The sequence below is a fragment of the Lissotriton vulgaris genome, chromosome 6 (assembly GCF_964263255.1).
Source record: "Lissotriton vulgaris chromosome 6, aLisVul1.2, whole genome shotgun sequence".
NCBI classification, from domain to species: Eukaryota; Metazoa; Chordata; class Amphibia; order Caudata; family Salamandridae; genus Lissotriton; species Lissotriton vulgaris.
In genome coordinates, this window is record NC_141694.1 from 1770484994 (window position 1) to 1770760184 (window position 275191).

The 275191-nt window shown below is 45.9% G+C and overlaps 2 protein-coding genes across 3 annotated transcripts; one reads left to right on the top strand and one right to left on the bottom strand.

Annotated features, from left to right (window-relative positions):
• Positions 1-46289: 46289 nt before the first annotated feature.
• Positions 46290-60051, bottom strand: PTRHD1 (peptidyl-tRNA hydrolase domain containing 1). Its single transcript, XM_086928025.1, has 3 exons — positions 59925-60051; positions 47101-47453; positions 46290-46636 (listed from the first exon to the last, which is right to left on the bottom strand). The coding sequence occupies exons 2-3, from the start codon at positions 47443-47445 to the stop codon at positions 46466-46468; spliced, it is 516 nt and encodes a 171-aa protein (XP_086784151.1). The 5' UTR covers positions 47446-47453; positions 59925-60051; the 3' UTR covers positions 46290-46465.
• A 109-nt stretch (positions 60052-60160) lies between these two features.
• On the top strand, positions 60161-241950 carry CENPO (centromere protein O). 2 transcript variants are annotated; one of them, XM_086925483.1, is made up of 7 exons: positions 60161-60281; positions 95748-95829; positions 129392-129561; positions 141287-141425; positions 182950-183209; positions 211117-211288; positions 240871-241950. In XM_086925483.1, exons 2-7 carry the CDS (start codon positions 95799-95801, stop codon positions 240978-240980), a joined length of 882 nt encoding a protein of 293 aa, XP_086781609.1. In that variant the 5' UTR covers positions 60161-60281; positions 95748-95798; the 3' UTR covers positions 240981-241950. The 2 variants fall into 2 exon arrangements, with proteins under 2 accessions (XP_086781609.1, XP_086781608.1); XM_086925482.1 differs by lacking the exon at positions 60161-60281 and adding an exon at positions 60307-60559.
• The last annotated feature ends 33241 nt before the right edge of the window (positions 241951-275191 follow it).

Consider the following 275191-nt stretch of genomic DNA (forward strand, 5'->3'; position numbering starts at 1 on the left):
ATATATATATTACATTAGAGACACAGGGGATTTTTTATCTAAGATACGTAACATGGAGTGGAAAGATGACTATATTGATTACCTTAGACGTGACTTCACTCTACATGTCGATCAACCGTCAGGATGGGCTTCGGGCACTGGGATTACTACCTTGCCGAAAAAGCACCAGGACAAGCACAGCACAGCACAGCAAAATGATCATCAGTATGGTGGATTTCTGCTTGAAAAATAACATTTTTCTTTTTCAAAACACCCACTACCATTTGCAACGGGGTGTTGCTATGGGGGCCAGATTCTCCCCCAGCTACGCCTGCCTGCATATGGGGTGGTGGGAGGAGCTGGTCCTGCACCATTTCACGACCACCATCAGTTCAGAAAGAGTCACCTTTCTTGATGTTGCGATTTTCATCAGCCAAATAAGATCGAGACCACACTGCACAGAAAACCTACGGCGGGGAACTCGGTCTTACATGCGAGAAGCTCCCATCCCCCTCATTTAATCTATAGCATCCCATATGGGAAGAAGCTTAGACTAAGGAGGATATGCGGTTGCTCAGAGGAGTTAACCCCTTCCATGCTGCCGTCGGCCATTGGCCGCCGGCAGCTCTACCTGCCCAGTGCTGCCGTCTGCCAATGGCCGACGCGGCCCGCCCGTTTTGCGCAAGTGTGGGTTACAGCACAGGCAGAAAGCAAAGCCAGATTTTTAGCCAGAGGCTATACACCAGCATGTGTCAATGCACCTATAAAGAAGAGTACAGCTATCCAACGGGCAACCCTCCTTAAAAAAAACTCAGTCAACTGTAAAAAGACTAGTACAGGTGATGAAGACACAACTTTCAGAATGATTTTTGGCTGCAACAGACAACACAAAACCATAAAAAATATCATCAAGAGAAACTGGCCACTTCTTTTAGGCGATCCCACTATAGGGCATCTGCTACCCAGACAAGCCTCTATCACATTTAGTAGGGCACCCTCAATGAGAGATTCCCTAGTACATAATGAAGTAGGAAGCCAACCAATTGGCACATGGTTATCCCAAAGAAAGGGTTTCCATAAATGTAAAACTTGCAAAGCGTGTCAGTTTGGGGTGAGCAAAACTCCATATAGAACAACCTTTAGTGAAGTAGAAAAATCTATCACAAAAGTCTTGTCATGTAAAAGTGAGTTTGTTGTCTATGTGCTGGAGTCCCCTTTGGGCCTACAATATGTAGGTAGTACTATTCTACATGGGGACAAGAGGGTGCCCCAGCACATCAGAGCCATCAAAAATCATGACCAATCATACCCGGTTGCAAGGCACTTTAAGGGGATACACAATGGAGATCCTAAGGGACTCACATACTTCTTGATAGATGCCATCCCACCAAAAAAGAGAGGAGGAAACAGGGAAAAAGCCCTAAGATATCTAGAGACTCTATATATTTTGTTTCTCGACACGAAGGCCCCAGGGGGCCTTAACGCCACTGAGGAGCTTTATACCTGCCTTTAGCTGCCTCTACATTTTGCTTATCTGCAACATCATTAAAACAGCGCAGGATGAAATTATATAATCTTAAATGAGAACCGCAGTCTCTTTTAAAACCCACTTTTAATACACTTTTTACACGGTTTTAGATAGGATGTTTTATGATAGAAGTATAATTTGCACATTGCACTTTAACAAGTTTAGTATCTTGCACAAGCACTTCATGTAACTGGGAGTTTTTAGAAAAACTTGTTTTAAATTTTGACATATACTAGTACTGTTATGTTATGTTATATTATGTTATATGTTATATTATGTTATATGTATTTGTAGAGCTCAAACTGATACCTGAGGGTTTCCTGGCGCTGTAGAGAAGACCTGCTGTGGGTTGAGTCTATACTAGCTGGTTATCTTGAAAACAGTCATGTCTTTACTGACTTTCTAAACAGCAGAAGATTAGGAATGCTTCTGATGTTCAATGGTAGGGAGTTCCATGATTTGGCCACATTAATCGCGAAAATTCTTCCGACTCAATTTGCTTTTTGGTCAGCAGACCGTCAAACTCTCTTAGCGTTGTAGAAAATCAGGTCCGATGCCATGAAGTGCTTTAAAAACGAGGCACAGTGACTTGAATTGGGTACGTTTGCTGATCGTCAGCCAATGAAGTTGGTTTATTTTGGCTGAGATAGATTTGTATTTAGGTGTGGCTGTTATAAGTCTGGCTGCCGCATTGTGTAGCATCTGCAGCTTGTTCATTGATCCTTTATGAACCGTAGATATAGACTGTTACATTAGTTTAATCTAGACTTTATGAGGGCAGAGACTACAGTTTGTTGTGCTTCCTTGGGCAACATGGGCATGATTTTTTTGCAGGATTTGAGGATGTATGAGGTGGTGGAGGCAACCTGGTTTACTTGGTCTCTAAAACTCATTTTGTTATCGATCAGGATTCCCAGATTCTTGACCTTTTTTATAGGCACAGTTAGTGATCCCATCTCGTCTGGCCAGCAGCTAGATGTCCAGAAGGTGGGGTCATTTCCGAAGAGAACCACCTCCATTTTACCCGAGTTCAGCTTCAAACAGTTCTGGAACATCCAGTCTTTTACTGCTTTAATACATTCCTTGATCTTGGTCGCTGTTTCATAAAAATTCCTGAGGAGTAGTGTCACCACAATTTGGGTGACATCAGCGTATGAGGTTAGTTCAAACCCAAAGCTCCGGATCAGGGGGGCTAGAGATGACACGTATACATTGAACAGAGTAGGGCTCAATGATGACCCCTGCGGCACACCACAGGGCAGGGAGAAGGAGTTGGCTTCAAATCCATCTAATGTTACTGTTTGGGTTCTAATATTGAGAAATGATTTAAGAGGTTTCCAGGCTTTGTCTTTTATCCCTAGCTTGTCCAACCGGTCCATCAGTAGAGTATGATGGACCGTGTCTAAAGCCGCAGATAGGTCTAACATGATCAATACGGCTTTCCCCCCACGGTCCAAAATAGTTCTAATTTCTTCTGTGGACTTAAGAAGAGCTGTTTCTGTACTGTGTGCCTTTCTGAACCCATATTGGGTTGGGTCAAGGGCCCGTGGGTCCTGCAGAAATTTGTTGTTGAGAATTCAAATTGCTTTCCATGAGTTTTGCAGGAAGTGGTAGCCTAGAAATGGGTCTGAAATTGTTGGGATAACCTGCATCCAGGTTGGATTTTTTTTAAGAGGGGTAGGATGGAGGCGTAACAAAACATCTGCATTTTGAAATCTGATTAACTAGTAGAGCTATGTTGGAAACTAAGGTATTTAGACCTGAACGTCGTGCACTCCTAAACAGTGAAGGGTAATAGTCTATCCAATATTATTGAGAGATGTTGCAAACAGTACTTACAGACTAAATGTTGGTTTCTCACTATAAACTAGAGAAAGCAGTACATTTGGATAAGTTATCATTGTAGACCAACTCGATAGATAGATGTAAAACCCGGGTCAAATCAGCTGACTCACCATAAGGCGTGAACTAACTCGCAATTGCCATAGCACTTCCACATTGCTGGGACCAATAGTATTTTACTTGAGACTAAACTCATGATATTTATATATGGATGTCCTACCGAAAGCAATAGAAGATGAAAATGATGACATAATATAACCAAGTTGTCTTAATTGCTTATTTATTATACTTTTAAAATAGTGGTTTTATATAAGGTTTTAACCGTTATTTGACTATATATAGCAAAGTTTTTTATATATAAATATATATATATATAGATGTATATCTATATATGTCTTAGTCCAATGTTTATATGCAAATTGTAATTTTGTGAAACATTAAGCCTTACTTTTATATCAACATATAAAAACACCCAGCACATGGTCACTTTAAGAAGAAACAAAAAAAACTGTATTTAAACCTACCTGTAACCTGAGAGCGCATCATATGGTCAAGGCCTTTCAGGGTCGAAATGCGTCATGATGGCTGGTGTTGGTGGAGTTGAATAAACTTCAAATTTGCACTACAACGTGGTCCGTTACTAAAATTGGTGGCAAGTAGATGCAAGCGGAGTGTTCTTGATATCTTTACTACTATTATAAAGCAAGAACTTTGAACCTTTGAGGCAGGTAAACTCGGGAACCACATCGCCAATCCACACACCCGATACATCATTGTAATCATCACGGTGGGCAGATGGACATAGGCTATATAAACTATAAAAATATACGTTATTTAAAAAATGTACCTTAAAAAAAAGTAGTCCCTTCGAAGTAGCGCCGGCCACGACCTGTGTGCTGACGTCAGGAGCGTGGGGAGGAACGGCGTCCAGGAGCGCGAGGAGGAGCGGCGGACATGGCGCGGGGGAGGAGCAGTGACCAGCGGCGGACAGGCAGTGAGGACAGGCGGGAGGAGAAGTGACGAGTTGCAAGGAGTGGCGGAGCGGTGAACTGAGGAGCACGGGGAAGGAGCGGCGGCTGAGGTAAAGCTACGGGGGACCCACGGATAATGTTGAGGCAGGCGGGGGTCGGGCAGGCTGGGGAGGGGCAGGCGGGGGACGGCCGGACAGGGGCCCGGGCTGCTGGACAATGTCGGGGTGGGCGGGGTCCAGGGCTGCTGGACAATGTCGGGGCTGGGGGGGTCGGGGAAGCCTGATTGCTTCCGGACAAGGTTGGGATGGGCTGCTAGTATATATATATATATATATGTGTGTGTGTGTGTGTGTGTGTATATGAGTATATATATATCAGATTGATAGGGCTATATCAAAAGCTAATGCTTTATCTCGCAATCAGACCCTAAAACGTAAAGTTAAACCTAGACCCTCAACCTCTCAAGACCAATCTGGCAGACTGATTTGGGCCTACAATAGGCAACATGGCGCGCTTAGAAAGATCATAACTAAGATCATAACTAAGCATTGGGACCTAATTAAGTGCGACCCCATCATAGGTGATAAAATTTCGGCTAAACCGTCAATCACCTTTAGGAAAGCCTACTCAATGCAGGACGCTCTGGTTAAGTCCAGTCCTGAGGTGGTGTAATGACCAGATTTTCAGACCAGATAGAACCAGCTCACTGAGCAACACCAACCTGGCCAAAACGTAACCACCTCCCTCCTCAGGACCATCTATCCAGGCACCTGGGTACCTACCTGAGGATGGGGGGCTCGCAATATACAAGCTCATATCATCAGAAACACCACTAAATCTATAGGGATACTAAGAATACTCACTGATTACTAAGGACATCCATGCCCTACACCACACTCATACCTCATAGTCTCGCGACCACATGGGTCCAGACTAATCTACCCTGGGGCAGTTCTGATTATCTACCATTACACACTGCTCACCCTCAGAGCTCACTCAAGCCGCAATCTTGCGGGTATACACACTGCTCACCCTCAGTGCTCCCTCAACACACAATCCAGCGTGCCATATACACTGGGCTGCAGCCCCAGTGCTCACTCTCTTTCTATTGTGTCCCCAATCCAGCGGGACTACACACAGCAGTCTCCTACCTGGTGCTCACTCACTTACAATCCGATCTGCAATCCGACAGATCTACGCACTGACCACAATCAGTGCTCTCACTAACGCCACTTACCAATGACGACCACTTTCCTATGAATACCTTCAGCTCTCTGTCTCTCTATGTTGGGAAGTCTCTCTCACTATTCACTAAGAGTTTGCTCCTACAATAATATTATGGGATGGCCAAATTATTTGGCATAAACTTTATCCCTTAGTTGCAGGTCTCCTATCTCCCTAATTATTCAACTATCACTTACCTGATCAGGGGTAACATCTGTTCAAACAGTAATACCTGACTAGGAGACAAGGTTACCTCCACTGTATGGGGACAAAAGATATACACCACACTAGTTCACTAAGAACTGGAGTATCTTTATTTTAACAATGATGAAATACACATACACAGATCTGCGGGGTCTCTATGACTAACAGGAACTTTAACACACCGCTGAAAGAGATTAGATATACAGGGACAATGTTATCTGCGGGGTAACAGGAACTTTTAACACACCGCTGAAAGAAATGGATTAGATATACAATAGCCTAGGGAAGGTGTAAGTGTAAAGGGGACTAGTTTAGACTACCTCACCTATTAGAAGGAAGATTTCTCTCTGACTCTGGTGGGATCAGGGCTCTCTCTGTCTCTGGTGGGATCAGGGCTCTCTCTGTCTCTCCCTCCGTCACCACAGCACCACGCCTCTGGTTCAATTGCTCCAGCTGACAGCCTCAGCTCCTCCATCTGCTTTGATGCTCTCTGCACTGCTCTCTCTTCAGCTTCAGCAATCATCTGCCTTCTTTCTCCATTACAGAACTGCACTGCATTCTGCAGCTCCAGCAGACATCCTGCTCTCTCCTCTGCAAGAACCAAACTGAACTGACCACTCCTCCTCTCCTGCAGTTCGCGAATATGGATTCCTCTCCCCTCATGGAAATTTCCAACAGGGGGCTGCCTCCCACCGAATTCCTGTGCTAGCTCCAGAGCTCTTTGCGCAACCGCAGTGGCCAGCTGCTTGTTACGTCTGGGCCCAAGAGACAAACACATTCCTCGGATAAGAAGCAGTCCTGACTGGTTTTCCCCTAGCAGTCAACAGCCTTAACTATAAACTTTACCTTTACCCCTGAAGCCTCTCAGCTCCATCAAAATGGAGTCTGTCTAGTTCTGGACCTTGTAGGCCTAAGAAGGATGAAATAACCCTTAGCTCTGTCAGAGTACCTACATAAACCATACCAATGTGTAACATAAAGTCAGGACCACAGGATCCAACCTCTACTATAAGCAAAAATGACAGGCCAAAGCCAATAGGCAATAGATGGCCTCTTCTATGTCTGAAAGAAAGGGCTTAAAAGGGCCAACACAAGCTAGGAATACATATCCTAGATGTGAGCAAGATTAAAGTCTTTATCACTCCCAAATAGGGCCAAAAAGGCTGTCAATACATTCCACCCTTAGACTTTATTTTGCGAACATCTATAAACAACAACATCCAAATAAACAAACATCAACATAGTCTATCAACAAAACCAAAAACCAAAAAAACTCTCTAAAATGAATGACAACTTAAGGAAATTCCACCTGAAACTTAATGTAGGGAATACAAATCTAACAACCAACTGAAAACAAATCAAAGCACCCTTGACCTGAATGCTAAAACATATCTAAGATTTGATCTGATAACAACAGAAACTAACCAAAGCATCCTCAAACTAAATGTGCCTCAACTTCTAGTGATAACTGATGAAATCTATTGATGTAGGGACTTATTAGTTGAATGAAAACAGCAAGGGGCCTAAATGGGGCCTACCTACTTCGGACAACTTAAGAACTAAATGTGCTTCAACTTCTAATTATAAAACAACAAAGGGCCTAAATGAGGCCTACCTACTTCGGACAACTTAAGTTAATGATAACTCATGAAATCTATTGGTGTAGGGCCTTGTTTGTGGAAGAAAAATAACAATGGGCCTAAATGAGGCCTACCTACATTGGTCAACTTAAGAAAAAATTTGGTGAAATCTGAGAAATAAACATGACAAACGGTTCTAAAGGTCTGGGCAAACATTAATAATAAATGTAGGACATAACGATACTAAAAGACACACCTCCCAGGACAACTGAAAGTCTAGGGTAACCACCCTTGGATCAATAAAAGTGAAAGTGTAATAACAGGAAAATAAAGATAACCCCATTCCTACAAAATAGCTGGTGTAGCACTATGCATATCAGGTAATGAATCAAAGAAATTTATCTCACTGTATCACACTGTGGAACACGTGTGCACCACCATTTTTTTTTTTCGTTCCTCCATTGGCAAGACTGTTTTGCAGAAAACAGGAAAACTATAATAGGTGAAAGATAAACCAGTGTAAAATAGCACAGCATCCTAAAAACTAAAGATAGTACTACATAAACATCAAACCATGAAAACATTTTAAAAGTGGGGCCTGTTTGTGATAATGTCCATCTGAAAAAAACAACAATATGGGAATAATGCAGGCCAAGGAATTACATAACAAATTCCTTTTGTGGGAAACATTATCATGATGGGTTCTTTTAGAATAGAATAAAAAAAAAATTAAAAGATGACTATTGGCTTTGTCAGCCAACTGTAGGTTGTAAGTCTAATATCAAGAGTTCAGAGTTCTTTTAGCATAATTTCGGGGTTCAAGGCAGTCAATTGTGGGTACATCAGTGTAGGTCACCACCCTGCATCTTCATCTGTATCCGGTACCAAGGAAGCACTTCCTCCAACATTCATCCACCACCATTCCGGTCTGGTCTGGTTCCATCTTCCAAAAATAACAAACTAACATAAAAAATGAAAACAAAAAAGTAAAATAATAAAGGGAGTGGGAGGGGGGTGGGCCGACGCACACACCAAACACCACAACCCAATAACCTAGAACGAGAAAACCAGTATCATTAATCTAGCAAGAATAAATTTTCCATTTAAAAAGCACCCCAAGTGCTTTTCATTGTCGAAAGAAACATCCTAATTAATAAAAAAGATTCTTCTGAAGTCAAGAAATAATTAAAATCATATACTTTTAAATTTGTTTGGGCAAAATCTTATGTTTTCGTACACAGCCAGAAGGGCTGGGGCTAAGCAACACCCTAATCCTTTGTGAGACAGCCCCTCCCTTCAGAAAGATGTTCGTGCTCAGAGCTTTGAATCTGCTCCAAAAAATACGCAGAAGCCAGGCTACAGTGTGAAGTAATTTGAATCACTGCCAAGTGCTGATCTCATTGCAGGAGCAAGGCGCTGCCAAACACTCGGTTCAAGCACCTCTAGTCTCTAATCAGGGAAGCTCACCCAGGCCTACTGTATCTATGTAACTCCAAGGGCCAAGAGTCTGCCAACTATTCAGCATGCACAAGAATCCCTTATCTGAAGGCAATGAAGCTGTCTGCGCCGACAGCAAGGAAGAGCGACTTGACCCCTCCCTTACATAAACATTTCTTTCGCGGAAGAAATTGGAGGTTGGCCAATGATAACAAGACAGGCACTGCTCGGCGCTCCCAGAGGGAAAGGCCCTCCCTTCACAAAACAGCTTCTCTCTGAGAGCCAGGCGAAATCAAGGTAAAAAAAAAACAAACACATTCTTTAGATCTGTTCCCAGGCTAGAGAGGGAACCATTATTCTCAAACTAACCGAAGTAAAATTAAAACGTGATGAAAAGCATCCTAATATTAATAAGTAATAAGGGCATATATTTTGCGTAATAAATTTGACATGCTAGCATTTGAAAATAATTCAGTACTGCTACTAGCTGCAAAGGAAAAAATATTAGCAGACACATTACAGTTTAGTATTGGAAAATAACATGTGAAACACCATAATTTTACATTACAGAACTAAAATGTACATTGCAAGCTCATCTAGTCTACCTATTAAAAAGGGCCAGATTCATCAGTGTTGTAAATAGTCATTTTTCTAACTGAGTGGGTAAAAACACACAATGGTCTGCTACATATCAGAAACATTTGCATTTGAAAAAGGTTCAGCTTGCATTGGAAAAATAATAATGAGAACACATTTGTTTTAAAAACACACGGTTGCATTTCACTAATTAAAAGCACATGTTACCGTGCACTGTTAGGCAAGAGTAATTATTCACAATCTGTGATCATTCTAAAACACCGGTTTGCAAATTTCTTTCTAGTTGGAAAAACCCTCTACGAAATAATTAATGAAAACAGCCTGTAGCGTGCACTCTAACTGGGCCATTTTTTTTTAAATATTTCACTCATTTTAAAACATGCATTCAAAAATAATTCTCCACACGTCTGTGGATGCATATTAAGTAGCACATTTAAAAGAACACTGCTCCCTCCGTGCAAACCCTTATCTCAATCCGACTGGTTGATTTATAACTTACCGACCTCTAAGAGTCAGACACATGAAACATCAGTTCCAAGGCAAACCCACGCTGACAAAGCACATAGGCAGAACCCAGCAACCAATGAAAGTCAAATCAAACCATCATTCATCTAAACACTCACTGACTTTTAGTGTCAGCTCAAATAACCATGCATGTTAAACAGCATGTTAAAATAAATACTGCCATCTCAATACAAGATATTAACCCTTTGGCAGCTCAAACACAACCATTCCCCAATGTCTGCAGTACATGGGAAATTCAAGAACTTATCACTCCACGTTTTCACATAACACGTACGCACATCTACAAAACAAATCCCCCAAGCATTTGAAAGAGATCCAGCTCTCTCCTACCTAACGCAACAATAACATGCTCTGTCCAAGCCATATCCACACGGTGCTATTCACAAGCCATATTTACAAGAAAGTCAAGTTCAAAAAATGACAAGCTCTTCACAAGGAATATATTCAAGGCGCAATTCACAAGGAACACAGCAAGTCAAAATGAGAACATGCTCCTCACAAGCCACATTAACATGGCGCTATTCACAAGCCATATTTACAAGGAGCTATTTACAAGGAACTCCACAATTCATATTACATTGAACACATTTCACATTGCACAGCATACGCAGACGCAGCAAGCAATTTAATGGGCAATTTAAAAGCATTTTTCACACACATTTGTACAATTGGACCATCACAAAGATGTAATTGGCTCCCTCATGTAATGTCATCCTTCAAGCCTGACAGTTCAAACACCAAGATGAAAAGCATTTCTTCCACCCTGCATAAGTCAAATGCCATGATGTACTGCAATCTCCTTACACTGCAACTGTTCAAGCCCATAGGCCAATTTTCGTGCCGAGTGCCAACCAACAAGATAAAAACAATACAGCGCACACAGGCTTCGTAAACTGTTCGTCGACGCCAGATGTAACTGGCGCTTAGGGCACTCCCCCACAACATATGGGAAACTATCCAAGCACATGGCCAGGGCACACAGGCTTCGTAAACTGTTCGTCGACGCCAGATGTAATGACCAGATTTTCAGACCAGATAGAACCAGCTCACTGAGCAACACCAACCTGGCCAAAACGTAACCACCTCCCTCCTCAGGACCATCTATCCAGGCACCTGGGTACCTACCTGAGGATGGGGAACTCGCAATATACAAGCTCATATCATCAGAAACACCACTAAATCTATAGGGATACTAAGAATACTCACTGATTACTAAGGACATCCATGCCCTACACCACACTCATACCTAATAGTCTCGCGACCACAAGGGTCCAGACTAATCTACCCTGGGGCAGTTCTGATTATCTACCATTACACACTGCTCACCCTCAGTGCTCACTCAAGCCGCAATCTTGCGGGTATACACACTGCTCACCCTCAGTGCTCACTCGACACACAATCCAGCGTGCCATATACACTGGGCTGCAGCCCCAGTGCTCACTCTCTTTCTATTGTGTCCCCAATCCAGCGGGACTACACACACCAGTCTCCTACCTGGTGCTCACTCACTTACAATCCGATCTGCAATCCGGCAGATCTACGCACTGACCACAATCAGTGCTCTCACTAACGCCACTTACCAATGACGACCACTTTCCTATGAATACCTTCAGCTCTCTGTCTCTCTATGTTGGGAAGTCTCTCTCACTATTCACTAAGGGTTCGCTACTACAATAATATTATGGGATGGCCAAATTATTTGGCATAAACTTTATCCCTTAGTTGCAGGTCTCCTATCTCCCTAATTATTCAACTATCACTTACCTGATCAGGGGTAACATCTGTTCAAACAGTAATACCTGACTAGGAGACAAGGTTACCTCCACTGTATGGGGACAAAAGATATACACCACACTAGTTCACTAAGAACTGGAGTATCTTTATTTTAACAATGATGAAATACACATACACAGATCTGCGGGTTCTCTATGACTAACAGGAACTTTAACACACCGCTGAAAGAGATTAGATATACAGGGACAATGTTATCTGCGGGGTAACAGGAACTTTTAACACACCGCTGAAAGAAAAGGATTAGATATACAATAGCCTAGGGAAGGTGTAAGTGTAAAGGGGACTAGTTTAGACTACCTCACCAATTAGAAGGAAGATTTCTCTCTGACTCTGGTGGGATCAGGGCTCTCTCTGTCTCTGGTGGGATCAGGGCTCTCTCTGTCTCTCCCTCCGTCACCACAGCACCACGCCTCTGGTTCAATTGCTCCAGCTGACAGCCTCAGCTCCTCCATCTGCTTTGATGCTCTCTGCACTGCTCTCTCTTCAGCTTCAGCAATCATCTGCCTTCTTTCTCCATTCCAGAACTGCACTGCATTCTGCAGCTCCAGCAGACATCCTGCTCTCTCCTCTGCAAGAACCAAACTGAACTGACCACTCCTCCTCTCCTGCAGTTCGCTAATATGGATTCCTCTCCCCTCATGGAAATTTCCAACAGGGGGCTGCCTCCCACCGAATTCCTGTGCTAGCTCCAGAGCTCTTTGCGCAACCGCAGTGGCCAGCTGCTTATTATTTCTGGGCCCAAGAGACAAACACATTCCTCGGATAAGAAGCAGTCCTGACTGGTTTTCCCCTAGCAGTCAACAGCCTTAACTATAAACTTTAACTTTACCCCTGAAGCCTCTCAGCTCCATCAAAATGGAGTCTGTCTAGTTCTGGACCTTGTAGGCCTAAGAAGGATGAAATAACCCTTAGCTCTGTCAGAGTACCTACATAAACCATACCAATGTGTAATATAAAGTCAGGACCACAGGATCCAACCTCTACTATAAGCAAAAATGACAGGCCAAAGCCAATAGGCAATAGATGGCCTCTTCTATGTCTGAAAGAAAGGGCTTAAAAGGGCCAACACAAGCTAGGAATACATATCCTAGATGTGAGCAAGATTAAAGTCTTTATCACTCCCAAATAGGGCCAAAAAGGCTGTCAATACAGGTGGTGACGCATAAAAACTGGCTGGATAAAAGCAAAGGCTTTAGGAAATGTGCGAACTGCAAGGCCTGCCTACATGGGATCAATAAGTCGGAATATTCAGTTCCCTTTACTGCTACTGCACGCAAGATCAACAAACAACTGACTTGCAAAAGTGAATACGCGGTGTATGTGCTGGAGTGTCCGTGTGGCCTGCGGTATATTGGGAGTACCAAACTGCAGGTGCACAAAAGGATACTCCAACACATAAGGGCCATCAACACCAGTGACTCCGCGTATCCAGTAGCACGCCATTTCAAAGAGTGCCATAACAACAATAGTGCTCTACTGAAATACTATGCCATAGATTGTGTAGGTCCTTTGAGAAGAGGAGGTGACAGGGAGGGGACATAGCGAAAACTAGAGACAAGGTATATATTAGAGATGGACAGCAGATCCCCGGGAGGGCTAAACTCCACGGAGAATTTTTATACCTGCCTCTAGATAGTCAAATTTCCGATTGATCCCCTTGATTAGCGATTACATCTCAGCTACAACCCTATAGCTTACGGCTTATCTGTGTCATGAAGATTGTACATGTCCTGGGTAACAAAGTGGCTATAGACTGCTTCAAAAAATAAAAAGCCCAGAGTCTGATGAGCATTGTGGACAACCCAGCTGAGTTGCATAGCCTAGGCTTAGGCTATGCGTTACAAATAAATGATTGGTCAATTCATTAAGAAAAAAAGAAAAAAAGAAGAAAAAATAATGAAATTCACGTATCACTGGTTCACTGTCACTAGTGTTGTAATATCACATGCTCTATGGGTAGAGTAGTCTAATACATTCTACCATAGTATGTAAGGGGGAGGCTGCGATAAAGTATTGAAACATATATTATCTCCTCCCCACTACTGTTCAATAGTAATAATAGACTTTCATCAATGTGCAATATATTTATTTGTAATCAGGGAGCATTTTCTACTATTTTTAGTAATTGCATTCATGCAGTTATAAACGATACTAACAACTATTTTTATCCAGTTTGTATATAGTGATATGTAATTACTGTAAATATATTTATTGTTGATGGCATTATATATTTTTGTACATGAAATTCAAATCTTTAGTTGAATAATACATGTAATGTTATTTAATGAGTATACAGTAATATGTGTGGATGAAATTGCTTGTACCTTGTTATTTGCACATGAACAACTATATTAATGGGGATTACCCCTCGATTTCCGAAGTAGCTGAGCAGGATATTGTCTATGTTCATTACTTTTGTAAATAGCATGTGACTATTTTCAACCAATCACAATTTAAATTTAATGGCACTTGCACTTTAAATTCTGCCTTTCCTCTACATGCGTCATGTGACCAAGGCCTCTGTGAAGGCCGAAACGTTATGCTGAGGTGCGCCTTCCACTTGATTGAATAAATCACTGCTCACCTGCACTTGGGTCTCCTTCTCTTCTTCTGCGCCGCTGGTATCCGAAAATTGGGCTCCTGGCGAGAGAAAGCTGAGATCGTGTTTATATATATATATATATATATATATATATATATATATATATATATATATATATATATATATATATATATATATATATAAATAATGCTTCTGAAGTATGTCTTATTGGGTAGCATACATTTCGACTTTGTACACTGTTTACAATAAATTTTTTGGTATGACAGTCTCATACTTCTGTGATAACTGCTATCTACTTTGATTCAAGCATGTGAATCTATGAAAGATACCCCAATACTGGAGAAGAAAATAAGTTACGTACCTGTAAACTTTGGTTCTCCAGTATTGGTATCTTTCATAGATTCACATGCGACCCACCCACCTCCCCAGAGAAGGCTCCCCTGTCTTTTGATAGGTTTATACTACACTTGTACTTGAGAATCTGAGAGCCTGGAGCCTCTGTGGAGATGGTTCTAGAGGGTGCTGACGCCTGTTTGGCTGGAGTTTAGACCATATCTAATGACTAGTGCGAGCTATTAAAGTGAATAGTTTTTTCTCTATTAACTTTACTGTTAGAGTATTTGTTCATTACTCTATTGCTGTTCTATGTACCGTGGGACTCTCACTTCGACGACGGGAAATGATTCAAGCATGTGAATCTATGAAAGATACCAATACTGGAGAACCACAGTTTACAGGTAAGTAACTTATTTTTTTTGCTTTGGTTAAAAAACCTATGGTTGCACTGTCTAGTGACTAAAAGAGATGTGGCATGTGCATGGAAACAGCCAGCGTCCTCCTCAATCAAATGCTGGTGAAGTGGGGTTGATTGGTGGGCGCAATTGTAGAAACCTTTTTATGCTGCATGTGGATGCCCCCCACAAACAAAGAAAAGGTATCGGGGAAATGGTGTTCATTTTACGGTTTATCAATGTAAGGTGACTGATGCCGCCTGCTGACGTGACAATAGTTCTTTAATGAGTTATTCCATGTACAACATATACTGTATATGTCAATGAAAGTACTTGCTGTAGAATCACAATAAAATCAATAAAACTGGTTTATAAAAAAATATGAGTAGGAGCTCAGTCCAAAACTGGTACAACAGCCTTGCAAAACAGTAAGTTGCACACCAAGTAGAATGTGGAGGATTTGTAAAGTAACAACCATCCAGAAACACATTTCAAGCTAATTTCTCAAAACCACTGATCGGATTGATGCCAAAACAAGCAGCCTTGAGGAAATTTGGGTGCTAGTCGTAGCCCTGCAGCCAACCGCTGCTTTTCACAGCCAAAGGCCATGCTCAGAGGGTCTTGGCCATTCATGGCAGGTTCGATTAGGCCCACCAACCACTCACTAAAATTCACCAGCTTACTGACCCAACTATAAATTGTTGGTGCACCCAAGTCCACAAGAATCTAGTGCAATACCACATGAAGAGCGTCCAGTAAGCTCAACGTTGTGCAATGAACTGGGCTCAGCCAGAAGTGGTAAGGTGATACTGCAGTCCACACAGTGTGACGCGTTTCCTACTTCATTGAATCACTAGATATAAAATGCGGTAAGTTATAGAAGAACACCCAGCCGCATTCCAAGTGCAAGGGAAACTTTCTGAGGTGGAAAGGACAAGACTTGAAATATTAGGTGGTTTATGACAAAAAAACTGATTAAAGCCATCTAAGAATGGATGGTGGGACGCATGCTACAGTGAACAAGCTGGCAAACCATCGAGATAGCTCACTGAGTTAAATGTTGATGAAAGGTCCAACATAAACTGCAATACTACAAGGCCGTTATCCAGAATCCACCCCAAAACTACTTTTCTGCTTTCTGTCCCTTGGTTTAGCATGAAATCCTATTGGAAAACAGAGCGCAAATAATAAATGTCAGGGTCTTAAAGCTGATAATATTTTCTAACATTTTAGATATATTAGTTGGCCTACAATTAGCTAATGTGGAGGTATCTCTAGACGTGGGCCACAATCCCTTCTTTAATGTGGTATTGTAACCTGTCTAATAGGTGAGATAAGTGCCAAGAGTACTTCTGCAAAAGGAGCAATGAACCACTGTAAAAACAGCTTGAGGAAATGGAGAGGGACAGATTGGTATACTTCCTAAAATGACATTGGGAGGTACTTCTCATCAACGGAGTTATTGCAATAATGGACCTAACCCCTTTTTAGGTCTCGTAGAGAGACCTATTGCCGTTAAACCAGAAAGCTAAAAGGCGGATTTTGCTGAGTGCATGTGTGTCCGTGCACGCGCTCTCCATTTGCTTCCCGAGCCGCCTGCCTGCTTCACACAAAGCCATCAGCCTCCCTCCCACCTCCCCCCTAATTGCTTTCCCTTATCACGGCCGCGAGGCCATGAGCTACTTCAAAGGGATCCGCTCCCCGCTTCCCGCCTCCCCCCCCTGCCGCTTGTCCTGTTGTCCTGTCTATTGAGCCTTTCTCACCTCTCTCCTTATCCCCTTTTCTCTCCCACTAGCTTCACTTCTGTTGGTTTCTGCTGTCAACCCTCATTTTTTTTTCTTTCTCCTAAACTGGCTTTTGCCCAGGACGGAAGACCTCTCTCCAGGCATGCTGTGCCCTTAGCTTCTCCAGTTGAACTATTCAGATGAGACACTGTTATCAATTGTGTTTTTAGTTTGCTTTGGACGTCTGCTTTCTCTGCATTAGCCCACACATCATGATTGACTAACTGCTGACTGCTAATGCGCATTCAACGAGTTTTAAGAGGTTTCCTGGGTTATAGCGATGGTCCCTAAAGGAACTTGCACGTAATTTTGAGCCTTGCACGAGAAAGAACTTCTTTCTCAGATCGGAGGGTATTTGTTAGACTCTGAGCTCCTGAATGAAGCGACCCCCACAGACTTTATGTACCAAATTGTTTGGCGCTCACTTGTATCGGCATTTTCTAGGGCAAGGTGGCCTATTATCGTGTATCTGGCAGCAAATTTGAGTCCCAATAAACAATGCAGATTTACTTAGTTTTACAGTTTATAGCGCTTAATTCGAAACAGTTTAAAAAACGTTTATAAATTCCAGTCACGCAGATCCACAGGTGTAATAACATGCACGTATTGCACTTACATCTAAATAAATGCACATATTGTACTTGGATGTAATTACGTGAACATATTGTACTGGCATGTAATGTAATAACATTTACCACATGTAGCTATTGTACCTATTGCACTCACATGTACATATATAACTGTTGCACTTGTTTCCAGTTTACCCTTCTAGGGATTTTTGTAAGACGGATGCACAGACTCAGTTCGATTGTAGTGATTGGCTAGAAAATGTCTTAAAGACATTGTTTCTAGAAGTGTATATGTTCTTAGTCTATTTATGTCACTGATTACGTTCTATGCCCTCACACCTCCTCACCCTCACATCCTCTCACCCCCCTCACCCCTCCTCTCACCCCCCTCACCCTCACACCTCCTCACCCTCACACCCCCCTACCCACCCTCACACCCCCTTACCCACCCACCCACCCTCACATCCCCTCACCTTCACACCCCTCACCCCGTCACCTTCACACCCCTCACCTTCACAACACACTCACCCTCACACACCCCGCTCACCCTCACCTCCACTCACCCTCACCCCCTCACCTTCACACCCTCACGCACCCTCACTCAACCTCACACCCCCTCTCACACCCTCACACACCCTTACCCTCACACCCTCACCCCCCTCACCCTCACACCCCCTCGCCCGCACACACCCTCACCCTCCATCACACCCTCGCCCTCAACCTCACACACCCTCACTCACCCTCATACACCCTCATCAGCATAGCATAACAAAACATAGCATGGCATAGCAAAATAAGCATAGGATACACAACCTCACAACCCTCTCACCCTCACCCTCGCTCTAACACACTCACCGTCAATCACCCACCCACCCTCACTCACCCTCACTCACCCACCCTCACCCACCCACCCTCACCAGCATAGCATAACAAAACATAGCATAGCATAACAAAACAAAGCATAGGATAGGAAAACATAGCATAGCATAACAAAACACAACAAAACATACCATAGCATAACAAAACATAGCATAATAAAACAAAGCATAGCAAAACAAAACATTGAATAGTATAACAAAGCATAGCATAGCAAAACAAAACATAGCAAAACAAAGCATAGCATAACAAAACATAGCATAACAAAACATAGTAAAACAAAACATAGCAGAACACAACAAACCATAGCATACATAACATAGCATAACAAAGCATAGCATAGCAAAACACAACATAGTATAGCATAACAAAACAAAGCTTAGCATAACAAAACAAAGCTTAGCATAGCATAACAAAACATAGCATAACAAAACATAGCATAACAAAACATAGCATAACAAAACATAGCATAACAAAGCATAGCATAACATAGCATAACAAAACAAAGCATAGCATAGCATAATTAAACACAAAAAAACATAGCATAACAAAATATAGCATAGCATAACAAAGCATAGCAGAGCAAAACATAGCATAGCATAAGAAAACATAGCATAGCAAAACATAGCATAGCATAACAAAACATCGCATAACAAAGCATAGCCTAGCCAAAAACAACAAAACATAGCATACCACAACAAAACAAAACACAACAAAACATAGCATAGCATAACAAAAAAAGCATAGCATAACAAAACAAAGCATAGGATTGCATAACAAAAGAAAGCATAGCAAACCAAAACATAGCATAGTATAACAAAGCAAAGCATAACAAACATAGTGGCAGGGGGTCTCCGCCTGTGGCTAAGGAAGTTAGCTGCAGTTTACACAACGCGGAAAGACATTGCTGGAGCAGTATTTTAATTCTTTTGCACATCGCCGCTTTAAGCGCAGAGGAGCGCTTTTAACTTTGGACACTATCCAGTGATCCCAGTCTCTCCCTCGGACCCCAGAACACCTACCTGATCACTCCTCCTGAGTGCACCGGTGCTCGGCTGAGCGCTGACCGCTTCAGCGGGCTCGCAGCGGCAGGGGCCGCCATCTTGGGCCGGGTTGCTCGGGTGAGGTGGGAGGCGAGGCCAGTGACATCACCGCCACACCCCCGAGTCCCGCCCCTACTTAAACGGTCCATATGTGTCAGCGCAGCGGACGAGCGCAGCGGGCGCGACGAAGGCGCGCCGGAGTTGCGCCTGAGTTAAGCCCGTCTGCGCCCGTCCGCGGCCGACCGGGACCCGGGCCCACTCCCCCTGGCCATTTTTTGAGGTATTCCTCTTATGATTTACTATCACTACAACCTAGCCCCTCCTCAGGAATAGCCCTCCCTTCACTCCCGTCGCATACTTGCACACGTATACAAACATTGGGGCTCTCCCGCCTTCCCCTGCTGGCTGATGATACTCAGCCTACGCCACCATTCCCGAATGAACCTAGATCGGCTCCTCTATTACTACATAATATGAGATGCTACTACCTCAACACAAGGTCCCTAATAAAGAACCAGGTCAACATCTTCCTTTTCCTGACGGAAGAAAAACCAGATCTCCTATTGTTGACCGAAACATGGACCAACCCTCATTCCCTGCCGGATATTTTGGCATCACTTCCTTCAGATTACTACATTTTGACTGCCAACCGTGCTCAAGGGAAGGCTGGAGGTGGGGTAGCAGCAATCATTTCAAAATCCTTTCATTTCCGGGAATTACCTTCTCTCACCCTCCCCAACACAGAGAATTTGGTAATCACACTAGACTCAGAGAGTGGGGCTCTTACTGTAATTCTGTTATACCGCCCTCCCCAATACATGGCTAATTACCCAGTACTTTTGGCAGAACAACTGGCCTCCCATGTAATAAAGCATTCTAAAACTGTTCTAGTGGGGGACCTAAATTATTGGTTCGATAGAACAGACACTGACATCCAAGCTGGAGAACTGAGGGATCTGCTTACAGATCTAAACCTGGTCCAACACATTCACTCTCCCACTCACCAGAAGGGTCACAGCTTGGACCAAATCTGGACATACAACGTACCACCATTTTCTCCTATTATAAGCCCTTGCATTTGGTCAGATCATTATCTTATCCAGTTCCCACTAGAAATTCAAGGGCAGCACAAGGCCAAACCTCCCATGGGCAAAGAGTTCCGCAAATGGAAATCCATGGACCGCTCTGGGTTCATGGACACGCTGAACAACACCCTTCCCCCATTAGACGAAGATCTGGAGGTTGATGAGAGGGCTCTGTCCTCCTGGCTTCTTCACGCAGCAGATCTGTTCGCCCCCTCTGTTTACTTACCTAACATCAGAGGCAATGATGCCCACAAATGGTTCACTCAAGAACTTAGAGCACTTAAATTAGGGGTACGTCAGAAAGAAAGACAGTGGAGAGCCACCTACTCTTCACAGGATAGGGAAACCTTTTGCGTCACTAGGAAAAGCTATCAGAAAATTTTAAAACAACACAAACTTAACTACTTCTCCACAAAAATTTTATCATCATCCAACAAGTCCAAAGATATTTTTAATATAGTTAACGAACTCTGTGATAATGACAGGACAGCCCCTTCAATAGCTCCTACGCAGAAGCTATGTGATTCCCTGAATAATTTTTTCAGAGAAAAAATTGTAATTATCAAATCGAGCATTGCTAACTCCCCAACGTCACTTCCTCTGGATGACGTTTTTTACAATCCCTCTGTATTAGACACCTTCCCGGCCATTGACGATAAAACCTTTTCCTCACTCCTGACGAGGGTAAAGTCCGGATCCCCTAACGACATCTGCCCCCCCCACATCTTCTCGGAAATCGGTCGGACTATCCCTCAGGGTATTCTACCCCTACTAAATAAATCACTGACCCAGGGCAGGGTACCTACTGGCTTTAAACACGCCTTGCTAATCCCTCTAATTAAGAAACCAGGTATGGACCCTCAGGACTCATCAAACTATCGTCCTATATCCCTGTTGCCGTTCCTATCCAAGATATTGGAGGCTCACGTCTCCAATTGCCTTTCCAACTTTGTGGAAACCACTGGATTTCTGGAGCCAAATCAAGCTGGGTTCCGTCCAGGCCATTCGACCGAGACGGTAACCCTGGCAGTCCAGAATACACTTCGGTGCAATGCGGACAGGGATGTCCACCAGGCACTGGTGCTTCTTGACCTATCTGCTGCTTTCGACACGGTCGACCATACTATTTTGGTCGGCCGTGTCGAGCAGGCAGGCCTCAGAGGTACTGCCCTGAGTTGGGTGCAATCATTTTTGTCCGACCGGACTCAAGCAGTGAGACTGGGCACCTTCACAGCCCCTAGAATTAAGAACGATTGCGGTGTCCCTCAAGGGTCATCCCTGTCTCCCCTTTTATTTAATTTATACCTGCGTCCCCTTTTGCATTCCTTGAGGAAATCCAAAGTGTGGATCTTTAATTACGCAGATGATCTGCAATTGGTTTTCCCCTTAGGGTCGCCGGATGCTGTCTCTGAGTTTAGGGAGGTCATGGCTCATATCCAGAGATGGATGGGCCTTAACCACCTAAAACTTAACCCAGGCAAGACTGAATTGATCTTGCCTGGGAAGAGCGAACTCAGCTGGGGACCTCAATTCTGGCCTTCGGAGATGGGAAATCCCCCCTCCAAATCCCGCACGGTTAAGAGCCTTGGAGTCACCTTCAGTGATGACCTCTCCTTGAAAAGTCAGGTAGGGTCAGTTGTTTCCGCATGCTTCTTTCAGCTGCGCAAGATTAGAAAGATTGCCCATTTCCTAACCCATTCTGCCCTGATACAGGTGACCATCGCCCTTGTGCTGTCTAGGCTGGACTACTCAAACAGTTTATATTTGGGCCTTCCAGCCGGGCAGCTCAAGAGGCTGCAGCTGGTTCAAAATCAGGCGGCCAGGCTGATCTGTGGGCTTCCTAAATGGCAGTCCATCAGGCCAGGCCTGGCAGACCTGCATTGGCTGCCGGTAGCCCAGAGGGTGGCTTTTAAAACCGGCTGCATTATCTTTAGGGCATTACAAAGCAAAGGCCCCAAATTCATTATCAACCTGCTTGCCAGATACACCCCCTCCCGCAACCTCCGTTCTGGCCACAAAAACTTGCTCACAGTGCCGGTTGTTAGGAAACAACGTCAGGGCGGCAGCTCCTTTCATTTTCTTGCTGCATCCCTCTGGAACTCCTTGCCAGCTTCTTTAAGGTCACACGAGGACATTCTAGCCTTTAGACTAGCCTTTAAAACCTGGCTTTTCAGAGAAGCCTACCCTCAGACGTTCTAAGTGGTCCTTCTGTTGTTGTGTTATGCTCTGGAAACTTCCTACAGCGCCATGAAGCCTACGGGCGTACGCGCGCTTTATAAGCTAAATTTAACATAACATAACGTAACAAAACATAGCAAAACACAACAAACCATAGCATAACAAACCCTAGCAAAACACAACAAACCATAGCATAACAAAACACAACAAAACATAGCATAACTAGCAAAACATAGCATAGCATAACAAAACCCAACAAAGCATAGCATAGCATAACAAAACAAAGCTTAGCATAGCATAACAAAGCATAGCATAACAAAGCATAGCATAACAAAGCATGGCATAACAAAACAAAGCATAGCATAATAAAACACAACAAAACATAGCATAGCAGAGCAAAACATAGCATAGCATAACATAGCATAGCATAACAAAACATCGTATAACAAAGCATAGCCTAGCAAAACACAACAAAGCATAGCATAACAAAACACAACAAAGCATAGCATAACAAAACAAAGCATAGGATAGCATATCAAAACAAAGCATAGCAAAACAAAACATAGCATAGTATAACAAAGCATAGCATAACAAAACATAGCATAACAAAACATAGCAAAACACAACAAACCTTGGCATAACAAAACATAGCATACATAACAAAATATAGCATAGCATAACAAAACACAGCATAGCATAACACAACACAACACACCATAGCATAACAAAACAAAGCTTAGCATAGCATAACAAAACACAAAATAGCATAACAAAACATAGCATAACAAAACATAGCACAAAAAAACATAGCATAGCATAGCAAAACACAACAAAACATAGCAGAGCATAACAAAGCATAGCAGAGCAAAACAGCATAGCATAAAAAAACACAGCATAGCAAAACACAACAATGCATAGCATAACAAAACAAAGCATAACAAAACATAACATAACATAACAAAACATAGCATAACAAAACACAACAAAACATAGCATCGCTTAATAAAACATATAATAGCATAGCAAAACACAGCATAGCATACCAAACACAGCAAAACATAGCATAGCATAACAAAACATAGCATAGCAAAACAAAGCATAGCATAAAAAACATAGCATAACAAAGCATAGCAGAGCAAAACATAGCATAGCATAACAAAGCATAGCATAACAAAGCATAGCCTAGCAAAACACAACAAAACATAGCATAGCATAACAAAACTAAGCATAGGATAGCAAAGCTAAACATAGCATAAAAAGCATAGGATAGCAAAACAAAACATAGCATAGCATAACAAAACATAGCATAGCATAACAAAACATAGCATAACACAACAAAACAGCATAGCTTAACAAAACAAAACATAGCATGGCTGAACAAAACATAATAGCATAGCAAAACACAGCATAGCATACCAACACAACAAAACATAGCATAGCATAACAAAACATAGCATAGCAAAGCAAAGCATAGCATAATAAAACACAACAAAACATAGCATAGCATAACAAAGCATAGCAAGCAAAACATAGCATAACAAAGCATAACATAGCATAACAAAACATAGCATAGCATAACAAAACATAGCATATCATAGCAAAACAAAGCATAACAAAACATAGCAGAGCATAACATAGCATAACAAAACAGCATAGCATAGCATAACAAAACAAAACATAGGATAGCAAAAAATAGCATAGCATACAGTATCACTCAGCATCACCACAGCATCACTCAGTGGCACCACAACATCACTGAGCTCCACCACAGCATCAATCTGTGCAACCATTCAACAACAACTGGTTCAAATATGTTATCTCAATGTTTCAAGCTTTATTACAAATGTAACAAAAAGATGTTAATATTTGACATATGTTCTTGGATTTTCGTCACAATAGAATACACTGAACATCATCTTCACAAATGTTATTTACAAAAGTTTAAGCTTTTGCCATTATAAATTACAATAACTTTTATTTAAGTATTAATTATTTTTAAAAATTAAAAACCATTGTTATTTGTAATATCAATACATGTAAGTCACGTAAATACAACACATATTGCATTACAAATGCTATAGGTGTCACATTTGCGAAAGTTATAACTATTGGAATGGTAAATGACAAAGCTATTAATTTCGTTATTTTCAAAAACAAAACCTAAATAAAAAATTTGTCATTTACAATACCAATAGCTCAAACTTTCCTAATACGAGACCTATTGCATCGCAAATGCTTGTTTTATTTGTCACCTTCAGCCTCGGTAACCAGGGTCTTATCTCTTCCATGTTTGCAGCAGTATACACACCAGGTGTAGAGGACATGTTAGTTTCAGGAGCAGTAGCACATCACACTAAAGATTGAACCCAAAATCTGAAATCACTATTGGCCATTAGCGTGCATTAGGTAGAACCCCAGCCGACACAATTTACAATTGGCACTGCAAACCAGTAAACTACTCTGCGATTGAAAGTGTGTATGTGGAGGGGTGAAGTATAGCCTACATGTCTGGTGAAATTGTTCTCTAAGGAACTTGGGGAAACAAGGCATTAATCAAGGTGCGATAGGAGACGCGTATGAACCTCAGAATCATGCAAGCACTAACAGTCGTGGCTTAAGGGAATGGGTGCAGGCGGGAGACACAAAATGGCCCGTTGCTGATGCTTGCACTTGGGGTGATAGCAATCTCGATTTTAGAAGATTGATGCAGATGTATGAGGACTATGCAGCCTCTTGTTGACGCTGGTACTTTGAGTGATCACGACTCTGCTTGAGATGTACTTCTGGGCAGCGGCTGGGGAATGAAAGGAGAATGCAGAAAAGTCCACACAACTGCCGTAGTCTTACAATTTGCTTTCTTTTCTCCTTTCTTTTCTTAAGTCATCGCACTTTAGGTAGATCTTGTACACACGAGGCAGAGTTCACAGCCCTTCTGGTTTGTCTTGTAGTTTTCCTCAGTATACTACACTCGACGACTAGACAGAAGAAAAGAACATTCTCCTCATATCAGGCCATCTAGCTTTTCTCCTTAGATTGCAGAAGCCAAGCCATGTCCTCAGTCCTGGGGTATACTTCCTTACCCTCCAGGGAAGACACAGAAAGATTCCTACCCTAGGGCTCAGCTTCTATCTGCAGAGGGTTATATAGCTGTTCAAAATTAAAAAGTGCCCCTCTGAATAAGGCAATGGGGTCAGATTTTCCAGAATATTGGCAATTGACCACTAAAATTGAAAGCTGACTCCAATCTTTTGAAGTGGGACAATTATTCAAAAGTAATTTTAGTGCCATTGCAACCAGCTTCTAAGGGAAACTGTCACACTAAGGTTGTGGATTGGGAACCATATGGCCTTCGTCTAGTAGAGCTCTTTTTCTGAGATTTTGCTTCTCCCTCAGTTCTCTTAACAGGATGGGCAGGTTGGCCATGCCCTCGTAGTAGGCTAGTAGGTGTAAATGTGCATTTGTAGTAGTTCCCTTGACCAAAGTTTTTGTTCAGATGTTGCTCCTATTGTGCCACAAGCTGACCTGCTTGAAGTAGCTTGGTCCAAGCAGGTGAACTTAAAAAAATATTCCTGCTCCACTCAAGTGGATCGGATTTGAGCCCGGCACATGCACTTGGCTCCTCAATGGTTGCAGCAGCCTAGGGGGCATGCAGGAAAAAAAGGAACAGCACTTCTGACTACTGCTATATCCCACTGAGCACTTTGCAATGTTATGGAGCTAAAAACCTACAGGGACAAACTAAATGTCCCATCTCTAACATACACAAGGACAACTCTTACAGCATACATGCATGAAGCCTAGTCATGTCATTTTACACGGATCTACACAATGAGAGCCGATGAGAAAGGCTTGTAGCCTAAGTCTATAGATCAGCTGCTATCAAGAATTAGTTGTGGAAAGTCTTGGTCATGGGAATATTAGCCATCCATGAAAAAGGAGTCCTACTTTAGTTGTACCCTTGTAGCCCAACAGTCACGCACTGTTGCTGAACAACGCTGACAGTCAAGTGGAGCATCATCTGGTAGGAGACCCATATTATGAGACCCTTGCATAGAAAAACATACCGGGATAATCAGAATTAGAACATGAGGAGCAGGATATTGGATCACTCCTTCACCAGGGACTTTAAACTCTTAATCGACAACGTCAGACCTGATGGGTTTGGACTAGAGAGAGCTCAGAAAAGGCAGGCTCGAAAACCCCTGTGCCATTTCCTTGTAACAGTTAACCAAAGCTGAACATTATAGGTATTTGGCACCAAGGGGTGTATTTACGGTGGAGTGGATCACCTTTCTAAAGAAGGATTACATGTATTTGTAGAAATGTGTCAGCTGGTGCACAAGTGTGTCAGTCCTGCGGTTGCCCTAAGGAGAATGAGAGCATTGAAACTGTCTTCAGTATTTTCTCGATTACAAAAGGAGCAGGGGCTGATAAGACAGTACAATTCCCTTATGTACAACTAATTTTCAGGCACCACCACTTACTCATAGCTGCAGGTTTGTCTGGTAAGAGAAATGGGAGTACTTTACCAAGAAGTATTGCAGTCCCTCTTTAGATGTGTGGAGTTATTTTTGGATATTCCTCTTAGACAGAGGTCTTCAAACTTTTTTGCTATGGGCTCTACCTGGCCCCCCTAACCCCTACCCTACACAAACTGTTTTGAAATTGGGCCCCCATCCAAACCTTTATAGAGTGACTTGTAGTGGGAGGGCAGGGCTGAGTGTGGGGGAGGTGGGGCTTATAAGATCATTTCAGGGGTATTTTTACAGTAGCTCATAAGCCACAATAAATGTTAGACTATAAAAGAACAAATACATAAAAAGCTGACATACACAAAAAACACTCCTCACATTACATAGGGGTCTTGTGACCCCTTCACTACCCTGGGCCCCAATGCAACTTCACCTTCTGCACTAATGAACGCTGCCACCTTGAATGGCAGGCTATTCCCACTGCCTCTTTCACTCCTTCCCCACCAATCCTGGCCGCCACTCCAATTTTAAAACATGCTCACTATCGCTCTCAGAAAAAAATGAGCTCCCACGTGTTGCATGCTTCTCTACATCAAGGATGCCCTCAGCCTTAGATACTGCTCTTGATGAAGGATGCCCTCAGCCTACGATACTGCTCTTGATGACATATTTATATATCTTGGGGATCGTCCAGAACCATGGAATGAACATCGTCACTGTTGCCTCAATTCAGGAAGGACCTTAAGACCTGGCTCTTCAACTAACCCACAGTGTCTCCCGCGGACCAGCTGTCCCATCCCCCTCGTGCCGCCCCTTGAGACCCTTACAGGTGAGATGTCGCACTTTACAAGTAACCTGATTAATTGATTGGGGAAGTGGAGGTGGTGTATGGATTCAGCTGGCTGCATATGCTGTTGGTGAGAAGCAGTTCAAGTGTTTCTGAAGAGAGACCTGTGAGGATTTAATGCTTTACCAGACTTGTGCTGCAGCCCATTGTATTGGACTCCTATGTAAGGCTGAGTACTATCCAACCCCACTTTGACAGAGCTGGACACACGGAAAAGAGGGGATTATTGAGAGGTGGTTCATGCCCTGCTCATCTCTACAGGCAAGCAGTGTGGTCTATGCCCGAGATGTTGCACAGAGTATCTCTCTGGTGCCGCTAAATGTCACATTGAACTGTAGTATCGATGAGTGCAATGTAAGGAGCAACAGTTTTTGTGTGCTCTTTTTGAGGGTTATGGTTATATGCAGTCGAAGCTCAGCTGGTTCAAATTGGAACCACTCACTCACACTAGAATTGCTTTTTAACTTATTTGAGCAATTATTCTAAATGGATCTTTGTTGACTCTGTCAAGACAAATTTACAGAAGAACCACATAGTGCATATCTTGTCATTTACTTTGGTCCAAAACAGGGTGTGTTTCAGAGACATCTTTAATTGGGACTAGCAGCCCGCCCCAGCGTTGCCTGGGGTAGAAGGGGGCTGGGGGCTGCATTTCAGGTTTGCGTGCTCTCCCGCCCAGGCCCCCGCACGCCACGACATTGTCTGTGTCCCGGACAATGTTGTGGCGGGCAGGGGCCGGGGCGGGAGAGCACGCAAGCCTGAAATGCTGGCTTCCCCTACCCCCGCCTGCCCTGACATTCCCCAGCAGCCCGTGCCCCCGGCCGCCCGACCCTGGCTGCCCCGAATTCTTACCTTGCCTCTGCTGCTCACACCACCAGTCCATATTTCTCCGATCCGCCGCTCTGCCACTCACCACCTGTCCGCCGCCGCTCCTCCCCGCGCCATGTCCGCCTCTCCGCTCCACCGCTGGCCTCACTTCACCGCTCCTCCCCTGCGCGCCATGTCCGCCACTCCTGGGACGCTGCTCCTCCCCTGCTCCTGACGTGACGACGCATGTCGCGGCCGGCGCTACTTTGGGGGAACTACTTTTTGTAAAAATTTTACTTTTTATATAACGTTTATTTTTAAAAAATTTAAAGCCTATGACCATCTACACACCCTGCCGATTTCAAATGTGTATCGGGTGTGTAGATTGGCGCTGTGGTTCCCGAGTTTACCTGGCTCAAAGGTGCAAGTTCTCTCTTTATAATAGTAGTATAGATTTCATCTCTTGAAAATGCATGTGCCCCAGCCCAGAAACTTTCCCCAGTCAGTCCCTGTCAAATCTCCAATTGAAAGAGGTCCCTGTAGGGATCGGGACACTGTACTGCTTCTGGCAAGAGAGAAAGGTAATATTGAACATCAGGACAACACATTGGCCTTCTTCCCTGATTTTACAGTGGCCGTCCAAGCGGCTAGGTGAGAATTTGGCACTGTAAAAAGTTTCTGCGAAAAGAGGGGGTCCCCTATGCTATGTTGTATCCGGCTCGGCTTCGGATAGGCGCCGCTGAGGACAACAAGATTTTTTCCTCCCCGAAGGCCGCAATGGACCATGCCAAGCATCTGAAACTAAACTCTACAGCTGTACTGTAATTACGCGAAACTGCCGTTCATGTTCTTACTGTGCTCAAGTCGCCTATGATAAGTAAAGGATGTGGCTGCTGGCCTGTACCAAGCTATGGCAGCTGGCAGGCAAGGTGTGTGCCAAGGAAAGGCACCAGAGTCGGAGCACGAAGATCAGATATTTTGATATCATTACTGTCTGCTCATGCCAGTCGTGAGTATTTAGAGGAAGGGGGGCACCCCAGCTCAGACAAACATTTCCCTGGGGTAACTAACGGACTGAGTAATCGATTTTTAAGATATTTGTCTCATGGATCACTCGAGCCGACTGCCACCACCAGGGAAGCTTCAATGTAACTTGTGCATTCTTCAGCAAATGTCTTTCGAAAAGGGACCTTTTGATGTTTTGAGGCTATCTTAAGTGATGTTTCACTTGACAGGTAGCAATGAGAGGACTTTTCGGTGATCTATTACAACTTCGCTTAGGGCCTAAGAAACAAGCTGGATTGGACGAGGTAGTGCACCACGTAGTTGGCGCCAGGTGCAGTGCACCCGGCCTACAAACCAGCAGCCAAGGGAATTCCTAATGGATTCTTCTCAGCAAATGTGATTGTGGCGCCCCTGGCTGCTTTTGGTGGCGCACCGGGGTGCCGCGGCGCACAATTTGGGAACCACTGCCCTAGGGGACTGTCCAAGTGAGTCAGATGTCTTGTGTGGTAGATAAGGAGTGTGGCAGCGGGCCTCGGAATCCCAGGGACAGTCAGATGTGCACCGCTCAGGGGACCAGACAGCAACAGGCCCCACGCAGCAGTCCCCCTCGCCGAGCCAGTGCCCGCCCAATCAAGGCCCGGGATTCGCAGCCTACCACCAGTATTGGGCAAAGAAGGTACGGAGACTTCAATTGTGCATGGTCGCACGAGCGAGCTGCCCACCGCTGCCGTGAGTCAATGTCAGGGGGCCTCAATCAGCACGCACACCACTGGCGCCTCATTCCCGGATTGCTGCTCCGATGCGTAGATAATTAGCAGCTCCCTCGCGGCAACCTCTATCTCCAGGCTGACAGCAGCTCAATCCAGGCCGGGGATTTGCGGCCTCACTCCGCAGGCAGTAGAGGGTGGCGCAGGATCAGTGATGCATGCACAGCTACAGGCAACCCACCCCCGCCACCAGCAATCCATGCCAGGGGGTTCGCAGTCAGCCTCCACACAGCAGGCACCCCCGTAGCGCTCACCTTGGCCGCCGCACCCCAGCCAGGACCAAACCAGTCGCGGCACGCAAGGCACGGCCCCGCACAATCCCGCCTCCGCAGCCCAGGCCCCCGCCAGGCCGCGGGCCCACTTACCACCACCAGCGACGGCAACGCACAGGGATTCCAGCAGCCGCCACAGCACCTCCTGGGGGGTTCTCCGCAGCCACCAGAGTCCGCCGATCTGTTTTCTTCCAGGCTCCACTGCCTGCTGCTATGCAGCAGCGGGCGTACCCACCTCCGACAGCAAGGCACGGTAAAGGTCTCGTGGTCTCGCCAGCAACAGGGTCAGTCCGCACAGCCGTGCTCACAATATACACACGGGAGGCGGGAGCGTCAGTGGAACGCCACACCAGATCCGACGCGGTAGGGAGGCCAACTGCGGTCCGCCAGGCGCCATTTTCCGCAGCAGTGCGCCTGGGTGAATTCAGCTTGTTCAGCCAGCCAGAGGGGCCCTGCCAGCCCGTAGACAGCATGTGCAGATACAGCAATCCAGCAGAGAGGCACCTCGTCCGCCAATAGGTAAAAAGGCCAATGGATGCAGCAGATAATAGGCGGATAGTGGCTCGGTCAGGCAGAGCCTCAAAGCAGTGCGGCCATCTTGCCGTGTGCCCTCTAGCGCCCCCTCAATAAGGCTTTTAAACACGCGAAATCACTGCATGAGCATCCTCTTTAGACAAAATATGAACTCCTACCCTCTATTTAAAGGGATGCACAGAAAGGGGTTTAGTTTAGCCTATTTGAATTAATTTTCTCCAGTAGTCCTTTTCAAATATTTCTTATGCTGATAAAAAACGGGTACATTTTAATAACACAGCATCAAAACACGGGCTTAATGTTTAGCTAAATGTACTACAACTACAGATTTTCGATGATTGATGCTCAAGAAAGGCAAATTCTAATATCCTCACTCCTTGTTCAAATACCAGAGGCATTCCACCAGACTACAGTCACACTGTGGTAAATTAATTCAGTATTAGCTCATCTCAGAATTTCTATACTTAATAATCATAATTTCAATCAAGGCAAGGAGAGGAGTCCGTGGTGCTCGAGGGAAAAAAAAAGGGTCCAGTAACTCGAGTTAAGGGGAGAGCTCCAGCACCAAGCGGGTACAGGAGTGGTCTGCAGCTTTATTCACACATCAGAATATTTATACAGTTTTCAGTCAATAGGCAAAAGAAGAAAAGAGAAGTGACAAGAAAAAGGGAAGTGACAAGCAGTAATTTCCAACAGATGTGTCAAGGTAGGGGCGTGTCTTGTGTCTCGTGAGAGGGCATGTGATGTGTGGAAATGTGTTCTCGTTCAGTTGAAGGCCCTTACTCATTCGGGGGTTTATCTCTGGCTTAGAGTCAAGAACAGGAACCAACTTGTGTAAAACAGGAATTATCTTGCTGGTTCTGGGAATAAGCTGAACCACAAGAGTCAAAAAGAGGAACTATCTTGTGTAAAACAGAGACCATCTGCTCTCTGGCTTGCAGTCAAGGACAGGAACTATTTATTAAGACAGGAACGGTCTGCTGGTTCTGGAAATTGGCTGAAGCACAGGAAGGGGTGGTCAATGAACTAAGATGCCAGGTGCAGGGTGTCTTACAGTTAAGAAAACAGGAACTATCTGCTGCTGGTTCCCAGAATTGGCAGAACCACAGAAATGTGTGGTCAATGAACGGGGGTGCCAGAGGCAGGGTGTCTTGCTTGTGGGTCTGAAGACAAAATGGATGTCACACAAAATGGGTGCTTGTCTGAATAAGAAAAATGGCTGTCAGGCAGAAACAGGGAAATGACGGGGCACAATTGTCAATTTTATTTCCACATTCCCTCCTTGCCCCAGAGTGTACCTACATTATATCTCAATTTGCATGAGATCATCTATATATTCTTGTAGCATAATTCTTTCCCTTTCTCTCTGCTGGACAAGTGGTTTAGGAATGCAGTTTGCAGCGCATAGACCACACAGGGCAGGACCACATTGGATGCAAAGGCAGCATCCAGTTATTATCAGGAATATTATACCTGCTGCTGACAGCAGTTGCCATCCCCAGGACGATATTATCTTCCAGAACCAATCAGAACACGTCCAAGTGCCAGGTTCTTGATGTAAACTTACGGCTATCTTGTGTAATTTTGTTATGGCCGTGTATACAGATGGGTAATTATCAGGAATAAATATACAGCAGCTAGAGCCTATAATTTTACAGGCTCCGCCTAGTCAGCCAGGATGATTTCAAGGACAAGGCGATTTTGGAGAGTAACCAATCGTATGGTGGACTGCTCCTGGGTTAAGCTCCCCAGGGCAGACGCGGTCTGGTTTACAACAGCCTCTAAGGTCCTTGTCAACCTGCGAATAAGCTTGCTGTTCTGTACAGGGCCAACAAAGAAGAAGAACCCTTTGTTAAAATCTGTATACTGTTCCCATGAGGTTTCTGTTTGGTCAACCCAGGAGGTATTGATCGTTCTTTTATGTCTGACATGGGGCACCAGGAGGTCTCGGTGGTAAGTGGATGGGGCCACAAAGACAGGGGGTAACAGGAATGCTATATAGCAAGTCCCCCCCCCCCCCTCCAGTTCAAGGGCAGCTGCACATAGACCGTTTGGCCACAGACTAAATAAGTATGGCGAGATGCTAGAAATGAGGACTTTCCTCTGTCTTCAAAACTTATAGTGGTATGACAGTCACTGAGCCCTAATGGAACAGAGCCATTTTTCTGGATGCACAGCTGTTCTTTTTAGGTTTGGTATTTAACATCTTGTAGGACATGGTCATGTTCCCTTGCTTGTATTCTTCACTTTCTAGGACTGTACCTGTCGCCTGAGGATTTCCATCCTTATTTGGGTAACAGGCAGCATTAAGTACCTTGTTTAAGTCCCCCCAAGGCCACCCATTCTTGCATGAATTATTTCCGTCAGGGCAGGAGGTGGGGGTAGTATCGTCATCTGTTATTAGGGTGAACCAGGCTTCACAAGTCCAATTATAGGAAAGGGGAAAAGAGGCATCCCTCCCTTTTTCTGATGAGGTGGGAGGCGGCCACATATCCAGCAGTTTGTGCTATTGCTGGCCTGATGAGTGTAGTGTAACATCTGTATAAAGGTATTGTTTTGCAAGGCTAGTCTATGGGCTATTCATGAGGGGGTAGGTCATGATATGTGTGTTCCTGAGTGCTGTTGGGTGCATGAGAGGTGTGTGGTGTTGGAGGAAAACAGTGTGGAGGATCCAACCAAGACACGTCATAATGGTTATGAAGAAAAACAATATCATTAAACATATGATAGAACCACTACACAAGTTCTTAAAGTTCCTGTTTCTGCGTTTCATTCTATCTTTTTCCCACATAGTCAAGGTGTTTAAATCCATCCCCATGCTCCAACCGCTTCACCACTGGACCTGCGCCCAGTGGACTTAATTAGCCAGAGTCCGGATGGCAGACCTCAACAATATCATTAAACATATGATAGAACCACTACGCAAGTTCTTAAAGTTCCTGTTTCTGCGTTTCATTCTATCTTTTTCCCACATAGTCACGGTGTTTAAATCCATCCCCATGCTCCAACCGCTTCACCACTGGACCTGCGCCCAGTGGACTTAATTAGCCAGAGTCCGGATGGCACACCTCAACTTTGATTTATATTCTTGTTGTGGGGTCAGTTCCAAGGGCACAAAAGATTGTTCTGTTACAATGTCACTAGGGTTGGCAGCGTCGCCGGCAACAGTGTCTCTTTGTCCAAAATATTTCTGGCAGTGGCTCGCGTGTAGCCAGCCCTTCCTGCCTTCGACCTGCACCGCCGTCCGCGTGGTTAGGAGCGCGAGCTTCGGAGTCTTCCACCTGGGCTGAAGAGGACTGGTCCTGTCAAAGTTTCTTATCATCACCCAGTCGCCGGGTCGGATGGTGTGTTCTCCAAAGGCGGTTTTGTCCGGGAAGGCTGCAGCGACCTGTGAACGACAAGATTGGAGTGCAGACATCAAGGAAGCCAGGTAATCAGTCAATATTCTGCTGTCTACATCAGTAATTCTTTTAGGCATTGGCGTACCCCACATATTTGGTGGTCTGCCAAAGACCATCTCATACGGAGATAGACCAGTTCTGGAATGTGCTACCATACGCATGTAGAAAAGGGCAACCGGTAAGGCTACCATCCAGTCCACGCCTTTGTACATATCGTGGCCAATTTTGTCTTCAAAGTCTGGTTGTGTCTCTCTACTAGACCTGCTGCTTGAGGATGTCTTACACAGTGAAATTTCCAAGTGTACCCTAACAGAAGAGACACTTGCTTCATGAGTTCAGAGGAGAAGGGCTGGCCATTGTCTGAGTAGATGACGTGGGGCAACCCATATCTCGGGAAATATTCTCTTACTAGTTGCTTAGCAGTTGTTGTTGCAGTGTAATCTGGGACGGGATAGGCTTCTGTCCATCTGGTCAGAGCACATACTACAACTAGCACATACTGTGACCTCTACATCTCTCCATCTGGATATAGTCCATTTGGAAAACGTCAAATGGATGGTCAGGGGGTTGGAATCCACCCTGCTCCACCTTTGTGCCTTTGCCTGGGTTGAACTGATTACAAATCATGCACGTTTTAACTTTTTGTTTGGCTGCAGCTCTCAAATGTTTGTTGTGCCATATGTTCTGTATGCTGTCTAACATTGCTTTTTATTATAACCTGTACCATAGCATCCGGCAGAAACCATACTGCTCTTTCAGGTGTCATCCAACCCTGAGCTATAAGGACCCCTCCTTTTTCCTTCCATTCTATCAGTTCCTGTGGTGTGGTGTGACTTTGGACATCCTGGATGTCAGAAAAGGGGTCTCGTATTGCGTATTGGTGGTGTAGTATATTCAATTCTGTGTTTGCTGCTAATTTGGCTGCACTGTCTGCGGAATCATTTCCTTTTGATATTTTATCGGTTCCTTTTGTGTGTGCTTTACACTTTAATACTGCAACTTTCGCTGGTAACTGACTGGCCTCTAAGAGGGCAGTGATGAGTGTAGCATGCAGTATTTTAGACCCACGTGATGTGAGGAATCCTCTCTCTTTCCACAATGTGCCGAAGTTGTGTACAACCCCGAAAGCATACTGTGAATCAGTGTAAATGTTAACTGATTTTCCTTTTGCTAAGTGACATGCTCGTGTTAGTGCTATGAGTTCGGCTGCTTGTGCCGACAGTATCTCTATCTTGTGTGCTTCCAAGGTGTTTGTACCATTTGTGACGGCATAGGCTGCTGCTAGTTCTCCAGTGGGGAGTCTCATGCAAGAACCATCAACAAAAAGTGTCATTTCTGCCTTAGAAAGGGGAGTATCTTGTAAATCTGGTCTGGGTTTGGTCACTAAATCAATTATGTCAATACAATCGTGAAGTTGATCAGTAGGAGAGGTCAGTGGCAACAGTGTTGCTGGGTTTAAAATGTTGCATCGTCTAATCTCAATATGTGGCTGAAAAAGCGTCATCTCATATCCGGTGAGTCTGGCTATTGTCAGATGCTGTGTTTGCGTTCTGTTTAGCAGAAGTTCTACAGCGTGTGGGACCTGGACTATCAGATGATGTCCCAATACAATAGCATTGCTTTGTCTAATAGCTTGTGCAGTAGCTGCTACTGATTTTAGACATGCAGGTAATGCTTGTGCTACTGGATCTAATGTACTTGAAAAATAACCAATTAGTCTATGTCTGTCTGCTTGAAGTTGGGTCAGGACTGATAGTGCTGTACCTGAGTTTTCTGTTACAAACAAGGTAAAATCTTTGGTGTAATCAGGTGTTGCTAACACTGGGGCTTGACACATAGCCTTTTTAAGAGACTGAAAAGCTTGCGTGTGTTCATCTGTCCAGGGTAATTGTGGAGTAGCGCCAGCTTCGAGTGTTGTCAGCTGCAGTAATGGTTTAGAAATGAGTGCAAATTGCGGGATCCACTATCTACAATATGAGGTGAGACCAACAAAAGCTTGAACTTGTTTCTGTGTTGTTGGTTGTGGTATTTGTTGTATGAGCTGGAAGTGTTCCTGTGTAAGCTGCCTACCCTCCTTTGACAGCAAGTGCCCTAAGTATGCCACTTGCTGTAAACAAAATTGGAGCTTACCAGGGGAAACTTTATGGCCATTTGCAGCTAGGAATTCTAGTACTAGTAGTGATGCTTCAGCACATGCTGTGTCAGATCTGGCCGTAATAAGGATATCATCAACATATTGTAGTATGGCTGTATCCGTGGGCATTTGAATAGTATCCAATTGTCTTTTCAGCGCTTGGCTATATACACTTGGACTTTCGGTGAAACCTTGAGGAGCTCTTGTGAATTGGAAACTTCGTCCTTGTAAGGAGAAGCCGAAAAGGTATTGACTGTCTGGGTGAATGGGTATACTGAAGAATGCGTTTTTTAAGTCAATGACAGAAAAATGCGTTGCTTCTGCATCTATGGCTGTGAGTAAAGTGGAGATGTCTGGGACCACAGGGTGTTGTGGAATGACACATTTATTGAGCTCTCTCAAATCCACCACTAGTCTGTAGACAGGTGGTGTTCCTGGTTCCACTTTTTTATGAACTGGTAAAACAGGGAAATTGCAAATGTTCGAAATTGTTTCTTTAATCACACCTGACTGTATTAGGTCCTGAATAATTAACATTAATGCTTGTTCAGCTTGAGGTGGAATTATGTATTGTCTTATACATGGTAGTTGGGCTCCCTCTTTCAGTGTAACCTTGTGAGGTGTTATTTCCATACATCCTACTGTGGTGGAATCAGTGGCCCAAAGGGTGTGTTGCAAATCTTTCAAACGCTCGTCTAATTCTCTACTTGTGTAGTGGCCCTTAAAATCTCGTAGAAATAATCTGACATCTTTAGGTGAGCAAACAATAACTGCTCCTAATTCTTTCAATGTTTTCATACCAAGCAAATTTTCTGGACATGATTTTGTCAATGTAAGATCTGTAGTTGTTGTGAGGGGACCAACCTGCAAGGGCAGTGGTTTTGACGTGGCGTTTGTCACAGGTTGTCCGGAGAAACCCAGAGAAATACTTTTTGAACCCAAGAGAGGAGCCTCTGGGACCTCTTGATTGCTTATTGTTGTTTTACTGGCCCCAGTGTCTAGTAGAAACTTTCTATCCTCCCCAAGAAGTCGGACCTCTATAAATGGGCTTTTCTGATCTACTGGGATGGGGATTAGGGGCAGTTTGTCATCTTCTCTCCCTGGGCAACATCATGAAAAATCTGGGTAGTATTCAGTGTAGTCGCTATCTATAATGTTCATTTGGGCCATTTGTGTTGTCGGTGGAACTGAAGGTGTTGAACTGCCTTGGGAAACATTCTGTTTTGGCTGATATGGACGAGGCTGTGTCTTACCAGTAGCCAAATTGTGCTTTCAGACAGGGCAGTCTTTAACAAAGTGTCCCGTCTTTGTGCAATAATTACAAGTGCTCTTCACGTTTGTCTGGCTACCTGGTGTCTGTTGGCGCTGGGGTGCAGTTTGGGCTACTGATGCTTTCATCTTGGCGTCTTTCATGCGTTTCTTATCATTTTCTTCTTCATCCCTAATGCGATTTTGGTGATATTGTAGCATTTGTAACACCTGTGGTGGTGTATGTGCTTGCCAGGTACTTTCTACTTTTAGTACTCTTTCCTTAATAGCTGGCAAGGCGTTGTCTACTAATTTGGAAACAAACAGATGCGGGTAAGCTTCGCTTGTTGGCGTAAGGCCGCTATTTACCGCAAAACATTTTTCAAGTCTGGTGTAATAATCTATGTCTTCACCATGTTTCTGTTTGCAGGAGGAAATGGTATCCCAGTCCTCCTTTTTCACTGTCAGTAACTGTGGTAGCACCTTTAAAATAGTGCCAGGAAGTGCTTTTAGTCTGTCTCCTATACCTTGACCTGCTACTCTAGTATTTTCGTCATTCTGAAGTTCGGTCCATCTAATGTGTTCACCTGCTACTTCCCAATCTTTTTCTCTTAGTTTGTCATATATACCCGATGGCAACAATAATTTCAGAATTGCTGTGATATCAGAAAGAGTATATGTTCCAATCATTAATACATCTCCTAATTCTTTAAAGAATCCAGCAGGATCCTTTGAGTGGGAGGGAACCATCTCTTTTATCCTTAGTAACTCAAGTTTTGTCAAGGGTACATAAATAAAAACTCGTTGTAGCGCGCCATTCGTGTCAGCTCTGGGGTGGACCTCTCTCATGGGGAACTGGCGTGTTTGAGGAAGTCTATTAATTGGTCCACAAGTATTATTGAAAGATTTATATTCAGTCGTTTTCTGGTATTTCTGTCTAAAATCTATAAATGTGTTGAGAAAATCTGAACTATTGTGGAGGAACATGTTATCAGCGCAGTCAAGACAGAAAATCTTCGAGTCTTGGATCATGTTTAAAATGAGTGTCATTGAGTGTGATGAGATGTTGTACCATGTAGAGACTTGCTAATCTTTGATGTGAGCGTGGTAATGTTAGAAAAAGTTCGGCTATGAGATCATTGTCATATATCTTATATTGAGAGACCCATAGGGTCGCAGTTCTGGCTATTTCCTCCTCCTCCGGTGTAAGCGGAGGTTCCTGGTCTAACCAGTAGTCTAATGCATTGGATGTATTTTCAAATAACTCATCTGGAGATGACCGTTCAGAGTGACCTTGGAGGAATATAGGCGGGGGTGTTCGTGAATTAGGGGCGGAAGAACGAACGGGTAGGACTTTTTCAGTAGGTTCAGTAATTTCCTCCTCAAGTTTCTTATTCTCTTCATTTGTTTGCAAGTTTTGCAGAATACGGGTCACCTTACGGGTGAACCTGTCTAGTGCATCATTTATAAGTTCTAGACTAGTGTGGTCGGATGCGGAATCTAATAAGTCAAAAAGTGAAACTGGTACATTTCTTTCCTCTACTTGTATGTGTTTTATGTAACAGCAAAGGAGGAACCTATACATGTGCATTTTTACAGGGTGTGATCTTCTTGTAGTCATAGCGTTAATGGCTCGTGAGTTCTCTCCAGTACGAAGAAACTCAGAGGCCGCTTGAAGAAACATGTCAATTTGTGGTAGATGTCTTATTTCTTCCCAGGAGTCATGAAGTATTTTACTTATTCGGCCCGCCTCCCCTGTGTTGCTCGGAGTTGGGTCATAGGGGCAGTCGGGAATTGTTTTTCCTGGGTCTGGACCTACGGCACCCCCTTCTGGAGTGAGAGGTGGTGTGTTATGTTGTAAAAGGGGTGGCGGAGGCAGAGGGTGTTGAATTACTGGAACCTCATATGGAGGTGGAGTATCTAAGAGGAAATTGGTGAAAGTATCCTCTGCTGATGGGGCGGTAGGTTGTGTCTTAGGTGGTGCAATGTTAAAGTTTTCAGGTGTAGATGGCAATACAGGATAAAAACCAGTAGAAATGGCTGATTGTTCCCTTTTATTCCTTTCACTAACTACTTCTTTCCCTATTTCTTATAACTGTTCTTTCTTGGCCTGCTCTGACATTCTCTTACCCTTTTCAACTTCATGCAATTCTTTCTGTTGCCTCCTTTGGGCTTCTTTTTTCCATAATTCCACCGAGTCACTTTGTGACTGGCGGACTCCCTTTTTCTTCCACAACTGTTCCTCTAATTTTATAATACATTCCATGTCAAAAGTACAATTTTTAGGCCATCTATATCTGTGTTCTAGGTCTTTAGTATAATCCACCCATAAATCACAATAAATAATTGCACCGACACCATGTTTTGCATACATGAAGTGTCCTGGAGTATCCCGAGGAGGAAGGGGAATTTCCTTCTCAAGAATACTCCTTTTGGTTGCTATCGTACGTATTTTCGAGAAAATAGGCATGATGGCAAGACTTTTCAAAGATTTAGAATTGGGAGAAAAAGAAAAAGAAACAGAACATATATCTTTACCGTACCCACGAAAGTGGTGAGTCCGTCTTTTATACTAGTTTAGCAGTCCTCACAAAATAAGTGAGAAACCAACAAAAACATGTATCTTTACCGCACCCACAAAGTGGTGAGTCCGTCTTTTATACTAGTTTAGCAGTCCTCACCAAAGATAGGTGAGAAACCAACAAAAACATGTATCTTTACCGCACCCACAAAAGCTGTGGGTTCGTCTTTATACTTTTCAGCAGTACTCACCGAAAAAATAACTGGAAGGCCTCTTGAAGATTTTGAAATGCGCGCAGCTTCTAAGGTGGGACTCGCAGAACCTCGGACTCGTCTCTTCACAGGTTGGGCTCTGGTCCAGGACGATCCGCAATTTTCCTCACCGCCTCGTGTGGATGCCGGGCCGCAGTTGGTCCCCCTCTTTGCCTCGAGGGAGTTAGCGGGAATTCCCCGCGTTGTGCACTTTGAAGTCCGTCAAAGGTCAGGAGGGGACAGTACCGGGTCCAATATCGCCGGCGCGTGGGGAAAAGGGAACGTACCTATTCGGGCGCCAATTAATGTGGTAAATTAATTCAATATTACCTCATCTCAGAATTTCTATACTTAATAATCATAATTTCAGTCAAAGCAAGGAGAGGAGTCCGTGGTGCTCGAGTAAAAAAAAAAAGGGTCCAGTAACTCGACTTAAGGGGAGAGCTCCAGCACCAAGCGGGTACAGGAGTGGTCTGCAGCTTTATTCACACATCAGAATATTTATACAGTTTTCAGTCAATAGGCAAAAGAAGAAAAGAGAAGTGACAAGCAGTAATTTCCAACAGATGTGTCAAGGGAGGGGCGTGTGTTGTATCTCGTGAGAGGGCATGTGATGTGTGGAAATGTGTTCTCTTTCAGTTGAAGGCCCTTACTCTTTCGAGGGTTTTGTCTCTGGCTTAGAGTCAAGAACAGGAACCATCTTGTGTAAAACAGGAACTATCTTGCTGGTTGTGGGAATTGGCTGATCCACAAGAGTCAAAAAGAGGAACTATCTTGTGTAAAACAGAGACCATCTGCTCTCTGGCTTGCAGTCAAGGACAGGAACTATTTCTTAAGACAGGAACTGTCTGCTGGTTCTGGGAATTGGCTGAAGCACAGGAAGGGGTGGTCAATGAACTAAGATGCCAGGTGCAGGGTGTCTTACAGTTAAGAAAACAGGACCTATCTGCTGCTGGTTCCCAGAATTGGCAGAACCACAGAAATGTGTGGTCAATGAACGGGGGTGCCAGAGGCAGGGTGTCTTGCTTGTGGGTCTGAAGACAAAATGGATGTCACACAAAATGGGTGCTTGTCTGAATAAGAAAAATGGCTGTCAGGCAGAAACAGGGAAATGATGGGGCACAATTGTCAATTTTATTTCCACAACACACTGCTTGGATCTTTAGGGCAGTACCCACACTTTTCACAGTAACTGTTTTAGGATTAAATCTTCTCTTTGGGAGAAAGGGTACAGCACAGACCATTGATTTGTTGTTAGTGTAAAAGAAATCCGTTTTAATGTATCGGGTGCATTTCACAAGAGCATTGTAAGATGATAGGCAAACTGCCTTACAAAACTATCTGCCCAATGATACATAAATGCCCCCTACTGTTTATCCTACTCCCCAACGCTAATTTAACCTCCCCCCTCCCAACTTCCTCCAACTCAACCGTCGGTCTTTGCATCTGTAATTTTTGTCCCAACCTAACTTTTCCACTTAAAACTGTAAAGCTTTAACTTCCTGCCTTCTGCAGGTATGAACGTACACCCCTCTCCCTCCCCCCCGGCAAGAAAAGGTTTAAATCATGAAAACCTCTCAGAAAACTGGCAATCAGAGAACCTCACTCTTTTAGAGTTCATCTGCCTCCCCCCCATAGGATATGCTTTCTCTACTAGACTCTCTCATGACCCTACTCTGTTTCTAACCACCTGACCCCAGCGAGTCCCCCACAGCTTACTGTAAATGTAGCAAATTGAGATCAATGCCTGTAGTACACAAAGGCACTCCATCACCCATTAAAAACTGTACCTCGCCACATTTTAATTCTGGGTGAACAACTCAGCCAATTGTTTCTTCCCTGCAAAACTTCTTCAACTCTCTAATGAGACCACTTTTCAAACAAATGGCCAACAATCCAGATGTTCATGACCTCACTCCGTACTCCTGGAACCGAACTTATGAAAACCAATGCAAAATTAGAATTCATATAGAACATAGACAAGCCTCATAGCTTACATATGACTTACAGCAGTCTGATGACCATCTCCCCAATCTCATAATTTGTTCTTTTCCCCATTCTCTCCTATTTGCCTCCATTGCTGCCCCAATCTTGAAGGAGTGTGTCCCACAGTCAGCTGCTGGTAAACTCAAATACTTGAATGCCTTACGCAACACTGCCGACGACTGAAGCGCTGTTATAGGAGACCCATCCGGATGTTGGAAAACCAGGCCTCTCCTGTGTTGCTCCCAGAGACCTAACTTCAGGCACCAAAAAACTGGGAAAAAGCGCTGTACCAGGTACAGACTTAGCACCAACCGAGCCCCTTTCATCCAACTTCAAAGCTGAACCCCCGTCTGCTGCACCTCTAACCAACGTAGACCCTCAACCTCCCCCCTCCACAGCAGTTTCAAGACCCAGAACACTCCGAAGAACATGCAGTTCATCAAACACAAAAACAACATATCCTTGGTAACACTACCTTCACTTTACAGAATACTGGCCACAGTCAAAGTCTCCGCATCCGCCCCCCAATACCCCTCTCTGAAGTTTATAGCATCGTGTTGCCTCCTCATCCGTGCCTCCTCCTCGAATCCTCTTCCCTGCCCCCGATTGCAAAAACACCCTCCATGCCTGCCCCTACGCCCCCCTTATAGACAGTGCCAAGGCGCTATGTACCAACTGTAACATCCTTTATCGCTCATTAGTCACAAGTCCACTGGCATTGGTGTTCTGTCTTTGACCACTCCTGAAGCAAAACAACGTAACCTAGTCTGCTGAAAATGAGACAAAGTATCCGCAATGTCATCTCCAATCCTAGTACATGACGGGGGCCTTGAACAGAATGTGACGCTTCAAACAGGCCGTTACAAAACACCTCAACAGCTTCACTAGCTGCACAATTTTTGCGGATTGCCTATTAACAATATGTACCACCATCATGTTGTCCACATTTAACAGGACTTTCTTTTTGGCAAACTCATCATCCCACAGGATCAAGGCAACCACCAAGGGATAAAACTTAAGGAATGCAATACTGCTCCCTCCTTTCCCCAAATCCTCTGGCCATTGTTCTGTGCACCAATGTCCCTGTCAGTACAAACCAAAATCTAGGCTTCCTGCTGCATCAGAAAATATCTGAATCTTCTATTTCTCTTCCAATCCTGCCAGTGACATGATCGAAAAAGGAACGCCACATTCTCAAACCTTCTTTGAATTCTGCTTTCAGCCTCAGTCTGTGATTTGGCAGATTCAGGCCCAATTATGCCAAACCCAACCTCCTACAAAATGTCCTTTCGGCCTGCATCACCTGGCATGCGAAGTTCAAATGACCTAAGAGTACTTGCACCATCCCACTTTTTTCTTGCTCAACTTGGCATCAATCAACTGCATCATTACCATCTTTTTTCCACTGGCAACCTTCCTTCCTGCTTTACTGTGTCAATCTCTTTGCCCAGAAAGGTCAAAACTGTACTTGGACCCATCGTTTTTTCAGCGGAACCCCCACAACTTGCATGAGCGCCTTAAAACTCATCAGCAATGGTTGGCAGTCCGCACAGCCAGGGGGGTCAAGAAAAAAGAAGTCATCTAAATAATGTGTCACCGATTTGTGATCTGTCTCAAATGTGAACATCCAATGCAGAAATTAACTGAAACAAAGTACATCAAATGGAACAGTCCTTTGGTAAGGCTTTATCCATGTACCATAATCCTTCGAACTGTTTACTTGATAGTTAAAAATCTGCCAGGTATACTGATATCAGGCGAAAAACCGACTTAATGACATTCTTTGTGCCCCAGGGCGTTATCTGTGCACCAACTCTATGGCTACGTCAGCTGAAGAGTAAAACCAAAGACAGGTCTTTGGAAATGAGTCTCTCTGTCTCTCTGGTCAGGAAAGTTGTTGAATAAACCTAAATTGCCCTTTTCTTTCTTTGGCACCACACCCACAGGTGGCATGATCAACCTTTCCAAAGGCCAGTCATCGAATGGGCTTGCCATTCTGCCCTCTCTGACTTCTTTGTCAATTTTTTGTTTGTTTTTACTACTGAGTGGTGTTCCTTCACAGATTTAAAATTATCTGCCCATCTTCTGCACCTGGGTCCTGAGTAACAAAGGCAAACCCCTTGCTGGATCCCCTCAAGCAGTAACCGTCCATCAGCCTGATTGTCATACCATTGTAACCAAAACCTGAGCCTGCCCATTTATTGGCGTATGAGCCCTCCCCCACAGGTCCTTGCCCCCCCCAATAGTCTCTGTGCTGGTTGCTGCCACTGGCCCTCTTGAGTTCCCGGTGGTCCTCCTGCATAGCCCCCACAATGTATGAGAGGATGTCTGACCGCATTTCGTACACTCATGTCTAAACTTGCAATATTCCCTAGTACCCCCTCTTCTGGCTGCAAATCCTGCTCTCCCTTCTCCCCATCACTCCACTCCAGCATGGGTTACCCCACTGCCCGATGAAGAAGCATGCCAACCGCCTCCCCTTTCTGTGAACATGCTGTTCTCTTCCTGTACACGTCCCCGCGCTCCTGCTGCTATTGTTATTGCCAGTCTTCTGTATCCCTTCCCATGAGCCCCATTCATTTCATCACCTGACACTATGTCCCACTGAAACAGTGCACTTTTCTTCTGGTGGGGCAATTTCCTGCTTTGTGCTGCCAGGTACTCTCTGCCCTCCCAGCTTGTCACTACCTTCTGCCCCCAGCCAGCCACTGCGCCATGCTTTGCCCCGGGCGGCACCATTTTGTCCTCATCTCTGCCCACACCCCTCCCTCCAGCATACACCTTCCTACCTCCCTTCATTATGGGGTTGCTATTCTCCTACTGGCTAGACGATCCGGGCCCAACTGGCTCATCATCACCGCCTCCACTCCCTCTCCCCGCTCTTCATAACTTTCGGGTGCGGCGGGGAGCATTCGAAGATCGCCGCCGATACTCCGTCTTAGGCCCGGCATATAGGCTGTGCCCAGCCTCAGCCCCAGTTTACTACCTTCCCCGCCCCAGCTAGTCTGCATGGCCTTCTTCTTTAAGGAGACGAAATGCCTCCGCCACTCAAGGATCTTCCATACCGCTCCGCTGCAACAGCTGAAACTCTTCTTACAGCCACAAATTCTCCCTGATTAAAGCAACCAGCCACTGTGCCCACATAACCAGAAAATGGTGCTGGTAGCCCAACACCTCCCTATTTATATGAATGGCCCCCACCCCTACTACTGACATAGCCCAAAATCGTTGTTAGCCCTATAGGCGGAACCACTCACCTAAAACGCTTGGGGCCATGCTTCCATGGTCTGCTTCCCCCCAAACTCCTATTGTAACAAGATCATAAGTTTATCTAACAAGGCCAAGCTTCATAAACATCCACATTGGAAAAGTCAACCTGAGTAGAAAAATAGTGATTATGGAGTGGGTTAAAAACTGGGCTCAGCGTACATTAGGATAGGTGCATGAACCGAAGCGAATGGGAGCTATGGTTGTGCCAAGGTTTTTTGTTCATTATTTTAAAGCCCTCGAAATAATCCTATAAAGGATCTACAGTTTTTCTCAATATAATAAATGTTCATTTTATTACTATTTTAATAGCAAATTGAAAACAGTATTCTAGATTTCTCTCATGACTGCCTTTCCATCATTGTTTCAGTGCCTGATAATGGCAAATGTACAACGTGCAGTATGAATTTGCATTTTCAGTACAAAGAAGTGAACTTTGGCTGTCACTTGAGGAGTTTGAGTTTTTTGAAATATCGGTGGACTTCCTCCTTTGGATAAGGTCTCAGGGCTATGCATGTAGCAATGTTCTCTGGCTGCTCAATCCACACTTTGTGGTCAATGTTTTCTTGCTTCAATGTCCCAGCTAATGTGGTCAAGGATCCTTCATCTGGTGCCTGGAAGAATGAAAATAAAAAGTTTATCCCCATTTACATACTACTTGAATAAGATAAATCAAAGCAAGATGCCAACCCCAAATTAAGTACATTGTTCTTTGTAAACAAGACGTTTACCAAATTGGTGAGTTAAACTCACTATTACCAAAATTAATAGTGAGAATTAGCACTGCAAGCAGAGCTAATTCTTGTAGTAAGAACTCAAAAACTACCTGCCCCTCGGCTAAGGTGGGTGCTGGAAGTAGGGGTCACCCCTGATCCTCCCCTGTGCTTTAATTCTGTAATGGTATTTGGTGGAACTGAACACGTGCTACAGGCCAGATTCCAACTCTTATTTGGCACACTTACAAAAGCCTTTTTTTTAAACTTGTGCTTCTCAAGTCTCTATTTCCTATTTCAGGCACTGCTACTTTTTTCCTGTGGCGCAAGTTATTTTTTCATTCATGACTTGTTACGACACTTACCTCTAGCACTACTTTGTGCATGCAGTCCAACTCTTGCAGGTAGGCACATGTGTGTGGGTGGCTATAGTGGAGATGTATAGCTGCTGTGGCTGCATGACAAGCCTGTGCAACAAGGGCCCCGAGTGGCCACGCCAGGACCTTCTGTAGGTCTCCGCGCACTACTACATACTGAACGAGACGTTGGGGTGCACCACCACTGCCACCTGCTACGACCGCCGCCATCTGAGATGTGCGTTTCAATGCAATAACTAATTTCAGCAGACCCTTTCCAAACCTCCAATGGCATAGAAGACAGCCTGTTTTGATGCTGCCTGGTAAGGTATTTAAGTGCTTGTCTTTAAGCATAGAGTTTCCTGTGGAGAGATAATAGTAATGCTAAATTACAAACATAGTGCAGAGGTACAACACCATCATTTTTGTGCCCATGTTATACAGATTTCAGATATCAGCAATTTCACAATTCCGTATATTTTATGCAGTTTCAATTATTACAGTATCAGAGACGGGTACAACATGCTGTGCAAGCTAGTCTGGGAAGAGATGGGAAAACAAGGCATAGCATTAAAAACAATTAGATAGGAAGTGTATGGCTTCCAGCTATAAAAGAGCATCCTACTATAGCACACCTACAGTAAAGGGTACAATGAATGACTCCAGAATGGAGTGCAAAAAGAATTACTGGGAGAATGCACCTGGAATCAGGAGAGAACCTTCTGCTGCAAAGTAACAGGCTACCAGACATACACAGAGATAATAGGTTCAACAAATGTGGATGAGGGGCAGTAGTTCTAGTTTGGATCTCCATAACTCCCTGCGTTCACTTGAGGGTAGGAGACCTGTTTACGACATCAGCCAGTGATATAAGTGAAGTCATACATTTGGGAACCTCTTTTCAGAAGATAAACTTAAGACCTTTGCAGAAATGAGAGAGGACTTTGAGGTGTCAGGGGGGTAGTTAGTCCTATATAGGAGAATGGTCTAGGCATCTAGTTATAGTGTTCCTCAATTCCATGGGTTTGTGGGTCCTGTAAGCAGTAATGATCTTGGTCAGGGCAGTAGGAGGATTTTGGGTCTCTATAAGGCCGGATGACGCCTTAAAGTTAAGGAATGATTGAGAAGGGGATATAATAGATAAGATGTGGAGAAAAATATGTTTGTCTGTAAAATAGTTGTCAAGAAATTACATGTTTAAATTGATCCACTCATCTTATTGTAGAATGTGCCTTAACAGACATGCCATATAAAATGTAAGAAGCCATGCCAAATGTAATGTTGTTGCAGCTGGCATTGTGTACTTTGGCAATGAATGGCGACGGGACCATTGTCAGTGGACAGAAGATGAAGGGGTAGTGCATTCCTTGACTTAAGTACCACTTCTTCATTCCACTGCTGATGCCTTTCTCAGTGATCCAGGTACCAGCAGCCATGGGTAAACGTTTTGTATGGCGTGGTGCTGCTATGCACAAGAGCTCTCTGGCAATACTGGAGGTAAGAGGGGCCTCAGATGAGGCTACACCTCACTTATTTTTTGCTGGCTATCACCTTGAGACAGAGGAAGAGGAAATAGGAGATTGGGGTCAAGAGCCTGCAGTTACTCCACAGAAAAAGGATAGATTTCACACAACGTCGGCTAGGGGATTATAATATTTGGACCTGATATAATACAAGTACATGGATAATCCTAGAGTGGGCCCTGCTGGCAGTGATATCTGGGGCAACAGCCCCGAAAGGATGGGAATAGGCTGGGTATGTAGAGGGGTATTCTTTTGGAACTACTGCTATAAAAGACTATAATTGATGTGAGAATAGAAATCAAACAGGATGCTTTTTGCAAAAAGGGAACGTTCTTTTGACACTTGAACATTCAAAGTTTGAAAAAATTATGAAGGAAGTGATATGTCTGTATTAGCCAGTGTATTTCTGCAGGTCTAACCCTTGTCTATTGAATGATGATTGGAACTTGGCATGGTGAGGCCCATATCTGTTGTGTGTAAGGGAGAAGGGTTAGTATGGGAAGGATCCATCTGTAAACATCACCTCTATACATGCTTGTTTTGCGGCTGGTTTAGGAGGGCATCCGGTTTTAGCATGGGTGCATAAGTAGTTTCCATCTGAGGAGCATGCTACTTAGAAAAGGTTGAGGGGCAGAAGGGTGGGTAGGAGGTGGGAGTTACAGTGAGGGTTCACAATGGGGATCACAGTGGCATGGGAAGACCCACATTGATTAAAGTGGAGGACAGGAGGTTCAAGGGATCATTCTGGCAATCTGACCCCCATGCTAATTCACTATGCTCTGCTCATTAACTTCTCTCTGTTGGGAGACAGTGTAGCACATGTACCATGTAGGAATTATCATATGGTAGCTGTCTTTGTTTTGCTTTTTGGATTTTGGCAATGGGCTCAGCCCAGGGGTGACCATCTTCTGACATTTTAAAATTCCTGTGGGCTGGGCTCAACCCAGGAGTGAATAATTCCTCCCAGGTGGATTGATAGTGGGTCTGACTGATGAGTGGTTATCTCTCTTTTAAGGAATTGGCTATGGGCGCAACCTAGGAGTGAAATATCTTCTCCCAGATGGAACCGACAGTGGGTTTCACCAGGGGTAGCAAACCCCACCTAAGTTGACTGCAGGCTCAATCCCTGATAAACTGTCCTTACCCTGTTATGGTTAAAATGTGAAGAACAATATAAACAAGCATTTGCAATGCAATAGGTCTGGCATTAGGAATATTTGAGCTTTTGGTATTGTAAATGACAATTTTTTTATTTATGTTTTGTTTTTGAAAATAGCTAAATTAATAGCTTTGTCATTTACAATGCTAATAGTTATAACTTTCGCAAATGTGACACCTATAGCAATTGTAATGCAATATGTGTTGTATTTACCTGACTTACATGTATTGATATTACAAATAACAGTGGCTTTTAATTTTTTTTTCAATAATTAATACTTAAATAAAAGTTATTGTAATGTATTTATTTATTTTTATTTTGAAAGTTTTATATAGCGCGAACAAGATCTTTGCAGATATCAGAGCGCTTTACAATGCAGGGGATACCAACAAGAGAATGAGAGCAGGTCATTAGGGAGTAAAGTAACACAGGTACAGCAATAAAGCAAATATTACAGATAAGTGTGTGCAAAGATAATCAGTTAAGAAAATAATACAGGTAAAACACATAGTCATAGGGATCGAGCAGAATAATACAGATCGGTCAGAATCTTTACAAATCAACATTAATAGGTCAAGTGTATTTGGCCATGAGAATAGCTTTTACTTCTTTCTTAAAAAGTGTGAAGGAGGAGATGAGTCTAGTTTCAGGAGGGAGTGAGTTCCAGATCCTGGGTGCCATTCCTGAGAAAGAGCGTTTATAAGTTTTTTCCTTCCAGAATCTTCGAGGTTTTAGCAGAAGATTGTTTGTGCCTCTAGTGTTTCATTGCTCGCCAATTAATACCAACTTCTTCCACATGTTCACGACTTGCCCGGCACAGATCCCCTTTTGAGAGGGGAAAGGAAGGGAGATTTCTATGCAGGATTCTAGGCCATCAGATTAACCTCGCCCCCAGGGTTGGGTTTATTGGAGGAGACTGTGGGCCGGGGAATGGAAAGGACTTTTGTTGGGGACCAAACGGGACACTGCCTGCAGGTGGAAGTCCCCCCCATGGAGCCAATTAACTGTGTTAACCTCTAAAAATCAGTAACATTTGGTTATCAAAAATTGTGTGATGTTAAGGACCGATGTGCCATTAAGTTAAGACATCTAAGAAGACTATCAACTCAAAAAACATGTAGAAAATCAAAGACTAACAAGACAAGAAAAGTGATGTAGGAAAAGACTGGAGATGCTGGAGCAATGGTAAAGAAACGAGCAACAGACAGAATGAGAAGGGGTAATATCTAAGATAGGCAACAGCTCTTTACAAAACCTATACACAGACTAACACAAAGACCGGAATACACACTTCTGAAGAGTCATGTAGAGCAAGCCCTCTCTGATAGAATTATAAACCGTGATTCATCAGGTGAAGCTATTAAGAAAGGCAACGCAGAATTCTGGCACAGGAAACGTTGCAGAAAGAATTAACGAGATGGTGCAGCTGTGTAAAATAAGTCAACAGCACATAAGGTGGTAGTAGTGAAGGTACTGACTGGCAACAAAAGGCTGACCAGGGAGATACAGATACACTAAAAGTAAATAAAAGCGGTTACTAACATTTAATCGAAATTTGGACTTCAGCAGATTCATTGGAATAGCTTCCAAACCCTTATAGACCACTGATCAATTTTATCAATACATGATAAATACTAAATGCTTACAGAAAAGCTTCATTGGTCAATTTAAAGAAGCTAGTCCGTTAAAGTCAAGGAGCATCACCACACATTTAAACAAAATTGTGCTTTTTTTTTAAAGTTCTTTAAACAAATTCAAATGTTTTCTAAAAAGAAAGGCAAGTTATTACAAAATATATTCATAGCTAAACTATATTGCATTGCGTTATAGTTCTAAATTGCCCGGATATTAGAGACACCATCTGCAAAGGAAAAGCAGCAAGATTTACTCTAGCACTCTTTGTGTCGTATCCAAAAAGGAAAAATTATGGCACAGCCATTTGACATTTCACAGAGGCAAATAATCAACGCTAATAACACCCTTCCAGGCCTCTTCAAATGGATAACTAACACCAGTTTTTTTAGTACAGCCTCAACAAAAATCAAATAAAAGAGAAATATGAAAGACCTACTTCAAATATTGTGGTCAAAACAGAAGCCTCAGTCAAATCTTTTTCAGGTCCTAAAATTGTACGTTTCACTCATAAAATTATAAAAATTACAAAGCCAAGGGGTGGAAGAAGAGCAAGGATTTTGCACTCAATGCTCAAGAGCTATTGTTATCCAATATGAAGTTAAAATTGTGCATGACTCAAACTAAAACTAACACCTCTTTTTCAAGTACGAAAACATCTATGAATATTGTCTCGTCTTGAGTGCATGAATATTGTAGTGAGACCAAATAACAGTTTGAAACCACTCTAATGCTTTTCCTTCAGCCGCTATTAAGTGCATCACAGAAGTTTGGGATATGAAGTGGGCATTTCACTCAAAGTTTTACTCAAACAAGAAAAAATAAAAGTATATTAGAAAAACTACAGTGATAGACAGAAGCTAGATTAAAATCTAAGAGCAACTCAAACCAGTCCAAAGCAACCAAATATACATGGCAGAACGGACGATATATATTGGCACACAAACAATTAGGGAGAACAAGCATTCACGCCGATTTTAAGGTGGACCACGCCAGCGTTGCGTTGATCAGTGATGCCTGTTGATTTAAAAAGCAGTTTTCAAACCAGAAGCTTACCTGTTCATCAGAAGCCAAATTTGTAAACAGGGGAATTATGTCATTTTTTACATACTCGAGCTCCAGAACCTTTGCAAACTCCCCAAGCTTTGATGCTGCAGCACGGCGCACCATAGGGGTGTCATCAGAACACAAACTGCGGTGGCAATAGCTTAAAGTTTTGTAAATAACTTTTGTGGAGATTATGTTCAGTGTATTTTATTGTGACGAAAATCCAAGAACCGAAGTGAAATATTAACATATTTTTATTACATTTGTAATAAAGCTTGAAACATTGAGAGAACATATTTGAACCAGGTGTTGTTGAATGGTTGCACAGATTGATGCTGTGGTGGCGCTGAGTGATGTTGGATGGCGAACGAGTGATGCTGTATGCTATGCAATGCTGTGTTTTGTTATGCTATGCTATGTTTTGTTATGCTATACTATGTTTTGCTATGCCATGTTTTGTTATACTATGTTTTGTTGTGTTTTATTATGCTTTGTTTTGCTATGCTATGTTTTGTTGTGTTTGCTATGCTATGTTTTGCTATGCTATTATATGTTTTGTTATGCTATGTTTTGTTGTGTATTGTTAAGCTATGCTATGTTTTGTTGTGTTTTGCTATGTTTTGTTATGCTATGTGTTGGGTTTTGTTATGCTATGTTTTGTTATGTTATGCTATGCTATCTTTTGCTATCCTACGCTTTGTTTTGTTATGCTATGTTAAGTTTTGCTATCCTATGCTTTGTTTTGTTATGCTATGTTTTGTTGTGTTTTGTTATGCTATGTTTTGTTATGATATGCTAAGCTTTGTTTTGTTATGCTATGCTATGTTTTGTTATATGCTATGTTTTGTTGTGTTATGCTATGTTTTGCTATGCTTTGCAATGCTATGTTTTGTTATGTATGCTATGTTTTGTTGTGTTTTGTTTTGCTATGCTTTGTTGTGTTTTGCTATGTTTTGTTATGCTATGCTTTATTATGCTATGCTTTGTTTTATGTTATATTTTGTTATGCTATGCTTTGTTCTGCTATGTTTTGTTATACTATGCAATGTGTTGTTATGCTTTGTTATGTTATGCCATGCTATGCGTTGTTATGCTATGCTTTGTTATGCTGTGTTTTGTTGTGTTTTGTTATGCTATGCTATGTTGTGTTTTGCTATGCTGTTTTGTTTTGCTATCCTATGCTTTTTTTTGTTATGCTATAGTATGTTTTGCTACCCAATGCTTTTTTTGTTATGCTATGCTGTGTTTTGTTATGCTGTGCTTTCTTATGATATGCTGGTGAGGGGGGGTGAGGGGATGTGGGTGAGGGTGTGTGAGGGGGTGAAGGTGAGGGGGTGTGAGGGTGGGTGAGGGTGTGAGTGAGGGCGTGTGAGGGTGAGGGTGTGTGAGGTTGAGGAGGTGTGAGTGAGGGTGTGTGAGGGTGAGGGGGTGTGAGGGTGAGGGGGTGTGAGGGTGAGGGGGTGTGAGGGTGTGTGAGTGAGGGGGAGGGTGTGTGAGTGAGGGGGAGGGTGTGGGGTTGTGAGGGTGACGGGGTGAGGGTAAGGGGGGTTGAGGGTGAGGGAGTGAGAGTGTGTGTGAGGGGGTGGGTGAGGGTGAGGTGGTGTGAGGGTGAGAGGGTGTGTGAGTGAGAGGGTGTGAGGGTGAGACGGTGTGTGAGGTTGAGAGGGTGTGGGGTTGTAAGGGTGAGGGTGTGTGAGGGTGGGTGAGAGTGTGTGAGTGGGTGAGAGTGTGTGAGGGGGTGAGAGTGTGTGAGGGGGTGTGAGTGTGTGAGGGGGTGTGAGTGAGGGTGTGAGGGTGGGTGAGAGGGTGTGTGAGGGTGGGTGAGAGGGTGTGTGAGGGTGGGTGAGAGGGGGTGAGAGGGTGTGTGTGTGTGGGTGGGTGAGAGGGTGAGTGAGGGGGTGTGTGAGGGTGAGGGGGTGAGGGGATGTGAGGTTGAGAGGGTGTGTGAGGGTGAGGATGAGGGGGGTGAGGAGGTGAGGGGGGTGAGGGTGTGTGGGGTGAGGGTGTGTGGGGGTGAATGTGTGAGGGCACTCATCACCAGCCGACTGGACTACGGAAACACCCTCTACACCGGAACCACAGCCAAACTGCAGAAAAGACTCCAACGCATCCAGAACGCCTCAGGACGACTCATCCTGGACATCCCCCGACACAACCACATCTCCGGACACCTAAGAGACCTGCACTGGCTCCCCGTCAGCAAGAGAATCACGTTCCGTCTCCTCACCCCCGCACACAAGGCCCTCCACAACCTGGGCCCAGGTACCTCAACAACCACCTGACCTTCTACACCCCACCCGACAGCTGCGATCAACCAGCCACACCCTCGCTGCCATTCCACGCATCCGAAGAACCACCATGGGAGGAAGATCCTTCTCCTACCTGGCAGCCAAGACTTGGAACTCCCTTCCCATCCAACTCCGTCTGACCCAAGACCACCTCTCCTTCAGGAAGCAACTCAAGACCTGGCTGCTCGAGCAGTAGCGGACCCCTCTCCCCCATGCGCCTTGAGACCCGCCGGGTGAGTAGCGCGCTATACAAATTTCTTGATTGATTGAGGGGGTGTGAGGGTGAGGATGAGGGGGTGTGAGGGTGAGGATGAGGGGGTGTGAGGGTGAGGGGGGTTGAGGGTGTGTGGGGGATGAGGGAGTGAGGGTGAGAGGGCGTGAGGGTGTGGGTCCGAAGTAAATGGTGGCAGGGAAGACATCATAAGACAGAGAGAAGAGACTGCGTGGTGACTGCGTTGGTCAGTTTCAGAATCAGGAGGGACAGAGTCAGCACAGTCTGCGAGGGATCAACGTGTCTAGAGGCAAAGCATAGCGTTTGTAGCATTGCAGCTAGCAAGTCGAGTGTTTTAAAGCTGAGTGTCCCTAGAGAGATGGCAACACAGCAACAGCATTTGAGGAGCAAGGCTACTGTAAACAAACACGGTAGGGTTTCACTTTCGTCCAGAAAAAAAAACGAGAAAGGTGCAGAGAACGCCGAACAAAACACAGCTTCCCTGCGAAATGGATGCTAAAAAAACCCAAGCTATCTGCATTGGGGGGGGGGAGGGGGAGCGCATTCTTTAAAAGTCTGATGGGGGGGGGGCGGGGGAGTGGCTTGGGAGCAGATTCCTTTGAAGTCTGATGCCGAGGCTCAGACAAATGGTGGTGTGCGAGCGGCTTCCTTTGAGAAGTCTGATGCCGAGGCCGATGGTGTTTGATGTGCACACGCCTGCCTCACATGAACTGTACGCGATCCGCAGGCTAGGTAGACTTTTCGGATTGCTTGCTATAATCTCGCCTATTCAATCCCTAACGGGATAGAATAGTCAAGACCTAAAAATGCAATGGCGGGGACCGGGGGAGGGGGAAGAGTGCCCCGTCCCAATCAGGACGTAGAAGGTCCTCTGTGTAGATACTGCAGTAGTCCAGGAAAGCCCATGTGTATCAACCATATTTGTTTCAAAACAAAATTAGTATGGCAAACCTCCCCCCACACCCCACCCCACCCCCACCTAGGTGGCATGTCTCATCAATGGCTTTACCAAGTTTGCCAGAAATTATTATATGGACAAGTGGGCTCCCTGTTTTAAACAGGACCAGGGGGTTGCAGGTACTGTATTTATCCCAAAATGCGTTCCTGTGTGGGAGAAGCACTCCTGTATGATTTATGAACAATGATTAAACTCTTTATTTCTTAGTTTAGTCTTTCCTTTCAGCTTTTTATACTCAAGCGTGCTCCAAGGTGGCACGTTTGTCCTCCCCGTGCCTGCACGTAATAACCTATCTTAAGTGTGTGACACACTTAACCTTAGTGCACTGTTGCTATTGTGGTTCTGAGCGAACAACACCCTGCTTTTTTTCAAACTTTTTACAATATATTACATAAAAAATATTCAAACTTGTAATTGAATTGAAACAATTCAAATTTACTTCAAAAGCTTTGCTTTAGTAACATTTCCATAGAAATTAACATCAGCGTGAACTGCTGGTAAATCACAAAAAATCACAAGAAATCTATTACATTTTCAACCTGATCACAACATAATACAAAACAAAGTTTTTAGATGAATCTTCTCTGTGCCCAATGAATTTCGAGCTCGTGGAGCTCTTCATCAGGGGCCTGTAAACATCAATTTAAAAAGTTGCCGTTATTCATCATTATAATTTCAAGGATTTCAGAACTTCACATGGTACAAGGCACGCTGATACTCAAAAACTTTTAAAGAAAATTGTGAATCAAGTAAAGTCCCTTAAACCCACCACTGTGTGTGAAAGTTGCAAAAACTATACTCACTAAAAAAACGGAAACAATCAGTACTCCTGAAGGACAAATGTAATCCATCAGAATCACCAGAGCTTACACCACTGGCACCTATTTTTAACAACGGTCTGAATCTTCACGACCGTCTTACCTTTCTTTATCCCAAACATCCCTGATCAGGTTATTTAACCATACCTTTGGTTTTCCCAGAATAAAGAATGAGTATGAATTTCTACAGGGGGTTTTAACTCTATTTATAGGATACCCTCCTACATCCTCAAGTGTTCTCCCTCTAAACAGGAGGCCCATTTGTCCCTATAATAATTTCAGATAAATTATGCAACCAGATGATGACGCATGGCCACCTAGGTTGGTGGGAGAGGGTTTGCCTCAAACATTATCTGCAGTTTTTGTGGGGGAAGCCTATATATCTGAGATACCTAGGCTTCCTGGGCTCTTTTAATATCTACCTGGAGGCCCCTCTACAACCTGACAGCCTGTTTTATTTGTAGATTAAATGTGAAGTACATGTTTGAGAAGTGTTATGAATTACTTACCCAGTGTTTGTGCTTGACAGGTAGGGGGGGGTTGGGTCCTATGTAGTCATACTAAATAGGTAGGACACCACAGAAGGATGCCCCCAACCTTTCTGCCCTTTACCTAGAAGTCCTAAGAAGGTAGGTTAAATAGATCAGACAGACCACAAGGGAAGTGCCCTGATTGATACAGTACATGACTTGACCAAGCTGAAGTAGGAAGAAAAAACACTCAAATGTATAGCCTGCAATGGGGCAATGTTAGGAGGGGTTCGACAAGCAGTCCTGTGGATCCAATGGAAGCATGACACAAGTCCTAAAAAAGAGAAATGGGAGGACTAACCAAGTTGGGTAGTATACAAGTGGCATCATGGGCATGACATCACGTGTGACATAATGGCGCATGACATCGCACGTGGCAACACAGGAAGTGGCATTACAACCTATGACCGCCCAGGAAGTGACATCAGATCTTAAGACCTCACACATATTTAGCAGTTCTATCATGAGTACATTTGAGTGCATTACAATAGTTAACAAATTATATTTTGCGTTGGGGTTTTGCCAAAAAATTGATGCAACCTCAACACAAAATCTGGGCCTCAACTTATAAATTTATTTTTTAAAACCCTGCCACAAAGAAATTGGCAACAAGGAGAAATGTGGCAGTAAATCTGTTATGCATAATTGGTTGCAACGTCTGTATTTTTAAATATCCTATGAGGTTAAGGCACCTGCTGCAGAGATCTTTATGTGACATCTTAGGGAATAATAAGAATGGTAAGATAACTCTGGAGGATAACGTATTTGCTGGAGAAATCTGTGTTTTGCCTAGTCCCAGTTTTGAATCAAAGTAGCATAGATGGTTAATAGGTGTCATACAAAACACATTATGTAACACAGAGATGACAGATTTGTATTTTATGTAAATGGGTAAGTTGGTAACTGCATTTAACACAAAGATCCTTTTGTTACTTGCAGTTCATAAATTGTAATCCTTCTACTATACCACAGTGAGCTATGAAGGACATGTGACGCCTACACCTTGTAACACTGTCTTATATAACACATCCTGTACATTGATTTACACACATGTAGGGCTCGAGTCGGGGTACCACGCGGGTGGACAGCGTCCCCCCGCTTATTTAACCGGGAGCTCGATAACTGAAGCAAATGGAGCCACACATTCACTCTTTGGCCTCTCTGGGGCGAGGTCTGAGCTCATTCAGAACGCTGCTCACACGCTGGCTTCTCTGATGCAATCGCATCTAATGGTGGGCTGGGGGGGCAATGAGTCTGATGGTGCAAGCCACCTTTCGTGATGTCACTTCCTATGGTAACGTCAGCATCCCCCGCTTCTTTTTTTAGGACTTGTAACCTGCACACATATGATTTATTGTCAATGTATAAAGTGTGCGTGTGATGTAAACCACTCTGACACCTTGCATTGGGAGGAGTAGTGCTAAAGCGCAAAATACAATAGTGGTATTTAAATTGTTATTAGTGTAAATACTGGAACAACCTAACACATCTGACATTGTTGCAGTGCATACACATCTCTTATATACATGGACGGAAGAGAGTCAAAAGCAATCCTCTCTTAAGTACATGTGAAGTGATTAGCTGTGAGCCCTTGTTTACCCTCCATTGCATGTAGGTGTGAGGCTCCCTACAGCTCCAAGTCAGGATACTCCAACAAAAGGAGGCCTGATGGTCTCTTAACTTTGGCTTTTGTTATTGACCAGCTGGAATCTGATAAGCTTCTGCATGTTGGTGCTTAGAACAAAAGCAGACAACTTGCAGGTGTTGCTGAAATTGTCCTGGTGTCTGATAATGATACCAGAACAAGTTCAGCATATTTCTGTGGGCCCAACCTCTTGGCAGGTTAGACAACGCCCACCCTGTGAAAATAGTGGGTAGACACAGTCTGTCTACCCGTGTGTACCCTCAATTTCTGCTCTGAATGGAAGGCAGGTGAAACGGATGCCCAGATGCGCACAATAAACAAATTAGCTACACTCTCACGTTAGTAGACCCCTACTAATATTGTGAACTTCCCCGTATTTCATTTTGCGTAACGTTCTGAAACATCAATATAATCAACAAGAACAGCATTGCAACTGCAATCTCTATGCACGAACTACATACCATTCAGTACGCATGACTACAGACATTTCTAATGTCTGGAAACCCGTAGCGTGTTATCCGTTCCCAAGCTGCATTAGCTCCTAGTTAAGGGTAGGAAGCTCTATATACCCATAACAATCCCATTTCTATAAGTCCATTTTAATGACCGGTTACTCACCGGTAATATTCATTACTCCGTGTCGTAGCCCTCCCCGTCCCAGTCCTAACTACATGAACCTGGACTGGGACGGGGAGGGCTGACGAGGAGGTAATGACCGGTTACTCACCGGTAATATTCATTACTCCGAGTCGTAGCCCTCCCCGTCCCAGTCCAGGTTCATGTAGTTAGGACTGGGACGGGGAGGGCTGACGAGGAGGTAATGCAGTCTCCGTGTTATGTAATTCATTGTACATTTTACTAACGTGACTTATTGTGAAGCTGTCTGACTCATGAACATGCTCGCTTCTCACGTGCTGTTTCTGTTCTGCATCTGACAGCTGTTCTCGCCCCTTTAAAGCAGGCAAATGGTGCTCCGGCGGTTCTCGGCATGAGGTACAAACCTTGAAAACGTGGCCCGTGCCGCTGAACCAGCACTTCTAGGTCCGCAGACTGCAGCGCCTCTCCGAGACAGCGGAGGACAGCCTGGAGTGCCGGCCAGCACGCAACTGGGCTACAACTTCCGGTTTCCCTCCCTTCACTGGGCAAACGTACAGTCCGGCCCACGTGCGGCTGGGGCATCACTTCCGGGTCGAGGGACGTGTTAGTAAACATAGGACAGTGGCCACCCTGAAGTGCCGGCCAACGTATAGCTGGGCCGCAACTTCAGGTGCCAAACTCTCAACAATACAAACAGATGATACCAGTCCACGTGGGGATGGAGCGCCACTTCCGGCCTGCAGTGCAGTTTTTCCGGAGCGGTAGGCGGGCTCTGCTTTAGTGGGCAGTAGAGAGGGCGGTTTCTTTGAACGGGTTCCCGCTTGTATAGAGTAGATCTGGTGTCATGAAGAAGTCAGCTTCCCAGCCCTGAGGAGTTATGCAGTCGCGTCCAGCATCGCAGCCTGTTAATCGCCAGAGATTAACCTTCAGAGTGAATTTTGCTCCATTGGCGTAAGGTCGTTTAGGTGTGAATAACAAGGCAGTAAAAGACGGAAGAAAAGGAAATCCGGTTTTAATATTCTTTGACAGGGGGTGGGAGGTAAGGCGCTAATCCCCAGACGCTTGAATACGGAATGTTAAGAGCTGTCATGGTTTCTGTTTCCCATTTCTGTCATGCTGATGTCATGTGTGATGTTACCATGTAAATTTAGTGATGCTTAACGACTAGAAAAGCGCCATAATAAAGACGTAGTGCTAATATTCAGAAGAAACCACCTTCTTGCAATTTGAGTGTCTAAAATTGTCTCGAACCATAGGTAAACGTGAGAGTAATGCTATCAAAATCTCCATATCTTAGAAGGCTTGTAAGTTCTGGCAGAGGGCTGACACGCAGCTAGCCACGAAATATCGATTTTCTCACACTTAGCCATAACTCTGTGGTTTTTAGGTTTTGCCTGCACAGCGCTTACAAAATCTATCGTATTTAATTTATCTTAAAAAGGTTTTACATCCTGCACTTCCTTCCTTATTTATGCTTGGCACTTTACTTTTTTTCCGTTTCTATTTGTTGTAGCGTTCTATTTCCTGTTCCTTGTGTTTTTCTCTTATAACAAAACGTGTATTTGTAAAGCTCGCATTCACCCAGAAGGGTATCTTGGCTCTGAATAACAGATGTTTGTTACCCAACTCAATGGTACTAATTTTATCGACCTCAGAAGGATGAAAGGATTTGTGGACCCACCGGGATTTTAACCTGTGACAGTGAGGTCAAACACAGGCCCCTTCAATAAACGCATTAGCCCTAGCCCACTAAGCCACCAGACCTGGCATATCTGTGTCCAGGACTACATCCCCCAGGTGCCCCAGGGTCGAGCAGGCGCACCTGGGACGACACTGACCGCGCCCTGAGGCGCTACTTCACACCGGAGCGCTCAGTGGGAGGCAATACCCTTGAACACACTTGCACCGTGAGGGAAACAGCAGTTCTTTTTCACCTACCTGCCACCGCAGCGCGGTGAGGGGAACGGCCGGACTTCAAAATTATCTCTTCTCCAACCCAGTGCAGGACTACATGCCCCAGGGTCTAGCAGGCGCACCTGGGACGACACTGACAGCGCCCGGAGGCGCTACTTAACACCGGAGCGCTCAGTGGGAGGCAATACCCTTGAACACACTTGCGCCGTGAGGGCAACAGCAGTTCTTTTCCACCTACCTGCCACCGCAGCGCGGTGAGGGGAACAGCCGGACTTCAAAGACAGGTCTTCTCCAACCCAGTTCAGGACTACATCCCTCCCGGTGCCCCAGGGTCGAGCAGGCGCACCTGGGACGACACTGACAGTGCTCGGAGGTGCTACTTAACACCGGAGCGCCGAGCGCTCAGTGGGAGGCAATACCCTTGAACACACTTGCGCCGTGAGGGCAACAGCAGTTCTTTTCCACCTACCTGCCACCGCAGCGCTGTGAGAGGAACGGCCGGACTTCAAAGACCGCTCTTCTCCAACCCAGTGCAGGACTACATCCCCCAGGTGCCCCAGGGTCGAGCAGGGGCACCTGGGATGACACTGACAGCGCCCGGAGGCGCTACTTAACGTCGAGCGCTCAGTGGGAGGCAATACCCTTGAACAAACTTGCGTCGTGAGGGCAACAGCAGTTCTTTTCCACCTACCTGCCACCGCAGCGCCGTGAGGGGAACGGCCGGACTTCAAAGACAGCTCTTCTCCAACCCAGTGCAGGACTACATCCCCCAGGTGCCCCAGGGTCGAGCAGGCGCACCTGGGACGACACTGACAGCGCCCGGAGGCGCTACTTAATACCGGAACGCCTCCCGTCCCGCGGGCGTGCGCCGACCTTAGCCCGGGCAAGGGGCGTGCTGTCTGTGGCCGGACGAGGCTGGGCCGGGCCACAGACTTTGGTCCTGCAGCAAAGGATTAATATGCTCAAGTGAGACTTGTAACTTTTTGACTTTGGCTAGGGCTCTGTCTTAGTAATTATTTTAGTAAATATATTTGTAACCCTGGTATTAGGGTAATTTGTATTTGACGTTTTGTTTTGTTCTCTTACTTAGCATCTAAGTACTAATTGTAAGTTTTGACCATGTCTAAAACTAAATCTGATAAAACTGCATCTGGGTTGGCTACCATAGACAATTATTTAGTGAAAGTGGTCAACAAAATTAATAACGACCTGAGAGCCTCGCTAGGACGAGGGAGCCCTCCTGCTGTACACCCAGACACTCCTACCCCACTAGTGGAGTTACCAGTGGATGATAACTCTGATCTGGGCAATCAGGTTGCCGTATCAGTTGAAGCGCAGGTTAATTTTGAGCTGCTTGAGGATATGCCTGATATATCTATTGAGGCAATGGAGCAGCCCCCGCCAGTCCCTAGAGCAGTGAGGGCTTGTAGGAAATTACAAATTATACGTGGGGGGAAGTATAGCAAAAAAAAGAGCAGAAACAACCCAATTACTCCAAAATAGTCCCTCTGGTGGAATTGACCCACAGGAAGGAAAAAGCGCAGCCAGTATAAATATAAACCCGGAGCAATTTGCACTATTGGTCTGTGCTATAGAAGCCAAGATCGAGGCAAAGAGGAAGAGATCATTAAACCCCTAGTGCTTAAATTGGATACTGTTGCCCTAGAAGTTAACAGACTAGGAGGTTTGATAGCAACGCATCTGGCCTTGGCTGAAAGAACTAAGGCTGTCACCAAGGGCCCTGCTGGCGAGGGGCAGGGAATTAGTAAAGGCATTTTACAGCAACGCAGCCAGCAAATAACAGTAATTGAAACTGCTACGCCCAATCCCACACCAATAATTTGTCAGAATAAACAGGCTATAGCAGTACCAGAGGGCAATTTGGGTTTTAGACAAGTAAAGAAAAGTCGCTTCATTAATCTTCCCCCTGATTGTGCACCCTATGTGGTTGTCCTAACCAATGTCCCGCCTATTGATCGTCACCATGCTCAGCCCCATGAGGAATCCCATGAATCACTTAAAAACAAAACAGTTTCATCGCTGAACAAGAGATGTGGCTTTCCAATTACATACTGTTAGACCTGTCAGCCCTCTGGGTGGTCCCTCCTATCTATTTATTTATTTATTTATTTATTTATTTATTTCCCCTTTTTGCCCCTCAATCTCTTTATTTTTTATGTCCAATGGGTTTACAGGTGTTGACCTAGGGGTTAGGTGCTCTTTGCCCTCATAGTCTTTTTCTTGAGGCCTAGGCGCCTTTCTGACTAGATTTACAAGACCCACAAAATGGTGTCCGGCAACTGCCACAACTGCCACCTTAGAGACTGGACCCATAGGTTAGCATAGGAACGTTCCAGAACCCTCTGGACCCTTCTGGACTTTCCTGGGTCAGCCTATATAAGGCGGAATGTTGGGCAGCCATTTTAGTGGTGACCAGAGAACTTGAGAGAACTGGGGGAGGAGTGAAGCGTTAGTGTGGGGAGGAAGGCACACTACTAGTGTAAAGATCGTCCTTTGAGCCGGCTGCGCTATTGGTTGACGTGCCCCCCTTCTATCGGCTAAGCCCGACCCTGGGGGAATTTGCCTCTAACTTCCTAAACTTCGCAGTGCCTGCCAGGTATATCCCTAAAGCGCTAGCGGAGAACTGTGGGCAGCTAGCGAGGGAACCCTCCTTGGGAGAAGAGTCTGACTGGGAGTCCCTTCTACCTTGTGTCCCCTCCGGCGAAACCTTCAGGGAGCCAGGAAGAGGCGGAAAGGGAACTAGTGAAGACTCTGTCGCCGAGCCTGAAAACAGTCCGAGGAAAAAGGGTCCGTGAAGCAAGACCCACCTGCTAGCCGAGATAACGGCTTTGGGAAGTCCGGCCATCTCGTTGCGGGCCCCCCGCTGAGGAGAAACCGTGGGGAGGGTCTGGAGACCATCAGCTGTGCAGCCCGACATCGAGGACGGAGCCGCGGAAGCCAGTCGGAGCCGACGCATGAGTGCTGAGGAGGGGGGCGGAGTCCGGAAGAGGCTGTCCCGCGAAAGCACCCTCCCTCTCTTCCGACGGAGCTGGAAGAAGTGACGGGAGAGAGGCGAAGAAACCCCGGCTTGGTGCACTGGGAGGAATCTGCCGAGCCAGGGCTGGGAAACTCCTGTGAACAGCCGCGACGTGCTCAGTAAAGGTCGCCCTGGCGAGGGAGCTGACCGGGTTTGATCTTGACTGAACCCGGTAAGACTAAGAAGTGAAGAAGGGGGGGCCCCTGGGCTAAGTGGGCCTTGTGGCTGCCTCAAGAGGGAAACGGGAGGGGTGAGACCGAGTAACCTGTCGGACCGTGATTGGTGGAGTGAATCAGACAGTGAAGCTTGGGTCAATCTCCGTTTTCCATCTAGCGCTTCTGGCATTACTTGAGAAGAAGTGCAACTGAGGGCATTCGAGACTGTTTCATTATGGGAGGGATTATCTTATTTTACAGCCATTACAGTGAGGGATTGATTTACTGCCAGGTTTGCAGAGCTGAACTGGGAAAAGGGAAACCTGAGTTGAGAAGGGATTCTTCCCCTCAGAAGCCGTTAAACACTCAGGAAGGTCATTGGAACAAACTGTAAATACATTGGAGGTGTAGACCCAGCCTTACGGCTGAATGAGTTATTGTAATACCTTGCTTGTTGAAGTCCAGACACCACGCTGTGAATCCCAGTTCTAGTGGGCTAATTGTTTAAAAGTGACTGAAACCTGTATTTTCCTTCCAGTTATAGCACTGAATCCTCTGGGGTAAAGCATCATTGTGTATGGTTACAAGAAACCTCCAAGTTCACTAATTACCTCAACAAAAGTTGTGTACTACACTTTGCTGGTTTTTAATGCGAGTTATGTGATTGTGTAGTTGCTAATGAACTAAAGTAGAGCTTTACATGTAACACTGATAATAAGTAAAAAGAGAACTACGCAGAGATTTTATAAAACAGCCCGTATTTTTCCAAGACTGGTGTAGTGTCTTTATTTTTCTAAGTGGATGAACGCTGGATTACTGAATGGTGTGACGCAAGCTTAACCTTGATACCTTGGAAGTTTAGTCTTAGCTACTCTGTGCCAAGCTACCCTATGTGGCCTAATAACTCCAGGTCCAACACATACTCTGAGCAAATATTGTCCACTAGAAGAGTAAATTGGATTGGCCCGTCTAGTAAGACATGTAGTGGGGATTGTGTCATTGTTAACTTTAAGCACCCCCAACATGTTGCAACAGTTTTGTTAAGAGCAGCCTCTTTAGTCTATGATGTGAATAGTGTATGTGTGCGTCCACTTGGCTACTTCTACACTCATCTAATTAAAGCTCCTCCTGACTTTAGTAGAATTAGACCATTTACTCCTATTCATCATCTGGCCCATGAAGTAACACAACTCAATAATGTTGATAACCATTGTAGGAATGGGTTTAATGTTGTGATGCAAAATAGATTTGATTTACTCTCCGGCCTAGAGGCGTGTGATTGACGTGAGGACTCAGAGGGACAGGGAAGGGAGAGATCGGCTGACTTGGGAGGTATGGAAGCCACACGGGAAAAAATGAGTCATAACAATGTAATTTCTTGGAATATAGCACAATTGGGTGCTAAAATGGAGGATTGTAATTGTATTAGGTATATCAAGCAGTATCAGATAATTTGTCTGCAGGAGACCTGGTCAACTGAATGCAACTATTTTTTAGAAGGGTATAAGGCATTCTACGTCCCGCAATTGCAACCATCAGGGGAAGACCTAAGGGGGGATGGTTACGTTCATCTCGATTGCATTGTCTTGTAAAGTACGTAGAGTATCATCTGCCAACCCTGGAATTATCGGTCTAATTTTAACTGGAGAAAACTGCATAGCTGGTCTGGTCAACTTTTATAATGCTGTCAATCCATGCTCAGATTCTAGTCAAATTTCAGCATTGAATGTTTTTATCAGTATGTCAATGAAACAGTGCCTTCATAATCTTATGAGCATGGGTGACTTTTTAATGTTCACCCCTGTGGTGACCCCTTTTGAAAAGTATTCTGGATCTGAATTGTGCACAATTCAAGGGTTTGCATTTAGAACACACGATTGAGGGGGAACTCTAATGATTTTTTGAATGACCTGGATGTGACACCGACCATGGCCTTGATGGATCCTGCCAAGAGTTTTGCGGTCCTGACTTTTAAGGGGCATGGGAGAGGAACTTTCATTGACTATGTAGTTAAGTCTTGTTATCCTTGCGTCTGGAAGGTACTGAACTTGGATGGCTGCGAGAGTGCACATTTTAATGTCACGGTCAGCCACCATTTTACCTTCTCCGGCCTATTGATTTATTGTCCGCCTGGCAATGATAATGCCTTCAGGAAAGCTCTTCATGAAACAGCTAGCTCCCTTGCAATGGGTTCTGCCAATTTTAGTATCCTTGGAGATCTTAATCTCCATTTTGATCGCCACCATACTCCATTGATTAGCAGTACTATTGCAGATCTAGAGGCACTGCAGCGAAGTCAGCTGGTTACTCACCCTACACACGTGGGTGGACATATATTGGATCCCATATTCTCGAATTTATTGGGAGCTAAGGTTCCGCAGCCAAGCCCAGTTGCCTGGTCCGACCATTTTCTAGTGAAATTGTATCTTACGATCAGAGACCTCCCTTTTAAACCGGTAGATAGACTCGTTTTTAAACGCCCCTGGAAAAAACTAAAGCTTGAAGACTTCCACCGCCTACTTGTTGAAAATCCGCTTGGTCCCCTTAACGAGGTGGAATCCGGCTATGATCTTTTCTGTGCTTGGATTAGCCGGGCTCTAGATGCTTTGATCCCCGCCATGTGGAGCAAATGTCGCTCCTTAGAACCAAGTCCATGGTATGATAGTACCATGTTGCCGCTAAAAAAAGCATCCAAACAACGGGACTGGCGGAAAACTTACGAAGCTGGGAAAAAGACTGCATACCTCACTAAAGTCAAAAGTTATCATACAGCCATATGCAGGGCCCGTGTGGCCTACTATTCTAAAGAGTTTAAAAACCGCTCTAACTCGTCGAAATTGATCTTCAAAGTCCTTAAAGACCTTATCGCGAAAAGAGCTCCTACAGCTGAAATTTGTTCAGAGTCTCATTGTGAAGAGTCTCAAAGGTTCAGGCTATCTATCGCTCTTTTCCTAGCTCTATCCCTTCGAGCGAGGCTCTGAGATCCAACCCCTCCACGAATGTGGTTCTTTCGACTCTCCCTTGCCTGTCGGAGGAGGTGTTTAATCGGTTGGCTACTAGAGTAAAATCTTGGTCTCCTGCTGACCCTCTCAGACCGGCGCAGTTTAGGGAACCATCTATTCTGTCTCCCTCCTGTGCGCCATCTTATTAACCTGTCCTTTTCCTCAGGTACTGTTCCAACTAAATGGAAACAGGCTTTTGTCACCCCGATCCTAAAGAAACCCACGTTGGACCCCCTAAAACTGCAGAATTATCGACCAATCTCTTTGCTCCCATGGGTTGCGAAGGTTGCAGAGGCCCATGTCAATGGTATTCTGTCTGAACCTCTACAGAGGGCTAAAATTCTGGATCCCTCCCAGAGTGGCTTCCATGCTGGCCACAGCACCAAGACCGCTTTACTCTCGATGACGGAACATCTGCGGTCCGTGCTTGATTCCGTTCAGACTGCAGCACTAGTGTTACTTGACCTCAGTGCCGCGTTTGATACGGTTTCACACTCAATTTGTTGAATTTGAATTTGAAGGGATTTGTATAGCGCTCGTACACCTGGCGGTTTCTTGGCGCTCACTGATAACAGCTACTCAGTCGGTCGGAAAAGGGGGAATGGTGAAGAGATTCAGGATGGGAAGGCTTGGGTAAAGAGGAAAGTCTTGAGATCTCTGCGGAAGAGGGGATATTGAGTACAGGATCTGAGGGACAGTGGGAGAGAGTTCCAGAAAGCTGGGCCCGTGGTAGCAAATTTGGAACCACCCCATTTCTTCCGTTTGAAACGGGGAACCACGAGAAGGTGGTGGGAGGAGGATCGGAGGTCTCGTGACGGAGTATAGGAATGTATAGCTGAGTTGATGAAGGAAGGGGCGGAGCCTGTCCTGGCTTTAAAGATAGTGCAGCCGAGCTTGAATAAGACGCGCTGCCGGACAGGGAGCCAATGGAGGGAAAGAAGAAGAGGAGTAACATGGTGCGATCTAGAAAGGTTAAAAACCAGCCGGGCGGCCTGGTTTTGAACCAGCTGGAGGCGCCTCATGAGGTAGTCAGGCATGCCATGGTATAGGACATTGCCATAATCTAGGCGAGATGTCACCATGGCCAGAAGAATTAGTTTGAGTGCGTCTGGGGCGAAAAATCGTGAGACTCTACGGATAGTCCTGAGCGACAGAAAGGCTGATGACACCACAGCAGAGACTTGGGAATGTAAGGAAAGTTGGTTATTGATTTTGAAGCCAAGGGTTTTGACAGAGGATACTGGAGTGAGTGGGGGACCTAATGATGGGGGCCAGAAGGAGGGGGACCAGGGACTGGAGCAACCACCTGTCAACACCAACTCCGTTTTATCGGGGTTGAGTTTCAGGTGGTTGAAGTTCATCCAGTCCTGGATAAAGGTCATGATGGACTGAACCTTAGACATGGACTCTGGGGCAGAGGACAGGTGGAAGATGAGCTGGAGGTCATCTGCATAGTTGTACACAGAGACCTCCAGCTGCTGTAAAGCAAAAATAAGGGGGGCGATGTAGAGATTAAATAAAAGGGGGGATAGTGAGGAACCCTGGGGGACACCGCATTGGATGGGTAAAGATTCCGCAGAGAACTCTCCCAGACGAACCGCCTGAGTCCGACCGCTCAAAAAGGAGGACAACCATAGTAGGGCTGTTCCTCGAATTCCCGCCGCCTCGACCCGTGAAAGTAAGATGGTATGGTCCACGGTGTCGAATGCGGCGGAAAGATCTAGGAGGATCAGGGCCTGATGTTGATTGGTGTCCATTCCTTGTCGGAGGTTATCCAGAACTGATGTTATGACGGACTCAGTTGAGTGGGCTGGGCGGAAGCCAGCCTGTCTTGGGGCCAAGACCCCATGACTTTCCACGAAGTCACTCAGTATTTTGACCACGTGTCGTTCCAATACCTTTGCCAGGAAAGGCAAGAGGGAGATTGGACGGAAGTTAGCAGGGTCGGAAGGGTCCGCTCCAGGTTTTTTGAGGATCGGTACGATCACTGCTGATTTAAGTGCTGGGGTAACGATGCCCTGAGTCAGTGAGCTATTGAGGAGCGCTAAAGGTGGTGAGGGGCAGAAGGTGTAAATCTGCTTTAAGATGTAAGCAGGGCAGGGATCCAGCGGGGAGCCGGACTTGACCAACGGAAGAATGGAAAGAAATGAGTCGGTCGATAGGGGGGGAATTGAGTCCAGATGAGCGGTGGCTGGGGGACGTCGGTAGTCCGTGAAGGTCGGGGATGGGGGGGAAATTTTAATTTTAATTTTACTGATTTTATCTAGGAAGAAGTGATTAAGGGAATCGCATAGTGATTGAGAGGGTGATGGTTTGAGTGAAGCTCTGTCGGAGAAGGCGAGGTCTTGGATGATAGAAAAGATTTCTCTCGGCCGGTTCTCCGCTAGTTGGATTTTTGAGGAGAAATAGTCTTTCTTTGTGTCTAATATGGCTTTCTTGTACTGGGTAAGAAGTTCAGTATACCTGGTTTTAGCAATGGGGCAGTAGTTTCGTCTCCATTGTCGTTCGGCTTGGCGGAGAACGAGTTTTAGGTTCTTTAGATCGTCTGAGAACCAACGGTTTGCGTCTTTAGAGCGTTTGGTTGCGATGCGTTTTAGAGGGGCGACAGTGTCGCACCCGGCTCGTAGCCAATCGGTGATGGCGTCTACCTGGCCAGAAGAGGGTAGCGCAGTCAGGTCGGGGCTAGAAGAAGAGAGGAGGGTCGATAGTGCTTCGATGTCGACACGATTCCATGAGCGCGCCCAGACATTCCTCGCAGGGGTGGGCTTGGCTGGTGGGACGGGAGCTAGGGATAGGGTGATCAGTGAGTGATCCGACCATGGACATGGGGAGATGGAAAGAGAACTGACCGGGCAGTCGCGTTGCCAGATTTGGTCCAAGATATGACCCAACCTGTGTGTGGGAGTATTGACGACTGATGTAAAGTTGAGCGACCGAAGAGAGTCTGAGAATTCCTTGGACGTGGCGCATTCCGCAGGGTCGAAGGGCCAAAAATTAAAATCTCCCAGGACAATGATGGAAGAATGGTTGACAACCAACGTCGCCATTAGGTCTTGAAAACAGGGAAGGAACGTTTGAGGGGAAGACGGGGGTCGGTACACGAGGACACAAGTCAGAGGGGGAGAAAAGGAAAGGGATCGAACCACTAAACAGTCTGAGGTACCCATGGAGGGGGAGGCTAAGGGGTGAAAAGTGAGCTCCTTACGAGCGATAAGGGCTACCCCGCCGCCAGGCCTGGCCGAGGGGCGGTCGGCTCGAATGGCATAATAAGTCGGGGGGAGTATTGCCAGCAGGGAGGGAAGAGAACTGTCTGAGAACCAGGTCTCAGTGAGAAATAATAAATCCGGTTGATGGGAATCCAGTAGAGTGAAAAGGTCAAGCTGGTGTTTTACTGCTGATCGTGTGTTTAAGTACATAGCTGTTATTGCTGAAGGGGGGAGGACGTTCTGGAGCGAGTTCGAGGAAGTGGTCTTCAGGGGCGAAGACAGGATGTTAATGTGGGTTGACTCATGTACAGTTAGTAGTCCAAGATCAGAAATACGAGCTAAGATAGCGGCAGGTAGAGTCCACTTGCCTTGCTGAGCAGTGAGTTGCGAGTGGGAGTATTGAATGCGAGGAGCAGGGTGTATGGCCTCGGGCCTCGGTCGGTCGCGGACGGGCGCAGACGGGCTTTCCTTAGGCGCGCCTTCGGCGCGCCCGCTGCGCTCGTCCGCTGCGCTTCCTATGGAGGCACATACTTATCGAGTAGTAAGTAGATAGGCGGTGGGCGTGGCCTCCGAAGGGGGCGTGGCCTATCAGTCGGCCGTGGCGCTGGTAATCGCTTTGCGCGCCGGTTTTAGAACAGCGGAGGGTCCGCTTCTGTTTGACAAAGGCTTAGGGTAAGAGTGCAGGTTTTTAAAATCACAAAGTTACACAGTCAACAAGTTTTAAAAAAAATACGAGCGCTCTCCCGGCTTTCCGCCTCAGGAGCAGCGTGTCAGCAGTAAGGGACGCTAGTGATCAGCGTCGCTTTTATTCTGTGGGCGGTGGGCGTGGCCTCCGAAGGGGGCGTGGCCTATCAGTCGGCCGTGGCGCTGGTAATCGCTTTGCACGCCGGTTTTAGAACAGCGGAGGGTCCGCTTCTGTTTGACAAAGGCTTAGGGTAAGAGTGCAGGTTTTTAAAATCACAAAGTTACACAGTCAACAAGTTTTAAAAAAAAAATACGAGCGCTCTCCCGGCTTTCCGCCTCAGGAGCAGCGTGTCAGCAGTAAGGGACGCTAGTGATCAGCGTCGCTTTTATTCTGTGGGCGGTGGGCGTGGCCTCCGAAGGGGGCGTGGCCTATCAGTCGGCCGTGGCGCTGGTAATCGCTTTGCGCGCCGGTTTTAGAACAGCGGAGGGTCCGCTTCTGTTTGACAAAGGCTTAGGGTAAGAGTGCAGGTTTTTAAAATCACAAAGTTACACAGTCAACAAGTTTTAAAAAAAATACGAGCGCTCTCCCGGCTTTCCGCCTCAGGAGCAGCGTGTCAGCAGTAAGGGACGCTAGTGATCAGCGTCGCTTTTATTCTGTGGGCAGGGGGCGTGGCCTCCGAAGGGGGCGTGGCCTATCAGTCGGCCGTGGCGCTGGTAATCGCTTTGCGCGCCGGTTTTAGAACAGCGGAGGGTCCGCTTCTGTTTGACAAAGGCTTAGGGTAAGAGTGCAGGTTTTTAAAATCACAAAGTTACACAGTCAACAAGTTTTAAAAAAAAATACGAGCGCTCTCCCGGCTTTCCGCCTCAGGAGCAGCGTGTCAGCAGTAAGGGACGCTAGTGATCAGCGTCGCTTTTATTCTGTGGGCGGTGGGCGTGGCCTCCGAAGGGGGCGTGGCCTATCAGTCGGCCGTGGCGCTGGTAATCGCTTTGCGCGCCGGTTTTAGAACAGCGGAGGGTCCGCTTCTGTTTGACAAAGGCTTAGGGTAAGAGTGCAGGTTTTTAAAATCACAAAGTTACACAGTCAACAAGTTTTAAAAAAAATACGAGCGCTCTCCCGGCTTTCCGCCTCAGGAGCAGCGTGTCAGCAGTAAGGGACGCTAGTGATCAGCGTCGCTTTTATTCTGTGGGCGGTGGGCGCGGCCTCCGAAGGGGGCATGGCCTATCAGTCGGCCGTGGCGCTGGTAATCGCTTTGCGCGCCGGTTTTAGAACAGCGGAGGGTCCGCTTCTGTTTGACAAAGGCTTAGGGTAAGAGTGCAGGTTTTTAAAATCACAAAGTTACACAGTCAACAAGTTTTAAAAAAAATACGAGCGCTCTCCCGGCTTTCCGCCTCAGGAGCAGCGTGTCAGCAGTAAGGGACGCTAGTGATCAGCGTCGCTTTTATTCTGTGGGCGGTGGGCGTGGCCTCCGAAGGGGGCGTGGCCTATCAGTCGGCCGTGGCGCTGGTAATCGCTTTGCGCGCCGGTTTTAGAACAGCGGAGGGTCCGCTTCTGTTTGACAAAGGCTTAGGGTAAGAGTGCAGGTTTTTAAAATCACAAAGTTACACAGTCAACAAGTTTTAAAAAAAAAATACGAGCGCTCTCCCGGCTTTCCGCCTCAGGAGCAGCGTGTCAGCAGTAAGGGACGCTAGTGATCAGCGTCGCTTTTATTCTGTGGGCGGTGGGCGTGGCCTCCGAAGGGGGCGTGGCCTATCAGTCGGCCGTGGCGCTGGTAATCGCTTTGCGCGCCGGTTTTAGAACAGCGGAGGGTCCGCTTCTGTTTGACAAAGGCTTAGGGTAAGAGTGCAGGTTTTTAAAATCACAAAGTTACACAGTCAACAAGTTTTAAAAAAAATACGAGCGCTCTCCCGGCTTTCCGCCTCAGGAGCAGCGTGTCAGCAATTCTGCTGCAACGTCTGGAAGAGGCTGGTGTCTCTGGCATAGCATTGGACTGGTTTCGGTCTTTTTTAGCCGATCGCTCATTCAGGGTTGCAACCCCACCCATTGAGTCTAAATCCTATCCGCTCGAACTGGGAGTGCCTTCGGGATCGGCACGGAGCTCCACATTGTTTAATCTTTATGTGCAGTCGCTGGCTGCGGTCGCCAAGCATTGGATCATGACTATGGTCTCCTATGCTGACGACACGCCACTGGCGGTGACACTGAGTGGGAGGTCCGACCTTGATGCCCCCAGGTTCCGGGATGGTCTCTTAGCAGTAACGGGCTGGATGACAGCTAACTGTCTTCAGCTCAATGCTAAGAAGATGGAGGTCCTGATCGTGGGCAAACAGAGCAACCTTTGGGGTGAAGAGTGGTGGCCTCCAGAGCTAGGTGTCACTCCAACTCCGGTTTCGGAGGTTAAAAACTTAGGTGTCTGGCTAGACTCTGCCCTCAGTTTCTGCAGCCACACAAAAAAAGTGGCAGCTACTTGTTTCGGGACTTTGCGAGGGCTTAGGCCCATTCTGAAATTTTTCGACGCCCCTACCATGCAGCTGATTATGCAGGCTACTATTTTATCACGGCTTGACTACGCCAGTTCGCTCCTGTTAGGGGCCAATCAGGCGGAAGTCGCCCGGATGCAGTGTGTTCAAAATGCTGCTGCCAGAGCCCTGGTGGGTCTACCGAGGTTCTGTTCCGTGAAAGAAACTATCCGGACGCTACACTGGCTGCCCATGGCGCAACGGATTGACTTTAAGACCTTATGTCTGTCTTTTAAGATCCTCAAATTGTCCTTCCCCCAGATCCTTGAGAACCTTCTCATTCCCTATGTTCCTTCTCGTTCCCTGAGGTCTTTGGGTCAAAACCTGGTTGTGGTCCCGCGGTTCAGGCTCTGCCGAGCCGGAGGACGATCCTTCCGTGTTTTAGCTGCTAAATTATGGAACTCACGTCCATCCCAAATTCGTGCACTGGATGAGTTGCTTGATTTCAGGAGGGCTATTAAAACCCATCTGTTCCCTTCTGTACTTTAGCATTCTACTTTCCTGCTCTCTGATTCTCTTATGTCTTTTGTGTTATGTCTTTTATGCCTGTCCAAAGCGCCGGAACGCCCCTTTGCTGGGGCAGCTGTGCGCTATAAAATTGCTGATAACATAACAACATAACATAACTATGTATTAATTTCATTACCAATGCAGTCTTTTGTGGACTCTTTCACCATTGAAGACAGTGAATTTAGTGATCACAATCCGCTCACTGTTCACTTGATGAGCCAAAGAAGGGCCGAATTACATTTCGGGTAGGGTGAGCACAACTGATGGGAGACGTCGACTGAGATGGTCTAAGATCACCCCAGATCTGCTGTATAAAGACATTAAAGTCATTTGTGCAGATGAAATTATCACCTGTACTCAAGAAGGCATACAGCCGAGTAAGGTCCTCGTGCGTTCCAAAGTTTTTCAGACAAGGTCTCTCAGCTGCTTTCGGTACCAGCAAAAAACGTAGAGAACGTGGGACCAAAATGGTTTAACCATGACTGTTCTAAAGCAGCAAGGAACCTAAGGATGGCACTAGTAGCTAAACCAAGAATACAGGCGACTGTCAAAGAATATAAATCTACTATTGCCCAACGTAAGGAATCCCTAAGGGAAGAGGCCTGGAGCGAGATCCTTGATCCCACTACTTTGAGGTCCAGCTCCAGATTCTGGGCTGTAATGAAGAAACCTTTCCTGGTCCAGGAGCCTGGTGATGGTTTAGAATGTTACATACCAAAGGAGGAGTGGGAAGAACACTTCAAGCAATTATACTGCTGCCCGATGGATGAAACTTCTAACCCTGCACCTTGTATTACTGGTGAGCTTATTAGCATGGATAGTGGGGAGGTCATTGAGGGTATTGTGGGACTAACAGCCGGGAAAGCACCCGGTCCTGATGGGATCCCCCCAGACTTATTTAGGTCTAAGCCTCCCTTCTGGGCTCCAATACTAGAGTCTGTTTTTAATGCTGCTGTGAAAAGTGGTTGCCCACTATCATAGGGTGTTTCTACGATTGTCCCGGTTTTCAAAAAGGGGGACAAGTGTAGCCCACATTGCTACAGACCTATTTCACTATTAGACTCTATGGTTAAAATAATAGGAAGGATACTACTGCAGAGACTTTCAGACTGGGTGCTGGAAAACAACATCATGTCCATCTCCCAGTATGGTTTCTGCAGTGGTCGTTCAACAATAACTCAATGCCTTAACTTATTTTTAATATTAAGTACGTACACTGTAGCTCAAAGTGGTACCGTACCATCAACCTCGCCTTCATGGACCTGTCCTCAGCTTTTGACTGTGTGAACAGGGGGAAGTTGTGGCAGTCCATGAGGGCGAAGGGTGTGGATAGTGGAATTGTTGATTTTCTTGTTGATCTCCACAGCAATCCCAGAGCAAATGTTAGATATTCCCAAGATCTGAGCGTAACAAATAACTTTGACATTAGAAAGGGTGTCCGTCAAGGATGTATTTTGGCCCCCTTTCTTTTTAATTTTTATATTGATGATCTAGATAGCGTTTTGCAGAAGGTTCAGGTTGACTGTCCTAGAGTCGGCACGCGGGGAATTCCGGTACTTTTATATGCAGATGATGCAGTTTTAATATCTAGAACCGAAAGGGGCCTTTAAGCTTTATTAAATGCTTTTAAATCGTTCATGACAGAGATCTTTCGATTAATAATTCAAAATCATTTGTCATGCAAGTAGGCCAATAACCAAGTAGGAACTTTTCATTCAAAATTGATGAAGCGGTAATCCCGATATCAAATACGTTCTCCTATCTTGGGGTTCTTTTTGATACTAAACTAAATTGAGGTCCGCATCTTGCTAAAAAGGAAGGAGAATTGGTCAGGGTGAATGCCTCCATTTTTAACTTTGCTTCAAAATTGGGGGAAAAAAACTACCAGTGCAATGTTGAAACTCTATCACGCTAAATCTGTGGCAACTGCCACATATGGTAGTGAAATATGGGGGTATGTTGGCGGTGAGCGGCTGCAGATTGCTGAAATTTTTTTTATGAAGCATCTCCTGTGTGTACCCGCAGGTACGTCCAATGTTGCAGTACACGAAGAACTGGGGACTCAATACTTATGTGACATTTTCTCCTTACGCCTGTTGACTTGTTGGATAAAATTGTGGTTGAATCCGGACATACCATTGACACACTTGATTGTGAGGGACTGTTTGTCCAGGATATTGGGCACCCCATGGATAAAATACCTGAAATCCAGCTTTGCTAGGCTTGGGCATCTTGACCTGTTTGAACACCCTAGCCGGATTGTCAAGGGGGATCTGGAGGTAATTAAACGGCCTTCCTTATAGACAGGAAGATCCAGAGGGAAGGAGTGGAGCTCCAGAAACAAAGTGTGAGAAAATTTGTCATGTTGAAAACGTGTGAAACCACCGAGCCATATTTATTGGGCTCACTGACCTCGCATGAAAAGTTCCTGTTAACAAGATTCAGGTTGAATCTCTTTCATCATCTGCTGATTAGGCCAAAAATTGTTAATTTTAATAGGTCTGCAGTACCCTGCGGCTGCAACGGAAAGTTTTATGTAGGTTTTATGAATACCCCCGCGAGCGCTATTTGGGGATTCTCTTAAAAAAACTTAATTTTACCCAAATGAGATCTGCTTTAATGTATTCACAACTTTTGCACATTGACAGTATTCCCCAAATTACTGAATTCTTAGAATTGACTGTTAAATTGAGAAATTTTATGGATCAGTAGTGGACTCCTGCGATGAATTTATTAACTTTGTCTGATTCCATTGTAACGAAGATAGCACATCCTTGCACTCTTTGCATTTTATCAGACATGTGTTTTCAACCAATGAATTTCGAATTGTGTCATCACTGTATATGTACTTTTATGGTTTGAACAAAAACCGAAAGAAAGTTTTTATTGAATTGAATTGAATATCCGTGTCCAATGGTCCAAGTACTTATTCCCATCCGCTTTTGTTGGTGGAACTTCTTTTATCGGGTTAAGGCTGCACAGCGTTTACTGTGTACCTTTACTTATCTTGTTTTTAATATTATCAGACTAGCATGCATTTCTACTCAGTATTTATTTTTTACCTTTACTTAAATCAAGTTAAGGCTGCAGAGCTGTTACAGTTTACCTTTACATATCTTGTTTTTAATATTATTCTGAGAGCATGCATTTCTATACCTTTACTTTACTAGTTTGTCCGATGTCTTTGATTTAATATGTTTGTGTTAGCACACATTTTACTCAAACCTTGCTCCAAGGTCGTCAGTTCTGTTCGTTACGTGACATTCTCTATCCTGCCCCTTGCAGCTATTTTCAGTAGTCTTCTTGTTTTGTTCTAGGGATCAAGGGCTGCTTGCTGCAACTTTGGCTGTCTTGGGGCTCGCGCGCATCCTGCAGATGTGTCAACCCATTGAGGCTCCAGCGAGGCACTAAGCCTCTTTAAGCGCAAGAATGTCAGGAAGGCAAAGTTATCACAACCCAACTCACATGCATGGGTTATCAGAAGTAGCACTGCTGCCCTTGCCAAAGTAGGTTGTATAGCATTGTAATTGTGTTTATATAGCGCTTACTACCCCTGACGAAGCATTAACACACTTCAGTTATTGCACATTTCCACTTTTCTCAAGCTATGACTGCTTATCTACAGGAAAACCATGCCAACAATTCACAGTTCTTTACCTTTTTAAAGACCTTGCATTTGAGCTTTTCACGGTGTAATAGTTGGAGAATAGGGATACTTGAAACCACCTATTATTTATTTATGTGTTTTAGCGCAAACTTGACCCGTGAGGGTATCAGAGCGCTTTACAGGAGACCAATGCAATATACAGACAGACATAGGATCAAGCCAGTACCAGTGCATTTGAGCAGCACCGTACTGTAATAGTAACATCTTTTTAATAGTGCTACGACCACATTTCTGCCGTTTCTAACTGTTGTAAATGACACATTCCTTGTATCCAATTTATTTTATAATTTACTGATTGAAAGGATGGAAAGATTGGATAAACCAGACGGTATTTCAATTCATGACCTACACACCACTGCATTTTGTAAGTGGCAAGCATTCAGCTCACTGAGCCCCCTTTCTTTCTTGCATCTAGGTGGAGGGACACTCTCTCCCCGGTTCATTCATCTAGAATGCATTGCCCTAGGCTGCACAACTAAGCCATTGGATGCATATGGTTTTATACTTGTTTTGTCGAGGCGTTGCCCTTCCAAGCCTCCAATGTGGCGTGTAAAGATTAGAAATAAAACGATAAGGGACATAAACACTATCTGAGGGGCGCAAGTGTGGACAGATAGAGCCTGGGGGTCCTCTCTCCAGGCTACTTTAGTGGGGGAAGCGGCTGTCTTGTGATGCCCTGAAGACTGGGCCTGGGCGTACTGCTTGGGGAGGACTTGCTCTCTAGTGGGTATCTCGGCGCAGGACGTCTTTCTGCACTTACGCAGTTTATATGTGAAGACGGAATAGGAAATACTGAGTGCAGTACAGCTCTGCACACCAGCGACCACATCTACTTTTACTGCCACAGGAGGTGGCGCCTTATTTGATCTTTAACAGCTCTCGGACCCTTCTACATTGGTTCAAACCTGGAAATCTCAGTCCATTCTGCTGTTATCCAGTCTGTCCCAGGGATGCCTCATTCCCATAGCGCCTGTCAATCACTCGGTTGACCCGTTTGTAAATAAGGATGGAGGAGCTGGTGAATAAAACCTACCCCCAAGCTCTGTGGCTACAAGCTGGTTCAATTCCCTTTATTATGTTATTCACACTCGTCCATGCACCTCTCCACTCACCCAGTCACCTGACATGTACTCAAACAGATTTATCGCGCAATCACTCTCCTGTATTTGTAATAATTCGTCCATTCGCTTTTCACTCTCTTACCAATACACTGACTCACTTGTCACGCAGTCCTCTTTGTAACGCATTCACCTGCACAATCGCTCATTGACGGACTTGCTTGCTCTTTTACTCACTGACTTGCCCTCATTCTGTCACCTGTCCGCCCACCCATCTACTCCTGAGTCAAGACAATAGTCCTAAATTATAATTCTCATGTCGACGCTAGACGAAGGATTCAGAAACCAACGTCACTCCTCTGTTTTCCAAATCTAAACACCATGCCCAATCACGTGGCATGAATGGGTATGATACATATCTGTTTTCCTCCAGAGGAAGTCAATTAAATTGTGCAGTAGTCCTAAGGATCGAAAACAATCAGTCACTCATCAAGCATATACTTTGTTCTTTTTATTTGTACTTCATCATACACACAGACACACTATAGACAATTGATATCATTTTATATTGCAAACCTGCATGCATTTGAAGCATGCTTGTCGTCTGCATGTTTTTTAGCATGCTTGTACAAAATGTTGAGCCAATGCAGAGACTCGTACCCCAGCTCCAAGGTCGGCTGTTCTGGCCGTTACACCACATCCTCTGTCCAGCCCCTTCACTTCTATTTTCGATACTCATGCTATACCGATTTATACATATATCACAAGTCTCCTTTAAACGGTGCAAAATCTCACAAACTAGCGGAATTCTGTTAAATACAGAGACCGCCAGGTCCAATAAAACTAGTAAAAAATGTAGCAACTTCCATGTCTATTTTTCCCAAAAATATTCTGGTTGTATTTTAAAGGTGATGGTCATTATTCTTTTGTTCAAAGTGTTTCCTAGGTAACTTACAACCCTGCCTCCATCTCCAAGAGTTTCATTGAACTAACTTTATTTTATTTTATTTATGCATTTTTATATAGCGCAGACTTTACCCGAAGGCGTCAGAGCGCTTCACATTAGGAACAGAAATGAAACATAATGAGAAACAATACAAAAGAACAGATTACAAAAGATTAGTTACTTACATAAGGTAATAGTGACAATTGTGAGCAAACAAAATACATGAGGTAGTAAAAATTGTGAGCAACCAAAAATACATGAGGTAGTAAAGGTAATAGTGACAATTGTGAGCAAACAAAATACATGAGGTAGTAAAAATTGTGAGCAACCAAAAATACATGAGGTAGTAAAGGTAATAGTGACAATTGTGAGCAAACAAAATACATGAGGTAGTAAAAATTGTGAGCAACCAAAAATACATGAGGTAGTAAAGATAAACTTGCCTCATCCAGAATACTCTGTGCACACAGGTTAGCACTGTATTTGAATTCATATCTCCCTATGCCCGAGACATGTTGGTTTCTGTCGAGGGCAAGAAGATTTAATGTATATTGTTCCCGAAAGACAATTAGATATTAACTAACTGTAAGCAGGACAGAGCTGTGGCACTCTGGGGCTCACAGTCTATCACAAAGGCATAACGAAATTCAATTAGCATGGGAAAAGTATCACAGGCTGTAATAGGCTAGAAGTCCAGGATTCTAGCCTGGTATTGGCTGAGGAAATACGTAAACCCATCCCCCAGGTAGTTGCATTCTTACTGCAGGGTGTGTTTAGAGCCAGGCACTGTGTTGCTATTGGCCACGAGGCGCCACACACTGTTTGGGGAGGCCATGGAAAAGGATGGAGACGACAATGCAGTTTTGTAGAATACAACTTCAGAAGCAGCCGGTGAGAGGTTTGGGGCTGAAAGGGGTTTTCTCCCTGCCTAATCTTTTTGATCTCTCCCGGAACTTTTATGACCAAGTCTCATTCCTGCCTGTTTTGATGCCCCTTGCTCCTACTGGGTCTGATTTCTGTGCTGCTGCCCAAGCTATTAGTTCCGGGGCCTCTGATACCTGCCCTCATGCGGCTTCTGTTGGTATGTTCTCCCACTCACCCTCCCATGTCCGTCGCAGGCCTTCTGGAGGTGTTTATCTCTTTCCCTCTTCATCAGGATTCCTACACTTATGGCTCTTGTCACATAATGCTATTGCGTTTAACCTTTCCCCTCAGACCCATGCTGCCAGGCCTGTGACCAATATTCAGACTCTAGAAGGGGGCTGGAAAACTTTGATTGTTCAGATCATTTATTTATTTACGTTCATGTACTTAAGCTCTTATGAGGGACCTAAGTTTATCTTTGTGATATGAAGAGTCACTGCAGCACAATGTCCCTTACACGCGCAAGCGCATTGAGCGGAGCGAGAATTCATGTCGGCAAAATCCTCTTCAAACCAATGGCTTTCAGCCCCGCGGTTTTCTTGCAGTTCACGTGAGCAAACATGCACGCGCATTCACGGCCAGGGCTTCTCCTCCCCTAATTATTCATGGCCGGCCGCAGGCCGGCTGTACTTTCAGTTTCCCGCTTCTCCTCCCCTAATCATTCATGGCCTGCCGCAGGCCGGCCGCTCACAGCACATCAAAGGGCTTCGCCCAGCATGTGCTCTGCGGCTTCTCCTCCCCTATGCCCCCAGGCCGTGTTCCCTCCCCTGCTACCCCATCCTCACTCATCCCTCGCACCCCCTCCTCCTTCAGACCCCCACCATTTGCTTTTGCTTTAAATTTCCCTTTCATAACCCTTTACGAATAATGAAAATTATAGTTCTTTTGCACCTGGTGACTTTCAATTTTGCAACGAAACCGAACGGCAGAATTCATATTGATTGGCAGCCGTGAACCTGCACAACTCACAGCATGCACGATTAATGTGGTAAAGTAATAATTGTGAAAAACAAAGCACACGGGATTCTGGACACGAATTCATATTGATTGGCAGCCGTGAACCTGCACAACTCACAGCATGCACGAATAATGTGGTAAAGTAATAATCGTGAAAAACAAAGCACACGGGATTCTGGACACAGCTCGTGTGACAAGGCTCCGACCTCGAGCACCAGCAGAGTTAGGAATATTAAATGATCCCCCGCCAGCGGCCTCACTTCATGTGTAACGCTTATCACTGCTCCCTTCTCACTGCTCCCTTCTCACTGCTCCTCCCCCCTAATTGCTTTTTTTTTCACGGGCGCCAGGCCGTGAACTACTTCAAAGAGTTCGGCTTCTCCCCCCACCCCCCTGGTGTTTCTGGCTTTTCTTCTCGCTCGCTAATCACCACCCCCTCCCCTTCCCTCTCATATGGTCGCTCGATGCCTCGGCTCCTTTCATGCCTCAGACTTGTCTTTTTAAACTGCGCAACCGGTTTGTTGAAACTTTAGTGAGACCTTTCGTTACCCGAACTAACCTGGATTTTCACAAACAGAATTAAAAGCATCCGGAAGGCATACACATTACCAGGTGAGTCCACATCATTACAGACACCATGTTCTGATAAAAAGTTTGTTTTTATTAACAGTGCATACTGGTAGTGGAGGTTACGTGCACCTCAACTGGACTAATTTGATTGACGTTTCAGATCACAACTGTGTTGTAAAAGGAAAAGTGGGTTGCAGGGAGTGCTCTGGTAATCCCACATAATTCATGCTTACAGAACTTGGCACTCGTGAGATTTTCAGGCCATATTACTCAAAACTCCTTATTTGAACCCTTTACGAATAATGAAAATTATAGTTCTTTTGCACCTGGTGACTTTCACGTTTGCAACAAAACCGAACAGCAGAATTCATATTGATTGGCAGCCGTGAACCTGCACAACTCACAGCATGCACGATTAATGTGGTAAAGTAATAAACGTGAAAAACAAAGCACACGGGATTCTGGACACAGCTCGTGTGACAAGGCTCCGACCTCGAGCACCAGCAGAGTTAGGAATATTAAGTGATCACCCGCCAGCGGTCTCACTTCATGTGTAACCCTTCTCACTGCTCCCTTCTCACTGCTCCCTTCTCACTGCTCCCTTCTCACTGCTCCCCTCTCACTGCTCCCCTCTCACTGCTCACCTCTCACTGCTCCCCTCTCACCTCTCACTGCTCACCTCTCACTGCTCACCTCTCACTGCTCACCTCTCACTGCTCACCTCTCACTGCTCACCTCACTGCTCATGTGTAACACCTCTCACTGCTCACCTCACTGCTCACGTGCAACACCTCTCACTGCTCACGTGCAACACCTCTCACTGCTCACGTGTAACACCTCACCGCTCACCTCTCACGTGTAACACCGCTCACGTGTAACACCGCTCACTGCTCCCGTGTAACACCGCTCACGTGTAACACCGCTCACTGCCCTCTCACTGCTCACGTGCAACACCTCCCACTGCTCTCGTGCAACACCTCCCACTGCTTACGTGCAACACCTCCCACTGCTTACGTGCAACACCTCCCACTGGTCACGTGCAACACCTCTCACTGGTCACGTGCAACACCTCTCACTGGTCACGTGCAACACCTCCCACTGCTCACGTGCGACACCTCCCACTTCTCTCGTGCGACACCTCCCACTTCTCTCGTGCGACACCTCCCACTTCTCTCGTGCGACACCTCCCACTTCTCTCGTGCGACACCTCCCACTTCTCTCGTGCGACACCTCCCACTGCTCTCGTGCAACACCTCCCACTGCTCTCGTGCAACACCTCCCACTGCTCTCGTGCAACACCTCCCACTGCTCTCGTGCAACACCTCCCACTGCTCTCGTGCAACACCTCCCACTGCTTACGTGCAACACCTCCCACTACTCACGTGCAACTCCTCTCACTGGTCACGTGCAACATCTCTCACTGCCCTCTCACTGCTCTCGTGCAACACCTCCCACTGCTCTCGTGCAACACCTCCCACTGCTCTCGTGCAACACCTCCCACTGCTCACGTGCAACACTTCCCACTGCTCACGTGCAACACCTCTCACTGGTCACGTGCAACACCTCTCACTGGTCACGTGCAACACCTCTCACTGGTCACGTGCAACACCTCTCACTGCTCACGTGCAACACCTCTCACTGCTCACGTGCAACACCTCTCACTGCTCACGTGCAACACCTCCCACTGCTCACGTGCAACACCTCCCACTGCTCACGTGCAACACCTCCCACTGCTCACGTGCAACACCTCCCACTGCTCATGTGCAACACCTCTCACTGCTCACGTGCAACACCTCTCACGTGCAAGTAGTTCTCACTCAAAACCAGTGGCACAAATTTGGGAAGCAGCAACAAAAACAAGCACTGGCGTTGCCAATTGGTCTCGCAGTAGGAAAGTTGGAGCTATTGGTTTTGTAAATGACAATGACTTTTATTTTTGTTTTCATTTTAAAAACATAAAGGGCTTTGTCATTTACAAAACCAATAGCTCCAACTTTCCTACTGCGAGACCTATTGGCAACGCCAGTGCTTGTTTATTTTGTTTAGAAGTTCCAAAATGAATACACGCCACTACTTGCAGTAAAAGAGCAGTAAACCGGCTGGGAGCAACCCAAAATCTCCTATACAGACTAGCTGAGTTAGACTACGTTGCCTCGTTCTTCCCTGAACAGAAAGAGTATGTGTTAGACCTATCTGTGTTTTCCATAAGTTCATTACAGAAGGCAAGCGCACGTTCCTAATGGCACTTAGTGCAACTGCTTGATATTATGCACTAACCAGGATGCAGGGCTTTCCATTTGGGTAGTGTTTTTGCTGGAGGGCAGGCCTGAATGTGTGTGTTGCAGAGTAAGTGTGTGGGTTTGCCATGCCTATGTATATGTGTGTGTCTCTACAGGGTTTTCATATCTGTAAGATATGTGTTATCAGTAGAATGTGCAGGGTGGACTTGTAGGTGTCTGTGTTTGTCATTGAAGGGTTACATGAATGTGTGCAGGGTTGTGTGTCTCTGCATTGTGTGTGTGTGTTTGTGTACACCTCAAGGTCTGTCTCTGTACCAGAGTATGTGTCTGCAGGGACTTTCTCTGCAGACGTGTGTCTGTGCAAGAGGTTTGGGTTTCTGTTCCATGATGTATGCTTTGTTCCAGGGTGTGTGTATCAGTGCTAGTCTGTTGGGTTGTCACTGCCAGGGTGTGTATCTCTGCAGGGAGGGTTTGTGTGTCTGCCAGGGTAACTGTCTGTATTCTGGTACTGTGTTTTAAGGGGTATGTGTGTGTTCAGCCGTGCATGTCTCGAAGTGTGCTGCATGTTGTGTGTGCATGGTTTCATTTGATCTGCACCCATGTGTATGTTTCTGAAGGGCTGGTGCATCTGATCAGTGTGTGTGTTTGATCAGTGAACTTGTTTTTTGGAGCAGTGTGTTTGTGTGTGCAGTCCGATGAATATTGCATTCGAGACAGTGCTACTATGGCTCCAAGGCAGTCCTACAAATGGCCTTTCACTTTGTTGCAGGTATGCCTTTCCAGTGTTCCTTAGAGCTGGTGAATGGAATTCACCCATAATCAAGCTGTTCACATTTTGGCTTAATATATTTATATTATTAGAATGTATTATCTTCTCCCTAAGTGAACTCCCCGAGTAGTATTAGTGACTACGAAAGAAGTTCATGTTTTCCCTTATAGAAGGCCTCCATGTGCTTTTTTCACAGCTGTGAGTTTTGCTATAGCCATCGTTCAGTGCATCTTCACACCGCGGTGGGGAAAGATTTCTTTTAATCTACAGGAGAGAGAATTCACCTATGTACTCAAAGCTATGTGAATGCTTCCATTTGACCATACCTCCTCGGTTGTGAGGGAGTTTTTTGCAGCTCCCCTTAAAGTAAAAACTAAGTAGTTATTAAGCCCCCCTTACTACCCCAGTTTCTCCAGGTGGATTTAAAGGAGAACCTGTCATCTCTCTTAGAGTGGTCCCATCATAACGGAGGCCTGTGAGGGAAATGTTCCAGCCCCTCTTCAGAAAACTCCCCTATATGCCAAGAACGACAGTGAGAGAGAATTATTGGTTCCTCTTCGTCATCTTTCCTTACTCTAACAATCCCTTGATGCTGCCCTAAAGTCTCGGTGCATGGCTGGCACCCTCATTCAGTTTCAGACCATGTTAAGTTATGCAACTTTCCTGATCACCTTGTCCTTTTTGGGAAATCACGGATGACACTTACGTGATAGGACAGCTATTTGGCATCTTAGGTTCTAGAGGGCACGGGGCTTAGGTACCCCCCTCCCCCTGCAGGAAGGTCCTGTAAGTCATGCTCCCTTGCCTGTAATGCATCCCTACTTTGCTTGTTCTACATTTGTGGATGTTGTAGGGCGAATCAGTAAGCAGTTGTGGGTACTGCGCAGCTAACCATGGAGGTTGCATTCCTCTACCTGTGTTTCGTTACAACTAACAACCCTATCTACACCAATATTTGTGAACAGATCCCCTTCATCATATCACCAGTACATTTTGGGCACCACTCCGGGCACCATCACTTGCATAGCACAGTACCGGGCCATTCAGTTGTTTCAGTTTTTTCCCCTTCAGCAGCACATCCAGATTGACCAAAGCGAGTATGTCAACTTGTACACAATTGACTATTCCTGGCACAATCCTGGTCACAACACAGCCTTATAATTTACCACCTTAATGGTACATCTATTCAAGCTACTGCATCTCTATCCATTGACCAGTCTTTATATAAACCATCCTGAAAACATTAACTTAAACTTACCACACCCATATACAGATAAGATAAAAAATCAATTTACTGGGCAAATGTTTCTTTGTTGGCCCTTTGATTTATGTTATCAATAGGTGGAACAATTAGATTTTTTTGAGGACAAGTAGATTTCTGTTGCATTTTGTCCTTAAGACAAGCAGTTTATTTAGCAAATTCTTCATCCTTGACATTGATTATGTCAATACCTTTAACTTTGCTGTTTCAACCAAGATTATTATCCCTCTCCAGCGTGCACAAAAGGCTAAGTTTGTGTGACCTATGGAGTGAAACAATTGCCCCATATTTCATAAGCACCAAGCCACACAGAACCAGATTTAGACACGTCTGTATCTCTGTCTACATCAAAGCTGCACTTTACATTACATTACCTGGAAAATCTCTCCCTATTTGTATCTGTGTTCTCATTGTTCCTTCAAAAAAAACAAGCATTTGCAATGCAACAGGTCTCGCTTTTGCGAGAGTTTAAGCTATTGGCATTGTAAATGACAATGCATTTTATTTATCTGTTTTGCTAATTAACACATAAATAAATTGCATTGTCAGTTACAATGCCAATAGCTCAAACTCTTGTAAATGCGAGACCTTTTCAAAGAAGCGGCCGCCATTGTCCCAGGCTGCTCGGAAAGCGAAAACGCGCACGGCGCGCTGAATGTTGCATGACAGCATGTGGTGCCTGCAGTAGGAGAAACTCATTAAAGTAAATAGTGTTTACAGTCTAAAAAAAGACATACTGTGTGTAGCAGCCGAAGTAAAAGGGCCAGTCCTCATGGGAGATTACAAATGAAGACAATGTGGTACTAAGGAGGGACTAACAAGACTATTAGCGAATCAGAAGCCGCCCAGGCTAGGCCTCAAAAACATATCACAGTCCATCTGAAAGCTAAGAGGGCCAGGATGACGGAACAACAAGGTGGTTTTGTGTCATATTCTCGCACTGAAATTGTAAACTAAGGCCCAGCGTTTAAAGCCGGATACAAAATTGTGGCTAAAACGTGAGTGTTGTGAAAAGTTTGCCTTAAAGTTCATAAATTGACTGGACCTCAGAAAAGATTTTGCACCTTGGGCTGTCCAGCAGGGTCCAAATGTAAATGGACCATAGTACACTTTAAACGGTTGTTAGCTGCTTCTACCGTTTTTTTGTTTCATTAAGCAGCTATTCAGCCAAAGTCTTCTAACAACTCGTGTACACGTAAAAAGTGCAGGTATGAATTCATTTGGACCTCTGCAACATGTGAATGTGTGCCGCAGGATCTGGCTTTCTAACGTCATGATTTTACACTCAGGTACTCGGATTCCTGAATTTATTAAAGAAACTGTGGGAGCCCAAAACCAGTTCATGTAGGACATCTCAAACTTCAAGCTTTGTTTATATGCACAAAAGGGATTTAGGGAGCAGCTTATTTTTACTTGGGAAGGGAGCACTGTGCTGGCATATCAGCACCAGCTCTCACAAATGCATTCTGGTTACAGTAGTTCTTAACAGTCTAATTACTCACAGGTAGACAGTATTCACCGTTAGCATTAACGCAGCCAGTGCCTGCATTTCTGGATACAGGTTTTAGTCACTTTGTAATTTGTCTGTAATTAAATCCCATATTTTGAGCGAGAAATACAAAGCCAACCTTTCTGACAATCTAACTTTCAAATGTAATACTTACCATCACTTTATAGATTTCACTTCATTCACTTCTGAGGTGGCTCGTGTTAGATTTGTAGTTTTTTTTTTTTTTTTTTTTTTACAAAAAGCCATCCTACTTTGTATGCTTGGGTTTTGTTGCTCTCCGAGCAGAACCCCTAAAATGACTGAGATTTATCTTTATGTAATTGTTTTATATTTCAAAATATCTTTCCTATTCCTGATAATCCTGTAACACCACTCTCAGTTAATCCTTCCCATGGCCTTTGTGGGCTCCTTTTCAGCAGATTATGTCTAAAGAGTGGATCCGTCCATCTATTAATACATGGGTGGACATCATTTTTGCAGCCTGGAGCCACAGATCATGTAATGCATGTCTATTGCCAATGCATTCCAAAGAACTGCAATGCACAGAGCATGGCTTCCTTTCCCTGCTCAGATTGTCTCCCCCTTTAGATTTCTCCATTTATATGCCAAGCTTTGCTAATGTTTTTCCTGGGATTAGGTTCTGAGAAAATTTCAAAACCGAGTTTCATCATCTGTCACTCACCCTATCCTGGCTTTCCTGTGCACAATGTCCATGATTTACGTTTAGAAGAGCATCAATACTTAAAAGATTCTTTGTATTTTTACCAGTACAAACTTGGACTTGGCTGGATAAGTATAACAAAGCTGCTTTGGAAAGGCTTCTGTAGATATACAGTGTGTAATGAGAACGTTCCCAGACAGTTGCCTCCAAGCCAGCAATTTGTAGCACAATACAGTATCTTGTTCAGCTCAGATTAAATGTGCCATTTTGTTGGGTGCTTTGTGTCTTCTGGGCATTAGTCGAAGCCACACACACGAAATCCACCACCATTAACTCGATACATTCAAAAAATTAATTGACAAGAGTCTATCTGTCCCCAAGCGATGCCCACATCGCCATCCGCCAAACTACCAGCCCGCAGAGTGTTAGTTGATTGACTACCGATTGCATGGGGCTGGTCGAGCCAGTGTTGCATTCTGTGTGCCGGAAAGAGGCGCTACATGGCAGGGCCTAAAAATCAGAAGACACAGAGAAACTGAGGGATGCCCAGGTCAATGCTACCTGGAAGGCGAGAAAAATGTGCAGAGAAATATCTCAGTGAGGCGCTACAGGCCTCGGTGCACATTGTTTGATTCTTCTGTAGTGCGATGAACAAATCCTACACTCCAGAAAATATTGTTTCTCATAAAGTAATGTTTATAGGGACCATGTATATTAAGCATCGTAGGGAAATAGGTAGATTAATCTGGCTTGGACATCAGATGCTATCACAAGCATGCTTTGATAAATCTGGGGTGTTACTTGTACCTCTGGGTTTATCAGGATGGTCCTACATCACAATCTTTGACGTCAATCATCTACCCATCTCACATCATGGTTCCATACGAAATTGGGTCTTGTAGCTCAGTGGACTAATGCACCCTGCGGGGCCTGTGTTTGACCCCCTTGGTCACAGTTTGAAAGCCTGACACGTCTACTGACCCAATAATTTTTCAAAGTTTGATTAAATGGGGTACATTGTACATCTATCACCTGGAAATAGTGACAAGTCACTCCCACGGGGACATACACAGTGATGTTACTTAGCACACAGACTAAGATACCTATGCAGAACAGCACTTCCGAAGCTGAGCTGTTCTGGTTGGGTAACAGGACGTTATAGGACTTGCTGCTGTTGACTGTTTGCTGAGGTCAGCAGAGATGAAGACCTCCTGCTAGTTGACTCACTTCATCTAGTTGGAGCCAAGATGATACGTTTAGCGATGTGAAACATACGAAGTGAGCTTGTATAACCCAAATCAACCACAAAGTGGTTGGTCTGGAAGTAGCGCTGCTTAGTGACAGATCTGCCTCAGCTCCATTTTGAATGCCATCCTCCATTTCACACCAAGCATTCTGAATGTCGAAAGAATACAATGGCATGTTATATCCAAGTAAGAGGTATCTTTAACTTGTTAGATTAGGCAAGCTAATACTGGCTTGGAACATAATTTACCGTTTTAATTGTTTTACAAGAACAGGTCTGTAACAACTGCTGCGCCACCTTCAGGCAGATCAAATCCTAATCACTTTATAGAGAGGCTTCAGACATCACAGAGTGAAAGCAGATACAGTGGCACTAACAACTGACCAACAATCGTCTACTTGACAAGAAAGTAACAATTATTACCGGCCTGCCTTCCACAAGCTGCACAACAGCATCCAGATTCCCAGAAGATGAAATTGTGGGCACATGGCCTCTGAAACTGGTGTTGTAGTCTCGCCGCCTTGTCCACTGTAGCTGTGTTACAGATACAAAATTTAGAAGGACGGTTTGCAGTGTATGTTAAATACTAAAGGCAGCGTTCTGCCTTAAGACACTCAATAAGGGGAGTAATGCACGTTATTTATTCTTCAAGGACAGCAGAAACAAAACACAACCACCTTCTTACAAACAGGTTTGACTATTACACAGCCCTTTCACTTAGGACAGATGTTTCGGTTTTATTTGTGCTTCAGCTAGAGAAGAGTTCACAGTCCGCAAATTCTCCCTTGGAAAGCGACCACCAAAACACTGTAAGTGGAAAGAATGCTTGAATCTAGACACAGCCCAGCGCCTATGGCCCCGACTTTGACCACAGAATAGTGCTATGGTCTACGGTTACAGCGGCCAAGTACAGTGGTCCATGAAAGTTCTTGTCAACTGCCGACACAATTCTATCAAAGTGTCATGATTGCTAAGGTAATTTTGTTGCTTGTAAAACATAGGTCTTATAGTTCTGGGCCTGACGAATTGCCTAATTATTACTTAAGGAAAATAGACATGTACTTCCTGTACATTATGATAATGCGCAGCATGAACATGTCTGATACACAGATTGCATATCATTCTTCATAATCATAATTTTTGGGGTTTATCTCCATTTGCAATAGAAATGTCATCTAATTTGGATGTCTATTGACAGAAAATAATTATTTACAGCTTTGACATTCATCCTACAGTTATAAAAACCAGAAGTCTTTCTTAGACGCTGTTTTGAAAAAGTACCCAATGCAGAGAATGTTATACCTTTGCCATGCAGACTACAGGACGTCTCTGCACATAATCACGCAAGCTAAGGCTGCTGTTAGAACTTAATGGATGTTAGTTCATTTATGGCACAATCAATGAATCTTGTCTCAGCTAAGTCGGTCAGTCTTCTGCAGTTTAGTTTTAGATCCTTATCTTCTTACTTATGCCACATAGGTTACTTTTATTTTTAAAATACCTTTCTAAAAGTGGAAACCAAAATGAATCTACCCTGATGCTCTATTTTGCCCAAGTATCTGTGAAAAATCCTGAGCTTTCACAAGCCTACATTCCAAAACTTTGATTATCTATGAAAATTCAGCTTTGAGTAACGTGCTGTGTTTACACTTTAAACAAATGCATTGAAAACAATAGCTTAAGACTCTTATGCAAACAAAAAGTCCAGTTTGTAGGAATGGTTCTAAAGAGAAGTCATATTTCTTGAGTTGGGGCGATGATGGTGAGATTTCAGGGACTGATCTTGTACATCAAAGTGTGAAAAAAATGGGCATCTAAACAAAAACAAAAAAAGTTACCTATACAGAAAAATTATGCCTTGATTCTTATCTAATTTTGCAGGAACATTTTAAGTTAAATATGAATGTTTTGAAGTCATTACTATAACTATCCACCATCCTACTTCTGCTAATTTGCAGCCTCGGGGACATTCTAAGATTAGCTCAGAAGCTTTTTGTTTTTTTAATATCGACTTCCAGTTTTACATGCCAAACTGTCGATAAAGATATCATATGTATTTCATGCTTATTTATCAGAGTCCAGATGACCTTCATTTCGAGGGTCAACGCGGCTTGTTGGCAGAAAACAAGACATTTAACTGCCGTGGCTAGTTATTTTCGCATTGGAAACGGATTCTGCATTTTCTAGTCAGTTAGCTTCGATGAAAAGATTAGCTGCGTTACATTAGCAATGCATTCACTGCATGCTTTTATTCCAGCTAGTATTTATTTACTCTGTGGTAATTTGCAGATCAGTGGTGCGTACAATAAACATTTAAAATAATAAACGCCTGTCCTTACTTTCCGTTGTTCACTTGGGGAACGCTTGAACGGGCTAAATGATTGCGTGATTGAGAGCTGCGACATAATGGTTGTTTGACGAGATCAGTCAATACTGGTATAAATATTATATATCATACCCAAGCATTTAATTTGTGCTATATTTTAGTTCTGGGCAGCATTAACGCAAACCCCCCAACGCGGGCAGCACGCAGCCAAGGCCCGCAGATAGAGAGGGCTGCTCGATAAACTGGAGTCTGCAGTGAGACCAGACTGGCAAGTACGCACGGATCAAACGGATGAAAAACACAGACTGCAGATCTGCAGACAGCGGGTATTCCCCTCCACTCACCCCGAGGAAACCCAGGAGAGCGGGCGAGGGGCTGACTCACACCATCTTAATCACTCACATTATCAGCACAAACAATACCCCGCGTCTGTTATCTGACGCTTCCCAACATTCGGACTGAGTCACACCATGCACATGGAAAAACAAGCACCGTTTCTACCCTACCTCCTCCACCGCCCAGGAACGTGCTGGAATGACGGCACAAACAAAACAAAAAAATAAAATAAAAGGGGCGGAAACGGATACTGATTCCCGCCCCTCCAGGACTCCCTGCCCTGCCTCATGGTTGCCAAGGCAATATTTCTGAAAATATTGTCGTGCTACCGTAAGGCAGGTCATGGAGTCCTCGAGAGGCGGAATCAAGAGCAGACAAATCTGCTAAACAGGAGCTTTTTCCAATGGCAGGCCTCTGTTTGCAGAGGCCTGCAAATGGAAAAAGGGGGCGTGTTTTCACGCAATACTGAAATTCTCCTGTTCACAATAAGTCTTTGCCTGAAGCAGGGCCATGCCCTGCAATTCAGGCCTCGACCTAAAAAGACCTTCATGTTTGTACATATTCATAGTTATTTTGCCCATGGTGTGTTGCCTTTAAAATTGATATTGTTGATAGTGGGCTATGGTGCAGTACACCCACCTTTTAGGTCTGACTTGGCAGCACAACTTTCACCAGACCTTATGTGATCTGCTTTCAGGAGAACTACAAAGAAGGACTGTGGCTCCGCTCAGATGTTGGTTCACCTGAGTACCGTTTTTGATTTGTCAAAAGCTGTGTATTTGCCCAGAGTGTTTGTCCTTGAAGCAGCTGTGATTATTTGTTTATCAAGCAAAGGTATTGAGTTTGACCTTTGTATCACACACATGCCACTGTGATGAATGGAGCTTGCCCTTTAAAGTCACACAAATGCCACTGCAATACCATTGAATAACATCTAGACAATGATGGTGCTTGTTCTTCTCTGCCATGTGTGAAAGCATATGTTCAATACAGCTTATGAAAAGCATGTGTTAAAGGCAATAGGCTTTCAACGGTGGATTGATATTGCACTGCGGTCAGAGCCTGTAGACGGGTATTGTGTTAAATGGAATCTCTCAGATTAGCATAGTGTGCACGGGTTTTGGTGGTGGTTACCTGCATGAACAAACTTAGGGAGTGGAAGATTTGGAATACTATAATCTTCATTAGGCCCTCTTAAGAGTAATTTGATATAGTTTTGCCAACTGTCCTTTTGTACATATTGGTAATGTAATATATGTGCCTGATGGTCACCTTGTGGGAAAAATCATGCTCAATACAGTAGGTCTGAGTTGTTGACAATAACTAGCCAATGATAAAAGCTATACGCCCGACTGATTTACTGAGAAAGGTTTATAGCAGATGCCATAGTTATGATCTGTTTTTATAATGGGCATTATTTAGTTTACTACATATCTTAAAGCCAGGCCCACTACAATTATGCATCAGTGGGGGACTGAGATATGCGGCTGGGTCGACTCAATTATACAGCAAGAAAAAGAAAATCACGCAACATAATGTGGCACATTTTGTGACCGTATTACTTCATTATTTTATCATTTTTACATGTCGTAACACTGTCTGCCAGTTTAACACTCCAATATAACAATATGCAACAGAAAGGTGACCAGTCAACCATGGAAACGGGCTTCCACTGCACAGCAACAGGTTTTTCAGCATTTTTTGTAATTTAGAACTGTTTGAGATGGAAACACATTTATTTGTTAAAATCTGCAGATGATGGATAATGTGGCAACTTCATAATTATGCAAAATACACAGCTGCCACAAAAGTCCATAATTCCAGTGGCTCTGGTTAAAGCCAATAAGCCTTTAAGATCTGAATGATATTGTACCATGTCAAGGTGAAGATATGTATTTTTTACATGAAATCTCACTGATCACCTTTTTAGGGAAGGATTTTGCTGTTGGTAACCCCCTTTGACAAACCCCATTGGGTACACGGTTTTCCCAGTAATAATTCTTGCTAGAATCTCTTTGGAAGGTCTGACAGGCTTGCGTGTCTGCCAGGATCTTGTTAAAAATACATAATATATATTTTGGGAAAAAAAGAGGAGAATTAAGATCAGTCACAGGGCAATAGACACAATGACTGAAGCAAGCTACTTGTATCCATGATAATATTCAGAATGGGGTAATAGGTTAGATACTTCTAACACCAACTCTAATGCCCTATGAGTTACAGCATTTTTCTGATCTCATGTACATCCACCTGAAAATGAGCATTTCTGTGACAGGATTGGTGGGACAATCCTTTATTTTACAATTGTTTTGTTTTTTCTTTCTCATCTTTTTATTTTTGGAGCATGCAACAGCTCTTCAGACATTGCTATTTGGCTTCTTGCTTGCCATTCATTTCAATGGCAGATTGCCGCATCTCTCGAGACCACTGTCATGGAATGGTATTTCCCATAGTATCAGTGTTACACCATTCCAAGATGGCCAACGCATTGGGTATAAATGTGGTAGCCATGCTGGAACGTGAAAAAAATGAAATACCATTTCAAGCCGGCCCCCTGATGCTATATTTTGAATGTAATTTTATTTGTTATTGCAAGCATATGCCTCTCATGTTTAGGTGGCAGCATGGTTATCTTGCATATGTTGAGTTTGTGTGTGAGTTTTTTTGTTATTATTGGACTTTCATTTATGGCATTATTAATAAAGACTTTAACTGTTTTTTTTGCTTTTAGGAAAGAGGTACCTCATTGACACACCTTCGTACTTGTACGCAAGTAGTGAGAATGGATCAAGCAGCAACTCATCTCCGAGATGGTAAGTTGACGCATGCAATACGTGTTGGAATTGTTTTCTGTTTGGTTACTGAGTTTGATGTATTTCCTTGCAAGCCATATATGATAGCTAATTTACACGTATCAGTGGAATTTACACCCAAATTAATTGTTGGTGTGTTCTGCTTCACTTTTCGTTTGCAGGTCTGGCATTAGGTACATTATGTTATGTTATGTAATGTTAGTATGAATTTGTTGAGCGCACGTTCACCCTGGGGTTTCCTGGCGCTGTGTAACGCTGGGGAACCCGTCCTGGCTTTCCCTGTGAGATGGTCCCTATTGGGCATCCCCAAGGTGAAGCCAGGCATCCCCGGCAGCGAGGGGGCCGTTGTGGAGATTAAGCAAGCTATTGCCCAGAGTTGCAGCGTGTAACCCATGGTTAGAGAGGCACCGAGGCGAGATTTATCGAGCCCGCTGACATTGGTTCCGTACCCTGCTGCGTCGGGAATTGAACCCTGGTCCCGGGCCGACCTCTGCTTCTGGGTCTGCCGCCTCTAACCGGTGAGGCACACTTCTCCACATTAAATGCAAGAGTGTTGCTCCCGAAAATACTCCTGTAGCCTTTTCCTGTAAAATTGGTATAACATTACAGTACCAGAAAATATTTCAAAATTTTTCAAGGAGTAAATTGTAATGTGGGCAGTATCTACTGTCTTGAGGATCACAGCAATAAATACATTAATAAAAACCACCCAGTAGAAACAAAACTCGCAAAGAGCCAATTAAGGAATACCAAAATGAGTTGAAGTAATGTAGTGTAAGGTGGAGCTGCATTCTGAGATTGCGTTTGATAAAAGCCAGACTACTCTGGGGTTACCTCTCTGTAGGTGACATTACTCCAGTAATCAATAGCAGTACTCTTCATGCTGGTTCTATTCTTTTTGCCTCAGACTGGCCAATCAAGATCTAGCTTATAGTATAAATTACTGTGTTTCTGAATTAAGCAGTGGATGATTGAACAAAGCAGCCTATCAAAGAAGATTGTGAAGTATGCTACTATAAAAATTGGGATCCTTGTTCTAGAAAAAGTAGCTAACAGTAGCAGAGCCAATTATTCTGTAGAAAGTAAGGTCTTAGGCTGTCTCCTGATTACCAATGGATTGCTTTGTTTCTGAAGTTGGAAAGTGATTTTATTCTTAAGCTTTGGCGCAGAATGGTCAAAAGTCTGTCAGTGTGAGTATGGCAGAATCTTCATGCATGAGAACAGGAACAGGATAATGGCTCCAAAGGAGACTAGACTGAATAAATTATGGCTCACTGCCACAGAGGAATATGGGCCACCTTCTGAACTGGAAGCCTGTCGGGCATCATCAATTTTTAGAAGATAGAGAACACTGATTAAGACCCAGTATCAACTGAATTCTGAATGGTTTGAAGACTTGTAATGAAGAGTTGACCCAGGCCTTTTTTTATTCCAACTGAGATGTAATAATGACCTACACCAAAGTTTTTGTACTCTGACTAGGGAGGTGAGAAAATATTTTCTTAATGTTCCTAACATAAAAGGCAGCTTCGTTGACTTGATGAGTGTTAGACGTGTCAAGGCAGAAACCTTACACACAGGTTGAGGGAAAGAAAGTCCCAAAGATTTAATACACCAGGCAGCTGACCAGAAGAGCCAGAAGATCTGTTTTGTCATTTCAATTTTAGTGCACTTTTTCCATTCAAAGAGCAATGGCAGTTGAGCAATTGTGAAAACACTCAATGTCTGTCACCCTGATTGCCAGCTATTTGTATGGCAGTTTAGTTATCCTTGGCATAGGATTAGAATGAAAACCTGAAAGAATGGCCAGAAGTGCTACATATAATTTAAAGTCTTAATGAACAGCCCAATGGCACTCCACAATTAGGCCAATAACAAACAGAAGGAGGAATATCCAGCCCTTGCACTAATTGACGAGATACAACCCTGGGTCACAACTGAACCATCAGCGGTCAAGTGACAAAGGTAGCGCAGCAGTACAGAGCGTAGTTACTCATGCCGGTGAGAGTCATGTGAGAAGCCAAAGACTGAGGTACTGAAGTGGGTATTTGTTCCAAGCAAATGATTTGGTACAGAGAGGGTACATGTGCTATTTGTGCTAGTGGGGGTGGGGGGGGGGGGGCGGAGAGGTGGAGGGGTCAAAAACTACCTACAGCTTTTGGAAAGACTCAGACTAGCTCAACAACAGCTGGTGCCATACAGTATAAAAAGACAATATATACAACATGGGCATGGCTAAATATAAGTAGCAGTCACTGAAAATGAGTTGTAACTGAAGGGAGACTGTGTATATATATATATATATATATATATATAAATATAGTTAGTTAGTTAGTTAGTTAGTTCCTGGTGCAATATTCCTTTTTGAAACACCAGAGTCGAAGCCCAAGTAAAGTTTAAAGTGCTATAGGTTTATTTGGCAGAAAAACAACCCCTACGCGTTTCGAGGTAAGCCTACCTCTTGCTCACGGGTGGAGTGCAAGTCAACGCGCCAAACTTTTAAAGTGAAAGGTACAGTGTTTACACAAACCACGTGATAGTAAACAATGAAGACATACTGATCGTGTTACATCTACTCCGCAATAAATCAAACACATACTGATAAATGAAAAATAATATGTTCAGCATTACAGTGTTGCACAGAATTATATAAGCAGAGTTATAAACAATGAATTTCTTAAAGGCAGACGTGTAGCTTTTTCTAGACCGATCCAATTGTAGGTCAGAAATAAAAGAAGCTTCAAATTATGTTACAGACATGAAAGGCGTTGAACCCGCCTGTATTATGACGTAATAGTTGTGATCAACATCGCACACAACATACAGAAAGTCACACAATATTGAATCCATATTGCGCGTGTTTCCAATAGAAGATAACGCCCCAGTGGGCATACACCATCCTCAACCCACCATGCGAAGAAACTGGAACAAAATCACCATCGACCAGATCTCCTCATCGCTTCTTCAAAACCCCCCTGTCCACTCCTCAAACCCCGACCAAGCAGCCACTAACCTCACCCAATGGATATCCAACAGCGCCGACATTCTAGCCCCGTTGAAAAAACGTCAAAGCAAACCAGGCAGCAAAAACGCCTCATGGTTCAACGATGATCTTAAGAAATCGAAGAAACTTTGTCGCTCCCTCGAAGTCCTGGAAAAAAGACCCAAACACCAGCACCAGGGACGCCTTCAAAAACGCCACCCGCATACACCACCAACTAATCCGGTCTGCCAAGAAAGCCGCATTCAAAGACCGACTAGACAACAACGCCCACAACAGCAAGGAACTATTCAACATCGTCAAAGAATTCACCAACCCATCAGCCAACTCCAACGACATCACCCCTTCCCAAGCCCTATGCGACTCCCTAGCTTCCTTCTTCCACAACAAAATCGCAGACATCCACAACAGCTTCGACAATCGACCCGGAGACCAACCCACCCAACCTTCTGCAGGACCTTCACCCCCCCTGAACACCCTCAACGACTGGAACCCAATCTCCACTGAGGACACCATCCGCCTGATGAACTCCATCCACTCAGGATCCCCAACTGACCCATGCCCTCACCACATCTTCAACAAAGCAGACTCCATCATAGCACCACACCTCCGAGATGTCATCAACTGCTCCCTCAACTCCGCCACCTTCCCGGAAAGCTGGAAACACGCAGAACTCAGTGCCCTTCTGAAAAAACCCACAGCTGACCCCTCCGAACTCAAAAACTACCGCCCCATCTCGCTTCTTCCATTCCCGGCCAAAGTCATTGAGAAAGCTGTCAACAACCAACTCGCCGCCTTCCTCGAAACAAACAAATCCCTTGACTCCTCATAGTCCGGCTTCCGAGCCAAACACAGCACTGAGACCGCACTCATCGCTGCAACTGACGACATTCGAACTCTACTGGACAACGGAGACACAGTCACCCTCATCCTCCTCGACCTCTCCGCTGCCTTCGACACAGTCTGTCATAGCATCCTTCTACAGCGCCTCAGAAACGTCGGAATCCAAAGAAAAGCACTGGAATGGATCACTTCGTTCCTCACCGGAAGAACCCAGAGAGTCCGCCTCCCACTATTCAAGTCAGAGGCCACTGAAGTCATTTGTGGCGTGCCACAAGGATCCTCTCTCAGCCCCACCCTCTTCAACGTATACATGAGCCCCCTTGCGACCATCGCTCGCCAACAAAACCTCAACATCATCTCCTACGCTGACGACACTCAACTGAACCTCTCACTCACCAAAGACCCTAACACCGCCAAAACCAACTTACACGAAGGAATGAAAGAAGTAGCCGAGTGGATGAAGCACAGCTGTCTGAAACTGAACTCCGACAAAACAGAAGTCCTCATCTTGGGCACCTCCCCCTCCGCCTGGGACGACTCTTGGTGGCCAGAGGCCCTTGGAAAGGCACCCATCCCGACAGACTACGCACGGAACCTGGGCGTCATCCTGGACTCCTCACTCTCGATGACCAGACAAGTCAACGCCGTTTCATCATCTTGTTTCAACATTCTTCGCATGGTCAAAAAAACATTTCGCTGGATCCCCACCGAAACTCGTAAAACGGTCACCCACGCACTGGTCACTAGCCGCCTGGACTACGGAAACACCCTCTACGCCGGTACCACCGCAAAACTCCAGAAAAAACTCCAACGCATCCAGAACGCTTCTGCCAGGCTCATACTAGACATCCCGCGTAAAGAACACATCTCTGGTTACCTGAAAAACCTACACTGGCTCCCCGTAAATAAGAGGATTACTTTCCGCCTCCTAACCCATGCACACAAAGCACTTTACGAACTTGGACCTGAATGCCTCAACACACGACTGTCCTTCTACACCCCCTCCCGTCAGCTACGATCCTCCAACCAAGCTCTTGCCACTGTACCTCGCATCAACAAAACCACCATGGGAGGCAGATCCTTCTCCTACCTGGCAGCTAAAACTTGGAACTCTCTTCCTACTCACCTCCGCCTTACTCAGAACCACCTAGCATTCAGAAAGCAACTTAAAACTTGGATATTCGACAAGTAACTCCTCACCCCTCCTCAAGCGCCTTGAGACCCTATGGGTATGTAGCGCGCTATATAAATCTTTTGACTTTGACTTTATTAGGTCAAATGAAAGCACTATACACGGTTACAGTCAAATCAATACCAGATTCAATCTCGAAGGTGGATTGCCAATTCTTCCCCGAGGTTGTGACCAACAGGTTGAATTGTGTTGTATTTGATTATATATCTGGACTCACCTATTGCCACCTCTTCTTTATTTTCAACACAGTCAAGCACCACAAAATTTAACAGATTAGGATTCTGATTATGTTCTAGGGCAAAATGCCTGGGTACTGTTGGTTTAGATTTTTTATAGCCCTGAGGTGTTCTAGGACCCAGAGTTTGGCTTGTTTTGTCGTACACCCGATATAGAATTTGTCACAGGGACATTGTAGTGCATAAATAGCATATTCGGTAGAGCAGCTGAGGTGTTTGGTGATTTTATGTTCCTCCTGGTCAGGTGAAAGTTTAATGGATTTACAGTTCTTACTAGATTTACATGCTTTGCACCTTTTGCAAGGAAAGAATCCTTGTATCGCATTCTGCTTGGGGCGATCTTTGATAAGTGTGGTGCTTAGCATGTCTCTCAATGACTTAGCTTTTTTATATATAACTGACGGGGAGTTTTGTGTTTATTTCCTGCAGATCTTTGTCTAATCTGAGAACATCCCAGAATTTTTTCAACCCACGTCTTACTTCCCAAGATTGACAGTTATAGGTAGTTATGAAACGTATAGTTTCTTCTTGTTTACGCTGTTTGGGTATTAGGAGATCACTCCTCTCCATCTGGGCTACTTTTACTTCTGCCTGTTTAATAGTTTTCTTGGAGTAGCCTCTGTCAGAGAACCTCTTCCTCATTAGTTCTTTTTCTTTCTCATAACTTTCGATTGTGCTGCAATTCCTTTTTGCCCTGATGAGTTCTCAGGGCAAAAAGGAATTGCAGCACAATCGGAAGGAAGAGGTTCTCTGACAGAGGCTCTCTGACAGAGGCTCTCTGACAGAGGCTACTACCTATAACTGATGTTGTAACACTCTTTCTTTTGCTTTTAAGGTGGTGCTTCCAATGTACCACTTATTGCAGGGGCAAATAAGTAGGTATACACAGTACATGGTGTTGCATGTTACACTTTTCTGTATAGAGAACATTTTCCCAGTACTAGGTACCGTTATCTCTTTACAATTGATGCTGTTGCGACATGCTTTACATGATCTGCAGCACCTGAAGCCCGGTACATCTGTGGGTTTGATAGTACTAGTAACAGAGTTCGGGCTGAGTTCGTCTCTCAGGGATTTACTTTTTCTGAATGTGACCTGTGGATTGTGGTTTAGGTGTGGTTTTAGATGTTGGTCAGTTAGCAACACATGCCAGTGTTTATTGAGAATCTTCCTCACTGCCGTGGCCTGGCCTGAAAATGTGGTGATGAATCTAATATTAGATTCGGTGTTGTTAACCTTGTTGGTATCCAAGAGGTCTTTCCTTTCTTTGGTGTTTACTCTCAATACGGCCCCTTGTATAGTTTTATTCTTATACCCACGTTCTTTGAAGCGTTTGACCATTATTTCCTGTTCAGTTTCAAACGCTTCCTTCGTGCTACAGTTTCGTTTGGCACGTAACGGTTCCCCATAGGGGATACTGTCAATGAGGTTTCTGGGATGCGCACTTCTTGCATTGAGTAAACTGTTACCGGCTGTTGTCTTTCTGTAGAGACTGGTGGTCATCATAGTCCCCTTTATCTCGACACATATGTCTAGGAACTCAATCTTAGATCTGTGTATATGTTCTGTAAAGCTAAGATTCATTGCATTGTTATTTAGCTGGCACACAAATCTTCTCACTGATTCCTCAGTGCCGTCCCAGATCAAAAAGATATCGTCGATATACCTAAGCCACAGGACAACCTTGGTGTTGAAATCGGCGATCTCGTTGGACACCTGCTCCTCCCACCAACCCATGAATAGGTTGGCATAACTGGGGGCGAAGCAGGTGCCCATCGCCGTGCCTTGTGACTGTCGGTATACCAATTCATCAAAAATGAAAAGGTTGTGATGGAGACAAAAGTCAATTAGCTCTAGCAACATATTGGAATGCTCAAGAAATGCAATAGACCTAGATTTCAAAAAGTATCCCACTGCTTGCAAACCTAAGTTATGCTTAATGCATGTGGTGGAAGCTGTTCACATCTAAGGTAACCAAGATGTAAGTTGGCTCCCAGACAATACCTTCTATACTTTTCAGGAAATGCGTGGTATCTTTGAGATACGTGGGTAAAGCGGTTACAAAGGGTCGCAGATAGTAGTCAATATATTGGGAGGTCTTTTCAAGAAGTGAACCCATTGAAGATACTATGGGTCTCCCTGGTGGATCTGTGGCGTTTTTATGCACTTTAGGGAGAAGATATAAAATGGGGATTCTGGGATGATCACATTTAAGAAATAGATATTCATCCCAGGTGAGTAGACCCTTGTCTCTGAAATTCTGTAATTTAGTTTCAAACAGACCTTTAGTTTGCCTGAACTCAGAGAATGAGCTTGGCTCATAGCAGTTTGCATGTTCTAGCTGTCTATGCCCTTCTGACAAATACTTGTCTCTGTCTAGAACAACCACATTGCCACCTTTGTCCGCATGGTGGATAACGATATTAACATCCTCTTTAAGACTTTTAATTGCTTTGTGCTGCTCAAATGACACATTTTTCTTATTGTTAGGCATACAGTCAAGTCTCAGTTTTTTAAGGTCTTGCAAAACACCCTTTTCAAACACTTCAACTGCCTCACACATAATCTGAGGAATGAACTTAGATTTTACTTTGAAATCACTCCCTGGATTTACATAAGTTTCAACATCATCATCACACAGGAACTCATTGCCATCAATCCTACCTGAGGAAATAATTTCCATCAGTTCAATATCATTAAGATCCAAATTGTTTTCAGGATTAGTTTTCACCATCGGTGGAGGTTTGGGAGGGTGGGTTTCGAACCACTTCTTTAATTTCAACTTCCTTGAGAAATAAAACAAGTCAATCCTTGTTTGAGCATAGTCAAGGTTATTACAAGGGCAAAAGGATAACCCCAGTGAGAGAACTTCATGTTCATGCACAGTTAGAGGTCTAGTAGATAAACTGGGGACAGAACGACGTGCCTCCGAAAAATGGAATCCAGATATATCATCGATTTCAAGAGTACGTTCCCTCAGGGTTTGAATAATCATGAGGAGCTTTCTATCCACCTTGAAAGATGAAAATGGGAAAATGATAATCAGCTTGTACATTGAACATTGTGGAATAATTTCAGAAGTAAAAAGTTGTTTAGCTTATAGTCGTCTTTTTTTACACCATTTATTTGTGTTTTTAATTCACAGTATTTGTTTTCGACAATTTCGGACACTGGAACAGTTACATTCAGAAACGTCAGTTCAAAGTAACTACTTTAGGTGGCACGGAAAAGACTTTTTCTTGATTAATTGATTAAACGATAGTATGACAGTAACCAACAATATGATGCAAGAGGCAGAGAACATTTGAATATATGAGGTCACCCTGCAGACAATTTTGGGACTTTTTGAGATGTGATAAACATGTGGTCATCTGGCACATCCACGAGCTGGCATATATTTACATATGGACTATGCCCACTTGGGCTTAATTTGGACTGCTTCCTTTTCATTTGTTTTATGCTCTGAAAAGTTTTTGATATTTTGTCCAATATTTTTGTGGAAATTAATTGTTACATCTCACATTAAGTATTCCCATCTCACGCCCACTTGGGCAAAATTGCGGGAAGGTGGCTAGTACATTTAGGAGAGCTTCATGATCTGTAGCTATCCTTTAATGACACTAATGTATTCGACTATAATAATATTTCTGGTTAAAACTGTCAAATACTTTGAAATCACATTTCCGATACACAGCAATGTAATTGTGATCTGTTGCCACTGCGTAAACCTTAAAACTTTATTTTACAAGAGAGACTGACATATAATGATGTATTTCCTCTGTTCCAAGATGTCCGCAAGACTTTCACTTATAGGTGTGCACTATTAGTCCTATTTCTATGATAATTAACTGACGATGTAAAAGGACTACGGTTTGGAGTTCACAGCAAACGTGATCAAGCCGTGAGGTGAAACGCGTTGTTTGTTTTTGCTGCCAATTAAACTTTCAAGCACAGCCACTCCTTGTGTGTCGTTAACGTGTTTTCCTGATGGGAGAATGGTTGGATATATATATATATATATATATATATATATATATATATATATATATATATATATTACCTACTGGCGGTCGCCAGTAGGTATATATAGTTTGGATTTTTTCTCTATGGGATTTTTGAAAATTCTATGTCTAATAACTTTGGCATTTGTGGACGGAATTGGCTGAAATTTTCAGGAAAATGGAACATTTTGTTTCTGAGCAGCCCCTGACAATTTGGGGGGGTTTCATCAAGGGGGGGCCGAGAAAAAAGGGGGGTCCCAAAACGCATTTTTCCCATGTTAATTTCCATAGGGCGGTTGGCCTCACTTTTAGCTCGAACGGCTGAATGGATTTGCGCGAAACTTGGCAAAATTGTAGGGACTGTTAGCCCGATGTGCCTTTGCTAGGTCTCAATATATGTGCTCCAGTGGATTTTGAGTAATTTAGGTTCAAAAAAAGATATATATCTGGGCGGAGCCTAACCACACATCTGATCTGATTGGCTGTCAGCACTTCATCCAAGAAGTGTTGGCAGCCATCTTGGGACCAATATACATGATAGCACCTCATTAAAAAGCATTGTAGTTAATAGAGGGTTTTAGGACTTTAGTTACATTATAAATCATTTGTTGATGGTACCATACTCGTTTTAGGAATTGTGGTGGGTTCTAAGGTGATTTTACCATGTGAAAAAACCTTCTGCTGTGATATCATGAATATTGTTTGAAAGAAAACTAATATCTCATGATTTTCCCACAGTGGTTTGGAAGGGGATCTATAAGCTAAACTGAAAGCATATTTTCTGTAAATTCACATTATCTTTCTCAGTCATGTGAAAATGAAGTCTGACATTCTCAGTAAAACATGTACATCCAACAAGGACAGAGACTGTCAGTTGATTCCTTTGTGTTCTACTGCAGCCTCCTAGAGTGTTCTAAAGAACAACTAGAGCGCTAACAGTCCTACTTATTACAAAGGTATGGCACACCTGAAGCCATCTTGATTGGAATAAAGTGGTAACTCTTAAAACATTTAATTTAAAAAGAAACAACATGAGGGGGTATATTTTGCCATAGAAAGTATGATTAGTGCTGCAGAATGAAAAATTAGGGCACATTTTGAGTGCCTTCTCAAATCCTTTTCTATTTCATTAAAACATTCTGACATGCAGTCTCCCAAAATGGCCACCAGAGACAAAAGAGCCCAAATGTAGCCCAAATATCACCCAGATGTAGCCCAAGTATAGCCCAATGCCAGAATGTCCCAGAGTGTTCTAAAGAACAACTAGAGTGCTAACAGTCCTACTTATTACAAAGGTATGGCACACCTGAAGCCATCTTGATTGGAATAAAGTGGTAACTCTTAAAATATTTAATTTAAAAAGAAACAACATGAGGGGGTATATTTTGCCATAGAAAGTATGATTAGTGCTGCAGAATGAAAAATTAGGGCACATTTTGAGTGCCTTCTCAAATCCTTTTCTATTTCATTAAAACATTCTGACATGCAGTCTCCCAAAATGGCCACCAGAGACAAAAGAGCCCAAATGTAGCCCAAATATCACCCAGATGTAGCCCAAGTATAGCCCAATGACAGAATGTCCCAGAGTGTTCTAAAGAACAACTAGAGCGCTAACAGTCCTACTTGTTACAAAGGTATAGCACACCTGGAGCCATCGTGATGGGAATAAAGTGGTAACTCTTAAAACATTTAATTTAAAAAGGAACAAAATGAGGGGGTATATTATGCAATAGAAGGTATTATTAGTGCTGCAGAAAGAAAAATTAGGGCACATTTTGAGTGACTTTTCAAATCCTCTTCTATTTCATTAAAAAATTCTGACATGCAGTCTCCCAAAATGGCCACCAGAGACAAAAGAGCCCAAATGTAGCCCAAATATCACCCAGATGTAGCCCAAGTATAGCCCAATGACAGAATGTCCCAGAGTGTTCTATTATTATTATTATTATAGGAGTTTATAAAGCGCCTGGTGACGCCTCCCGGCGTGTCCCCGCGCTTAGGAGAGAGTATTACTTGGGCGGAAGAAGAGACAGGCAGCAACCAGTGAAATTAGCTGATGAAAAGATGTGTTTTTAGAAGTTTCCTAAAAGATGTTTCACTTTTTTCCTGTCTAATATTCATGGGGAGGGTGTTCCACTCCTTGGCCGCAAGAGTGCGAAAGGACCTGCCTCCAAGTCTGGCTTTTTTTGGGCGTGTGGTTTTAAGCAAGCCTGTTCCCTTAGAACGTAGAGATCTGGAGGGTTCATAACGGGAAACTAGGTCGGACAAATAGGAGGGTGCTCTCTGATGAATGATCCTATGGCACCAGAGGAGTGCCTTGAAAATTAGCCTCTTTCTAATGGGCAGCCAATGCAGAGCATCCAAGGAAGGTTTAGATGGAGCTCTGCGCGGGAGTCTGAGCACAAGGCGTGCCGCTGAGTTTTGCAGGACCTGCAGCTTTCTAATGTTTTTTTCAGAAGTGCCCAACAAAAGCACATTCCCGTAATCAATGCGGGAAGTGATCAGAGCTTGTGTCATGGTGCGCCTGGAACTCAATGGGAGTAGGTCCATGGTGCGGCTGAGCGTCTTCATAACTGCAAAACATTTTCCAACTGTTTTTCTAACATGACTGTCATACGAGAGTTTGTTGTCAATCCAGACACCCAAATTCTTGGCCTCCTGACTGGGGGTAGGTATTGGTCCTAGACATGTAGGCCACCAGTCTTTGGTCCAATTGGTGTTGTTTCCCCCTATAATGAGCACCTCTGTTTTTGTTCCGTTTAATTTGAGACAGTGCTCATTCATCCATATGGCCAGCTTGCACATACAGGATTTGAAGTTAACGGCCTCCGAGGAGGGGGATTGGGACAGGGAGATCAGGAGTTGTGTATCGTCGGCGTAGGAGACAAGCTCCACGCCGAACGATTGGACCACCTCTGCCAAAGGTGTCATATACAAATTGAACAGGGTGGGGCTCAGGGCCGAGCCCTGAGGTACCCCCTGTTCTAAGGTTAGGCTGTCCGAGAGACAGGTCCCTCTTTGGACCTGAAAGCTTCTGTTGGTTAAAAAAGCTTTCAGCCATCCTAGAGCCTCTTTTGTGACTCCCGCTCTGTTTAGACACTGTAGCAGTATGGAGTGGGCTACAGTGTCAAACGCGGCACTGAGGTCTAGCATGATCAAGGCCATGGTTTTGCCTATGTCCGCTCCCTCCCGCAGAGTTTCAGTAGCTCTTAGGAGTGCTGTCTCTGTGGAGAAGCCTGATCTAAAGCCCGATTGTGAGGGATGGAAGGTTTCTTGTGTTTCAAGATGTCTCATAAGTTGGGCATTAGCTACCTTCTCAGCTAATTTAGCGAGGTAAGGGAGTAGAGAAATTGGACGTAGATTCTCCAATATATCCTGGCTCAGGTTAGGTTTTTTCTTAATAGGGAATACTATAGCTCTTTTCCAGTCCGCGGGGAGAGTAGCTGTAGAGAATGATACTTGCAACATATGTCTGAAATGCGGTTCCAGGGCCGGGAGACTGGCCGTTAGAATTTTAGGAGGGGCGGGATCGCGTGGTGAACCAGACTTAATACTCTTACAGATTTTAGTTAGAGTTTCGGTTGGAGGTACAGAAAAGGTACTTAGATGGATGGGAGTGCTTATATAAGCATCATTCTCTATGAAGTCATTGCCAGATTTTATGTTGCTAGAAAAATTAGCATAGATGTTGGTGATTTTGTCGGAGAAATACTTGGCAATCTTATTGCAAATATCCACTGAATCATTCTGGGGAGTGGGGTTGGACTCAACTATAGAGATCTCCTTATAGATCAGAAAAAGCTCCTTAGAGGAGTTCTCAGCTTCCTGGATCCGCTTATTATAGTAGGAAGCTTTAGATGTACGTACCATTCTGTAGTAATCTTTTTGTGCTGTTTTATATCTGGTTTTTATTTCAGGGCAGAAATTGACACGCCAATCTCTTTCGAGCTTTTTGCACGCTGTTTTCGCGATCTGGAGCTCCTGACTAAACCATGGGGCAGTTTTTCTAGTTCTTGTGGCATTGGTGGTAGTACGAATGGGAGCGGTAGCATCCAGCGCTTTAGTGATATTATCCTGTAAGTGAGCATAGGTTGTCTCACTATCAGATCCTTTTGGGGGGCCAGCATCCTGAATGATGTTAGAAAAGGAGTCAATGGAGAAATGTTTCCATCTTCTACGCTTGAAACGTTGAGAGCTTTGTTTGTACTGCTCAGACCTTTCTAGTTGAATGGATATTGGCACTATGAAGTGATCAGACCAAGGAATTGGCTGAGGAGCAGAGGTTTGAATTCCCTTCCAATTTCCAAATACCGGGTCTAGTAGATGACCATGGTGGTGGGTAGGATCGGTATTTTTTAGCTCTAGTTCTAAGGAGAGTAGCTCTGATTTGATATCCGCCGCCTCTTTATTGAGTGGGTCGTCAAAATGGACGTTAAAGTCACCAAGCACTAGAATGCGGGTTTTTTTCAGCGCAAGATGAGTGATGGCTTCTACCAGAGTAGGAGTGAAATCATACAGTTGTCCAGGGGGTCGGTACACCAGAATACCCGAGAGGGAATGATTGGGACCAGTGGTGATGGTGAAAGTGGCCGCTTCACAGTGGTCAATCATGGTAGAAGAGAGGGTACATTCTAATGGGGTTTTAGTGGCTATCGCAATGCCCCCCCCCCTCTGCCATCTTTCCTATCCAATCTGGAAAGGACGAAGCCAGGAGGAAGGGTTTGTATGATATCAGGCTCGGAGTGTTCATCCAGCCATGTTTCTGTAAGAAACAGAATTTGGATAGTATCGTCCTCCAGTAGATGAAAAATTTCTAAGCTATGTTTTCGGAGGGATCTGCAATTTAACAGAGCTGACTTTATTGTATTAATATCACTGGCCGGTTTCTGAATGGTGACAGGGGTGACAGGGGAAAAAGTGCAAGAGGAGCAGTTTATTAGCGATAGGACATGCATCGGTTGTTTATCACATAAAGGGATGTTGGAGCGTATATCCAGCAGCTCTTGCCTGCCATACCTTGTCATGGTCGATGTCGGTGAGCCAGGGTTTATGGCCCCGCGCCCCGTCCAGTCGCGGACGGGCGCAGACGGGCTTGACTTTGGCTCGACTTCGGCGCGCTTCCGGCGTGCCCGCTGCACGCGTCCGCTGCGCGGTCGCTGGCCTATACACATTTATAGGCCGTAGGGGCCACTAGAACGCTGACCTGTCCGCCCGAGCCCGAGCCCGGAAGTGCTGCTTATCAACAGATTAAGGTTTGGTTTTAAAAACACAGCAAACACAGTAAAAAGCAATTGGTGCTTCTCCCGGCTTTCCGCCTCAGGAGATTCGGTCTTCACGAAGCGCTAGCGATCAGCGCTTATGAAGCTAGAAGGGCGGGAGGGGGCGTGGCCTAAGAGTGGGCGTGGCCAGCAGCCTCGGCGTCGGTGAGGGCGGGAGGAATACCCAGGTAGGTCGAGTGTCAGCGCGAAATATCAACAGATTAAGGTTTGGTTTTAAAAACACAGCAAACACAGTAAAAAGCAATTGGTGCTTCTCCCGGCTTTCCGCCTCAGGAGATTCGGTCTTCACGAAGCGCTAGCGATCAGCGCTTATGAAGCTAGAAGGGCGGGAGGGGGCGTGGCCTAAGAGTGGGCGTGGCCAGCAGCCTCGGCGTCGGTGAGGGCGGGAGGAATACCCAGGTAGGTCGAGTGTCAGCGCGAAATATCAACAGATTAAGGTTTGGTTTTAAAAACACAGCAAACACAGTAAAAAGCAATTGGTGCTTCTCCCGGCTTTCCGCCTCAGGAGATTCGGTCTTCACGAAGCGCTAGCGATCAGCGCTTATGAAGCTAGAAGGGCGGGAGGGGGCGTGGCCTAAGAGTGGGCGTGGCCAGCAGCCTCGGCGTCGGTGAGGGCGGGAGGAATACCCAGGTAGGTCGAGTGTCAGCGCGAAATATCAACAGATTAAGGTTTGGTTTTAAAAACACAGCAAACACAGTAAAAAGCAATTGGTGCTTCTCCCGGCTTTCCGCCTCAGGAGATTCGGGTTGTTCTAAAGAACAACTAGAGCGCTAACAGTCCTACTTATTACAAAGGTATGGCACACCTGAAGCCATCTTGATTGGAATAAAGTGGTAACTCTTAAAACATTTAATTTAAAAAGGAACAAAATGAGGGGGTATATTTTGCCATATGAATTATGATTAGTGCTGCAGAAAGAAAAATTAGGGCACATTTTGAGTGACTTCTCAAACCCTCTTCAATTTCATTAAAAAAATTCTGACATACAGTCTCCCAAGATGGCCACCAGAGACAAAAGAGCCTAAATGTAGCCCAAATATCACCCAGATGTACCCCAAGTATAGCCCAATGACAGAATGTCCCAGAGTGTTCTAAAGAACAACTAGAGCGCTAACAGTCTTACTTATGACAAAAGTATGGCACACCAGAAGCCATCTTGATTGGAATGAAGTGGTAAGTCTGAAAACACTCTATTTAAAAAGGAACAACATGAGGGGGTTAATTTTGCCATAGAAAGTATGATTAGTGATTCAGAAAGAAAAATTAGGGATCATTTTGAGTGACTTCTCAAATCCTCTTCTATTTCATTAAAAAAATTCTGACATGCACTTTGAATACCAGCAGCAGACGTCCCTGGTGAGCAGTAGCTTTACTACAGTGATCTAATGTGCAACTAGAGTGCTAACATTCAGAATTTATGGCAAATGTGTGACACATCTGAATGCCTTCTTGATGGAACCAAAGTAAACAAGCATTGAAAATGCAATAGATCTCGCCCTCGTTTAAGTTAAAGCCATTCTGTTTGTAATGAGGTGGCTTTTTAGCTTTGCTTTTATTAGTGTTTTTTCAACTTTCATGTAAATAACATGCATCTGTATGCATATAAGTATATGTATGCATGCATTTATGTTTGTATTTATATAGATATACAGATGATATATGTTTATATATGTATGTATATATATATATTCACTGAAAAAACCATAGGCTATAGACCATATATAGTTAGGAATTAGCATTTAAAAAACCTTGAAAATTCATGAAAAAACCATAGGTTATAGACCATATATAGTTAGGAATTAGCATTTACAAAACCTTGAAAATTCACTGAAAAAACCATAGGTTATAGACCATATATAGTTAGGAATTCGCATTTACAAAACCTTATTTTACTCACACAAAACCATTGAAATTCCATATATAGTTAGTTGCACTAACTATATATCGCGCACCCGCAATCCACTGCTGATGATGTCACATATTACATCATTCATGACATGGTCAGTGACATCACTGATGACATCACTGATGACATCACTGATGACATCACTGATGACATCACTGATGACATCACTGATGACAACATCCAGTGACTGTATGTTTCTGTAAAGTTAAAATATGTCTTACATATTGAAGAATGAGTGGATGTATAAGTGTCTGGATGAAGGATTTAGTAGGTGCATGACTGACTGTATGAGTGAGTGATTAAATGTGTCTCACTGAGTGCATGGGTTAGTGACTAAACTGTCTTAATTTGTGCATCATTATGTCTGTTGTTCTGTAAACTGTTGCATGTGTTGATAAGTAGCTATATGAGTAACTATATGGGTTATTGATTGGTTGCCCAAGTATTTGTATGGGAGACAGTGTGTGTGTGGGTGGCTGGGAGGTGTATGACTCTGTGCATAGATGTGTGAGCAGTTGATTCACTAGATGTATGGTTTCAAAAGTGCATGTGGAAACAGCTGTATGGGCGGTTGACTGTGTGCATGAGTGTATTGGTGAGTGAATGGATATCTCAGTGCTACATGTCAAAGTAAGTACATATGTAAAACACAGTACATGTGAGAGTTGACATATATAAATAACTGTGCATAAGAGCCAGTGAATGTGTGAGTGGCTGTATGGATCATTGTGAACTTGTATCAGGGATTGTATAAGAGAGTAAATATGTGTTAGTATATGTTTGAATAAGTAAAGTTTGTATAACTGTATAGTTGAGGAAATGGAGGTGTGATTGATTCTTTGCATGACTGACTAGGTGTGTGAGTAACTCCATGGATGAGTGACAGTCTCTGAGTGTCTGTTTACACTGATTGTATCTAAGGTTATATTAGAGTCTGAAGAGGTTCATCGTATTATCACATGAATGATATCATCAGTGATGTGATCAGTAATGTCAAATGAGATGTCATCAGTGATGTCATCAGTGATGTCATTTGAGATGTCATCAGTGATGTCATTTGAGATGTCATCAGTGATGTCATCAGTGATGTCACTGACCATGTCATGAATGATGTAATATGTGACATCATCAGCAGTGGATTGCGGGTGCGCGATATATAGTTAGTGCAACTAACTATATATGGAATTTCAATGGTTTTGTGTGAGTAAAATAAGGTTTTGTAAATGCGAATTCCTAACTATATATGGTCTATAACCTATGGTTTTTTCAGTGAATATATATATATATATTCTCTTCTTAAAAGAAAGACAGAGGCTGACGGCCCCGTGTTTCATATGGAGGCTCTGTTTAACGCTGAGAAGCAGATAACCGAGAACTATGCGGCATTCTCTGAACACCTAATCAAGGAACTGGATCAAGTCGCTCCAGTCCAAGTCATTAAGAAAAGATGGAATCCATCTGCCCCTTGGTACACGGAGAGACTGAGGAGCCTCAAGCTCTCGTGTAAAAAGGCAGAAAAACCGTGGAGGAGGGAGTATTTGGAAGAAGTTCGATTTAGCTGGAGGTGCACAATCGTAAAATACAAACTAGAAATATCCACTGCGAAGGCAGAGTATTTTGCATCCATTATATTAAAGAGATCTAATAAATCCAGGGACATTTTTAAAATAGTAAAAGATCTGACTAACCCGGAGTGTACTATGAGCAAAATTAAACCGTCCCAGGAATTGTGTGATGGACTGGCATGTTTTTTTCTAGATAAAATAAATAAAATTGTGGAAAGTATGAAGGAACATTCACAACCTACTTCAGCGACCCAGACAGGGGGGCCAGAGGACTAAATGAGGAGGGCGCTATTGAGATAGTTGCTTCCGGGGTCTCTCTGGAAAAGTTTCCAACTCCGTCGGAGGAGGAGTTTGCTAGGGTGGCCTTAGGGGTTTCTTCTGGCTCCCCTTTGGACCCACTACCCCTTAGGCTGATGAAGGAGTTTGGGACAGAGATCTTTCCCATTCTACGATACCTATGCTGCCAGTCTATTGACACAGGGATTGTTCCTGAGGAATGGAAGTGGGCTGGTATTACTCCACTTTTGAAGAAATCTACCCTTGACCCATTCAGCTATAAGAACTACCGACCAATTTCCCTCCTGCCTTACCCAATCAAGGTCCTGGAACGTCTGGTTAGCAGGACATTGTCCCAATATTTTGAGACTAATAACATCATGTAAGGGGAACAGTTCGGTTTTCGCCCGGGTCATGGGACAGAATCAGCCTTAGTGGTGGTGTTGGATGACCTTCGGATGCGGATGGACAGGGGCCAGTTGGCAATTTTAATCCTGCTGGACCTGTCCGCTGCATTCGATACGGTGAACCCTAACACTCTGCTCTCAAGGCTGGAGACCTTTGGATTGAAAGGAGTAGCACTTAGGTGGCTGCGATCTTATCTGTCGGATAGACGACAGGCGGTGGCACTCCCCCCGTACCTGTCAGAACTGGTGGAAGTTCCTCATGGGGTACCGCAGGGGTCGTCAATTGGCCCTATTTTGTTTAATGCGTATATGCAACCCTTGTTGGGTATCATTAAGGCATATAACATCAGCGTGATTAATTATGCTGACGATACGCAGCTGTTGATATCTCTGGAGGGGACCAGGCTGAATCATTGGACTGTGTTCATGCTTGTATGCATGCAATGACAAAGGGGCTGAAGTCAAACTCCCTCAAGTTTAACAGTGGGAAAACGGAGGTCCTGCAGTGTAGGACGGGGGGGGATTGCCCGAAGCCTGCCAATAGATTTCTGGCCCCTAACTTCAGATGGCACACTGACCCCAGTGAACACGGTACGTTACCTGGGAGTCAGTTTTAATGAGAATCTTAACATGGAGACCCATGTTAATAAATTGTTGGGAACTTGTTTTTCCATAATTCGGGGTCTTCGTAAGGTGCTGCAGCTGCTGCCTATTCAGTTTAGAGCAACTGTGGTTAGGAGTACCATCCTTAGCCGCCTGGATTACTACAATGCCTTGCTTCTGGAATCCCAGGAGTATTTGAATACCAGACTACAAAGTATCCAGGCGGCAGCCGCGAAGCTAGCACTTTCCCGACCTTGCGGCTCCTCATCAACACAAGCACTGGTGGATCTACATTGGCTCCCAGTAGCCCAAAGGATCCGTTTTAAATCCTTGTGCATTGTGTATAAAGCACTTTATGGACAAGGCTCTAAGCCACTTCAGGATAGATTTCAGTGGTACAAGTCTACCCGGAATCTCCGCTCCGCTACTTCCAACTGCGTAAGAGTGCCCAAAATAAGGAGGGTGACCCTGGGAAGAAGAGCCTTCAACGTGGCAGCGGCTTGCCTTTGGAACAACCTCCCCTTAGAAATCAGGAGAACACAAGGCTGGCTGCTGTTCCATAAGAAAATGAAGACCTGGTTATTCCCCAGCATATAATGTGCCTCTCGGTGGGGGGTAGAAGTAGATTCTCTGGATAACATGCCGCTCTCTCATGGTGTAGCTGACAGCCGCTGGGCTGTATAGTTCTCTTAGCGCCAGGATGCCTGTAGGGTTACAATGCGCTCTACAAGTGTTTATAATGATAATAAATAAATATATATATATTCTCGCTCCCTCCTCTTCCTCTTCCTTCCCTTCCCTTCTCCTCCCCCGGGAGGGGACCATCATTGGAATGGTGCTAGAGGATACATGTGTGAACCCTAACAGAAGCAACAAGTGAGTAACCAAGGGCATACATAGTTAGCCCATTTAGAGAAGTGACCTTTGAAGCAATGTTCAGCAAGCAAAACTCATTTCAATGTACTCTGATAACAGACACAAACCTGATAGACCAGGACAAGCAACTATGCACTAGCAAGGTTGTGCACAAAACATTTCTTTGAAGATTAACAAACAAGATGGTCAGTGAGCACTTTTTGATCAGCGAAGAAGCTTGGGAACTCTACCAATAGCGTCCTAAGCAGTGAAACCAGGTTGATATGTCTGCGGATTAAAGTCTGGCACTTTTAACAAAAACCTGACAGTTTTGAGACTTATTGGGAGATGCTACTAAACTTTACTGCCTTTATCCTTGGCCCCTTTTGATATCACTACGGCTGCCAATAAATAAGGGGCTCTTCAGTGAAAGAACAGCTCATGGCTAAATCCTCAAAAAAGACAGACCCAAAAATTTCCATTGCAAAGCCAATCATCTGCCAATTGTGACTTGCATGCAGATCCAGTATTACTTACTCAAGATATCCTACAATGGGTTGTAAGATCTGAAAGCAGCTTCACATTTTGGCAATCGACCAGTCCTTAGAGGAAGAAACATGAAACTTCAACACAGACATGAATATTCTTAAAATCGATCAAAAAGGCTCAATATATACCTTTTTGAGGACTGTCAAAAGGAGTTTGAAGTCCGTATATGCAAAGCTGCATCTGTTACTACTCTACTATATCAGAGACAGACCAGAAGATCCACCATTCAGTGTGGATCTACTCACCAAGTGGTCCTGGGGTAGAGACCTGAAGGAGGGATTTCCACCCTGATATCCTCAGTATGGCCCACTTCTTTGAGGAAAAGGAAAAACTAATGGCTATGGTGAGAATGAAAGATATTGTCATTCAGGGGGATGTATGACAGTACGACGCGGGCTATTACTACGCGTACCGCTACAGCGCGTGTTTTACAACGCAAGTCGTTACCACGACTTGCGCTGTAGAGTGCGGACTTAGGAATAGTTTATTTTACTATTCCAACACCAGTCCCTGTGGATACTAGGGAAGGTGTTGGAATAGTAAATTAACTATTCCTTGTCCTTGAGCGCCCTCCAGCGCAAGTCGTGGTTATGACTTGCGTTGTAAGAGACGCGTCGTTATGGTAGCGCGGGGTAACATCCGTGTCGTAAAGGATGTTCCCCTCATTCAGGGCTATATGGTGCAATGTTTTCATGACCTAGCCGGCTGTACCTTACACAGGGGAAGAGAGTTCAACCATGTCACAAAACACGTTTGCTCTAAAAAGTTTTCCCAGCATTGGTGATAAAGCCCTCTGACAGGAGGAACCCAGACTCTGAGCCATAGAAATATGTAAAGAGATGTAAACCACTCTGACAGTAAGTAAAATCTTGTCGGGTCTTGATAAATCTGTCACAGAAAGACATAATGACGACTGAGGTGGAAATATTGTTCCACCATGAAGAGATGCAAAGTGAGCACTATGAGAAATGTAAACTACTGTGGCAGTAAGTTAAATCTTGGAATAGTATGTGGCGAAAACTACCATAGAATGGAGGTATTTTTCCACCTTAAAGAGGTGAGCAATGTGAGAGAAAAAAACACAAGAAAAAGATGAGCAGGCATCGGCTGTGCAAGAAGGCAAACAAATCTAGAACTTGGAGATGGGAAACGTTATGTTACTTTGAATGGGCTCAACGGGCAGCTTGGGGCTAAGGGGAAGGATTAGTTGTGAATCTGTACCTTAATAAAAGGGAAAGGGTTGAACTACTGATGATGAGATTTATCATTCTTTTGGTAATATGTAATGTTTGCTGTCCAGTATATTTGTCAGTTAGTATATTAGATATGGGATCCACCTAAGAGTGGACAGTCCTAGCATATTCACTAGTTGGGTTGTGGAAAAATCTGTAGATATTGACTTTTTTTGCATGAAGAACTGTCGTAGACTTGTATGGGTCAATGGTGAAATTAGTCAGCTTTAACGCAAAAGTCCTTAACAACGGTAAGAACATGCCTCTTTTTGGCTTAATCTCCCCCTTTTTTTAAACTGATGCAGATGCGTTTTTGCCTCTGTGCACTGGGGCACCGCAAACCAGGCCCCAGTACATGTGCTCTGACCCCTAAAACATGTTGAACTTGGCTAAACCCCTGAATTGCATATTTACTTTACCTATAAGTTCCAAGTATATGGTACAGAAGTCTATCCCAGGGCCCGTACGTTAAATGTCAGTCGACCACAGCACATATGCCACCACTAAAGTGACAATGTAAGGCATGTCTCCAGGCCTGCCCCTGCTGACTCTTTGTGCAGTTTTAAAACTGCCAATTCAACCTGATAAAATCTGATTCACCATAGCGAGTGGGCGGGTAGATTTTTCGAGACCTGCCCAAAGTGCCCAATGGGCAGGGTGCTTGGTATTTAAAAGTAGGACATGCATATTTTATGTTTCACGTATCTTAGAAGTGTAAAACATGTCCAAAGTTGGTTTTCACTGTGGCTAGGCTCGCTCTCCCTTGGGACAGCACTGGTTTACACTATAACATCATGTAATGCCTAACTTCAGGTAGGGTGTATCTAGAAAATTATTCAAGAACTTGCTTTAATATTAATTTAAAAATCCAACTTAATGATCAATTTGGATCTTATATTCCTATTTTGGAAATGTCACTTTTAGAAGGTTTGTCATTTTCCTGCCTGAGTTGCATGTGCATTTCTGGCAGTGGTCCAGGTCTCCCAGGAGCTGAATGGCACCTCAAATAGATGAGAAGTGTCTCTCAGAACTGAGACAAAAGGAGTGGTGTACACCCTCCCCTGACAGGATTGCCACCTGGGCTGTGCCAGGGACTAAATTAACTTCAAAGGATACCTGCCCGGTCACTGGCATAGGTTGCTCACACCTATCGCTCCTGTGCTCTCCAGAACCGATTTTTAGTGACCAGAGGGGAGGATTTGCTAATTTTCCTGGAAATACAGCTAGGATGGGCACAAGAGCTCTGCACAGGGGAAGAAAGGATCTGCCATTTTAGTTTTAGGTAGAGAGGGGCAATGTGGAATAGTTTACAGAGAAACAAACAGGAAGTCTTGAAAAGTGGTAAGGTCACTCCTCTGAATGTTTACCCATCTCGTTAGGGAATGACCTGGAGTTTACCCCACCAGCAGGCTGGCATCAATGAGACACCCCCAGTACCATCCTTTAAAAATAATTATATTTTATTGATTTCAAAGTAAAACTTCAAAAAAACATACTCTAGAATGCCCATCCTCCTCCCACCCTCTACCCTTTTCCGAACACTGCTGGACCTTTGGAAGACAGAAAAAGGACTGCACCTGCTGTTGTGACCTGTAAGGAGAACCCTAAGTGCTGGACCTGCTTCCATTTGTACCAGGATTAAGAACTGGATTTTAAGGGTCCGTTGTCTGACCTCCTGTTAAACTACACGGACACAAAAGCTGCCAAAAGTTCCCTTTCCTGAAAAAGCCCATCTGACCAGTTTCAACTGGACCTGCCCTGGAACCTGCTGGTGCCTTCTGTTGGAATGAGTCCTGACCCCAAGTGCTGGTACTGGAACTCTGGCTTGTGTTAGAATGTACTCCTGCCCAAACTTTTCTTCCGAAGAATTGGTGGGAGACCAGGATCGATGTCAAATCGATGGTCTGATCCAACTGGCTGGTTTACCCCACTGAAGGAGATCTGACTTCTAGAAAAGTTTGAACATAGAAAGTGTTGTTGAGAGTGACGTCAAGGCTTTCTGGACATAGATACCGGCTTAATCTGCTTGCTCGACTACAGCACCGGGACCCTTCGCATCAGCAACCCACCATCATCAAACTTTGACTCCGATCCAACTTTCAGCTTGCCTGCCAACAACTCGTTGACAATCACCTTTTCTCCCAAACGTTTTAAATCTGAAGGTAACTTCTTGACCAGGATTTACCTGGGCCTCGTATCAGACACCTAAACCATATTCTTGTGTTCTAGCTGAACCAGTTGCCCACGGTTGATGTTTTGCGCTATTTGGTTCTAAATTTAATTCAAACTTTAAAAATTCATGTCTCTTGTTCCCTTTATTGAACACTTGCCATTTTATTGGCATTTTCCTCATTTAAATATTCCATATTTTAAACTGGAGTAGGATTTTTAATAAGTTGTGTTTTTAACTCTCTTGGTATTTGTAAAGGCTTTATTGATTTTCTTCAGTTAAGCCTGTCAGCTCCTTGGCACAGCTACCAGGGGTTGAGTTCACTTTTAAATGACTAAAACCTTGATTGTACTGTAGGAACTGGCTCTTTATTTGATATACCAATAATTGATTATATGGTGTAAAGAGTCCAGAGATTCCCCATAAGTGTACAGGGCTCAATGTAAACCCAACCTGCTCTATTTGTAGTAGTGAGGTCGAGCAGCCTTAGGCCTAACAAGGAGTGTAAGACATTTGTTATACACACAGTGAATAATAAATGACACGCAGCTCAAAAAGGAGATCCACACCATTTTATAAAAATAAACTTCTTTTAAGATTTATTTTAAGACCAAGATGTATGTTAAAAGGTTGGTAATTTTATTAATAAATACTGCAGTTTTTCAGTTAACGATGTTTAGCTACGGGAGGAAAACAAGAATGCAGTTTTGATTTTAAGTACACGACTTACAAATCCAGTCTTTGGGGTTTCAGATCAACACCAGGCAAGGTTCAAATTAGTACTTAGAGTGCACTGGGGTGGCTGGGTGCTGAGGTCAAATTTGGGGTTGGACGCCCAATGTAATCAATAGAGGTTGGGATGATTGAAGTTGCGCTGCTCACAGGTGAGTAAAGCGATGTCAGGGGTAAATCTCCAGGGGTTAAGGTAAGCACAGGGGGTCACAAGGCAGCACCAAACTTAAACCCTCAGCAGCACAGGGGCGGCCGAGAGCAGGTTGCCAATACAGCGTCTGGTGCCCTATGCAAATCCATGGGGGAGATCAGTTTTGGAGAGAGGCTGCAGGCTCGGGCCAGGAGGCTGAAGGAAGAAAACTCACAGCTGCCCAGGTAACTTCTGATGCTAGTGGACGCAGGGACACCATTGGTCTGGCTCTCTAAGGTCCTTTCACATTGGGAACCGCTTACCGGGCAGGTGGCAGTCAGGAGGGAGTCTTCGGATTGAGGCTGCAGGTGGACTCTGGCTCAGAGTCGCTGGGGAACCTTCGCATGACCGATGGGCCACTTGGGCTCAGGCAGTGGGCGTCTGGTGAAGAGGTGGGTCCAGAGGCAGTTTTCTGGTTCCTCAGGGCAATGCTGTTTTGGTTTTAAAGTTGTTTTCTTCTTGGACAGGTGCGCTGTCCACAGGAGTTTCCTGATCTTTATAGAATACAGGCCAGGGTTATGAGGTTGCTGGGCCTGCAGGACAAGTCCACTTTTTGTAGCAAGGGCGAAAGGCAGGAGACCGGCTTGCAGGGCTGGCGTAGTCTGTCACTGGTCCTTCTTCTTTTTTGCTCTTCGGCATCTGGGCTTTGTAGGTGGTCAGGAATCTGATTTCAGGGTCTGGGGTTGTCACCTAAATACTGGATTTAGGGGTGTTACAGCGGAGTGACCGGAAGAGACTAATGGGTTCCCTACCTGGGTGTCTACACCCTCTATTATGCCACCCGCCATGATTGGATAAGTCTGACCATCTTTAAGATAGTGGGCACTGAAAAATGTGCTTCACTTCACCTTCAGCACCTGAGGGGTGGAGTGACGAAGTGGGTACATCTCCTATTCTCACTAAGTTTTCCCACAGATTCTCCTGCCAAAAGTGGAGGTTTGAACCGGGTGCTGCCTTCTGCTGCAGTCAGCTGAGGCTGGAGTTGCATTACAAAGGCAGCAAGGCCTTTGAATCTTCCCTCTTGAACACTTTGCTCATCCTGTAGAAGGAGGTGTGACATCTCTGCCAAGGATGGGCTTTGTTTCTGGCCTCAGAGAACAGTGTCTCTCGACCCAGGGGTCCAGAAACATGTCTGGTGGTGGCACACTCCCTAAAGCCAGTCAGAGGCCACACCATGTTTGGTAGGTTTTTAGGGGGCGCCTCTGAGTACGTTTTAATAAATTCAACACTAGCATCAATACTGTGTTCAGTGAAGCCGTGATGGTGCTGGGGAACTCTAGGTGTCCAGTTTCTAGCCCATGTACTCTCTATGGCGTCCCTGACACTTACAATGTTAAGAATAGACTTAAATATTGTAGGGCAAATCTGCTAATGCAGATATGCCAACATCTGAGATATAGTGTACACTGTCTTAGGGCTTGTAAGGCCTGCTAGAAGGGTGACATACCCATACCTTAGGTTGTGCTGCTTTGACATGGCACACATGCATTGTGCCATGTCTACTTTGTCGTTTTTGTCTGCACCAAGGCATGCAGGCTACAGTGGCAGTTTGCACGGCCTTGGTGAGGGTTCCCTATGGGAACCTCTTTAGTCCAAATGCCCAAAATACCAGGAGTACCACTTACTAAGGACTTACAGGAGGGTCTGAAGTTGCCAATCGTGGTACAGTTTTAGGAAAGGAGCTCTGGCAAAGGGGACATGTTTGGCAGGGACCCTGTGCATTTTCAGTTGAAAGCACATCATGTTCCAGTCAAAACATGGGGGTAACCATGTCAAAAGAGGCACTTTCTCACATGTACCTTACAGGAAAAGTGACCTTCTTTCTTTTTGTGGACTACCATCCACCATAACTAATAATCCAACTCTCCAGCAAAACGTTTGGCTGTGCTGAGCACGCTGCATGAACTGAAAGGAGACATTTCCCTTATGCACACTTACTGAAAAAGGATTGGTGTCTATGGTTGAATTGCCTTCCAGAAAAGTACTTCACTGTGGGTCATATGACTATTTTAGGATTTCTTGGGTGAGGTATTGAAGATGAGAACAGATTGCATAGGAAGACTGGCATTGCTGATACTTATGTATTGCTGATACCTATGGGGTTAATCACAGTACTGCTGATGCTTAAACTAGGGTTATGCGCATTCACAGTAGGCAATATATCTTTCCCTTCCTTGGGCCAGGACAAAATTGATACAAAATACAATAACAGATCTCCAGGATGCAGAGAGGTATAGCATTATTAGAGGATTCTGTAACATAGTGATGGCTGCTGTTAACATGGATTACACATAAGTGTGCTTTGCTGGGGTGCTTACATCTGAAAGTTGTGACTGGCTGGCGAACAAAGCGTTTTAGATTCTTATTGGTCTCTGACTTTACATTTTTCCCAGCTGAACATGTGTAAGGCTAGGCTAGCCTGTTTCCTGCACTAGTGGGATATTTTTTAATCATTCACACAAAATCGGTGGCTCCCTTGACTCATAAAGAACATTCCGAATTAAGAATATCCGCACACTATTCATGAAGTAAATAGTGCCCTAATTTAAAGGAAGATGTTGGGTTTATGACCGGCCCATGTGGTGGTGACTTGGAACCATCCACACGATACAGATATTGCAAGAACCTTGTCCTGATAAAGGTCCTATCATAAAACCGAAACGCTGCGTCGACAACTTTGTAACAATTCTTTCTAAACGTTCTCCATGTGGATTGACACATTTTTAACTGTTCTCAATGGCACTAAAAATTGTTTTAGAAAAATGCTTTTTAAAATTTTTTTATGAATGTATTATTCTTTGAATAAATTGTACAATTTTTGAATATACTATTTGAAATTGTTTTTTTATCTTATTTTATCGATTCCTGTGATTTATTACACATGTGGTTATGGTTTGTACATAGGGGCTGTGAGTACCCTTTCTACTATTCAGTAAACGTTCTTTTTTCCAATTCTATGGCAAGTTAGGGACTCCCTTATATTTCTACTAGGTTTATCTTTGGCATTAAGAATTAGTTATTGTGCAATAAAATCCTACTTTGCTTCTCTCTCCTCTTTGTTTTCAGGAATCCTATAATCTTGATTGGGCTTTGCTGGTATTGTGATTAAGGTGCCTGCGAGGTGGCTTGGAATCCGATGCAGTCGCCATCTTGAGTGCTAAGCTCCTCTAGGGAGGCCCCGCAAACATCCTGAATTAATACTCCCTTGACCCCTCTGTTACCACCCAGGGGGCTGGACATCGGAAGGGAGCTGCACCAACGCACTTTTGCTTCCAGGGGCGGCAAAACCCGAGCCTTAGGAGAGGATTTCTGGGCTGGACTGGCCCCTGACGACGGCCCCAAAATGGCGGCACTGAGCTCACAAAAGGCTCCTGAGCTGCGTCGCAGGCGCTGTGAACTGCTGCCTTGGTCTGCGCTGAGAGGTGGACTGTTCCTGGGCACGTAGTGGCACTGGTGATGGGAAGACGCAGGCGACTGTGACGCGGAGAGCGGCCCCATCGGCTGACGCTCCAAGAGCCTGCCGCGGCTTCGCTTGGCGCCCCAGAGGGAGCGTGAACCGGAACCGGGGGGGGCGGATGTCGACTCCCGGGAGCTAGCTGGAGAACGAGAGTCCCCTGGCCCTGCACTGGTGAGTGGGACGCGGTGGGAGCTAAGGCAGCGGGCCGCGGAGGTGTACCTGCAGCCCTGGAACGCCGCTGTCTGCGAACTGGGGCGGGGACAGAGACCGGCGGCCTGAGACTCCTGACGATGCCCTGAAGATGGAGAGTGAGGCTGTAACTGGCAGGGCCCGAGCTGGACATGCTTGGGAACGAGCCCTGAGGGAGTGATAACGCCCTGGGAGGCCTGAGGTAGCGCGGAAAAGGGGGCCTGACTCCTGTGCGAGATTGAGGGCAGAATTACCAAGAAGCTGAGCCTGGAGCGCTTCTGTGGTACGGGTAACACCTCTGAGTGCTGGAGCGGCACAGCTGAATGAGGCAGTGGAGAACTGGGACTTGTACCACCATAACAGCGGGGATTAGATGAGGAGCCCTTTTATCTCTGTATCTGGAGGTAGTGATGGAGGTGCCGGGCTTGTGACCAGGAGCACCCTGGATTGTGCACTACTGCTGCTCTTGCCCTGAACTGGGCCTTGCAGATGGGGAAATTGACAATAGGTGTTCACTGACAACATTGGTAGGGGGTGACCGCGGCGGTGGAGGATAAACCCAGCTGGCAGATCGAATAGTTGCAGTCTCTTTTCTGGTGATTAGTCCTCGCAGCCACCTAATAAATAACGGTTGGTTTAGCTCTGCAGGCCCTTTGGGCGCCATCTAGCCGTCTACTATGGGCAAGCCACGAGGGAGGAAGGAGGAGGCACACCAGCTCTCAGATACTGAGACTCTGTCCCAAGCAGAACAAGACTCACGGGACCCACCTCAGGGACCCGGACTACAGCAACAACTTGATAAGATTCTGGTGGCCATCGCAGACTCTCGTACTGCGCTGCAACAGGAAATTGCACAGGTGGCGACGGGTCTTGGTCTCCTGCGGGCAGACCACTCTAAGTTGACTGACAGGGTGAAATACGTGAAGGGGGTAGTCCAGGAGGTGGCACCCGCACAAACTGGACTGGCTGCTACAATGACAAGTGCCCTGGATCGGATTGCAATGCTGTAGAGGCGCGCTGAGGACGCTGAAGGGGGAAACAGACAGAACAACATTCGCGTAGTGGGTTTGCCTGAAAAAGCGGAGGGGCCAGATATGGTGCTTTACTTAGAGGACTTGTTGAGAGCGGTGGTGGCCCCTGAGGGCTTTTCTACCTTTTACACCCTGGAGCGCGCGCACCGAATCCCCGCGAAGCCACTGCAGCACGGGCGCCCTCCCCGACCGGTGGTGGCGTGCCTGTTGCACTTCAGAGATAGAGACTTGCTACTCCAGAAGGCCCGAACTGATGGCCCATTCCAGGTCGGGAATAGTAAGGTCACTCTGTTCCCAGACTATACCTTCGAAACTTAGTGGCGCCGCACATCCTTCCAATCAGTCAAAAAAGAACTGCGAGCAGAGGGGATCCAGTATTCCCTGTTCTTTCTGGCCAAACTGCACATAATAGTAGATGGGAAGACTTGCTTCCAGGACACATCGGAGGATGCATGGGCGTGGTTGGAATCTTATAGAGCTGGCAAGGATGGGCTAGAACGAGAGGCACAAGAACTTGCCGAAAACCATCAGCTCCGTAAGTCACAACGGATAAGGCGTCGACGGCGGGTACTGCGGAAACCGTGAACTTAACAAACCGAGTTGGAGTGCAGAGGAGTACTGGAAGCGGTGTTGGCAATCTCTGGGGACTTGTCAGTGACCCCGCCAAGAGACTCCGATCTGGAGAAGGACAAGGAGCAGTCTGATGCGGACTCCTCTGCATCGGATAGTGTGCATTTGCCACTAGGCACACCGGGAACGGCGGATGGACTACTGGATGAGTAGATTCTGTTTTTATGAGGGTGTGAGGGGTTTGCTGAAACTGGGTATGGAGAGGTGAATATTGCTGTTTTGATAAGGCGCTACCTAGAAATACAGAAGGGTGGGGGCCTCGGACCTGACTCTCTAATGGCACACTTGAACGCTGGCCGGGTAGCTACAGAGTATGGCATTATGTATGGGGGGGAACTGGGAATGTTATATTGCTGCGGGGTTCCCGGGGCGGTAACTGGGTGCTGTGTGAAGATTGTAGATTAATTGCTAGGCTCGACCCAGCCCCCACCGGATGGCTCCCAGTTAGTAAGCCTTAACACTTTTGAGGCGTTTGTTGGGTTGGTTTGGATGGGATTCACTATGTTAGTGCCTGTTCTAGGGGGGGAGGGCATTGTTGGGGGCGGGATGGGGTTGTTGGGGAAGGGGAATATTTTGAATGGGGGAGGGTACTCGCCGGCGTGTCTAGTGGGGAACAGAGAACTCCTGTGTTTTTCGCAATTGTACTATGGGTCCATTACCTGATGTAAAATGTGTGACTTGGAATGTGCGGGGATTACACTCTATGCAGCGCAGGTATAAAGTCCATTCCTATTTAGTACGCAGGGGCGTGCAGATAGCATTTCTGCAGGAGACACACTTGACTAGGGCGGAGGGGCTGGCACTGATGCGCAGATGGCAGCTTTACTACACTACTTATTCAGCTTTCGCGCAAGGGGTGTTGATTTGGGGTATAGCCGGGGTCCCCTTCCAGATGACTGACCGACTGATAGACCCTGAGAGCCGCTATGTAGCTGTTAGGGGACGCCTTCATGGGCGAGATGTAACCCTCTGCAGTGTTTATGCCCCTAATGTGGAACAGGCGACTTTCTTTGCGCACATATCAGACGCCCTAGCAGTTTATTTCACGAACCCAGTGCTATTGGGCGGGGACTTCAACTCCATTACAGATGTGACCATGGATAGATCCTACCCTACTGCTCCAATTCATAAATTATCAAAGATTCAAACCCAATGGCAGGAAAGCTTGGGATTTGTAGATGTCTGGCGAGCGCATCACCCTGTGGAACGTGACCCTGTGGAACGTGATTATTCTTACTTCTCGGCTTTGCATGATTTGCATGTGTGGCTTGAAGCGGTTTTGTGTAGTGCTGTTCTGGCCGCTATGGTAGCTGGCAGTGAGTACCTATCGCGCTCCATCTTGGATCATAATCCACTACTGGTGAGTTTCTGCTGGGCCCTCGAGCGCCCTATTGTCCCGACCTGGCGGTTGCGCCCGGAATTGCTGGAAGACCCGGTCTTCTGCGCCGAACTGAGGACGGGGATAGAACAGTATTTTGTTGAGAACGAAGGCACGGCTACAACGACCGCCTTGGAGTGGGACGCCTTCAAAGTGGTGATCCGTGGGTTTTGTATAACTAAATGGGTAGGAGTGCGAAAGCTGCTATTGCAAGTAATAGACACTGCAGAGAGCGCCCTTAGGGAAGCCGAGCGGGCCCACTCTACTAACTCTGAGGCGCGGGAACTGGTCCTGACCTCGAAAGAAGCTGTGGCGGTGGTTGTGGAGCACTTGAGGTGCCTTGAGCACAGGGCTTATCTGGCTCGCGCACATGCTGAGCGAGATAAGGTGGGTACTTTACTGGCATGGTTGGCCAACACCCTCCCTAAATGCGTTCCTGTTTTGGCGCTGACCTCCTTATCAAGGCATTTAGAATACACCCAACATCAGATAAAAACCCGATTTCGTAACTATTATGCTGACCTGTATGAAAGCCACTTGCAGGCTGGAGAAGCGGAGAGGCATGCGTTCTTGGAGGATTTGGAGCTGCCAACCGTTGATGCGGAGCAGGTGGATTCCCTCGGCCAAGATATCACACTTGCTGAAATTCGAAGCGCTATTAAACAGTTAGCGCGCAACCAATATTTCCATGTAGATACAGTACAATGCCCCCGATGTAAGTTGAGGGACGCAGACCTATTACATATCTGGTGGGACTGTCCACAGCTGGGTACATATTGAAAGGACATAATTACCTTACTATGTAGTGTAACAGAGCGACAGATTAGTCCGTACAAGGGGACCTGCTTACTACATTGGTTTCCGCATACTAGTAAAACTAAATTGAAGAGTAAATTCCTAGACTTAGACTTTAGTGCTTGCCAAAAGAGAAATCACATCCCACCGGAAGGCTTTAGGGGGGCCCAGTTTCCCCAGATCGAAGCTACGTTACTTGTTTGGGCAAGGAGCAAGAGTATAGTTCGCCTGCAACAGGCCCAGCGGTCCCATAATGAAAAGGCGATAGAGGCGGCGCGAGCATTGGAAGCCCTGGTTGCAGAGCTGAAGGCTGCAGATATGGACTCCGCTTCGGAGTTGAGCGCCCTTGCCGGGGATGAAGACTCGTAAAATGATTATCCCAAGTGACGATATGAAGAAGCGTAGATGGGTTTTTTCCCCACTTCAATAATAGTCTTAACATCTAATACTGCTGTCTGTATGATGCCATGTATAGATCCCATGGATATATTTTGTCATTTTGTCAAGCTTTAGTTTTATAGTTGACACGCTGGCGAGAAGGTGGGTGGGGAGGGCGAATTGAGGGAGGAAATATAAGTTGACCTGTTAATAAGGCATTGCAGCATGAGCATACAGGTGTTGTATAGAGGTCCTGGTGCTATTATGGAACAATACGCTGACTGTGGAATCATTGACAACTGGGTTTAGTTTACAGATATTCTACCCTGAATGTAGCATCATGAGTCACATGATTTTCCAAGTGCTTTCGTAATGTCATGCTTAATGAAGGTATGATTGGTCATCATTATATATGTTGTTGTATATGGAAAACAATAAACAGAGTTAAAAAAATTAAAAATTGTGATTAAGGTGCCTGCGACTTTATTCATTTTAGAAGTCCGTTTGTAACAACCCTGTGCGATTAAACAATCATTCAATTAATCTCCTTGAACCAAAGGCAGCCTAATTTGTTTAATAGATTTTGTTTTGACTGGAAAAAAAGGTTTAGGTGACCTACTGGTTATTCACATGAATATTATTTCATATTTATTTGTTTTGCAACAGGTGTGCTAGCTCATCTGGAGCAATTGGAGTCCATGGCCCATAAACTGGCAGTGAAACAAGAGGAACAGAAGGCACAGCAACGGACTCTTGCGGAAATGAGGGCAAGAATTCAAATGCTCAGAAAACAAAGAGATGAGCTCACAAACAAACTGAAATTGTGTGAAGTTGGGGTAAGATTGTTTTTTAATGTGCTGTTATATATAATTCAAACTTAAAAGCAGCAGCACTACTATTTTTTGGTTCTTTATGAATTTTCTAAATGTGCTTGTAGTAACGAACACTGAAGCATGCTAATTTAACTCCATGCGCGCTAGTGGAATTCAGCCCCTATGCTGAGATTTCGCAAACCGCACTTTACATGACGAGCTGGGCTCGTCATCAGCGTGCGAGGAGGCTACTCCATGACGTGCCCAGCTCGTCATCAGCGTGGAAGGGGTTAATTAACTTCGAAAGTATGCATGTCTGAGACAGTGGTGATGAGATTCAAACCTCCACGATACAGTTTATGTACAGATTGAACTTGCAGAGGTTTAACTAATAGACCTATGCAAGTGGCTTTATTTGGCGAAGGAATGTGGAAACTCTGTACCTTTGTTCTGCTGTCTGGGCAGAGTGTCCTTTTCCCCTCCACATTCCTGTGTCCTTATGCAGGCTAGAACACTTGAGTTTTTTTTGTCCTTTTGTCCCTATTATACCGATCTAGCAGGATACTCTTCCGGTCTCCCCAGTTGCATTTGGCCTTAAAGAATGATGGCCTTAGTCGGCTTGGACAACACTCAAACCTTTTTCTACATCCTACACCGAGATCTCCTATGCGTTCCATCTGCCCCATTCCCTTTGTCAAGGTCTGAGTGTGAATTATGAGCTGAGAGAATCTATTTTAATGCATGAATAGACTGTCCTTAAAGAATTCTCTTGCTTTCTGCATCCGTCAACTTTCCTAATCTAGGATGAGACAAATACCTAAATTCTTTGTGTATGTATTCAGAGGGGATGTGACATAGCAGTTCCTAATGGACTCTTCCTTATGAGTTTGGTGCCTACAATGATTTGCCTACGGTTGGTCACTTCCTGTAATTTTTTTAATTTATAAACTTTTATATAGCGCGAACATGACCCACGAGGGTATCCGAGCGCTTTACAATAGAACGTTATTAAAAATTAGATGGTTGAGGTAGTATACATACATTCGGGATTCGCCATTCAGTACAAAAGAGGTAGATAGTAGTATATGGGTAGCATAGGTGACTAGTAGTGATCAAAGAATGATCCACGAGGGGATCAGAGCGCTTCACAATACACAGTTATTAGGAGGTTGAGTAGTATACATACATTCAGAAATTCGCTATTCAATACAAAAGAGGCAGACTGTTGTATATGGAATGATGCATGAAATGTGCTCAGAACAATTGATGATCTTTAAGATTAGATTTAAACATTTACTTTCATCACTTTCTCTTCTGGTGGATCACATCTGATCAGTAACCACTCTGAATGAAGCTGCAGTGCGTCCTGACTCGAGGATCATTCGTTCACCTGTCTTGGAGTCATTTAATTTAAGTAGACCCATGGTTGGGATTAATCCAGTCCAGTGATTGAGGGGTAGATGTTATCTCGCCTGAATTGTGAAGACCCGTGGGGTTCTGGTCCTGCAGTTCTCAAAGTTCATTGTGTGTTAATTCTTGGCACAATACAGAAATCCTCTACTATAATCCACCCTGTCTCCTCTTTGAAACCTTTTTTTTTTTGTTTTTTTTTTGGTGTAAGACATTTATTAGACAAAGAAAAGCATAAGAGGTACACTGCGTCACGCCAACAACCCGGAGGCAGGCCGCTATGTAGTTCACATCATATGACAACAATTAAAGCAGTAGGGTGGATCTAACCCAACGGGCTGTGGGGCCCCCAATAACAGCATACAAAACAGGAATGTCAAGTAAATGAGCAGTGTATCATTAGCACGTTTAATGGTCTTACATTTTGTCAGTGTCGTAGACGAAAGGCAGATCCGAAGGAATCAAGGCTGCCACGAAGCCAGCAGCAGGACACAGCCTGTTGAAGCGGCAGATTGAAAGGATGCGCCTACCAGCACTGTTTTCACCCAACTTGTCTCAACGGTCAAAAGAAAAACAAGAACAACAAACAACGGTGCAGTCGAGAAATACCAATCACGCAATATCCACTCATACATGGGGCTGTGTGCTCGTGCGCTGGGCAGCTGCCAACGAGTGTCAATCAGCGGTAGGGGCTGTGGCAGTGCATGCGCCAGGTCTTAATCGCAAAGATAGGGGGGGGGGGGAGGGAAAGGAGGAGGGGGAGGGGGGAGGGGGGGGGGGGAAGCCGAGGCAGTATGATCTATAGGGTCATGTGGTCTCAGGGGAGGTGGGGGGTGGTCAGGGAGCGCCACATGTAGGAAGCTGTCAGGACATTAGAGTCGGGACGTGTCCCATCCCCAAGGAAGACTACATCAGCACTGCGCACCAGGGCAGCTATCACGCGCCCACATCACCCAGCTCTCATCCCATATCATCCGACACACCCACATCCGGTGAACTAGCAGAAGCGTCCGAGCCCGCCCGCTCTCTAGTCCATTGTAGGAAAGGTTCCCAGATATCAGTAGGTCTGGAAGCTGTGGGCATCGTTTCCCAATAATTAGTCAGTTGCGTGTGTCCATATGTCACGTCTTTAATCCAGTCTGTGTACGATGGAAGAGCCCTTCGGCCCCAGTGTAGCGATATTTGTCGTTTGGCATAGAGGAGGAGTAGTGCATGTAGTTTTCTATCGCAAGGTTCTGTGTCCTTGACGTATCCCAACAGACCCAGCAGTGGTGATGGTGTATCAGTCCTGTGTAGAATTTGGTTAACGGCAGTGAAGACGTCCAGCCAGTACTCTTCTAGCTTAGGACAACTCCACGCCACATGAATGAAGGATGCATCTGCCCCCCCCCACACTTCCAGCAAGCTGCATCATCGCGGACGCCCATGCGGTGCAGCAGAGCCGGCGTGCGATAGTATCGGTGCAGAAATTTGAAGTGGATGAGCCTCAAACGATAATTCGGAGATAGTGCCGTGAGCTGCCTGCAGCAGTATTCCCACATGTCATCTGTCAGAGGGTTGTCCAGGTCTGCATCCCAAGCCTGCCTGGCCGTGGGTGTCGTTATCGGGGCCTGCTCCTGCATGCAGTTATACAGTCTTGACACCAGTTTTTTGGGGGAGGGTCTCGAAAGTAGATTCTGAAGGGCATCCAGTGTCGGCGGCTCCTCAGGGAATTGGGGCCCCAACTTCTTACAGGACTCCCTGAGGGAGTAGTACAGCAGCGCGTCCGCGAAAGATTCTGGTTGGTCGTCCGCACCTGCGTGCAATTCCCCAAACGTGCCCTCAGAGTAGATATCAGCAAATGTATTCAGCCTCCGTCCGCGGAGTGTGAGGGTGTCACCTCTGGTACTCAAGCAAGGCAACACCGGGTTGCCCCGTAAGGGGACAGCTGGCGCATACAGCAAGGAGAGTCCCGCTCTGGTTTGCAATTCGCGCCAAGACCAGCGAATCATGTCCACAGTGTCCACATCCCTCGAAGGACGTTTGACTTTACCATAAAGCGCCACACGCAGCGGCAACGGGGCAGCAACGGCGAGCTCCACCGCCACATGTGGCTGGTAAGGAGTGGGGAAGGCCCAGAAATGTAGAAACTGCGCCTGCGCGCATAGGGAGTATAGCTTGAGGTCGGGAGCTCCGAGGCCACCCTGCCGTAGCGGGAGCGTGAGCAAGTTCCAGGACACCCTCGCCTGTTTTCCCGCCCAAACGAGATTCAACAGCAGAGAGCGGACCCGCGCGTGGAAATGTGCCGTCATGGGCAGCGGGACATTCACGAACAAGTATAGGAATTTGGGTAGAATCACCATTTTCACCAGTGCTATTCGTGCCACCAGGGAAAGGGGTAGTTTGTTCCAGACCTCGATTTTCCTCTCAAGCCAGTCCACTGCTCTGCCAAAATTAAGAGACCACAGCTCCTGTACATCTCGACTGATCCAGATACCCAGATATTTAACCGCGTCAGTTTCCCAACGCAGGGGGTAGTCCGGTGACGGCTGACTCGTCTCATCAATAAGGGGAAACGCGACAGACTTAGTCCAATTTATGGACACTCCTGCAAGGCCCTCAAACCGCACAAATTCACGGAGCAGCGGGTTCATGTTATCCCTGGGGTTGACGATATACAAGGTGACATCGTCCGCGTATAACGAAATCAGTAAACTCCGGGAGCTGAACCCTATGCCCCTCGCAGTGTGGTGTTGCCGTATCCTGGCCGCAAGCGGCTCCATTGCATTAGCAAACAGGAGAGGAGATAATGGGCACCCCTGTCTGGTTCCTCTAGAGATCTCAAAGGGTTTGGAAACGAGGCCATTTACGCTCACTCTAGCCCTAGGCGCGCTGTACAGCAATTTAATTAGGGTTATGAAATTACGACTAAAGCCCATCCTCTCCAAGATCCGGAATAAATAAGGCCACTCCAAGGAGTCAAACGCCTTAGTAGCGTCAAGGAACACCACTGCCGCCTGAACAGACGGGCGTAAGTAATGCAGGACAGAGAAGATGGTTCTGAGGTTATGTGACGTGGCTCGACCAGGGATAAACCCGGATTGGTCGGGTAGTGCGATGATCGGCAACATTGGCTGTAGTTTATCCGCAATGATTTTGGCATAGATTTTAGCGTCCACATTGATCAGGGAGAGGGGCCTATAGGAATCTAGGAACAGTTCGTCTTTGTCAGGTTTCAATAGGGTAATAATTAAGGCTTCATGCATGGAGTCTGGGAGGGAGTTCAATTCGAGGGCCTCTACAAACACCGAATGCAGTTTCGGCGCTAGTTCGTCTGCGTACGTTTTGTAAAAGGACGTTGTCAGGCCGTCAGGGCCAGGGGCCTTGTTGGCCGGCATGCTTTTAATGACCTGAATGATATCCTGAACGGTTACCGGGAGGTCCATATACTGTCTGTGGTTATCATTAAACCAAACTAGGGCGATGGAATCCAGAAAGCTCTCCAAAGAAGCTGGGGCCACTGGTTGCCTGGAGGTGTATAGGGACGTGTAAAAGTGAGTGAAGGCGCGCAGTACCGCATCTTGGCCCATTACTAGGGACCCACCCTTGTCGTGGATGTCATGTATGTAGTGCGATTGTGTACGGGGAGCTATCAATCTAGCGAGGGTCCTGCTTGGCCTGTCCCCTTCCCCATATCTTCGAGCCTCGGCCTGTTTCCCCAGAAATTTCAACTGACGTTCCGCCTCTTCATTAAAGGCAAGTAGCTTGGTTTTGAAATTGCCAGCAATCTCCAAGGACTGATCACGGCTATAGGCCGCATCCAGGTCTCGCAGCTCTCGTTCCAATTGGGCCAGTGTTCCGCGGATGGTTCGTAGCACTCCCGCCTGCCGCGCCATACACTGGCCCCTGATCACCGCCTTAAAGGCGTCCCATACAATGGCTTCTGATGAAACGGACCATGCATTTTCTGCGAAATATGTAATGATATCCTCCCTAATCTCCTCAACAAATACTGGGTCCGTGAGAGCATGCGGGGGCAGACGCCACATGAATTCCCTATGAATCGCATCAGGCAGGCACAACTCCAACATACACGGGGCATGATCCGACAGTGATCTGGCCTGGATATCAACTTCTTTCACCCATGTTGCCACCTGAGGCGACACCAGCCAGAAATCCAACCGGGACCAAGCAGACTGATGACATGTGTAACAAGTGCCTACCTTCTCCCCGGGATGCCGAACTCTCCACACGTCAGAAAGCAACCCTTCCCCCATTATATCAAGGACAGCCTGACGCGCTCTAACATGCGTTGGTCTACCCACACCACACCGATCCATGCCATCATTCAGCACAACATTAAAATCACCTCCAATAATAATCGATTGGCAATCAAGCAGTGCAATTCGCGCCCATAGAGTCCGAAAGAAGTCTGTATCATCTACATTTGGACCGTAAATGGCAGCTAGCACAATTGGTCTCCCCTGCAATGAACCATGTAAGATAACATATCTCCCATCTTTGTCCTGCACACATGCATGTTCCCGCCAGTCCAGCCCTCTGCGTACAAGTATAGCCACCCCTCGCGCATAATTAGAATATATGGCAGAATATACATTTGACCATCTGGAATTCCGCAGTCTAGGCGAAGGGACAGTGTTAAAGTGAGTTTCCTGCAGAAAACAGATGTCCACATTATGTCTGGCCAGCATACCATGCATCAATCGGGCTTTCTTGTAGTCCCCAAGACCCCTAATGTTCCAGGTCCACAGTTTAACCCCCCCCATTTCGGATGTTCAGTAGAAGCAACACATTCCCCAGCACCCCCCGCCCCCCAGTTCCGCCAGCCCCAGCACACAGCACACGCATTGCCCCTGTGCCCAAAAAGAAAAACAGAAGATATCTCCCAATGCACCAATCTAGAACTACAAACAACATCTTCTTCAACTCCCCCCGCCTCCCTCACCAACCCCCCAATCAGGTTGTGACATACCCCGTAGAAAAACACGCATAGCGTGATATACAACCAACGTCAGAAACAGTGGGATACACCCCATGGGTGCGTGGTGCACCCAGCCTACACCCCCATGTTAGCGGGGTGGCTACATTCAAAAATAAGGTTTTGTGGCCCCAGCGGTGCCCCCGCCTCAGGGTCGACTAACCCCACCTCAACTAATGTCACATAAGGTCCAGGGCACGGGTAGCCCCAAATGCACCCCCGTTAATACATCAGTGTCTTACCCCACTCGTGCTCAGTTCAAGTGTAACAGCAATAGGTGCGGGGGGGCCTCAGAGTCCCAGTGCAAGACATGGAGGGATCAGGCAATTAGCGTTACGCCGCTGACATTGGCAGCTCACCTAGTCGTTATCACTGAGTTGCTCAGTAGCATCGTCCTGTCTGGGCGATTTCCTTCTGGCTCCCGGGCCGTTGATGTGTTTTGCAAATTTAAGTGCGGACTTCGCATCCATGAAGAAGTGCGTTTCGTTGTCGTGGAGCACCTTCAGCTTCGCCGGATATAACAGGGTATATTGCACACCAGCTTGTAGCAATATTTTCTTAGCCAGCAGAAATGCCTTGCGGGCCGCTTGCACCAAGGGGGTGAAATCCGGGTAAAATTAAATATTATTTCCTTTATGTGTTATCTTGCCCTTTTCCCTCGCCAGCCTTAGGATGAAGTCTCTGTCTTGGTAATTTAGCAGTTTAGCGAGTATGGGACGTGGTGGTGCACCCAGCGGCGGTTTTTTCCCAAGTGACCTATGTGCCCTCTCGATCGTAAAGACTGGCGACAGGGCTGGGTCAAAGAGCTCGTGCAGCAGATCAGTCACAAACGCCTCCATCTTACCAGTGTTTGCCGTCTCTGGAATACCCGTAATGCGAATATTGGATCTACGGGAACGCGCTTCCAAATCATCTGTCTTAGCACGTAGGTTATCTAGCTCTTTCTCCAGGTTCGTGATGTGCTGTTTGGCCTGCTGTTGGAATTCGCAGCATTCAGTTTGCCTGTTTTCTAGACAATCCAGTCTAGTCTCATGGGCGCCCACCTTAGCCTTCACTGACTCCAGCTGTTCGGACATGGCGTCTAGCTTGTTATCAATACTTTTCATGCTGGATCGTACCTCCATCATAAGTGCCCCAAAGTCTATGTCCGCTGGTGCACCCTGCGATGACGACTCTCCCCCGTCTACTTCAGCTGGTGGGTGTTTTGGCAGTCTTTTATTGTCAAAGCTTATTTTGGGCTGTCTGGCCTAATTCTTCCCCATGGTGGCGGCGGTTCCCGGGCAGCAAGTGTCCCGCTCAGACAGCCTCCGCAAATAGCCTGTGTGCGTACTAGCACTCGCAGCGCCTGAAGCAGTGTGTGCTGAAAGCAGAGGGTGCAGACCCGCCAACTATATCTCCGGGCCACAGGTATACAGCACCACCAGGCCCGCGCCTCCAGCAGCACACAGCCCCGAGTGTCCACAGGCTACAAAATGGCGACAGCGTCAATCCCGGAACCCCGACTGCACAGCGCCGAGCCCGGTCCAGTATGTCGTCTAGGCGCGGGGTAGAGGCTTCAGCAGCAGGCTCTCGGTTCCCACGGTCCCCACGGGCACCGCATGCGCAATCAGCGGACCAACCCGGTGCAGAAGGTCGGAGTCGCCACTGCAGTGGGTCAGTGCACACGTGAGGCAACACGGCAGTTCTACACCCCTCTTCGCGAAGTTTTCGCCTCACCCTGCTGGATGTAGTGGGTCGCCGCTCAAAGCCAGGCCCCGCTCCCAGCCGAAGTCTAGCAGTGCCGGTCAGCATGCGGCAGCCGTTAGAAAATGGCCGGCCCGTCTTCAGGAGTGCTGCAGGCCCTGCCCCCACGGAGGGGGACTGTCCACCCCTCACGCTCTCCGGACCAGTCGTGTCCAGGTCTCCTCTCCGGGCAGCAGGGGCTCACCTGTGTGCATCGAGGGAGCAGCACCGCAGCCGCCAGGGTCCCGCGCCTTCCACCTCAGGATCTCCAAAGGCCTCCAAAGCCGCGGCCCACAGTATCCTGCAGCGCCCAGGCCCCAGCTCCGCAGCCGCGGGCCGCCTCCGGCGCGCAGGTCGGCAAGGTCGCAGTTGGCGCTTGCTCTGCCGTTCGGGGGACTCCGCGCCCCAAACTCCAGCAGCGGGATCCGCTGGGTGTCCGGCGTCAAACCCCAGGTATGACGGGGGTCCGCAGGGACCCGAAGAAGGATTATGGCAGGATTTCAGAACGTAGCCGGCGGAGCTCGCTCACAGAGCGGCCATCACGCTGCTCGGCTAGCCACGCCCCCCTCCTCTTTGAAACCTTGGTCATGCATTTTGTCCTGTAAAATGCAGGGGCAGATCTCCCCAAATACACTGGTAAGCAGTGGCCTTCTTATAAGTAGGCCTCGCAGGTAGGCCCTGAAGAGATAATTAAGCATTGATAAATACAGAGTGCGTTGTAAGATGGATGAAATCGAGAGTGCTAAATGTTGCACTGAGCTTGAGAAAGTACAGCCTTGCAGTATTGGATGCAATGCGGTCTAGTCATGCAAACATCATCAAAAGCAAATGTTCGACTTCAAGAACAAAGACCGTATCCCTTGCAAGGGTGTAAAGTACCTCAGTTGTAGCAACATTTTTCTAGCCGCATCTCATAATTTACATAATTTACATAATTACACTATGGGGGACAACCATTTGTCCCCCATAGTGGTTCTTGGGGCCTTAATGATACATATATGTCTTCCCAGTTCGATATTTCCACACTGCTCCCTGTTGCACATTTCATGATATGCAGTCACCTAAAGTCACTGGGGCACATGCCACCAGAGCTAAGGAAGTATCTCTGGAAGTATAAAATATGTGCTGCTTGGAAGTGTTCTGGACAGAAATGGCATCTTCACATGCATGTTACTTAACATTCCTCGCGCAATCTTTTTCAAGGGCCCTGGAATCTAAAGAATGCCACTTTTTCACCCCTGACTCGAGCCTTACCTGTGATTCAATCAATCAGGGGAATTGTAAGCGCGCTACTCACCCGTGAGGGTCTCGAGGCCTAAGAGCCAGGACTTGAGGGTCTTTCTGAAGGTGTTTAAGGAGGGGGAGCGTCTGATGTCTGCCGGTAGCTCGTTTCAGGTCTTGGCTGCAATGTGAGAGCAGGATCTTCCACCTTCTCTGGATCTGTGGATGCGCGGGATTTCGGCCAGTGCAAGGTTGGAAGATCGGAGGTTTCTTTTGGGTACGTGGAAGTTGATTCTGTCATTGAGGTATTTGGGTCCATTGTTGTGTAGGCATTTGTAGGTTAGAGTGAGGATTTTAAAGCTGACTCTTTTCTCCACGGGGAGCCAGTGGAGTCTTCGTAGGTGTTGGCTAATGTGTTCGTGCCGGGGGATGCAGAGGACGAGTCTGGCGGCTGTGTTTTGTATTGTCTCGAGTTTACGGAGTAGGGATTTGTTGATGCCGGTGTAGAGTGTGTTTCCATAGTCGAGTCTGCTTGTGATGAGTGAGTGGGTGACTGTCTTCCTTGACTCAAGGGGGATCCATTTGAAGGTCTTGCGGAGGATGCAGAGGGTGCTGAAGGAGCTGGAGGTGACAGAGTTGACCTGTCGGTTCATGGTGAGTTGAGTACAATGCTGAGTTTTTTGGCGTGGTCTGAGGGGGATAGGTGGGCTCCCGAGAGCGGTCGGCCACCAGGTGTTGTCCCTTGCTGAAGGGATGGTTCCAAAGACACTGACTTCTGTTTTCTCGGCGTTGAGCTTCATGCAGCTGTTGGTCATCCAGACTGCAACATCTTTCATTCCTTTCTGGAAGTTGAGTTTGGCGGTGGTGGGGTCTTTTGTGAGGGAGAGGATGGGCTGGGTATCATCAGCATAGGATATGAAGTTGAGGCCGTGTTATCGGACGATGGCTGCGAGAGGGGTCATGTAGTTGTAGAAGATGGTCGGGCTCAGTGATGACCCCTGTGGGACTCCACAGGTGATTTTCGTGGGATCGGAGAGGAAGGGTGCAGCCTGATTCTTTGGCTTCTTCCGGTGAGGAATGATCGGATCCAGTCCAGGGCTGTTGCTTGCATTCCGGCGTAGTGTAGTCTGGCCACTAGTGTGCGGTTGGAGACGGTGTCGAAGGCCGCTGATAGGGATAGGGATGAGGGCTGCGGAGTGGCATTGGTCCAGGAGGGTGCAGATGTCGTCTGTGGCGGCGAGTAGGGCCGTCTCGGTGCTGTGGTTACTTCGCAATCTGGATTGGAACGGGTCGAGGACGGCGTTCTCTTCGATGAATTGTATCATTTCCCTGTTGACTGTTTTCTCTGCAACTTTGGCTGCGAAGTGGAGGAGCGAAATGGGCCGGTAGTTCTTAAGGCCGGTGGGGTCAGCTGTGGGCTTCTTAAGCAAGGCCTGACTTCTACACGCTTCCAGTCTCTGGAAAGGGGCCTGTTTTGAAGGTGGTGTTTATGGTGCGTTGTAGTTCGGGTGCGATGGCGCGCTCAACTCTGTGGTAGATGTGAAGAGGGTAGGGTTCGATGGGGGCCCCCGAGCGGCTGCCTTTCATGGTTGAGGCGGTGTCTTCGGGCATGTTCGGTGTTCAGTTGGAGATGGTGGGCTGGCTGGTGTCTCTTTGGGGGCCAGATGTGGTGTCTTGTGGATGGTCGATTAAGTTGTCGTAGAGGTTTTTGATTTAGAGGTGGAAGTAGGTACCAAGCTTGTCGCAGAGGTCTTGGGACGGGGTGATGTCTGTGGCTTCGCTGCATTGGTTGGTGAATTCCTGAATGACACTGAAGAGTTCCTTGGAGTTGACGAGGATTTTGTTGTGGATGAAGTTCCTATTGGTGGTTCTGATTTGGTTGTGGTAGTCAGTCATGTGTCCTTGTAGGTGAAGTGGTTTTCGGTTGTCTTGGAGTTTCTCCAGTTCTTCTGTAGGCGTCTCTGATTGTTATGAGTTAGATCTGAGAAGAGTGGTGGCCCATATAGTTCCAGGTTATTTAGGTATGTGTTAGAAGAGCTAGAGAGTCGCATATGTCCCCTACTTCCGCTCTCACTCACAAGCGTTCTGGTATTCCAACGAGCTGGTAATAAGCAGGCAGAGATTGCGCAGTGTCTTCTAGGGGCTTTAGTGGGGGAGTCCAAAAAGTACTCTGCAAGCCTTTACAATAACAGAAAGCCCCCAGAAAACAACAATTTGCAGAGTCTTGGAGCCTGTACATTACAATACCACATTTAATTTCAACTAGTTTATGCTGCTAAGCTGTGGTTTTCTAGATCCTTTGTAACTCAACAACTGTTTCCTACTTTTTATCAGTGTCTGAATTTTCATTACTTGTGTATTTTGCAAACAGTAATCCGGTGCGGAAATGCATACTCATTTTCTTTTTTTACATTGCAGCAATTTGCACAATCCACGCAGGAAGAAGCAAATAACATTACCATCGAGCCCACACACTTAGCACAAAAGAGTGAACAAGCCACCTTGCAGTTAAAGGTGGCAAAAATGAAGGGCATCCTGGAGCACTTCCACCTCACAGGTTAGAAATGCTTTGGCACAGCTAAAAATTTGTGTGTAACGTTATCATTCTGTCTGCTACAACCAGGAGTTTAAGGCAGTGACTTTCTTTTTGTTTTAGGTAACATGCCACTAAATATAAAAATGTCAGGATAAAAAGTTGTAGAACAGTAATATTGAAGGGAAAATATTTTGAAACCATACTGGCCAGTTTCTGTTTAAAGGCAACATTTAAATTTAGGAAAATAATTGGGGTTTGGGTGAGACTAGAGTAAAAGTTAGGGGACAAGAGCACATGGGATAAAAGTAAGGATGACAAACTGGAAAAAACACATGGTAGGATAAAGAATAGGATGAGTGAAATAGGTTACATATAAGATTACTGCGATAGGAACAGCTAAAGTTAGGTGAAAAATTATTGTAAGATAATTTAGATTAAGGGTAGGAAAGTACATTTATTTAAAAACAAGGGAAAAACTAGACCCCTCGATTAGCTTGCTAAAAAAGAATCCTAAATTCCTGAAAAAACTATAAAAATTGAATCCTGATATTTATCACTAAAAACAAAACACATGGAACTGTTAACCCCTTGCATGCTCATGACGAGCTCGGCTCGTCATGAGCTACAGTGCTCCTGTGCTCATGACGAGCTCAGCTCGTCATGGCCTTTAGAACGCTCGCATGCTGGGCTAATTCCCCTGCTGTGCTGAGTGTTCAATAGAAATGGGTGTGGCTATGACGAGCTCAGCTCGTCATGAGCACAGGAGCACTGTACTGCATGACAAGCTGAGCTCGTCATGAGCATGGGGGCTCTGTGCGCGCCCCCAGCACAGCAGGGGAATGTGAGCAGCAGGGAAAGACCGCACCAGTTTAGGTCAAAATGTATTCTCATAGTACAGTTTATTAATCAGTATGAACCCCCTCATGTACTGCCCACTCAGCTTCTCCTTAGTTAATTCTTCTTGCACTAGGCTACCTGTTTGTCAGCAAAAGCTCATTTGCAAACTCCAAAGCAGTCTTTCATTCTTTCTTAGTACTATGAAATGCAGCCTCTTGCATGTTTGAATGCATCCTGTACTGCATATTCCCAGAAAAACACCTGAAAGCTATGAGATTTTTTTTTTTTTCTTTTTGGTGTTCAAACTGCTTTTATTGAATATCATAGACAGTACACAGCTTAATACGCCTACAACCCGGAGGCCGGCAGCGTGGCGTTCATCTTAATTACGAAATTGTAAGAAGTATAACACAGCTGTAGAACCTGCATCCCGGGGGCCCGGTAGCGTCAGTTAGCATTATACAATGAGTGTCCAACATCTAGTGCAGAAGACATGTGCCTTAGAATTTACTGCAGCAGAACAGGGTTTTTTTTGTTTTTCCTTTTCATAAGTTCCCAACTTTAAACAAAACTGTGAGGTCTCACAGACACACTCGGGAGTAGAGTTCTAGGACAAAAGGATAGCAGTATATATCAAAAGTCTTCCAATGCAATACTTCGACACATGGCAGTTGCGGTGGTACTTTTTCACCTGGAGGATAAGGGTGAAGTGTTGTGCCACAGGGCAGTGTCGGGTCCGGTCATAAGGGTGTATGGAATTTCCAGGGTGGCAGGGAGTACATGTCAGGCGAGGGTCCGGTGACAGCATCTACGTATGTAGTGACAGTGAGTAATTTGCAGGAAAGTGCTATGCAGGTGTGCGATCAGTAGGGCAACATGCGGGGCAGTGTGTCAGAGTGATAGGCTGGGAGTGGTGTATGCATTAGCAGGTAGCATTCTGTGGCCCCAGGTGCTTTCAATTTAGTTAATCACCAACAGACCCTCCCTCAGGGATATCGTTTTCATCCGCCTGGGAAAGTAAATAGCCGACCAACGGGCTCCAGATATCCTTGGGTCGGCTAGGGATCGGTAGCAGTTCAGTAAAAGTGAGGTGGTGTTCCTGACAGTAAATTACATCTGCCATCCACTCTTTGAATTTAGGGGCTCTGCCTCTGCCCCAGCAACATGCCACTCGACGTTTCGCCAAGAGTAACGCCATGTCTACGAATTTCCTGCAGGTTTTCGAGATGTGGGGCGTGTGCCCGAGTAGCGCGAGGAGCGGCTCCGCAGCAATGGTTTCCGTAGTCATTGCTGTAAGAGCTTCTGTCACCTGTTGCCAGTATAAACGGACAGGAGGGCATTCCCAAGCCAGGTGCAGGAAGCCCGCGTGCTCGGCATGACAGCGCTCACATCTGTCATTATCGACTAGGCAGAATCTGTATTTTTTGACTGGGGTATAATACAGTTGGTGCAAGAATTTGTAGTGTATTATCTTAAATCTGCTACTGGCCGATATTCGAGCCGTCAAGGCGCAGCAGTATTGCCAGTGGTCGTCGGTGAGTTCCGTGGCCAGATCAGCACTCCAGCGCGCTCGAGACCCCGCCTCGGGTGACGTGGCGACAGATCTGAGCTGGCGATGAAGACCAGCAACCAGGTGTGTCCCTTCCTGCGAGCACAACAGAAAGTGGAGTGGGAGAAAGATCTCGGGTTCCTCAGGGAACATAGGCAGGATGTTCTTCATTCCCTGACGAAGGCGCAGGTAGTTAAGGACATCCAGCGGGGTGCGACCGTGGGAGGCAAAAAACACCTCTGCAGATTTGAATTTACCGTTCACGAACAGCTCGCCCCACAAGGTGATCCGCAGTCGTTCGCAAAGCAACTGAAACCCTCGCTCTTGTAGTAGGGCAAGGTTAGGATGAAACGTCAACGGCATTCTGGGGGAGTACGGTAGGCAGCAGGACATCCTCTTGGCTATGCGGCGCCATGCATCCAAAGTGCAGGAGACTGAGGTGTTTGGTGTCTGTATTAGTGACTCTGGGCAGAGAAGCAGGCCATTAAGCGGAATGGGATGTACTATCCAATCCTCTACCGCTAGCTGATGCATGAAGGGCGTCTGGACTAGCCAGTGATATGCATAATGCGCCTGTACGCATAGGTAATAGGCCTCGAAGTCAGGGACATCGAAGCCTCCGATCTCGCAAGGTTGGGTTAGTGTGGACCACCAACCCCGTGGGCTCTTACCTCCCCAGAATAAGGTTTTAAAGAAGAATGCACCCGGATAGTATGGGATGTTGAGAAAGAGATATAGGAAACGGGGCAGAACCACCATTTTGATAAGGGACGCTCGGCCCGCCATAGACCGCGGTAGTGTGATCCAGCGGTCAACCGTGGCTGTGAGTGTCGTAATTGCTACTCCATAATTGGTGCGGATCGTTTCATGTTTGTCGCTTGAGATTTTTATACCGAGGTATCGGAGATCTGTCCGACACCACTCAAGCGGATAGTCAAGGGGGAAGTCAGTCACTGCATCAGTTAGAGGGAAGAATTGTGACTTTGACCAATTTATGTGTATCCCCGACATCCTGCCGAATACTACAAATTCTCTTAATAAAGGATTGAGGTGGAGGTCCGGGTATTTGACATAGAGGGTAATGTAATCGGCGTATAGAGACACATCGATTTGACGCTGGAGGCACTGTACTGCACCCGCTCGATGCCGCTGACGTAGTCTGCAGGCTAGGGGCTCGACCGCAATGGCAAAAAGGAGGGGGGATAGGGGGCACCCCTGACGTGTACCCCTGGTAATCGCGATGGGATGTGGTAGGTGACCGTTGATGAGGACCTTCGCAGTGGGTTGTGTATAGAGTAGCTGGACCCAGGAAATAAAGAGTCTAGGGAACCCCATGTCCGTCAGGACGGAGAACAGGTAGGACCATTCGACAGAGTCGAATGCCTTAGTGGCATCTTGGAAGACGGCAGCAACTGGTAAGTCGGGGTGGACTGTGCGAAGCAGGGCGAACAAGGTGCGCAGGGTATGAGAGGTAGAACGACCCGAAACAAATCCAGACTGATCAGGTAGAGCAATCCTGGTCATAAGGAGGGATAGCCGAATGGCTAAAACCTTCGCTAGAATCTTAACGTCGCAATTTCAAAGGGAAGGCGGGCGGTACGAACCGCAAGAGCTAGGATCTTTGCCTGGTTTCAAGAGTGAGGTAATGACTACCTCCCGCATGGAGCAAGGGAGGATGCAGTCGGCCAGCGACTCCTCGTATACCTCTCGAAGGACAGGGGCCATGATATCTATATAGGCTTTGTAAAACTCAGCGGGAATGCCATCCAGGCCCGGTGCCTTACCGTTCTTCAAGGACATGATGGCATCGCGGATCTCATCTAGTTCGAAGGGGGCGGCCAGGAAGGCCCTATCTCCATCACTGAGCCAGCATAGCGCTACATCACCCAGGTAGTCAGTGTACGGTGCATCAGCTGTTGTCAGTGGTGTAGAGTGCGCGGTAGTGAGATGTAAAGGCATCAAGTAGGGCATCCGTGTCTCTGATGGTTTGGTCCCGGTCATCGGTGAGTTTTAGGATAATGTTGTGGTCTCGTGGGGTGCGCGTAAGGACCGCAAGTGCCCTCCCCGGTCTGTCCCCCTCGCAATATTTTCTGGCCTGCCAATGTTTCCCCGAAATTTCGCCTCTCTATTAGCCTCTTCTTCGTACTTCGACAGCTTGTCTCTAAATTCTGCGTGAATATCAGGATTGTCGTCTTCAACCATGTGAAGTTCTAATGCTCTGAGTTCCCTGTGCAATGAGTGGATAGTGTTTTGTATGTCACGCAGGACTCCGAAGCTTTTAGATATGCAGTACCCCCTTACAGTGATTTTGAAGGCCTCCCAGATGCATTCGACTGAATCCACCAACCCCCTGTTCCTGGGAAAGAAGGCAGCGATTTCCTCCCCCAACTCAGCTCGGAACAAACTATCCAGCAGTACCGCCGGTTGTAATCTCCAACGTGGCCTAGGGTTGTCCCACCCAGGGATGCGTGTATGTAGTAGGACAGGGCTGTGGTCGGAATACGTTCTAGGTAAGTGTGTAACCCCCAGGACCTCCGTAGTGACCTCTTTGGTGATGATAAAGTAGTCCAGTAGTGCCCATGTACCCATGTGCGATGTAAAGTGTGTGCCTTCCCTCCGGAGCGGGTGTAGGTGTCTACATGCGTCCACGAGGCCGCCCTCAGTGATGATACCCTCCAGAGCCTCCCTGGCCCTTGGTTTGTTATGATGTGCTCCATCTGATCGATCTATATGAGGTATCAGTGCCAGGTTAAAGTCCCCTCCCCAGATAACATGGCGGGAGCCCACATCCATGATCTTGCCCCAGAGTGTGGTAAAAAAGGAAGGCATATCTGAATTGGGGGCATAGCAATTTACGAATGTAAGTGTGTCGTCGCCCATGCGCCCCCATAGTAATGCATAACGTCCCTCACCGTCCAGTAAGTCTCCGTATTTGTGGAAGGGCACCGTGCGTTTAAGCAGGATAGTCACTCCTCTAGCGTATGTGGAGTAGGAGGAGTCCAGCCCACTTGCTAGCAAAAGTGGCTCTAACTAATGGTGACAGATGAGTTTCCTGTAACATGGCAACGTGAACACTGTGTCTGTTAAGATAAGCAATTACATCACAACATTTTCTAGCATTGTTGAGCCCTCTAACATTCCATGATATGCAGTTCAGTTGTGTATCAGACCCTAATCCCGCCATAGGCAGCTACATATCAGTGCACCCCACCATAGAAGTGGCAAGACAAAAGATATTGTTCCAATTAGACTAGATAGTCGACCATAGCATTGTGTGACTTGATTGTCTTCCTCGTGTGTTAACTGTTTCTCCCCAAGCAAGCCCATCCCCCCTCCCACTACTGCATCTGAATCATGCCAGCAGCCGCCTATCCCCACCCTATTTCCCCCACCCTTCACCCCCCCCCTTGCCGCAACTTTAACCACCCAACATTGCGCATGGGGAACACCCGAAAGGGAAACAGCAAGGGCGCACAGCCACTCCTCCCGCTGACGGCCTCTCAATCTGTACCGCCCTCGGTGGAGGTCGGGGCAGGGAGAGTGGTCCTTGGGATACATTACCATCGGTGAGTTTAAGTAGTCCAGTTCAGTAGTGCAGGGTCTACGTCTCCCATCCTCCCAGAGTAAGGGTCGATGGTAGTAGCTCAGATCAGTAAATAGTCAGGACACACCGTGATCGTATGTTCATTGCTCCTCCGCTGCTGAGGATGGCTCGTCATCCTCCAGATCTGCCACAGCGTTACGACCACTCCGCCGAGCCTTGCTGATTGAGTTCAGAAAATCCTCAACTTTCTGAGGGTTTGTAAAAAAGCGATGTTTCCCCCGGTGGGTGACTCGCAGTCTCGCTGGGTAGAGGAGGGCATATTCCAGCTGAGCCTCTCGCAGTTTCTTTTTAACAGGAAGGAACTTTTGTCTCTCCTCTTGTGCTAAGGGGGTGAAATCAGGATATATGGAGAATGCCACACCATTATATTGCAAAGTCTGAGGAGTCCGGGCTGCCCGCAGCGCGACATCACGGTCGCGATAGTTCAGCAATTTAGCAATGATCGGTCTAGGCGGCAATCCGGGCTTGGGGACAGGCGCCAATGATCGGTGCGCCCTTTCGACAATAAACTGCGGCGAGAATGCTTCTTCCCCTATCGAGCTTTTGAGGAGCTTTTCAATATATATTTCCATTCTGCCCGTGTCTGTGGACTCCGGAATGTCCGTGACGCGTATGTTGTTGCGTTGGCTACGGGCTTCCAAGTCCTCGTTCTTAGCCGCTATAAGTCGGAGCAGATTGTCCATGCGGGCCAATTGCGTGGTATGGGACGAGGTGACATTGTCGTTGTCTGAGATTCGCTGCTCCGTGGCCGTAATCCGTTCTTCGTGTCGATCAACCTTATGAACCAGGGCAACTAGTCTAGAAGTCATGCCATCCACCTTCTCCACCACCGTGGCGAACCCCTGCCTCATCTCCTGGAACAGGCGGTGTAGATCAATGTCTCTGGCGGGGGAGGCAATGGCCGATGAAGTAGCGTTGCTGGACCCTAATTCAGCGGGTACCGACTTTGTACCCTTCTTGGCGCCATCAAAGCTGATTTTTGCTTGGCGATTTTCAGGGCGCACCATTTTGGCCACTGATCGTGTCCTCACCACCACCTCGCGTATTACAGCGCCGGCCCCTGTAAGGGTGAAGCCGCGGGGTGTGTTGTCGACAGGAGGCAGGTAGTCTCAGAAGCAGGTATCGTAGCACCCACTCACCCAGCGCAGGTAGGGGATTTCGCCAGTTGGGGTATAAGCCCCCAGCCTCTGTCCGCGCCGCCAAGGCAAAGAAAGAGTTGTGTAGAGGCAAGGCACTGGTATTCCGCAGTGAAGGACGTGATCCGTGATTGCTCCGTGTGTGGGTAGGAGACTTGTGGTCGGCAAGAAAGCGCGCGGGTGCGAACCACCGATCCAGGAATATGGCCGCAACAGGTACCAGACAAAACCTCTCAAGCTAAGTGACAATCAATCATCTCTTCAAAGCGCTGCAGTAGCAGGCCTCAGCATGCGCCCCAGTACCTTGATGCCTGCAGTATCGCCTGTGTCGCAGGGTGATCACCGGTGTGCAGGAGCAGTAGATGTATAGGTCCAGAGTCCCAATAATGTGTGCTGCAACCTGTCCGAATCGTGGCCCATGGTAGCTCGCCTGACAGTGGAGAGTGCACCGCAAGTCAGAGTATAAAGACTCCTCACCCTGTATGTGGTGGCGGTGGGCGCGATGGTCGCCCGGCACCGCCCGGTGTTTGTTGGAGCAGCAGCGGCGGCCACGGCTCTCCCTCCGCAGCCCCCTCCGTCCCCCGGGCTGTACAAGGAAAGCGGCAGCGTCCGCCAGCTGCAGCGGCTGCGAGCGGTGGATCAGGCACCCGGGGTCAATCCTGCGGGACGGGCAGTTCAGTAACTGTAATATCCGCTGATCTTAACGTCCCCGAGGTCCAGGACCGGTCGCGTCCCAGGTGCCAAATCCGAGAGCGCTGATCGGGCCCGCCGCCTCGTGGCGAGCCCCGGCCTTGGGTAATTTCCTGCGGCCGGCCACCTCAAGGAGTAGGCTCCGGGGGCTCCACCGGCTAGTTTTCGACTGCCGTTTACAGCGGTCCAGTCACCTCCAGAGGGCCGAGCTTCGGGTCGAGTGTCTGGGACTGTCCACTGCATCAGATGGTGGCTAGTTTCATGAAGTTACTCGCCTTTGGCAGCAGATAATTGCAGGATTGTTGATCAAGGAGCGGGAGCTGCTTAGCTAGGCAGCCATTCCGCTTGCGTGGCCTCTACCGCCCCCCCCCTGGTAGCTATGAGTTGATTACATGTTTATCTTCTTACGAAGGCCCTAAATAAAGTAATTAATAAGGAATATAGGCCCCGGAGTACAAACCATTTTTCCTGTCGCAAACAGCTGGATTCTGGAAATCAGACCGGTTGTGACTTGAAAAATCTTTTTCAAATGTAAAAAAATTGCATTTCCAATTCGGTATTTGGAAGGAGCGTGTTTTGGGCGTCCTTTTCAAATACCAATTAGAATGGTATGTATTACTGTTTTACGGCAGGATTTCGGTCGCAAAAGTGTAATACTTTACCACCATTTTCGAAGTGGTGGTAACCCTTGCAAATGGGAATGAGTCCCCTTTTAACCCCTTACTCTTTGAGAATGTTGTCAAAATAGTTTTTGGACCACTGCCTACTCTTAAGAAATTAAACTTCAAAGTTTCATTTTTTTCTTTTTAAACTCATCCCGTTTTCCTTTAAGAAAAACGTGCTGCAAATTAAAAAAAAAAAAGAGATTTCTTTATTAAAAAGCAATCACAGATATGGTGCTGCTGACCTGTGATGGCTGTGATTCCTAATGGGTCACAAAATGCGACTTATCTCATTAATATTCATGAGTTGGGTAGATTTGCGACCCACTAGGAAATGCAAATTAACAAACATTTCATACACTTAGAATACTGATTACCATTTAGCAGTCAGAAAAAAGCAGCTATTTGGTCATCATTATTCTAACGGTACGTACAGCTGGCCCTTAATCTGTTGAATTCAGTGTATGCTCTAATGCTTAATCATTTGCAAAAAAAAATACAGTCACCAATATAAATTTTAAAAAATGCAGATCATTTTGAAATATTAAAAAAAGATACATCCAGAACATTCTAATTTAAATCCAGTAACAACTAATGATCGATCACTAGCATCATTAAAGACCATTCTAATAAGTGCAAGTTCATGTATTCTTCCACATCATCCTGTTAATGTGACTGCTCATCAGTAGATGTAATCTTTTCAGTGGTAAGCACACACTCTTCCTTATGAAACCTGCTCAGTTTCCTTGAAATAAGAAGTCTGTCTGCTGATCCACGCATATCTTCATAAACTGTTTCCATCTGATGTAAGAAAATCCAGGTGGCAGGAAGATGATGGAGACTATACTTGAGATACTACGAGGCAGATTAATAATTTTAAATAAAATAGGGGACAACCATCCTAATGCATGGGCATATAAAATCTGTTAATCAGTAACAACACCTCGCCGCTGGAGAATTGCTTGCCCACCTATGCCTAAGCTGCCAGATCTAAAGCTTCTTGCAAGAAACCCTAGCTTCTAAAATGCTTGCATTCCTGAGTCTTAGACCCTTACACAGTTCACACCATGCAGATGTTGTATTTAATCATCATTGATACTAAATGCTGCAGGTGAATCTAACAGTTTTGTTGAACGTTTTTCAAACCTGTATAATTCATTCTAATACGGAACCATCTCCGTTGGATACACATGTAAAGAAAACGAGTCCATCTGAGTTCGTACAGCTAGTCCTGCCTGTGGAGCATGGATCCCAAACTGTTACAGACCAATACATTTCAATACCGAAAAGAAACCCTATTACTGTTATAACTTGGAGACTTCTTCATCTTACCATCCAATGTCCAGTGAATAGTGTCTGGGTGAGACTGATTTCAAGGTCACTGCAATTTCTCTTTGGGTTAGCAATAAAGGTAGATCTATACAGTTGCAACTATCTTTCCTTCATCTCAGACTAGGCATTATCGCTCTAAACTGGACTGGCGTGGCATGCAAAATCTAAACTGGAATGGTGTGGCGTGCAAAAAACTACGGATTTAACCCAGAACTGTCACTGGGGTGAATGTTTGATTGGCTCAGCATTCCTTCCATCATTTGTTGTTTGAGCATTATTTTCATCAGTTATGTTTCTGCCTTACTTAATTCTTTCCTTTCAGTTATCGCAAGTAGGGCATTTGTCTCATTCTTCAAATGCTCCGCTGTAGTTGGACATAAACACATCACATGCCTTGTGATACCTGCTTCCCGGTGCTCTCAAGTCGGGTGGCGAGACAGGCACTGCTCACGCCTACCGTCTTTTCTCGATGGATGTAGCATTGGGTGTCATGGGATGGCTTATCCAGCTGTTTCCGTATCTCCAGCTAATCAGGGTCACTGATGAGGTGCAGATGCACCTTCCCAGGCAAGTCAGGCTCATAGTGACGACAACAAAAACACTACGGTGGGGGAGGACCTAGGGGAGGTTTATAGACCACGTTCTGGATACAATCCCCAAAGAACCTATAAATAACACTAGGTACCAGAGGGTCTCAAGAAAAGGCGCCCAAGAGTATAAAGAAGTTACCCAAAACACCTGCACCGCTAAATCAATGCAACACAGGAGATTCTCAAAGGATGAGGAAATTACCCATCAGTCACCATTCGGATCCGCCCTTCATCATTTGGGATTTTATCCGAACCACCCGTCTGAGAAAATCAGTGCCACACTCGGAGGTAAACCCGGTGGTGAGGGGGTCCCTCAGAGGGTATGGACACTAACAGTGTGGTCTACCACTCGATGATAACGAGTGGACAAATGCATGGGACTGGGGTGTGCAGTGCAGGAAAAAGTGAGTGGAAAAAAAGAAGAAACCAAAACAAAAGAGTGTGTTAAAATTGGTTTAGAAAAGGCACAAGATAACGTTTATCTGTGCGTGCCTTAAACACCAAGATTAAAAGTAAGTGCGACCTTAAGCAGTCTGGTTATGTAGACTGATTGAGGTAGGGATGGTCAACATGTTTCGGCAATATGGGGACTGCTACGTCCTTGCATTCATCAGGACCAAAACTGAACAATTAGAGCTACTGCACAACGTGAAAATAATAATGAGTGAAGTGAAAAGAGTGACACAAGGAGATCTAAAACAAGTGCTTGCATTCACCTGAATAATCCGTGTGCCCTTACAGTCAGTATCGATCACTGTGGAAAGAAAAAGGGGATAAGGGGTATGGGTATAGCTATCAATAACTCAATGGCTATGAAATAGGTCCATAGTTTATGGATCAATCTTAAAATCATACTACAGGAATTGATCTAAGCGCTCTTAATAATAGAGCCAGTTGTTATACATTTGGGAAGAGACTTCATTTACCAAATGTTGTACAGTCCTTACCTTAATCTGTAAGGTGGACTGGCCTCACCCCACCTGGCAGCGGCTCAGGGTAAGATGAAGCACCGCTCTAAAGAAACATGTAAGCCACATGTCAGTCACAGTATGTACACGAAAAACAGAACCTCTCTCTCTGTCAGTAGCCGATTATCAAAAGGGACTTGCATCAGCAATTAATGGTGCCATTCCCTAAAGTAACCGAGGAAGGACTCCCCCGCATCCACTGCACTCGTGCCAGATGGAGAAAGCTTAGCGGGAAACGGAGGGGCTGCATAGCGGAAAATGCAAGGGCTCGCCTTACCTTTCCGTCGGTACTCCGTGGCCGGCGTCCTGGCCGACTGGGGAGGTACCGGACGGAAGGCGCGAGACTAATTATAACACGCGCTGCTGTTGGTCACGTGGGGCGCGTGAACGCGCGACGTGATTGGTTGATGGGTTCAGGAAATTGCAAACCGCGCGCTCATTGGTTACCCTGCCTTAGACCAAGGATTGGTCATTGACCGACCACGTGGGGGAAGGAGGTAAACAATAACAACAAGCATTAGAAATGCAATCGGGCTCGGATTTATTTGAGTTTGAGCTAATGGCATTGTAAATGCCAATGTCTTTTTGCCATGTGTTATGGAGTGTGTGCATGTGGTGTGTAGTGGAAGTATGTTGGTTGAATTGTAATTTTACCAATGGTGGCATGCTGTGCTTTATATGAATATGTTTAGGTTTAAGTATTTTATTAAGGAAGTACAGTGGTACAGCAATGTAAAACAAGAAGAAAAAAAAAAAAAAAAAATTTTTTTATGCAATAATAGACAGTTCCCAGCGTGAAAAATCAATGCTTTCTCCAGAGCTCACCGCCACCTACCGAGTACTACAGTCTGTGCTAGGTAAGAGCCGCCCTGGGCGGCGTCCTCGAGCGTTGCATTCGAATGTCAATCAGAAAGCAAATAACAATCCCTCTGTACCTCATATTCAATGTAACAAACTACCCCAACTGTCCCTCATACCCACCCTCTCCCCCATCCCCCAACTCCCCGTCCGGTGTTCTGCAAGAAAGATCTCAGAAACTCACAAGTCCTCTCCTGTTATTTACTCAGCATGCGTACCCGACCTTCCCGATCCCTATTGGCCGTTCAAGTGATCGGCGGTGTAAGCCTAAGGAGTCTCAGGTATCTGGGGCATGTAAGCTCCCTGAATTCAGTAGCTAGTAGAGAATGGAATGGTTGCCACAACTCAGTGAATTGGTCTGCCTCCCCAGCCAGTGTAAGCGAAAGTTTCTCCATGCCCAGTACGTGCCACAGCCTGTGCAGCCAGCCCGTGATCGAGGGAACAGTGGAAGTGCGCCAGTGTATTAGAATGTTCTGCACAGCTGAGCCCAAAGCGATGGCTATGTGTCTCCCTCTCCGGGATTTCAATGGGAACATTAAGGCATTAGGCAGGCCCAGTAACGTATAGGCCGGGAAACGAGGCAACTCTATCCCAAAACATGTATCAATTTCATCGATCACTTCCTTCCAATAGTCCTGTATCAGTGGGCAATCCCATAAGATATGCGTCAGTGTCCCATTGTGCCCACAAGCGCGCCAACATGTAGTGTCTATGAGCCTGTTCATTTCGTGCAAACGTTCGGGAGTGCGATACCAGTACGTTGACACCTTGGTGAAGGTTTCTGTGAGCCCCACGTGATATGCAGAGTGTCGTGCTCGGTATGAGATTTGTTCCCACTCCTTGTGGCTGAGCGTTCTCCCCAGTTCCCTGTTCCATCTCTCCCTACCAGGATTATAGATGTGTGTGGGCGGAGGCTGTAGCATTTTATACAGATCCGATATGAGTTTTACATCCGATGTACGCGTCGCCATCCATCGCTCATAAGGGAGCAGGTCCCTGTCCGCCGCGTCCCGCACCTGCGGTTGTAGTGCCCAATGTCTGACTTGCCAATATCGCATCCTATCCGCCTCGGCCAGCTGGTAATTCTCTTTAAGGTCCTCAAAGGGGAGGATCCCATCCCTCCCGTACACATGAAAAAGCGCTCTGCAGCCTTTCTTACGCCAGTGCGCAAAGGCACCCGGTTCCATCCCAGGCGTGAAGTCCGGATTGTTCACAATAGGAGTGAACGGAGAAGGGAACGAAGTAAGCTCGAATAGTTCGCTAGTGGCATCCCACACCCTCAGCGGCACCCTAGTAAAATAGGAGGCGTAGAGATTTGGGGGTCTGTGTTGTCTGCGTAGGAACGGTATTTCTTGCAATGGCCGGCCCGCCACTGCCTGATCCTGGAAGAGCCAGTGCTTGTCCGACTCCCATCTGCTCCATTCCACTAAGTACCTCAACTGTGACGCCTGGAAGTATTTTTGAAGGTCAGGGACTCCCAGTCCACCCGCCTCCGGCGCTAGAGTCGTCAGTGCTCTCTTCATTCGGGGTTTACGGCCTTGCCAGACGAATTGGGATAGAGCAGTCTGCATCATCCGTATCCAGCCCTTAGGGGGCTGCAGCGGAAGAGCCCGGAAGAGATATAGGATCTGTGGTAGCACTGTCATCTTCAGCGCCGCTATCCTGCCTAGCCACGATATCGTCCCCTTATTCCACCTCCCTAGTTCCTCTTTCACCTTCTGGCCTAATGTCTCGTAATTAACCGCCACCATCGCTGACAGTGTGGGAGCCAGCAGGATACCTAAATACGGCACGTGTTCCCGTGACCATCTTAGTGGGTAACGCCTCTGCAAATCTTGTCTCGTCTCAGGTGTCAGGGAGATATCTAATGCCGTGGATTTCCCCAGATTCATCTTAAATCCGGCCGTTCTCGCGAAGGCCCCAAGCTCTCCCATACACGCGGGTAAAGCCCTCTGCGGATCCTCCAGCGCAAAGATGACATCGTCTGCATATAAGCTGACCGTGTGGGTATAACCTCCCATCCGCACTCCCGTAGCATCCGGATTTTGTCTCACTCTCTGGGCAAAAGGCTCCATGTAGAGAGCGAAGAGTAAAGGAGACAGCGGGCATCCCTGCCTCGTGCCGCGTTCAATATAAAAGCGCTTCGATCCACAGCCATTGACACGCACCGTCGCCGACGGGAACTTATAACAATTAAAGACCATGCACCTAAATTTCTCCCCTATGCCCATCCGAGCCATCACCCGCTCGAGATACGGCCAGTGCACCCGGTCAAACGCTTTCTCGGCGTCGACTGAGAGGAGCATCCTTTCCCCAGGGACCCGCGAAGCCTTCTCCAGTACGTGCACCAACCGCTTGGTATTATCCACCGTTTGCCTACCTGGTACAAAGCCGGACTGGTCCGGTTCAATCAGCCCAGGGAGATACTGTGCCAGCCTCGCAGCCAGGATCCCCGTATAGATTTTAAGGTCAACGTTTAGGAGGGAAATCGGCCTGTACGAGCCACATTGAGCCCTGTCCTTCCCTGGTTTCGGTATGACTGATACCGTGGCGCGCAGAAGATCCGGCGGGATAGCACCGGGGCAGTCGAAAGAATTAAACAGCTTGGTCAGTATTGGAGCCAAGGTAGTGCAGAACGTCCTATAGAAGAGGGTGGTGTATCCGTCTGGTCCCGGAGCCTTCCCGAGTTTCAGCCTAGCGATCGCCGTAACAACCTCTTCTATCCTAATCTCTCGATCTAGGTAGTCAGTTTGAATTTGAGCTAGGGACGGGAGAGTCACTGAGTCCAGATATTCATCAGGGTCCCCAGTCGTTGCGCCGTCCTCCGCATAGAGCTCTGAGTAGAACTGTCGAAAAGCTTCGGTTATTTCGACGTCTTCAGTGACTGTGCGCTCACCTGGCACCGCAAGTTCCTTGACTCGACGGCATTGGTGTGCGATTCTGAGCTTAGCTGCTAATAACCTGCCACAGCGATCCCCTCCCGTGTAGTATGCGTGTTTCAGACGAAGAGCCGCATATTCAGCCCTGTCGAGGTCCAGAGACGACAGGAGTTTCCTCGCCGCCTTTAGCTGTTTCCAAATCCTAGGGGCCCCCGTTCGTCGATGCACCTGTTCTAATTCCCTGACCTTGTGCGTAAGTTCTTCCCGTTTAACTTTCCTCTCCTTATTTTCGGCTGCCGATATTGTTATGAATTCTCCCCTCAGAACCGCCTTAAGTGCTCCCCATTGAGTCGCCAATGTGGTGTCGGGGTTAGAGTTATGCAGTTGAAATTCAGTCACTGCCTCAGTAATACGCTGCACCACCACTTTTTTGTGTAGAAGGGTGTCTCGCAGACGCCAGACTCCGCGCCGAACCGGGGTCGACGGGGCCAGAAAGGTCCCCGAGACCGGTGCGTGATCTGATAGAGAGATGACCCCCACCTCAGAGGCAGAGGCCATGTCCCGAACCGGGCCAGAGACGAGCAGATAATCCAGCCGTGCATATGTTTTATGTGCGTGTGAGAAATAAGAATAGTCCCTATCTGTGGGGTGAAATCCTCTCCAGAGATCGTGCATATCGAGGTCAGCTAAATGTGTTTTCATAGTGGGCGACAATTCCCCGGTCTGTGGAAAGCGCTGCGCTGATCTATCTAGTGAGGAGTCAAACACCAGGTTCAGGTCCCCCCCCAGAATGAGGTGCCTGTCGGGAGATGCTGTGACATCCACCAGTGTATTGTGGAGGAAATGTTCCTGACGCTCGTTTGGGCAGTAAACCGACCCCACCGTGAAGTGCAAAGGCCCCAACTTAAATCTGTATGCCAGCAGTCTCCCCCTTTGCTCAGCTAACTTGTGTAGCACCTCCCCCCTAAAGGAATTAGAGACCAATATAGCCACTCCTGCCGTTTTAGTGGTGTTGGAGGAGAAGAACTGTGTGGGGAAGGAACGGGACCGTAACCTATGACAGTCACCAACCAGCAAGTGCGTCTCTTGCAGCAGACAAATGTCTGCCCGTGAGGCTTCCAACAAGGAGAGAACCGCCCTACGTTTCGTGGGATTGTTTAGCCCTTTCACATTCAAGGTCACAACCTTCAATCCTGCCTTACCAGATTAATGCAACCTTCCAGCACCTGACAAGCAAAGGCAGCAAGTGCCAATTCTGCCTTCGGATCGGCCCATGAGGTTTGGCTAAGCTGAGCGAACATAACCGCAGCACCGGACAGCGCTTCCCCGAACTCCCCCCCCCCCCCTCGGATCCCAAGGCCCCCGAACCCCAACTCCCGGATCCCCGCAGTCCCCCCCCCCCCAACCCCAACTTGAACCTCCCAACCCATCCTTACCAACCGGTCGTAGTCCAATTAGTCCCAGGCCTGCCCCTCTCGGACAAGTCTGTGGTGAATTACCTTCGTGGGCGACTTGCCTCCAGCACCCCTCCCTCGCCTTCCCGCGTCCACCCCACCCCCCCCCCCCGCCCCCCCCCCCCCCAAGCCAGCTTCATCAGTAATGCAGTGTCAATCTCCCCCCGGAGACATGTTATGCGGTTAGTGCCACTTCTCCCTCAACCGCCGAGGACTCGGCTGCTGATCGAATCGCGTCCGCCATCCCAGATCTGATTGTGGGCGAAGCCGGTCTCTGCGAGGCTCTCTGTGTCCTGTGTCTCGAGACTCTCCGCCAGCCTCCATCAGTAGAATCCCTCCTCCTCCGTGGAGTGGACGATTCCTCCTCCTCTGCTGTGATCCCTAGCACTTCGCAGACATCTTGAAGAGACCGCAGCTGGTGGGACTCTCCATTCCAACGGAATATGAGGCGAAAAGGGTGCCCCCAGGAGTAGGGCGTGTCGTGTTGCCTCAGGAAGTCCGTTGCAATCTTGAACGCCCTGCGCTTCTGGTGCGTGGTCGCAGCGAGGTCTTGATACAGCGCGACTTGATGACCTCTAAATGCTATCGTCTGTTTCTTTCTCGCCTCGTACATAATCCGCTCTTTCAGCGGGAAGTCAGGAAGGTAAGCCAGCACGTCCGGTGGGGGTCCATTTGCACGCCGCTGCGGGCCTACTCTGTGGGCCCTATCAATCTTAACGGGGAAATCCGCAGGTTCGCCAAGGACAGTGCGGAACAGTTCCTGCAGATAGGCCACTATGCCGGAGGTCTCTTCTGTGGATGGCACTCCCCGGACCCTGATGTTGTTCCGTCTTGATCTGTTTTCCAGATCCTCATTATGCAGTTGAAGGTCTATGTGTTGGTCCCGGAGGCGGAGTACCTCCTGCTGCAAGTGCGTAATCTCCTCCTCCTGTCTTTGCGTTGAGCTCTCAACCGCTTCCACCCTCTCTCCGAGACCATCCACCTCTCTGCGCAGTTCTCGTACCTCACCTGCCACTTCCTTTTTCAACTCTTGGAAGTCGTCTCTCAGTGTCCCGAAGAGGGATTCTAAAAAGGATCTGGTGACCGGGGGTTCTCCGCTGCTCCCCCCCTGAGATCCGCAAGCGCCTCCCGACTGCGTTGAGGTCTTGTCCCCTTTGCCTGGTGGTTTATTGAGCATGTCCGTGAGCGTGCGGTTGCTGCCCTTGCCTCCCTTCTGCCCAGCCATCCTCCTCTTTGCTCTGCAGCTCGTGAATAAACTGTAGCAGGCCCCGGCCAATTCTGCCCCCGATCAGGCTCCAATCCCCGGCGTGAGCCCTCGAGAGCCCCCGCTACATAGGCCTGTCCCTGATGGCTTCCTGGACTCAAGGTCGGGCCCCCGGCTTTCGTCCACTCCTTCGGAGCCCAGTGTCACTCAGTTGCTGTGCCCAGGGCACTCCCCCTTCCCTGACGTGCACCGGGTCTCGGGTGCTGTCGTGTCTCCAGGCCACCCTGGTGCGGACTTCGCGCTCTACTTAGGGCAGTCTGTAGCTCCTCTGGGGGCTCCGCTTCCCAATGCACTCACCCAGCCCACACCTCACCTCGTCCGTCGAATCCGCGGGGAAAGGGGGATAGCTCTGTCCAGGGCCTGGCTCCAAGCAGCCCGATTCCAATGCTCCAACCTGCACCCCTCCGGCCCCCAGGCGTGACCCGCTGGGCGCCGAGGATCCCCTGCTGCCGGCAGCCGACCACACGAGAGGGGCCTGTCCCAGCTCCGCACTGCTCTCCTGCACAGCGCCCCTGTTCAGGCTCGGTCTTTAGGCCCAGTGTCACAGCGGTGCCAGCTCCATGCCGGTGTCGTGCTCCGTAAGCCCTGGTTCCTCTTGCGGGCTATCCGCAATGCCCCTGGTCGCTTTGTACTCCCCTTGTCACCTCGGGGCGCTTCTGCTAGATTGCGGGGGGTGGGAACTCCTGGGGGGTAAGCCTCGTTGCCCCCGGCCAGGACCACTGCAGTGCTCGGGGCAGGCCGTCGTTTGTCGGTGATTAGCCCGACAGGGCTCGCTACTCCGCTGGCGCCCTCCGCCTTCGGGCGTCTCCTGCTAGGCCGCAGCCGCGGCCTCGCGTAGTTCCCGGGCCGGTGCCGAGCCTCCCTCACCACCGGGGGGCCGGTCAGCGATCTTGTCCAGGCACACTGCGGGTCGCCAAAGTTCCCCGGCGCCCCCTCCGAGCATCCGCCAGCGCCCGCAGTTGTGCCGTCTCACCAGTGGTCCCGGCCTGTGTCTTCTCCCGGTCCGCCGCAGCCGCGGCCTCGATTAGCCCTGGGGGCGTGTCCGGAGCCCGCCTCACCGTCCACGGACTGCTCCGATCACCGCGGTCCTGGGCCACCGGCACCTTCGGGTCCTCCGCGGGCAACACCGTCGCAGTAGATCTCCCTCCGCTGCCCCCAGGGTTTGCGGTGCCAACAGCCGGGTCTCCAGGCGGGGCCGCTCCGTCACCGCTGCTCGGGGCACCCGCAGTCGGGTCCACCGCATCCGACTCCGCGATCGGCAAAGGAATCGGAGCACCACACAGCTGCGCTCCAACGCTCTCCCGATCGCACCCGGACCTCCGGGCCGAGTAGGGGGGAGAAAGGCGTAAATTCAGGGATCAGGGCCTAGGCGGACGCGGGAGCTCAGGAGGAACACGTCCGTTCACTCCTCCATCTTGGCCACGCCCCCATATGAATATGTTTAAAAGTAAAGTGTACCATACTGCGATTGCTTGGTGGAAAAGTGCACTGCCGGCTGGAGGTGTGTGTGCCTGGTGGAAGGGTGCACTGACGGCTGGTGGGTGTGTGCTTGGTAAAAGCGTGCACAGATGGATGATGGTTGTTGGTGTTTGTGCATGGTGAAAGCATTCATTGACGGCTGGGGGTGTGTTGTTGTGTGTGTTGTTTTCTGTGTGCTGGTGAGTCTGTGGGGGTGAGCCTGGAGAGTGAGTGTGGTGGTGACTGTGTTGTGTTGAGTGGTGACAAGTGTGTGGTGTTGAGAGACTGAGGTGTGTGGTTTGTGTGTGCGTTATGTGTGTGTGGTGTTTTCTGCACACTCACACACTGCCCCGTAACATTCACACACTGCTCACCCGCACACTCCCAATGTCACCCTGCATAGTCACACACTGTTTACCCTGCACACTCATTCTGCACACTCACACAATGTGCACCCTGACACACTGTCTCTGCAGTCACTCTGCACTCACTGTCACTCTGCACTCACTGTCACTCTGCACTCACTGTCACTCTGCACTCACTGTCACTCTGCACTCACTGTCACTCTGCACTCACTGTCACTCTGCACTCACTGTCACTCTGCACTCACTGTCACTCTGCACTCACTGTCACTCTGCACTCACCGCCACTCTGCACTCACCGCCACTCTGCACTCACCGCCACTCTGCACTCACCTGCACTCTGCACCACTCTACAGCTTTGCAAGCAAGCATATCATTTTTTACTGGCATTATCAGACAACGATACCAGTGCGCTCCAGGAGGTGGATGCTTTTAGATTATTTTAGCAGAGTGACGAATTAGAACCCTCCTCTGTTTAAATTCAGGTTTTGTTCACAGCAGACTGTTTTATTTAGATTGCTGGACATTAATTTCCCTAACCTGATGAGTTTATGTATTTTATTCACGTGTTTTTAATCATTTGTATGTATTTTCATTGCTATTTTGCACATATCATGGAATGCTTTTATGGCTGTTTGCAGTTATTTCTGATTTCTGATTCTGACTTAAAAATGCCCTGAAGAGGCAGGACCCTAGCTGGAAGGCCATGTTGCCTTGTGTGTTAGACATGGCTGATTTGTTGGTATTTGCTTAACATTAACAGACTACTATATCTCTTGAATTGTGGCTGCTAAAATGTCATGTTCATGTCCCCAGTGATACAAATTTACGCTGATAAATTGCTTTACTTACTGTTATCTTGTATATTCACAATGCGCACAATGTAAATTGAATTGCCTAAAGGCGCAGAGGAGCACCTCGCATGAAGGTGGACTTGAAAGATGAAGGAGGGAAAAGTTGTTTTCCATCATACTTCATCCTATTTAAGAACAGCGCCCAGAAGAGTGAGCGAGTAAAAGCAACTCGGGTATCAATTTTAATCCACTCAGGGCGAGGGGATCCATGTTGTGTCTGTCTGAATTTAGGGCATTTGATACTTTCACATTGGTGCCTGTAATTGGACATCCTATTACGAAAGTGCTTGTAACATCTGCCACAGCCTACACTGCTGTAAAAACAGTAACAAATCATTACCGGTCAGGCGAGCTCTCCTAGAAAAGACACGCAAAAAAAAAATCCGTACTGTCATTAGGGTACAAGCATTGGTAAAACCAGCAGATCTCGCTTGCGTCTGGAGTCCTAATGTATTGGGGGGGGGGGGGGAGGAAAGCCTTCTTCAAAGAAAAACAAAATGCGGCTGCTTTCTGCATACAAGGAATGCAGCGATAGATAAAGAATGTAATGTGCCATGATTCAGTGCGCTTCTGAGATGTAAATGCGCCCCTCATGTTTCGGGATCCGAAAATCAGTCTCTTATAGAATATGGTATGATACACCAAACGGCCAGTGGCATAAGGTGCGAGAAAAATAGTCCCCTGGTCGGAGCTGAAGCCCACTGTATGTGTTATTTTTGAGAATTGTTAACAATAGGTAGCGCACACAGCTGTGCTGTCGTGCCAGATCTAATTAACATAATTACTCCTCCCTCCATCCAGGACACGGGAGGCCGTGGGACGCGGTACATTAGGGGTGTGCTTTAAAGTATTGACTGAAGTACCATCAGCTGGGACCTTAGCCCGACTCTCTTTAATGCAGTTTTTCAATGCGTTGTATTTTCGTATCGGCTCACAGACTGATAATCCATCTGGCAAATGGAATGGCCTCACTGATACTCCAAAATCATTTACATAAAAGATCATTATGGAGCAAATTAGTACTTATTAATGGCTGATGAAGCCCTTTCCCGGCCTGGCATGCAGCAGCTGCGCGCTGAGCGCTGCTGAATGGTGAACGCGCCCGGCCATCGGCATTCACTTACGGAGGCACCCTGACAGCTCCTAATTATAATTAATGTACTTCTTTGCGCGAGCACGAACGAAATATGCCCAAAATGGCGGAACAAAACTACATTTACCCTATCACTTCAAGCCTATTAAAACGACAGCACAACGAACACGAATCACTGGCCAGATGACAGAACACGCAAAGGAATGTGTGGAATTTGTCTCGGCAAAAGCCCTAGGAGATACTTTTTTTTCTTCTTTAACATTAGTTCTCGAAACTCCTCCCACTTTACAGTGGGGAGGAGTCTGAGCCCTAAAAACGAGCGCATCTAGAGCGAGGATGTGGAGAAACTACTAGACGGATAACGTTTAGTGCCGTCTCTCTGTTTGCTGGCAAGTCACAAGTATTACCATGTTTGATGTACGCACAGAAGAACGCCTTAGCAGGAAAAAATATATCTGCATAGTGCATTGTCACATCGGTGTCAACAATATAAATGGAAGAGTGTAAAGCCCTCAGGGGGGTGTGTATCTCCGATCAACTAATATGTAATCAGGTCCAGCTGAAAATGACTCAGAATTGGAAGTTGAAATGAAGAGAGCCAAATAAGCGTATCAAGTGTGAGTGTCACCTACAGTAAAATGAGTAAGCCACTGAAGGTAAAGATAATAAGGCCAATGTGTTAATCTGTGGAAAGGGACAGAACTATGTATTCTACTGCTAGTACGATAGTATCAGTGGCAATAGATCCAAACGTTACAAATGAGAGTGTCACCTACAGTATAATGAACAAGTCAATGACGGTATAATCAACAGGGCCACTATGTTAATTAATGGAAGAGGACACAATTATGTGCCCTACTACTGGTGTTGTTATCTCAGTGGTAGGAGATCCAAAACAGTAAAAAGATGTAGAGTGGCCTATAGGTATCAAAAGAAAGACTATAGTGTGGACCAAGGGATATCATCGTTTAAACCCTCTTTGTGTGTCTTAAGTTTTAATACCCATCTTTGCTCTTTTTTCAATAGGTACTTGGCCACATCTGCTGTGTGAGTTGGAATAAAAGGTTGTTCCAAGACGGTCCACTGGAATTCAGTGGCTAGATGTTTTGCCTCCAAAAAATGAGCAGTCAATTTTGTGGCTTGTCTGGCGCAGCGGATGGTACTCTTATGTTCTGATATCCGTATGCGGACCTTCCGTGTGGTCATGCCCACGTACTTGTGGCCACAGGGGCAGGTAATTAGATAGATCACATGATCGCTGTTGCAGTTGGTAAATTTTAGCTGCTTCCAGGGTCTTGAAGTGCCAATATCAATCTCCAATGATTTTGTAGTCTGGGCACACACCTGACAATTGCCGCAGGGGTGGTGTCCCTGTACAGGAGGGAGATTCCACAATGAACCTATGGCTCTTGGAGGGTTTATCGTTTTCCGATGCAGACCTCTTGGCAGCACTTGCTGAACATCCTGATTTGACAGAATCGTCTGTTTCTGCCTTTACCATGAGCGAGGATGAATGGGGCAAACTGCTGGGCTTGAAAAAATCCCAAACTAGGACAGCCTTACATGGCACAATCATGGCCCAATATTTGCGCAATGATTGTGCACCAACAGGACTAATAGTGACCAATGCACCCAGGTTGTTTTTAAATGATAGGGAGTTTTTGAAAAACTGGGCCCTTATAGCCTGGAGGTGTACCAGAGATTGGTTGATTCTTATCATCCAAACCTCCAAACATGGTAATACTTGTGACTTGCCAGCAAACAGAGAGACGGCACTAAACGTTATCCGTCTATTAGTTTCTCCACATCCTCGCTCTAGATGCGCTCGTTTTTGTTATTGTTTACCTCCTTCCCCCACGTGGTCGGTCAATGACCAATCCTTGGTCTAAGGCAGGGTAACCAATGAGCGCGCGGTTTGCAATTTCCTAAACCCATCAACCAATCACGTCGCGCGTTCACGCGCCCCACGTGACTACGTGACCAACAGCAGCGCGTGTTATAATTAGTCTCGCGCCTTCCGTCCGGTACCTCCCCAGTCGGCCAGGACGCCGGCCACGGAGTACCGACGGAAAGGTAAGGCGAGCCCTTGCATTTTCCGCTATGCAGCCCCTCCGTTTCCCGCTATGCTTTCTCGTTGTGCAGTAGCTCTAATTGTTCAGTTTTGGTCCTGATGAATGCAAGGACGTAGCAGTCCCCATATTGCAGAAACATGTTGACCATCCCTACCTCAATCAGTCTACATAACCAGACTGCTTAAGGTCGCACTTACTTTTAATCTTGGTGTTTAAGGCACGCACAGAATAAACGTTATCTTGTGCCTTTTCTAAACCAATTTTAACACACTCTTTTGTTTTGGTTTCTTCTTTTTTTACTCACTTTTTCCTGCACTGCACACCCCAGTCCCATGCATTTGTCCACTTGTTATCATCGAGTGGTAGACCACACTGTTAGTGTCCATACCCTCTGAGGGACCCCTTCACCACCGGGTTTACCTCCGAGTGTGGCACTGATTTTCTCAGACGGGTGGTTCGGATAAAATCCCAAATGATGAAGGGCGGATCCGAATGGTGACTGATGGGTAATTTCCTCATCCTTTGAGAATCTCCTGTGTTGCATTGATTTAGCGGTGCGGGTGTTTTGGGTAACTTCTTTATACTCTTGGGCGCCTTTTCTTGAGACCCTCTGGTACCTAGTGTTATTCATAGTGACGACATGCATTTAAAGGCCTACCCGACTGATCATGCTGGCATGATGTCTTGTGCAATTGCAGCCTTCTGAGCCAATCCGTTTCACAGCACCAATGTGCAGTGGCAGCCTCTCAGATCGATCAGGCTCAGACAGCAGGAACTCATCTTCATGGTTTTCTGGTATAGGCAGCAGCAGCTCTATTTCATGGCCCACAATGGTTAACAAAGAACACAACAATGCTTGGTGTAGTCTGTGGGGAATTTCTTGGGTAGGAACTGCCTAGAGAGTCCAGGGGAGACCTACTCGCGATATGGGTCACTTTTTTCTATGTTCTCTGATAACATCTGATTTCTCTGGGTATGCCATACAGCATGAACATTTTGGGCTTCTCCTCTTTGACAGGATCTACTCCTTCAGGGCCAAGCACACTCCTACCTCTTTCGGCAGGCAGGCAGTATTTTAGGCACCAGGATGACCCAGCAACAGTCCTTCCAGCAAAAAGCACAGAAACCTGGTGATGTCCCCTCAAACCTAGGAGAATGGCTGTCGAACGGAAACCCGCCCTGTTCACACAGCAGCTCTTCAAGCACTCTACAAAGAACGTCTTTCCTTGGTCAAGAGGAACTTAGGATTGGATCAAATTGAGGTGGTTTAGATCCCACCTTTATAGACATCCCAGACAGGTGATGTGAATCCACTGTCTCAAACTTCAGAAGTGGTTTTGGTTGGTTCTGTTTTCAAGAGTCCTCCTCCAGCTGCTCTTAAGGCATAGCCTTCGTGAAAAAGTGATGCTTTTCACAACAGGTAGAAATTAGGTTGTTTACATAGTGTGGGTTTTTTGCTCTTAAGCAATAAGCTGGACAGACAAAAGGGCAGGCCTGACCGAGATATTTCATCACATTGAACAACAGGAAATATATTGTCACCCATCAACAAATGGTATTGCTCATGAACAAAATGATCGGAAGCCCCTTAAAGTCACCATGGAATTTCTAAATGGAGCACTGTCTGGATATTTACCCCTCCCTAGCCACGAGAAAGCAGGCAGTAAGCTTCCACTGTCTATGCTATCCTTATCTCCCATTTTGTGCCATGCTAAACCGGGGGCAACCAAAATAGATCCCACTGGCTTCTTTATTCAGACTCCCATACACCTAGAGTCCAACTACCACTTGCCATTACCATTTACTGCTTGCATACTCTACACCAGTGATACTCAAAGTACGGCCTGGGGTCCGACTGCTGCCCTCCTGGCCTTTACATGCGGCCCCTAGGGTAACAGCAGAACTGGGCTGCTGTTTATTGGAGTCAACACTACCATAAACAAAACGTTAAATAAACAGCAAGCTTTTATTCAAAGATTAATTGCAGTTAAAAAAAAAAAAAGAACTAGGGTGTACTGCACCCCTTAACTTTAGGAACACCGTTACTTTTAAAGACAGCAAACGTATAGAAATATGAGTATCCTCAAAATTCAAAAAGTGCATTTCATTAGCCTGCAGAATCGTTTCACCGTAGTAAATCAAATTATAGCAGTGCATTCAGAAGTATTTTTTTTTTTAATTGATAGTTTTCAAACATAAATTTAGAAACATTCATGCTTCCTCACCCCCTTGACAACAATACCATTAGTGATTAAATCCAAAACACAGGAGGCTTTGTACAGCACGCATCCTGAAGTCCTGTATTTCGAGGTCCTCATACACGTGATAATGAAGGAAAAAAGAGGGGAATTGAAATAACCAAATTGTGGGAATCTGGATTAATGTTTTAAGTGGGGAAGCCGGGATTCACCCAGGTTTTCTGGCTCCACATTGTGGAATTCAGTTCAGCCACTAGATGTACGTGCTTGCTTCCCCTACACCCACCTCAAGCCCCCCTGCTCCAACCACCACCTTGCTGGCATCAGTGCGGCCCTCGGTCACACCAAAGACCAAACTTTTCGGCCCCGGGAAAATGTTTGCGAGTACCAATGTTCTACACACACATGCATTTTATGTACACATGTATGCTAGCACAAAGTTCTTCATTAGACATAACTGAATAATATTACAAAAGAGAGTTCAGTAGGCCACGCTAAGATATAAGGGTCCGGTCATACTATAAATTGCAAAACAGACTTTGCAAATAATAACAAGCTCATGCAGGGAAATTCAGAGCTCTGATTGGCTGCCAACACTTCAACCAGGAAGTGTTGGCAGGAGCCCCACAAAAAAAGTTTACCAAATAGAAAAGGGTGCAGGGTAAGAATACCCTGACCCCCAAGCCTTTGTCTTCTGGTTCCCCTGGAACACCGCCACTGCATAAACGCATTTTGGGGGGATGGGGGGGAAATCACTGCAAATTCTTGAAATTTGTTGCAAAAAAATAAGCGCGGGCTCCTGCGCTTGTTTAGATTATAGCCCTGGGTGCACCATATACTGGGGCATCCTACTCCGGTGTGCGATAAAAAGATAACATCCCAGCTGACAAGTAGATTGCAGTGTATTCGGTTTCGGAAGGACGTACCATGTCTAAGGGCTATGCTGCCCAGGAGGTCAATACTTATCATGGTTTGACCTGATCCTAATCTACTTGTCAGCTGGGATGTTATCTTTTTATAGCGCATCTTAGTAGAATACCTGTTTATTCATGTGCACCATTGGTGATTTTGAAAAGGAATATTTACTACGGATTATCTGATTGGATCATACTTATTTAGCTGTTAATGACACATTACCGAGTTCGTGAGATCTGTTACAAGGTGGCGACCCTTGAATTCTCGTTGTAGGTAAGACCAGGCTTGGTCCCTACTACTGTCCGGATATTTGTGACATACATACTTTTTATGCCTTGAAAATGTCTTCTTGATAAGACGAAACATGTGTCGGCAAGTCGTGTGCTGGGAGCTTTTAATGAAGAAAAGTGATTTTTGGAATAAAGACTATCAAAGAGCAAGATCACTATATGTCATGGATTCTTATATTTTGGATCAATGTTGTTGAAAATCTCTCTATATTTGAGCTAAATGGGGTTACTCATACCCATGGATGTGATATATATGTTCATAATTAGAGAACAACAAGTGGTGTGCTGTCAAGGCCCTTTTTTGCTTCTTGTACTGAAGCACATTCTGTGTGCGGTTAACACCTTTGGGTAGTAGGTGTTTTTAGGGCGAATCTACAACCCATACTTAAAATTTCTTGTGTATGATACATATACTCCATGCTTATACTTCACCATTTCCACATTTTGATCAACGAATGTGCGGACGTTTCCCTGCTAGGGAACACTACTATCTACCTTTTTTGTGAAATATCCTGGGGGCATGCAGGCTAATTTCATTTTTTAAGAGTTGGTGCCGCATGGGGCTCCCCTCCCATCACCTCCCTGGGGCTTATTTTTAATAATACAGAGGGGGCGCTCCGACCCATACATCCCTGGGGCTATTTGAAATTGAGGTGGAGGAGCTACATGGTCCCCCGGAACACCAGCTTCCCAGGGCTATTTGTTAAATTTAGCAGGACGTGAGGATCCTCCTTCCCACCCCCACGCCTCAGGGACCACCATCTCCCCAGGGCTTTCTGTTTTTTAAAAAGGAGGGGGTCTCACAGCCCCACTCCTGGGCTGTTCACTGCCCCGGGGACCTAAACCTCTCTGGGGTGATCCCTTCTGAAGATCAAGAAAAGCAGAGATGCAAACACCTCCATCGGGGATTACAGATAACTTTTCATGGTGAAAATGCAGAGAAAAAACACTTGGTCTTTTCGATTATTTTTTAATCATAGATGGCCCTGGGGGCCAACACCCCTCAGAGGCAGGTTAAGGCTCCCCTGCGGTCCCCAACAGATGTCACTGAGTGCCCTGAGTGAGACCAGAGCACCCACAATGCAGGCCACGGATAGGTTCCCTAGGGCCGAAATCAGCTGGGTGAGGCAGGGGCCACGTGCCCCCCCTTATTTATTTATTTGTAGGTTTTATATAGTGCCTGAATCACCCCTGAAGGGGTTTCTCTGCGCTTTGGACTGTGCTGCTAGACAGGGTGACTGGCATTAATAAAATAGAGCGGTCTTAAGAAGTTTCCTGAAGCGAAGATAGTCAGGGCATTGTCTCAGGTGAATGGGGAGCTGGTTCCAGTAGAGGGTAGCAAGGTAGGAAAAGAATTTCCCGCCTTGCCTTGTTTGCCTAACCCAGGGGACTAAGAGAAGCAATTTGTTTTCTGACCTGAGGGTCCTGGTAGGGGCATAAGACTTGAATTTCATAGAGCAGTAGAGAGGACCTTTGTTATGCAAGGCCTTGTGGACGATGCAGCAAGTTTTGAATTTAACACGTTTGCGGATTGGAAGCCAGTGGAGCTGTTGAAGAAGAGGAGGGGAAGCAGTTCTCAGCGGGGCATTCCTAACAAGGCGCGCTGCAGTATTCTGGACCACCTGCAATCTGCTAAGCGAGGACTCATTGGCTGAGACCAGGAGATCGTTGCAGTAGTCTAGCCGGCTCATTACCATAGTCTGAATGAGGGCTTTACAAGTGGAATCTGGAAGGAGAGGGAAGACTTCTCGTCGCAGGCCCAGCACATAAAATCAGGAGCTGGCAGTGTGGGCAGCATGTGCTTCAAGGACAAAGCGTGATCAAGGCGAATGCCCAGGTTTCAAAACAAGGGCCTTAGGGTCCGGCGGGGAGCCAAGGGCTACCGGCCACCAGTCTGGTGACCACAGCAAAGGTGCATCTCTGAAGAGCATAATCTCAGTCTTCCCTACGTTGAGTTGGAGAAAATTGCTTTTCCTCCAATTTGTGATAGCTGTCATTCCTGCAGAGAATGTGGACTGAACGGACATGGCAGATTTGTTGAATGAGAAGAGAAGCTGGGTGTCGTCAGCATATGAAATAGGCGTAAAACCGCAGGATCTGAGAAGGTTGGCCAAAGGAGCAATATAAATGTTAAACAGAGTTGGGCTCAAACATGAGCCCTGGGGAACTCCCTTGATCAGTTCCATCCACTTCGATCGAAAAGGGCCAATATTGACAGTCTGGGAACGGGAGGACCGAAAGCTCGTCATCCACTGATGAGCAGGTCCTCTAAGTCCAATCTCCTCAGCAAGATCTGGTGTGAGACAGTGTTGATCGCGGCAGAGTGGTCCAACAGCACGTGAATCGTTGAATGGCCACTGTCTAAGTTCATCCTGATGTTGTCTGTGACCTCCAGCAGGGCAGACTCCATGTTATATTTGAGCCTGAAACCAGATTGGAATCCAAACTACCTGTATTCTCGACATCCTGTTTATTAATGTATTTTTCCATTACTTTGCTCAGGCGAGGTAGTAAGGAGATGGGGCGGATATTGGAATGCTTCTTACATAGAGAACTTGGAGTTGTTACGAATAGGGATAACCTGTGCTGCCTTCCATTCCCGGGGAAGGTAGCTCTCTCTCATAGAGAGGTTGAGAATTGTGCCTATGGGCGAAGACAGTTGTTTGGAGAGGGCGGTGACTACTTTAGCTGGAATAACGTCAAGGAGGGAGCCCGATTTTACTGTATGAATTAAGGCTTCCACCTCCTCGGCAGATATAGGGGGCAAGCTTTCCAGCAGTTGTTATTATGGATGCTGGTGGTTCAAGAGGTCTGATTGCTGGCTCCCGGAGAGGGAGATCCTATCATAGATAATTTCCATTTTCTGCAAGAAATGCTGTGCAAGATCATCACAGAGAGCTTGAGATCGGGTCTCAGGATTGTCACAGGCCTTCGGGCTAGTAAAGAATCAAAGTATCTGAAATAGAGGTTTTGGTAGCATTCCCTGCCTTAGCTAGCTGTAACGCTAACAAATGGCATGGTGAGCAAAAAAAATGGATTTAGGCCCAGATCTCTGTTCTGGGGTGAATGTATAACATTGTTCTGCATTCTGTCCACCAATTGTTCTTTTTGCATTTGTCACCCTGAGTGGGCTGGGTATGCCCAGACGTGGGTCCGGTGCTCTCCATGCGACTGGAGTCAAGCTATCCTGGCTGATGAGGGCTGAAAGCCCGAACCCGGTCCTAGGATGCTTGTGTCCAGTCCAGGGAGGCCCTGGCCTGGCAGTTCGGACTGGACTGTTCCCATTGGGTGCAGGGTCAAGACTGATTTGCATATGGCCGGGTCCAAACTGGAATGGCATGGTGGACAAAAAAAGATTGATTTAGGTCCAGATCTCTGAACTGGGGTGAATGTATGACATTGTTCTGCATTCTGTCCATCAATTGTTCTTAAAAGCTGTCCGTGCTCCCTTTATATTTTTCCCTATTAAGATGCACACTAAAAGGCCAAGTTTGTTTTCTCTGTATTTTTACCATGAAAAGTTATCTGTAATCCCTGATGAAGGTGTTTGCATCCTTGCTTTCCTCGAGCGCAATATCTCCCATTGTGTCTGTGATGAGTGGGTACTTTCTTGTCATCTGCTGCTAAAACCGGAGTCGTTAATACCAATGGGGTAACCCAGTTACACACAGAACCTGGAGATAAGTATGTTACGCGAACAGTACTTTGGCCACGAAATACATTTAAAACACTTCTTATTCTGTCCCCACAGATGGGAGGACTCCAATTAATGGTGTGATAAGCCACAACACTGATTCCCTACAAGATAGACCACATACACCAAATGGAATGTGGGTAAAGTTTATATAAGAGAAAAATCATTACGTTCATAGACTAAATAATAAAGCCCAGGACATGTACAAACAAAAGAACAATCTGGGTTTTGCACAATGGAGAAAACACATGGCAGTTGAGTACAATGAAGTTGTATACACAAATCACAATACATTTTATACATAAACAACAATACACATATAACCCAATCAATCAGCTCAGCATTGTTTTATCCATGAGAAACCCTAACTCGACCTAGCATCTATTCTCACAATTATAAGGTCTAATTGGGCAGTAACGATTAATTTTGTATACGTAGACGTTTGGATCCCTTAGAACTGTGTGAATATCAAAACAAATCATTGTGGGATCTTCATCAGGACTACGAACGGTATTTGTGTTGCCTTTATGGAAAGACGTTTGAATGTACTTTAGAGAGCGATGTGCGCCAACATTTTTTTATTTTAGTATACGACAAATGCGAAAGCACAAGTATAATGCTCATCGTCTAAAGTTGTCCCAGTGAAATGCCAAAATATGTTGACCTCGCTGTCAGTACAAGGTGACCAGTATCTCCCTGAAAGGTTAGCTCAAGTGTGGCAATCCTGACAGAAGTAAATCTGATATGGAAATTAGGGGCACCGCTTGCTCCCTTAAGGTCTAACAAAGAGAAAACTAAGAACATGTATCCACTGGTAATTCAATAAATAAATTGCACACTCGCCTCCGGCATCAAGCGCTCTAGGTGTAGTGGATAATTCAAAATATCACACAACCTCTCTGGGATTGTAGAATCATAGTGAAAAAACGGGGCCCGCTGCCTCCATTTGTGAAATGTTCCAAAATTCAGGAGCAAGCCTGCTACCTTGAAATCTGTGTGCCAAGATTGTGAAAAATATAGTTGCTATTATGTCCATGCAATTCAAAGGTTATTAAATGAATCAAGGTAAGTATTCTTTGCTCTTACCTCCGGTGTCTCCTGCTCGGAGTGTAGTGGTTGTTTAAATATCATGCTATCTCTGTAGGCTCAGAACTTCAATATGTAACAAATATTGGCATAGCCAATAGGTCTCACGTTTGGGACCTTATTAGTATTTAGTTATGCAGCACAATATCCTTGGTGCAACAACATGAACTGTTGCATGGCTAAACACTTATAAGGTCTGAAAGGCGAGACCTATTGGCTAGGCCAGTGCTTGCTTTTAAAGAACAGGCAGTGGTCCATGGGACCACTGCCTGCCCATAAAAAATATTTTTAGAGCCAATCACAAAGAGGAAGGCGTCCCCTGGGACCCCTTCCCATTTGCGACTCCTTTACCACCCTCTTGAAGAGGGCAGTAAATTGCAAGTGTTTCGCAACTGTAATTGCCGCCGCAAAACATTCATACATGCTAGAGTATCGCTATTAGGAAGGGAACGCCCCTTCCTAATAGCGAGTCGCAAAAGACTATTTTGCGACTTGCAATTTTTTGCAACTCGCAAAATAGTGTTTGTACATGGCCATGTAGGTTTTTACGTGCGCAGACGGGTCGCAAACCCGTTTGCACAAGCAAAAACTGGTCGTACATCTGGCCCAGTGTCTTTTACCCATGTGATCTGGTTTGGAGTAGAGGGGATGTAAGGGGTATGGAATTATGTGGGTTGTATTGGAATTGTTAGTTATGGAATTGTGTGGGGTGGAATTGTATGGCGTAAAGGGAATTTGTGAAGTGGAATTTTGTGGCATGGTGGATAGATAGGGGTGAGAGCTGCACAGAATAGATAGACAGTAAGAAGGAGAGGCATATGTAGTTTGTGCACAAAATATTTCCTTTTCATTCTTTTACTTTTTACCTCAGTGACCATTTATCTTCGTCCACCTTCTACTCTCACACAGAAACACACACCAAGGGGCATGGAGGCAGAGCACATTTTATAGGCAAAATTCAGAGTGTGAGCAAATGTAGAAAATTAGACCACTTTCCGTCAATAAACAATGAAGCAGCTGGAGATGGTCCCTTATTTGAAATACGTGATCATTACCATGCTGAATTTTTGTTCCTGAATCGTTCTGGTAGTTATAGCATTTCCCGCAAAACTTCTTAACCAATGACCATTTGTTAAAGCATTGACAAAGCTTAAGAGGTTTGATTTTAGTATGCGTTTGCACTGAGTGACACACCATACTGCCATTCAAAAAACATGAGCACTGGCAGGCATAGGTACAATGATTTTCACAAAATACAACAGAAACGAGCACCAATGAAGGAGTGGTGCTGAGGAAGACTGAAGAATGTAGCAGAGGGATGGCAACCGAGGGCCAGGAAGAGATAAGGAGAGTGACAAGATGGTGAGAGGTAAGCAGAGAGAAAGATGGAGGGTGGAAGGGGGATGAGAATTGGAGGGACATCCAACTCTCGACCAGGACCTCAGCTTCAGAGCCCAAGCGAGAAAGACAGCCGGCACTTGCTTTGGGCTCATGCGAGCAGCCCGGAAGATCCTCCCTCTTATCCCTCCCCAGTCTAGAAAAATTCTTATCCAGGGCCTTATTCTATCTAGACTGGATTATGGAAACACCCTGTACCTAGGCGCTCCAGTAGCTGTCATTAAAAACCTTCAGCACACCCAGAATGCCGCAACAAGACTGCTCACGGGGACGAAATCAAGGTGCTCGGCTAAATCCTCCCTCAAGGCTCTCCACTGGCTCCCCATCCAGGAGCGCATCGCCTTTAAAGCCTTATGCATCTCTCATAAAATCTTACAAGGTAAAGGCCCACCTATACTAAAACCACTCATCAAACCCCATAAATCTACCAGACAGCTCAGGTCGGACTCCCTTTTTCTTGCCAGCGTCCCCCGAATAAGAAGAGCACGCATGGGTGGGCGCCGCTTTGCATACAACGCCCCCAAGCTCTGGAACAGCCTCCCCCTTAGCATCCGTACAGAAAACAATCTGCTATCATTCCGCAGACTACTGAAAACCTGGCTCTTCCCCCAATAATCCTAACCCAGGAGTACTTTCAGGCCGACACTATAGCGCTGGGACGCCCGAGGGTAGCTACGCGCTCTATAAAACCCAAACCAAACCAAATCAAATCAAAAAAAGAAAAGACTGGAAGGGGACAGAAGAGGCACACTTGGAAAACAGCTATTGTGATGAGTGCGGCGCTAAGAACAATATGCAGTATAAACAAGAATAATTTGGAGCATTTCGACCTCGGGAGGATGACAGGCTGAGCATGCCGTTTTCAGCAATAAATTGATTTTAGAGTCTTGCTTTGGGGCCTTAAGGTGGAAGCTCCACCCTCTTTTGGAACTTCTGTGTGCCCAAAGCTGCAGGCTTTCAGTAGACATGAGACATTTATGAAATGGGAGTGTCACACCAGGACCCATGCGTGCCTGGCACCTGAACCCTCCCAACCCCCTTTGAGGTGACTTTTGTTTACCTCAAATTACTCTGGGACGATCAAATTGGCAGAGTATGTGGCGTATCCGCTAGAGCTGCTGACCTTTAAGCTGGGTAACTGGGTTGTAGCCTAAACATTTTAAGATTAACAAATCACATAATCTCGACGTGCCTAAAAAAATCAATGTGTCCATCTGTAATGCAACTAGTGTTTCTGTAAAGCGCCTAAATACATTCAGGTCGAGTTTGCCACTATATAAAACGGCCCAGAAAAGGGGGTATTATGCCTGGTTCCTGAGGCCTTGCCTCGATCATTGTTTACAGGTCTGAGGGCGGGAACGTCGACCGGCAGGTGGGGAAAAGGGGGTAAAACATACAAAACATATTTTTTAACACCAAATGGTCACAACAATAGTCTATTCAACATGCTACAATATGTTAAAATGCTTTGAAATGGTCCAATTTGATATCTAACAGACTATCGCGGCACCCACGCTTTACTTTTAAGGTTAAAAGTAAACCGCGGGTGCCGCGATTATAGCAAAAGTAAAGAAATAGATGTTTTTTCTATTTGTTTACTTTTGCTATAATCGCGGCACCCGCGCTTTACTTTTGAAGTGTGGGTGCCGCGATTATAGCAAAAGTAAAGAAATAGATGTTTTTTCTATTTGTTTACTTTTGCTATAATCGCGGCACCCGCGCTTTACTTTCAATGTTAAAAGTAAAGTGCAGGTGCAACAATTCTAGCAAAAGTAAAGACATAGAAAAAACCATCTATTTCTTTACTTTTGATTACTAGACAACATAGATTACAGAACAAGTGCGTGAAATACCTTGAAAGAGATCACAATCGCGGGGACGCGTTCTGTGGTCGGGGAGGGATGGAGCGAGGCGCACTGCATTGGAGTGGCGGAGCGAGGCGCGCGTGGTTGTGCGCATAATCGCAAGCTGGTGAACAAGCCTTTGGTAGCAGCACTTGGCCAAGCCTTTGGTAGCAGCACTTTTAAAACATGCTTACAAAATGTCTTGCAGAGCAGCGCATGCGCTGACTCAGTGAGACCTAAAACGGGGCCAGCTGCTTCCGTTTGCATAAGTTTCCATATATCAGTAGCAAGCCTGCTGCCTTGACATCTGTGTACCAGAAAACATAATCATTGTGTTGTCCTTATGATTCAAAGGAATAAAAAATGAATGAAGTCAAGTCGCCGAACTTGGCTATGGCATCTCTCACTCGAATCTGGTGAAAAAGCGTCCTCCAGGCCTGGAGAAGAGCTCCTACTGAAATAGATTAAACGGAGCCGCCGGCACCCGCATGCACGGCAAGCATGTTAGGAATGCAAATCCCTACGTGTTGGCATGGAAAATGACGCAACGCGTTGATAAAGTGTCAACGAGTTGTGCTCCAAGATGGTTGTATCTGAACCGCGTTATCTGTATGTTACAATACACATGTCTCAATTCTGTGCCACTTGGGGGTTATGTTGAGAAAGAAAGGCTCATAAAGGATATGGTACAGTGTTTCATCTGGAGCCAAATTCTCCAGATGAAACACGGTACTGCGCCGCTTAGGGGTTACATTGGAGAAAGAAAGACTAATAAAGGATTTCGAGTAAGAAAAATATTTGACTACATTTGAGTAAAGGAGAAGGATAAAAACGTGTTGAGTTTTCATCGCTGACATAGAGAAGTCACTCTCCCCATATAGCGTAAGAAGGTACGAGAAGACTGTTTTTGAAAAGTTTCCTTGAAGGTAAACTATTTTGGATGTCCCACAGTAACATGCATTGCCAATATTCATTCACCGGATACAACCATAAGACACACCCCTGCTTTGTTTGTATATTCAAACATACATATTATTGAATCGTGATATTAGGAAACGATTTTAAATTCCAAAACACTCTGGTTGCATCTCAAAAAATGGTGGCTAAATATATATACATACTAATTCTTTAAAATTTAAAAAGGGGTGACAATTTTGTAGAAAGAATGAGCATACTAATTCCTTCACATAAAGAATATTACAGTGGAAGCAGTTGTCTTACAATACACAATAGAGTAGTTCCAATGCATACAGCAAAACAAATGGAAAACATTAAATCTATTGCACACATTTTTCTAGATATGTATGTTGGCTAACCGAGAAGGAATAAGGTTCAGAAGTCTTCGGTCAATACAGATTGTGCGCCACCTTCACATTACATTGCTTTAGGTGTTATCCAGCAATTCAACAACTTCAATTAGACGAACCATACGATACTCATGTGCAGTATACATGTTAGGAACAGTTTTGATGAGGACTGTTGGTTCACCCTGTGCAAAGGAGTCAGATTTGTCTCGAGATCTCCTCTGATTCATTCAATCTCCTGTGTACTAAGTCTACAATGTATATCCGCTTACATTCCCGGAAATTCAAAGTGGCTGTGAGGGCACCTCCTCTAGGATTGAGTAAAACTTTTTCTTTTCTAACACCCACCACTTCAGACTATTTTATGGGTTGAAGCATCACACTGAAGTGTTTCACTAATAAGGCGCCTTGAACCTTACATCTGATTCGTGAGCAATGTTGAAAGATTCTGGTCTTGACCTTCAGTTTGGTATGACCTTGTTGCAAGGGCACCTGATGATATAGATCACATCCTGAGTGTTACAGTTGGTGTGATGGAGGAGCTGGAAATGTCTGTTTGCGTGTGTGAATTATTTTTGTTCAACTGTCAGATCATACGCCTTGCATCACCCACATCTGAAGTGACCCTGCTGTGGTGGTAGCATAAGTTGAGATCGTATGTTAGACGATGATTTGTCCCTCAAGTATGAACTGACTACCTGATCCCTGATGTTTTTTCCCCTTTTGAAAGCAAAAAGTGGCGATCAGTGGTACCTATTTCATCTGATATGAGTGACCAGTAATGATTGATTTTCTTTATTTTATTGCTCCTATTGCCAAAGGTGAAGACGCAGACAATGTTGTCACTCTCAATATTTTTATTTTAGTTGACTTCTAATAATGTCTCTGTGGCAATACCACGCACGTTTTCTGGATTTTTTCAGGAGACTGCGAGGATAACCTCGATCACTCAGTCTGGCAATTAGTGAAACTGATTCCCTGAAGAAGTCTGACCTACGGGTACAGTTCCTCCGAAGTCTAAGGAACTGGCCGTAGGGGGAGATTATCTCTCAGGTTTCTGGGGTGATGGCTGTAGTAACCCAGTAATGTGTTGCGTTCCAATGGTTTCCTAAATAGTGAAGTATACAACACGTTCTCTTCAGTTCTGAGGGTTAGATCCAGGAAACCTATCTGTTCTTGACTAAACGTCATAGTGAATTTTATATCTCTTGATCTGCCACTAAGCCAGTGCAAAAGTCCTCTAATGAGTCTGAATTACCTGTCCATATCATGAGAACATCGTTGACATACCTCTTCTATAGAGTAATGTTTTCTATGAAAGAGTTATTGATGCTGTAGATAAATTTGTCCTCATAGCTGTCCATGTACACATTGGCTATATCAGAGATCATGGTCTAAACCTTTTTAAAACTAGAAATATGTAAACTTGCCTAGAAATCCCGCCCCATATACATTAGTATCATCCTGCCCTTTCCTTAGGATGATGGACAGCTTACTAAAAGGCCCCTATGTTTTTTCCGATGATTTTGGAGACTAGTTCTTGATGCCTAGGAATACAATTGCATCTCCAACAAACAAAGAAGCACTTACTTCTGTAAAGTACAAATCATCCAAGTGTGTTTTCTCTGCAGTTTCACCGAAGACGCTTGAGGAACAGTCAAATTGGCAAAGTTACAGACACACAAGGTCTCTGGAGACATTTTCTCAGCGTCCTTTACGCAGCTGTAGTGTAGGAGATGCACTATACATTTAGCCAACGCGCTACCACTTACTTATTAGCCAGTAGAAAGTACGCTCTTTGGGTAGAGGTGTTGTGCAAAACGGTGACCTCCTCTTGGATAAATACGCAGGGCAGGATTCATTCTGGCACAATGCTCATTTCACAGAAATAACATCTCAACAGGTTACAGTTAGAGAATAAAATTAAAAAACTGTTGAAATTCACTGAAAAAACCAAAGGTTACAGGGACTTTATACTTAGGAAATAAAAAATGTGTAAACCTTAGAAAGTCACTGACAAAACCATAGGTTACAGGTATGTTATAGTTGGGAAAGAAATATTTTTCAAACCTAAAAATTCACAGAAAAAACTAAAGGCTACAGGGATGTTATAGTTCGGCTAACATTTTACTCGTACAAAACCAGAGAAATTCAGCAGTTATAGTTACCTGAGCTGACCATAACTTGCGACCCTGCAATGCACTGTTCATAACCTCACATTTTACATCACTCATCACAAATGACCTCACTGACGACATCATCCCAGGAGCATGTTTGGTAAACGTTTCTGAGACTTAAAGATATATGCTAAGCTACAGCATAAGATAAATTACTATTCTTTCAGAATATGATGGATGGAAGAAATGGGCACATCGCAGGCCAGTGTAAATTAGCGTCAGTTATATATAGTTTAGTGCCTTAATCTAGATTTTAATGCTGTTGATTGTGAGTGGTTAGCTTCATTTGAATTCCAGTATTTGTTTTTAAAGTTTAAATGGTATTTAGTCAGAATTCATATGGAATAAAAAAAACTAGAATTTGCATTGTGTAAATTGAAACGACCCAAAGCAGAAGGAAGTCTGATTTCCTGATTTTTGCCATGCTTTTATTATCAGCAAAGCCTCTTGTTTATTAAATAATTATGGGTTAGTATGGAAAAAAGTGTTCATTAAAAAACTGCATATGAATAATTGGCCTAAATTGAAGAAATTTCCATTAATTAAACACATTTGGTATTTATTGCAAGAACTCCTAATTTCTAAAGTATTTAAAGTATTACGTTTTTACTATCTTACCTCCCTCTATGATCTGGTACAATAAGCTAATATTGGAAATATTGGCAGAAGAAAGGTCTTTCTTGGATTTCTCAGCTATTGACAGGGTAGAAAATTATTCCTATTAGAGATTTACAAGAATGTTTTAATCTACCTATCAATGCTTGTACATAATAATATTAAAAAGTATTATATGAAATAGACGCCCATTTGTTCCTTTGTGTTTTTGGTTTCCTATAAAATTATATTAATTTTTGGGGGAGTGTAATGTTGCCAGAGTTAAAAAAAATTTATAAGGAGCTGAGCAATGTATCTCACCAAGACCTAAATCTCTGATTGAAAGAACATAAAACTTCGAAAGCTGCACTATCACTCAAACATAATTTATCCTTGATAGTTTACTACTATTTACACCGTTTAAGTTACATTAAATTAGAAGTAAATTGTATTTTTAAATTGATTTTACCGCTTACTTTCCCCAGTCTATTTATGGGATCTGTTCACTTTTGGACACTAGTAACTGTATCAACAACTATAAAATACTAGATCGTTTTCACTGCTTTTCAGCAAATCACCTTTCTGTTGGAAAGACTTTTCTAAACGTATCTTTACTTTTCTGTTGGAATGGCAATTGTGCAAATCACAGAATTGACAGAGCACGGGTCTTCCACCCACATTCTCAACAAAATAAATGATCATTTACCAGATTTTTAGCAACAAAATCTATTTCTATTTAACCCTCTTGTTCTCGTTGTTTCCAAAGTGAATGTTTATAATTTTATACTTAATTTCTTTGTATTTGTTCCTATTTCTCCTTCTCTGTCTGTTTATATACCTTTCTCTCTTTTCCTCTTTTACTTTCTTTATTCCACTACATCAATTACGATCAATGTTATTAACTTTTCCCAATACATATATATTTTTTTTCCATAACACTGTGAATTATTTTCGATAGAATTATTTTATTTTCATTAATTTCAAATGCCCTGAATGGATTTGTTTCTTATACTATTGTTATTGCCTTAAATTGTATTAACCTCATTAATGCTGTTATTTCTCGTGAAACCCTTAATAAAACTGTTGAGCAGAAACAAAATTAGTGACAGGATGCCAAAATATAATAGCTGAAGGCCACATTAGGCAACTCATGAGGTTTGTGATTCTTTCTGAATAGCTCAGTGGGAAGTGCACATTTTGCAGCTGTCTGTGTGTCACCTACATGTTGCGGAATTAGGACACAGCAAAGTCCGCTTGGCACATTTATTGCCTATTAATATTTCAGTTTGTAATGGTCATTCTTATTTTCAAACAGCTTTTGTTTTGGCTTATAGTTCTAGTCCATGGTGAGAAATATGTCAAGCACACCGTTTATGTGCTTTTTTTGCTATATGTTACTAAAAACTGACTTAGGGAGTATAATTTTCCACATGTCTCCCACAGTTTAGTACAGGTTTTAATCCTATTCCACAAGTTGACCCTGCACACCAAAAACAATTAGTGAACACAATATAAATGCTTAGTCTGCATTTGTTCATAAGAGAAAAGATATTCAAATGTTCTCCCAAGAAAGTTCCAAGTCAATTTTCTTCTTTATTCTTTCCTTTTTATTCAAAATTTGTAGATAAAAACAATAGCCTACGCGTTTCGTCCGAAACCGGACTTCTTCAGGGCTTGACTCAAATATATCTTTATACACAGCTTCCCGTCCGTCTTGAGAGTTGTATATTCAGCACGGTTTTCAAGTGTAGTAGAGACGGATTATGCGTTCAAGATATACCCTCAGTTCGTTGTTTTCAATCAGCAAAAGAAGAATGAAGTGTATGCCATATATCTGGTATCGGCGTCTCGTAAGCATGCGGTCGTCTGGTCGTCTAGTGTAGTTTAGTACAGGTTTTAATCCTGTCTTGGATTTTCAATGGTAAATCTCTATTAAATGGTTTCCCAAAAACCCAATGAGGTGCACCGTGTATCCGCACTCCTCATATAATGCACCTAATGCCATTGCCTATTTTACCCCATCATTTTTGACATCTCTAAACTTGCTTTTAACTGATGCAAGTCTTGAAAATAGCTTGCCTGGCATACATTATCCACTGCACTTCCCCAGCAGGATTGCCTGGCATGGCTAGTAAACATTATCAGTGTCTCACAAGCACTAGACTTCAACTAATTCTTCTTTGCAGAAGACTGAGATTGTCTTGACACCACCATCACTTACCTGGCTTTGAACTTTGATGTGACCTGGTGCACAATCACAAAGGAAATGCTTCAGGAATAGAATCAGTGTTGTAAATTAATGCATTTAAGTGTGTATTCTTCATGGCATTGACTGCCGTAAAATAATGTACCTTGTTTACATGCTGTTTTCATTTTGTTATAGGAATCAGTGGAAAAGTGACTGCACGTGGTGTCTGCATCTGCATCAGCACTGCCTATGAGTGTACTTACTTAGTCTCCTACTACGTCGACCTGACTTTGAGACCGTACATCCGGATTAACCACCATTCAGTCCCCATATTTATTCCGCTGCAGGACATAGCTAAGAAGCACCTACAAAAAAATCTAAAGAGGTTCCTGTCTGTTCTCTTCGATCACTTGAACGCTTACGCCGGACGAAAGTACCAGGCTGATAAACTGCAGGTAAAGCCCTTCATGATGTCACAACCTCTTACTGTAACTGTGCCTCCATTCCCTAGCAGAAAACTGTGATCTTCATTCCTCAGGAACATGCTTAAGACCCACATGTCAGTTGTTCATTAATTACAGACCGGTCTCCCCAGTGCCATGAATTTATTCAATTCGCAGTGCTCATCTAACAATTGTTCGTATTTACTCAGGATATTATTATCGGTACAGCAGCAGCTATCAGTAGTGTGGCGCTGAAGTGCTGTCCCTTTGCCCTCCGGGGCATGTGTGTGCATGCCTGTGAGATTGAGAAGGGCGTTGGTTGCTGTGTCCCATCTCAAGGTCCACGCTGCTCTATGAGAATGGCCATATCTCTGAGTGAGGTTGCTATTGGGGACAGGGAAGGGAGCTTGAGTTTTTCTGTCCTGATAAAAAAAAAAAGTGATGCCTTCAAATAGTGATATTTTGTGCCTCAGGATTTAAATTCAGAGATGGGCCTTTATGCTGAGATTTCATTAATCATGGAAAAAGACGAGCATCCTTCCTATTTATAAAAAAAAAAAAGTGAAAAGGCATTGCCTACAAACTACAGGCCCATCTCCCTTTTGGACGGCACAGTTTTAAGTTGATGGGCCATTTATTATTAAACAGATTAGAGGATTGGGCCACTGCAAAAATATTTTAATTACAGTACAGTACTGTTTTGAGAAAGGGACCCTGAATCATTGTTTACATTTGAACCTGATCGCAGCTAAGTATTCCTTAGCTAAAGAAGGTACAAAATGTTATGGCATTTATGGATCTATCAGCAGCTTTTGACTGTGTTTACTATTATAAACTTTGGGGAATTATGAGAAAGATGGGTGTAGATGAGATAATTATATCCATACATCAATTGTATTGCAAAACATTGGCGTGTGCACGGTATGGGAGTCGGGGAGAATGTACAAGATGGTTCCCAATTCTCAGAGGAGTTAGGCAGGGCTGCGTCTGGCTCCTTTTCTGTTTTCCATTTGTACGAATGGTATTGATTCAGCCCTGGCAAACTCTATGTACCTATGGAAAATAAAAAGCGTATCCCTATAGTACTATACGCAGATGACGCAGTGCTGATAGCAAGGACTGGGGTGGCATTGCAAAAACGTATTGACGAGTATGTCCTCTTTATGGCATCATTAGATCTCCAGGTTAATAAATATAAAACTTATATTTTGATCACAGGGAAACAGTCTAAAAAAGTACCATCCTTTCAGATTGCAGGCCAAAGAGTTGAAATCGCCCAGCCTCTTCTTACTTGGGCGTTTTATTTAATGGTAAGGCCACAAGGACCAATATGGTAACTAACAGATGTCTTATGCTAGAAAAAAGTATTTTTCCCATTTTTTTTTTTTTACGAAAAAATTAGGTTCTACGCCTTTTGGATGCCATTTAAAAGATCTATTCAGCAAAAGCAGTTTCTGTAGCCACATATGGGGCCGGGGTTTGGGGACTGACATACGTCAATGCCTTACAAACTATAGAAGATGCCTTCTTCAAAAATCTTTTAATGCTCCCTAGTAGCTGTTCTAATTTTAAAACGCATCAAGAGACGAATGCACCTTATATATCTGATATAGTTTGTCTTGCTCCGATTTTATTATGGCACTCGTTGTGGAGAAGGGATACAATATGTTAGTCACATTGACTGCTTTGGGACTGCAATCTTTGTTTATAAACCCAGCAAATTGCCAAACGACCCCTAAAGAACAAAAAAAATAAACTCTTTTTAACGAAAAGATGGAGTAACAGATATGAAAATAATCGTAACAAATTTATGGTGATATCATATTTGAAGATCCCCTTTTTATCCCTTTAGACGCAAACTCTTACCTAGTGATTGTCACTAATATGCGTCATCGCTTTATATTAGCAGGATTTCGATTGCACCTTATTCCGTGCATGCTGGGCTACCCTACGGGCATCTATTCACCAAATGCATTGCCGGTTTGCTCATGTGACGGAACTTCCTCCCAATCTAATTTGCACCTCATCTTTTTTTTGTTGTTGTAAGTTTTATGCATTGCATCTCAAAAATACATCCTCCATCTTATGCGGAAATATAAATTCACACAATGTCGCCCTGCCTTATACTTCTTTCAAATGTTGTCTGATCAGTATGTGTGCTATTGCCTTGCCTGATCAGTATGTGTGCTATTGCCTTGCGTCCTACCTTTGTTTGTCAATAATGACTAGGAGATCACTTGACTCATAATGATATTAATGACCAGTTTTAAAGTTTATATATTTTAATCTTCTAAGGCCCAATTTTAATGGAATAATATATATATATATATATATATATATATATATATATATATATATATATATATATATATATATGATTATATTTCGATTACGCAAAGAATGCAACACTTATATTAGTATATGAAATTTGGGTGTGCTTTGGCGGTCTCCTGTGTGAGGTTTAAGCTCCCATACTAATAGTAGCGTTTTTATTCTCTTTCTACTATTTGCTATTCATGCAGAAGATTTTATGTAAGCTCTGATCTGTTGTATTATGTAAAATTTAAGTGTATTCACCAACATTTCATGAGACTGTAATCCATGTTGTATTGTACTGTTATGATGTCTATTTTACTTTTATGATCTTTATTTTAACAAGATCAAATATAGTTTTTTTTTTATTCTGGCTACATTTAGACTGACAGTTCAGCAATTCCTCTGTAGGAAGAAAGGTGCAACTTTGTAGAGTGCCACGTGTAATGCCAGACCCTTTAAGGATTCTGTCCTAACTAGAGGCAATGGGTGAGGAGACCAGATTACCTGGCTGTTTTCTAGTGGCTGAAGATTCGAAAAAAGTTTTTCTGCAGTGTTCTGTTGCAGTTGGAATCTATGAAACAGATAAATGGGGGCAGGAGGTGCAAAGTGTTGCGATAGTCCGGACATGAGGGCACACCTATCTTGCGTTCAAGTTTCAGCAAGGCACAGGACTAAAGACTAATGGACTGGGCTAACTGCACCAGAGAGGCTTAGAAATATGAGGGTTGCTGTTACTCCTCCATGTGCTGATGTTGGAAGATTGCATCCCATGAAGGGACAAAAGGCGACTTGGGCTTTGGTCAAGCGTACCTGGGCCTTATTGTAGTTGTTAGGCGTTATTTTTTTTTTTTAACGTAGTTTGATTTTTCGTACAATACAGACATAAACACAGGTGACCCAATGATCTCAGTGTTACCTCTCCTGTAATAGGATATCCCCCGTCTAAATCTCGTTATGTGTTGTATCAATGTGTCACTGTGAGCAATCCGTGCCCCCAATATAGCCCAATAAACCCCGTTACTTTATACCCTCGACTCCCTTTTCTTAACAAAAGTTGCTCCCTCCCTCCTCCCAGTTCTCGTCACTGATGCATATAGCTGCAATAATCCCTTGTATCACTTGTGCTCAGGAAAACACTATATCCTAATCCTATTGATGTCCCTGTCATGCTACGGGGCTTCCCCTGCATGATGCAACACTCTAGTTAGTCCTCTTGCGTCTCATAGTCTCGTAATGCTGTACTAATGTCTCCCATGCTGTCGCTGCTTCCAGTTCTCTATCATTGCTTCACCTTCGCGCTTGTTGATATCGCAGCGCGCTCTCACTATTCGCCCAATTTATAAACTCATTTCTCCACCTTTTGCTGCTAGACCCTACTGTCACTTTCCAATGTCTCGTGATATCCCGGTTTGCTAGTATGAGCCCCATGTCAATAAATTTACTCGAAATTTTGTTTTTGGATGTGTGGGGGGACCAGTGTAGGACGCTAGTGGCCATATCAAATGGCAATTGTCTCTCTGTTATCTCATTTAGGTTGTCTCCTACCTCCATCCAGTAGGACCCCATCATTGGGCAAGACCCTAGCATATGTTCTAATTCTACTCCAGCTCGTGTACATCTGAGACATGCCGCTTCTGCAACCTTAAAATATTTACAGATCCTTCCAGGCGTCAAGTACGCTCTATGGAGAATATAGAAATGTACTAACTGAAATCTCGCATTTCGCGAGCTCTTCCAGGCTCTCCGTATTATCTGCGTCCAGGCGGTTTCAGGGATTTCCTTCCCTATATTGACCTCCCACTTCCCTTTCAGTCTCTCCAGAGGTGTTAACCCCTCATTAAGCATTCTAGAGTAGAGACACGTGACCGCCTTAAAGGTCCCAGCTGCCATCAGGGTATATTGGCAGGCCATCGTCGTCTTAGGCTCGGTAAGCCCTTCCCGCCAGTGTGCCTGCATTGCCCTCGTCAAGGCTGCATGCAACAAAAATCCCCCTCTCGGAAGATCAAATCTATCCTGTAGTGCCTGGTAGGGTAACCGGACCCCATCTTCGTATAGATCTCCCAAAACTTGGAGACCCGCTTCCTCCCAGGCCTGCAATGGTGACCAGTCCCCACCGTGCGGCAGCGCCGTTATCATTCCTAGCGGGATTCCGGGCGCATACGGGTGCAGGACTCCCGCTCTACGTTGGGAGCGATTCCAGCAGAGTCTAAGCGTTCTCTCTTCCAGTAAAAGAGCTTTAAGGTTCAGCTTCTGTTGCAATGCTATAAACGATAGGATATGGCGCGGTATTCCCCTACCCCTCTGCTGTTCCGGTCCTCTGAATTCTCTCGCTATTGCTTGAGTTAAAAACTGCAGTTGGGCTGCCAGATAATACAATTCGAAGTCCGGGACCGCCAATCCTCCTTCAGCGTTAGGCCGGACGAGCGTTGCCTGCGCAACTCTACGCCTACCCGTACCCCAGAGGAAGGTTACCACGAGCGATTTCAGTAGCTTAAAAATCGAGCCCGGTATCCATATCGGCAGTGTTCTAAAATAATACAAGAAACGCGGGAACGCTATCATTTTCAATAGGGCTATCCGGCCTGTCACCGATAACGGGAGGGTGGCCCAAAAAGCCATGCTACCCTTCAGGGGTCGTATGCCACGTCCCACATTCCCTTCCAACATGTCTGCCGCAGTGTGGTAAATATGTACGCCTAGGTATTTCAAGCAGGTGGGTTCCCATCTCACCTCTCTATCCGTTGTGGGCCGGGTCTCCCCCTGTTGCACCGGAAACAGGCATGTTTTCAGCCAATTTACTTTCAGGCCTATTATGTAGCCAAATTCCGAAAGTAGGGAGCCAGCTCCCACCAACGCTCTGCCCGCATCTTCAGGGAAGAGCAGCATATCGTCCGCATATAGCGATATGTATTGTTGACCTTCTCTGCTTCCCAAGCCCCCATAGTAGTCTCCCGTCAGGACCTTTGCCGCAAGAGGTTCTACCGCCAGGGCGAACAATAGGGGGGACAGAGAGCATCCCTGCCTTGTTCCCTGACCGTCTGGGTACTGCGACAATATTAGCGTACCCACTCTCACTCTGGCCACAACCGACGTATACAACACCTTTGTCCATTGTAGGAAGTCTGTTCCCAGGCCAAAGTGCTCCATCGTTTTGTACAAATACCCCCATTTTAAGCTATTGAATGCTTTTTCGATATCCACTGACAATATCATGGGTTGTTGTGCCTCAGGGTGGGTCTCTTCCAGTAGTCGCACCAACCGCCTTACATTTGTGGTTGTCATCCTTGTCGGTATAAAGCCAGCTTGATCTGAATGGATCAATGTGGTCTTATATTTTAAAAGTCGGGTTGCCAATATACTGCTCAGTATTTTGTAGTCGGTGGTTAACATCGACAACGGGCGATAGGAGACCATCTCTCCCCCGTCCCGACCCGGTTTCAGCAGCGGGATCACCAGCACCTCCCGCATAGATTGGGGCAACTGTCCGAGTTCTTTCGCCTCCTTGTAGACCTCTTGGAGTCTTGGCGCTAGTATGTCTACATATTTCGCGTAGAATTCAATGGGGAAGCCATTTATACCTGGGGTTTTGTTACGAGCCATGTGTTTAATAGCACCCCTGATTTCTCCCAGTTCTATGTCAGTTCTATGTCTTTGCCCAAGCTTTCTGCCTGTTCCCGTTCTAGTTCCGGCAGTTGTAGTACTTCCAGGAAGGCATCAACAGCAGGGTCCCCGTCTGCCACTGTGCTTTGATACAGTTTCTCATAGTAACGCAAGAAGCATTGCAGTATCTCGTTCTGAGTGTTTACTCGATTCCCACCTTCTGTCTCTAGCGACAGTATAGATGAACCTCATTTAGTGGGATTTGCCAACTAAGCCAGCAACGTCCCTGCTTTGTCACCCTCCGCATGTGTCCTCATCACGTCAGTTTTGTGGTCGTAGCTACGCAATCGTTCCATTTCTGCCGCCACTGCTTCCTTTGCCGTACCAATCTCTTCCTGCAATTCGGGGTGACCGGGTCTCCACAATTCTACCACGCGCAATTTGGCTTCAGCTGTGGCCAGATCGGTCAGCAGCACCTTTCGCAGCCCTGCGTGCTTCACTATGCAAATTCCCCTGACAACCACCTTGAAAACATCCCATTCCGTTGCTCTTGTGGCAGTTGATCGAGCATTCTCTGCAAAATAGTGGGTAATCCCTTCTCTTAGCGTCTTCTGAAAAAGCGGGTCGTCCATCGTCTCAGGCGCAATCTCCAAGTGAGGATGCAAGAGACTCCGGTCATCCAGTGCAACGTAATGAGCAGAGGATTATGATCTGAGATCGTCCTGGCCAGATACTCAGACTGTACTGCGTCGGGCGCACCAACGTGGAACATAGCACCGCATCTAGCCTGACATGTAATTCATGCATTCCTGAAAAGTAGGAGCAGTCCCGTTCCAGCGGGTATTGCGAACGCCAGACGTCCACTAAACCCCATCTTGTTTGCCAATCTAGTCTACCCTTAGTCAGCCTACGGATCGGGGACTCGGCCAATGGGGATGCGATCTGTCAAAAGAAACATCTGCAACGGAGTTGAAATCTCCACCTATCACTAACGGGCTAGCAAGATAGTGCGCCAAAGACCCAGATAGCTTCGCCAGGAACTCCAGTTGATCAACATTGGGTGCATATGTACTACAGAACCCTATGTCGTTACCTCTAAGTTTTCCTTGTATTGCCACAAACCTGCCGTCAGGATCTGTCAGCTGGCTAGTAACCTAAAAAGGGACTCCCGCTCTAATCCAGATCAATGCACCCCTAGCGAACGCCGAGTATGTGGTGTTATACACTTGGCCCCTCCACCTACGCTGCAGCGCTATGCCCTCGGCCTTAGTCAAATGTGTTTCCTGGAGCAGTGCTATGTGTACCCCCCTACAAACCAAATATGCATGGATTTTATGTCGTCTTGTCATGGTATGAGTGCCCCCTCACATTCCAGGTTGTACATCGTAAATCTGCCGTATCACCCATTCTCCATTAGTGTCCTGTACAGCATATATCTTGATTCTGCATCTGCATCAGTGACTATCCCTCCCAAACAGCCCCTGTCCCTCCCCCTCCAAGAACAGGACCTAGCAACAACCACCTAGTTCCGATCCAAACTAATACAACTTCCAACACATTTCGAAGCCCACCAGCAGACACTGTGGGCATGCCTTAATGGCAGTGAGGGGGGACCGTGCGCCAACCGGTGGCCACCTACTCCAACAGTCCTCTTTGTTTCACTAAGCCCAGATAAATAGTGCCCTCCAAAGCTCCCCACCTCCCACCCCCCTGCATCACTCAATCGACCAACCTCCCTTTCAGGTCACATCAGGAAGTCAATTACAGCTCCGAGTCCACCATCCAATCGGCCTTACAGGACCAGCTACCCTTCGTCCAACATCCCCTCAGCCGTCTCTGGAGTGACCTTTGGTAATCGTACGCTGTTAGTTTCAGAGTGATCAGAGTCAGATCGGGTGTTATCCTTCTCCGAGTCTGTGCCTTCCACCGATGTAGGCTGCTGCGTAGTTGATAGCGTGGACACCGCTGCCAACACATCTCACCGTTCCGCTTCCGTCTGGGACACGGAGGGCCTCCTCAGTCCCCGCTGCCTATTTCGAAGCCGTCGGCATTTCCGCGGAGGCAAGCTCTCTGTGGTGGTCCGCATTCTTTGTTCGCCGTCATCCTTTCCAGCCTTGTAGAGTTCTAGCCAAGCACAGGCGTCGTCCGGGGTTTAAAAAAAAAACAGGTTTTGCCATCCACAATGACCCCGAGTCTGGCCGGAAATAGGAGAGAATATTGAAGTCCTTCAGTGCAGAGCTCCCTCTTGGCAGCCAAGAATGAGGTTCGACGGCGTTGGGTTTCGTATGTGTAGTCAGGGAAGGTATTGACCCTACTATTCTCCACCTGGAAGGGACCATCCACTCTCGCCTTCTGGAGGATCAAGTCCCGGTCCCGAAAGTGCAACAGCCGGGCCACCACCGATCGTGGAGGTCGGCCCTGTTGAGGTGGTCTAGCCGGCACCCGGTGTGCTCGCTCCAATGTGTAGAAGGTAGATAAGCCCTCTGGTGCCACCACTGTTTTGAGCCAGGTTTCCAGATATTGTACCATGTCCGATCCTTCAATTTTCTCCGGCAAGCCCACTACGCGGATGTTGTTCCGGCGATTGCGACCCTCTGCATCCTCGGCTCTTCTTTCCAAAGCATCAACTCGTTCTAGCACATTGGTCAGAGTAGCTTTGAGGTCCTTTTGTAGAGGTTCGATGCTTTGGAGCGCACCCTCCACTGCTGTGACTATGTCGGCCAATGTCCCATGATCGGCTCGTAACAAGCCCAGTCCCGTGGCCACCTGTGCTATGTCCTGCTGGAGCGCCGTGCGGGTGTCCATTATCGCCAACAGGATTTTATCAAGCTGTTGCTGTAGGTGAGGGTCTTGCACCTGCTCAGGTTCCCCTTGCTCTTCCCGTGCAGGTACCTCTCCTTCCGCGGGCGGTTGGGTACCGCTCTCACTCCCCTTCAGTTTCCCCATCATCAGGTATTGCGGAAGCGAACTGGACTGGTCTATCCTTTGCCGTTAGTGCTTTGTAGGTGAGCCCCGGGAATTGACACCCGTGACTACTCTCACAGAGCGCTGGTCTTCTCCCTGCTCCGTCAGCGAGCTAGTAGTGCCAAGTTCCAGTCACCGGATGTTATTTGGAGGTGGCGCGTCGCCTCTAGCAGTGTTCACCTCGATTACCAGCGTTCACCTCGATTACCAGCAATGTGACCCCAATACTAACCGTCACTAGGGAGTCCGTTACCTGCTGTTTTTTATGCTTGTTCCGACCCACAGCTGAGATCCTGGTGCGGTCCCCCTCTGGCTCAGATCGTTCCACCGCTCACTGCTAGCTCAGTCTCACCTCAGTCCCGCCGTTATGTTCCGGTGCGAGGGCCCCTCGGATATGGCTATCAGTCGCTGCCCTGAAGGCGGAGGTCCTGCACCTTAGCAGCCGCTTCCCTCACAGCGGTCTCTAGGAATCCGAAGGAGCCGCCGCAGGCGCCATTCCAGCCCCCATCTCGCTGCGCACCAGCCAGCTCGGGCGCGAACCCCGGTAGGATCGCGGGTCTCTGCCGCCCCTCCTCCGCTGGTCGGCGCTGCCTCGTCTCACTCCTGCCCCCGCTCTCGAGGCTATGACCCCCTCAGACCCGTCCGCCGGTCGCAGCCTCACAATGCTGAGTCTTGCCTTTCTGCAGCTACTTCCTCCACGCGGTGTCGGAAGGGTCCGACTCCTCGCCACAACCGCCATCTTAGCTGTTCCCCCGCAGCTCATCGGGCAGTCAGCAATCGCGCCCCAGCAGGTTTTCCTGTCCGCTGTCACTCCCGGTTCTGAGGTACAATTGGGGGGGCACTCCCTCCTCGATCGCCGTGCGAGAGTTCAAGTTCAAGTTCAGGAATTTGTATAGCGCACTACTCACCCAGAGGGTCTCAAGGCGCTTGAGGGAGGGAGAGTGCATTACTTATCAAATAGCCAGGTTTTTAGTTGCTTTCTGAAGGCGGGGTGGTTCTGTGTAAGGCGGAGGTGAGTGGGGAGAGAATTCCAAGTTTTGGCGCTAAGTAGGAGAAGGATCTTCCTCCCATGGTGGACCTATGGATGCGCGGAATTGCGGCGAGGGCTAGATTGGAAGATCGTAGTTGGCGGGTGGGTGTGTAGAAGGACAGTCGTGTGTTGAGGCTTTCGGGTCCTAGGTCGTATAGGGCCTTGTGTGCGTGGGCGAGGAGGCGGAATGTTATTCTCTTGTTGACGGGAAGCCAGTGGAGGTCTTTCAGGTGACTGGAAATGTGAGCTTGACGGAGGATAATCCAATATGAGTCTGGCTGAGGCGTTTTGGATGCGTTGGAGTTTTTTCTGTAGTTTGGCTGTGGTACCCGGCGTAGAGGGTATTTTTATAATCCAGTCGGCTGGTGACCAGAGCGTGGGTGACTGTCTTTCTTGTTTTGGTGGGGATCCAACTGAAGATTTTTTTGAGCATGCGAAGGATGTTGAAGGATGAAGATGAGACGGCGTTGACTTGTCTGGTCATCGAGAGGGAGGAGTCTAGGATGAAGCCCAGGTTACATGCATGATCTGTAGGTATGGGTGCTGTACCCAGGGCCGGTGGCCACCATGAGTCGTCCCAGGCAGAGGGGGATGATCCTAAGATGAGGACTTCCGTTTTGTCCGAGTTTAGTTTTAGACGGCTGTTCTTCATCCATTCGGCTACTTCTTTCATTCCTTCGTGTAGATTGGTTTTGGCGGTGTTTGGGTCTTTGGTGAGGGAGAGGATCAGCTGGGTGTCGTCTGCATAGGAGATGATGTTGAGGTTGTGTTGTCGCGCGATGGATGCGAGGGGACTCATGTAAACGTTGAAGAGGGTGGGACTGAGTGATGATCCTTGTGTTACACCGCAGATGACTTCGGTGGCCTCTGATTTGAATGGGGGGAGGCGGACTCTCTGGGTTCTTCCGGCGAGGAACGAGATGATCCAGTCCAGAGCTTTTCCTTGTATTCCGACGTTGTTGAGGCGTTGAATGAGGGTGCTATGACAGACTGTGTCGAAGGCGGCCGAGAGGTCAAGTAGGATGAGGGCAACTGTTTCTCTGTTGTCCAGTAGCGTTCGGATGTCGTCTGTAGCAGCGATGAGGGCGGTTTCGGTGCTGTGTTTGGCTCGGAAGCCGGACTGTGAAGGGTCGAGGGAATTGTTGGCTTCGAGGAAGGCGGCGAGCTGGCTATTGACGGCTTTCTCAATGACTTTGGCAGGGAATGGGAGGAGTGAGATGGGGCGGTAGTTCTTGAGTTCAGAGGGGTCTGCTGTGGGTTTTCTTCAGGATGGCGCTGAGTTCGGCATGTTTCCAGCTTTCTGGGAAGGTGGCGGAGTTGAAGGAACAGTTGATGACATCGCGGAGATGGGGTGCGATGATGGAGTCTGCTTTGTTGAAAATGTGGTGGGGGCATGGGTCAGTTGGCGATCCTGAGTGGATGGAGTTCATCAGGCGGATGGTGTCTTCCGTAGTGATTGGGTTCCAGGCGCAAAGGTTGTGAGGGTGCTGTTTTGGTTCGAAGGTGGGTGGAGTGGACTGTTCTTCTGGCTGGTTTTCAAAGCTGTTATGTATGTCGGCGATTTTGTTGTGGAAGAAAGAGGATAAAGAGTCGCAGAGGTCTTGTGAGGGAGTGATGTCGTTGGTGCCGGCGGTGGGGTTGGTAAATTCTTTGACTATGTTGATTAGTTCCTTGCAGTTGTGGGTGTTGTTGTCGAGTCGATCCTTGAATGTTGATTTCTTCGTGGATCGGATCAATTGGTGGTTTTTGCGGGTGGCGTCCTTGAAGGTGGTCAGGTTGTCAGTGGTAGGGTTTTTTCTCCAGGTTTTCTCGAGAGTACGACAAAACTTCTTGGATTTCTTAAGGTCGTCGTTGAACCAGGGGGCCTTTTTGCTACCTTCTTTGATCTGGTAGTTTTTCAAGGGTGCTAATTCGTTAGCGCTGTGGGTGATCCATTGTGTGAGTTTGGTGGCGGCTTGGTTTGGGTCCGATGACATGGCAGGAGGGTGTTGGTTAAGCGAAGTGAAGAGTTGATCGGTAGTGATTTTGTTCCAGTTTCTTCAAGGAATAGGTTGTGGGGGGTTGTGGGTCGAGGTTGTTTTGTAACTGAAGTGAACGCAGCTGTGGTCCATCCAATGGAGAGCTGTGGTGTGATTAAAGGAGATGTGTTTGCTGGAGGTGAAGATAGGGTCGAGCATATGTCCGGCAAGGTGGGTGGGGGTGTCAACAAGTTGTTTCAGTCCGAGATTGTTCAGGTTGTCCAGGAGTGTGGTGGTGTTTCTGTCGTTTTTCTTTTCCAGGTGGAAGTTGAGGTCTCCCAGTAGAATGTAGTCCTCGGAGGCGAGGGCGTGTGGGCTGATGAAGTCAGTGATGTCTTCGTTGAATTGTGTGCCTCTAAGTGTGGTCCTGGGGTCGGTGTGGATCTGGAAGTGAAGGTGTTCGGCGGTAGCGAGGTTATCGTCGGAGCTGGTCGTGATGCGGATGGTATTCTTATGGACGATGGCGATGCCTCCTACTGTTTGGTTGGTGCGATCTTTTCGGATGATCTTGTAGGCGTCCGGGATGGCTATGGTAATGTTGGGCGCTGATGAGGCGTTCATCCAGGTTTCTGTGAAGAAGGCGACGTCCGGCGATGCAGTGTCGAGAAGGTCCCAGAGTTCAGTGGCGTGTCTGTGGACCGAGCGGGTGTTCAGCAGGATGCACTTCAGGTGGTTAGTCGGAGCTGTGTTTGGAGTTAGTGGTTTTGGTGAGGGTCCTGTTACAGGCGAATTTGCAGGAGTGGCAGGTGAAGGGTCCATGGGTGTGTCCTGGGGCAGCTTCGCAGCATTGTGGTGTGCGTCCGGGGTTAAGGGTAAAGAGGGTAGCGGCGTCATATGTTATGCGGGTGGGGTGGGTGGTGCGGGGATCAGGGGGTATGGCTCTGGGCGCGGTCATGGCGCGTGCGGGCGTAGACGGGCTTACCTTTGGCGCACCTTCGGCGCGCATGGGGCGCGACCGCTGTGCGTAAACGCTGCGCGAAATGGCATCTGTCATATGTAGATAATAGAGGGGGCGGGGGCGAGGGAGGGTCAGCTGGGAGGCGGGATCGGGCTCGAGGGCCGGCCAGGGATGCAACACAACAATCAACAAAATGGCTGGAAGCCAAAAGCGAAACACGATTGGGGCACAATCAAAAGAACGCGCTGATAATAGCAAATGCACCGCACAGTCAAGCACAGCTCAGGTATACAGGCAAAAGGAAGCGCAGCACAATTTAAATCACTTCAAAGCTCACTTTCGCTATAGCGCTACAATAACAAATTAATATGCAGTCCGGAACGATTAGAAGCGCTACGATACAAATGAAAACTGCACTCCGGCACAGATGCTTGTATGGGCAATGCGAGGGAACAAAGAGCAATCAGGGACTCTAGCGCTACGATACCACAGGAGGTAGGCAGGTCAGGGAGCAGCGTGAGGAGCGACCGCTTCTGAGGGGATCAGGGCGAGTCACAGCGCAACAACACGAGAGCGGAGTCTAAGCAATCAGTGGGAGGGAGGGTCAGCTGGGAGGCGGGATCGGGCTCGAGGGCCGGCCAGGGATGCAACACAACAATCAACAAAATGGCTGGAAGCCAAAAGCGAAACACGATTGGGGCACAATCAAAAGAACGCGCTGATAATGGCAAATGCACCGCACAGGCAAGCACAGCTTGAGAGGTGGGGGTCCCGGGCGCCGTTTAGCTAGGATTAATAGGGCTCAATTGCGGAGCTCCGTGTTTAAGCAGCCACCATTGTCGGCTGCAAGCCACACCCCTCTGTAGTTGTTAGGTGTTATGACCACTATTGTTCCAATCATCTTTGGATTGGTCAGTAGTTGTCTGGGTTGCAGAGGTCTAGTGTAAGCTTTTTCAGGAGTAGCTTTATGTAAGAAGCTTTCAAGGTGTCCAGCAAGATTCCTTCTAGAAAAGCACATACGAGTATCTTAGCCAAATAAAACAAGCATTAGCAGATAATTTATAAGATAATACATTCAATCATCAATCAAAGACATTTATAGAGCGCACTACTTACCCGGAGGGTCTCAAGGCGCTTGTGGGGGGGGGAGGGGGTGCTGCTACTGCTCGAACAGCCAGATCTTGAGCTTCTTCCTGAAGGAGAGGTGGTCTTGGGTCAGGCGCAGGTCGGACGGGAGGGAGTTTCAGGTCTTGGCGGCCAGGTAGGAGAAGGACCTTCCTCCTGTTGTCGTTCTTTGGATGCGGGGGACGGCGGCGAGGGCGTGACTGGCTGATCGTAGATGGCGTTTGGGAGCGTAGAAGTTGATGCGGTTGTTGAGGTAGCTCGGGCCTTGATCGTGTAGGGCTTTGTGTGCGTGGGTGAGGAGACGGAAGGTGATTCTTTTGTTGACGGGGAGCCAATGCAAGTCTCTCAGATGTCCGGAGATGTGGCTGTGTCGTGGGATGTCGAGGATGAGTCTGGCTGAGGTGTTCTGGATCCGCTGGAGTCTCTTCTGGAGCTTGGCGGTGGTTCCGGCGTAGAGGGCGTTGCCGTAGTCCAGTCGGCTGGTGACGAGGGCCTGGGTGACCGTCTTCCTGGTCTCGGTGGGGATCCACCGAAAGATCTTCCGTAGCATGCGCAGGATGTTGAAGCATGACGAGGAGACGGCGTTGACTTGTCTGGTCATGGAGAGGGAGGAGTCCAGGATGAAGCCCAGGTTGCGTGCGTGGTCTGTCGGTTTGGGTGCGGTGCCCAGGGCGCGGGGCCACCAGGAGTCGTCCCAGGCGGAGGGCGAGGCGCCCAGGATGAGGACTTCTGTCTTGTCTGAGTTCAGTTTCAGGCGGCTGGTCGTCATCCACTCGGCTACGTCTTTCATCCCTTCGTGAAGGTTGGCTCTGGCGGCGGCGGGGTCGTTGGTCAGGGAAAGGATCAGCTGGGTGTCGTCAGCGTAGGAGATGATGTTGAGGTTGTGTTGGCGTGCGATGGCCGCGAGGGGGCTCATGTAGACGTTGAAGAGGGTGGGGCTCAGCGAGGATCCTTGAGGGACGCCGCAGATGACTTCGGTGGCCTCTGACTTGTACGGTGGTAGACGGACTCTCTGTGTTCTTCCGTCGAGGAAGGAGATGATCCACTCCAGTGCCTTCTCCTGGATTCCGACGTTGCTGAGGCGCTGCACTAGGGTGCGGTGGCAGACAGTGTTGAATGCCGCGGAGAGGTCTAGAAGGATGAGGGCCGCTGTTTCTCCGTTGTCCATCAGGGCTCGGATGTCATCGGTGGCAGCGATGAGGGCGGTCTCGGTGCTGTGGTTGGCTCAGAAGCCAGACTGTGAAGGGTCGAGGGATCCATTCGTCTCGAGGAAGGCGGCCAGCTGTTTGTTGACGGTCTTCTCGATGACTTTGGCTGGAAACGGAAGGAGCGAGATGGGGCGGTAATTCTTGAGTTCGGTGGGGTCCGCTGTTGGTTTCTTTAGTAGGGCGCTGAGTTCGGCGTGCTTCCAGCTCTCCGGGAAGGTGGCGGTGTCGAAGGAGGTGTTGATGATGTCCCGCAGGTGGGGTGCGATGACAGTGTCGGCCTTGTTGAAGACGTGGTGAGGGCAGGGGTCGGTCGGAGATCCGGAGTGGATGGAGTTCATCATGCGGACGGTGTCTTCGGTGCTGATCGGAGTCCAGGCGCGGAGGGTGGTGGTGGGGGGCGGTGGTTCCGTCGTGGCGTGCGTCGGTTGAGGGCTGAAGCTGTTGTGTATGTCCGCGATCTTGTTGTGGAAGTAGGAGGCGAGGGAGTTGCAGAGGTCTTGCGATGGGGTGATGTCGTTGATTTCGGCGTTGGGGTTGGAGAGCTCTTTCACGATGTTGAAGAGTTCCTTGCAGTTGTGTGCGTTGTTGTCCAGCCGGTCTTTGAAGGCAGTTTTGTTGGTGGCGCGGATCAGTTGATCATCATTGTGTGATGATAGTGTATTTTTAGATGTGAAATAGTCCTTTATGTATTGTAATGCAAGCCCTCCATTGAAGGTGGAATGATTTACCAAGTAGCCAATAGCACAACATGAGAGAGTTATGTTTCTCTGGTTGGTGCTGAAGCATTAGCATAATACCTCTTGTAGGCAGCTGTCACTGGGTTCACTGAGAAATACTGGTGTCACTGTAAAATTTGGCAAAATGATGTAGACCACAGATGCCACTGCTTTCTCTTAGCCCACGTGGGCTGCTGTGAAATGTTAACCCATGTAGAGGCAGTGCAGCGGCTACTACAGCCAATTTCAACTCACTGTGATCATTAACGTGTACTTGAACAGGGACCTCATACATTTATCAGACTGCCCTACATGCTCAGGGCAAAAACTGCAAAGGTTCAATTGAATTATTGAAAAAAAAGCTTAAATATACTGGACCATAACTATGTTTGCTCTTATCCTGCTTCTGCACTGTTGAATTTTGCCAGTAAGAATGCCGCAGAAAGACCAGAGGGCCCTTTACCCCGCAGATTGATCTAGATCCAGCGATCATACAGTAAGGACAAACCTGTTGCCCTTTGTAGCTGAAAAGATCCAGGTGTGACTCCTGTGTCGTGTCCCAACATGCCTTAGCAGAAGCTCTGTATCAAAATCAGGCTTAGTAGAAAACAGTTTTTCACCCTTGCTTCTGAATGGTATTGACATCCCGAAACAACACTGCAGACCGCATATGCCACCTTTCAGGAGGCCTTGCTAAAAGAGGGGGCAGCCCTTTGTCTGTATGTGCCACACTGAACCGATACATTAACTTAGGGGTGCTCCATACACTACCAATGTAATGGATACAGATAGCCCAAGCACACAGATTAGAGTAAACTCTATGCAATCACTGTACCTCCTCAAATCAAATATGCACTCCAATCAAATGCACCCTTAGCTTTGGAAAACCTTCAGACTCTTGTTACGAATTTAAAGGTAATCCCGTTTCATGCAAAAGCCAGAGTTTTTCCCCGATTCTGGATTACGCATGTTGCAGTAGAACCTGCACCTTCATGTTTTCCCCCAATGCAGTTTGCCCATGAGAAGCAGGCAGAATCCATCAAGGAAAAAATCCTTATGAAACATTGGAAAGCATCAGTGTGTGAGTACATATTTCCTTGGTCATTCCTCATTATGAGGGCCTAAACACTATGGAAATATTACCCAGGAGGTAATACCTTTACCATGTGGACTATGTATTTCTCTGGGAATGAGGTGGAAGCAGCATACTTGTAATGGACACTTAGCTATGCCATTTACAGCACCCAGTCCCCACTACATTCCCCAACGCTCTCCTTCTCAAACTTTAAATATCTATATTTGAATCATTATATTTTGTACATAAATGAAATGAGAAATGCATATTCAAGTTATGAAATTGTATGTTTTTATTATTGTTCTCTGTTTTTTCACTTTCTTTGAAGAAAAGAGAAACATTTGATTGGCAATGTTCTCGATAATATTTTTGTTAACTTTTTCATAATTGTTGCCTAGTTTTCAAAGTAAGTAAAATCTACACACTCTGATGTATGCTGTTTATTTCACCTCAGTAGCTGAAGCTGGTCCTCCTTTACCTACTTAGATTGCAGAATGGAGTGCTAGAGGTTGAGGTTCTCAAGTAATCCATCCATCACTTTTTGTCATCTGTGACTTAAAGCAGCAAAATGAATAGAATTTGAATTCATAACTGCAGAATCACATTTCAAGAGATCTGCATGAAAGTATTGATTTATTTGTTCCTCAATTACTGGAGTTCAAGAGACAGTTATTTTTTAACACAAGGGAATCCCAGTAATCGCCAGGGACCTGGGGCCATTTGTAGAACAAGGAACAGAGATCCCTAGTTCAAGTATTATGCTGAAATTATGTGCATACAAATGACTCTTTGAATTAATTAAACAATTAATGTCACAAAAATGGTGCAGTGAGTGCCAGTGCAGGACATGATAGATGTTAGAGTCCTGATGTTGATCCTGGTATTTGTTGAGGACTAAAACGTCCTTGACTGATCATACCGCAGACCCACTTTTAAATGTATTATTTGTTATAATGGGCTGTGTTGTTCTTGTTATTTTGACACGTAGCCTGGTCAGGTTTGTCACATGTGTGTGTCCCTTATGAATGAGCACCAAGAACTTTGTTCTGTACTGGGGCTCACCGCTGTTTTTGTGAATTTAATTGTTAAATTGTTTAAAATTGTACGTATAATTTTTGCATATTCCTTCAATTAGGGGCCTCTCTTCCTAGTTCTACTGTCTTCAGGTAACGAGCACATGCCGATAAAGCTGACAAATAGTTTATTCTTATACACATACACAGCTAGTGGCGATCAAGTCACATTCTATAATGAAACTGAATGACATTAATAAAGGCGCAACTATCTAATATTTTGTCAGTTCCTCTACTCCCATCCAGCAGTGCAGCTACCTCTTCTGCATAGCAGAAGGACTTTTCCAAAGCCTAGGGTTAAGTCCAGGCTCCTACGTCCAATTCATTAAAGAAGGATAACAGTATGGGCTTGACCCTGGTAAGCTTCTGCCCGGGTTTGCTCACAGGGTCGCCTCTTAATCCAGATGAAGTATGAGTTATTGACTTGATTAGGCCAGCATTTATCTTGATTTTGACAGAACACCAGGACTTTATTTAAACATTTAATATTCATCCAATGAGGAGGCAGCACATTTTAATGTTTTTACCTCTTTCTCTTGTTTGTATGCTAACAAGTAGAGAGAATTGCTGTTTTGACAGTTTAAGGTGTTTTATAAATTGAACACAGTTTGAGGCCAAGTTGATTCATTTTCAAGGCCAAATAGAAGCACAGGGTTTGGTTTTCTGATCCCCTGGTACTAGGGAATCTATCAATGTGCCAACCCTAATCAGAAAATCCAGTTAAACTGCAACCAATACACAAACCACTGTGCAGCATTTGTGTAAGAAGTGCTTTTGGTAACAATCATTTCCATGAGATGGGTCAGTGACAAATAATGGACAGTCAAATCCTCTTTCGAGGAATAATACTCAAAAGGCACTATGAACCAGAACATGCATTTAAAATGCTAACCTAGTGCATGTCGTATGAATTGTAACGATACTAAATATTTTGCTGCATTACTATTTATTTAATGTAAGTAAAAAGGCTAACAGAAAAAAAGTTAACATGGTTATTGCTTTTTCAGTCCTAGCACCCTCTATACTGGTTCCAGCAAATTAACAAATAAGCTGCCTACTTTTGAAACTTAAGAGGGGCCGCCTTTATATACCTGTTTTAAGAACAATAAGTCCTGATTTTTTGTCTAGATAGAAAACCTTCTATATCAGTCAAAAGCTGTGGATCCGCATGCAGCCTGCGAGTCACCTGTGAAGGTCGGCCTCGACACTGCCCGTCTTTAAGGAGAGGTGGAGCTGAAGTTGTGCACTTCTTGCCTGATATCCCTAGTGTGAAGCTCCTCTCTAACCTATGTGAGGTTTTATGGGGTTTGGTCAAAGAATCTGTTGAAAGCTTTTAACATACTACTAAACCGTGTTTAGGCAAGAAGCCTTTTGAACAGTTTTAGAATAGACATTAAATACGATTGAGCCCAAGAACTTGTTGAACAATGTTAGAATAGACATTAAATGTGACTTAGCCCAAGAACTTGTTGAACAATGTTAGAATAGACATTAAATACGACTGAGCCCAAGAACTTGATGAACAGTGTTAGAATAGACATTAAATACGACTGAGCCCAAGAACTTGATGAACAATGTTAGAATAGACATTAAATACGACTTAGCCCAAGAACTTGATGAACAGTGTTAGAATAGACATTAAATACGACTGAGCCCAAGAACTTGATGAACAGTGTTAGAATAGACATTAAATACAACTGAGCCCAAGAAATTGTTGAACAGTGTTAGGATAGACATTAAATACGACTTAGCCCAAGAACTTGATGAACAGTGTTAGAATAGACATTAAATACGACTGAGCCCAAGAACTTGATGAACAGTGTTAGAATAGACATTAAATACGACTGAGCCCAAGAACTTGATGAACAGTGTTAGAATAGACATTAAACACCGCAGAGCTCCAGAGTTTCTTAGCATCAACAATAAACATCAGGCTGCCTAGTGTTCTTGCAGTCAGTAACTTTCCAGAAACTATATGTATTAGTAGCACCTAGAAAGTGTATGATCAAATAGCAACATTTAAATACCAGAAATCTATTTGCCTGAACTTAATTATCACCATATGTAACATTTGCACAACAGATGAACATGATTGGAATGTTCATTTGGCAGAACCACAGTAGTAGCCTATTTGTGTAAAATACATACATTTTTATAATCTGAAGACTAGAAAGAAAACAATATATTTATAACAAGGTGTGCCTGTAGAGCACAAAGGAGAATATGGCACGCCAGCCAGTCCTGAGGCAGATAATGTTTGAGTGGTGCCTCTTCTTAGGTCAAAGTCCCAACTCATGATAGAAGTGTTGTCTTGCCGCCATTCTCTGCCAAGATTATCTGGTTACCAACCCCTATCTCTGACTTTCGGTGTTCTCGCTGGTCGGAAGCTTTTCTTGTGTATCCTTGGCTGCCTCGACTCTGCTACTTGGAGTTGATTTGATGCGTCAGAGAGGGTGCCAGGTCCTAGCCTGATTCCCAGAGAAATGACCACAAAATAAGGGGGACATGTAGGACAAATAAATCATTACCTCTAAGTTAGAATGTCTTTTTGTTTTCCGTTAGGGCGTGTTGTGACCATTGAGCAAGCCACTTCACAAAAGACAGGGAGGTCTCCTTTTAGATCCAATCAGGGACAAGGAGTAATAACAGTAGAAATCTAGATAAGTCCCTAGCTTGCCATGGGATTGGTGGAAAAGGGCGTCTACTGAATAATAGAGAAGGTACTCGCACCTCTAAAGTACAGACCATAACCACATGTATAATAAACCACAGAAAGAGATGTAACAAGATAAAAAACAATTACAAATCATATATAGAAAAATTGTACAATTTATTTATAGAATAATACATTCATAAAATAATTTATGGTGCCATTGAGAACAGTTAAAAATGTGTCATCTCTGGGTATGTAGTGCGCTATATAAATTCTTTGACTTGACTTGACTTGACTTAATGTTTCTTTCTGAACCAGAACTCTGTCCTGATGAAGGTCCTATCGTAAAACCGAAACGCTGTGTCGACAACTTTTGTAACAATTTCTTTTTTTAATGTTCTTCATGTGGATTGACACATTTTTAACTATTCTCAATGACACCATAAATAATTTTAGGGAAATGTTTTTTTGAAAAAATTGTTTTATGAATGTATTATTCTATAAATAAATTGTACAATTTTTCTATATATGATTTGTAATTGTTTTTTATCTCGTTATCTCTTTCTGTGATTTATTATACATGTGGTTATGGTCTGTACTTTAGAGGTGTGAGTACCTTCTCTATTATTCAGTAGACGCCCTTTTCCACCAATCCCATGGCAAGCTAGGGACTTATCTAGATTTCTACCATTGAGCAAGCCAGCCACGGAAGGACACTGTAGTCCTTTGGCATCCTGGTCCGAACTGACAGTTTTTTCTTTTTTTTATTTGCAGATCATGGGATACCTTGTAGCAATATGTTTGCTTGTCTATATCTGTGTAATCTACCCATGGCAATTCGCTGCACAGTGTATTCCTTACAGAAAAATGCCAGCATATCTTTATTCAGGACAAATATTTTTTGTTCACTGGCAATACTGGTTTTGAACACGGTGGAGACACCTGTGACCGTCATCCTCTATTTCTGTCCCTCTCAAAGGCTGATCATGCTCACTACAGCTTTCTCTTGCCCCGCTGTGCTTACCGTTGTCGGAATATGCCACTCTTCACCCTTGCTGGACTTTACTATCACTCTCTTCCACGCTTCATTGCTCTTCTCTAGTGTCTGTCCGCCTTTTGACCTCTTCTGTCCTCCTACCTTGCTTCTCTCCCTAGATCTACTGTTTTAACAGAATTGTACTACTTTCATTATATTTGGAAATGAAAAAGTGTCTGTATTTAACCTTTGGGGCACTATTCCTACCATGTTGAGTACAGTTGACTCAAATGAGGGTGCCTATGTCTGGGGGGGATAGTGCGGGATAGCCAGCTATTCACTCTCCCTCCTCCTAGAAACCAGACCTTCTAGTATTCCCAAGATACCTAGTGGACTCAGCACTGCAGAAGAAAAAAGTCTTGGAATTACAGACCGGTTTGGGTTTGAGCAGACTTGCATGTGTCTCTAAAGCGAAGCACAGTCCCTGGCCATTGTTTGTAGCCGTTACCCAAAAAAAGGAAGACCTAGTTTTTGAAATGTCGATAGTTGTATATGTCCAATTCTTCCTCGATCGTCGAAAAAAGCAGTGGGAGGATCATTTTGGTTAAATTCAAATGGACAGAAGTGGTGGACGCTCTTTCTCAGTGTGAGTGGGTAATAATGGCACCTTATTTATCAGGGCGTAAAAAGTGTTCACAATTGGACTGTGTTTCTACCACTGGGGAAAATTATGAGGCTTCGGCTCAAGTAGGCACCATATAAATGGGAAGAGGCGACCCAAGGAGTTATTCCATGGTGGTTTTTTTTTTAGTAATGTGCTGTTTTGTAGTTGCGAATCATAATAGTTATATAATCTGGAGATCTTTTATTGGTAATATATTTCTTGATATGCTTAATAAAGTGGATTTACAACAGCAACCATGGATCATTACACCTTTCCATATGTTTTCCACTTGTTTGTATTACATTCGGCACATTCAACCAAGAGACCAGCCAGCCATAACTCCCATACCTATGAAATGCCTTATAAAAACAACTATAATGATGGGAGAATCACTCCTATTTGGTAGTGAATCTAAGTTTTTACTCCAGTCTCAACAATATTCGTTTGGTTGTGTTTTGATTCAAATGCAATAAATAAGTCCATATGCTTCCACTTTATCATATTTCAACAGAACCTTTATATTTCTTAATAATGTTCTCTTACAAAAACAAATCAGCCAAGCCAACATATTTCCTTCTGTAACTTGGAACTTCTCCAGGGGTGTAAAATACATCCACAACCTATATTATTAAAATGACTGAAAAGCAGTAAACACTATACAGAATACAACACACAGCATGAATCAATACAGTTGCATAATTTTTCTGAATTTGTACCCATTTATACACAACTGCAATCTATTACTTCAGGCATGCCATGATCAACCTATATTGTAGTGTTCATTCAAAAATAAGAAAAGCATTCATTTCTAGCAACATGATGGCAGAGGATTTTTCTTTATCGTGGTGTAAACTGGTATGTGGCATAACCACAGTCCATACCAAACTTTAGAAAAATCATCAAAAATAGAATATTGGGAAGTTTCTAATAGTTGTGTGACACAACATTTTAGAGTTTAAGGAAACCAATTCCAGATTGAATTTGTACGTCAATGCGTAGATTTTTTTAACGTGATCTTGGTTCCTCAATTCAAAATAGTTGTTCCTTGTAGTCCTTGTAGAAATATGTAAATAACAAATGAGATCTACAGGTAAAACGAAGCCAAACTTCAAGAAGAGCAACAGAAAATAAAATGAAACTCTGTTACTTACAGAGATTCTTTGACTGTTTATTGATCACCAGTCTTATCGTCTACGGAACGCAACTTCAAGTATCTGTCCTAGACTAGGGCAGTTTCTCCTGTGTGTAAGGTATAAAATAGCATAAGCCTTGTATTGCTATCTTTAAGTGGTTTGTAAAGTTCTTGTCTTTATATGCTGTTGTTGTTTTATCAATTTGATGCACATTCTGCTATCCATGTTTATTCTTTGAGATCTAAAGCAAGGAATCGTCATTCAGAAGTACTCCTCACATTGTAATAGTAGTCTAAACATAGGGAGTCCTCCACACTGTAAGTTTCTAGTGCAAACGAAAATAGTTAAATATTCAATAAAAAGTAAGTTGTATATAAATGGATTAAAAAACATTGAGTCTTAAAAGTGGTGTTCTTTTTACCTCCCCCTCGCTGAATATATGGATACACTTCTTGTCATTGTTGATTTCCATGGTGGCTTTTGCGTCACTAGGCCAAGCACTACTAGTGTATCAAAGTGTGTTATACTGCCGCATTAACCTGACTACTCAATGTATTTGCTTTTATTGTCTTTTCTGTTTATTTTTACGTGTCTATTTTTTACATGTGTATTCCTTATGTTTTTTCATTTGAAGTATTGTATGTAATGCTTATTTGGAAACAACCAATAAATATTTTTGAAATAAAAAAAAAATTGTGTGTCAGAAATTCTGGCTACATTGGGACACATCGAAGGCAAATAGAGGTAGACAATGAAATACAGGCTTGAGCTTCTCAGATTTCAGACCGCTGGTATAGGAACAAAAAACAACCACTGTTCATGGGCTATAAAGCCAGGTTTGGATAGCCGTTTTGAAGTGCAGGTGCGATACTAGTATAAACATATTAGTCGGAAGAGTGTGCCACATTTTGCTGCCACTACCAGTTGGCCCTACCGCCAATGGTAATTCGATGAAATCTAGGGACTAATAGGAGAACTGCCTCTTGAGAACTGAGGGGCCGACTTAAAACATAGGTATTACATTTCTCACTCAAATAGAGTGGACCAGATTATAAGGCTCGGTTGATAATGCATAGTGACTTAAAGGAATCCTTTTTGCCAGAGAGAGACAGTGAAATGTATTTCAGGCGAAGGGCGATGAGATAGACCTGGACAAGCCAGGGGCTAATTTGGCTGCAGCGTTTTGAATACGCTGAAGTTTGTTCACTATGCTGAACGGTGCGCATAAAATTAGAGAGATTCAGTAGTCCAGGTGACTACGAATGGTCACCTGTACCACTAGTGTGTGGGTCAACGATGAAAGAAATGGAACGATCTTTCTTAGCAGCCAAAGGGAAAAAGAAGATGTCAAATGATCCCCCTGGTTTTTCAGAATCCGGTTCTTGTCCAGATGAAAGCCCAGATTTGTTACTTGGCTAGACGTAACAGGCTAGGACGAGGGTCACAATGTTGATGGAAATGGTCTGGCCGGCGCTGTATGTGAAATCAAGAGAACCTCTGTCTTATCCGATTTAAATTTCAGGGCATTGCGTACCAACCAAGAGGAGATTGCGGCCATACAGTGATTGAAAACCTCAAGTCAAGCCACGCCTGTTCTGTTTAAAGCAGTGATCAGTTGGGTATTGTCTTTTTATGTTAAGGTGACTCCAAAGGATCTGACTAAAATAGCTTAGCTAGCAGATGGATGTAAATATTGAACGCAGTTAGGGCTAAGAGCAGACCCCTGCGGAACACTATGACCCAAAGCCCTAAATGCTGATGTAAAAGGAGGAATACAGACCTGTTGGGCTCTGTTCTCTAGATAGGGTTTACACTATTGGTATGCTGCTCTGCCAATACCTGCCTCCGTAAGTCTGGATAGCAGAATGGAATGGGGCACATTATCAAAAACAGCAGACGTCTCTAGTACAACGACCGGGTACAGCCTTGCCTGCTCACAGGCTCAAACTGCATCCCGATTGAAATCCAGATTGCACAGGCTCATAAATTTAGTCTTTTTCCAAGAAGCCCGAAGATTGTTAAGATTTTGGAGAGGCATGCCAACTGCACAAGGAAGGAGGAAGATGGGCCAAAAGTTGGTGACCGTGTTCTGGTCCGCATGAGTTTTTTGGGGTTTTTTTTAATAGCAAAGGGATGATTAAGGTTGTTTCCACTCCTTCACGATCCAGACATTAGCTAGGGAATGATTACAAACCTATAGCAGGGTCTGTGCAAGAGCGGACTTAGAATATGTTGTAGAATTTAGGTATAATAGGATCGAAGGGAGAACCAGACCTTATATAGGCTGCAATAGCTGTAAACTGCTCCTATGTCAGGGTCTCAAAATAAACTAGGCACAGTGCTGAGTCTAAGAGCGCGTCAATAAGGCCAGGGCCACTCGGTTCAGAGGTAGATCGATTAATAAATGAATCAATCGGTTTTAACCAACCTTTTAGGGGGAGCTCAATTTCATGGCTCAAGGGTTTCAGGGATTCACAGAAATAGCACCACAGATTCCCCACTTCACTGATGTGCTGTCTATTTGTACTACCTGACTTTGTCGGAGAAAGTCAAGACATTTGGCTATCTGCTGGACAAGCTCCTTTTCACTGATCAACATTTCACTTAAAATATTTACTTAATACAAGTCCTGCTTATCAATAATTTTTTTTTGCCTTGTTAGCGGATAGTACCTTTGGCATATTTATGAAGTAGGTTCAGGGGCGGCTCTAGGCTCATGGCGGCCCTGGGCAGGGAGTGCATGTAGGGGGCCCCGGAAAAGGGGGTACGGGTGGGGCGGAGCGCTGAGGCCAGTGAAGAGGGGCGGGGGGTCAGGGTGTTTCGAAGTGGAACAGAGCCGGAGGCTGCCAAATCCCTGCCAGGGGACGCCAGGCAAATATGTATCCATCCTCAGAGGATTATTATATTCAGGATATATATTGGGGTGGTGGCCCCTGGGGTTTGGTGGCCCTGTGCAGGTGCACAGCTTGCATATGCCTAAGGCCGCCCCTGGTAGGTTAGATAGTTCAAAGCTGACTTGGTCGAGCAAATCCTGTGCTGGTAGGCTGATTTCATATTGTACATCAGAAATTGGTTAATCAATCAATTCCGTTTTTTGTAGAGAGCGCGGGTACTCAAATGAGTGTCCCGGAGCTAAAGGTTTGTTGACCACTAGTTAAGAGGGATTATTGAAAAGCCAAACCGAACAACCCGGTTTTAATGCCACGTTTGAAGGATCCTTCATCCTTTGTGGCCTGCAAATAGAAGGGAAGAGCATTCCAGGCAGAGGCGTCGAAAGCCGTTCAGGATACTCAGTAGCACATGCAGCCAGGCCATTGATTAATATTAATGTTCCAGGTTAAGTAGGGTAGTACCTAAGATTCTCGTGGCTTGATTAACCTAAGGCTTCCATCTAATAGCAAGCACTGGTAAAAGCACTAGCTCTGCGGTTGGCTGCCAGCTTTTGGCTTTACAAATGTGTATCAATGTTTCTGTAAAACTGGACAAGTGACTACTTTTTGTGTTGTAAGTGCGCTTGTGATTTTTGTAAAACTGTATAACTGGACTACTTTTTGTGTGCAAGTGCCTTCACATTACCCTGTTATTCCAAATCAAGAGTAAAGAAAAAGGTAAATTCACCATAAGTAGCAATACTGCACCCTGGACTACAGTCACTATAAAGAACAAATGATACCACTGCACAGCTCAGTGGTTCTCATCCTTTAAAGGGAGCATGGCATCTGCTGAGAGTGCACCTGTGACTTTATTACACACACAGGACTTCTAGAACATGAGGTGCCACGGGTATGAGGGCCTTGGCTATAAACCATATAACACCGTATGTACAAGACTGACTCCGGAGGAAGACATAGTTGCAGGACTTTTACCCCTTCATCCTGCATGCACAACTTGCAGCTCCTCCTCTGGCACAAGAGACGGTTATTACTGCAAGACTCTTACCCCTATATCCTGCATGCACAGCTCGCAGCTCCTCCTCTGGCACAAGAGACGGTTATTACTGCAAGACTCTTACCCCTATATCCTGCATGCACAGCTCGCAGCTCCTCCTCTGGCAGAAGAGATGGCTATTGCTGCAAGACTCTTACTCATATATCCTGCATGCACAACTCACAGAACGTCCTTTGCCACAAGAGACTGGTATTGCTGCATGAATCTTACCCATATATCCTGCATGCAGAACCCCCGTCACTACTTTCGGCAGAAGACAAGGACCTAGTCGCAGGACCCCTCCCTATACATCCTGTGTGCAGTACCACTAGCATAAGAAAAGTTCCTACTGAAAGTAGTCTTACCCGTGTATGCACTACCCATGGTATACTCATGTCTGCTGCAATCTGTTTGCACTTTTAGAATTGTTTTACGTATAATGTGAATGTTCACTGCTTCAAATTGTGCAGTTTTTTCAGTTCCTATTTTGTGTGTGTTGGAGAGAAATGTTGTACTAGAGTTCTTTTTTTTTTCTACCGACAGAACAATGCTGCACGTTACCGTCTTGGGGCACTCCAGACAAACTCTTTGTGCAACCTGTTGTCCTTTAAATACGAAGTAAAACATGAGGACCAGTCCTTCCGGTTTTGTGCAAAGCTTCTTTATGGCGACAGCGTCCGCTCTCTTCCAACAGAGGTCGACCTCATTTGCCAAGGTAAGGAAGAAGACTGCTACCACTTTTGCACTATTTCTTTTTGGTTCAGGTGACTGGCAAGCGAGATAACCTTTCTTGTCTAGCACAGTAGCTTTAACCAAGAAAAGATTATCAAATGACTAATTTTAGTCTTGCATCTTTTATCTACTTTGCATGGGAATAATGTCCCCCTTTAGATGATTTATTTGTAAGAAAAAACACTCCCTGTGAGGTAATGATATTTGTTATTGTATATTTGAACCTTTCACCATAAGCTCATTTCTCATCCAGGGGATACTCATCAATAGTCATAATCTATGAATAATCCCCGCCCATGTGCGGGATCCCGGAGCATATAGAAAATACATATATATACCTATATATGCAAATGTGAAAACCTATATCTAAGCAGCCTAATATATTTCCATATGGTCAAAGTGCTGAAATTACATAGGTTTGTATAGTAGCATCTATACTCTCCCAACCCCTAAGGAAGAAAGAGAGCAGTAAACATTTGTCATACAACAATGCTTTATTGCCATAGAAAAACATGTAATTGCAGGCATTTGCCTATAAGGCTGCAGTAGAGTATAAAGCAAACAAAGAAAACGGACACCTTGCCTTTAAGGCATTAGAGTAGGGCTACTGTGCCTTTAAGACCTGCAGGAGACCCCTTGCTCCCATGGTGCACCACCTGTGGCAGTTAGGTCAGCTCTTTTTTCCGGCTCCTTCTGAGACGATCCTCAGTTTTGTGACTAAAACTGATTTTTGAAAAGATTTCTGTTGCTGGTTTTGTGGACTTCCATAAATTCTTTCCAGTCAGAATGCCGCCTTTGTTCAGGAAATGCCATTCCTGTGACAAGAAGATGGCACTGGCAGATCCACACTCGGTCTGTATTGTGTGTCTTCCATCCTCACACAATCCTGACCAGTGCCACCATTGTCAGAAGTTCTCCAGGCGAACCTTGCGCGACAGGGAACGCATTAAACTCCATGCTCTGCTGGAAAAGGACAAGAGTCATCAGTACATCATCTTCCAGCAAGAAACCTCAAAAGCGGCGACGTTCCACCTCTCCCGACCCTAGGATGAGAAAGGGGACATGAGAATCATCGTCTCTGTCGAAGAGGCCCAGACACTGTTCAGGAACACCATCTCGACGTCGAGAGTCTCCGCCGCATACAAGTAAGTCGGCGTCGAGGCACCACACTTCGGGCTCGAAGACTGTGGGTGCTGAGAGCCCTAAGTCTCCGTTGATGTTGAGGCTTCAGTCGACGTTGAGACTCTCTCCGCCACCCTCAAGGGGGTCAGCGTTGAGAGTAGCGACGGCTAACATCTCACCTTCTGTGGGCGTGCCGTCATCGTCGAGGTCCCATCACTCGACATCGAGAAGATAGACGTCGACATGAGGGCATGGAGGGTTGCCGTCAACTCAACGTCATGGCAGATCACCGTCGACTCAATGCCATGGCAGATCGACGTCAAGATCTCCAACTCGACGCCGAAGGTCGACGTCGAGGTCACCTCCTCGCCGTAGGCGATCGACGTCAAGACCATCGAGACCTCATTCGACGCCGATGATGACTCAGACCTCATCGCAGTTGAAGCACTCCACGTCGAGAGGAGAGGTCATAGGAATTCCAGAGTCCCTGCGGCAGTCAGCTCCCGGGTCCAGATAGTCATCTGGAGACCAGTTATCGTCTCCAGGACTGCACATTGTGGAGATTTCACCAGAAGCATCCCCCAAACCTGCAGAGGGGAGGGCCCACCGTCTTTCGCCTCGCCGTCCTCAAGATGCGGTGTCAGGTAGCCGCAGTAGTCCGGGCTCGGATCCCGCACGTATTCACCATCTGGACCCACTCCTCGGAAAAGCACTCCGGCTGGACCTTCAAAATCTCCCCCTAGGAGACCAAGATTGCCTCCCAGGCCAAGACCTACTCCCAGGCCAAGATTCCCTTCCAGACCAAGTTCTCCCTCTACACGCCGGTCTAGGTCCAGGGGTCGTCACAGCCGTCCTCACGACAGACCCCCATAAGAGGAAGCGCACAAGATCACCTACATGGTCTTCCTCTACACTTCTACGGTCCGGGACTACTCTCCGACCTTCTCCTCAACGCCTCCATCATGGTGTCGCCATAGATGACCTTTCGACCTTCACAGATGTGCTGTCTAGGGGTGTAAAGAAACTCAACATCATTTTGCATACCCCTGTGATTCCCACATCTGTCCTCTTTGACACCTTGCATCACCGGACAGCACCTAGAACGCTGCTACCACTGGTGCCAGGATTTCTGGAACCGGTTATGGCCACCTTCTTCCTCCTGCGACGGTGGGTTCTGTGCCATCCAGAATCGGCAAGAAATACAAGGCTCCGGCGGAGGACCCCTTGTTTCTCAGGGCTGACCCACCAGCAGACTCGGTCATTGTGGCTGCAGCCATGAAATCCCACTCCGCTTCTACATCATCCTCTGTGCCTCCTGAGAAGGATAGCAAACAGATGGACTCATATGGGAGGAAGATGTGCAATACTTCAGCGTCATCAATGAAGGTTGCAAGTGCCTCTGCCCTTCTTGGGAGATACGACAGATAACATGACATAACATAACATAAACGGTCCTTTCAGCAGAGGGTTCAAACCCCTCAATGGTACTCCCAGAAACAACAAAGATCCCAGTTCCAACAAAGGCGCCCTGGAGGGGAAGAGGAAGAGGCAATAACAAGCCGCAGTCCTCCTCTAAGCAGCCTCCAAAGCCTTGAGTTGTTGCTTCCTCCTCAACCGTTCGCCACTCCGGTGGGAGGGAGTGTAACTTGTCACCTGGATGAGTGGAAAGCCATAACAAGAGACAAATGGGTGCTGAATATTGTGCAGCATGGTTACTTACTTGCTGAGTTTCAAATCTCCTCCACCGCAAGTGCCCCCACTATCCCAGCGCCTTTTTCAAATTCAAAGTCAGCTGTTGAAGGACGAACTATCTACTCTTCTTGCAAAGAAAGCCATAGAGGAGGTCCCTCCCATTCAAAGAAATCAGGGAGTATACCCCTGCTACTTTCTAGTCCAAAATCGAGGAGTAGCCAAAGAGTACAGACCTATCCTCGAACTGCGCCTACTGAACAGGTTTATCAGAAAGGAGAAATTTTGTATGCTAGCCCTGCATCAGATCTTTCCGCACCTTCACCAAGGAGATTGGATGTGTGCCATCGACCTGCAGGACGCCTACTGCCATATACCTGACTCTGTAAAGCATTGAAAGTTTCTCAGGTTCCAGATAGCCCGTCATCACTACCAATATCGAGTGCTTCCATTCAGTCTCAAATCCGCCCCTGGACATTCCCCAAGATAATGGCAATGGTGGCTGCCTTCCTCCGCAGGCGGAAGATCTTAGTCTTTCTCTACCTAGACGACTGGCTCCTGAAAAGCTCCACACCTGTTCTGCTTCAGGGCCATCTCTCATACTTTCTCAACCTGATGCATTCTTTGGGGTTGCAAATCAACTACAAAAAGTCGGTCCGCACCCCCACCCAACGAATACACTACCTGGGCGCCTCCATGGACTCCGCAGAGGCAAGCGTGTGTCCTTCGGAGTAGAGGTTGTCATCAATGCTTCTGAAGTGCTGCACCCTTCTCGACACCCAAAGTCCGACAGCCAGACAAGTGTCATCACTACTGGGATCGATGGCCTCGTGCATCTATATTGTGGCCAATGCACGCCTTCACATGCGGCCTCTGCAGCAGGCACTCGAGGACCAATGGTCTCAGAGGTCAGGCCACTGGGAAGATCGTGTCTCTCTCCATCAAGTTGCCAGAGACTCCATCAGATGGTGGATGAAACGCTCTCACCTGCTGCAAGGAGTTCCCTTTCATCACGCCTCCGACGCAGACAGTGGTCACAGATGCCTCAATGCACGGCTGGGGTCCTCATATGGACCAGCTTCAGGTACAAGGTCTCTGGTCTGAGACAGAAAGAAGTTACCATATCAACTTCTTGGAGCTACGAGCCGTCTATCTGGCGCTCAAGTCCCTGTACCTGTCGCTGCAGTCCAGCCACATTCAAGTTCAGACAGACAATACAACAACGATGTTCTATGTGAACAAGCAAGGAGGTACCATGTCACGAGTTCTGTCTCTGGGAGCTCAATCCATTTGGCGGTGGCTTCTGGCGAGAGGTCTCTCCATCGTGGTAGTTCACCTTCCAAGGATCCTGAATGTTCAGGCAGATGGCCTAAGCAGAGACTTCGTAGAAGCGCACGACTGGGTGCTCAACGAAGACGTTGCTCAGGAGGTGTTTCGGCAATGGGGAGTGCCAGACCTAGATCTGTTTGCAGACGCGGCAAACGCGAAATGCCCCGTCTTTGCGTCTAGATTCCCCCAGCAGGGATCACGGGGGAATGCACTTTTGATCAGCTGGTCTCAGACATTGCTGTACGCTTTTCCTCCACTCCCTCTGATCTTGGCGGTGATACAGAAATTTTACAGGACCAACACCAGGATGATCCTGATAGCGCCGGAGTGGCCACGCCAGTGGTGGTACCCGGATCTCCTCCAGTTGTCAGAGGTTCCTCACCGGAGGCTGCCCTGCCGCCCAGACCTTACTGACCAAGGACGAGGAGAGAGTGTTTCATCCCAATCTCCCTTCCCTTCGATTGACGGCATGGCTCCTGAGGTCATCCAGTATGGCCACCTAGACCTTTCGGCTGACTGTATGGACATTCTGCGAGAAGCGAAGAGGCCTTCCACCAGAAAGTCTTATGCTTTCAAGTGGAAGAGGTTTTTCATTTGGTGTATGGACAATGCTCTTGATCCGATTCAAGGTCAGGAGCAGGTGATTCTCCCATACTTATTACACTTGGCAAGGTCAGGCCTGAAGTACCCCCTCCATCAGGGTTCACTTAGCGGCAATCACAGCGTGTAGGAAGTCTCCTTCCCAGACCTCATTCTTCCTCATGCCTGTGGTCAAAGATTTCTTAGAGGGGCTTAAGGAAGTGTTTCCGCCAGTGAGGTCCTCCTCTCCTCCCTGGGAACTCAATATCTTGCTTACCAAGTTGATGGGTGCTCCTTTCGAGCCGATTCATAAGGCCTGGTTGCAGCACTTGACCTGGAAGGCTGCTTTCTTGGTAGCCATCACCTCAGCCCGCAGGGTGAGGGAGATTCAGGCCCTGTGTTGCAAGGAGCCTTACACAGCCTTTCATGCCAATAGAGTGGTACTGAGAACACATCCAGGCTTCCTGCCCATGGTGGTCTCGGATTTCCATATTAATCAGACCATTACACTGCCTACTTTCTTCCCAAAACCAACCACTCCCCGGAGAGGTCTTTACACTCCCTAGATCTCCGAAGGGTTTTGAAATTTTACCTGGCTAGAACTCTTCAACTTAGGAAGTCTGACCGGCTCTTTGTTAATTATGGTACAACTAATACCGGTCTGTCAGCTTCAAAAAGGTCTATCTCTAGATGGATCGTCTACTGTACAGCTCTATCTTACCAATTAGCTAACAAAGCTTTACAAGGTAGACCAACGTGCACATTCAATTAGAGGGAAAGCTTCTACTAAAGCTCTCCTTCGCAAAATTCAGATATCTGAGATTTGTAAGGCGGCTACATGGCGTTCAGTACATACCTTTACCCGCCATTACTGCCTAGATTCAGATGCACAGGCCGATGCCCAAGTGGGACAGGCCTCTTTGAGGAATCTATTTGCATAATTGCATTATAAATGTGATATTGATTCATGTTTTTTCTGTGTACTTGGTTGCTCGTCCGCGAGACTTTGGGTATGGGCTTGCTAATCTATTCATAGATTGTGACTATTGAAGAGTATCCCCTGGATGAGAAGGATTAGTTGCTTACCTGTAATCCTAGTTCTCATCCAGGGGTATACTCATCAAAGTCATAAGTTACCCTCCCACCTCCCCCGACGAGCATTACTGCAAAGTTATTGTATGATGAGTGCGGACGTACTCAGGTGTTTATGCACCTCCAAAAAGAGCTGACCTAACTGCCACCTGTGGGGCACCATGGGAGGAAGGGGTCTCCTGCAGGTCTTAAAGGCACGGTACCCCTACTCTAATGCCTTAAAGGCAAGGTGTCACTTTTCTTTGTTTGCTTTATACTCTCCTGCAGCCTACTGGCAAATGCCTGCAATTACGCAATTACAGGTTTTTCTATGGCAATAAAGCATTGTTGACAAATGTTTACTGCTCTCGTTCTTTCTTAGGGGTTGGGAGAGTATAGATGCTACTATACAAACCTATGTAATTTCAGCACTTTGGCCATTATGGAAATATATTAGGCTGCATAGATATGTTTTCACATATGCATATATAGGTGTGTGTATATATATATATATATATATATATATATATATATATATATATATATATATATATATATATATATATATATATATATATATATATATATATAATATGTATTTTCTATATGCACCGGGATCCTGCCCTTGGGCAGGGATTATTCATAGATCATGACTTTGATGAGTATATCCCTGGATGAGAACTAGGATTACAGGTAAGTAACTAATCCATATCCGACCTGTTGTGTTATGTAGGTACATACTGAGTTAATTTTCAATCCTACTGAAATCACAAGGGACTCTTATGCAGTAATCGAACATGACACAAAAGGGCAAATTATGTGTTGCAATGCACTACATTCTTTGGCAGTGTTTTCGTTTATCATTTATTTTTACCTTTTAACACATTAATATGGTCTGCGCAAACTTTTAATCTCCGTAACATCTGTAAAACATCTGAATATAGCTATCGGCATCCAAAATGTAATTATATAACCTTTGGAAAAGGTGTGCCACATCGTGGCAATATATATGGTGTTACTTTCAGTAACTCTTAAGTCATTTGTGCTGGAAACATTTCTTTAATTTTGAAGTCTTCAAATTGTGCAGCTGGTGGTGGATTAAATAGCAAGTGGAGTGAAACCATAATTATACAGAAAACACAGTGGCTTCAGAATTCCATAGCTGCAGCCAGTGTCCCTGTCTGTACCTTTTTGTTCCTTTCGTAATTTGTCTTCTAGAGAATAAAGATGATTTAGTTATATCATAATTGTTCCAATACACTATATCACAACGTTCCATGCATGGGCTTGTGTGAAATCAGAAATATATATATTTTCCCAACCTTCATGGTACATAACAGTGAAACTTTAGTAGAATGTGTTGTATCACATGTCAAAGTACAGAATTAGCATCACGGTAAGGTGTTAGAATTAACATATTGATAGGAGGGTGTCTTTCACTCTCGCAGTTTACAATTGGAATGAAAGGAGTGTGACATACACTAGTGCATAAGGAGTCTGCAATAAGTCAGCACAGTCTATCAGGAGAGGGGAGGGGTTGGACTGGTTGTGGAGTGGCTCAGTAAAAATTCAGACTACGTATCGCTCACTCTGGTGAGCTGGTTGGATAGGTGGAGGTCCATCAGCAGTGTTGGATAGAAAGGTGCGTAGTGGAGCCCAGATATCTTTGGGTTTGGAGGACGAAGGTTGTAAAGCTGAATGTGTTTCACAGTTGGTGTTGCACAGGGCAAGATCACTTAACCATTTTTTTTTCAAGATGAGCATATGCGTTTCCACCACATATTCAATCCTCTTTTCGGTTAGAGTAAGGCCAATCTATGTCGAATGGAAGGCATCTGCGTGTTGTAGGCCACATTTAGGACAAGAATGGAATTTGAAGACCTATGTCTTAGCACGCTTAGCTGGTGTGGAATAGACTTGATGGAGAAATTTGAGATGAAGTACCTTGTGTTGATGATTCATAGAGACCAGTTTTGTTTGTGTACAACATTTGTTCCACTGAACCGATGTCTCTTTCCCAACCAATCTGGCACGATCAGTGGTTTTAATTCTAAGAGTGGCACATGTCGTGTATAGCAGAGAACCCTAGTGCGTAGCATCAGTAAACCTCATGAGGGCAGTCTGTGGAGTAAAATACTGAGTTTCTATGAGTATCCGGGTAGATGTGCTTGAGCTGTGTGTGTCAGCCTACTACTTCATAAACATAACCACTTCTGTGGTAATTTCTTTCATAAAAGATTAGTTCATCCATCTAGAATAATAATCGATTACTACCACCAGATGCTCAGGTAACTTAATAAAAGGTCCTGCAAAGTTATTAGCTATTTTGTCCATCAGTTATAGGTATCTTGTTCCATGTAGTTTTTGTGGTTTTCCAATGTTTATCTGTTAATAAATACTCTCTAAAAAACCTACACAAAGCCTAGTAATCTTCTTATCTGTTATCTTCAAACGCCCTTCATGAGCACATTGAATAAACCTTGCCCTGAGTGACTGAAGGAATAAATGCATGCTTTCTCATAACCGTTCACCCTCGCCACTCAACAAGGTGAATACTTGACTGAAACTCTGCAAACCCTCTTGTATGTGCCTGCCTCATGGCCACCCCTCACATATACTTAGGTAAATCTTGATATACATCAACACCACTCCTGCAGCAATTTCCCCACTCATCCGATTTTATAGTACCATTACTTTCTACTGCAGTATCCAACCAAGCAAGAACTCATTCATGTTCATTATTGGCACTAATCACAGCAACAAGACCCGTTAGAGTCGAAAATCATATCACCTGCTTTACGGAATAAATGAATTGCAGCAAACTTTGCTCTGGAGTGGTTTGTGATTGTCGCATCTCACACATGGAGTGAGAGAGATATGTTTTGGATCTATATGCGGAATACCAAGACACTCGCATCATGCATGCTATTCCACTCTTTTGAATAATCCATCTACGGTATGTTGCCATCCTGAGTGAACGGATGAATCATGCTACTTCTATGGGTACTGGACGATGTTCCGTCCAGTACCCATAGATGTAGCGTGATTCATCCGTAGGAAGAGGCCTTTGGTTCCCCCCTCCTCCGTGGCGGACAAAAGCACCCAACAAAGAGAGCTCCGCCCGAGATAACTACGGAGTATTGCAGGTTTCACAAGCCCCCACAGCCTCCAGGGTTGTAAGTAAATATAACCCGGATGCACACTCTTCTCTACCCACAACCGGTGAGAACGAGTTCTCGTTTCTGGAGTCTGAACCTGACCCCAGATTATTGGGAACCAACAGGTCATTGCATTCCCCCTCTATTCACCAGCTACATACCTAACCTACTCTACATACGATCAGTTGTATCCAATAAACAATTTTTTCGCCAGAGGTACTAGCCTACACCATATTGTAGGAGACCTTTCATAGGTGACCTGGATCTAGTCCCTACATCTCATTTCCTTCAAATGATCAACTGGAATAGGGTATCTGTTCAGACCCCTAAATACGACAGACATTCAACAATAGTCTTGATAAAGGTGGACCCCATTTTCGCCTGGAACCACCAAAACGCGTCGACGCTCATCTTTCGTACAATTCAAGGCTCTTCCTCCCATGCTTATAGAGGAACTGTTGGCGTTAAAACATGGGCGTAAATAGAATATATCTTTGAATGTACCGTTTGTATTTAACAAATTGATGTTTTACAACCCCTGTCTGTCTTTTGTATTGTGCAGGTCACAATATTTTGTGATATAATGGTATTTTTAGTTTTAAAAATTATATCTAGAGAACTTTTGTGATATTTAGGCCAATATGAATTGTTTTTATTGTTTTCTTCTTTAATAAATTTTGTTGCATTTTATCTTTAAGATGTACTAGTATTGACTGTATACTTTAGCTTGAAGCAATGTTGTAGCTTTCTCTGATTTATCACTTTCAGTCAGCAACAGCGTCAGATAAAATCCATCATTAACAGGCACTGGTCTATTCTCAAAACTGACGGTGTATTGTGCTCAAGAGTTACAGATAGACCAATCATCACCTTCAGAAGAGGCTTTAGCATGCATAGCAAGCTGGTGAAGCAGAGTCCAGAGCTGGTCAGTGGCAGTGGCTGGCTCAACAGGAAAGGCTTTTATAAATGCAGTTCTTGCTGTGCGTGCACGTTTGGGCAAAGCACCACGCACTATGTCAATCCTTTTTCTGGCACCAAAATTGCAATTAAGGGGAATTTCAGCTGCCGTACGGAGTTTGCCGTGTATGTCCTGACGTGCACCTGCGGCTTGTGCTATGTGGGAAGCACGAGGTCGCAGGTGCACGTGAGAATTCTGCTGCATCTCCGGGCAGTTGTAAATCACGACTCAGCCTACCCCGTGGCACGGCATTTTAATTCAACGCACGACAGGGACCTGTAGTGCTTGAGTTATTACGTCATAGATGCAGTGCCCTTACAAAGAAGGGGTGGAGATAGGGACAAAATGTTGAGAAAGTTAGAAACTCAGTATATCATTGCGTTGGACAGCAAACAGCCTTATGGGCTGAACGCCACTGAAGATCTTCACAACTTTCTCTAAATATCCCTTTATTTGTCTACTTGTAGTTCATAGTTGGTTTATATCAACTTTTATTAAGTCCTGGTCCACCCGATAAGTGTTTTAGAGCCAAATTGTCAACCTGTGACTATTAATAACAACCCACAAAGCATCACATAGGTACACTTGGAGTGTGTATTATGAAATCAACACCCCAGATCAAGTACTGTATGTGTCAATGGATTCTTATCTCTCTTTTTGTAAAGTTTGTGCATAGGTCGTAAAATATATATTTTGCATCAGCTTTTATTTGTTCAGTGTTTTTCCCCTTTTTGGTGGTTTTCTCACTTATTAGTATGCACATGTACAGAATAGCACATATACTTTGGTTTTTAAGTATATAAACTGTAAATAGGTCTTAGTATTTATGATGTATATAATTCAAGAATTCTGAATTTTTAATAAATATTTAGGACATGAGCTTGTAGGTATCAGGGTGAAATGTCACCACACATATATTAAATGTCATATGATTTGAGCGGTCCAGGGCTGGAACAATTTTTTAATCCAATTGTTATTCCATATCAACTAGTACTAGTCATTTTACACACCGAATGGTATATGCATTCATGCAGCAAAGATAAAGCACTAGTCACTTTATTAGCCCTAAGGGTATCAGCATTCATGCATATATGATAATTGTTGAGGATGTCAATGAGATTTGTGCAACCTTTTAAATGGGAATAATATTTTAATGTAAATTTTATTCATTATAAAATTATAAGACAGACTGTAGTTTTGAAAACAAGATTGACTTGTTTCATAACTTGTATTGGTTTCAGGCAACAAGTTTTCCCTGTTTTTTTACTGAACATAACGTGAAATATCGTCTGTTTTTGCATTCCATTTGTAATTTGTACCTTTTCTATGCCCATGGTCAATGGTCATGTGATGCACGTTAGGAGGTGTGGCCCATAGGAGGGGTCAGGGAATCACAGCATTTAAAAATAACAGGCTGAGGGGCGTGGCCAACTGCCGAGCATGGCGGCAGCTTGAAGCGGGAGCTCCCCCAGGCATAACGGCCCGCACTACAAATCCGTACACTAATCCGACTTTTCGCCCGCTCAAAGGAGCGACATCGGCTCGGGGACCCGAGCGGCGCTGAGTGATCCGACCCCGGTGGTGATCGGACGCCGGGAACTGCTCCACTCTGCAGCGACGTGCTGGGGCCTGTACCTGCCTGGCCGCACCGACCTGGAGTAGCTGGCGGACCCGGGCGGAAGTCCATCCTCCTCGGCCCGGGCGCGGTGGCGCGGCCGGCCGCTGCTGAACTCTGCCACGAGAGGTGCTCGTACGCACCGCCTATCCAGCGTCTACCCCTGTGTGGGCCGGGGGAGCTGTTGAGTCCAGGACTGGCTGCAAGCACCATCTGAAAGCAGCGCAAATACCGGCGGGGGCGAGGGTCTCCCTGGGTCCCCAGGCGGCGCCATATTGGACGGAGCGGGCGACCAGACGCGCCGTTCATGCTACAGGGTAAGACAATCTGCGTCAAGGGCCCTGCCGTCTTCCCGCGCTGCAGCCGATCCAAATCTCACCCCAATTTGACGAAGGGACGGGTCTGAGCCCCAGTATCCTGGCGAAGGGACAGCATCGTGTGGGGGCGTCCATAGTGGTGCCCGACTCATCGTGTGGAGTCCTGCTTGATCGGACAGTCCCACCTTAGCGCTGCTGTGCTGATTCACGGCGGAGATCTGGCGCAATACACGGGGTGCCCCCTGACAGGGGCTCACTGAGGACACACCGAAGCACCGCGGCGAGTAGCGCTACAGTGAGCGCGGAGGACGGGGGTGGCCGCGCAGTAGGCCGCACAAGAACGACTCGGAGGCCGGGGTGCTGGTCGTCACGACCGCCGGCTGCAACGCGCCTGGGCCCTGTGGGGGGTATACGGAACCCCTTGGAACCAGTGAGACACCCAGTTGACTGCCTGGCGCCCGGGGGGACCACGCAGCTCGTAGACGCCAAGTGCTGGAATAGCCGCCGAGAGCAAATACTTCCTTCACCAGCGCAACGCCATGGCAGGCAAGGGTACAAGGAGTGCGTCGACACAGGCGAAGCTCGACAAATTTGCGTACAGCCAGCATAGACAATCCCAGAATGGCGGCCGCCACTCTGCAGGCGCAGCTCCAGAAACGGGTGGAACTCAAAAGGTGACCTTAGAAGACGTCATGAAAACCCTCACCGAGGTCCGGACGACAGTGGGCTCCATCTCTTCCGAAGTAACTCTGCTTCGGGCGGACTTCAAGAAAATGTCGGAAAGAGTGTCTCAAGTGGAGGTAGTTACGAAATCGCTCATTGAGGACACCTCGGACCTGCAAGTAGCAATGGAGCGCATGGAAAGAGTCACTAAGCAGTTACAGGAGAAGCTCGACGATCAGGAAGGACGTTCCCGGAGAAATAACGTCCGCATCCTAGGCCTGCCGGAATCGGAAGGTAAAGCTGCAATGGACTTATACGTCGAGGACCTCATCAAAACCCAGCTGAAACCTAAAGGCCTATCTCACTTCTTCTCTGTTGAAAGGGCGCACCGAGTTCCTGGTGGGGCGGCCAAGCCAGGGGCCGCTCCGCGGCCTGTACTGCCTAGACTATTCAATTTTAGAGACAGGGACGCCATCCTATAAGCGGCGAGGGTCTCCCCACCTGTAAAAATTCAGAACTCAACTTTGGCCTTCTTTCCAGACTACACAGCAGAGGTGGCTAGGCGCAGGAAATCATTCACGGACGTGAAGAAGACACTGCGAGACAAAGGCCTGCCGTACTCGATGCTTTTCCCCGCCAAATTGCGAATTGTGGCCGAATGAAAAACGTGGTTCTTTGACACGCCGGAGGTGGCAAGAGAATGGCTTGACGGGTGGAGACAGGTGGGCCAACCCCAGCGCCCGCACAGGGACCGACAAAACCAGCTCAGCGGAAGGCCGGAGGATCGCCCGTCCGGCAGCCCGGCGAACGAGGAGGGCGCCACGGGACTGGATTCGGATCTTGAAAGGGACCCACTTGACTCTGGACAACCTGTCAGGGGCTGATTTGAGTAGGCTGCATGAGGGACAACACGTTTGCAGCCCTTGGGAACTTGACGCTGATGAAGCTGAGTAGGGCGGGCATTGGCCGGTGCCTGTAGGGGTCTCACCAACCCCACGAGCAAGTAAGATGGACGGGGATGGGATTAAGCACTCTGCCAAGTTGGGGATGCGGGCGGGAATTCGTCCGTGGTGCAGGGGAGCAGGGAGGGGGTGGGGGGGGGCAGTTGTAATGTTATGGTTATTGTTCTCAGTCATCACCACTTCCGTGTGGAACACGGTCCTACTACAGGCCGTACACTCCAGGTACCCTAGCACAAGTCATTGCATATGTGTTACACTCCACTTCCACACATCAGTAACACTGGTCACAAACCCAGATGGCCCAACAGGATCGGAATACACCCGCTGAGGGCGGCCCTCCGATGACAGTGGTGCCCCCCTTAAAACTGCTCACATGGAACGTTAGAGGCCTAGGGGACAAAATAAAAAGGGGATTGGTCCTCCAAACCATCAAACGCCACGGGCCTGACTTGGTGATGCTGCAAGAAACGCACCTGGCTGGGTCTACATGCAAAGCACTCGACAGACGTGGGTATGCCATGGCGGTGCACGCGGAATTCACTACAGGGTCCAGGGGCACTGGGATACTCCTTAAAAAGAACTCGTCTTTTATGGTTGAGAGCCGCAGGACGGACGATCAGGGTCGCTTTGCGGCGCTGTATGGCCAATGGGAGGGAAGACCCCTCAGCGTGGTGTCCGTGTACATCCCCCCGGCGCTGCACTCTACAGCACTGCCGGCGTTGGGACAATTTCTCATTGACCTCCCAGAGGGTGACATGATCATTGGGGGGGACTTTAATGCTATAACAGACCCCTTGCTAGACACCTTTCCCGTACGGGAACGCCAGAGAGGGACTGCCACGCTTCCTTGTTTTCTGACCGCGCTAGGCCTCACATATGTTTGGCGTCAATTGAACCCCACAGCGACTCAATACACGCACTACTCCTCTATACACAACAGTCTCTCACGTATTGATTACCTTTTCTTTTTGGGGGTGGGACTGGGATCAGTAGACAAACTAGAGATCCTACCCAGAGGCATATCTGATCACTCCCCAGTGTCCCTCCACATTACTGCTAAAGAGAGGAAGCGCGCCAGACTCTATCCGATATACCCCAACTATTTAACAATCCCTGGTATCAGGAAGAAACTCAAATTGGCCACAGCGCACTATTTTACAGAAAATATAGGAACAGTTTCCTCGCCCTCGATACTCTGGGAGGCGTACAAAACAGTCCTGCTCGGCGCTGCCATAGCGGCTATCACGGGACACAAACGAGACTCCAGAAGTGAACTCGCTCAATTAGAGTTGGCACTCCACACCGCGAACACCGCCCACATGTCGGACCCCACCCCTGACACCACACATACGCTGCACCTCAGACAACAACAACACCTGGCTCATCTCACAACAATTACTAAGGGACACTTGGCAAGCACCGCACACAGGATATATGACGTGGGCGATAAGGCCGGGAAGATGCTGGCCTGGTTGGACAAGCGGGGTGGTAGCAACAGAGGTATACAGAGTCTCTACACACAGGATGGCCAGCTGCAGACACACCCTGAACAAATAGTACGCACCCTAGCGCGCCACTATCAGGAGATATACACACCGGCTCGGGCCATCACGGAACGGGAGGCGATAGCATCGCTCGACCACATTACTGTCCCTGCGCTTTCACCGGAAGCGCAACAGGAACTAGACACTGACTTGACAGAAAACGAAATCCAATTGGCAATACAGTCGTTGCAATCCGGCAAGGCGCTAGGGCCTAACGGGATACCCGTAGAATGGTACAAAGCGTCAGCTCCCCTGTTGAGCAAACCCCTGCTGAATATGTATGTTGAGAGTATGGACAGGGAGAACTCCCTCTGGACCAGCGCACAGCCACAATAGTGGCCATTCCTAAGCCAGCCAAGCCGCCGACCGTATGCGCCTCGTACCGACCCATCTCCTTACTCAACGTGGAAGCAAAGATCCTGGGGCAACTCCTGGCTAGTCGCCTGACCACGCACCTACACACCCTAATACACCCCGACCAATCAGGTTTCATGCCACACAGAAGCACAGCACTGAATCTGCGGAGGGTCCATGGGGTGCTGGCACGAGCGCATCTCCTTTCAGAACGGGCTGTCATCTTATCCCTAGACGCCAAAATGGCTTTCGATCTGGTGGAGTGGGAGTATCTATTTGCGGTCCTTGCTCGAATGGGCTTCGGCCCGAAATATATTGCATGGGTACGGTTACTGTACAAGTCACCGATGGCACAGGTGGTAGCGAATGGCCACATTTCACCGACGTTCCCACTAGGACGCGGGACTAGACAAGGGTGCCCGCTATCGCCCCTACTCTTCGCGCTGGTGCTGGAACCACTGGCTATCCTGCTCAGAGCAACACCACTGTTTCGGGGCATCACCTGGTAGGAAGGGTGGGAGGATAAAGTCTCCCTGTATGCGGATGATATGCTGATCTACATGACTAATCCCAATGAGGGTATTCCTGCCCTATTGACTCTGTGCGACGAGCACGGGAAAGCGTCAGGTTACACCCTGAATTGGTCCAAATCTATAATATTCGTGTTAGAACTGGGGGTCTCTAGTTGGCAGAGGTAGGTACCAATGTCCAAATAGGGACCCTTGCTTCTAGTCAGGACGAGGAGATAACCCTCTTAGATAACCCCTGCTCGCCCTCAAGGTAGCTTGGCCTGAGCAGTCTAGGCTAACCAGAGGCAATGCGTTAAGTATTTGTACCAACACTCACAGTAACACAGTGAAAACACCACAAACTGATTCCACAACAGTTTAGGAAAATAAAGATATTTATTCTAAACTACACAAGCCCAAAACTGCAGAAATCCAACATACACAATGCAAGGTTATGGTTTCAAATGAGTTCTTCAGGTTGTAATCAAAGTTCTTTAAGTTACAATCAAATAATCCACAGATGCGTGAAAAGTTCACAGTTGCGTCACGTTGACTCACAGTACCTTTTAGATGCAACAAAGTTCCACAAGCAGGAAGCTGGTGCTGTGGAAACAAGCGATGCGTTACTCCTGAGACCCTGGGGAGGCGATGCGACAGCCCCGCTGCAGCAGCGGGCGTGCGGCGACGAATCCGGTCTGTAAGGGGAGGAAGGCAGCTTGCGTAGATTCCGGTGCGTAGGTTCCGTGGGAAGTCTGTTCTCGCAAAGGCACGATGCGATGATCTCGTAGGGGCTACGACGATCTCCGGGGCGACGATGCGCAGGCCAGCGGTGATCCTCTCTCTCGCAGCTCCTCGATGTGATGTTTCTGCGACGATGTTCGCAGCGACGTGATGCGGTCCGCAAGCAAGCGGTGCGGTGATCTCACCCAGCGACAGGCTCTGCGACGACACTCGCAGCGATGTTCGATTCCCCTCCACCGGCCTGGTGCGTCCCGCAAACGAAGGGTGCAACGGCCTCGGCAGCGATGTCAGGTGCTGCGCCGATCTCGACCTTCGTAGCGGCGGGGAACTTCTCGCACTGTCGGGGTTGCGCTCCGCAAGCGAGCGAGGCGACACTTTTCAGCTTCACAAGTTTCTCAGCTTAGTCTCAAGCTTCCCAGCTCAGGTTCAACTTCTAGAGGCCCCACAACTGGATCAAGCACTCTACGAAGGACAGAACTCTCTCAGCAGAGTTCAGGGAGACTGGGGATGAAGTCCTTTTGTTCCTGGGACTTCGGAAACAGGGAGCCAGCTCTTCTCGGGCCCTTGGAGATTCCTTTCAAGACAGGGGACACAGCTCACAGCAAAGTCCTTCCCCTCTCCTTGGCAGCAAAGCAACAGCAGGTCAGTCCAGCAGAGCAACAGCAGGACAGTCTTCCTTCTTCCACGTCAGCTTTCTCCTCGGCAGAGGTTCCTTCTTGATTTCCAGGATGATCTAATTTTCTGTTGTCAGGGGTCCTGTACTTATACCCCTAAAGTCTTTGTTCTCTCGGTGCCTGTGGGCCCTGAGCCCGGTCTGAACCAGTTCTGGGTGGATCCTGAGCACTTTGTTTTGTTGGCTGCATCTTTCCTTTCAGAGTGAGGGGCAGAGTCCTCAGCCGCCCAGCAGGAGGTGGAGCCAGCCTTGTGGCAGGCAGGCACAGCCCTATTCAGCCCAGGTGCTAACTCCTCCCACCACTCAGGTAGCAATTGCTCCACTCAGCCTAGTGCTGACTCATCCAGCCTCTGGGGCAGACCCCAGCCCTGTCACTCACAAACCAGACAGTCAATACACAAACAGTCTCAGGCACACAGAAGGGTCAGACAAGAGAACAGCAACTTTCTAAAAGTGCTGTTATCAAACACAGGATCTAAAAACCACCTTTCCTAAAAGATGCGTTATTAAATTCTGAGTTCAGGGATACTAGATACTTATGTCCTATCTTGTTCCTATGGGAAGAAATGCCGTTAACCACTGTAGCCAGCATCCCCCATGTTAACCTACGGAGCAAGATAGCCTTACAATAGTGAAAAACGAAAATGGCTGTAATTCACTACCAGAGCATGTCACCTGCACCAGTACATGCTCTACCTTTCACATACACGGCACCCTGCCCAGGGGGGTACCTTGGGCCTTCCATAGGGGTGACTGATGTGCACGAAAAGGGAAGGGTTCGGCCTGGTCAGCGGTGACGCGGACCAGGAGGACATGGCAGTTCTAAACTGCCCGTAGGCGCTGCAGTGGCAGGCCCGAGACACCATTTTAGGGCTACTCCTGTGGGTGGCACAATCAGTGCTGCAGGCCCACGAGTAGCATTTGTCATCACCGGCCCTGGCACACCCAGTGCACTTTACGAGGGACTTCATGGTGATACAAATATGCCAAACATGTATATCCAATCAGAATAACACTTTATATAGGGAGCACTTACACTCGGGCACTGATCAGCAGTGGCAGAGTGTCCAAAGCATCTAAACCAGCAAAATCGAATCCAGCACAGCATCGAAAAATACAGGAGGCAGAGGCAAAAAGATAGGGGTAATCACGCCAAAAGATGTCAGGTCTAACAATTCGTACTTAAAGGCCCGGAGCCGTTGTTGCGGGATGACTGCCCCCTGCAGTTAGCGACCGGCTCATTTAAATACCTGGGTATTTTCATCACCACTAATGCGGCGGACTTTTACACCGCAAACTTGGTGCCACCTCTGGCACGTCTACGTGCAGACGTTAAGTACTGGGCTACCCTGCCACTAACCCTCCTTGGGCGAGCAGCATTATATAAAATGATGGCTCTCCCCAGATTTCTCTACGTGTTAGAAAATACCCCTTATAGGGTGGCTCCACGCTACTTCCAACAAGTCGCTGCACTGGTGTCTGCTCTGCTGTGGAGCAACGGCCCAGCCCTTATAGCACATGACAAATTAGTAAAAAGCTGGTATGAAGGAGGGATTGCGCTACCCAATCTTCAATTGTATTATTGGGCGTCCCAACTTAAGATAATTAATCACTGGATCCACGTCCCGGGGGAAGACCCCGCATACAAGGCGGATTGGTCGCAGTTGGGGACGGACGGCATGCTCTCAGTGTTATACAATTTCTCACAGGTTCGGAAACTGCTTGGACCGACGTTACATACGGCGACCTTATGGCACACAGCACAATCTCTACTGGGTTGGAAGGGGAAAATCACCAGGATGACGCCGTTATGGGACACGAAAATACTAGGAAATTTAAGGTCCAGTAAGGGTTTCGCACAATGGGACCACATAGGGATCTCCGTGGTAGGGGACCTCTGGGACAAGGGCTCGGTGGTTGCATTCTCACAGCTCCAGCAGCAGTATGGTCTGGGCCCCACTGAAACATTCAGGTATGTGCAAATCCGACACGCACACTCCCGGAATCGTCACCACTAGAGGACAGGTTACTGACGGACTTTATGGAACAAAAGGCAACCTCTCTCACATACAAAAAACTGGTAAATAACCTGTCAGACCCCACGCAGAAACTTAGAGAGAGATGGGTTGGGGAACTAGGCGACATGGACGACACAGAATGGAACGAGGCGCTTGCGTCACCAAGAGAAGTGGGCATTTCAGCTAGGTTCAGGTTAGTGCAGCTCAAGATTCTACACCGCACTTATTACACCAGAACACTTCTCCACAAGATACAGAGGGCGCCACACCCCTTCTGTCTAAGAGGATGCGGGGAGGAGGGAACTCTACTCCACACACTATGGGATTGCCCATTGATCCAAGACGTCTGGAGACAAATTATGCGCACAGTCTCCCAAGCCCTTGAGGTGTCAATCCTGCCTGAACCCCGTTAGTGCCTATTGAACATTTGGGACCCTAATGACCTGAACAGATATGGACAGTTGTGGGTCACGTTGGCTGTGACAGTGGCCAAGAGGGACATTGCACAAAAATGGGGTGCTCCAGAATTGCCTACGGTGACTGGATGGATTAGGAATATGGACCTCCTAATGGTGAAGGAAAGGGCGGTATACGTGCTGCGGGCCTGTCCCCGTAAATGGAATAAGGTATGGATGCCGTGGAACAAATACAAGGGAGAACCGTGTGAACCCTTACCAGAGGACGAGGACTTAGAGTCAGAGGAGGAGGAAGAAGATTAGGGAGGGCGGACTTATATAAAGAACTCTGGTTTGTGATGAGGTGGAGCGAGAAAATGACATTACCTTTGACAACGTACTGATCATGTGCAATGGATGACAACTGCCTATGAATGGGTACAACATTCTATTGAAGTGATGACATTAGTTGGGTTTTATAGATGTAATTTTTTTCTGGTAGTTGAAATTGCTGGGAACTGATCGCTGTATCATAAATGGGCGGATTACGAACTGAAACAGGGTATGGTATGTTAGTAAGTGAAAGTCTGTGCGAAATGGTTGCTACTACTTCTTCCATATCCATAGTGTGAGGATAACTACAGATTGCCAGATTGTAGTATGTTTTATCTGTCTCTTTGACAATAGCATGTGATAATGTGAAACTGGTGATCGAAAGTGTCAATGTGAATAACTTTTCTGCCTTCTTGACAATAAAGTTTTTCCAAAAAAAAATAACAGGCTGACTGATTAATCGGTGTGTGATCAAGAGTACATGTTACTCGAAACGCGTCGCCAGAAAGGTTATAAATAAACGAAACATCTTGCCTGAAGCCGTGGGCTCTGTCTCCTTCTTTCACCCCGCCGTGCGGTGTGGAGGTTTGAAGATTTCCTTTGGATATATATATATATATATATATATATATATATATATATATATATATATATAACAGCAACTCCGGTATAGGAATAATGCCAGGCTAGCTCGCGGACGGTCCATGTTGGGGCCACCGGTAGCCCTAAATTCATGTTCCACAACGTCTTCGTTATATGAAAAAACGTACCCGGACACCACAGGATTGCTGATGCAAAAAAGTGAATTTTAATGGCAGGAAACAACGCGTTTCACCGTTCGGCTTGAACAAGCCCTGCCAGTGAAAGCAAAGATGCTCTTGCCAAGCGGGAGCACATACAAATGTGGCTGGCTCCCAAGGATGGGTACTGGCAGTAAGATGGCAGACTGTGGGGGACTTGGCCCTCCACCCGCAATCCCCAACAAATGGATGTGTTTATTGGGGCACCCACCCCAATAAAAAGGGTGGGTTGGCTTCCACAAGCAGCCGGCAAGACTGCTGTGGTATTGGGCCTCCTGTGCAGCCCCATGAATAACATTAGTTTGGGGTGCACCGGGTGGGTTCGGGTAGCAAGAAAATTTTAAAAAAAATGCTGACATTATGCCACACAGATAAACAGCAGTAGCTTAACCACTCATTAACTAGTCACTTCTCCTGAGAGGAGTGCCATATAATCCCCTCCAAGGGCTTTGTTTTTGCTGTTTTTTGTTTCTGGTGGTGCCCCAAAAAGAACGAGGGCACCAGAAACTATTTTTTAAAATTTTGTTTGGGAGAGCTGCAGGGTGCTACAGGGAACACGGCAACAACCCCTCTGGGGATTTTTAAAAACGGATTTGCAGTAATTCTCCTGGGATATTAAAAACCCAAGGAAAGCTTTCTATCATTTGTTTAAAGCACTCCGAGCTGGTGCTGTGTGTTCTTCAGCGGGTGTGCTCAGACCACTTTTTGGTTGATACTATGGCTTTATTATGTGGCCAAAATAATGTTAAAGATAGACTGAAATACATGTTTATGGTTATTTTGATTAAAGGTGTTTTATTTAAAATATTTTGGTGATAACTACAATTAAGAAACATTGCAATGCGTGTATTGAAAATGAATGCATTTGATTATGGTTATTAATTACATTGTTTTATTTGGTAAATTATCACATCTGGTTCATTGTTTTTAATGTGGTGACCTTGTCACAAGCCCAGTAGATTTGCTTTAAGTATCTTGGTGTGGTGACACCCTGACAAAACCAATAGGCCTATTTTAAAAAAAATATATCTTATGTTCTGAAATGTTGACGTCAGTAGGCCTGCCTTATTTATAATGGCACCTTACATTTTTATGGCAAGGCGCTGTGGCAAACCCCTCGCTGTGCACAGCCGGAGATCAGCAATGGGTTGAACTAGTTAATATGGTAATACAGTCTTATTTTACGGAAAAAAACAATGGTTAAATTGATGTTATGTAGTTGGGTAAAAATGTAAGTTTAAACGAAAGTAACATTTTAATCTCGCAAAAAATGCAACTGCTGTCTTTATCTTCAACGTTTCGTATAAAACATAGCATTCTTCCACATGTGCCACGAAAGATCAGGAAATCCATACTAGCATTGTAATACGGACAAAGACATCACTATAGTAAATACATTCCAAGCCTCTTCTTCCCGATTAACCCTGCCACGGGTAAGAAAAAAATTGTCGTCCGTCATCCGAGTCCAGTGAGTGGCCCTCATGGCATTCCCCTGCTTCGTTAAACCCTGCAAGGAGTAGATCCCACGTTTGTAAATCATCAGCCGCCATATCGTCCGTCCTACTCTGACGTATCTCTTTTGCTGCCCCGCCTACCCCCCCCCCCCCCATTCTTTACCATCCCTTGTCCAACTCTGTTACCTAGGGCTGAAGGAACTCAGACACGAAATGGAAACCCTCCTTTTTGCCATTAGGAGGGCCAATTGCATAAACTTCTGTGCCATTTTTCTATCCTTTCGTTTGTTAATGCTTCCCAGAATGCACTTGGCTGGGTCTGCTTTCAGCCTCACACCCTCAATATACCCCAGTCTTTGGACCATTAGGTCCCAGAAATCGTGCAGAGCCCCTGCGCTCCGAAACATGTTGACACTTTGAAGTGGTTGTAATACCCTAACACGTATACTTACAACCCTACTTTGCACCTTTTTAACAATACCAGTCGAGGACTTAATAAAATATATTTTTTCCCTACGTGCCAGGTATTTAAGTAATTCACCTTCACCTCACCTCACTCACACTTTCCTTTAGAAACACCCCCCCTCACATAGTTCACTACTTAGTGCTCCTACGTAGTCGTGAGTCGCAGCACGCCGCATCCCGTAGAGGGGTGCGAAGGCCCCGATGATCAAGCATGACACCAAGGGGCCTGTTGGTGTGTGAGGGGCATTTAAACAACACTGTGTGTTCCCCATCACTTTAGGGACCACCACCACCTTGAGTGGATTCCATTTTGTTTATTTGCATTACCAAGGGAGACTGAATCCACTGACTCTCTCTCTCCCCTTTTTTGTTTGTATCTTAGTTCTAGACAGCGCGCAGCTGTGGGAGCCCCTTCCCATTATTGTTAATCCATTTTGGACATACATAGACACTTTTCATACATAACATCACATCACTCTGAACCTTCCTACCCTCCTAATATCACCATGGAGGATGAACATGATTGACCTTCAGTGAGGATGACATCGACCGAATTCTCGCAGATGTCAATCCCTTTGAAGGCCTTAGCAACACTGACCCAGGCCCAGCGGTAGCAGACTGGGACGAGCTAATGAATGTCAGAAAAACCCAAATAAGAGCAGCCCTACATGGTCTCTTGATGAGGGAATATTTAAGAAACAAAATAGCCCCACAGGGTTTATTGGTTAAAACTGAACCGTTCATTTTCCAGGATGACCTAGCTTTTAAAAAAAGCCTGGTCACTTATTTCATGGCACTGCACCAGGGACTGGCTGGTGCTAATAGTCCAAACTGCCGCAAGAAAATCTTTGGAACTTAAAGTAGAGATCCAAAAACTGGAAGTCCAGTTAAAAGCTTTCATTTCACCAGCAGACATAAAGAAAGGTTTGGAGGAAATGAACCAACAAATGAAGGAGTTTGAGGTGACTTTGAAACAAAGCAAGTTCAACAAGTTAAAAAAAGATAAGGATCGGTTTACCCCTGAAAGAGCCTACCCATACACACGAGCAGACTATGTGATGAAAGATAACGCAAGTGACACGGATAGTGTGAACTCTGATGGTAGCACTTCAAGCACCAATTCAGGAGGTTTCCAACAAAAGAAACAAAGAGGAGGGTTTCGACAGCAAAGATCTCAATTCCCCCGCCAGAGAGGCTGGCGAGGTTTTCAAGGACCTCAATTCAATCCATATCAGAACCCTTTTCAGTTTCCTCAGTATCATTTTGTCCCTCCACAAATGGGACAAATGTACCCCCACTGGGTTCCGGAACAAACCAATGCACCCCAGAATGCTCAGCCTTTTTTATCCTGGGGCCAGGGATCCCGCAGGGGGAGGAACAAGAAGGGCAACAATGTCAACTGGCAACCCACAGAGGAAACAGACCCACGGGTCCTGACGAGGAGCATGACGGCGAATCAAGCTTCCACGAGCAAGAGGGGGACCTAGTAATCAACATAACCCCATGGCCCCTCACTGAGTTACAACAGAAGGTACTCAACAAAGGCCTGGGATATGTCCCTACCAACAAACCGGACATTTTTCTATTGCATAAGGAAATGCAGGACTTTATAAGAACTATTAAGTTGAGGGCCTTTTTCAAAGATAAGGAATCCCCTTTGGAGAACTCAGACACAGGGCTAAAACCTAGGTCGACTTTCACACCACTGGATAACCAACTTCCGGTGGAGGTGTTGGCCTTTGAAAAAGCTGTCATGCAGGAACTTAAAAGTTTGGAAACCAAGCACAGGGTGTTCCAAAATATGAGTAGAATAGAGAATGAGGCAATAAAGGAATTAAGACTTAATAAAGACCTTACTATAAAACCTGCAGATAAGGGTGGAGCGGTGGTTATCCAAACCACCACAGCCTACGATAGAGAATGTAGAAGACTTCTCTCGGACAACAGGAATTACCAGATCTTAGTTGAAGACCCTACTGAGTCCTTACGAGTACGAATTGGTGGTATGATTGAGGAGGCTCTTGCACATGACTGGTTAACCAAAAAAGAATCAGAATTCTTGGTTCAAAAAATCCCTGTATACCGTATTTATATACTATACCGAAAGTGCATAAGAACCTTGAGAATCCACCAGGACGCCCGATTGTGTCCGGCATCTCATCAATTTTAGAACCCCTGTCCAAGTTTGCAGATGCCTTTTTGAGACCTCTTGTACAGGCCACCGATACATATCTGAGAGATACAAAAGCGGTACTACAACTGTTACAAAACCAGACCTTTGATCCAACCTCTCAGATGCTCCTAAGCCTTGATGTGGAGAGCCTCTACACGAGCCTCCCACATGATGAGACACTACAAATTATCGAGGAAGTACTCCATTCCACCAACTGGAAATACCACACTCCTGTTAGTGTAGTGATGGAATGTATCTCACTAGCGCTCACAAAAAACTTGTTTGAGTATGAGGGCACTCTGTTTTGGCAGAGCCATGGGACCAGCATGGGAAGCACTTTTGCCCCTAGCCTGGCGGGGCTCTATAACCATCACCTGGAGTCTTCCAAGATCCTACACCACAACAACCCCTACAGGGGCAGGATCCATACATGGTGAAGATATATAGACGACATTTTGGTGATCTGGGAAGGTGATGAGAACTCAATCTCTGAGTTCATGCATTGGCTTAACAACCAGAACGCATTCCTTAAATTCACCCACCAAATGTCAAATAGCACTATGGTTTTCCTGGACCTGAACATTTATCATGAGGCAGGCCTCTTGAAGACGGAGACCCATTTCAAACCTACGGCCAGGAACTGTCTACTCAGGTTTGACAGTTTTCATCCACGTCACCTGAGGGAGAACTTACCATACGGGCAGTTCCTTCGCCTACGTCGGAATTGCAGTGATATTGCAAAATACAAAACTCAGGCGAAGGATCTCAGTAAAAAACTGAGACAAAGAAAGTATCCTGACCAGGTGATCCAAAAAGCTATGAAAAGAGCTAGGAACAACAACCGAGAGGCCCTCTTGGAAGACAACCCACAAAAAGACAACCAAGCGGATAGAACAGTTTGCGTTACCACATATAGCCCAGTATCGAACCAGGTTGCAAAACTGGTCAACAAACATTGGCGTATACTTACAAGTGGTACTCTATCACTGGAGAAACCATTGTTTGCACACAGACTGGGTAGGAACTTGAAAGACATGCTTGTTCACACAAGACCCCCTCCAATCAGAGAAAAACAGCCAAGACTACAAGGGATACAGGGCCACCATCCTTGTGGCAACTGCAATTACTGTCATCTTACCAAAAGAAGCCAAACTCTTACTTTTTCCAATGGCACAAATTGGGAACAACGCACATTTACCAACTGCAACAGCAAGAATATTGTATATTTGATCACATGTCCATGCGCAAAAGAGTATGTGGGGATGACAACAAGACCAGTGAAAGTAAGAATTAACGAGCACAAGAGTAACATTAGGTGCAAAAAGGTAACAACAAAAATGTCAGCCCACTTTCTTGAACATCAACACTGTGTCAATGAGTTACAGTGGACGGTGATCGAACAGTTGCCTTCAGAGGTAGGACTTCTGGAAAAAGAACAACGGTGGGTGTTCCGTCTTGGGACCGATACCGCGGGCCTCAATGACTCCATTCCATGGAACCTGTTAAGATGAATATCACCAGGCCATCCCTTATTAACACTGAATTTCTGTAATATATGAGAAGGTCCTAGCTATATGCCTTTGAAGTAATCACTGAAAAACCTCCTATTACTGTTACCATTGGGACCCTGAACCCCCAACATTTGCCCTTAGTGACATTGCCCTTTTTTTTAATAATTATCCTACTAATTAATAGGCTTATCTGTCTATTGAATTCCCAGTATCGAGTGTCTACATATGACTTACGAGAACAACACTCTTCAAACATTCCTGCCCGCAATATTGCTTTTTATCAAAGTGCCCATCTTGCGAGTATTCCTCATGTTTTCTTTATTCTATGCAACTATTTGTTATGAACATCGCTTTCGATCAGCATAAGAGCTTGTGCACATGCGCAGGCATAAAGTGCACCGCGCTTGCTCCATATCCGATCAGTTTAAAACCTTGCGCATGCGCGTTCATATCCGTCTTCGCGCATGCGCAGCAACATCGAAGATACCGTTCGAAGCACGCATGCGCGACTCTTACCGACTCCATACTCAGTCGGGCTCGTAATTCCGGATCCAAATGCCAAGAAACTCCGTATTTGGGCAACTTTCCGAGTCTCATTATTCAATTGCGTTCACTAATTACCAATTAGGATAGTATAAATAGGGCATCAGCATAACCAAACGCTCACTTCACCGGAGCAGTGTTGAGGGGAAGGCAGGCGACTAGCTTTGCAGTAACCGTCAGTAGGGCTATAACAACTAGTACTACTCTGGTGCTTTAGACAGTTTATGCCTTAAACAAACTAAATCCCACTAATTAATACTTTTTAGGTTGCTTTACTGAGCAGTATGGAAGGATCCCCCCAATACCACGCATAGGCTCATGAGGTTGTGAGATTGAGAACAATAAGTAAGCCTAAAAACTTGTCATCCTCTCCCTCTCTTTCCACCTAAGTAGGGAGAGTTTCTACACTGTGATTGTATGTCTCTATGTTTGCTGTGTTTGTCCTTATAATATTTTTTTAAAATTCTTTTTTGAATGTCTTTTTTTACAGGGTTTGTTGAACCTCATTTTGGGTTCTACCTATTACCCTTATATACTAAGAGAAACAGTTTTTTCCTTAGTTCTTGAACTTTAGACCATTGTGTTTATTGTGTCTTCTTTTTACAGGTTTTCTTCAACGCCAATTGGGCGCTACTGAACTCACCTACACATAAACATTGTTAGGTACATTACACATTGTTGTAATTTCTTTTTTAACACTTTTACATCTGCATGTGAGTAAGGTGAGGATATGTGCTTATCCTTGTCCTGAAGAAGGAGCCCCTGCGCTCCGAAACATGTTGACACTTTGAAGTGGTTGTAACACCCTAACACGTATACTTACAACCCTACTTTGCACCTTTTTAACAATACCAGCTGAGGACTTAATAAAATATTTTTTTCCCTACGTGCCAGGTATTTTTTAAGTAATTCACCTTCACCTCACCTCACTCACACTTTCCTTTAGAAACACACCCCCTCACATAGTTCAATACTTAGTGCTCCTATGTAGTCGTGAGTCGCAGCACGCAGCATCCCGTAGAGGGGTGCGAAGGCCCCGATGATGAAGCATGACACCAAGGGGCCTGTTGGTGTGTGAGGGGTATTTAAACAACACTGTGTGTTCCCCATCACTTTAGGGACCACCACCACTTTGAGTGGATTCCATTTTGTTTATTCGCATTACCAAGGGAGACTGAATCCACTGACTCTCTCTCTCTCCCCTTTTTTGTTTGTATCTTGCTATGGGAAAGAGCCATCTGTTGTATTTGGATCCATGATGGCTATAGCTTGTCTTAAAGGGGCAGTGTCCTGTTTTCTTAAAAGAGCAATGACGTGGGACCCACCTGAGATGAAAACTGAGATCTTTAAGACTAGGGAGGCCTTCCACATAGCAGTAACTCCTGTCACAGCCGGGCTGACCTCTGTTGGCTGTGCTGGTTTCACGAGGATGAAGGTGGATTAAGTAGAGCCACACTGGTTGACAAGACGAACTGTGACGTAATGAAAAGCTGAGTCTACCCTGCCAGTATTGAACATGGAGACCTTCAGATCACTGCAGATTTTGGGGGCAAGCGTTCACTCGCGGAGCCATCTTCACAACCCATCATCACCTTTTATATAGCTTGCAGTTCTTCAATGGTCCAAAAATAAGCATCTATTTCTCTGTATGGGATGTTCCTCTTTCTCATCACCATTTTAGGAATCTAGTTTCCAGTATACAGTCGAATCCACAAAGTGCTGTACTTCTAATAAGTCCTCGGTGTCCTCTGGCCTTGGAAATCCAACAATTCATCGGGTGCCTGTTTTTATGGTACTTTCGGGCCTCTCTACATTTATCTTTTAGCACGTTCAAAATGATGCTCCTATCTGCTGATCCTGTACTGAGATCGAAGCGTTCTGTAGGCGTTTTCCTCCTTCAGGAGCAATCGGACAGGTCTTTGATATGCCTGAATGTGTTGAATCTTGAACAATTAATGCAACCATTGGTTGGGCAGATAGGGCCTTAACAAGACTGAATACTTGCATGGAAAAAGGTTTAATCTAGAGATTAACTACTGCAGTGTATACACACACAGACACCTTTAATTATTTTTAGATTAAAGGTCTACTTTCATCTGCAATAAATCAGTGATTAGACTGAACACTATTGGGTCCTCTGAGTGCATATCTGCAGGTTTTATGCTTATAGCGGGCTACAACGAATGATTCTCCATCTGACACTTAAAGGCGATGCTGTGGAATTTCCCGTCATTCTGCATGAGAATACCAACCTTATTCCTTTTCATAAAGAGTTGAAGACCTCTATAGGGTGATAATGATGATTCATCTAGAAGCTAGATGGATGGATAGGTTTTGAGACGGCTAGCTCCAGGACACCTTTGGATAACCGAGCACTCAATAAATGGTTTTTAATTTAATCAAGCTACTCCTTTTTTTGCAGTGTTTTGTTTGGTACGTGTTTTTCATGTGTTTGTTTGTTAAATGTTCTTACATGTATGCTGTTTTATTGATTGCAGATACTCTAGATTTTTTAAATCCTAAACCACAAGAGTTTGCCTGTATTCAAACAGCTGTATATTGATCCTAAATATGTTTTGTTTCCTCCAGGTGACCTACCTGTACAAGTAAAACAGATGTTATCCACGCACTCTGCTTTGTTCCGCCAGAAGGGTGTTCATGAGGTGTTTGAGACCCTCTGTTCAGAAGACTCTTTATGAGATGGGAGCCTCCGCGTCCAGAATGAATCCTCATCCGGGCGACAATTGATCTAAAGGTGGCCAGTTCAGAAAGCATTGCCCTATGGCTCTGCCTAGTAAAATGGTAGACTTGAGGCAGGACAGTCCATGTGTCTATGCATTTGTGTATACAGCGGGCAACGTGAATACCACCAGCTTTAAAGTGACTTGGGGGCAGCTTGACAGTACACTAGTGTTTTCCGCCTGCACTGAACATATCATTTAAGAGCTAGATTAGCTTTATATCCGTTTCGTTTGGACAGTGTTAACGCTAGTCTGGTTGATATTGATCATTTTATAAAATGTTGGCAATGATCTCATTTTGTCTATTTTCAGTACAAATAATAAAAATGCTATTACTTAAATGACCCTTCCGCATGAATGTACGTTTATGGGTTGTTTTCAATTTACAAACATTCCCAGAGGTTCTCCTGGAAAGCTGTAATTTTCTCCCTGTGCACAATCCTATGTAGTTACATGTTCACATAGGAAACGGAGCCCACTGTACAGATGCATATTTTTTCTCTTCTCTTCTTCACTGAATAGATTTTTTAAATCCTGGAAATAGCCCTGGTGAACAATTCCACTTCCATCCTGGAAGGAGGAGTTACTCAAGCTCTCTACATTAGCCACTATCCACGCATTTCCAGGGTGGGATCGGGGTCACATCTGAATTTGATAATGCTCAAAAAGCAATATGTTTGTGGAAATTGGCACACTTTCACGGCAGGAACTATGCCTTGTAATACTCCTTTCCCACCCTTCGTGTGGGGTTTCCTACTGTGTATTTCTCCTCAATTGTGACAGGTTTAGAGTAGGAATTACCTTTTTGAATAGGTCGCTGTGTGGCTAAGGCTTAAACATGAGAAGCTCCCTGTTAGTTATGTTCCATTTGTGTAGCCTGTTCTCTCTTTGAGTCAAACAATTAGATGCTGAAAATGCGTAAACATTCGCTTGCATCAGAACATCTTCATTTAAGTGTGAGGAATTCTTGATAACCAAAAAGGAAGATGAACACAACCTGTTCACTTAAAAGAGCATAGCTGGAATACTGCCAGTGGTTGTTCTTACACAGTATTTTATCCAGAAGAATAGTTTTATTTTAGCCAACCATTATTTTTGAAGAAAAGCAGAGCCTGTTTTTGTATGGGTAAATTTTGTAGCCATGAATATTGTACAGCTAATCTCACAAGCAAATTAACCATACCACTGACTGGTGGTGTGTGGTATACATGATACCCATTCACATGCATCCTAAAAATACCCCTTCTTACAGGAATTCTCAGTGTTGATATGTGTTGTAAATGTGTGTTAGTTAGAAACATTCTTTGTCTAATCTAGGGGTTTCTTTTCTTCTCCTGGATGGGATGGCACTTAGTACTGGAGAAAGATCCCTGGAGCTTGTCCTGAGAAGGAAAACATCCTTTACAACAGAAGTGTTACAACGCATGCCATTACAGCGCATGTCGTTACAATGTGAAAGGCTTGTTGTAGGGGGTAGAAGGTGTTGGAGTTAACTCCAACACCTTCCCTACTGTTGCACACACTGTAGTTGGAATAGTAAATTATCCAGTATTAGGGTATCTTTCATAGATTCACATGCCTGAATCATTCCCCGTCGTCGGAATGGGAGTCCCCGGTACCTAGGAAAAGTAATTTCTCACTAGACATATAAAGAGATAGGCCAAGGGCCTCACATTAGCAACAGATCTAGGTCCTTTTGTAAAAAGGACCAAGCTCTAGAGAACAACCAATCGGCTATCACCACCCTCTGGGACCTTCCTGGAAGGAGCTCTAGTCCCTCACATTTTCTACTGCACGTCGTGCTAAGGGAGTCTCCACTGAGCTCGGCTGTCTTTTTTCCTTGTTTTTGGCTTTCCAGTGGTTTTTTCTTCAGGATTCCTTCTTCTGACTGAAGTTATCTTTATCTTCATGGCAGATACTCCTAAGAAAGGCCTCTCTAAGCCCTGTGCCTCCTGCAATAAGAAGAGGCTTCATATCGATGACCAACACAAAGACTGTCTTTACTGTCTTTATCCGGACCACTCCTCAAAGGACTGTGAGGTATGTCGTATCTTTTCATCAAAGACCCTTAAGGACCGGGAGGGACGTCTTTTAATTTGGCTGCAGAGGCTTAAAGACAAAGACCAAGACTTGTCCTCTGAGGAGAGTGAGGGATCTACAAAGTCTTCCAGTACCTCACAGAAAGGCCCAGAGTTGCTTCGCCAGGGCCTTTGTTGCAGCCCCCTTAATAGAAGATGCAGAAAAAGTCTTCAGAGGTCCACGTTAAGGCTTTACCAACAAAATTTTCTCCGCAAGAAGTTTTACACACCTTTAAAAACCTACTTAGGACACCGTCGACGGTGGCCCCAACGATGACAATCACATTCTACTGCTGTGGGAATAACCTCGTCAATGACGACAGTCTCCACATCATTGGCGTCCTCTGCATCGTCCACGTCGACAACGACGTCATCGTCAATGGCTGTTAAACTATTGTCATCGACTATCAAGATTAAGAAATCATCGTTGACGCCCAAGCCAGCGTCGATGGTACGATCGACGAGCGAGTTGACTCCTACGTCGAAGAGGAGTGTTCCGTCGACCTCTCTTCCATTGACGACTACTTCGTTGACAAGGGCTCCGTCGACGACGACTCCGTCGACGAGAGCTTCGTCGACGTCACCTTCAGCTATGTCCATCGGTGCTTCACCGTCGACGACTATTACACCGATGACGGGCTCGTCGACGACACCGGAGTCTAAAATGGACAGTGCGTATGTTCATCTTAAAATCACAAAACGCACGTTGACGCCTGCTCTTACTTCACCTAGCAGGGTCCAATCGTTGCCTCTGTCTCACCTTTTGGAAGAGGAGGAAGATTCTGACGACGACAGTATGTTCAGGGCTGCAACAAGTCCTTCTGAACTTCATGTCAAGTACCAGAAGAGTTTGGATTATGACTAACAAGAACCAGAAGACCAGACATATAATCCAGATGACGGCCATCTTCGCGAACTTCCCATGGTTTGTCTGCCTGCGTCTTTGGTTTCTGACCTCCTATTTTAATTTTTGGCTACAAGCAGTGAAACCCTACTTCGGCTCCATCTTCTATTCCAGTTGTCTCTCCGCCACCAATGCCACAGGCTCCACCTCCACTTCCACAGTCCTTGCCGGTCGCACCTCCACCTCCACCTTCCACGGATGATGAGGAGGATGATCAACAAGAGTAAGGGGGGCTTCATGATTCCCAATCGACTCATGATGAATGGGATGGTTACGTTATCCCTTGTCCAGCGTCGCCAGTGCTTCCTCAAGCTGATTCGCCTCCTGAGGATATTGGGGGTTTTCCTAATGTCTTGGAAAGAGCTGCACAGCATTTCCAGATCCCTATGCCTTCTCACCAACAGGATCGTTTCCTTTACGACTTTAATTAACCTTTTAAGAAGTCAGTGAGATCCGTGCCTATTATAGACTACATATGGGATCAAGGTGTTAAGATCATGCACAATCCATCTTCAGTTCCCCCAGTGTTGCCTCGTCTGGACAAAAAATACAGAGCTCCGGACACCGCTCCAGCCTGCCTTACCGGACATCCCAAGCCTGATTCTGTCATCACTCAGGCGGCTTAGCAGAAGTCTAAAAACCCTTCTGCTCCACTGCCCGCCCCTCCGGACAAGGAGGGCAGACGACTAGACAATATTGGGAAACGTTTTTCTTCCATGTCTGCATTGACAGTGCGTGCGTCTAATTCCTTAGCATTATTGGGGAGCTACAACAGGCAGATGGGGGCTGACATTGCACCATACTTGAGGGCCCTACCGGACGACACAAAGGAGGAAGCAAAAAAGATCTTGTTAGAGGGCGAACGTTCGGCTTCCGAGATCATCCATTGTGCGATGGATATCGCCTCCACTGGTTTCCGCCAACTGGCTGGGGCTGCGGTCTTACGACTCCAAGGTTGGCTTAAGGTGACTACATTTCGGCCAGAGGTCCAGACAAAAATTCTGGACATGCCCTACGACGGTCAGCTTCTTTTGGCACTCATATCGACGAAGCTCTTCAAGGCATAAAAAAGGATACAGACACAGCTCAGGCATTGGGTACCCTTCAATTTAACCCCCCCCTTTTCGAGGCTCAAGGGGTAGAGGGCAATTTTCCACTAGAGGGGACTACCAACAATATTGGTCTTCCTACTCTTCTTCCAACCAACAATATCGGCCACAATTCCAACAACGCCAACAGCAGCATTCTTCGTACAATAAGACCTCCTTTCGAGGAAAGGGAGGATGACAGAAGGATACCACCCGGCGTCAATGACTTTTCATCTACCGCCGGCCTCCATTTCCTCTCCACCCTCCAAAGTAGGAGGAAGAATTTCCAGTTTTTTACTCAATTGGAAACAAATAACAACGGACCATTGGTTTCTTCAGCTGGTACAATTTGGACATTCTCTGGAGTTCATTCAGTCTCCTCCACAGACCCCTCCTCGACCTATGCGCCACAAACATCTGCGCCTTTTACTCCTGGAAATCTCTCTAATAATCCAGAAAGGAGCTATAGGGAGGGTTCCTCTTCGTCAACTAGGGAAAGGTTTTTATTCCCGTTTTTTCCTGGTGCGAAAAAAGGAGAAGAAATGGAGACCAATCCTGGGTTTGAGAAGTCTCAACAAATACTTAAAGAAACAATTGTTTTGACTGGTCACCATTCAAGAAGTGCTTCAACTTCTCAATGCAAACGACTACATGGTATCTTTAGATCTTTAAGATGCCTATTTCCATATAACAATCCACAGGAATCACAAAAAAATGTTGAGGTTCGCCGTGGCAGGCAGACATTACCAATTCCGAGTCCTGCCCTACGGGCTCAAGTCAGCCCCACGCATTTTCACAAAATGCCTTTCTTCAGTGGCTGCATACCTCAGGCAACAACGTCCTCAAGTTTTTCCTTATCTCGATGACTGGCTCATCAAGGTACCTTCTCTAGATGGCGCAAACAGATCTTCCAACGCCTGTCTACAGCTTTACAGTCGCCTAGGGCTCACTCTCAATCAGGACAAGTCCATCCTCCAACCCTCTCAGCGGATAACTTTTCTGAGTGCTATTCTCAATAAAAACCAGAAGAAAGCTTTCCCGTCACAAGAGCGACAGTCCAAACTTCTTCAATTGGCGGAGCGCATAAGATCCAGGAAGCTCCTCTCAGTACGCCTGTTCAAATCCCTTTATAGGGATGATGTCACCCTGTAGTCTGTTGGTTCCCTACTGTCGCCTCCACATGCGTCCTCTTCAGGAATCACTCTCTGCTCAGTGGATTCAAGCAGAAGGTTCATTTGACTATGTTGTTCAAGTGACCCCTCAGATGGTCACTGCTCTACAGTGGTGGACTCGTCCACGGAATATTTCTCAAGGCCTGCCCTTCTTGCTCCAAGCCTCTCCACAAATAGTCACAACGGATGCGTCCCAGGAAGGTTGGGAGCTTTCCTCCAAGAACTCCGGATCAGTGGAAAGTGGTCTCCTTCCGAACGGAAGCTTCACATAAACCTCCTCGAGCTACGAGCTGTGTACCTGGCCCTCCGGGCATTCCTTCTCAGGATCACAGGTTCTCTAGTGCTTGTCCGGACAGACAATACTACGACAATGCACTACCTAAACAAGCAGGGGGGTACTCGTTCACTGCCACTCTCTCTCGAGAATCTCAAAAGATCTGGAATTGGTTACTACTTCACATTTCCCTGCGAGCAGAATATCTGCTGGCCGATTCACTAAGCAGGCAACAAACAACATGTCACGCATGGGAGTTAAACCAACGGACTCTCGACAGCATATTCTCTCAATGGGGCACCCCTCTCTTGGATCTATTTTTCACCCAGCACAACGCCAAATGCCACAACTTCGCAAGTTGGCATCCCCAACGGGAATCTCTAGGGGATGCATTTTCGACAGCATGGTTCAACGTCTTTGCTTACGCTTTTCCACCGATTCCCTGATTCCCAGGGTCCTCAGGAAGTTGAAGGCAGAACCCTGCACGCTAATCCTGATAGCTCCAGCGTGGCCTCGCCAACATTGGTTCACGGAGCTCCATCTTCTCTCCCTGGAACTGCCGATTCCTTGGAAGCCATTTCCCTCTATCCTCACCATGGACCGGGAACAAGTCCAACACCTGGATCCAGCATCTCTCAAATTATCGGTTTGGCTCCTGAGTTCCGGGAGTTCAATGGCCTAGACATTCCTCCAGACTGCAGGGCAATTCTGGCTCGGGCCCGAGCCGACAGTACGAACAAGACATATTCCTTATAGTGGAAGAGATTCTGCATCTGGTGTAAGTCTGTGAATGTGCACCCTCTCTCTTTTTCTCCAGAACAAATATTGCCTTACCTTCTCCATCTGGCGACTTCAGGTCTTGCTCACGCCTCTATTTAAGTTCACTTGGCTGAAATATCCCGGTTCAGGAGATCTTCTGCAGGCCCTTCTCTTTGGTCAAATAGACAGGCCAAACAATTTCTCAAGGGTCTGTATAGGACTTTCCTTCCTGTTAAGTCTATACCTCCAACTTGGCAACTCAACATAGTGCTGGCTCAGCTTATGAAACACCCTTTTGAGACGATACACAAAGCCGATCTCAAGTTTCTTTCTTGGAAGACAGCACTTCTTCTAGACCTTACATCTGCAAGGCGAGTAAGCGAGCTTCATGCTTTCTCAATTCAAGACCCTTTTATTCAATTCAAACATGATAGGGTTATACTTTGAACTAATCCCAAGTTTGTGCCCAAAGTCCCATCAGACTTTCACCTCAATGAGCCTGTGGTCTTACATACCTTTTTTTCAAATCCTCAAACGGCAGCAGAAAGAACTCTGCATTCACTGGATCTTAAATGCTGCCTTAAATTCTACCTTGACAGAACAAAGGCGTTTCGCAAATCCAACCAACTCTTTGTGGCTTACAGTCGACCGAGAAAAGGTCTTCCACTTACTAAGCAAAGTATTTCTCAGTGGATCTCTGGAGCTATTACTTTCTGTCACCAGCAAATGGGCCAACCCTTGCACTCCACAGTACATGCACATTACACTAGGGCTATTTCTACCTCCATGGCACTTTTTGCAGGTGTGCCTATCATAGACATTTGCAGAGCGGCGACATGGAAGACGCCGCAAACATTTGCCAAGCATTACCGCTTGGAAACTAAATTCATGAAGGATGCGGCAGTGGGACAGGCGGTGCTACGTCATCTACTCCAATAGAGGTGAGCCTTCTTTTCATCCCACCATCCTTTCTTTTTACATGCACATTTCTCCATTGTGTTCTCTACTGTTTTCTCTGATTGCAGTTTGATACTTTCTATTTTCACATTGATATGTTTTTATCTGGTGAACTTGTACATGCTGTGCCATCCGAAATGTGCTTATCATTGCTTACTATTCTGATTCAGGCATGTGAATCTATGAAAGATACCCTAATACTGGATAAGAAATGCGTTACTTACCTGTAACTGCAGTTATCCAGTATTGGTATATTTCATATTGCAGTTACAGGTTAGTAACGCATTTCTTAACTATTCCAACTTCCAGCGCATCCCTGACAGCAAGTCTGGGTAAAGCTATGCGTTGTAACTGCATGCGGTGTAATGGCATGCATTGTAAAGTCATACAACCCCGGAGAAGAGCCCTGCAGCTTGTATAAATCTTACCCAAGTTAATCAGATTTACAGGTTGCCTGTGGAGCCTTGTTAAGTTTCTCTCTCTGTAGCATACGTGGCACTGTACTTTATCATACCAATTCTAGAGGTCAGAATAAAGAGCTTTTCAGGTCATCAGAGTATGATCTGTGTTCTCATTATAACAGAAACCCGAGAGATGTAAGGACCGTTTCAGATTTTTAGCACCACCTTTTGGAACACTATCACTATCCACATGTTTGTACTGATAACCTCCATGTCTTTAACTAGTTGCCTGTAACATGTAGCGGCTGGCAATGAATGAGTGTGACGGGCCGAGGGGGAAAAATAACACTTGCCTCTTCCGCCGGCTGCGTGTCTTCTCTGCTTCTTGGCGAGTCTAGAACCTGGAAGCACCAGGCTCCTCATAGCCAATCACAACCCTGCAATGCAGAGTTGTGAGTGGCTCCCATAAGCTAATCACAACACTGCAATACAGCGTTGTGGTTGGTCTGAGTGCCATGGATCAGCGCTAGGATGGGCACTGGGGGCCTGGCACATGTGCCGGAACAATGTCCCCACAAAGGACCCCTAGGGTAACCACCCTCTGGCAAATTAATCAGAGTTGTTAAAAGTCAAACAGATGGCAGGTAATTAAATCCTTGAATTTCATTTTATTTAGAACATCGTATTACATCACGCATGTCATCCTTTTTTATGAATCCCAATGCATTTCGGGACGGTGCCCTTCATCAGGGGTCTCGTTAGTCTCATTTCGTCCCAATTCACATATCAATCTCCCTAGCGAATTGCCAGAGGGTGGTTACCCTACGGAGTGCATTGTGGGGACGTTGTTCCAGTTTAGACAACGCTAAACTTTGTATTCATAAGATTGCCGCCCAGGATCAGAGGGCGATACCCACTTGCACTCTACCAAGACCGGAATTGATATACCAGAAACATGTACAGATTAACCACAGAGTGCCACAAAAACGTTTTGAATTCTTCATAATTGCACTTGCTGCCAGCTTCTGAGTAGAGATACAGGCACCAGCACTGGCTCATTCCAGTGCAGACCAACAAGGGAGACAAACTTGGTGTAACGCTTAAAAATGAAGCAAATTATGGTTAGAATTTAAAGGTACTCTCCTGGTCTGTGAGCATGCCCATATCCATAGTTGGTGTGATAGTAAATAACAAATGTATTTTCCTAGAACATCAAACTTTATGTATTGCACTTCCTGTCAGAGTAGGGTGCATATTTATATTGGACATTGGGGGGGGGGGGACATTTACTGAAAAGAAAAGAGTTGGCTGGACTGAGGAATAAAGCATTGCAAAGCCATATCTACTAGAATATGGCACTTCTGCTTTCTTCCCCTGCTCTGAGGCACAAACAGGCTGCCTAGCGCCAAGTACACACCTTTACACCCTACAAAATAGCAATACTTAGAAGAACTCTAAAACATTTAGAATGCTTTAGAATGCAGGACACCTACACTTTGTGAAAAGTTAGGAGGAATGAAAACGGTTATCCTTGTTAGTACATGCCTTAAGGATAAGTTAATTTTTGTCAGAAAGCTGCATCTATTAATTTTAGTACATATGGCGTCAAAAGCCAGGGTGGAAGCATGAGAACATGCATGTACCAACCATGGGACCACCTCCTCATCTCTTGACCCAACGTAGCACAAGGCAATACAAAGAGCCTTTGCTTTACTTTTAGGGTTATTTTCCAGTGCAAAAAAAGTTTTGCACTTGAGAACAAATTCTTTATAATAATAATAATAATAATAATACTGATTCTTGTAAAGCGCGAACAGCTACCTCGCGAGGAGGTGTCCCGGCGCTGAAAAGAAACCGCAGCAGCAGAGAGGGAGATTTTCTGCTGGTTTGTGTCACTTTGCGCGGTGTTGCACCAGACAAAGTCTTGATAAATCTTCCCCCACTTATCTCGATTTGTCAGAGAACATGATCTGAAATACCAATTCAGATTCTTAGGCAGTATTTCTAAAGTTATTCAATTTCATTTTTATAGACTTGTGCAGGCTGAAGTAATAAAACATAGTTAATAGGGACAATGCTCATCTTGTCTTTCAAAGATCTAAAGTTAGAAACTCCCCATTGCCTTAGAAATTGCCCTGGTGTTTGATCCTTTGTGTCCCAAATTCCTTAATGAACTTACTTTCATAAGTGGCTTCGAGTCCCTGAATTTTTCAAAGTGGAAAAAGAGGAGTAATTCCCCCATGTGTTGCATCAGCTTCCACCATGCCGTTAGTGCGTTAGTCTTGTTTATATTGTCTGTATCTAACTCGTAGGACCCGATGAATATATATATATATATATATATATATATATATATATATATATCTATATATATATCTATATATATATCTATATCTCTAAGACAGAGTGTTGTGGACTATTGCTTTGTAAGACACAAGCAGACACTCACAACTCATCCCATGCGATTACACTCTGAGAAGACTGAGGCAGGGCAAAAAAATGAAAGAATTGCTTGGGGACAATACTGGGAACTTTAGGGCAACAGTAAACATCCAGGAACCTGTACACTTCCAAACACAGTTGAAAACTTGGCTATTTCCTAGATAAATTCACCAACTGCAGACGGGCAAATGAGCCCAGAAAACGGTCACAACTCAAGACAATCTTCAGCTTACAACTCACAAATTGCAAACAGCTTAGCCAACAAACTGCTTTAGTTTTGCAGCTAATCAAAGAAAGGGCTGAACTATGGGTTGCTGTTACAACATATAGTTATGTACTTCCATACAGAACTGTTATGGCCCATAATATGCAGTAGTCAGAATATTTTTCAACTGCTATCTATTACATTCACATAGTACATATCTGCTGCGAGGGTTGTCCATCACGAGCACTCTACAGTCAAAAACTAAACATCACCAAATGAACAGGGGTGGAATAACTGCAGAGATATGTCACATGTTACTGGACAGTTTTTGGGGACTTTAAGAAAGCACATTCACTGCAGGTCCCGAATATCTGTACAATCTGACCTCTTCTTTACATCTCACAAAGACAGTCAGATATGGGATGGTAATAAAATTGACCATCCCTATTGATCTCTCCTCTTCTCTCTCCCTCCTACCATGCCAGCTCAGGACCACAACTAGACACAAAATCCCAGTGCCATAACCAGCTAAGCAGACTACATCATATGAAGTACCTTCCTTTCATGCTGCCCCACATCTCACTCTTTACTTGTGCTGGTTCTATAGACCTATACTTACATAGTGGAACTGTGATCTAGGAATGTATAGGAGACAAAGTAGGAGGACATACCTTCCCTAACCCTCTCCTATTTTCATATTCTGGCCGCAATCAGTTCTTACTAAAGTCTTCGGTTACCTTGAAGTTCTGAAATTGACGACATATTCTGTTTTGATGGCGTTCCTGTTTATTGTTATACATTATAATACATCTCAATAGCAGCTTAATGTTCCCGCTTGTAATGTTTCATTGACTCATATGCCTTGTCGCCCTTGCCCTCCTATGTGGTTTGTACGAGTAGGGTACCATCACCATTGCTATTACCATGCACAGCTGCGTTAACACCCAGCCTATGGCCCCATGGCAGTCGGCGACACATTTTTTTAGATGACTGATACATTTTTGAGTGCTTGCCCATTTAGCTCTTCATGGTGCCTGGAGCAAATTATTTATATAACAAGCTATTACCAAACCCTGCTCTTGGTTTCTTGGATTACTAGACTCGGTCCCCAGTATTTGATTGTTTCTTGGAATTTACCCTTACCACCTTAATCAGGCACTAACATGTGAGATGTGTAATATCTGCCTTCAAAGTCCTCTAGCACTCATGGTTAAAAGGCGTCCGAGCTCTTTATCCACTTCACCATTAAAAGTAACAAGCGGACCATGGACCCCCAGGGCCATGCACTGGGGCAAATATCCACTTATGTGCCCCCAAATATGGCCAATCCTATAAAGTGTTATCTGCTTTCTTGAGAACCTATTGTGATGGAATTTTCTTACTGTAGGTGGTAGAGTAGAAACTATGAACCATTATCACCCTACAGCAAAGCTGCTGACCCCAACCAGCCTCTTAAGGTTCACCCTCAATCTGCAGTTTAGCCTTTGATTCATCAACCTTTTAATGTAGACTTCATTCGTAGACCCATAATAGGAGATATGGTATTAAAATATTATAACCTGGAGTGCAAGTAGTTCAATCAATAAGGGGTTTATAAAGCGCGCTACTCACCTGTGAGGGTCTCAAAACGCTGGGGGGGGGGGGGTTGAGAGGAACAGCTCAGGATCGATCAAAGAGCCAAGTCTAGAGGTCCTTCCTAATGTGAGCAGGGTCGGGGAGCGTCCGATTTTCACCGGGAACTCGTTCCAGGTTTTGGTTGTAATGTAGGAGAAGCCTCTCCCATCTGTTCTGTTTCTGCATAAGCGGGGGACCACTGCCAGGGCGAGGTGAGCAGAGGTTCCTCTTCCTCTTGGGTACGTGGAAGGATATTCTCTCGTTGAGGTATTTGGGTCTGATATTGTTGAGGGATTTGTAGGCGTGGGTGAGGAGTTTGAAGGTAACCCTCTTCTCGACGGGGAGACAGTGGAGGTCTCGTAGGTGACTGGTCATGTGTTCGTCACTCGGCGTCCCGAGGATGAGTCTGGCTGTGATGTTCTGGATAGTTTGGAGTTTGTGTAGAAGGGTTCTGTTGATTACGGTGTATAGGGCGTTGCCATAGTCAAGTCTTCTGGTTATGAGCGCGTGGGTGATGGTCCTTTTGCAGTCGGGGGGATTCATTTGAAGGTCTTGCAGAGGATTTGCAGGCAGTTGAAACTGGTGGAGGCGACAGCGTTGATCTGGCGGTTTATGGAGAGAGAGGAGTAGAGGATGATGCCGAGGTATCATGCATGGTCTGTGGGGGGTGGGTGGATTCCCGAGGGAGGAGAACCACCAGGTAAAGTCCCAGGCGGAGGTGCAGGGTCCGAGGATGAGGACTTCGGTCTTCTCTGAGTTGAGCTTCAAATAACCGTCTTTCATCCAGGTTGCCACGTTCTTCATTCCCTCCTGGAAACAGAATCTGGGGTCTTCGGGATTCTTTGTGAGTGAGAGGATGAGCTGGGTGTCATCGGCGTAGGGAACAATGATGAGGCCATGCTGTCTGACTATGGCGTGGAGGGGGCCATGTAGATGTTGAAGAGCGTGGGTCTGAGCAATGATCCTTGGGGTACTCCGCAGTTGATATCGGTGGGTTCTGAGAGGAAGGGAGGGAGTCTGATCCTCTGAGTTCGGCCGGAGAGAAAGGATTGGATCCAGTCGAGGAGTCTCCTTGTATCCCCGCCTTGTGAAGTCTGGCTGCGAGCGTGTGATGTGAAACGGTGTCGAAGGCTGCGGAGAGGTCTAGAAGGATGTGGGCCGCAGTGTGTCCTTCATTGCATGTGCCTTTCTCTAAACATGGATTCAAAGTACCATGTTCGCTGAGAGACTTTAGCAACTTTACAGTTGGTAAAAGCGTAGGGCTAGAAGTACAAAGCACATTAGTTGCAACAGACTATTCGTAATTTACAACCAGTATTTCTGCAACCATTATGGTAAGTCGGTGAAGTACTAGGTGGGTTTGCAGAATAATGATTCCTAGTGGGTTGCAAATCGACCTACCTCATGAATATTAATGAGGTAGGTTGCAATTTGCAAACCATTAGGAATCACAGCATCAGAGGGATGGTAGAAAACCACAATGTCTATGATGGCCTTAAAATAAAGCTAACGTTTTTCCCTAAATGCAGCTTATTTACCTCATAGGACAATGAGATGCAATTTTTAGGTATCGCCTAGGCAGCGCATGGGCTATCGCTTCGAGACCTGCTGTATCTACTCTGTGCATGCTCATTTGCCATTGGTTCCTTGTAGTGCCCCTCATACAATCTTGCTTTACTATGGTCCCTTTGATGTCTTTTTCCCACGTTTTGGTGTTTGGTTCCCTCCCTGCTACATGTCGTCTTACTTGTTCTTTAATTTAAGGTTTATCTGACGTGCTATTTTTGTCTTTCAGCTTGGTCATCATTGGGGCCCCACCTTCCGCTCTGTTGCTTGTTGCCCCCTCGTCGTCTCTCACCCCTCGCATCACATTACTTTAGCACAGCCTCAGACCTTGTCATGTGACGTACACAGCAGTTGCTATCCAGAATTCAACACCCTTTCCTCGGACCCGGTAGGGAGACCCCCTCTGCTGCAACCTCCACAGGCACAAAGCATTTTAACTCTGGCCCTTCAGATTTTAGATGTCAACAGCGCCGCTTTACACTTCTTTGGAGTTTCTGACCCTTTTCTGCCCCCTAGATTCGCCTCCGTTTACATACAGCGTTTTCCATTCATAAAAAAAGAGTTTGCGCACAGGGCTGTTAAGAGTAGGGTGTGAGGTGTGGAAGAATCCCCGATCTTGACTAGCCATTGGGCAGAGAGTCCTGGCTAGTTGTGGGAGAGTTGCCAGATGCCTGTAGTAGGATTGGTGTCAGTACAACTCGGTTTTTTACAACGCATTCCGTTACATCGGAATTTTTACAACGCAGGATCCATTACATCGGATGCCATTACAACGCATGGCATTACATAGCAAATGCTATTACAACGCATGGCATTACATCGTAAGTATAGGTAAGTATACCTTTTTTTTAAAAATGTAAAAATGTAATTAAGTTAATTTTATTAATTTTATTTAATTAATTAAATTAAAATACATTTTAAAATAGTAATTAATTTAATAAAATAAAATCTATTTATTTAATTTTAATAAGAATTGTAATTAATTTTATTAAATTAATATAATGAAATTAATTTAATTTAAATATTTTTTTAAATGTAATTTAATTAAATAATTAAAATAATTTATTTTATTTAATTAAAAAATGTAATTAATGTAATATAATTAATTTAATTTAATAAATACATTTTCATTAATTTAAAAATGGTAAATATAATTTAATTAGCCCTAAACAAAAACCTACCCCTAAACCCTAAAATACCCCTGTACCCCAAAACCCAAACCCTGCCCTAAAACCTAAAATTAATAATTCCAAAACCCAAACCCTGCCCTAAAACCTAAAAACACCCCTGTACCCCAAAACCCAAACCCTGCCCTAAAACCTAAAAACACCCCTGTACCCCAAAACCCAAACCCAGCCCTAAAACCTAAAAACACCCCTGTACCCCAAAACCCAAACCCTGCCCTAAAACCTAAAAACACCCCTGTACCCCAAAACCCAAACCCAGCCCTAAAACCTAAAAATACCCCTGTACCCCAAAACCCAAACCCTGCCCTAAACCCTAAAAATACCCAAACACCCCAAAACATATACCTCAGTACCCCAAAACATATACTCCTATACTCATACTTATTAAAAAAATTACTTAAATTAATATATTTAATTTATAATATTAAAAAACATAAATAAATTAATTTAAAATTAATAATGATTAAATTAATTATATAATATTAAAAAAAAATTAAAAAATTATATACTTACCAATACTTACGATGTAATGGTATGCGTTGTAATAGCATCTGCTATGTAATATCCTGCGTTGTAATGGCATCCGATGTAATGAAACCAGCGTTGTAAAAGCTGCGTTGTAACAGCATTACGACGTAAAAGTTGCGTTGTAACAGTAACATACCCTTGTAGTATGAGCTGATCTCTCTCTTGGAAGACAGGCGGAGACCCAAGACTGCGTGGCTACAAACTAATGTGTGGGCCACCTCGCACTGAGTATTCAGTGGAAATATACTTGTTCACACTTCCCTATAAAGTTCGTAGGACGTGAAATGACCACCTTGCTTCCAAGCGTGGTAGAGTGTAAAGCCCTCCAGCTATCGCTTCGCGTAATATCCCTTCTTACAAAAAAAGTGACAATCGTTTTAAAAAACAACCTCTGGGTAGCTCTTTAAAAGTGGAAAACCCATGAAACCTCAATTTATCTCTAATGTCTTAAGCAGGCAGTAGGGTTTAACACCTATGTACTTTATTTGAATAAGCACGTAGATATTTAATTTTTTACCAGTTACTAGATTCTTTCACTTTGAAGACCTGCCGTATTGCCGCACTACCTGTTCAAAATCACAAAACTTTACATTGGTTTCTCAGAGCTTTAAACTGAACGGACTTGGGTCCATTACTCTTAAAGCATCCGTTGTTTATTTCTCATCCAATAAAAGAAGGAAGGCTGTAATATGCCTTTTACAGCCGTCTTTTTTGGCATCCCAAGGCTTTCACCCAACAGGAATTTAGCAAGAATCGCCGTTGTGATAATACAGTATTTACATTTTTAATGTCTGCAAGTTTCTGTCTTTGAGGGGGGTCTGGCATGGAAGAGCACGCAGAGCCTAGACCTGGTTCCCCAGTTTCAAAGTCAACAGCTATATGGTATTACTTTTTTGAAATTTGCATGCATCTGCCTTTTTGTGGGGGTGGGGTGTTGGTACGGGGAGAGCACACACAGACTTGAACCCAGTTCCCCAGTTTCAAAGTTGGCGACTCTGAATGCTTCATTCTTTCTCCCAAACAATTGCTATTTATGGCATCCCAATGCGAGCTCAGTAAGTATTGCAGTACTGAAGATACATTATTAACATTTTTCATATCAGCAGGTTTCTTCCAATTTTTTTAGCTGTGGTTGGCATGGGGGGAGCACTCCGAGACTTCAACCTGGTTCCTGAGTGCAAAAGTCGGCAGCTGTGGATGTTATGTTACATCCTCTTTCATAAATAAATGTCATTGTTTGCAACCAAATGCGGCTACTTTAAAAACATTAAAATGTTTAACAAATGACCGATTCAATCACAGCCCTATCGCCCTTTAAAACATATGGTATTTATATTTGTATTATCGGCATGCCTGCATTTCTTTATATTCTTGTATCTGTCCCTTGTCCTGTCTTTCTTTTCACGAACTGTTTGAAAATAATGTGCAGTGTTAGAAGATGTAAGCAAAGCATTCATAGAGCGTTTAATAGTGGAGTTTTATAAAATAACAATGATAATCATACTTGTATTTATTTTTCCTAGAATGCTTTTTAGTGCTCTGCAGAGAAGGCCTCAAGAGTCTTTTTAGGTTTAATGAGCTTATTAGATTGTAGTAAGGTGTAGTATGTAATGTGTCCTTCGTGAGTTCCTGATAATGGCCAAGGTTGTGTTGGGGAAACAAATGAACATTATGAATGGAACTTCCTTGCCGAGCGTAGTATGTGGACACTTGTATTACAAGATTGATACATTTGCGAGATGGAGAAATCTACAAGCCACGGAAGAGCGATCACGGTATTTCCTCGGCTGAAGGCAGATGACTTGTGCTGTCAAATACAAAGGAACTGTTGAAAAGTTAGGCACATCAAGAGTGGAGTGATCAGACAACCCTTGTTTTCAACCAGTGGGATATGAGAATTTTATGTGTAATGATACGTGAGGCGATGGATCTTTACTGAATTTCGGGTATAACTATTAGCAGTAAGAGGGTGGGGGTTAGGTGCGATTTTCCAATTTTGCGAGAGGAGAGAGCTGTGTTGCTGTTTCCTAACTTTGGCTGGCTGTTGTTCTGCATATCCTGACCATTTGTCTTTGCACCTCAAATCTTCTTGGGAATGCCCAGCTTACTCTCATGGCCAGAGGGTAGCTTGGCTGAGTTCTAGAACTTTGCGTGATCGGTTAGTATGATATTCTGAATTTGCATAAATCTTATTTGCAAATGTCTTTATCCTTTTGTCTCTTCGCCTATCCACACTCTCATTGCGCTGACATTTGAGATGTACAATCGAGTTTTGTTATCATCGCTGTTTTCTCGTGTGATGATCTATGATTCAAGCTGTATTGTACTTGATGAGCAATTCACATTGTTTAGATAAAGCATTTTGACTTATAAACAGAGTTTGACATTATTAGTGACATTTAGTTATTTTGAATGAATATTTCTTTTTGAAGATACTTCTTAGAATTCTGAAATTATTTGCAAATCCCGAACCTTTATTAAAGATTCATCGAAGAGGGAAGAGGATAAATAAGTAATGAGCAAATTGTTAAGATTGGTTTAAACTCACCCAGCATGAAAGGGACTGGTAAGTATTAAATTGGGTCCAGGTGATGGAAATTTGTCCATCCCTAAATGCTGGATCACTTGTGTATCCCTTCTTTAACTGTCTGCCTGCCTTGTTGTCATTCTCTGTTTTCTTTTACTTCTCCCGTGGCTAGCTATTGTAGCTTTTTATCTGCCTTCCTGTGTCTCTTGGTCGCGTGGTACATGCCTGTTCAAATATTTGTTCATCCTCTAGCTTTTTCTATCTGCCTGCCTTCACTTTAGCATTTGTTCACTGTTGCTTCCTCGTATAGATATTCCCACCAGGAGATGTTACGCCTGAAACCTCGAAGATTAGGATGTTCGCATTCCTATGAGCCTGACGCATTTCTCTCTCCCTTACGATGCGGCTGTTACCACACGGGTAGGTCTTCCATTTCTGCCTCCAGTCACCTTTCCTTTGGCCACCCTGACGCTATCAGCCCTAGGACAGTGGGAGTAGAAGGCATCTTGATCAATGCCCGCTCCCTTGTCAAAAACAAGATTATGTTCAGGGAGATGGTCCTAGACAGATTGCCTGCTCTAGTGTTCGTCACTGAAACTTGGGCTAAAGACTCATCTGGTCCTGACCTAATCGAAGCGGTCCCTGAAGGGTACTGTCTGGTTAGACTGGACAGACAGGGACGAGTGGGAGGGGGTATAGCGATCCTTCACAGAGACCATCTGCAATGCCACACTGTGCCTATACCCGACTTCCCGGATTGCTTCCAAGCTCTTTATTTCACAATAAAGGAAGCGCAATGTCCCTTTTTCAATGGAATTCTATTATATCGACCTCCTGGTCCGAGGACTGATTTCACGCACAACTTTCTTCAGTCCCTGGAACCCTACTTTGGTCGAGAACATTTTTCCATTCTAGGTGATTTCAATTACCATTTAGAACGGCATGATTCATTCGACACCTCATGTCTTATCGATGCTCTGGCGTCCTGTGGACTCACGCAGCGAGTTAGCGGGGTCACACATCATGCAGGCCACACATTAGATGGTATTTTCTCCAACGACCATCGTCTGACCATCATGGATCCAGTGCATCTGTCTTGGTCCGATCACCTTGCGGTCCCATTCCTTTTGGAATACCATAGGATGGATGGAAGTAAAAAAGGGAATCATATAATGGAAACTGCCAGAAATTTTAGGAATATCAGCAGTGACTCCTTTGCGCCTTGGGCTGCCAGCCTTTCTATCACTGGCTTGGACACTGTACAGACTGCGGTTGGCCATTTTTAACTGGTTACCACTGAGGCCTTGAATGAACTGGCCCCAGTACAGACCCGCCGCCGAGCGAGAAAGAGACCATCTGCCCCATGGTTCTCAGACTCCCTCAGGCAAGAAGTGAGGAGGAAGGAGAGGCTCTGGCATTCTAGTTGGGACCTTAAAAATAAGGAAGCCCACAAACTCCTTGTCAGGAAATACAAGGCTGAGATTGTTCAGGCCAAACAAGATCATTTTGTGGCCTTGACAACTTCGCTCTCCTCACCGAAGGAGCTCTTTAAAATCGTTGATTCCTTAGTCAACCTACAAACTCCTGACTCTGTTGTTCTATCGCAAGATCTATGTGATAGGATTGCCTCCTTCTTTCACACCAAAATACAGGATATCCATCTGGCTCTTGAGGAACAAAGAGCACGTATCAGTGCGCCTCCTGCTCGGGTTGAGATGAACACGACCACCACTGACATATCCCTATCGAGCACTCTGGACTCTTTTCCCTCGCTGGCTTTGCAAGATCTGGAGATCTTGCTTAATGAGACCAAATCCGGCTCCCCCCTGGATACCTGCCCACTGAAAATCATCAAGCAGTGTAGGGCGACCCTCCTACCGCCTCTGCTAGAAATAATGAATCTAGCTATGAGAGATGGTATCTTCCCCTCGGAGTGGAAGAGTGCAGTAGTGAAACCTCTGCTAAAGAAGGCCTCTCTTGATCCGGAGGTTCTAAAAAACTTCCGTCCAATCTCTTGAGGCACATCTAAACAAGCATCTCGCTGCCTTTGTGGAAGGCTCGAGTTGTCTGGACTTTTCCCAGCATGGATTCAGGAGGGAACATAGCACCGAGTCGGCTCTCACCATCGTGCTCGATAAGATCCGCACGACAGTGGATGGGGGCCAGACCACCCTCCTGGTCCTGTTAGACCTAACTGCGGCCTTTGACACCCTCTCCCCCTCAGTACTTACATCTCGTCTGAGGGAGGTGGGGGTGAAGGACGCAGCTCTAGATCTACTGACCTCCTTCCTTATTTATTTATTTATAGTTTTCTAGAGCGCGTAGTCACCCAGAAGGTATCCCAGCGCTGAACCTCTTACTCACAGGGGGAGAAAGTCCGGAGTGATAGTGGCTCAGGGGAAGAGTAGGGTTTTGAGAGATTTCCTGAACCGCAGGAGGTTTGGTTCTGCTCTGAGGCTCAGGGGGAGTGCGTTCCATTTTTTTCCCGTGTTGACCGAAAAGCGGCGGCCACCTATACGGGCCTTCTTCACCTTGGGGATCGTGATGAAGTTTCCATGTTCGGAACGAAGCGCTCTCGTAGGTCTGTAGGGTGTGATCCAGTTATTTAGGATTGGGGGCCAGTGTTGTGAAGTACCTTGTGGGCCAGACAGAGGGCCTTGAAAGTTACCCTTTCCCTGATAGGGAGCCAATGCAGCATCCTCAATGCAGGCTTGGCAGATGTTCTGGCCGGGGTGTTCGTTAGAAGTCGGGCTGCGGCATTTTGAGCTTTTTGCAGAGTTTGGAGAGTGGATTCTGGAGCTCCCAGGTAAATGGCGTTACTGTAGTCCAGCCTGGATAAAATTGGGCCTTGGATCAGCAGGAGACGCGACTGGAAGGGCAGAAGAGGGATAACCTTCCTGCAAGATCTAAGTAGTCCGTAGCATGTGCCGGCCGTCTTTCTTCCCTGTGTCCTGAAGGTGAGATCAGTCTCCAGCCACACTCCGAGACTCTTAACCTCCGTCTTGGGGGTGGGGGGTTCACCCATGCAGGCGGGCCAGATGTTAGGGGGGAGGCTCGTGGTGTTATGCCCTAGGAGCAGGATTTCTGTTTTGGAGCCGTTTAATTTCAGGGCAGAGTCACTCATCCACTGATGTACATTGGAGAGGCAGTCGTGGAGATTGGAGGGCTCTAGCTTGGGGTGGGAAAGCGTCACCACCAGCTGTGTATCGTCGGCGTAGCTGACGATAGTGACTCCAAAGGGTGAGACCAGTTCCTCCAGTGGGGCCATGTACACGTTGAACAACGTGGGGCTCAGGGATGAGCCCTGTGGCACACCGCACTGGAGGGGGATAGAAGGGGAGCGGCTATCACCTTCCCATACTTGGAAGGAGCGTCGGGAGAGGAAAGACGAGAGCCATGTCTTTTACCCCGATGTTATCGAGACGTTGGGTTAAGACCTGGTGACTGACCGTGTCAAAGGCCGCACTCAGGTCTAGGAGGACCACTGCCACTGATCCTCCTGTATCGATAATTTCCCTGGTCTTTTCTACTGCTGCGAGGAGAGCGGTGTCCGTACCCTGACCTGGTCTAAAGCCTGTCTGTGAGTCCTTGAGGAGTTGGTTTGACTCCAGGAAGTGTGACAGTTTTTTGTTCGCAAGTTTTTCGGCGACCTTACCTATCCAGGGGAGGAGTGAGATAGGTTCCCTTCCTTGACGGAAGGGAACAAAGAGTCAAGCTGGGGGAGTTCCTATCTCCATCCCGACCAGTGCGGTGTGGGGTCCCACAAGGGTCGGCTCTTAGTCCGACCCTATTCAACATCTACGTGAACCCACTAGCCAGACTAATAAGATCTTTCGGGATGGAGGTAGTTTCGTACGCGGATGACACCCAAATCCTCGTCTCTCTTCCCCATTCAGATGTACAAACTGCCTCCAAGTTTAGATCTTGTATGGAGGCGGTTGGTCAGTGGATGATCAAGAACTCACTCAAGCTGAATAGGGAGAAGACTGAGGTGATGGTGTTTGGAGGGAAAGAGAACATCTGGTCAGCCAGCTGGTGGCCTGACTCGCTAGGAGTGTGCCCTTCCCCCACAACATCTGCTAAGAACCTTGGGGTGATGATAGACCCTGCCCTGGATATGGGCAGGCAGGTGAGTAGAACCATCTCCACCTGCTGGGGCTTAATTCACACCCTACGAAGGATTAGGAAATACCTCTCCCTGCAGTCCAGAAAGCAAATAGCTGTCGCACTCATTGGCTCACGTCTGGACTACTGTAATGCGCTGTATGCGGGGCTAAACAGGAGCCTCCTGCAGCGCTTACAGGTAGTCCAGAATGCCACAGCCAGATTTGTTCTGGATGTTCCCAGACGCTCCTCGGCCACGTCGGCCAGGAAAGCGTTGCACTGGCTACCGGTAGAACACCGAGTACGGTTTAAGGTTCTATGCATGACCTATAGAGCCATTGCAAAAAACAGTGACACAGGAGTTGGTTCCATCATCTCCCACTACATTCCTGGAAGGAACTTGCGTTCCTCCGGGAAATTGCTCCTGACAGTCCCCCGCATTCGAAGAGCCAAGTGGGGTGGCAGGGCCTTCTCCGCCCTGGCCCCCAAATGGTGGAATGATCTTCCTTTGGATCTCAGGTCTCTACCTTCCCTTCAGAAATTCCGAAGTGCCCTTAAAACTCGCCTCTTCCTGCAAGCCTATGTGTAAGGATGTTTGTTTCAATTTTCTGATTTTATTGTTAGGCGCCTTGATACCTGCGGGTTATTGTTTTGTGCGTTATAAATTTTTATCAAATCAAATCAACGGCCTCCTTGCTGTCATTTAAATTTTTTTTATCTGCATGGCTCCTTAGTTACTTTTGTTTTTTGTCTTTTCTCATTTACTGTCTGTCTTAATCTTTTCTGCCTACCATTTGTGGCACTTGAGCACTCTGTGGGGCAGATTTACAAGCCCCTTGCGCCACTTTTGCGTCATTTTTAACATGGGAAAAGTGACGCAAAAGTGGCGCAAGCACCTTTGTGTCTTTTACCGTTCTGCCCATCTTTTCCCATGTTCTATGTGTGCACCTTCTTTATTTTCTACATTACTTGACTTGTCTTTTTCCCCGACACTTCCACTGCCAGCCTCCTCACACTCTTGCCTTTTCTATGTGTTCCTATTCTTCCTCATTTATGTGTTTTTTTGGTGTCTAATTCTCCCCTCTTGTTTTTGTACCTTTCTTTTTACAATTAGGAAGTTATGCCATCTTTTTCTTGAGCTCTTTGGTACAAAGCACGTATATACTTAGCAAATGACAGTACAGCAGATACAAGTTTAGCGCTGGAATGTAAATTAGTAAAAAAAAAAGTGTGTATATTCGCGTCCCTTTTATGACGCAAACACAGCTCTAAAACTTTGTAAATATACCCCCAAGTTTTTAAACTTTGGTGTAGAGAGAACTAGAAATGCCATTTGCAAATATAATCAATTGCGAAAAGCATTAGCTTAGTTCTTTTAGAAAGGTTTACATAGTCTCCCTCTAAAGCAACCAGTTCAAATGGGATGACTGCAATTTCACTGTTGTGTTGCTTGTCTGGAGCGAAGCCATGGTTTCTGGTGAACGTTTAAAGAGGCGTGAAACGGCCATATATATATGAAGGCCTCACTCTAGATTGGCCTTCCCTGATTTCTGTCTTTCTGCCCCAAATTTGGCAGCTATGTGTGAAAACCCACAAAGTTGCTTGCGGTAAGCCTGCTCAAAGGACTGACCGCTTGTCTCTACCTTCTGGTTTGGACACCTGGCCAGAGGTCAGCCCGTGCAAGGTGTATCTCGTACATTGTTTCACAAAGTGATGTTAAAGGGGAGCTATCCTTGTGGACCCTTTAAAAATCAGAGGCAGGTTGACAGAAGCAAACAGGAATCTTATTCCACCTGGAACATGAGGAACCAAGCTTCACCTTGATAATAGAGGGGCTGAAAGGAGTGGGCTCTGGGTAGAATCGGGGAGGGGGAATCTTAGATCAGGGTCTCTGTTGCCATTTTGAAAAGCTATGCTTCCACCACAAGTCGCAGGAAATGGATCACTGCTGCAAAGGGGGCAGAGATTGAGCAGGAATGTTATCATTTTTTTATGGCGTTCATGCACTGGATCAATCCTATAGGACACTGCAGCTGTCACTCAAAGTAACAGGGCAACAGGGCAATATGCTGACGTCTACAGCGCTACATTGCATGAATGGAGAAAAAAAATAGCGCAGCGCCATATTTACTATATGATATATGATATGATTAAGAACGCTCGTGCAAAAAAGCCTAAACACTGTTTATCATTAAGGTGGTGAAGTGTGTCTTGCAAGAATTTGTGGTGGAGGCTGTACCTCTAGTACAGATCGCAGGCTCAAGACTGCTGGCAGAACAGTCAGGTTTAGCATGAGCGTCGCAACTGGCGCTGGCTAAATGTGGCGCTGTGCTATTTCCGGTCCTTTGCAGATCAGAGCACTGCGCTTTTCGACGCAGCGCTCAGTTGCTTGAAGGGCAGTAAATCTGGGCCATAATTTAGATCAATTTCGACATTTTGTGTAGTTTCACTGAACCTGTGGACTTGAAACTGAACACCTTTCCACACGTATAGGTAAAAAACTTAAAGGTTTTAAAAATAGACAGCGCAGCCTAATTCGTACAGTTGCGAGCTCTGAGATAAGCGCCCAAGATGCCCCTTCCCCACCACCCCAGTTATTGGGGCCCTATTTTTCAGCGATATTTATCATTGGTTCTATTTAAATCCCTCTCCTGTGGGCCAGCTGTGGTCAGTGTAAAGCTGTGGTTATCATGGTTTATATTCACTTGGCACCTCTAATATAAGGAAGTAACTATGAGCCAAACACTCAAAAGGAAATTGGCTAAACTTTAAAAACCGGCTTTGGCAAAGCCAATAGGCCTCGCCCTAAAAGGCCATTGCCAACATATGTGCTTTACCAATGCTTTTTCTTTTTAACCAGTCTAATACGGCTATTAGCTCTGTATAAAAGGTAAGATAAACGAAAAGCCAAAATGGCTGCCTACTTGTTGTGATACATGTGGACGCATGCATGTTGATATATAACCACATGCCAAATTTGCAATGGTCTAGGTAAATGACCTTGCATGAGTGCATCGGAGTGGTGTAGTTTTTAAGGACATTGCATTTGGGAAAAGGGTTAAAATATCTAAGACTATCTTATTGCTTGGATTGTAGTGTTTATCTGCTTGCAGCATAGTGTCGCTCAGACTTATAATGCAGTGAAATGACATGCATACACCTGCTGAAAACATGGAAATGTCCCACAGTATCAAACTGAATCTGACTGCTTCGTACTTACCAGTGGAGACATATTAAAGCAAGCTGGGTGACTGGTCGCATTGGAGCAGGGCTGCTGATGGTCACAAGAGCAAATCAATGTGATAACTGCCCTATTGGGTTGCGTGAGGGGACTCGAGAGGCCAGGTCCAAGGTGACTGACTACTATGCCAGGGTCATTCACTCTGCTACTAATCAGGTGGCTCTCCTGTGCAAGCTGGTTGAGTCCGGACCTTTTTGTAGGCCTTAAGTACAAGGCGGCGTGAACTATAGTACGAGTTACTTACCTTCGGTAACAATGTATCTGGTAGAGACTTTATCTAGCCGCAGATTCCTTAACTTAGAATATCCCCAGGCGTGAGACTGGATCCGGAATTTTTTTGCTGCAGCACCTCTGTGCGCCGAGGGACGGTTCCACACAACCCCGCCCTGACGTCGTTCATGCACTTGACGTCAGCGTGCTGACGTCCGTTTTCTTCGGAGAAACATTTCTGTGTCACAACATGGAGCCACCAACCAAAAACTGTGAAAGTATGGGAACAGTGTGCGAGGGATTAAAAATCTGTGAATAAAGAAGGAATATTGTGGAAGACACCATCTTAAAGACAGAATTAGACACTGCCCACACATATCAGTGGAAGCTGTGAGAAAGAGCTCCGCAAGCTAAGCGAAGACCCTCCCCGAGTGCAACAATTGAAGAACATCTCAACAGACAGAAATAGACTGATAGTGCCTTGTGGAACTGCGCCGTCCACTAAGAACGGAACACAGAAGAACAACAGTCCACTGTAGGAAAGAATGAAAAGACTGGGCTTTCCCCTCTAAAAACAGAGGTAGGAAACAGAGCACAACCGACCCTCAAAGAGGATGACCACAAGGAGACCAGGACCCCGAGGTAGTAGAGCAGACAGAAGGAAGGAAGGGGAACTGGGGAGGAAAACGAATCTCCTCATAAATTAAAGGCACCATATAACAGAAAAGAAGTCCCTCAGCAGAAGTTAACTGTATATGAAAGCACCCAGGGGAGTGCAACAATCTGAACCCCCTTGAGATATAACCCAATGGCAACTGAAAAGGCCAGCGGAGAACACCACTAGACAAGGTCCTCGCAGAACGGCCAGGCTGGTTGGGCGTTAAGAAATCTGCGGCTAGACAACGTCTCTACCAGATACATCGTTACCGAAGGTAAGTTACTCGTACATCTAATAGAGACATCTAGCCGCAGATTCCTTAACTTAGAATAGATACCACAGCCATACCCCAAAAGGGAGGTGGTTCTGCGACCGAACAACAGAAAGCGCCAAGCATCTGATACGGCAACAGAGTGACGGATAAAGGGGGAAAGCTATGGCCGAACAGCTAGACACCAACCCAAGCAGCTTGAAGAGCAGAAATAACAGGAAAGAAGATATCCTAATCACATGCCAGAAAGGCACCACACCATACCCGTATAAAAAATGACAGGTAGAACGGCACGAGCAAGAAAGAGAAAGGAAGAAGGACCACTCTCCTCTTAAAGGCACATAATGAGCGCACTGACCCAAGCTTAAAATGAACTTAAGGAGATGCAACCAGCGCCTAACAGACTAGCCTATAGAAGGAAGCCGAAGGAGCTGGCGTCAAGAGCCCAAAGGCAAGAGCTAGAACCTGAGCAATGCGTTGGGAAAAGCCAGCAGGACAAGAAACACGCCAAGTGCACACATAACCCCAAAAGGGTAATGAGGGGCAATTAGCATTAATCCCTAACCCGCTAAAGTAGGTAGAACTATGCAGCAGGCAAACAGCCATAGAGACCTTAAAGTGGCTTACACAGGAAGTATAAGAGTGCCCGACCGGGCAGCATGAAGCCAAAGCAAGAAACAACACACAATGTAGGCTTGCAGGCAGTAGTCAATGACCACTGCCATGAGAAAAACTGTCCCGCAGGCGTAGCTTTACAACGAGAGTAGGTGATAATTTTTAAAAAGGGCATATCCTAAGGAAGGTGCCAAAAACACCAAGTCAACGAATGGTAGCAAGAGTCTCAGAATCCGAGACCAACTCTCCAGAAAAGACACATACAGTGTCGAACACCAAAAAGAGAGCATATATCATTTTGGGAAATCACTCTAGTAAGCGGAAGCAAGAAGGCCCCTATGGCACACATGGTGATATTGGTCCAGACCTCGCAGCCTCTACAAGAGGTGGCGACTTAGGAAGAGGATACCAAGGCAACCGGCATGTATACATAAATGTATAAACATATAATTATGTAGAAACAGAACTAGCCAGGAGAATAAACATGCCCATACCGGATCTATACCTAGTACAGTAAGGGCAGGTAGGAGGCGTTTTTGAAGAGGAAACCATGAAACTTCCCAAGGTGGTGGATGACCATGGTGTAAGCAGATGGCACCAGGGAAAAACATACAACACCGTACAGCGGATCACCAAGCGATGCATGGAGCCCACAGGATCTCCAGGCCCAGGTGAGATAAGCAAGGCTATATAATAGCATACAAGTACCCCACATGGAGTAGGCATACCCCAAACAACGGGGAACACCTCTTAGGCCAATAAGCCAGGCCAAAAGAACGCAGTAACGAACCGAACCTGTGAACTAAGTTCCGAGCCGTAATGACATTACTGAGCTGAGCCACCGGCTGAATACCACAGTCAGAGGACACAGCAACCTGTACAACACGGCCACAGTAGGCCAACAGGCAGCTGAAAGCAAAACACATCCAAGGGATGCTAATAAAAGGGTAAGCACCCTTGACCACAGAAAAAAGAAGTAAGGCTCACTGCCCTTGTAAACACAGAGCTTATCTAAACGATGCAAAATGAAAAACTACCACCACAGAAGACAGCCCTAAAAAGACCTAAGTGGGAGGACAAAAGCCCGCCAGAATTCGATTCAGCCGATTCAGCTTGAGCATCAAACAGCAAAACCCCATCAAAGGGTAAGTCGACCAGTCACTCCTGGATATTTTCAGAGAAAGGCACCATCTTGCAACCATGCGTGACGCCTTAAGGCAACAGAACCCACCATGGCTCGTCCCAAAGAATCTGCATTATCTGAGGCTGAACGGATTGTGAATTCGGCAAGGTCGCGGCCATCCCGGAGGAGGTGAAGGAGATCAACACGAGCACCTTCAGATGTGGCAGGAAGTAAAGACTCTGCAGAGTTCCAAAGGGCAAAGGTAGCTCTAGCCAAAACACACACTGTATTCAAGGACCATAGGGCTGCACTAGTGGATGCAAAGATGTTCCTACCCCATGACTCCAGCCATATGGACTCCAGAGAGGGAGGAAGCGTTAGAGGGGGCAGAGAAGGAAAGGCAGTCTGCAACACAAACCCCTGCGCATCAGGGTGCACAAAAAGACGAAACAGGATCATGTAGAGCTGGATGGTGGAGGTGCAAAACTGAACGATCCATCGGGTCACCTGAAGCAGGCCGGACCCAGGTACCCAAAAGAGCATCATAAAGGGAAGCCTCAAAAGGCAAAAGCGGCTCCACATTTCTGGACCCACGGTGGAGGACCTCAAGCAAGGGGTCCACAGACAAAGGGGCAGAATGGGGTCGCATATTTAAAATGCGGGTAGCAAATGAGACCACTCTCAAAAAAGCCGCACCAGCCTCAGTAGCCCGCCACGGAGGGGACAACAGCTCATCAGTGGGGGAGGGTTGTGAGCTGACCCTCCCAAGACACCGAGGGTGCGCCCAATGCCCCACGGAAGGAAGCCCCATGGAAGAATGAGGCGAACAGCCTGCCAGATCTGTGAGCTCCTGAGGAGGCTCCACAAATTCCAAGGGGGGCACTGGCAACACTAGCTCTGGTGATGCCGGACAGGAGGACGGCGCCAAACTCTCTCCATAGAAGAGTCCAGAACTTGGCATCGACACAGCGCCAAAACTACACTCGTCGGCGCCGATCGTGCCTCGTCAGTCGCCGACTCAGCAGCATCCGGCATCGAGTCGGCGCCAAAACTATGACAAGCTCTTCCTCTGAAGAAGGAGAGGGCGCCGGCGAGGCAAGCTTCCAGCGCCAGCGCCAACTCATCCAGAACAGGCTCCGAGTCCAGAGAAAGGAGCGGAGGCGGAGCCCGGAAGGCTGGAGTGTGCTCAAGTCAGGGCTATGAGCACCGGCAACCACCTGTGGCGCCACAGGGAGACACTTGCGGCTATGCGGCACGGCAGAGGTGCTGTGGGTCGTAGAGGGGGACCCTGCTGGGCCGCGCCCTAACTACTCCATGTGGACCGTAGAGGGGGGGGACCCAACCGGGCCGCACCCAAACGACACCACATCTCCGACGTTCCTGGGAGGCAAAGGCTCAATTGGCACCAGGGGCGAACCCGCCGGTGAGTCCGTCGGAGACCCCACAAGAAGCGGAGGTCCTGAAGACGTCCCAGGAATGGGAGAGGACCCATGGGAGGCCTGCAAAGCCGTAGCATAGGCCTCCATTTGGCCCGAGCCGCCCCCACACCCGGAAAGGGCGGGTAGAGAGGCCGTCGGAGACCCCACAAGAAGCGGAGGTCCTGAAGACGTCCCAGGAATGGGAGAGGACCCATGGGAGGCCTGCAAATCCGTAGCATAGGCCTCCATTTGCCCCGAGTCGCCCCCACACCCGGAAAGGGCGGGTAGAGAGGGCACGATCGTCAGGAGCGCATGTCCGAACAGTTCCGGGAACCAGTGCCCCTGACAACAGAAGAAGGTGAGATCGTAGACTTAGCCAACAAGCGTCTCGACTTACCAAGTGTAGAACAATGGCCCCAGAGGGCGATCAACGGCGGGGCCGAACAATAGAGGAGCCGGCTGTCGACGAAGAGGCCGGGGGGCGTGCCGACTCCGACCGGGACAGCCTTGCTGAGAGAAGCGTCATACGGCGCTCCCACCGAGACTTCGGTTTCAGACATTGGCAGTCTTCACAGTCCGTGTAGTCATGGTGCTCGCCCAGACAGCACATACAAATAAAATGCGGGTCCGTCTCTGACATCTGCCGCGAACGGGAATTACAAGATTTAAAGCCCAAGGGCATCGCACACTGTTCCCGATGCGAAGCGTCGAAAGGGAGGCCTGAAAACAGGCCAGAAGAACCGCTCACTCCGGATCAGCGTTGACGTGGAAAAACCCACAAAGTTGCTTGCGGTAAGCCTGCTCAAAGGACTGACTGCTTGTCTCTACCTTCTGTTTTGGACACCTGGCCAGAGGTCAGCCCGTGCAAGGTGTATCTCGTACATTGTTTCACAAAGTGATGTTAAAGGGGAGCTATCCTTGTGGACCCTTTAAAACTCAGAGGCAGGTTGACAAAAGCAAGCAGGAATCTTATTCCACCTGGAACATGAGGAGCCAAGCTTCCCCTTGATATTAGAGGGGCTGAAAGGAGTGGGCTCTGGGTAGAATCGGGGAGAGGGAATCTTAGATCAGGGTCTCTGTTGCCATTTTGAAAAGCTATGCTTCCACCACAAGTCGCAGGAAATGGATCACTGCTGCAAAGGGGGCAGAGATTGAGCAGGAATGTTATCATTTTTTTATGGCGTTCATGCACTGGATCAATTCTATAGGACACTGCAGCTATCACTCAAAGTAACAGGGCAATATGCTGACGTCTACAGCGCTACATTGCATGAATGGAGAAAAAAAATAGCGCAGCGCCATATTCACTATGTGTTGCACGCCACTGATGTCATTAAGAACGCTCGTGCAAAAAAGCCTAAACACTGTTTAGCATTAAGGTGGTGAAGTGTGTCTTGCAAGAATTTGTGGTGGAGGCTGTACCTCTAGTACAGATCGCAGGCTCAAGACTGCTGGCAGAACAGTCAGGTTTAGCATGAGCGTCTCAACTGGCGCTGGCTAAATACGGCTATTGGCTCTGTATAAAAGGTAAGATAAACGAAAAGCCAAAATGGCTGCCTACTTGTTGTGATGCATGTGGACGCATGCATGTTGATATATAACCACATGCCAAATTTGCAATGATCTAGGTAAATGACCTTGCATGAGTGCATCGGAGTGGTGTAGTTTTTAAGGGCATTGCATTTGGGAAAGGGGTTAACATATCTAAGAGTATCGTATTGCTTGGATTGCTGTGTTTATCTGCTTGCAGCATAGAGTCGCTCAGACGTATAATGCAGTGAAATGACATGCATACACCCGCTGAAAACATGGAAATGTCCCACAGTATCAAACTGAATCTGTGACTGCTTCGTACTTACCAGTGGAGACATATTAAAGCAAGCTGGGTGACTGGTCGCATTGGAGCAGGGCTGCTGATGGTCACAAGAGCAAATCAATGTGATAACTACCCTATTGGGTTGCGTGAGGGGACTCGAGAGGCCAGGTCCAAGGTGACTCTGACTACTATGCCAGGGTCACTCTGCTACTAATCAGGTGGCTCTCCTGTGCAAGCTGGTTGAGTCCGGACCTTTTTGTAGGCCTTAGGTACAAGGCGGCGTGAACTATAGTACGAGTTACTTACCTTTGGTAACAATGTATCTGGTAGAGACTTTATCTAGCCGCAGATTCCTTAACTTAGAATATCCCCAGGCGTGAGACTGGATCCGGAATTTTTTTGCAGCAGCACCTCTTCGTGCCGAGGGACGGTTCCACACAACCCCGCCCTGAAGTCGTTCATGCACGTGACGTCAGGAAGGTCATATAAGTCCCTTCCGGCGTGCTGACGTCAGTTTTCTTCGGAGAAACATTTCTGTCACAACATGGAGCCACCAACCAAAAACTGTGACATTATGGGAACAGTGTGCGAGGGATGAAAAATCCGTGAATAAAGGAGTATTGTAGAAGACACCATCTTAAAGACAGAATTAGACACTGCCCACACATATCAGTGGAAGCTGTGAGAAAGAGCACCGCAAGCTAAGCGAAGACCCTCCCCAAGTGCAACAATTGAAGAACCTCTCAACAGACAGAAATAGGCTGATAGGGCCATGTGGAACTGTGCCGTCCACTAAGAACGGAACACAGAAGAACAACAGTCCACTGTAGGAAAGAATGAAAAGACTGGGCTTTCCCCTCTAAAAACAGAGGTAGGAAACAGAGCACAACCGACCCTCAAAGAGGATGACCACAAGGAGACCAGGACCCTGAGGTAGTAGAGAAGACAGAAGGAAGGAAAGGGAACTGGGGATGAAAACGAATCTCCTCATAAATCAAAGGCACCATACAACAGAAAAGAAGTCCCTCAGCAGAAGTTAACTGTATATGAAAGCACCCAGGGGAGTGCAACAACCTGAACCCCCTTGAGATATAACCCAATGGCAACTGAAAAGGCCAGCGGAGAACACCACTAGACAAGGTCCTCGCAGAACGGCCAGGCTGGTTAGGCGTTAAGAAATCTGCGGCTAGACAACGTCTCTACCAGATACATCGTTACCGAAGGTAAGTTACTCGTACATCTGATAGAGACATCTAGCCGCAGATTCCTTAACTTAGAATAGATACCACATCCTTACCCCCAAAGGGAGGTGGGGCTGCGACAGAACAACAGAAAGCGCCAAGCATCTGATACGGCAATAGAGTGACGGATAAAGGGGGAAAGCTGTGGCCGAACAGCTAGACACCAACCCAAGCAGCTTGAAGAGCAGAAATAACAGGATAGAAGATATCCTAATAACATGCCAGAAAGGCACCACACCATACCCGTATAAAAAATGACAGGTAGAACGGCATGAGCAAGAAAGAGAAAGGAAGAAGGATCACTCTCCTCTTAAAGGCACATAATGAGCGCACTGACCCAAGCTTGAAATGAACTTAAAGAGATGCAACCAGCGCCTAACAGACTAGCCTATAGAAGGAAGCCGAAGGAGCTGGCGTCAAGAGCCCAAAGGCAAGAGCTAGAACCTGAGCAATGCGTTGGGAAAAGCCAGCAGGACAAGAAACACGCCAAGTGCACACATAACCCCAAAAGGGTAATGAGGGGTGTTAGACCTGTCAGCCCTTTGGGTGGTCCCTCCTGTCAGTTATTTATTTTGTCCCCTTTTTGCCCCTCATAACCTTTCATTTTTGATGTCCACTGGATTTTTGAGGAGTTGACCTAGGGGTTAGATGCTCTTTGCCCTCATAGTCCTTTTTCCTGAGGTCTAGGTGTCTTTTCTGGCTAGAAAGTGCGAAATACACAAAATGGTGGCTATTAACTGCCACAACTGCCAACTCAGGGACTGGGCCCATAGGGTAGAATAGGAACCTTCCACAACCTTCTGGTCCCTTCTGGACCTTCTGAGGTCAGCCTATATAAAGGCCAGAGGGAGGTCAGCCATTTTGTGATGACCAGTGAGTTGAGGAGTGAGGCAGAGGCTTGGGGAGGTGGGCGCGCTGGAGGTGGTTAGTTCCTGCTACAAGTGGACAATCACTGCGTGAGGACGTCCCCCCCCCCCCCCCATTCCCCCCTTAGCCTTGAACCAAACCCTGTTATCTGGTCTATGGACTTTGATTGCCAAAGCTCTTTAAGAGATTCTTGGAAGAGGTGACATTGGATTGCTTTCCCCCATCTCCTCTCCAAGTCAATACCTGCCGTCGGGGACTGGCCCTCTACAATTTCCCCCTTACCGGCACTTGGAAGCGTATCTGGAGGTGTCCCTCTTAGCGCTGGGTGTACCTAGAAGTGAGGGAAGTGGCTGAGAAGGTGGCGCAATACGGCGCAGGACTGCGGTGGCGCTCCTTCAGCCAGAGGAAGAGGAGCGAAGTGCCTTTCCCAGCCCTGAAGACCCTGACAGGGCGAGAAGTGTCTGAGGAAGTGGCGTGATACTGCGCAGGACTGCTGTGGAGATCCGGGTGAGGAGAGAAGCGTCGGAGGAGGTGGCGCGATTCCGCGCAGGCCTGTTCTGTAGATCCACCTGCTTGAAGGAAGAAGGGCGGAGCGTCAACGGAGGAGCGTCAGCGGGTGCGCAGACCCGAAGAGGAGAGGCGGCAACAAGCGGAGCCACTGCTCTCTCGCGCCTGCCCAGTGGCGCGGAAGTCAGAAGGTCAGAGGAGCCGTCTGGCGGAACCCGTATCGCCGTAATCTCAGCGAGGCTTCCCCCTCGGTGCCGGCTGGGATTCTGCTTGGCCCGGCCCACGAGGGAGGCGCTGCTAGACAAAGACGACTGTCGGCGAGTGCCGGTTAGCGGCAACAGAGCGGTGCTCGGCTGGCCTCAAGTAAGGTGGAAACTGGGGGCTGTTGTGGGGCCG

Excerpts from the sequence above, each read along its gene's own strand:
- PTRHD1 (XM_086928025.1), bottom strand. The coding sequence starts at position 47,445 with ATGCTTAAAGACAAGCACTTAAATACCTTACCAGGCAGCATCAAAACA. Across the intron at positions 46,637-47,100 it reads TGCACAAAGTAGTGCTAGAG|GCACCAGATGAAGGATCCTT; the intron begins GTAAGTGTCGTA and ends TCATTCTTCCAG.
- CENPO (XM_086925483.1), top strand. The coding sequence starts at position 95,799 with ATGGATCAAGCAGCAACTCATCTCCGAGATG. Across the intron at positions 129,562-141,286 it reads TGAAATTGTGTGAAGTTGGG|CAATTTGCACAATCCACGCA; the intron begins GTAAGATTGTTT and ends TTTACATTGCAG. Across the intron at positions 183,210-211,116 it reads ACCAGGCTGATAAACTGCAG|AACAATGCTGCACGTTACCG; the intron begins GTAAAGCCCTTC and ends TTCTACCGACAG.